The sequence below is a fragment of the Apodemus sylvaticus genome, chromosome 1, assembly GCF_947179515.1.
Source record: "Apodemus sylvaticus chromosome 1, mApoSyl1.1, whole genome shotgun sequence".
Taxonomy (NCBI): Eukaryota; Metazoa; Chordata; class Mammalia; order Rodentia; family Muridae; genus Apodemus; species Apodemus sylvaticus.
In genome coordinates this window covers 50424471-50712828 of record NC_067472.1, presented here as the reverse complement: position 1 = coordinate 50712828, position 288358 = coordinate 50424471, and the positions used below count along the sequence as shown (strand labels likewise).

The following is a 288358-nucleotide window of genomic DNA, read 5'->3' as shown; positions in this document are numbered from 1 at the left end:
GCTGCCTAGTACTGTGTCAGTTTTGAATAAGGCTCATTCAGAGAAGCATACAAACAATCCAGGGTAGAAGCAGATGAAACCATGGGGGGGGGGAAGGGGAAGCATTGTCAAAAAACAGTCTGCACCTGCAAGGTTGGGGTTTGGGTGCATTGGTTTTCAGGCACATAAATTCACTTTCCAGCTAATACAGAACACCTCAGCCAACAGTTGTTCAGTGAAAAAGGGTCACTCCGCTTGGGAGCCTTTGTAACCAACCAACCAACCAACCAACCAAACGTAAAAGGTGACTCATTTACACAATCAATGCATATGAATTCACAAATGCCAGGATTTCTCATGAATGGCGGTAACACTCACTTGGGAGAGAAGGGCCCTCATAAATAGAATCCCTCCCAGGCCATCTCTGCTCCTGTAAATATGCCTGCACCCAGGGCTATGGAAGAAAACAACACAGAGCTTTGGAAGTCTAGAAGGGGGGAGGGGACAAATTTGTTTCCATCTAGAAGGCCAGAGGCTGTGCCAATGAAGCTCGACATGTCTCTTTCAGATCACATTAAAGAGAAGGAAGAACTGCACTGGTGATTGACTCCTTGGGTAAAGAAACTTAATTCTAAGCCCTATGGCCTGGATTTGGTTTCCAGGACCCTCATAGTGGAAGGAGAAAATGGACCCATATAGATTTTCCCTCTAACCTCCATACATGCCATGGCCCAACCCACTGCCCCCATCCTGCCAAAAGAAATAAATGCTTAAAAAAAAATTAAAGACAAAAATGTGTTATTGGGAGATGAGGCATCTTCTTGAGAGAACTTTCACCCGTTTCCCAGAATTAAGTCTTTTATCAGCAGGAATAACATTCTCAATGGTCACAAGAGCCACTTAATAATTATCTAAGATTTTCTTCCAAGAAACTCAATCCTTCTAAAGATAGCATCCTCTTCATTTGATGGTCTCTCTGCGGGTTTGGAAGAGCCAGGGTGATTACAAGTTAATAGGACAACACAGATGACCCAGTGGGACAGCAAGAGATTCTCTGCCTCTTTTCTCCTCTCCCCTCCCTAATCCCAAGTTCTGTCTCCAATCAAGACTCATTTTATGGCATCAACATCAAGGCTCAAGACTGAAGAGGGCTCTGAGCTGCTGGAGGGTGGTCCCTGTATCTGCCAACTTAGGCTTCATCTGAGGAAGTGGTGGGAAAGGGCTCCCCTTTCCTGGCCTCTGACCCAACCCCCTCTTCCAACCCAGAAGAAGACACCATGGCTGGGACAGAATCCCATTCAAGGGGGAAAGAAAGGAACAATGGTTATTCAGGCCTTTGCCAGGGTCATAACCCACTCCCCACCCCATCTCCAAGCCCCTTAATGACCCAAAACATCAACATTCAGAGAAGCAGAACAATCCTCTATTCAGTGCCAGGACCTCTGCTGGGGGCCCTGGGGTATGAGGATGGGAGGGGGTGTTCCCGGGTTAGCCTCCATTTCCTTCCTTAGCAACCGGTCAGCTTTCTGGGCGAACAAAGCACCGGGTCCACGAGGAGCTTCCATGGCTTCCTGCTGTGGGACGAAGCCTCCTTTCCTCATCTCTTAGGTTTCTACATAGCTATGTCAACAGGTGGACTTGAAGACTAAAAGAAGAAACAGTATAAAACTACAAATAGGAACCTGTCACACAGCAGGTGCCCAGCCAAATGGATGGTGGTTATTACCACAGTTCATCCTGAGATGTTATAGGGAAAGTGCAGTTTAGAAAGAATGTGCGTGCTTGTGTGTGTGTGTGTGTGTGTGTGTGTGTGTGTGTGTGTGTGTGTGTGTTAGGGCGAAGAGTGAGAGAATACAAAATCACCGTGCCCTTTTTTGCCCTTCTTCACACTTAGACAGCCGCTCACAGGGTCCTGCTCTATACAACTTCCATGGCAATCTTATAAAGCATCTTTTGCGGATAAGAAGATCAAGTTCAGAGAGTTTAATGACACTTTTTAACATTCCCTCTAGAGAACACAGACAATGCACTTGACTAGTCCTTACAAATGCATTTTCGATCGTTTGATTGGATTTTAGATGATATAGCTGTCAATCCTAGAAAAATCTGAACATTGTCTCCCTAAACCAATCCCTGGCTCCATACACAAGCTCCTAGTTTATCTCCTATCCTCTGTATTTCCCACTACTTCTGACAAATGGTGACCTCCTAATTCTCATGCATTTCGATCGAGGCTCCCCAACTCTTCACCACAACCTCCTGCTTACACCTCTTTGCCACACTCGTGTCCTACAACTTTCCTGTCTTTTACTTCTTGTGCCTCTGTTCACCCATTTTTAAAATGTTCTTCTCTGAACCCCACCCCTCAGGAAGTTGGAGGTGCAGAACTTGACTGACTGTTTTCAGAGGGCTAAGCCTACTCTTCTTGTAGGTGCTGAGTGGGGGCAGGGATACAGCTGCATGGCTCTTTGTAGTCTACTTCCCAGTGATCTGTCTGGCAGTTATAAAAGCGTCATAAACTGTGCCATGATTGACTGAACACTCTGGCTAATATCATATTTACTCATTGATCGCCTATTGTTCAGCATCCCATTAGTTGCTATGGAGAATGCAAAACTCAAGCATTCCTCAAGCAGAGTGCAGTCTCAAAAGGAAAGGAGTTAAGAGACAAATGTATGAGTAGTTATTGATGATGCAAAAGGAGCCAAAGGACATCAAGGAGATGCAAGGTGGCAGGAGAAATGACTAGACCCCTGCTCTGTTTAAATTTTCCTACAATATGTTCTTGGCCTAGGGCAAAAATCCCCTTCCTCACCACAGCTCCTTCTCCTCACATGGTCTGCACACATTTCTTGCATAATGGCCTCCAAGTCTCTCCCCCTGTTGCTCTTCTTTTCTGCCCCTCATGATGCTAGGTCCTCCCTCAGAATCACTCAGCAAGTACTTTGTTTACTCTTTCAGGTTAAATAAAGCTCATTTCACCAAAAGGAGATTTCTGTGACTCAGTCAAAATCCTACTTTTTAACAGCACTGACTTCAACGTGAAGTTTACTCAATTATCTGTGTGGCTAGTTAGATGAAGACCTGCCTCCCTCCTTAGAGCCTCAATCTGGTGACCATAGGCACAAAGCTGTTTATCCTAGTTCTGTCCCAAAGGCTTGACTTGTCCTGGGGGGGGGGGCTCAATAAACAGTGATTGATAGCTGAAGTAATGTTTTGCAGAATGTTCGAAGAAATATAAGTCTTGAAAGATAAAGAGAATTTCAATAGTCAAATGGTAAGAAAGGGCATTCCTTCAAGGAAGAACCATATGTCTAGGTGGAATAGAAAAAACCTCAGTATTACTGGAAACATCTAAGACACAGAGGAGCATGTTTGAACCAGGGCATGGAAAGTCTAGAACTTCAGGCTGTGCAGGACTTTGTTTTCCGGTAGTGAAGAGCTAGTGAAGTGTTTTAACTGTAAGTGACAAGACCAGATCCACTCTCCTGATCAGTTCAGAGTGAGTGGATGCCCGCTGGAAAAAGCAAAAAAGAGAGCTGGGGAGACCCCACAGAGAGGACTGGGAAGGACCTGAGCTTGGACAGCTGGGAACTCTGCAAACGAGGTTTCAAGGCCACTTGTTCATAAACCCTAGGATCCAGCATGACCTCAAGACCCAACAGCCTTGGCCTGGGAATACAATTATCTTCATGCACATTAAAATTCCAACTGATGGCTACACATCTCACAGCCCAGGACATATTAGCCACCCAGGCTCTGGGTAAAAAAATGAGCCAAAGGGCCATGAGGCTGACCACGAGAAAATGGCAAAATGGTAGCAAGCAGAGGAATGTGAAGATGAGTTCATTTTTGAATACAGCATTGCTAAACTGAATTCAGTCCTACAGGGCAGCAATCATTGAAATTACACAACCAATACATATCCTCAAATTTGAGATTTGAAAGAAAATGAGATCTTACTTTCTGGAGCAGTGGTTCTCAACCTTCCTAATGCTGTGACCCTTTAATCCAGTTTACTCATGTCATGGTGACCCCACGCATAAAATTATTTTTGTTGCTACTTCATAACTGTAATTTTGCTATTATGAATTGTAATGTAAATATCTGATATGCAGGGTATGTGATATGTGACCCCCGTGGGGATCATGATTCACAGGTTGAGAGCCATTGCTCTAGACACCGCTCTATGTGGAATATCTTTCCCCTGGGCCATGAATTAGATGGTTTGAAGAAGTTCCATCTTGTCCTATGGTGTGGTGACCCAGGAAGAAGGTCTCTAATATGGTAGAAATATAGGATAGTCACAAACTCAGAGGAAGGTAGAGAAGGAAAAGTTGCTTTCTCCCAGGTACCAGACACAAGCATCCAAGAGGTTTTGTATCTTGGGAAACAGAAGGCAGTGCTCCAGGCATGGGCTGAGGTCTCTAAGACATGTAAACCACACCTTTGTTTTTATAGAACCCGTTGTCCAAGCCCTAAGTTTCTCTTACTAGCACCACCTCAGCTCACCCTCCATGTAGAATGCTTCATAAGGGCGGCGTCTTGGATGTTCTATTACTGCTATGCCCCACATACCTGCAACTGTATAGGGAATCGGTAGACACCATTCATAAGTGCAGGGAGGGGACAGGAATGTGTCATTAGACTCTTAGCTCTACCATTGACTAAGTAACTTGAACCCAAGAGCAATTTAAGCTTTTTCAACCTGTTCCTTTTTCTTTAAAATGGGAATAGCAGTCTTCATATAATCCTTATGAAGACTCAACAAGACACCTCAGCTACTTGCTTGGCATATCATAGACACATCTGCTCTGTACTGTAGCATCCACATGTTTACCCAAGTGTTTACCTCCTCCATTCCTGTATCCACACTAGGTAGGAAGCAATAGGAGAGGTTTTGTTAAATTTTGTAATACTACTCATGTCATTGGACCCTTCTCATTGCATTAATGATAAAAGAGATAGGTTACTACTAAAAGCTTAGAGCTGGAAAGACTCCATTCTTGCATCAACCTACTTTATTTTTGTTGGTATTCTGTCTAAGCTCCACCCCACACCTACCTGGCAATAGCCAGGTATGCCCCACCTCATATAGATCTGGCCCACTATAAAAGGGGCTACTTGCCCCTCCTCTCCCTCTTTGCTCTCTCCGCTCTCCCACATATTCTCACCTCTCTGCCCCTTGGGCTCTCCTCCCCCTTCTATGTGGTCATGGCCGGCCTCCACTCCCCTTCTCTCTCTCTCTCTCTCTCTCTCTCTCTCTCTCTCTCTCTCTCTGCCTTTCTCTACCACTAACTCCCATCCCCTACTCTGAATAAACTCTATTCTATACCATGCCTGTGTGTGTGTGGTCCCTCAGGGGGAAGAAGTGCCTGGACAGGGGCCTGCCTGGGCACTCTCTTCCCCCACACCACCGTGCCACACTCCCTTAACCCCCATCCTCTCCTTTTTAAACCCCTTCAATTTTAACTTGCATCGTTGTTGGTGTTGGGGGTGGGGTAGGGGTGGGGTCCTGCCCATGCACCTGTAGATACCTGTGCTGGAAGAAAAAGGTCTTTGAAGGCTTCACTTCAATCTACAAAGGGAAGACCTGAGCAGTTGTGGAAGGGTCTCACTACAAAAGACAAGAGACAGTAGAGGACTTTCGATGGAGAGGACTCCACCAAGGCTTACAGAAATGGCCAAGCCCAGTTCCTACTCTCCTCTCTTCTTACCTTCTAAATATTCTCAGAAGATTCCGAGTGAAAACTAGCCTAGAATGTCAATCAGCTCCCATCTGCAAGAGTCTGTGGAACGAGAACCCAGGGCAAACAGAAGCAGGCACATGGGTGTCTGCAACCTCCCAGCCATCTCCCTGGAGACAGTCTGATGCAGCCAAGAGCTCTGAGGAATGGAGACCTAAGACTTACTAGGTATCCAAGCATACAGTTCTGAAAAGAGAAAGCTCTCATGTCAGATGCCTATAAAACAACACAGCCAAAGAGAGAGTGACTGCTGCTAGGCAGGGAACGTCGAGCTTGTCTGTCTTTATGGGGATTTTTCTGGTTCCCAGCTTTAAAGTATGGCTTGGGGACAATGGGTAATTTAATTAAATATTGCCAGGGCTTGGCCAAGGTTGCCTGGGAGTTGTGGCTTCAAGTTCCTGCCATGTCATAATCTTATCAATGGTCTATATTCAGAGGAACTGAGTTCTTGTGCCATCCAAGAAGGAAGCACAAGGGAGTCAGAGCTGGCACGATAGAAGTCTAATGTGCGATTATAAGCTCTCTGGCAGGCACAGCCTTTCTAGGAATCTAGCCCCATGCCTTCAGCACCCCAGCCTAGCACTTGCCGTAGCGGACGGAAGTAGGTACAGAGGAAAGTGACCTTGATGCAGGAAAAGGCGGGTGAAACCAAGCAGTATGGATGTGGAACACGCACATGCAATCTTTAAAAGGATTCAGGCTGGAGGAGGTGGTGTACATCTGCAATCCTAGCACTAGGGAGGCTGAGACAGGAAGCTGGCCAGTTTGCTGGCAGCCAGGATAAATACCTAGACCATAGTTTTTAGAAGGAGTGCAGATGCAGAAGAAACAGCTCAGTGGCAGAGTAGTCGGATCATGGCCATTTCTCAGCTTCAGACATAAAACAGAAGCAGCTCCAACACCAAGTGACCTACTCTAACCACTAGGCAATAGGTACCTGACCCCCAAGAAGAGCTACCAGCAGCCAGACCCTGGGACAGAGAGTCTGCCACTCATTCTATCTTCTCCGGAACTTCACTTCTGTCAAGAGCAATTTGTACATCATGGATGCTCTTATGTCTATCCATGTTCATCTTAGAGAACCCCATTAAGTCACAGATTAAGCCTCCGGCTTCCTAACAATGGGGCAGAGGATGGGAGGCCGTCCATTACTGGCATGGCTCTCCATGTGCTTCATAGATTTAGTCTGAACTAGAAGGGCTAAACTTGCTGTTTTGTTTTGAGCAGGCCTGGAACTCTCTCAGGTGGTCTGTTGTAGATCCCACCTCCAGGGCTCACGGCTTCCTTGGCATCCCCACACCCACACCCTCTATCAGGCCTCACTTCCAGATCCTCCACCAAATACACAATGGCGTCAGTCTTCTTACACCCGCCCGGGCTGCGCTTAATCCTCTCCCTCATCTCCCAACATTCCTATTTATTTCCTCTTCCTCTCTGCCTCTCAGATCCTCTTCTCTGCTTTCTCTATCAAAGTTTGAGCCAACCAGATGTTAAACTTCTGGAACTTTTTTTTTCCCCTCCAGAAAGTTTTCCTCCATTGGCCATGGTCATACAGTCCTTGGCAAAGAGGATGTTCAGAGTTATGACTACAGATCACAAGAGAGAGGAACTGCACCTCTTTCCCATGACAATCCCAATTAGCACACAGGATGTGAGGGCTTTCCTAGGAAAGCTAGAGGACCTGTCCAGCAGCTGTTCCCTGAGTCACAGGGCCCTCCTCCTCCTCCCCCCTCCTCCTCCTCTTCCTCCTCCCCCTCCTTCTCTTCCTCCTCCCCATCTTCCTCTTTCCCCTCCTCCTCCTCTCCTCTTCTCCCTCCCTACCACACCTGCTCCAGGCTCTGCAGTTACACTTTGGGACAGGCCAGGCAGAATTCCAGAAGTGACCCCCCCCAACTGAAGAGATTACTCTCTGGAGACAGAAGCATATCCCAAGTAATTGGTTAAGCCTGGACAAACTAGACCCAAAGAAGAGAGCACCCCGGCACTACTCTCTCCACTGGCTCCCAGTCCTCACTCTAAAAACCTATAGAGCTCCCTTCCTGGTGAGCATCTAAAAGAGCTGCACAGCTGGGAGATTTGTGGCAGACTTGGTGGCAACTTGATTCTTATGGCAAGATAAGCGTTGGGAGGCCAGAGTGGTGGCCCTTGTGCTATTTTAGGGGAAAAGAACCTGAGGACAGCTTCTTATTAGCCTTCCTTCTCCTCCTCCTCCTCCTCCCTCCCTCCCTCCGTCCCTCCCTCCTCCTTCTCCGTGGACAAAGGGAGCAGCTTCCCTGCCAGGCATTCCAGAGCCCAATCCTCCCGCCTCCTCTCTCCATCTGCTCTGGCCTGTTGCTTAAGTGCTTGGAGTGTACAAGCAGAGGCATCTGTGGATGCCAGCACATCCAGGATGCTCCAGTCCTGGGACCCGTGCTCCACTCCCTCTCCCAGTATTGTCCCAGCACTTTCATACAATAGACTGTAAGTGGAGACTGGGGATCCCTATGCCTCCCCAAGTCTCACACCCGGGAGCTGTCAGTGGGAAGGCTGGGTCCAGAGAAGAGGGCCACAGACATTAAAGTTGAAAGGGGGTCGGGAGGCAAGCATATGGTAGGCCCAAAGGTGCCTGAGGGTCAGGTGAGGTGAGGGCAGCTGTGAGCCAAGGGGCCCAAGTAGTGTTTTACTTAAGAGTCAGCATTTCTTGGGGGGGGGGGGTGGCGGCAAAGCCCTAGAAGCACTAGGGGCTGAGGGGGCATAAAGGGGTCTCCTGCAGCTAGGCTGAAGCTAGGTTTGCATAATTAAGACACTTTAAACTACTTGCAAGGACATTCACTTGGAAGTGGTCTTGGAACCCTGTGAGGATCTAGGGAAGGGAAGCACCTGCCCTCAGCACCCATAGCTGATGCCAGCAAGCAGAGCTGGCCACTGGGTGGATCAAGCGGACCCATGAGGCGGGAGCTCCCGGGACAGACAAGGGATGTAAATGGCTCACCCGTGTCTTGGCGGAACTGGTTCATGGACTGCAGGTCGATGATGTAGGGCGCGAGCCGGCTGTCCACCTGGCCCAGCACCACGCTGCCCCCGGCGCGGGGACCAGCGCGCACCACCGCCTCGATGTGGTGGCTCACGGCTGGGCTGTAGGGACGCCAGCGGCCGTGCTCGTTCAGCCATTCCCACACCACCACTGCCGAGGCCAGGAGCATGGCGAGCCCGGGGCTGCGGTGCGGTGCTGCCCGCCTACCGGGCCCGGCCTTCTGCGCTTCCTCCTGCGCCGCCGCCTCCGGGTCTCAACCGCGCCCCCCGGTCCGCGCCCCAACGCTGCGGGAAGGCTCAGCTGCGGCCCATCGGGGAGCTCGCAGCCGCCTAGGCACCGGGACGTGGACCCCGGGGCTGCCCGCCTCCGACTGCGCTCAGCCGGGCTCCGCCGCCGCTGCCGCTGCTCCGAGGGGTCCAGCGGCTTCATGCAAAGGCCCGGCCCTGCGCACTCGCTGCCCCGCCTTGCAAAGGACCCGGGGGCGCGCCGCCCGAGCGCGACGATGCACCCGCCTCGCACCAGTTGCGCCTCGGGCTCCGCGGGCGCCCGCGTGGATCGCGCCGCACGGTCACGCCCTCCGCCCTCTCTCCTCTCGGAGCAAGGCGACCGCGGTGGCACAGCTCCCCCTCTCTGTGACTCCGCTCAGTGGCCTCCAGAAGGAGTCGCCCCTCCCGGGCAGAGCGCCAAGGCGAGCTCGCGCCCGCGAAGGCTTCCCTCGTCCCCCGGTCTGGAGAGCACGCTCGCCATCCCGGTCCCAGCGGCCACTGCCGGGACCCAACTTTGCAGTCTGTTCAAATATGGAACTGTCTGTCTGTCTGTCTTCAGCTCAGCACCGGCCGTGTCCGCGGCGTGAGCTCAGAGGCTCGCATCTCTCTACAGCTCGTGCATGCACAATCATCTCTCTCTCTCTCTCTCTCTCTCTCTCTCTCTCTCTCTCTCTCTCTCTCTCTCTCTCTCTCTCTCTCTCTCGTTGTCTCTTTCTCATTGCCCCAACGTTCTCCTTGTTCTGTCCGTTATTACCTCATCCTCGCTTGCATGGTTCCCTAGCTGTCCATCAAGGATGCGGAAGCCACGCCCCATGGCCACTCGCACCAGCGATCTAGAGCTTGCATGCCCCCTGTTGGTCCAAAACCTCAAGTACAGGTCAAAGGCCACACTTGTGACCACTGAGAACCTGGGCCAAGGGTTCCCTGCGTTTACATAGAGAGGAGAAGTTTTTGTTGTCCCATTTCTCTTTTATTAGAAGACACACGATAGACCGATTCATCCTGTAGTGTCTATGTGAATAAAACCAAACAGCAGAACAAACACAAGCTAGACTCGCTCATTCTGATCATCAATGGCTAAAGAGGAAACTATTGTAAAGTGTGTTCTGACTACAGGGGCTTGAAGCCTATATTGCACTTTATTGCTGGGCATGGTACCTCACATTCTCAACCTCCACACTTAAGAAGCAAAAGGGTAGAGAATTTCATGCCACATAACCAGACCAGCTCTCCAAAAGAATTAAGCTAAACATTTTAAAGAGAACTACATATTAACCTTGTCAGGGAGCACAGCCTTTGTTTCTCCGTGGGCCGAACTGTGGAAACAATGAAGGCGTCCTGACAAAGTGGAGCTGGAATTTGGAGTAATTTTATATTGGTAATAAGATTATGAATCGCTTTAGGAATGGCTTTTCCGGTTTCATGTGCTCTTTATATTTGAGGTGACCATCAGAAAACTGCTCCTAAGCAGATAAACCAGGAATTTCCAGGTAGAGGAAGCTTAAACTAGAGAAAAGTGGAGGTGGGGATTAAGAAATATTTAATTGTCTGCTTGCGGGACAAACAGGAAGCAGAAAGAAATAAACCTTACTTTTTGTCCATTGTCATTTGTGCTCAGTCTTCTTGTGCCTACCACGATAACATGGCAGGGTCTTACAGCGGAACTGAAATGAATCACAACACAGGAAAGCAATTGCAGCCCGGGTACTTGCTAGAGAGAGTGAATATGCAGATGAGTTTACATTAGTAATTAGTTGTAGTAGTTAGTACTGATTGTTAACCTGACGGGGATTTAGAATCACCCAAGAGGCATGCCTGTGAGGACTTATCTAGAGTCCGTTAACTAAGGTGGGAATACCCACCCTAACCTTGGGCAGCACTGTTCTATGGACTTCACTCTCCACGGAGGAAAGGTAAAGTGAGAGTGGCCTTTTAGTGCTTGTCGGTCTTTCTCATTACCTGTCGCATTGTGACCAGCTCCACCATTACTTTCCTGATATCAAGAACTGTGTTCTTGAACTAAGAGTCAAACAGTAGTGTTTCCTCCCTTCTTTCAGATAGTTTAACGTGATAACCAAACGAGCAGCCGACACATCAACTATAGTTGCAAAAGTATCTAGTTTAATAAGCCACACTAACTTATAGTTCATTAAAACCAATCTGCAAATAATAATTTATAATTTGAAGTCGACATCTTAAAACTATTTATATCCCAATCTCAGCTAATCTGGGTTACAAACCCCCTAAAATTCAAAAAACATCTCATTTAAATGTCCAAACTGTATCACCAAAATAGTGTCTTCTGCTGACGCCTGATATAAAACTCTGTAAACAAATGACTCAACATGTTATTAGGGCTTATAGTGGTCATAGTGAAACCTCTCTGAGATTTAATGGGATAAAGCCAGGCTTGAAGAGTTTGGTAACAGCATTTTTTTTTAATGTTATCATTACTCCGACAAATTTTAATTATTTAAAATATTTTAACTTTTTCCATGGAGTATTCATAGCAAAACATCACTTTTCAGTCACCCATCACTATGTAATAAACCACTCTGAAATTAGTGGCTAAAACCCGCAGCTTGCGCTTTGGTTGGAGGAAGGCTTCAGCACACAATGCACCTGGATCGAGCAGCATTAGCTGCTGGCCGCTGGAGTAAGATCGCCCAGCTGAAGTCAACCAGAGTTGCTTACTTTGCTTACTGTGCTGTCACTTGACAACTCAGACAGGGTTTTCTGACCACAGACCTAAGCAACACTCACGGCACCCTTGCTGCAAAGAACCTGGCTCCCAGCTCTAAGTGAGACCTCAGACAAAAATCCTAATAGAAGCTGAATTACCACTTGCTATTTAAAATTGGTTTGCAAATCATGGTAAATCACCCTTGGTTGAAAAGGCTGAGATTCGTGTCTCTCCTTTCCCCTTACTATCTGATTATAACCACGCGATGTTTGCAAAACTACAATGTGCATTGTTAGTGATACAGGCACAGTTAAAACCCAGAAGTTGCTATCATGACCCTTTACCCATCTATCCTGGTGCTATATTCTGTTTTGCATGCAATGTGTTATGAGTGTGCCAGATTTTTTTTTTCTGTTTACCCACTGAAGAACTAGTGAATTGTTTTGGGTTTGGGCTATGACGAATAAAAGTTCTATGAACAGCCTCAAGCAGGATCTTTACTGAGCATTAAGCTCCAGTCCTCTGTGATAAATATCTGAAGTTATAACTTGCAAGATACTAAGGTAGTCTTCATATTTTTAAACCCTGCCAGCTTTGTATTTTCTATTTTCTTTTAACGTATTTGTCATATTGTCTACACATCACCAGTACCATTTAATGCCAGTGTGTTTTGATTTAGCTTTTCTGATAGGTGTGTGACTTCTTGTGCACTCCCAATCCTGTGAGTATTTAATGGTAAAGATATTTAACAGCTCCCTGTGTGGCTATTTGTCATCTATGTAGTCGCTTTGATAAAATGTCGTTCATGTCTCTGGCTTGAAAATACATCAAACTGTAACTTATCTTCTGAATACTTTATGGAGGCCTTCCCAAAGTGAAAATACTACTTAGGTTTTCAGCATTCACTACTGTTTTGCATGCAATGTGTCACGAGTGTGCCAGATTTTATTTTCTGTTTACCCATTGAAGAACTAGTGAATTGTTTTGGGTTTGGGCTATGACGAATAAAATTTTTCAGAAAAACATCTCTCATAAATACATATCTTCAAATCCTTAGTAAATTATTAAACAGAACTCAGCAATAACATACACTATGACTAAATAGGTTTTATTCTGGGGAAGCAAGTCTACACTTGCTGAATTACTGAACACAGTAGTGAGAATGGACATTCTTACCTTGTTCTTAATTGTACAGGGCAGCGTCTGGTCATGGTATGCATTCAATGATAAGTGGATATTAGCTCAAAAGCTCAGAACACCCAAGATACAATTCAAAAACTACATGAAGCTCAAGAAGAAGGAAGACCAAAAGGTGGATACTTTGGTCCTCCTTAGAAGGGGGATCAAAATACCCACGGCTCACAGCCAACCAATGAACTGAGCATAGGATCCCCATTTCTCTAGCTCCCCAATAGGAGCTAGAGAAAGGACCCAAGGAGCTGAAGAGGTTTGCAGCCCCATAGGAGGAACAATAATTTGTACCAACCAGTACCCCCAGAACTCCCAGGGACTAAACTACCAACCAGAGTACACATGGAGGGACCCATGGCTCCAGCTACATATGTAGCAGAGGATGGCCTTTTTCAGACATCAATGAAAGGAGAGGCTATTGGTCCTGTGAAGGCTCAATGGCTTAGTGTTGGGGAATGCCAGGTCAGGAAAGTGGGGGAAGGGGTGTTATAAGCAGGGGAGGGGGATGGGATAGGGGTTTTTGGAGGGGTAACAAGGAAAGGGGATAGCATTTGAAATGTAAATTAAATATCTAATGAAAAAGAATTATAGTAGCTGTGAGTGTTTTGTTTAGATTCTCTTTGTTAAAGTGAAGTTTCCTCTAGTCTGAGGGCTTTAAACCATAAACAGAGTTTTATGCTATACTTTTTGCATTTGTGAATAAAATCATGTGATTTTCTTTGATATGATAATGAAGTGTAGACTTGCTTCCCTAGAATAAAACCTATTTAGCCATAGTGTATAATTAAAATATTATTGCTGAGTTCTGTTTAATATTTTAGTAAGAATTTGGGGATATGTATTTATGAGAGATATTTTTCTGAAAAATTTCATTTCATTTCTTTTTTTCTTCTTTGCACTGTCTTTGAATGGGTTTTGGAATCCAACAAATATGAGCTTCATTACACAAGTTGGGGAATCTTCTATGATATTTTAATTTCTGGAAGAGCTATGTGAATTCTCTGAAATATCTAGGTGTGAATAATTCTTTTCAGAAACATTTTAGTTATGAATTAAGTTTTCTTAGTTGCTATCCCTATAGCAATTTAAGGAGCTGTTTGGCTTGTATGTTTTAGGGACTTCGTTCATTTCTTCAGGGTTGTGGAATGCATTGTGTGGAGTTGTTCACAGCCCTTGTTTGTTATGTATATGAAGTCCTCCATGTCTATCACAATCTTCCACTTCACTCATGATATTTTATTGAAAAGTCACCTATCTCTCTTACCATTTTCCCTTTATTACTCTCACCTTCCTCATCATCATCATTCTTTCCCTTCTGCTCGTCCTCCTCACTATCTTCCTTCTCATCATCATTGTTAATAGTAGTAGTAAATTTTTTGTATATCCCTTGTCTTTCTCTTTTTCTAATCTCTGTGTGTGTGTGTTTCTGTATGTGCATATCACTGCCTGTGTGTGCATGTGTGTGTGTGTGTGTGTGTGTGTGTGTGAATGTGGATGCCACAGGCTGATTTAGAATATACTCAATTGATTGCCTGAGCTGGCTGGCCGATGAACTTTAAAGACCTACCTGTCTCTGCTCTCCACTGCTGCCATTGCCACTGCTCCTCCCTCCACCCCCAGCCCTCCCCAGTGCTCGGGATGATGTGCCATTATGCCTGACTTTGATGTGGGTGCTGGGGGTGCAAGCCTAGGTCCCCACTGGGTCTCCTCCCCAGCCAACTTCCCCACACTCTTGAAATAGAAGCTGTGCCTTGGATACATTTCAATACATTCGTATTGAAATATAAATATTTATGTACTCAATTTGCCCGCTTTAGCTGTTTCCCACAAATCCTGATGTGCTCATATTTGTTTTCACTCAATTCGATGCATTTATCTTGAGACTTCCTTTTTTGATACACATATTATGTACATGTTTTGCTAGTATCCCAACACTTGAGGAGATTGACCTGGTGTCTCTGTTTCTAATTTCTAATTTTATTGTGGTCACCAAATAAACTAATACATTGAACTTTTCAATGTATTATTCAATTTATTGGGGTGTGTTTCGTAATTCAAGATGTGTTCTTTGCCCATGTGCAAAGGTTGCTCATTAAAAGGGGGTGCTGTTGTTGGTTCTAAAGCTGTTCATTGTTCTGTGCTGGCTTGTGATATTTGTTTAGTTCTTTTGTACCTATACCCAGGCTAGTTTTCTATGTAACTGCTCTACAGAATTCTCAGCAAGAATTGCTAACTTCTCCAGTTATAACCATGAGGTTTTCTTTTTCTGTTCTCGACTCTGATAAGCTTTGCTTCACATTTGTTGTCACCTTGCTGTTTTGTGTGCCCATGTTTAAGATTACTTTCTTCTAGATCCCGTCAGTGAAAAACTCTGACACTACAGCTTGAGCAAGCTTCCCTAGTAGACAATCCTCCATGTATGGTGTCATCCATTGTTGGTGTCATCCTTTGTTGCTGAAAGGAACAGCACTGGCCATACAGCTCACTGAGAAGGCAACTGATGCATAAATATAAAAGTACTGAATGAGGTCTGTGTGAAGAAAGCCAGCAAACCAAACCACTGAAAACCAAATGAACTGGGAAATATACGCCATGGGAAGACTCAGTAGTGCTAAATTACCCTTTTTCCCCCCTAGAAAACATGAACAATAGATCTAGTGAAATGCCTATAGAAAGCCTACCAAGGTGATTTTGAAGATATTTGCTGAAGGAAATATGCTGGTTTAAATATGGAATTCTAGTTTTTCCCTGTCAATAGATAACCAAACAACTTGTGTTTGCTATCTGTTAATTCTGTGGCTGTTCTAATCATGGCGGTAGGCTTAATGTAGGGATCCTCAAGGACTCATGTTCAAATGCAAGACCTCCCTCCCTCCCTCCCTCCCTCCCTCCCTCCCTCCCTCCCTCCTTACCGGAGTCACAGAAGCTCTACATCCTCCTTATGAGCTGCTATCATGACCTGCTGGTCCTTAGATGCTACATTTGTGAAGTGACAGGCTATAGCTTCTAGGGTTCAGTAACGGCTCTCTGTGTCTCCTGGCAGGAGTGCTTCCCTTCAAGGGGGCCAGGATGATGAGCCCTGCACTGGGGTTACAAGAAGCAGGGCCAGGACTGTATTCTAGCAAGCAGTCCCTGTCTTTATCCCTTGCTTCCCAGGGATGTGTCAGAAACTGATGTGGGCCTCCCCTGGCCTCAAATCAAGATATTTGGTGGTTACATTTTCTCCTGGAAGCTCCACTGTGCTTACACAGTGTCTGCCCAGCTATCCCAGGCTATCTATCTTAAAGTCCACTAACTCATGTTGGTGATCTCACTTGCAACCTTATTTCCTCTGCTCTCTGAAGCTTAACAAGCAAGTTCTAGGTATTAGGGTGTGTCCCGGGGCATCTGCTCCCATATTCCTCATGCAGCTCACTTAGAGTCCCTTGCTGCTCACGCTCAGGGCTGTGTCCATTGTCCATCTTCTCAGGGAGTGTGACATGGCCACTCCTGACATTATGACTTGGTAAATCCGGACACCAATGGCAAGCTCTGGATGCATAGTTCCCTGATTCCTCACTGTTAGGTCACTCAGAATAAGGCTAAATACCCATAGATGCTTTTTACAGCAGAGTTGGTTCTTCCCACAGGAAAAAAAATTAGCCTTGGTTCAAAATCCCAGAAATCTGGGCTGTGATTTGTTTTTCAGTTCATGATACTTTTATTGAATCTGATAGTTTTATTATCTACAGAGAAGCCAGGATGCATGGCCAAAGCAGGTATGCTGTCTTAATCTATGACTCTTAGGAAGATCCTTTTTTTAAAAAATAAAAGAAATTATCTATCTATTTATCTATCTGTATCTATCTATCTATCTAATTATCTATTTAATTATCTATGTATCTATCTATCTATCTATCTATCTATCTATCTATCTATCTATCTATCTACATCCTAAATGCTGCTTACCATCCTGGTCCCCCCTCACAGAATTCATCCTTTGTCTCTGAGAGGGCAGCCCTCTTCATCCCCCTACTCTGGTACATCGAGTCTCTCCAGAGTTAGGCACATCCTCCTCCACCGAGGCCAGACATGGCAGCCCTCTGCTACATATGTATCCAAGGCCTTGGACCAGCCCTTGTATTCTCTTGAATTGGTCTCTGGGAGCTTCCAGGGGTCTAGGCTAGTTGACACTGTTGGTCTTCCTGTGGGGTTGCCATCTCCTTAAGGGCCTTCAATCTTTCTCCTAACTCTTCCACAGGGATCCCTGACCTCCGTCCAATGTTTGCCTGTGGATATGTACATCTATCTCAGTCAGCTGCTGGGTAGAGTCTCTGGGGGGGGGGGGGGCTGCTGTGCTAGGATCCTGTCTGCAAGCACAACATAGCATCTATAATGGTGTCAGAGATTGGTTCCTGTGAGATTGGTTCCTGCCTGTGAGATGGGTTTCAAAATGGTCCATTACTGGGTGGCCATCCTTCAGTCTCTGCTCCGTCTTTGACCCTGTATTTCTTTGGGTCAAACGTTTTGTAGGTGGGTTGGCGTCCCCATCCCTCTACTGGGGATTCTGTCTGACTATTGGAGGTGGTCACTTCAGGTTCCATATCCCCATTGTTGGGCATTTGGCTAAAGTAATGTGTGATACCTTTTCTAATGTGAGGTACAATTCACAGCTGGCAGTCTGTGTGAGAACCTGCAGATGGGTGAGACAGCACAGCCCCTGTGATCTATGCTGCCTCCAGACCCAAATAAACCAATCAGAGGGCATACCTCCTTCTTCCCGGTGGAGTGCATATGTCTCTCTTCTAGATGGAATATGCAAGATTTGAGTTTACCATGGTTAGGAGGTTCTGGCATGTCTCTAATTTATAGAATTTATGATTATTCTTAGGGCTTGTTTCTCATCTCCCAAGGTGCATCATGTCGGGGATCTCATGCATTTTGCATTCTGTTATTCCCCCTCCCCTCACACACACAAAGACACACATACGTGCGCGCGCGCGCGCGCGCACACACACGCACACACACATACACACACACACACACACACACACACACGGTGCCACATCTACACTGACTAAGCTCTTGAGTACAACATAATTTGCAATTAACTATCACGGAATTTTGGATACTCCTTTTTCTAGTTAGCGAGTCTCAGTTAAGTCATATCAATAAGAGAACACATGGAAGAGAAGGCTTTCTGCGATCCAGGGATCAGTTTCAACAGGTTGCTCCACAGAATAGCGGTTCTTTTATTTTTACTATTTCAAGGGTGTACTTGCTGCTTATATCCTGCAGGCGGAGACATTGTGTTAGAAATAACCGGTGAATGACGTCACAAGCTTTCATTTCAAGCTTAAGGGGACTTTCCCGTTCTGGGTTGCTTTTGAGAGTTTATACAAAAGGCATCTAAAGATCGACACGTCCACAGGAGGCCGATGGTAACCAGGAGGATGCCCTCTGAGACGGAGAAATGAAACACATAGCACAACATCCCGCAACAGCAACTTGAATCCTTTCGTGTGATCTCATTCATAATTTTCTCATTGCTTTCCTTCCCCATTGAAAATTTCACATCAATCAGTTGGCTTTAATGCTTTCCTTCAACTCGATCACTGGGAAAATCAGAAGCTTAGAACAATATTCTTGCACAGGAACCCGGGAATACGGAGATACTGGCAAGGCAGAGCTAGAGCTCAGCCGTACGGATAGCAGAGAGGGATAAAAAGGCCATGACCAGCCCTTTTTAGCTCCTTGTTCTAAAGTTGGCACCCAAGCACCAGTATGCATGTCAGACTTTCAATATTCTCAGTTAATGGCAAGTTGACCAGGATGTAACTCCACCTCTACCTTTGTTCTCATTAACTTCTCCCCTCTATTTTGTTTTTTTTTCCCTGTAATTGAGAAGGTACTTGTAGTTAGATTTAAAGCCACATAATTCATAGTGACTTCATTTCTTGATCCCTAATTACATCTACAAAGTTCTTTTATCCAGATAAGCTAACTTACATTCATGTCCTGAGTTAGAACTCAAAAAGCCTCAGAAGGGGTATACTTCAATGCAATACACCCACTTCTTCCTGCTATCTTGACTCATATATGTATACTCATATATAAAGATGTATAAGTAATTATATATATGTATATATTGAAATGTACTTTCTTTTTAATCATGTGTACACATGTGGTGGGTGGCTATGGGAAAATATGTAAGTGTACTTTATTTATTTATTTATTTATTTATTTATTTATTTATTTATTTATTTTTGAGACAGGGTTTCTCTGTGTAGCCCTGGCTGTCTTGGAACTCACTCTATAGACCAGGCTGTCCTCGAACTCAGAAATCCACCTGCCTCTGCCTCTGCTGCCGCCACCACCACCACCACCACCCAGCTTGTAAGTATACATTCTTGTTTCAACATACCCTATGAGGTAGATCACAGTCATTTTTTGGTTAGGAACACTGGGCAAAGTTTCAGGATTATTCATGGGAGCCACTTACACAGCAAAATCATAATAAAAACATCACAGAAATGCGAAGACTGTGGCATTAAATCCACAAGGAGAGGGTACGGTGCTCATGGTGTGAGGGCTGAGAAAACTTTAGAAGGAGCTCTGCTCCGTCTGTTCTGGGAGCCTGCATGAGGCACCTCAGTCTTCAGTTCTATGTGCAAAGTTGCAAATGAGGGAAAAACACCAAAAGGAGGATTTGATTTGGGTGATTTTAGGTAGTTTAGCTAATTAGTTAATATCAGTTTTAGGAAGTAAGTAAATTTGGGGGTGCATGATTTAAAATTCCCAAAAGAGTTAATAAAAATATTATGTTGGGGAGAAAATATGGGATTGAAGATAAGTTACTTACTGTCTTTTGCCTTACGTTCATGAATTGCTACAGTGGCTACATTGTATTTGAATTGTGCTTCCAGAATGTATCATTGGGGGATGACAGAGAGTAGAAGCATCTCATCATACACTGGCAAATATTTCGAAATAAACAGAATCCTGGGGAAGCTTGCTCTTAGCTTAGTGAGTTTTATCTCCTATCACCCTTACCACACCCTCACACTCCCTCACCCACTCCTCTGCTTTCTGGTTTTAGACACACGGCTTCCCTCAGTGTGAAAGAATGTACTTTCTGGCAATGTTTTATTATTGGGAGATTGCTTTCTTCCTCCTGAGAGAAGCCAGACTTCTGGGGAGCACACAGCTGGCGACTTTAAGTTCCAATGTGTAAAGGACTTAAGAAAAAAAGTGCCTACCCTATGCACAAGTTCCACGGGTTGGCTTTTTTGTTGTGGTTGTTTCGGTTGATTTCGTTTGTAAATTACAGATAAAAAATTTAAGTACTATGGGATGTACAGATTGGGATTATTTATTAAATCTGAAATTCTTTTTTTTCTGATTATCTTAAAAATGTATAAGGAGACAGACGCGCCCCCCCCCCCCGCACTTGTGCAGCTCAGTCTCCATGTGGGTCCCACAGAAACTGGGGGGGGTGTCCTGTAACTTGACTGAGGAATCCATTTCCATCTGGGCTGCCTTGTCTGCCCTCAGTGGGACTTAATGTGTTAGGGTGGTGCAAACAAGGGTGGTGCATACAAGGGTGGGGACACTTCTCAGAGAAGTGGAGGGAGATGGGGAGAAGGACTCTGTGAGGGTCCACCTGGAGGAGGGGCAGTGTTTGGGATGTAAATAAATAAATTTTTAAAAATGTATAAGGATAAGGCAACCTGGCAAAAATAGTTTAGCTTATGACTCAGTATGAAAGGTGTATCAGAACAGGCAGTGAAAGTTAAGTATTTTGGAAAGAATAATGGTAGAAAAGACACATGAGAGACAAACACCACATTTAAAGCATCTGTGTGTATAAGTGGGAGTAAGTGTGGGTGAAATAAGTATGGAACCCAGAGGGGTCATTAAGAAGAGGGGTGGGGAGGAAAGAAGGGTGGGCGGGGTGGACGACAGGAAGTGTGAAATGAGAACCTGTGAAGCGCTCGGCATCTGCCAGCACAGCTGTGCTCTGATCTCCGCACTCCAGTCATGGAATCATATGGCCACACACATACGGCACCACTGTATGTGCGTGTAATAAAAACACGTTTCAAAGAGCACCTAATGTGACAGCAAAGGGGGAAATACTGAGGGTAGAGGGCAGCAGGGAGGAGCCAGGAGATGGAAGGGAGGGGTGTATGGGCGAGAACCAACTATGCATAAAATGTCTTTAGAAAACATGTTACTTTGTGAAAGAAAGGAAGGAAGAAAAGAAGAGAGAAGGAGGGGGAGGGGACAGGAGTGGAAGGGAGGGGAGAGAATTGGAGGGAAGTAGGCCTCTGGAGACAGTCGGAGACGTGGCTCAGTTGGTACAGTGCTTGCCTAGCATGCATGAGGGCTCTGGATTTGATCCCCAGTGCCTCATAAACTGTATCTGATGGCACAGTCCTCTAGTCCCACAACTTGGGAGGTAGAGGCAGGAGGATTGGAAGTTCAAGCGCCAGTGAAGAGAGAGCAGAAAGACTGGAAGTTCAAGAGCTGCGGAGACGCTCATCTTGTCAGCCCTGTAGTAGAAGCGTAAAGACACAGTTTCCATCCACCAGACCTCCCGCTACAAATGAACAAACGGTGCCTCCAAGCTTGCCTGTAAAGCGAAGGCTGCTGGAAAGATCCTTGTAGCTTACGGACCAACCAGTCTAGCTAAACGATCAGTGTCCAGGCTCAGTGAGGGATCTTGCCTCCAGCAAATAAGGTAAGTAGTGATTGAGGAAGATTCTGGAAACAGAATTCTGCCTTCAGTCATGTACCACATAATACACAAGTTAAACAGAATGATAGAAAATAAAATAAAAAAGCCGTTAGAGCTCATCTGAAATATCTATGTAGAAACTAATCAAAGATGGAAAATAGGTAGGTTATGTATTATTTCAGTAGGAAAAAGAAAGAAAAATATATATGCATGTGTACATATATATTTATGTATGTATATATATATGCATATTCCAATTTTAGGTTGAGAAGGGTTACCTTTCTCATATATATGTATATACATTTACACATGCATATATTCATATATGTATATGTGTTTATATATATTTAAATTTATATATATATAAATATAAATCTCCATATATATATATATATATATATATATATATATATATATATATATATATGGAGAGAGAGCAATATAGTACACACATATATAGAGAGAGAGTTTAAGTGGAGTCATCCTACATGGGAACTAATGCTTCTTCCAGAAGCTCTAATCTGTCAAAGAAAACTTCCAGTGCCAGGTGTGGAATACCTTCCTTCCATCTGGTGGTTCTCAGAGACCCCCAAAGCAATACAAGCTTTTACCATTGTTCTTGGTTACCTTCAAAAACATGATGAGATTCTATTGCTAAAGATAGGACATATTTTGTCTATAGAATATGAAGAAAACAAATTAGTTTCAACCTGAGAGTTTAGTCCTTGCTGGTTAGCTCTCATAGTTCCGGAAAGTGCCGGCATTTGGAGGGGGCGCTAGTAACAGTCTTATTTGGGTGTGAACCTTGTGAGCTGCAATAACCTTTGGCTAGATAAGACATGTCCATGTGTGCAATGGTGGCATAAATGTTATAAGAATCACCAACTGGTTTCTGGTTTCGCTTAAGACCCATTTCAGAGAAGGAAACTTGTGCTGGTACTATAAATATGACCAAGAACCTGTGGTTGAGAAACTCAAATGCTTTAGAGGAGAACCTCTTTCTGTTATTTTACTACATTGATATAGTATCAAATTGTCTTCTGAAAGCATACCTCTACTCCCATAAATAAAATCAACTTTCAGCCCCTATTGGAGAAGCTTCTTTTGACTGTGTGCAGCAGTTGCTGCAGAGACTTGCAGCTAGTAAATGTGCAGAGAACAAATGTCTGTGCAGTGCTCAGCCACAAACGGGACATCCGTATTGTAAGCCCTACTCCAAAGCTCAGGAGATATTGTAAAAGAGGAGGAGATAGGATTAAATGCCTGGGGTCAGAGAGGACTGCTGTGAAACACTGTCTTTTGGACATGCCATGGCTGTTGCATTGATACACTCACAGCCTATATGAATGCTTACATAGATCTGCACAAGTTCAAGCCAGTCCTGACTGCAGCATCATAGAGAGAGAGGCCACTGAGGCCTTCTCAACCAGTCAAGAAACTGTTAGCAGTTGGTGGCGACTGAGGGTAGTGCATGCCATATACCTCCAGTGATATGACATTCTGAAAAAGGTAATAAAAAGACAAAGACAATACAAAGGCAAATATAATACAAATAAAAAGACAAGAAAATAAAAGGGTAATCAACTGTGTTCAGAACAAGGGGAAGAAAGAGAAACAAGAGACACTATTTTTTTTTCCTAGTCATGTGCCCTCAGGTAGGTTAACTATGCTGTAGTGCAGTTGTTCTTAACTTCTGGATCATCATTCCTTTGAAAGTTGAGCAACATTTTCACAGGGGTCACATATCATATATCCTGCATATCAGATATTTACATTTTGATTCATGACAGTAGCAAAATTGCAGTTGTGAAGTGGCAATGAAATAATTTTATGGTTGGGGGTCACCACAACACAAGGAACTGTAATAAAGGGTCACAACATTGGGAGAGTTGAGAACAGCTGATCTAGTAGATAGTTTCACATCTGTGTATATTTTGGTATTGCTACTTTTAGACTCAGAGGATTATGATAAAAACAAAAGAAGAGGTGGAGGAAGAGTAGAAGAAGGAGAAAGAAGAGAAGACATAAAGTTAATGAAATGGAAGAAATCCAGATGGAATTAAAGAGGCTTATGAGTGTGGTTGTGATCAAAATATACTGTATCTCCATGTGTGAGACCCTCAAAGAACAAGTTAAACCTTAAATTTTTTAAAAATAAAAGACATATGGAAGGTATACACCAATTATTTCTTGGGAGATTATGAAAGAAGATCAAATAGGTGCTTGCAATATCTGACTTGTAAGTTGGATCTCATTTGGTGCCTTTGCAATTTCTTCATGAATTACCAGTATTGTTATGACAACAAGACATGACATCAACTTAGACATCTTCACTGTCAGAAGCCATCTAGGAAAGACTAAAGAATGCAAATGAGTTTTTTGGAGGAGGCCCACCAGCTTGCATGGCCTGTGATTGGTGAGCTCTGAGATACAAGGTGACCAGAGACTTCATCTCAGGATTGCTTCTTGTTGCTGATACCCTTTCCTGTCACTATTACACAGTCTATTGATTCCTGGACATTAGTCCACCATATCAGGCAGATTTATTGCAGAATCAATATAAAATTGTGCTTTCATGTAATAATGCTGTGTTGACAAATTGATGATTTCATAATTCCTGATAATGGTTTTATAGAATTACTAAATTTATACAAGTAATTTAAAGCCCTCTATAGAATAAAGCTGCAAATAGATCCCTGTAAACCTTCATGTATTACAGGCTAATTGCACTAGGATAAGAAAGCAGGCTTGAAACAAATTTGTGATCAAGAAAAAAACATTCATTCTAAGTCAGGTCCAAAGATGAATCCACAGGTGTGCACTATGATAAAACAAGGCAATGTGAAACTGTTGCCTTGAACTTATAATGAACTTATATAGAATGTAACATTGCTTTGAACTTACTATTGGCATCTTTAGGTAATTCCCCTTTTGTGAAACATTTTATCTATGAGGTAATTTTATTAAAAACTTTTGTCTAAGAAGGTATAAACTGCCAGAGAAAAGAAATAAAGTGTGCAGCATTTGGGGCTCTGTCCTGTGCACCACATGTATATGTGCAGCTTTGGGGGCCCTGTCTAATCTAACAAATGATGATATGTATATATCTGTTTGTCTATATCTATGCATACACATCCATGTGTAGGTGTATATATATGTATGTATGTAAGTACGCGTGAACACTTGTGGAATTTTTGAGACACATGGTCAAGCCCAGTCAAAAAAAAAAGTGTGTCTGTGTGTGTCTATGTATGTGCCTCACAAAGAGTTAATGACCTCCAAGCTTCTTGCCTGGCTAGGAAGGGGCCCTTGAACCAGAGAGAAATGAAGCCCTTTTGTTAATTCCCTTGCTGTTACCAATTTGAGTCGAATTACTTAAGTAAGCAGATTTTAGTGACAGACTAGCAAAAGAAAGGTAAATTTCTAAAGGCCATCAGGTTATGACCTGCAGAACAGTAAGAGAGAGTTACAAGGCTAAAGGTCATCAGTCTTTGGCCTTATTCATAATCTGTGTCCCTCCTCAGTTCCTAATCCCTTGCTAGGGATGTCCCCAGCACTGACACATCATCTCTCTCAGCAAGTTTTCTCCTGGCCCCAGGGCTTTGGGTTGACATCCTCCTCTAGCTGCAGTTTTATAGAAGATATTGTCTCCTCCTCTCACACATAAAGAGGCTCTCATTCTTAAGTCCATTATATTCTAGCTTCCCTTAACTAGCCTCTACTTCTTTAATAAATCTCATAATCCCCAGAAGATCTCCAGCCATCCCAGTATGCCTCAAATCCAAATCCAATAAACCACAACACAGAATCAGAAGATGCTGAATGCTGGTGTTGGGAATAAGACCTCTCATTTGTTATTGTTGGAACTTGCAAAATAGTAATTACTTTGAAAGAATTTTGGCGGATTTTTACAAAGCTGAACATTGTCTTAGTATAGACTTCAATTATACTCTTTGCCTGGTATTTGGCCAACAGTTTTCAAAATGTATATCAAACAAACACCAAAGCACAAAATTTTGTAGCAGTTTTATTCATTATTTCCTGAACACTGGGAGGAACTAAGATCTCATGAAAAAGAGAGTAAATAAAAAAGTTGTAGCAAATCTGTATATCACTATGCAGTAATGAATAGAAATGAGGTATTAATCCACAAAATATACAAGAAACATCAATGGTCCATTGACAGTCTTAAAAGGTATGTGACATTCTGGGGAAGGTAAAACTATGAGGACTATATGAAGATGGATGGTCACCAGCATTCAGGAAGAAGAAAGGACAGAATGGGGACTTGATGGAACTGCCAAACTACTCTGTAGATTGTTGCAGGATATTTGATCACACAGGTTGCAGACAAAGAGAGCAATATAAACACAGGTGAGCCAGAGAACAAGGAAGAAGTTGAATATTGAAATAGATTACCAGAGTTAGTATGAGGACAAGCAGAGCAATTCAGTAAGAAACTGAGAGAAGCCAGATTGAATCAGTCAGCTTGGGCAGGAGTTTTGAACCTGAAAATCTGAGTTGAATCAGACAGCTAGAGCTCAGAAAGAACAAGAAAGGGTGAGATTATTTATCAGTAAATCTCAAAGGATGAAAACTTTCTAGACATATATGGAGACTAGAAGCTTCCAAGTCTAGGCTTGGGTTAGCAGACTGAGGCAGTAAGCCTGAAATATGACATTGCATCAGGAGATTAAAAGTCACATTTATAGTAGACACTCTAGTAGATAAATGGTATTACATATCTGCTAAATCCAGTAAATGTCACACTGTGAACTTTAAATTATACAAATTTAAAAAATCATTTAGAAACTCAAAGGCTCAGAAGACAACATGAATGTGGGTTATCCTAAGAGAATTTATTATTTGTGTAACCATTCCAAATGTTTAAAGACTCTCTTTCAATTGGAGTGTGTGTCGGGTGGGTAGAATCCTTGACTCAGCTTTAGAAGGGAATGGCATATGTCAGATAAAAGCAAAAGAAATTGCATAGGATCATTGTTTAGTTGATAAAACATTATTTCTCATCCAAGTACAGATAACAAATTTTGCAATGTATGATACTGCTGCATATTATCTTCTATATATTTAGGCATATACCCATGCAGTTATAAAAATATCTATTATGTGTCATTATAATATGTATGTTTATGAATCTATGTTGCTGTATCTATATCTATGCATTTTTATCTATATCGGATATTTATCTATGAGTACATATATACTTATCTATGCATATGTCATTTATATATTTATGTATATCATGTATATATGAATTAATGTATATATTTATGATTGCATTTATTACCTATCTATACATGCACATATCTAAATAACTATTATCTATGTATCTATACTTGTATGTATGTATATAAGCATCATCTATGTTTTTATCTATCTATACTCTGATTAATCAGCTAACTAAATGACTGATATGTGGTAAAAAAATCTATATTTCCTAAAATTGGAATGAGAATTTATAGAGACTCACTGAGAAAAGGCTGAAATATTCTATGCAGTTATGAATCAGATTTGGTTACATCTATGATAATTCTGTAATTTACTATAGATACAAATGGCTATAGGTGCAAATATTTATAGATCTATCTATCATCTATCTATCTATCTATCTATCTAATCTAATCTATCTATGCAGGTTACTACATACACATATATTTTTTGCTGTATTTTAATTCAGTATTTTTAAGATGGAAAGCACTCCTCCCATGATACGGGAGACATAGATTTAAAAAAAAGAAAATATATTACTTAAAATTCTCAGGGGTTATCAGGGTGGCTCAGTACTACAGACATGCTTAAGAGTCGTAAAACACTGGGTTCAAATTTCTGCAGAGAGGTTTGGAATTTGGTGGGTGCAGTGCATTATTAGAGGTAGGCATGGATGCACAAGCGTGAGGAGAGCTGGAGGTAGGACAAGTGTGCATGGGACAATGGGGCACAGTTGCTGTGCCTTCACTGATATTCCTGAATAATTGAATAAAACAGTCAATAAGAAGAAAGAAATCCCAATTGCAGAATAATCCTAATGAGTTATGTAGATACTCTAGGAATATCTACTCCAGGAAGGAGGAACATTAAGTCCTAAGTCTTTAAACAAGGATTGGGAATAGTGACTTCCTTCCCATGGTTACAAAACAGACCGTGGAAAGAGAAGGAGAAGAAACATAACTTCACAATGGAGAAATCTGGTAACTAGCACTTCAGCAGGTGATATGAGCCTGCAGCATTGAGTAGAAATCTCATGACTAAATAAACCTTTGATGTGACAGCATGAAAACGACACCTGGCTGTGGTCACCTTCAGAACTCATAACTCAATCTAGTCATCAGAAAGTCATCAGTAAAACCCCAACAGAGGCACAAGCTAAAAGCTTCTGACAAATATTCTTCCTACTCTCAGGGTCATTGAAACAACTCACACAAGCTGCCATAACCTTCAAGAACCTAAAGGAGACAAGATAAATAAATGTAAATATGGAACAGAAATTGGGGCGTTTGTTATAAGTTAATGATCCAAATAAAATTATAAGATCTGTAAGTTAGATTAATTATAAGAGTAGATAGTTATTATCTGATTTTCAGTTGAAATGTGTGGGGAAGAGGCTTATGAACTCCAACTCTTAGCTGAGGGTTTCTGGCAGTTGAAGACTACTAGGGAAGGAAAAGTCAGTTTTCTTCAGGGTATTGGCTCTGGAAGTTCAAACATGCTCCAGTATCTGCCCCAACACCCATCAGTATATGTGTACCACAAATTGGACTCATGTCACTTTAAAAACAAAAAAAGAGGATGCTAAGTTGGAAGAGAGGTGGGGTAGATCTGAGAAGAGTTAAGAGGAACAGAAAGGTGAATATGATCAAAATATATTGTATGCATGTCTTAAATTTTAAAAGAACTAACGCACATCTATTTTTTAAATGCAGAAGAATATAGTCTACAGACATGGGGAGATTTGTGTCTTACTCAACATTGGTCAGAGAAGACTTAAAACAATGCTCAAGTGCTGAGTATAAATAACCATAACCACAATAAATAACAATAACCACAACATCCCTCCCCCCACTCTGCACCCCCCCACCCCCAACCCCCACCCCCACAGAGAGAGAGAGAGGAAGAGGGAGAGGGAGTTATTGGCAGTTGATGGCTGCTGATGCAAGGAATGTCACACTCCTTTGGGGACATGGCTGCTGGCAGGTGCTTATGTACCAGTGGGTGTCCATATATTTATGGGCAAATGAGCAGTACTACTTGGATTCAGGAAGTAAGATAAAACAAATAATTAAAAAGAAGACATGGAACTGAGGTAGATTGAAGTTCTAGAAGAGTTGAAAGAAGGTGGCAGTAGATGGATGTGGTCAATATAGATTGTATAAATGTGTGAGACTTTCAAAGACTAAGAATGTTATTTTTTTTTTTAAAAAAAAAAGGAAAAGAAAATAGATTAAATTCTCTCAAGCCCTCAATACTATTCATTTCTACTGAAAGGATAGAAAATAATACAGCCTAACTCTAATGACTCCAAGAAGTCATAAGTTTAAAATGTTCCCTCGCTTTGTTAGAAACTAGGTAAAAGGTCACATTCCAGAGCCCGCCCTTTGTTTAGAGCTAGCAGAAAGGCCTTGAATAGGTGATCCTGGCCCCATAAGGTAACTGGAAATGGGCTAAGCTTATCTTGCTTCTGTAAACTTACACCTTTACCCCAAAGCAGGAGTTCACGCAGCTGTAGACATTATAGGAAACTAATTGGTCCACTGAGCGCAGGCTCCAATAATTTAAACTGATTGGCCTAAAAACTATGGAGTGGTACTTATAAATTGGCTCACATTTCGTGGGCTCTCTATGGTAAGAAATGATTGGTTTGTGATTTGCAGGCTTTGTCGTAAACTTATAAAACCTGTCGCAATTCGGTACTCGTGGTCCACAGTCCTCTAACCCTGCGCAGTGTACGGCTGTGGAACCCAGAATTCTGGAATAAAGAAACCCTCATGTTATTGCATAGAGACCGTTTCTCGCGAGTGATTTGGGTGTCGCCTTCCGGGGTGTGGGGTGCTGGGGCACCCTCCGGTTTTGGGGTCTTACACTACATCCTGCCGATTTACACATTCCTCATCATACAATGTTTTATGCTTTTGTTTAATATCACTGAGGATGCATTTCATAGAAGAGCCAAACTCTATGATACCGGAAACACCACTTTCATACTCACAAATGAAGCCAGCAGTGTGCATGGCTACCAGTTACCCTTTAGAATCAAATACAGTAGATCCAGAAAATCCACAGTAAAAAGTGTTGTCACAGGCAACCACACCAGGTTCATGAACTGTTTCTTGGAAACAGTTTGGGTGTACATATAGATATATTGAATCACTGCCCTCCATTGCTTTTCTTTCTTGAATATGCTCATCTTGAGAAATCACAACCATCCCTCCCTCTCTCCTTCCCTCTCCCTCTCCCTCTCTCTCTGTGGGGGTGGGGGTGAAGGTGTGGGGGGAGGGGTGTTGTGGTTATTGTTGTTTTCTGAAACATGTAGCCCTTATTCAGCAGGAAGGTAAAGATCTCCTACTGCTTTCAGAGTGCTAGAATTGCAGGTCTTACTTGACCTGACACTTTAAGGGAAAAGGGAAGTAGTATGCGTGGTTGTCAGATTACTGATCTGCAATAGAATAATAAATACAAAGACAGATCTAGGCTTGATCTGGGTTTTCTAGCTATTCAGATTTTCTAGCTTTATGGAACTTGAATAGGAAGAAACACGCCAGAGGCTTTGAACTGGCGTTGCCAAATGCCAGGAATGCAATATTCAACCTTCCTGTTATGTTCAGGAACCTTTGTGGTTTCAGAAAGGGGTCATTTTTATAACTGAGCCTGGAGAGTAGAAAGAGCTCTAATTTCATCATTTACCCAAGTCTTCAGTTTTTCTCCAGCAATTCCTTTCTTTCTTTCTTCTCCATAAACAAACAGGAAACAGTTTTCTTTACCTGTCTAACAAGGTCACAGTAAGAATCGTTATAAAAGAAATCATTTTATAAACTTAAGTACTATAAGAATATAGATTGTTCTGATTTAATAGATCATCTAGACTCAGGATATTTCCATGCTATTAAAAAGTATTGGTTTCATTTTCCGGTTTCTCTTAAGAGATTGCATCTGATGTTTTTAGTATCATCATTGTGACTGTTTAAGACAAAATTATAATAGTTTTCCTTTAATAAAAGACTACTTTATTGTGACTTTAACTTGAAAATACAAATCCCTTCCACAATCTCATCCACACATATAGGAAGAATCATGTAAATGGAGATGATTTCATAATATACAAGGAAGCATCTTCCTGGCAGGAAGAACTATGCAATTTCTACCAAGGGTGGCCAAGTCTGTCATTTATATTTCATAGCAGGATATAGAGACATAACTGAGAAGAATGTCACAGGGTTTCATGTTTGTCTTTATAGCACAAAGGTCCCTATGTGACCTACTCACCTCACAGCACACGACAGCTTAAAGATGAAATAGATGTTCACCTGACACACTAATTTCCAAATGATTCAACTTGTGGCCGAATCTATACAGCTATCATATACTGTGCAGAGAAAATGATAAATTGGTGTCCCATATTCCACTTCAGCTCTGACCTTGTTTGCCACAGTATATTAAGTTAACGAGCAGCTAGTTTATCCACCAAGTACAGTCACCCCAAAAACAGAAAGGGAGCATTGTATGTCAAGTACTATCCTAAAAATTTAACAGAAATGACCTCTAATTGTTAGCCCATAACTGCCATGGAAAGCAGTCTTTATTTGGATTTTGTTTGTTGGAAAGTATACCATCGACAAGAGACATGACAGGCTCAAGCCGAGAATCCAAAGCAGAGATAGAATTCAAGTACAGATGGAACCTTTCCACATAGGAGCTTGCAGTCCAGGAAATCAAAGTGTTATACTTACGGTGATGTTAAGCCCTAGTTTTCCTTTAAGATGGAGGTAACACAGCAATGGAGAATTTTTAGAGTAATAAATAGCCCATGAGCAGCCCCTCCAGAAGTTAAGAACAACTACACTTTAGCATCCTTATCATAATTTTTAAGAGTACTTGTCTATGCTGTTACTTTTGGGGGGCAGTGTAGACAATGGGGGAGTAGGGGTTTTCACAGAAACCTTCTATGTCTCTCTCAACTGTAAGTCTGCAGTCATCCACACTACTGCAAAAGTAGCTTCCTTGCCCTTTACAGTTATCAGGAGAATGGATCATGGACATGGGTTTCTGGTGACAGTACTGACATTGGCCTGATCCACATGGCCTCCAGAGGCAACATATGCCACAGACCTTAGAATGGTCTCTGGTGGCAGTATAGACCATGCACGTCTACATGATCCTCTGTTGCAGTATGGGCCATGGACATCACTATGATGTGTATGGTCAGCATGGCCTCTGGGACAACACAGCCACAGACAACAATGGTCCCTGGTGGCAGCTCAGCAGATGGACATCAGCATGGCTTCAGGCAGCAGCACAAACCACAGATATCCGCATGACCTGGAGTGGTAACACGACAGATGGCAGACCTCAACATGGCCTTCTGCAGGAGCACAGACCATAGGCGTACACACAGACTCTATTGGCAGCACAGACCATGGACCTCAACTCGATCTCTAGTGGAAGCACAGGCCACAAACATCCACATGAACCTAGGGTTTCAACACAGCCTGGGGCAGTCCAGCCACAGATACCAACATGGCTGTCGGGACAGTCCAGACCATAGAGGTCATTGGAGGAGGTCCAATCCAGAAAAAGAACAGTCTTTATCTCAGACATCTTATTGTTCCTCAGAGCCATGGCAATTGTGCAGCTGGCGTTCAGGGGCTGTGTCTTTGCAAGTTCCATGTCACACACTATCCTTTCTGTCCTACTCAGCAATGACATCTTCCCCCATTGCAACAGCCTTCTCTCACACCCGTCACTGCCAACTAGTCTGCACATCTGCCTCTGTCCACCCTCACTCCTCTCTCCAATCCTCCATCTTTCACACCTTTCTATTGTATATTTGTGTGTCATAGTTGTACTGGAAACCAGTGTGTCACAGTATAATTTTTTTTTTTACCCAAACAGCTATACATGTACATACTCATTGGAAGGAGTCATTGGTATGATTCAAGGTTTCTGGTTTCTGAAGCACCATAAACACTTCACATTTGCTGAGACTTGTCTCAGACATCCTGGTGTTGCCCGGAATCAGGATGATCTCACAGCTAGGTGGGGCATCCGGAGTTCCATGGGAGATCCTGGCTGCTGTGAGGCTCACAGGGTTCAGCATTTGTGTTTGAAGGCTGCTGGCAGCACCACTGTCTTGCACTCTCTGTCTGCCAGAGGGGCAAGTAGCTGCAGCAGTTTTCTGTTGGGGCAACACCCTTTCGAGTCTCCATGGTCTCTCCTCAGAGATCTGTGGTAGGTGCCAGTGGCTGTGGCCATCTTTGTTTTCTCTGGATCTATATTTCTTTATTACCTCACCATTTGAACAATGCTGGTCATAAGGCAGATCCTTCTGCCGCATTCCTAAAGTACATTCAAAGAATTGATGGGGCGGACCTGTGTTGTGCTGGGTCGTGTTCTAAAGCCTTCTCCCCAACTATTTTACACAGCTCTTGCAACTTGAGATGGATAATATTAGTCCTACATTAGCCATAAAGTAGAGTGTTTTCTGATAGAAAAGACAGCGTAGAGTATTGTGAAACACCAAATATATAGCACAGGGTTAGCAGTGTTCTCTTTCTTTGCAAACAGGCAAAGGTATAGCCACTGGAAATAGCAAAAGTCAGAAAGTTAGCACAGCTGCTTGGCACGGTTCCAGCAAAGCTGAGTGTATTCCTGCAATTGCTATTGTTCTGTCTCTAACTTTTGGGTTTTGGTCTCTGCCTGTTGCATTCTTGGGTGCTTTCTGCATTGTGATTCATCTTACGTCTTTTCCTGAGAAAAGTATGTCTGAGTCGTTTTAGGAAAATTCTAAAATTAACTTTATCTGGCCAGTATTTGGAACTCTTCTTTATGCCCTGGAGATCATTAAGAACAGATAAACAAATAGTTAGATGAGGCCATTAGTCCAGGAATCTTCTTGGGGTCTATTTCCCCCAGCTTACTCAAACAGTATAATTGGTACAGAGTAAACAGAGACAGTTGACAAACTCAGCAGACTAGTCCACTAGTCAGGAGAAAACGTTAGAGATTCAAGGCCTCCCTTTAAAATGTACTTGTTCTCTGATTGTAGTTTAAAGATATAGGGTCATGCAAGGTATATCACTAGAAGAATAGAATTCAGCAAAAAAAAAAAGATAGACTAAAATAAACTTTTTCTACTTTATAACATAGATGATGAAACATATTGTAAAAGAAGTTAGGTATTAGTATTTATTATTAAAAAAAAAAGACTGGTTCAGATATTTTCTATTTGTCCAAAGTGCTTTCAAACAGCAAATGCTGTCAGCCTAAAAGCAAGCTGTCATCTAATAAATGTGTTTGCTTTGGAGGAAACATACTTTAGATTCTAAAAATTGGAGTTGTAGGGCTGATAATAAAAATAAAATCTACTCTGCTTATATTTTCTAGTTGTAACTGTACATGTTGTATCTTGTAACCCTGGACATGTAATAAAAAATCAAACAAATTATTTTTGTTCTCTTGGTTCTATGCAACCTTTATAAATAATGAAGCACTTGGTTGCAAGTCAGTCAGAGCTTAGAAATTCTCCTGAACACCATCTCTGACTCACTCTTCCCTCCCCTTGAGGACTCCTTATCTCCTCTGCCAGCTGCCCAGTCAGCAACAACCCCCTCTGCTGGGGAAGTCACTTCCCCACCCCCACCCGACATCTGACACCCAGAGACCCAGAGGTAACTCTACTTGTGGTAAGAATAGGACTTCACTCAATGGCTTTACAAACTAAGAAGTAAACAAAGTACAGAAAGGCGAAAAGGCAAGAACTAAAAAGACAGCCACTGCTGAGCGTAAGCTTTGTTTGACTTATTGGAGGGGAACTCTGATGCACACACAATCTCTCACATCATTAACTGAGGAGGCAAAATAAGTTCTACAGTTGGTATAAAAAGAAATTTCAAACCAACAATTAAAGCAAATTGATTACACATAATTTTGCAACTTGGTTGCTGTATTCGCTCCTCAAACTCCCACTGGACACCTCTGGCAAAATGTGCCACTCCAATAGATTTTTTTTCCCCCTTCTGTAGCTGCCTCTTTGATTTTTAGAGATATTCCATACAATCCACAAGGACAATCTATTACGGAAACAGCTTATCAGACTTTAGAGGGACATAATACTAAATTACAAGAAAGAGAATTTAAATATAGTCATCCATGTTATATTCTCCTACATCCTCTTCTTAAGGTCAATCATTGCTGTGGAAAGGCCCGGATGTACTGTTAACTGAGGTCGAGGTATGCTTGTGTCTTGTCACAGGATGAAGATTCTCCTGCTCCAACCCCATGGAGGCTTTCAACCACCTCAGCAGCAAAGCCTGCTTCATTCCCACAGTATAAAGAAGCCTCTGTTGACAGCAGTGGGTCCTTGGTAGGGATGTTAACTCTTTCTATTCAAGCCCGGGAGCTATGGTTGCAGAGCTTGTGCTCCAACTTCAAACACTTCTGATTTTCCTAAAGTGCCTTCTGAGTGAACTTGTTACCTGTAACTCTGAACCAGCTTTGGTAGGATGATCCAGAAAGTCCCCCCTGAAGCAAATTTACTTTGTCTTTTTTTGTTCTAGATTTTGAACCTAAGTCACTTTCTGTCTCTAGAAGTGAAGGACCTTATCTTCTATAGTCACAATGCTGATTTATTTACTCAAATAAAAATAAACAAATATAAAACTCATCTTTGGTTAACTATTTTTTAAGGATTTTTTAATTAATTTTATGTGCCTGGGCATTGCACCACGTAATGAAAGGCCCATGGAAACAAGAAAAGAGTGCTCGATTCCCTGGAACTTGAGATTCAGGTGGTTGTGAACCACTATTGCTGGGAACTGAATTCATCCCCTCTGTAAGAGCAGCAAGTTCACGCACTTAACTGCAGAATAACCCTATTTTTTTTTTTAAAAGAGGGCTAATCTTGTGGTCATCCTCAGTGCTGGGATTATAAGCCAGCAACCACTAACATGACATAATTTTGCACTGTCACTGTCTTTTATCATAAAATTATTAATCTATTGAAAAGAACAGGGAAATTGTCTCTGGACTGTCACCCCTGGGCTGCCTCTTCACACTACTGTTTAAGTGATGCACTAAGCTGAGTGGGAGCCATCCAAAGACTATATCCCTTCTGTTGTAGAATCTGAGCCCTAGATTTCTGCCAATAACTACTGCTGCTGAGCTACAATGGAAATCTATGTAGCCTCTCTGGATCTAGTTTTCTGTTGGTGAAAATCAGCAGTAACTGTAAATGAGACAAATACATCCTGTGATGACCTGGACAGCAGAGTGAGCACCCATGAGTCTAGATCACCTCAGACTCCACTCACTGCTACATGGTCTTGAGCACAGTACTTATTTTCTGCCTCTTTCTCACTGCAAGAGGAGCAGCATAGGCTCAACATCAACTATTATGAAGATTAAAAAGATAGCATGCAAGCCGGGCATGGTGACACATCCCTTTAATTCCAGCACTGAGGAGGCAGACAGGCAGATCTCTGTGAGTTTAAAGACTGATCTACAAAATGAGTTCCAGGACATCCAGGGCAACACAGAAGAACCCTGTCTTGAAACAAAACAAAGCAAAGGTAACAAATAAACAAACGATATGCAAGCAATGGCTTCAGATAATGACCGCCTGTGTCAGATTGATTAGGGAATATTACTGCTATTGATACTGTTATCAATACTAAGAGTTAACCAGGACACTCTTAGAACAGTGGAGGTTCTGGGGAGATGAAAGTTGGAAAGTAGATGAGGAACTGGACTGTTACAGTATTTCTGAGGCCATGGATTTGTTTCTCAACCGGACAACTTGGGGAGTGCACTGAAAAACAGACTGCGCAGAGGAAACTGGACAGAGCTGAGTTTCCACCATCTTATATTCTTGCTGGGGCGATTTTAGGTTTAACTCCAACTTGATCTTCTTGAGAGAGAATCCTATGGAAAACTATCTAACTGTTCTCGTACCCAAGGCCCAAGATGTCCCAGCTAACTTATCTTCTGTTAAACTGCCTGCTTGTGAAAACCTCCCTGTCCTGTTGCTGAGTAAGATACCAGGTTGTGATTCTTGCCTTTAAAATCCCCTTAGTCTAAACGTTCAGGGACACTACACTTGGTTCCCGAATGCTCGAATGCACTCTTAGGCAGTTGGAGTAAGACTCTCAATTGGTTACAGACTGTCTGGGTGGCCATCTCTGCTGGGCTCCCTCTAACACAGACAGCAACATGAATTTTCCACTTCCCTTGCAAACCTTGTAGCAAGAGTTAAAAGGTTAAGAATCTGTTCCTATCTATTTCTCCATCCCCTAGCCTTTCCACTATCCAGACAGAACCATATCATAGCAAAATATTCAATGCTTACAGCTATGCTAAACGAATCTATGCTATGATAATAGGAGCTAGGATTCCACTGACCTTAATGCGGGGGTTACTGTCTCTTCTTCAGTAAAGTCACAAGATAATGGAGCCTGTGGAGGGTTCCCTATCCAGTCTCCCAGGCTGGCTCCTTACCACACTCCAGTCAATTACCTTTAACTTCTCATTTTCCTCCCCTCTTTCCTGCCTTCATTACTCCTCTTCATTTACATCCTCCTCTGACCCACCCCCTTACTTCTAGTTTACTCCCTCTTACCCTCCCTCTCCCACCATTTCCTGACCAATCTTAAAGATGCTTAAAGCTTCCTAGCTTGACTGACCTCTCTCTCTCTGTTTTGATTTCCTCAGCCAGAGTTTAAAGAAACAAGATAAACAGTTAACAGACACCTTGCCCTAACCCACATTGCTGTCTCCAGGACACAGTGGGACAAGTAGCAACCACTGAAAACAAACTTATGCTTTCCTGGTCCTCCACATGAATGGCACTTCTGGCTCAGTGCTTAAGAGCATCCAGTTCCATCCTTTCCAGCCCAGAGGGCCTTGCCCTCCCTGGGGAGTACCTGTGTAGTCTGTGCACTTACACACCTGCTTCACATATTGCTCTCAGCCAGCAAATCCAGCCCCTAACTCAGATCAGCTCTTCTACAAGGGATAATCAGTTAACAGTTAACCCTCTCCCAGAGACATAGTCTGGCCAATGAGAAAGCACCCAAGGAAGCTCTGAGTAGGCAAGGGAGCAAGGCAAAGGAGATGAGAGGGTCAGTGAAAGGAAGCTACACCCTTAGAAAATTAATCTCTATAATTGGTTTGTTTTACACAATCCCCACCTTAAGTTTCGTTTTCTCCATTTTATTTCTGACTTTTAGAAAGGAGGGGGCGCTAGCTAACAAACTACTGAGTTTCATTATGACATCCAATTGGTTAATTTCTTCCTCTTCCAAACCTCCCCTCTTTCATTCCTGCCTTCCTTACCCTCTTCATTTACATGACCTACCCCCTCTGACCTACCCCCTCATTTCTAGTTTACTCCCTTACCCTCCCTCCCCCACCTCCCCTGACCTCTAGCTTGACTGACTCATCTCTCTGCTTCAGTTTCTTGGCTCACCCTCCCAACACCTCTCATCATTTACGTTTGCTCTTTTCTCTGCTTCCTTGACTATTGAAGAAGAGAGATGGACTGTTTCCTGTGTGGCTAACAAAGGGCAGGTCTTGTCTGTCACACATAAAAGCCCTTCAATATGTAATCATATAATAAGAAGGATTTCTGTAGCAGGTGCATCCCTTTAATCCCAGCACTCAGGAGACAGAGGCAGGTGGTTTTCTGTGAGTTCAAGAATAGTCAGGTCTATATAGCAATCTCGAGGACTGCTAGAGCTATACAATAGAAAGAGCCAGTTTCAAAACTCCAAAACCAAGCCAAAAAAAAAAAAATCCTGAGAAAGTCAATTTTCCCATTTTACTCGGCTTTTGCCAAGCACAGTTAAACGGAAACTATTGCAACATCCTTTTCCTCACGGTCCAGGCAGAGAGCATCTGCAGAGAAGACCTTGGAGCCCTGGAAAGGTTCTAGCTGAGGGTTTCTAAGATCAAATGGGGGCTCCCAGAAATCTGTTGTTAAGTAAAATTCACTTTATTGCTCTTGGGGTAGTGAAAACAATCACTTCCCAGAATCTTAGGATGATAGTGAGGGAGAAAGAAGAGCTGAACGGAGCAAAGGTATCTCTCACTCTGACACGCCAACTTCTGGTTTGCAGTGGAGAGATTGGTTAGGATTTAGTAGCAGAATCAAGATTCGTGGATTACAGGAAACTCAAGATTTTGAAACAAAGGGATGAGGTGTATAATCTTGGTTTGCACAGTGTTCTTTATGTTTTCTCTTGAAGGTTGGTTGGATCTTTGATGAACCTACCGGATAACAATAGACACGTTTTCACCTTTCTAGTTCATGGTAGGACATTCCTGCTGTAACACATTTATGTTGATGGAAACAGTTGGGAAAGCCATATTGCTGAAGTAGCCACTTATATGAGTGTAGATCCTTCCTTCTCCTTGAAACACTGCACATGCCTGAGAAAGAAATCAGCATATGTTAATCTGTGGCACTCAAGAAAATGCCGTGCAACTGGAGAAACAGCCTGCCAGATGCTGTTCCAGAGGGCAGGGCTTCAGTCCCCAGCAGCTACATAAAGGCTCACAACTGTCTATGACTTCAGTTCCAGGGATCCAGTGTCCTCTTCTGACCTCTCCAGGCACTGAATACACAGAGTGCACAAACATACATCCAGGCAAACACTCACACATACAAAATTTTAAAATAAAATAAAATCTCAATTATGATGGAAAAGTCTTAGGATGCATTTTCATGACGTGGCCAGATAGATGGTTTCACAGAAATCGTTTTTAAAAATTTAGCATGTATATCCTTTAAGCACTGCTGAAGAAATCCTTACAGTAGCTCATTTAGCTGCAGATAGCAGAGACTCCCCACTCAAGGAATTACAGCATATGGTTGCACAGGTCTGTCTCAACTGATCTCCACGAAGGCTTTTCTGCATCATTCTATTGCCAGTAAATTCTACCAAGTCCTTGCAGCAAAGGGGTAACTCAGTATTGCTTTCAACCCTGGGTTGTTGACTTCCTTTGCCACACTGCAGGCCCTACCTTGCCCTGCAGTTGTTAGAATCCAACTGCTGAGGAAAACAAAAATACTAATGAACTGCACATCCGGCCAAGACAGAGGCAGAGGCAGAGGCAGAGGCAGAGGCAGAGGCAGAGGCAGAGGCAGAGGCAGAGGCACAGGCACAGGCACAGGCAGAGGCACAGGCAGAGGCACAGGCACAGGCACAGGCAGAGGCACAGGCACAGGCAGAGGCACAGGCAGAGGCACAGGCAGAGGCACAGGCACAGGCAGAGGCACAGGCACAGGCAGAGGCAGAGGCACAGGCAGAGGCAGAGGCAGAGGCACAGGCACAGGCACAGGCACAGGCAGAGGCACAGGCACAGGCACAGGCACAGGCAGAGGCACAGACAGAGGCACAGGCACAGACAGAGGCACAGGCACAGGCACAGGCACAGGCAGAGGCTCAGGCAGAGGCAGAGGCAGAGGCACAGGCACAGGCACAGGCACACGTACAGACAGAGGCACAGGCACAGACAGAGGCACAGGCACAGACAGAGGCACAGGCACAGGCAGAGGCTCAGGCACAGGCACAGGCACAGACAGAGGCAGAGGCACAGGCACAGGCACAGGCACAGGCACAGGCTGATCTTTTTTCTTGGTGGCTGTGCCATGTGGTGAGCATTAGTGAGAGCTTAGCTTCTGTCTCTTCTTTTTTTCTCCTCCCCCACAGTCACACACTTTGACATTTATTTTGTATCACTTAAAGTTGTTGTAACAGATTTAAAATTATAATAGCTGCAGTAAACTAAGGCATTAATTCTTGTATGAATACTGAACACGTCTTCATATAATATCAAAACACAGATTGTACATCGGTTGATCCCTATAATTTCCAAAGGTATATTTTTGAGACTTAACCATCAGCCAGATATGTGGGACAAACATGCAGTAGAACCTTTCACGTATGTTGTCTCTTCTCCTAGAAATCATCACTGAGTCCCTTAATGAATGGAAGAACATGTTATTAAAGTCACGGTAGCACAGAGCTCTGCAGATCTTTCTTAGCCATTGTGTACTAACCAGGCCTCATGTTTACAGAGCCCCAGCCACATTCACACTTAGTCTTTATTTTTATTTTTTAAATTGAAGAGGGTTTTTTTTCATACAATTTATTTCTATTATGGTTTTTCCCGATTCCGCAGACATTCTTCGTTTCCTCCCATCCAGTCACACCTTATCTTTCTCTTATTAGAAAACAAACAGTGTTAACATTTCTTCTAGGCTCTGGTCCACAATTACCTGGTAATAGCCAGATATGCCTGACTCACTATAAATGAGCTGCTGCACCCCTCCTTACTCTCTTCTCTTGTTCTCTCCCCCTCTTCCCCCTCTGTCCCTTCTCTCCTCATTCCCCTGCTCTTTCTCCTCCCCATCCCCTAAATAAAGTCTATTCCATTCTATACTGTGGCTGGTACCTCAGTGGGGAGGGATGCCTCAGCATGGGACTGTAGAGGTGCCCCCAGTCCACCCCCATACCATGCCTCCACTACACATCCCTGGCTTCTTTTTATTTTTTATAAAATGCAACAAATGGTCTTCTAAAAAAAGAAGTAAAATGGAATAAAATAAAAAAGAAAACAAATTCAGTGGCACTTTTGGAGTTTCTTGTCTCATATTGCTTTTTTAAAAAAACCTTACAGGTCTTATGTATACATGTTATAGATTCTGGTGTTATTGTTTTGATATTTCTGTGAGAGTGAATATGTGTTTCTCTGTGTCTATGTGTATTTCTTGTGCTTTTTTTCTTCGGCCCTTTTCCTTCTGTTTGTTTTGTCCACTTTTTCCTCTTAAGCATAACACTTATATCTGAAGGCAGGACAGAAACTTACAGTCAGAATGCCCACAGGGTCAGTGATGCCTTTACCCACTGGATTCCTCTTTTCTGGAGTATTAGATGGGGCCTCAGCAGGGATTCTTGTGGGGGAGATGCATGGCTGGGCTCAAGATGACTCCAGAACACAGCAGGAGGTGCATAAAGCACAGGATTTAGGACCCTGGTGGTGATGGTGAGCAGGGGCTGCCAAGGCTCTAGCCAGGAGCAAAGGACAGTTAACTTTAAGATTAGGGCAGGAAGCACTGTGATTTGGGATAGTGGGAAAGGGGGAAGATAGGAGTGTAAGGTGCTTCCTAAGGGCAACGATCTCTTGTAGGGCACATGCTTCAAGAATCGGTCAACCAGGAACTGCAGGTAACCTTGATTTTTCCAATTGTGTACGAGTGAGTGAAGATATTTTAACCCTGATGAAGAAGATGAAATCTGCTGTTGTGTTAGTTTAAATATATGATGAAAATGTAAAAAAAATAGCATCATATAAAAAGTAACAGTTTGTAAGCCAGAAAATATCAAAACATGTATATTTATTATATGTCAAAATAACACTTTAGAATCAACTTAAAACAAAATATTAAAAATTCATAACAATAAAGAGGAAGCAGGCAGGAAGAGACATACTTTTCACATATTAGCTTCTTATCTTTTGGGTAGAGATGAGCTAGAAGTTTAAAGACATCTTTGCTCGTGTTGAGGACTGTGCTGTGGTCTGACTCAAGAAACCTAGCATCTAGACAGGCTTGGATTTCTATGACACAGAGCCTATGTATTTTTGTGAGGGAATCAAACTCCTTTATTGTTTAATCGGCCAGTTTTCAGACAGTCTGAGTTGCAGCTGTGTTATTTGCCATTGGAGTAAACATCTGGAAGATCCAAACAAGAGTGGAGTCAGGTGATGATTCTTGCACACTTGAAAAAATGTTTTATAGTTCTTGCCTTAAGGTTCTTTGATAGCTTAACCTCAGCTGGAAAGAGCTTGTCCTCTAAGTCATCAATGGATACTGGGTGTTTTCTATAATGCTGTCTAGGTTGCTATTGAGTTTCCAATAGTCATTCTTTATAAAGGAGTTAATGGTCTCTCCTTTGGAGCCATAGACATAGAGTTTGTTTCCCTTTTTGTTAAATTCCCCATACTTCAGAATCTTTTTTTTTTCTGCCTCCCAATGGCATGGATATAAGATTGGACATAATTGGTAGATGCTTGGTCCTGTGGTTGAAACAATCGTTTATTTTCTTGTGCCCACTTTCAGTTTTAGAAAATGTAATGACATGTGGCTGCCTTCTGGAAAACAGCAGAGGAGCACGCCTGGGTTTATGTGCCCTTTGATTTGTGTCTTTGCCACGCACTAGCATTTCTTTGCCCTGTTGACTCTCTCTTCTTGGACACCACCGAGACTGTTAGATGCTGTATATGAGCTACTTGTCTCCCCACGTGTGAGTATGTTTCATGTTTTTGTTTTTGTTTTCTGTGATTCATACCTGATATTGCTCTAGTTGTCTTATATGGGGGAAGAGTCCAATCTCATCATATATTCTTCTGTAAAAGCAGTCTTTGATCTCAGGTATTGCTCATGTCACTTGGTCTTCATTTAGATTCCATCTTTATTTCAGAAATAGTGAAATAATCCTGCTCTTCTTTGGCGACCTAAAAACAAATGATAGATACTTTAAACTCTAACGACAACTCTGGTCCTATATCCTTTTTAGTGTCAATTCATAGAACTGCTGTGGGAAATTCAATACCAGTTTGAAAAGGCCAGTGAGTGGAATTAAACTAGAGGTCAACTTGAGGTCTAAAATATCTCCCAAACCAGTTAGCTAAGATCTGCATGTTACATGTGGTGCTTTTCCCTAACAAATAGGAAGAACACAACATTCCCCCAGCTGTTTAAAAATCTGCCATCTTTTACATAGGACTTTTCAAAATTTGCTTACTACTTTTTTATTTTTTATTTTGCAATCTATAATTTTTTTGTATGTGTCTATAGTATAGGATGGGTGCATGTGTGGGGACACATCCCTACAGATATGTGAGTATAGTTGCACATAGATGTGAGTGTGGGTGACAGAAATTGACTTTGGGTGTCTTTGATCACTGTTCATCTTAATGAGGAATTCTTCTAAATGAAGAATCCAGAACTCTGTGACACAGCTAGTCTATCCAGTCAGCTTGGTGCAGGATATTTTTTTCTGCCACTGAGAAATGGGGTTATAGGTGTTGTGATCATAAAAAGAGAAATAGGTAAAAGATATGTTCTATGAGAATGTGTGGTGAAGAGCGTGGGAAGGGGGTGCCTCGGGGGTCCCATGCCAAGGCATCCTTTCGCCCGAGGGACCAGCCACAACACAGTATAACATAGAATAGAGTTTATTCAGGGCATGGGGAGGAGAGTTAAGAGGGCAGTAGAGGCAAAGAAATGCAGAAAGATGGAGAGAGTAGAGAAGTAGAGGCTGGCAATGAACGTATGGAGATGGGGGAAGGGAATGGGGAGAGAGGGGAGCAAGGGGGCAAGAGGCAAGAGAATAAGCGAACAAGAGAGTAAGAGAGTAAGGGAGACAAGAGAGCAAGAGAAGGAGGAGGAGCCAAGCAGCCTCTTTTATAGTGGGACAGGCCTGCCTTGCTGTTGCCAGGTAATTGTGGGGAGGAGCATACCAGACTGCTGCCAGATAACTGTAGGGGTGGAGTCCAGACAGAATACCAACAATAGGTGTGTCACCATGTGTACTGGCTGGTTTTGTGTGTCAAATTGACACAAGCTGGAGTTATCACGGAGAAAGGAGCTTCAGATGAGTAAATGTCTCCATGAGATGTAGCTGTAAGGCATTTTCTCAATTAGTGATCAAGTGGCGAAAGGGCCCCTTATGGGTGGTGCCATCTCTGGGCTGCTAGTCTTGGGTTCTATGAGAAGGCAGGCTGAGCAAGTCAGAGAATGCAAGCCAGTAAGAAACATCCCTTCATGGCCTCTGCATCAGCTCCTGCTTCCTGACCTGTTTGAGTTCCAGTCCTGACTTTTCTTTGGTGATCAACAGCGATGTGGAAAGTTTAAGCTGAATAAACCCTTTCCTCCCCAACTTACTTCTTGGTCATGTTTGTGCATGAAATTCTGACTAAGACATCATGCTATTTACAGTCATATCAACACAGAACTTGGCATTTACATGCATGCTGGGTGCCCAAACTCTAGTCCTTACACTTCTTCAGTGAGTAGTGTGTCCACTAAGCCATCTCTCCAGCTGCACAATAGAATTTTTATCTTTGCCAACCATAGCGACACATTGCACCAAAAATATTTCTTTATTTATTGTTAATAATGTTTCATTTAGACAGAGTCTCACTATGTAGCTGGGTCTTCCCTGAACTTCTATATAACTCAACTTGTCCTCAATTCACAGGTTTTTGCCTCAGTCTTACAAAATCTTAAATTTTATTTTTGAAATATCAAAATAAAAACCAAAGAATATGTTGCTGTTACTCATTATAAAGTATCAAATCAAATATTACAGTAAGTCACCCTCACTGATTACTTTATCATCAAAATAATATCTTAATTCATCAAATATGTGAAGAATTCAGCTTATTTCCTTTATTGTATCAATATACAAATCTTATGACTGTATAAGAACAAAAGAATGGTACTAATTCTTTTAATGGGGAAATTGAGAACGGAATATCAATCATCTAAGTGTCTTTCTGAAGAGATAATCGTCAAGAGAGCTGAGCTCCCTGTAAACTCAGCAATCACAGGCACTTGTCGTCCAGTAGGACATTTACCTCACGCCCCAGAAATGCAATGACTCTTTGCTAGGAGAAAAGCACTCCTAACCAATGAAGATGTGATTAGCTTATAAGGTTGTGGTCGGATTGGCTTTTTACAGAAAGAGCAGTTTGCAAAGTAAAGCACAGCTGCCTCAGAACCAATCACCAACCAGTGCAAAGGGAAACAGGAAACAGGGGTCCTTCAGCACTGCCATCCTCATCCTATCTCCCAGCACTCGCCCTCTAACCCTTACTGTTCTAGCAAGACAAACAACGTTAAATAATGGGTCAATGTCAGTTCTACCATCTGGGTTTCTGTATGTGGAATTAGAATAAGCTCTAATGAGGACCAGCCTCTGAGAAGATATGACTGGTTAGAGCTTTTAAAAGGCACTAAAAGCCTGGAACCTGTTACTGTCCATGTTGTGTTTATAAAAAGATAAAGAAGGAAAATGATTTGTTAATATGTAGTCAGGTATGGGGGGGGGGTGAAACCTCCATGGGCCTGTGTAGATGCATCCCTTCCCCCTGAAGGACCAGCCACAGGACAGTGTAGTATAGAATGGAGTTTATTCAAGGCATGAGGAGGAGAGTTGAGAGGGTAGAGGAGGGGGAGAGAGAGAGAGAGAGACAGACAGAGACAGAGAGAGAGAGACAGAGAGAGAAGGAGGAGGAGGAGGAGGAAGAAGAGGAGGACAGGGAGAGGAAGAGAGGAGGAGGAGGGGGATAGAGGCTTGCTATGAGCACAAGGACTTGGGGAGGCAGAGATGGCAATGGGGACAGAGTGGGAGTTAAAAGGCAAAAGCAAGAGAAAGCAGAGGGGGCAAGCATCCCCTTTTATAGTGAGTCAGGTACACCTGTCTATTGCCAGGTAACCGTGGGGCAGAGCTTAGACAAAATGCTAATGTCCATCCTTGAACTAGGCATTTGCAAACAACTTACTTTGGGGTGAAGGCTGGAACCTGAATCCCAGTTGCCCCTCCATCAAGGCAAGCTTGGGGAGGCCAAAACTCCCAATCCTGCATTGCCATCTTTGTGACAAAGGAGAAAATGAAGCTTGCCGAGTCAGTGGGAAGATGGAGTTAGGACACTCAGGTGGTTTCCTGGGAGACAACCCCTGTAGGGTCTGGTGACTTACCAACTGTTCTTGTTCCAAATACCTGTTGGAGATGCACATCATTCTATGTAGTTCTTACGGGTTACTGTTTCAGATAATATGCTTCTTTCTTTACTGAAACATTAATTTAATACAGGTATAATTGTTTAACCCCCGCATTTTTCGTAGCCATCTACCAATTAAAAAAAAAAGAATAAAACTGCCTGAGGAAGTTTCAGAGTACATATATTTCCAATACACAAGCAGTCAGTGTCTAGTTAGGAAAAATCTATGGGACATTGGACATAGAGTGGACAAGGCTACTATGGTTATAATGCTAAATTAGGACTTACAGACTCACCTTTGGAAAGCATTGCTACATTTTCAGGTTTTTTCTTACATCAAATGGACCTGTGACAGCCCTTCTTCCAGCCCCCGGGGGACTAGCAGATAAGGCAGGTGGCCCAGCTTTATTTATGGTACCATAGGTGTTGCTGTTGTGCATTATATACAGAGGAAACCTTTAACTAAATTCCTCTATCTCACTTCCCCTTCAGCTCTGGCCTTGCTAGTCCCTGAATGTTAGTAAGGAGCTTATCCACTAAGCATAATGCAGGCTCTTCCTTACAGAGCTCCAGGAGTCAGGCATTGTACCAAATTTCCATCAGAAAACATCTAGAGACTGCCACACCTGGGGATCCATCCCATATATAGTCATCAAACCCAGAAACTCTTGTGGATGCCAGCAAGTGTTTACTGACAGGAGCCTGATATAGCTATCTCCTGAGAGGCTCTGCCACTGTCTGACAAATACAGAGGTGGATGCTCTCATCCAACCATTGTACTGAGCACAGGGTCCCCGATGGGGAGTTAGAGAAAGGACACTAGGTGCTAAAGGAGCTTGCCTAGCCCCACAGGAGGAATAACAATATGAACCAACCAGTACCCCCAGAGCTCCCAGGGACTAAACCATCAATCAAAGAGTACACATGGAGGGACCCATGGCTCTAGTTGCTTATGTAGCTGAGGATGGCCTTGTTGGACATCAATGGGAGGAGAGGCCCTTGGTCCTGGTAAGGCTCGATTCCCCACTGCAGGGAAATGCTAGGGCAGGGAGGTGGGAGTGGGTGGGTTGGTGAGCAGGGGGATGGGGAAGGGAATAGGGTGTTTTAGGAGGGGAAACCAGGAAAGCAGATAACCATTTAAATGTAAATAAAGAAAATATCTAATAAAAAAGAGAAAGTATCTCTGTTTGGTAACTTCCACAGCTGCTGTGGAAAACATGTCCTATCTAGATTTTGCCTTCTGTGAAACTTCTGTTCAAATGTAGCTAAACTCACAGCTTGGTATGGACAGAAAATTCAAATACAAACATTAGTAAAGGTACTTGCAGTTGAAGAATTGAAAAGTACTTCCTACTTACCTTGATCCAAAAATCTGGACCTCCTTTAAGACAGAGGTGAGTGATGATAAACTTACATGGAAACAGGTAAGAAAACAGCTAGGCAACCTTGGAAACAAAAGAAGTTTGAAACACGTGTTAAAAAAGAAATCAAGAAAGCTTATCCAAAATGATAATTAGGACCCCAAAATGATAGTAGGTTACTATTTGGATTTTTTTGAAGAATATTTTTCTTGGTATTTTTAAAGCAAATTGACAATTTAAATAAAATATCCTAAGTTTATCAGTGCTGAATACCACTACAAAAATAAACACCATTTGAGCATAGGAGAAATACCTGTCTTCAACACCTCTGTATCTAACCAATACCTGAGGTATGACATCAGTTATAGTATTCTCATGGACACAAAAACATTTTAAAAAACACATAAGAAATAAATGAATAGGGTAAGTATGTGCTATTCTACAGCACATTTTAAGTGTTTCTCATATCAATAGACTTGCATAGTTTGATCAGTCCCAATGGAAGGTATTATTAGTCCTTCTTTTGAAATTGTAAATAGGTTTGTCTTTTGTCCAACATCACAGAACTCTGTTACATGTGCAGCTAGGGCCATGGCTTTCATGTGTACTCTTTGGTTGATGGTTTAGTCTCTGGGAGCTCTGGGGACGGGCTTGCTGACAGGAGCCTGGTATTGCTGAGTGTTTTCTAAGATGGTATCCTGTTTTGTTTTGTTTTGGTTTGGTTTTTTTGCTTTTATTAATTAATTTACTTTTTTATTCGATATATTTTTATTTACATTTCAAATGATTTCCCCTTTTCTAGCCCCCCACTCCCCGAAAGTCCCGTAAGCCTCCTTCTTTCCCCCGTCCTCCCACCCACCCCTTCCCACTTCCCCGTTCCGGTTTTGCCAAATACTGCTTCACTGAGTCTTTCCAGAACAAGGGGCCACTCCTCCTTTCTTCTTGTACCTCATTTGATGTGTGGATTATGTTTTGGGTATTCCAGTTTTCTAGGTTAATATCCACTTATTAGTGAGTGCATACCATGATTCACCTTTTGAGTCTGGGTTACCTCACTTAGTATGATGTTCTCTAGCTCCATCCATTTGCCTAAGAATTTCATGAATTCATTGTTTCTAATGGCTGAATAGTACTCCATTGTGTAGATATACCACATTTTTTGCATCCACTCTTCTGTTGAGAAATACCTGGGTTCTTTCCAGCATCTGGCAATTATAAATAGGGCTGCTATGAACATAGTAGAGCATGTATCCTTATTACATGGTGGGGAATCCTCTGGGTATATGCCCAGGAGTGGTATAGCAGGATCTTCTGGAAGTGAGGTGCCCAGTTTTCGGAGGAACTGCCAGACTGATTTCCAGAGTGGTTGTACCAATTTGCAACCCCACCAGCAGTGGAGGAGTGTTCCTCTTTCTCCACACCCTCTCCAACACCTACTGTCTCCTGAATTTTTAATCTTAGCCATTCTGACTCATGTAAGGTGAAATCTCAGGGTTGTTTTGATTTGCATTTCCCTAATGACTAATGAAGTTGAGCATTTTTTAAGATGCTTCTCCGCCATCTAAAGTTCTTCAGGTGAGAAATCTTTGTTTAACTATGTACCCCCATTTTTTAATAGGGTTGTTTGGTTTTCTGGAGTCTAACTTCTTGAGTTCTTTATATATATTGGATATTAGTCCTCTATCTGATGCAGGATTGGTGAAGATCTTTTCCCAATTTGTTGGTTGCCGATTTGTCCTCTTGATGGAGTCTTTTGCCTTACAGAAACTTTGTAATTTTATGAGGTCCCATTTGTCAATTCTTGCTCTTAGAGCATACGCTATTGGTGTTCTGTTCAGAAACTTTCTCCCTGTACCGATGTCCTCAAGGGTCTTCCCCAGTTTCTTTTCTATTAGCTTCAGAGCGTCTGGCTTTATGTGGAGGTCCTTGATCCATTTGGATTTGAGCTTAGTACAAGGAGACAAGGATGGATCAATTCGCATTCTTCTGCATGCTGACCTCCAGTTGAACCAGCACCATTTGTTGAAAAGGCTATCTTTTTTCCATTGGATGTTTTCAGCCTCTTTGTCGAGGATCAAGTGGCCATAGGTGTGTGGGCTCATTTCTGGATCTTCAATCCTGTCCCATTGATCCTCCTGCCTGTCACTGTAGCAATACCATGCAGTTTTTACCACTATTGCTCTGTAGTATTGCTTGAGGTCAGGGATACTGATTCCCCAGAATTTCTTTTGTTGCTGAGAATAGTTTTAGCTATCCTGGGTTTTTTGTTATTCCAGATGAATTTGATAATTGCTCTTTCTAACTCTGTGAAGAATTGAGTTGGGATTTTGATGGGTACTGCATTGAATCTGTGTAGTGCTTTAGGCAAAATGGCCATTTTAACTATATTGATTCTACCGATCCATGAGCATGGGAGGTTTTCCCATTTTTTTGAGGTCTTCTTCCATTTCCTTCTTCAGAGTCTTGAAATTCTCGTCATACAGATCTTTCACATGTTTGGTAAGAGTCACCCCAAGATACTTTATACTGTTTGTGGCTATTGTGAAGGGGGTCATTTCCCTAATTTCTTTCTCAGCCTGCTTGTCCTTTGAGTATAGGAAGGCCGCTGATCTGCTGGAGTTGATTTTGTAGCCTGCCGCTTTGCTGAAGTTTCCTGTTTTTTAAATGTGTTTGCAGTGGTCCCTCTCTGTGAAAGAACAAAATCCGCTATTCTTCCTCAGAGTGTCTCTGATGGCTCTCTCTCTCTTGAAGCCATACACACAGTTTGTTCCCCTCTTTGTGAATATGTCTACATTTCTGAATCCTTTTCTCTGTCTCCCAAACCTGCATGGATATAAAATTGGACACAATTGGTAGATGCTTGGTCCTGTGGTTCAAACAATCATTTATTTTTCTCTGTGTTACTTTTACATTGACAAAATGTAATAAGCATGCAGCTGCCATCTAGAAAACAACAGAGGGGCATATGCACCCTTCGGTTTCTTCTTTGCCACACCAGCATTTCTTTGCCCTGTTGACTTTCTATCTCGTCTTTGACAGCACTGAGAGTGTTGAATTGTGCATATAAGCTACTTGTCTCCCCATGAGTGAGCACATATTTCATGTTTTTCTGTTTCCTATGGTTCACACCAAAGGTGACTATAATTTTCATATTTGGGGGAGGAGTCTGATCTTGCCAAAATTTCTCAGGAGGAAGTGGTCTTTTGGTCTTCGGTATTGGTTACATCCTTTGGCATTTTTTAAATTATTTTATTTCATTTATTTATATTCCAAATGTTGTCTCCCTTCCTGGTCCCCTCTCCCTGAGCCCTTCTTCCCATTACGTCAGTCTCTGAGAGGGTGCTTCCCATCCACCCCCCCCCCCCACCAGCACCCCTCTTCCCTGGGGCATCCAGTTTCCACAGGACTAAGTTCATCCTCTCCTACTGAGGCCATATAAGGCAGTCCTCTGCTACACATGTGCCCAGGGCAATGAACCAGTCCATGTATGCTTCTTGGTTTTTGGATTAGTCTCTAGGAGCTCTGAGGAGTCCTGATTAGTTGACACTGTTATTCTTCCTATGAGGTTGCAATCCCCTTCAGCTCCCTCAGTCCTTTCTCTAACTCTTCCATACTGGTGCCCAACCTCAATACAACTGTTGGCTGTAAGCATCTGCATTTGTCTCAATCAGTTGCTGGTAGAGCCCTTTGGAGGGCAGCCATGCCAGGTTCTTGTCTGCACACACAACCTGGCCTTAGTAAAAGTGTCAGGACTTGGGGTACATGCATGGGATGGATCCCAAGTTGGGCTGGTCACTGGGTGGCCTTTCCTTCAGTGTCTTCTCCATTTTTGTCTCTGTATTTGCTTTAGACAGGAACAATTCTGGGTTAAAATTTTTGAAGATAGGTGAGTGGTTTCCTCCCTCAACTGGGGGCCATATCTATCTGCTGGAGGTGGTCTCTTTCACTTCCATCTCCCAATTGTCCCCGTTTTGGCTAATGTCATTTCCATTGAGTCCTGGTAGCTTCTCACATCCAGGTCTCTGGGAGTTTGTTGAGATTCCCCCTGGCCCCTAACCCCTACTAACGCATACTCTGATTTGTTCTCCTGGCCCTCTGGTCATCCCTCCTGTCTCTCCCCATACCTGATCCTGCCACTCCTTTCTCCCCCCCTCCCCTTCCCTCCCTGCCCCTCCCCAACCAGTTTACTCCCTCCCTATGACTTTCATGATTATTTTGTTCCCGTTCTAAATGGTTTCAGGTATCCATAGTTGGACCATCCTACTAAAAGCAATCTACAGATTCAGTGCAATCCTCAACAAAATTCTAACACAATTCTTCACAGATGTGAAAAAAAAAAGCAATTCTCAACTTGATATGCCAAAACAAAAAATCCAAGATAGCTAAAACAATTCTCAACAATAAAAGAACTGAGCTCAAGCTGTACTACAGAACAATAGTGATAAAAACTACATGGTATTGGTACAGAGACAAAGAGGTTGATCAATGGAATAGAATTGAAGAGCCAGAAATAAATCCACACACCCATGGTCTCTTGATCTTTTATTTTAAAAAAAAAAAAAAGAGCTAAAACCATACAGTGGAAAAGAAAGAAAACATCCTCAACAAATGGTGCTGGTCTCAGTAGCGGTCTGCATGTAGAAGAATGCAAATTGATCCATATTTATCTCCTTGTACAAGCCCAAGTCTAAGTGGATCAAGGACCTTCACATAAAACCAGATACACTGAATCTAATAGAAGAACAAGTGGAGAATGGACTTGAACTTAGTTCCTTTGCAACATCAACAGGTCTCAACAATCTGTGATTTATATAATAATAACAACAGAGTTGAAGATGAACTGGGTGGCAAAAGCCCCATACTACACCCGTCCTCTGGGCTCCACAGTCCAGTCTACAATTCAAACTGGACCCAAGATAGAACACTGCCCTCTGCCTGCAAACTCCCCTTAAAGCACACCCAGCAGTTCTAAACTGCACCCTATCCCCTCGGCTCCTTATCACAACCGATAACTTTTTACCACAAGACTTTTGCTTTACTTGAGGCCACGTAGTACCAGGAGCCCCAAGACCAAGCAGGTACTCCAAATCCCAGAGGTCACACAATTATTTGGGACCCTAAAGGCACACCTGAGAAACCAGAGCTGGAGCAGGGTTGGGGAGGGTCAAGGTTCCTCATCTTCTGATGAGCTCGTTCTCTGAGAATATGTGCCTTAAATTTCACTGCCCTGAAATGTAAGTACAATTCTCAGTTAAAGACCAACATGCTTATCATCATAGACCTCAGTTTCTCCCTTTTCCTATCCTTTTGTTCATTTTCACCTGTGTTTTTCCCTTGCATGTGCCCATTCCTTGTCTCTGTTTGAACCTCCCTGGACACACAACACTCACTATTATCTACTAAAAGTGAATCTTTCCACCTTAGCCTTTATCTTTTAGATGGAGGTGATTAAAATATAGATTCCATATAAAACATATATTACATATACCCATGCACATGCATGTGCACACATCAGCTACTTCTACACACTTTGAAACAATCAATGGAATCTTTATCACTCCATTTGCTGAAGTCAGAAACCCAGGGATCATCAAACAATCAATGGAGTCTTTATCATTCAAGTTGCTGAAGTCAGAAACCCAGAGATCACCGTTTCTTCTTGTTTGTGGACCACTTCATCCATTAAGAAATTCTGGCTGCCATCTCAGATTTTAGGAATGTCATTTAATTTAGAAAACTATTACAATTCCCACCATCTTATTTTATTTTTTAACATTATGGTATTATTTTGACAATGACAGTTCTCCCAACCCTGCAGAAAGCTTCACTTCGTGTTTTATTGTAAGTTTAGAAAAGCACACATGGTGACTCCCACACCACCATCAACCTTTACAGAAGCATGTGTTTGTCCACGAGTGATCAACGTCCTCTCACTTACTTTATGAGAAACACAGCAGATTCATTCCCCCATGTCTGAATGTTGTGTGTAGCAAATATTCACAAATGTGTTTTCTTGACTGTGCTTATTTCAGAATGAAAACAAAGAGCATGACAATACCAATTTCTTTTCCAGGCAGGGCCAGCATTTTGCATTGCTGAGACATTTGTTTCCAGAATAGCTAGACTCAGTGGAGGGTTCCCACCTGGCTTCAGGCAGGTCCAGGGATTTGCTGCCACCAAGACTAGACAGGAGAGCCCAGACAGCAGGTATTGCAGTGGCCTCTGTAGCTGCAGGCAGAAAGTGGATAAGCTAGGAGGAGGAAGGGAAGGCTAGCCATCCATACATGTACTATCCCAGGAATGTTCTGGCAGGGACTAGAAACCTGCTGTCACCTGCTAGCAAATAATGGACTCTTCATGTGACTTTCTTTTTTTTCTTTTTCCTTTCTTTTCTCTCTCTCTTTCTTCCTTCCTTCCTTCCTTCCTTCCTTCCTTCCTTCCTTTCTTTCTTTCTTTCTTTCTTTCTTTCTTTCTTTCTTTCTTTCTTTCTTTCTTTCTTTCTTTCTTTCTTCCTTCCTTCCTTCCTTCCTTCCTTCCTTTCTTTCTTTCTTTCTTTCTTTCTTTCTTTCTTTCTTTCTTTCTTTCTTTTTGTTTGCTTCCTTGTTTTCAAGACAGGGCTTCTCTGACAGCCCTGGCTGTCCTGGAACTCACTCTGTAGACCAGGCTGGCCTCAAACTCAGAAATTTGCCTGCCTCTGCCTCTCAAGTGCTGGGATTGCATTATATTGTTCTGTGTCTCTCATGGATATATACCACCACACATCCAGATAGCCCATACATACAAGATTATTTGCAGAAGCTGCTTCTTGTCCTGTTGTGTATTGGAGAGAGCCAGGTGGTGGGCTGGAAACAGGCTTAGGTCAACTGAGAGGAAGCTGTATAGGTAAAGCAAAAATTTAACTTAAGAGAAGATAAGAAGTAAAGGAGGTGGGGATTAAATGGGGAGGAAAGAAATGAGGGAATGAGCAAGAAGTGGGGAAGGAGGAGCAGAGAAAGAGAAAAGATGGAGTGGGGAAAGCAAGTACTTCATTCTGATCAGTAGCATCAGTTTTGCATCAGAACCATCTCTAAAATTGGCTGGTTAGGCTTCACATCTTATTTCACTATAATGTGATTCAGAACAGATGCAGGAAATGACTCACAAGAGAGATGGAATGCTTTCTTAACCTCTTGGCCCTTTCCATTTGCGTACAAGCCTGTGAGGTGCAGTTTCTATTTCTTTCTGCTCGCTTTCTTATAAGCGTCCATAGACTAAGTGATTATCAGATGCAGGACCTCATGTGTTCTGACTGACTCAGGTGTGAATTTCTGCCTTCAGAGATGTAAACACCACGGTCTGGTTCTTCATTTTCCTATTTGCTTTCATTTTTTCCAGGTCTCTACAACCTAAAGAGTGCCAGACCCTGTGGCTAAGTATTCATATTGATAATATTACCAGCTGTAATCTTCACTGGGCAGTGTGTCATAGGTAGCCATTACCTGAAGAGTTTGCCTACATGATACATTTTTAATCTTTACAACAAAGTACGGATGTATGCCACCATGGCCAGTCTGAGTGTTCGGGACTTGTGTCAAGGGCACAAAGCTGGTGAATGGCAGTCTGTGCAGAGCCAGATCTCATCAACACCCACACAACTGTGCATGTTTTTAGAGGATGCCATTGCATGCTCTCAGCTGCATTTTTTCCATGAGTAGGAAATTGAAGTCAGGGAGTCTGAGCAGTTTCTTAGTGGATCATGACCAGTTCTGGGTAGAAAGCTTGGGACCTTCTGGGGGTGGTAGGTTTGAAATATAAACAGTCTTCAGATGGTTCCCACTTGACCTTCTGTATCACTTATATAATAACATGAAGAAATTATCCAGGAGTGAATATCGTACAAATTCTTTTCTCAGCAGACAATGTTGATAAAATTATCTCACTTCTTCTGGACATAAAATACACCCTGGAAAGTACCATGCCACAAGCAGTGTTAGCATCTACAGGTGGCCACAGACAGTCTGGATTTTTGTCACATATGTGTGTAATCTATTCTAGAATACTATGGGGCTGAGCAATGCTGTAATCTGCCTATGTTGTTAAAAATCGTTCTAGCAGCTATGTGAACTACAAACTCGGGTGTGGTGGATGTGGGAAAGAGCAGATAGCCAGATACATGTCTTGGGGTTTTCAGAGATGTTGGGGTTCTCCAAGGTGTTAGCAATAGTTGGAATCTGCTCCCTCACATAATGGGTATTTCAAAATGGACCAGTCATTGCCTGGTCACCCCTAGTTTCTGCACCACCTTTAGCCCAGCCTATCTTGTAGGCAGGACAAATTATAGGTAGAATGCTTTGTGACTAGGCTAATGTCCTAATCCATCCACTGCAAGTCTTTCCCAGTTACAGAAGATGGCTGGCTCCGGCTCTGTATCCCCCATTGCTAGGGTATCTTTGTAGATTCCTGGGAATTTCCACTGCCCAGGTTCTTTAGCATGTCCCAAACATTCTCCTTCCTGCCCCATAACAGTTGTGTCTCCCAGTAATCTCTCCCCGCTCCCTGCCTGGCTCCTTCCCTTCTCATCCTCCTTCTTTTTAATCACAGCTCATATTTCTGGAGTGGACACTCTCTTTATGAGTAGAAAATATTTACACCCAATGATGCACATCTGGAAAAAATTAATTTATTAGGCCAGCGAGATGACTCAGCATCTGCTGCCCAGTCTGACTGAGTTTGATCCACTAGACTCACATGGTAGGAAAGAACCTGAATTCCTGAAAGTTCTGACATGTGGCATACACACACACACACACACACACACACACACAAGATTTAATACATTTTTGAAATATGAGTCTTTGACAAGGATTTGCAGTTTCTTCCTGATTTATTCTAGTACTGAAGTTGGTCTGCTGTAGGGATGTTACCTCCTAGAAAGGCCCCCTGAGTCATCTAAACTTCCTCCTCATCCACTTTCTGCCTGCTGCCTGATCTCTCTTGCTTAGTTCAAGTGACCGAAAATCCCTGGACTTGCCTAAAGTCAGGCAGGAACCCGCATCTAGTTCTGGCTCTTCCGGTTCCCGCTGAGTCCAGCTGGTTTACTTCATTCCACTAGGCTCTAAAATGAGATCCCTGGAGAGTAGAGAGCTCCACCCACTTGATGGGCGGTCCTCCTTGACTAAGCCACCCTAAGAGACCAGAGCGGAGGCACACAGCCCTTGCTCTGGTCCGGAACCACACCCTGAATTCAGGCAGTGAACTGAAGCCCAGCTGGCTGCTGGTCAGCGAAAGGACCAATCCGAAGTCCCTCCACCCTGAACAAAGACATCAGAGGATAGTCTAGTTCTGTTTTTCTAAAAAGAAAAAAAAAAAAAAAGACCCAGGATTCGGCTGGAGAGAAGGTGCCACAGAGTGGAAAGATCTGGTAAGTAAAAAGCCACTTTAAGATTAACTTCTTCCTGTCAGAATGTGGTGTGCAGAAAATATTTAGCAATGTATTTATCAAGTCTCTTTCGTTTTGGAATAAAAATGCACAGAGTAAGTGACAAATACTGTCACAAATTCTTTCTCAGGCTTGCCTAGCATGAGGAGTGGAAGGCATCCATATTTGAATAGATGGTTACTACACCAACCTGACTGGTCTGCTGTTCCCATCATAACCCAGTATGTTCTGCTGAGGACTAGAACATACCAGTCATCTTTAGTGTCCTTGAAGGGCATGGTGACAGTTTCCTCAATAAAAGCAGATCTAATGTTAGATGTTGGGTTCAATGTAGCTGGTCCTAGCTGTGAGCCAGGGAAGGTGGCAGATCTAAAAAAATACTGTGCTATTCTGAACAGTGGGTGACACCTCAGGCACACTGGTGGCCTGGGGAACTTATAGCTCTGGAAAGCCCTTGGGGCAGAGGCAGACCCATCTGAAGGACCCAGGGAGTACAGGGTTGTTTTCACATGGTAGTGTAGGAAAAGGCTTAGATCAGTTGTGGTCTTTGCCTCTGGAAAGCCCTTCTGAGAGAAAAGTAAGTGGGTAGAATGTGCACATGGGTAACTATTTAAAAAAAAAAGAGCTGTTAAGAGAAGGAGAAATGAAGGAGGGAGAGAGAGGGAGACAAGGGGCTGGGGAGGAAGTTATTAGGCAAGAGGGAGGGAGAGTGTGTATGTGTGCTTGGGCACAAGGAAACCAGAAAGAGGCTTTAAGGGACAGGGCGGGGCCGGGTGGGGGAGTTAGTTATTCAGAAATAGGAAGGGAGAGTGAGAAAGGCCAGGGGAAAGAAAAAGGAGGCAAGAGAAAGGGGAAGAGGATGAGAGAGCAATTTCAGGGAGGCTGAGGATGGGACTTTTTCAGGCTGTATTGGTTTATTGCTCTACTGAAGAAAGATAGCAAATGCAATTAGCTCAGTGGACTTTGGCTTCTCAAACTATAATGTGGCTTGGTATCCTCTGAGGAAGTTGTATTCACATCATTCTAACTGAAAGGGCAAGAAGGAGTGGAGACAGGAGGAGATCTTACAATGAATCTCCAAACACCTACCACATAGCAAATGATTCTGCTTTAGAGGATTTTCTCCAATTTACACATCTTGGGTGTTTTGTTTTGTTTTGAGACAAGGTCTCATGTAACTCAGGCTGGCTGTGGACATCTGAACTCCTGATCCTCTTCCACACTTTAATAAAAAAAGATCCGACATGGATACTGAAAATCGTTTGTGTGGGGTAGATATGGAATGATTCAGAATTGTTTAAGCATGAATGTGAACTGTAAAATTTATCCTTCTTTCTGCTAGCCTTTATGTTTTATAATATGAACCATCAAGACACCGGGAACCTCAAATCGTTTTTCTGGTTGAACAGTGATTCCTGCCTCTGGAGATCAGACAGTCCAGACCGGTTCCTCAAGTACTCATGCACTTTCATTTTCTTCAGTCCAAGGAGCTTCCTGTGGTTAAGTCTGGGCCCTGATCCCAGCACTAGCGGGAACGTTCTCTGAGTAATCTCTCACACATGGCCGTTGTCTAACGACTTTACCTGCATTACATCTTCTTTCTTCACAGCAGTTGAGGATGACTCTGCTGCTCCATTTAGGGTGAGGAAGCGGCAGAAAGTAGCCAGTATGCTCAGGTCCCTGCAGCTCTGGAGAGGCCTGAGCTGAGGCCAGACTCTTGGCACTCACTCTGCTGTGCAAGTTCTCATAGGACATCCATGCAGTATCTTTAGTTGCTTCTGCTTTTCACAAACGGGGAACTAGGCTCCCAGACGCTAGTAGCTTCCTCCTAGCTCATTAGCAGTAGTTACTGTTAGAAATCTCAGGACTCAGGTTCCTCAATGGAGGGGTTAAGGTCACGGACACAGGCTTCAGATGGCTCCCACTGAGTGTGCTTCACTTACACACAGAGAAAAGAGGCAATCCAGTGGCTCTCTGCAGACAACCTTTCTGTGTGGATCACTTTCTACATGGATGGAAACACAGTTAAAATGCATAATTGCGTTGGGTGTGGTGTGCTCACTTACATCCTAGTGCTGAGGAGGGTGAGGCTGGAACATGGCCAGTTTGAGGTCACCTTACGCCACAGAAAAAGACATGTTTTAAAGGAAAAAGAGTTTAAAGTTGATACTTGTATCTTAGGTGCATTTTGATGTGAATAAATTGGCATTGTAAGTGTACAAGGTTTGTTTCTAACTTGTTGAGACAGAAAGTGACTTAGAGTTAAAATCTTAACCATGTGTCTGTCATCTACTAGTTAAAAACACACTATAGGGTTTGAGATGTGGCCCAGCTATTAGAGCAATCACTCTTTATGCACAAAACCCTGTATTTGAGGCTCTTTACCATTTATGCCAGATGTGATGGTACATTTCTGTAATCCAGACTGTTAAAAGGTGGAGACAGAAGGATCAGGAGTTCAAAAGTCCAAAACCAGCCTGAGTTACATGAGACATTGTCTCAGAAAAGAAAGAATATATATTCTCATATATATGTGTACACACACACACACACACACAACTGAGAAAAAAACCTTAAAAACAAAAATTATTTGCTATATGATAGGTATTGTTTCCACCTCCTTTTTTCTTTTTGGTTAGGAAATAATGTAAATATAAATTCTCCAAAATATGCTCACTGGAGTTTTGTCATTTTTAAATGAAAGTTTTATCTCTGTAGAAAGAATTCATGCTTTCTAAGCAAGCTTTGGGAACTATGTGATGCAGCTTATGGAAATCTGGCCACTGCCTACACCACTGACTGCTGGGCTGTGTCTGCTGACGGTGACATACTGAAGAAGTGTGCGCTCATTCTCCTTGATGGTATGTGGTCTAGTGATTCTTAGCCCTAGAAGGGCCCTGAAGGCAGGCAACAGACTTGGGAACAGTCCCCTTTCCCACTGTTGGAGGTTTCATGTTGTCATTCAAACTATTTTTTCTCTTTTGCTGAGACAGCAGGGGGAAATGCCACTTCAAACAAAGGACCTAAAGCAGTAACTAATGTCCTTAACTGACATCTTGGAGAAACTTTCCATATTGCTTTTAGATGCTTCTTACCAATTTCTTTCGTTTTCAGAACAAGACATGGTTCTCCTCATTCCTGTTTGCCTGGCCGTATCATCTCAATATTAAACCAACAGCAGATTTTAACATCAGTGTAAGTAGAAAATAGTTTTAAGTTTCCAAGCTGCAGACCCTTTGTAGGGTATCTGCATTTGAATTCTCCATTTACTTCCATCTATGGGTTTGAATGCATCATCTCCCTTGTCAAGAATACCCCAAAACAAAATCTATATAGACCCTGCTTTCCATGGCAATGGTGGGGATTAGCTAATACAGATGATTTGCGTTTGGTATATATAGTGTTTGGTACAGTGCAATACATGTTTGTATTGCAGTGTATTTCATGGGACACATGAAGCTCTGCTCTTCTCATTTGGGTGATTATCTTTGCAGATAAACTGCTTGTACTGTTGATGTCTGAGACAAGCAAGGTAAAGATGAAGGGGAAAGATAGGATTTAGGATCCACCCAGTTCATCTCTCCTCACCAGAGTTTAAGATCTTAGTTTTTATTTATTTTAATTAAATAATCAATCAATTAATTAATTACTTTTACATCCCTAACACAGGTTCCCAACCCTGCTCTCCTCCCAGTCCTTCCCCCTTACCTCCTCTCCCTTCCACCCCCATCTACTTCTCTTCCTTTTCTCTTCAGAGTAGGGTAAGCCTACCATGGGTATCAACCAACCTGGCATATCAAGTTGTAGTACAACTAGCACATCATCTCCTACTGAGGCTACACAAGGCAGCCCAATAGGAGGAAAGGGTCCCAAAGGCAGACAGTAGATTCAGAGGCAGCTCCTGCTATCACTGTTAGGAGTCCAATATGAAGACCAAGCTACACAACTGTGACATATATGCTGGGAAGCCTGTCTGTCCCATGACTGCTCTCTGCTTGGCGGTTCAGTCTCTGTGAGCCCCTAGGAAGTCATGTTTGTTGATTCTGTAGTGTGTTTGACCCAGTTGGCTTCTGCAATCCTTGCCTCCCACCCCTTCCAGAGTTCTAAAGGCCGGGAGCCTCCTGGCCAGGAGAGAAGGTAGTGATGGAGTCACGAGTAGGACTCTGGTGATGGATGGCTTTAAAGTCTGAGGGTCTCAGGGCTTTCTAGCTCTCTAAGTGTACTGAAAGGCTGATGATAACTTCTAAAACATCCTAGAAACTGTCTTGCTCTTTCTGAAGGTGAAAGACTGCTGGCTTAGGTGATTAATACTTATAGCCTAACAGCAGAAGATTAAACAATGTGGTCTTTGTTCTCTCTCAGCAGGAACTGCTGGGCTTTAACTTTCATTCTGCTAGTCAGAAGTCACAGGGAGAAAAATGGGACACTTAAAGAAGTGGTTAATCAGTTTACTACCAAGTTGATAGTTTTGAAAGCTATCAAAGGGGAAAAGCAGAAAGATCCTTAGTGGGGAAAGGGAAAAATTCTTCTAAGAGGGTAAAGATAAAAGGTGAGAGAGTGAGAGAGAATGTGAAAAAGTGAAAGAGTTTCTCTCTTTTGTCTTCAGTACTTATACATCTTTCAGGATACATGATCACATGTTACAAAGTTTATTACAAGTTCACACAAAAATCAAATCATAAGTTGAAATAGAAGTTTACAACATAGAATGCTTACATGCGCATCCATTAGAAGTAATTATCTAGCTAAACATCTATCACTTGTCTTTCACAAGTTCATTGAAAGTTTAAAGCCATAACTAAGTTATTAGTTAAGTTATGTATAGATAAAGCCAGTCAATATTTTATCTTCTGTCCTAACACCAAATCCTAGTTCCCTTCTTATGACCTTTGGTTAATTGTTTCACAACTTCTTGGAATGTGCTCTGAGTAGGAGAAAGTCTGGTTACCATCTAAGAGCAATTAACTGGTAACACTTGGGAGACTGACAAAGTTCTCATTGCAGTTTTGACTATCAGAAAAGGACCTAATATAAAAGACCCACTATAAAAGAGCATAATAATCACAGATATAATTTTAGGAATTCTTATAGGAACATCATTGAAACTTAAGTCATCTATATGTCTATATAGCATCACTACTAGACAGTACATCTTTGTGGATCTGCAGAGATCTGCTCCAAAGGTATGTACTATTATTTACTGATTATTATATATGTTTAATAATAACAGGAGAAGCATATTAATAGCAGGAATCTTTCCTAAAATGAGTCCCTCACAGCCTTGCCTAATGAGGCCTTACCTGTTGCAGATAATATAATAATCCAAAGCAGGCCAATTCAAGATGATCATCTGCTAGTATATTTTTGTCCCAGTATGGCTCTTGACACTAGAGGATTCCCCAAGCTCCACCCAATGCTTGATTGTGAGTCTCTGCATCTGCTTCTATCAATTGCTGGGTGAAGACTCCCTGATGATGATTATGCTGAGCAAGTATAGCAGAATATCACTAGTAGTGTCAGGTGTGGCAATGTTTTTACTCTTTCCATTTTGTGAAATAATTTGAGGAGTATTGGCATTAGCTCTATTTTGAAAATATGGAAGAATTCTGCACTAAAACCATCTAACCCTGGGCTTTTATTAAATGAGAGGCTTTTAATGAGTGCTTCTATTCCCTTAGGTGTTATAGGTCTATTTTAATTGTTTAATCACGATAAGTGACATCTATCGAGAACAGATAGATGGTCCATTTCTTTCAGATTTTCCAATTTTATGGAGTACAGGTTTTTTCAGTAAGACCTAGTGATTCTTTACATTTCCTCAGTGTCTGTTGTTATGTCCTCTTTTCATTTCTAATTTTGTAACTTAGATATTCTTTCTCTGACTTTTAGTTAGGGTGAATAAGGACTTGGGGATGCTGAGCTGTCTCTAAGGAGAGTTAGAGGGCAGTGAGTGGTGTTTTACATGGGGTTCCTAGTACCTATATCTGGGAAAGCTTGTGAGTCAGAATATGTAGCCTAGGGAAGGGGTAAAATTTGGGCTGTTGCCACCAGTTCATCTTTTACTCTGTATGCAGATATTTCCACAACTTGACCATTTTTCCTTTATATGGAGGTTGAGGACAAAGCCTGGTACTTGCTAGTCTACCACTGAAATAAATTCCCATCCCAACTTGAATCATTTTGGAGTTTGTGTTTCAGCTGAGTTATCCATTTCATCTCTAAGCCACCATGAGCTGTAAGAAGCACAAATCACAGAAGATCCCATTGAATACAAGGAAAAACAAGCAATGACTATTTCTCTCATGTATGTCTATAAATGTTGCTAGTGGAATATACTAATAGCTGTCTTAGCCACCATGGGTTCTAGCTCTCATAGGATCTAGTGCTAAGAAACTGCCTCATTGTTGATTGGGACAATGACACACTCTAGATCTTTCTTACCCACTTTATTTAGTTTGATGAATGTCATCAAAGACAGGGAATTGTATTACAGTTTTCAGCCCTATCAAATTGATCTTTAATAGAAATAATACCTACTGCAATCATGTCTAAAACATTAATAAAACTGATTAAATATAGTATGTCATACCAACTTGTGAAGCAAATGAAATTAATACTGTTTAATTGCATCAAAATGTTGTATGATTGACCTCTTCAGTCATAATAGCCTATATTTGTTTAGTACTTTTCAGTTTACAAAACTGTAAATTTTATGTTTATTCTTAGCTTAAAATTTATTGGTAATTAAGGAAGATTTTTGGTTTCACTTTGTTTATGAAGAAAAAAGAGAGAATGGAGTTTCTTGAGCCTGTGATGAAGACCTGGGCAAGTTTGCAGAGATATTCAGAGCCCTCTACTCTCGGGCTCTGTCCTGACAAATGATTGTGTCCTCTGAGACTAACATGTTCCTTTATTACATCAAGACAACTGAGAAGTGTCAGGCATTTGAGGTGCAATGTCAGACCTTTTCCTTTGTTTTTTGTATCTAGGTTTTAGAAAGCAAGGCATGGAAGTAGCTAGACAATCCATGACAAGTGGAGTTGTGTTTATTTCTCTCCTCATCTGTAAAAGCAAGCTTGAGGAACTCATGTGATCTCTCTTTCACTTTCAGTGCGTCAGGGCAGAAACAGCTGCACAATGCTGCAATCCCAGCATTCCAAGGCAGAGAATAGAAGATTTTGAATTTGAGATTAGAGTGAACTATATAATGCCTCAAAAAAATGGAAGGAAAAATAAAAAATAACCTATATCTATCCAGGAATATTTAAATACATGGAGGTCTATTACAGTATTGCCATGTGGGCAAAAGGATATTTCTGACCAAATCTAGACTACAGAAGAGTCTGACCAAATATAAACTGCAGAGATGCATTTTGAGAGACTGTATGCCTTAATAGAGTAGATTTGTATTGCTTTGCATTCTTTTTTTTTCTGTTTAATTGAGAATGTTAGTGTCATTACAAAGATGACAGGCTTAATTTTTAACCGAACTCCAACAATTGCTACTCCCAATACCAGTGAGTGACTTTGCTGGCTTCTCATGATGAATATGACTTGGGGCTAATGGGTCTTTCAGGAAAACTAAGACTACTTCTACCTTAGTTCCTTTTTCTGTCATGGTGGTAAAATAATCAGACAAAAGCAAATTAAAATAGGAAGGATTTGTTTGGCTCACAGTTTGTTAGAACCCATCACAGGAAGGAAGTCATAGCAGCAAGACCTTGAGTTAGTTGTGTTGCATCTGCAGTCAAGAGTAGAGAACAGTGAACCCATGCCCATTATCAACTTAAACAGTCCAGGATCCAACATAGAGAATGTTGCCAACATGTTTCTAGGCTGGTTCTTACCAGGCTTGATGAAGAAGCACCCCACAGTTGCTCCCAGAGACCCACATCCTCAAGTAATTTGAGGTACTGTCAAGCGTTTTCATTGAGACTTTCCTATTTCTGAAATTTGACTTATGACCTCCCATTTTCCCCTTTTTTGGTTCTTAAAGTCTTACAAAAATAGGAGATGATGAAAATTTTCAAAAGATTTTACTTTAGTCAAATACAAAAAAAGACATGAGACGTTGTATTAAAATCTACTGTGTGTTGGTATCTATGTACATAGGATGTGACAAACATTTCATGTGCTTATATTAATTTATAGGGAATTTATATGATGAAGAAAATAGTGTGCATTTGTTTTATGATACATGCTGCCTGAATCACAGTACTAAAGAGACATGAAAATTGTGAGTCTGAAGAGAAACTGGGCTGCATAGTGAATTCCATGGAAGTATCAATTGGATAGCAAGATTCTGTTTCACAAATTATTAAGTAAAACACAGATTATTGAGTACCTGCTGCTATTGAGGAGGAACTGGGTTTGATTTCCAGTACTCACATGGTGAGTTCATAAACACTAGAAACTCTAATTCAAGGGTATCTGATGCCTTCTTTAGACCACTGCGGGCACCAGGCATGCCACTGGAATGCAAACACATGTAGGTAAAATATTCATATACAGAAAATGAATAAACCTTAAAAGAAAATTAATGCTAAATAAATAGCTTAGTAAAATTTTTTTTTGTAATATATCTTACACTTGGATAAGATTAAATGTATATGAAAGATAATAAAAATGACTTGGCATGCCATACAGGAAGCTGGCAGACCATTGGGTATCTGGATAATACTTGTGTCTGTACTCCAATTTTTTTTAAATTAGAAAAATGTATCATGTGTAACAAAAGGAGCTTTTCTCTCTGTTTTGATAATAAGTTGAATTTTGGATCCAAAGGTGAACCTTGATTTAATTCTACTTATTGTTCTTTTGAGATTGGTACTGAATTTCCCATATGAATTGTGTGTTAACACTAAAAACACAGGACTAGAGTTATCAGAGTTATAAGTATCTACCATTTATTTTCAGGTTCCCAAAGGCGAGCAGATGATCCCAGTATTTCCCAAGTAAAAGTGAACTCCAAAAACATGTCGGTGGATATAACCAAAACCAGGGACCAAAAACCACTTTCACCTAAAAATATTCAACAAGATCAGACTCCTCCCCCAAATAAGACAATTGACATCACCTTGGATGTGAACTCTAGGAAACACAAAAACATGAAACAGAAGCTCACACATAGGGAAACAAGTAGCTTATATACAGCACTCAACTCTCTCGAGGCTATCAAACAAGTGATAGAAAGTCAAAAGGGCAAAGAAATGCAGGTGTGTGGCATACAAGGAATCGAAGGGTACTTAAACCTTAGCATGCCCCTCTGCTGTATACCACAAGGCAGCCACGTGTCCATTAGATTTTGTCAATGTAAAGAAAAAACAGAAGAAACTAAACCATTATTAGAACCACAGGACCAAGCATCTACCAATTATGTGCGATTTTACATTCATGCAATTGGGAGTAAGAAGAAAAAGATTCTAAAGTGTGGGGAACTTCACAAACCAGGAAATAAACTCTGTGTCTATGGCTCCAAAGGAGAGACCATCAGGGACATTCTGAGGAAGGATGGCAGGTTTTGTTCTTTCATAGAGTGTGACGATTGGAAACTCATTAGTGACCTGGACACCGTCATAGAAAACACTCAGCCAATTGATGAGTTAGAGGACAAGCTTTGTCAGATTGAGACTGAGCTACCAAAGAATCGTAGGGTAGTGCCTGTCACTCAGAATTCTGGGTTAGAGAATGGAAACTTCCATAAGCTAGAAGACTACATTGTGGATGAGTACCCTACATTGCAAGAAGAAGGAGAAAAACTTAGAGCATACATCAAGGAAATGAGTGCGAAAATAAAGAATGCTTCCTTATTCAAAGTACATAAAGAAGACTTTGGGAAAAAGACAAAAAATTCTACTCCTGTTAAAGTGGTCAAGCATCTTTCTAGGGTAAGTGACTCAGTTGGGTTCCTGTGGTGGAACAACAATGGAAATGAGGGCTGTGCCACCTGCTTTGTTTTTAAAGGACTGTACATTTTGACTTGTCGGCATGTGATAACTAGCATTGTGGGTAAAGGCATAGATGAGAGTGAGTGGGCAAGCATAATTAGTCAGTGTGTAAAGGTGACTTTTGATTACGAAGAGTTCGCATTAATGGAAGACAAGATTTTTGTTGTTAAACCTTGGTTTGAGATATCTGATAAAAATCTTGACTATGCTGTCCTGGAATTGAAGGAAAATGGAAAAGAAGTACCTGCTGGACTGTATAATGGAATAGGACCTGCACCACATAGTGGGCTGATTTATATCATTGGCCATCCTGAGGGAGAAAAGAAGTCTACTGATGGCTGTGCAGTGGTCCCTCAATATAATAGAACAGGAAGATGTCAGGAAAATTTTCAGTCAAGAGAAGAAGCAGGCTACTGTTTCCCTACATCTTTTATCCATATGTTCACACAAAGAAGTTTCCAGGAAGTGATTCACAACCCTGATGTGATTACTTATGACACCACTTTTTTTGGTGGGTCTTCTGGATCCCCAGTATTTGATTCTAATGGTTCATTGGTGGCCATGCATGCTGCTGGCTTCATTTGTACATATGAGGGTAGAGTTTGTAATATCATTTCTAATATCATTGAGTTTGGTTCTACTATGGAATCCATTGTTGCTAATATTAAGCAAAATGAACAGTGGTATAATAAAATTTTTGCAAATGATCAGGATGTAGAAATGCTGAGCACAGATTCCTGAGGACAGGAAAGAGTTTAGTCTATTTTACAACTTTAAGGGATTTGCCTGTAGAGTTTTTCTACAAACAATAATGTTTTATGAACTTTCAAAATGATTGATTTCATGCACAAATGGTAGTTCTAGATTACATCCTAGGTACCAGGCATTTTCACATTTATTAAAACCAACTATCAAAAAACGAAACCATCAATTGAACTATTATGTAAGGTAACATGAAAAAGAAAATTAAGTGCTCATGTGGTCTGGGGAATCCTAGTGCCAGGAGATGCTAAGATATGAAGAAGTTCAGAGCATAGAAACTGGAATTGTCTGCCAAAACAGTCATGGGAAAGAAAAAAGCCTACCATGATTCTGGAAACCTGAGCCAATTTCAAACACACTCATTTGGGTCTACCCATATCTTCCTTATCTGCTGACCAGAGCTCATCCAGGACACTGAATCACAGAGTTTTCAGCCCTAAGATGCCCCTGAACATAGTTGCCTTTCTTCCACTTTGGCTTGGATCTGAAATGAACCCTCAAGGAATGGTTTTGGACATCATTGAGCAGGCAAGGAGCTGGTCTCTGCCATAGAATGTGTGCACCTGAGAATTCCTGGAGAGCAAACAATGGAATAGTGGTTTCAACTTTGTAGGATTCACAATGGAGAGGGCTAGGAGGATACTGGACACAGCCTAGGGCAATCCTCTACAGTGTGACACTCACGTCCTGGTCCCTTGGAGAGAAAGGCAGCTGTGTTCAAGAAGTAATCTCATCAAAATCAGGGGCTGGAGAGATAGCTCAGCAGTTAAGAGTACTGACTGCTCTTCCAACAGTCCTGAGTTTAAATCCCAGCAACCACAAGGTGGCTCCCAACCATCCATAATGAGATCTGAAGTCCTCTTCTGTTGTCTGAATACAAGTACAGTGTACTCAACATATCATAAATAAAAAATAAATCTTAAAAAAAAAGCCGAGCAGTGGTGGCGCACGCCTTTAATCCCAGCACTTGGGAGTCAGAGGAAGGTGAATTTCTGAGTTTGAGGTCAGCTTGGTCTACAGAGTGAGTTCCAGGACAGCCAGCACTACACAGAGAAATCCTGTCTCAAAAAAAAAAAAAATCTCATAAAAATCAGAGTCAATGAGAACTTACATACAGAAAACAAGAGGACTTAGATTCTTTGAGGGAAAGTGGAAGGAGTAGATGAGATGCTGAGGGAAGGTCTGATGCTAAGAGATCTGGCAATTGCTTCAGTTCTTCCCTTATCAGAACTGAAATATGTCTTGTTCTAGAGCTAACATGATCCTAATCCACAACTCCCATTATTTTGCAGACATCTCCTAGTGCTATTGTGAGATATTTTGTGTCCCCTGCCCAATGTATTGTTCACAAATCATATACAGGTGAATCATCATTAAAAACAGTGTAATATCTGTAGTGAGTTTTGAAATATAAGATGAAAAATTTATTTGTATGGCATTCCCATTGTTTTTGGTTCAAATATTCATTCTCTATTATAAAGTAATAAATGGTTTCACTGTTGTTATCTTTAATTATATATTTTTTGTTTGCTTATAATTTTTAAGTAACACTTACCAGCTAAAAGATTCTCATTAAATTTAGGTTCTGTTGGGAGTGGAGGAAGGGCGAGTCCCTGTGATATCATAACTGACAGTGAAGTGGACTGCAAAGAGATTAGAATGAAAATTGGGACAGTTGGATTGCGGCAGTCAGATGGGGATCAAATTTAGAGCAAATGACTTAATTTTCTTACATATTTAAGCACAGTAGAACTCTGGGAAAGTAGTTTCCATGTGGCAATTCCCATAGCAAAGCCTTTGAAATGGGTACATTGAAATCATCTTGCAAAATGCCCCACTATAGAAAAGTATCAAAGCTAAACAAAGAATTCTCACCTGAGGAATATTGAATGACTGAAAAGCACATACAGAAATGTTCGACATCCTTAGTTATCAGGGAAATGCAAATCAAAACAACCCGGAGATTTTACCTCACACCAGTCAGAATGGCTAAGATTAAAAACTCAGGAGACAGCAGGTGTTGGTGAGGATGTGGAGAAAGAGGAACATTCCTCCACTGCTGGTGGGATTGCAAGCTGTTACAACCACTCTGAAAATCAGTCTGGTGATTCCTCAGAAAACTGGGCATGACACTACAGGAGGACCCCACTATACCACTCTCGGCATATACTCAGAGGATTCCCCAGCATGTAATAAGGACACATGCTCCATTATGTTCATAGCAGCCCTATTTATAATAGCCAGAAGCTGGAAAGAACCCAGATTTCCCTCAACAGAGGAATGGATACAGAAAATTGGTATATTTACACTATGGAATACTACTCAGCTATTTAAAACAATGACTTCATGAAATTCTTAGGCAAATGGTTGGAACTGGAAAATATCATCCTAAGTGAGGTAGCCCTATCACAAAAGAATACACATAGAATGCAGTCACTGATAAGTGGATATTAATTAGTCCAGAAGTTCTGAATACTCAAGACACAATTAGCATCTCAAATGATTCCCAAGAAGAAGGAAGGAGAGGGCCCTGGTCCTGGAAACGGTTGATCCAGCATTGTAGGTGAGTACCAGGACAGAGAATTGGGAGGGGGTGATTGGGGAATGGGTGGAGGGAAGAGTGTTAATGGGACTTATGGGGAGGGTGGAACAGGGAAAGGGGAAGGCATTTGGAATGTAAACAAAGAATATAGAAAATAAAAATTAAAAAAAAGAAAAGTACATTCTGCTTAACTTGATCCAATAATCTGGACTTCCTTTAAGACAGAGGTATGGGCTGTTTGTGCACTGGTCCCACCAGGAGAGACCTGGGATCCCAGGAGTGATGTCACTTCTGGGCTCAGAGATGAGATTTCCACTTTCTCTCCAATAACTGTCCAGAACAGACCAGCTAGGAGCAGACAGGGCTCAGTTAAGGAGGAGCAGCTGAGACAGGATCCTCTGGTCTCCATCTGCACTCTGGAGTTGGGGCTGCTCCACAGCCCTCTGTGCACAGGTCCTGCCAGGAGAGACCTGGTCTCCCAGGAGTGCTGACACAAGTTTACAGGACCATATGAGGGACAAAGTCCAGCCAGAGACAGCAAGACCAGCTAACACCAGAAATAACCAGATGGGGAAAGGCAAGCACAAGAACCCTACCAACAGAAACTGAGGCTGCTTGGCATCGTCAGAACCCAGTTCTCCCACGACAGCAAGTCCTGGATACTCCCAATAAACTGGAAAAGCAAGATTTGGATTTAAAATCGCATCTCATGATGCTGATAGAGGGCTTCAAGAAGGATATAAATAATTCCCTTAAAGAAATACAGGACAACACGGGCAAACAGCTAGAAGCCCTTAATGAGAAAACACAAAAATCTCTTTTTTTCTTAGATATATTCTTTATTTACATTTCAAATGATTTCCTCTTTCTTGGTTCCTCCATCCCAGAAAGTACCATAAGCCCTCTTCCCTCCCCCTTTTCCCCAATCAACTCCCTCCCTTTCCTTGTCCTGGTACTCCACTACACTGCTGCACTGAGCCTTTCCAGGACCAGGGGCCTCTCCTTTCTTCTCCTTGGACATCTTTTGATATGGAATTGTTTCTTGAGTATTCCGAGCTTCTGGGCTAATATCCACTTATAAGAGAGTACATACCATGTGTGTTCTTTTGTGATTGGGTCACCTCACTTAGGATATTTTCCAGTTCCACTCATTTCTCTTCAACACCTGCTTTCACCTGACTTTTTAACCTTAGCCATTCTGACTGGTGTGAGCTGAAATCTCAGGGTTGTTTTGATTTGCATTTCCCTAATGATTAATGATGTTGAACATTTCTCTTTTTTGTATTTTTTAAATTTATTTTCTATATTATTTGTTTACATTCTAAAAGTTTTCCCCTTTCTCAGTCCCCCCTCCATATGTCCCATAAGTCCTCTTCTCTCCATCCATTCTCCATCTTTCCCCCTCCCTTTTCTCTGTCCTTGTACTCTCCTACAATGCTGGATCAAGCCTTTCCAGGATTAGGGCCCTCTTCTTCCTTCTTCATGGGAATCATTTGATATGCTAATTGTATCTTCAGTGTTCAGAGCTTCAGGGCTAATTAATATCCACTTATCAATGGTTGCATTCCATGTGTATTCTTTTGTGATTGTGTTACCTCGCTTAGGATGATATTTTCCAGTTCCATCAATTTGCCTAAAAAAAATACATGAATTCATTGTTTTTAATTGCTGAATAGTACTCCATTGTATATATATATACCACATTTTCTGTATCAATTTCTCCATTGAGGGATATCTGGGTTCTTTCCAGCTTCTGGCTATTATAAATAAGGCTGCTATGAACATAGTGGAGTATGTGTCCTAATTGCATGCTGGGGAATCCTCTGGGTATATGCCCAGGAGAGGTATAGCAGGGTCCTCTGGAAGTGTCATGCCGTTTTCTTAGGCACTGCCAGACTGATTTCCAGAGTGGTTGTCCCATCTTACAATCCCACCAGCAGTGAAGGAGTGTTCCTCTTTCTCCACATCCTCACCAACATGTGCTGTATCCTGAGTTTTTAACCTTAGCCATTCTGACTGGTGTGAGGTGAAATCTCAGGGTTGTTTTGACCTGCATTTCCCTAATGGCTAATGATGTTGAGCATTTCTTAAGGTGCTTCTAGGCCATCGGAATTTCTTCAGGTGAAAATTCTTTGTTTAGGTATGTACCCCATTTTTAATAGGGTTATTTGGTTCGCTGGGGTCTAACTTCTTGAGTTCTTTGTATATAATGGATATTAGCCCTCTATCAGATGTAGGGTGAAGTTCTTTTTCCCAATTTGTTGGTTGCCGTTTTTGTCCTTTTGAAGGTGTCCTTTGCCTTACAGAAACTTTGTAATTTTATGAGATCCCATTTGTCAATTTGTGATCTTAGAGCATAAGCTATTGTTGTTTTCTTCAGGAACTTTTCCCCTGTGCCCATGTCCTCAAGGGTTTTCCCCAGTTTCTTTTCTATTAGTTTCAGTGTGTCTGCATTTATGTGGAGGTCCTTGATCCACTTGGAGTTGAGCTTAGTACAAGGAGATAAGAATGGATCAATTCGAATTCTCCTGCATGCTGACCTCCAGATGAGCCAGCACCATTTGTTGAAAAGGTTATCTTTTTTCCACTGGATGTTTTCAGCTCCTTTGTCGAAGATCAAGTGACCATAAGTATGTGGACTCATTTCTGGGTCTTCAATTCTATTCCATTGGTCCACTTGCCCGTCCCTGTGCCAATACCATGCAGTTTTTAATGCTATTGCTCTGTAGTATTGCTTGAGGTCTGGGATACTAATACCCCCAGAAGTTCTTTTACTGTTGAGAATAGTATTAGCTATCCTGGGTTTTTTGTTATTCCAGATAAATTTGAGAATTACTTTTTCTAACTCTGTGAAGAACTGAGTTGGAGTTTTGATGGGGATTGCATTGAATCTGTATATTGCTTTTGGCAAGATGGCCATTTTAACTATATTAATCCTGCCAATTCACGAGCATGGCAGATTTTTCCATTTTCTGAGGTCTTCTTCTTCCATTTCCTTCTTCAGAGACCTGAAGTTCTTGTCATAAAGATCTTTCACTTGTTTGGTTAGAGTCACACCAAGATACTTTATATTGTTTGTGGCTATTGTGAAGGGTGTCATTTCCCTAACTTCTTTCTCAGCCTCTTTATCCTTTGAGTATAGGAAGGCAACTGATTTGCTTGAGTTGATTTTATAATCTGCCACTTTGCTGAAGTTGTTTATCAGCTGTAGGAGTTCTCTGGTGTAGTTTTTTTTGGGTCACTTAAGTATACTATCATGTCATCTGCAAATCATGATAATTTTACTTCTTCCTTTCCAATTTGTATTCCTTTGACCTCCTTATATTGTCTAATTGCTCTAGCTAGAACTTCAAGTACTATATTGAAAAGATATGGAGAGAGAGGGCAGCCTTGTCTAGTCCCTGATTTCAGTGGGATTGCTTGAAGTTTCTCTCAATTTAGTTTGATGTTGGCTACCAGTTTGCTGTATATTGCTTTAATTATGTTTAGGTATGGACCTTGAATTCCTGTTCTTTCCAAGACTTTTAGCATGACAGGATGCTGAATTTTGTCAAATGCTTTTTCAGCATCTAATGAAATGATCATTTGTTTTTTTTCTTTGAGTTTGTTTATGTAGTGGATTGCACTGATGGATTTTCTTATATTGAACCATCCCTGCATCCCTGGGATGAAACCCACTTGATTCGTGGTGGATGATCGTTTTGATGTTTTCTTGGATTCAGTTGGCAAGAATTTTATTGAGTATTTTTGCATCGATATTCATAAGGGAAATTGGCCTGAAGTTCTCTTCCTTTGTTGGATCTTTATGTGGTTTTGGTATCAGTGTAATTGTGGCTTTGTAGAACGAGTTGGGTAGTGTTCCTTCTGTTTCTATTTTGTGGAACAGTTTGAAGAGTATTGGTGTTAGGTCTTCTTTAAAGATCTGATAGAATTCTGCACTGAAGCCATCTGGTCCCGTACTTTTTTTGGTTGGAAGACTTTCTATGACCCCTTTTATTTCTTTAGCGGTTATGGAACTGTTTAGATGATCTATTTGATCCTGATTTAATTTTGGTGTTTGGTGTCTGTCTAGGAAATTGTCCATTTCCTCCAGATTCTCCAGTTGTGCTGAGTATGGGCTTTGGTAGTAAGATCTGATGATTTTTTTGAATTTCCTCAGTTTCTGTTGTTATATCTCCCTTTTCATTTCTAATTTTGTTAATCTGGATACTGTCTCTGTGCCCTTTGGTTAGTCTGGCTAAGGGTTTATCTATCTTGTTGATTTTCTCAAAGAACCAGCTCCTGGTTTTGTTGATTCTTTGCATGGTTCTCTTAGTTTCTACTTGATTGATTTCAGCCCTGAGTTTGCTGATTTCCTGCCTTCTACTCCTCCTGGGTTAATTCGCTTCTTTTTGCTCCAGGGCTTTCATGTGTGTCATTAAGCTGCTAGTGTATGCTCTCTCCATTTTCTTTTTGGAGGCACTCAGTGCTATGAGTTTTCCTCTTAGCACTGCTTTCATTGTGTCCCATAGATTTGGGTATGTTGTGACTTCATTTTCATTAAATTCTAAAAAGTCTTTAATTTCTTTCTTTATTTATTCCTTGACCAAGGTATCATTGAATAGAGTATTGAACATTGAGTAGAGCTTTCTGTTGTTTTTGTTGCTATTGAAGACCACTTTTACTCCATAGTGATCTGATAGGAGGCATGGGGTTATTTCAATCTTCTTATATTTGTTGAGGTCTGTCTTGTGACCAAATATATGGTAGGAGGCATGGGGTTATTTCAATCTTCTTATATTTGTTGAGGTCTGTCTTGTGACCAAATATATGGTCGATTTTGGAGAAGGTACCATGAGGTGCTGAGAAAAAGGTATATTCTTTTGCTTTAGTTAATCTGTTAACTCTAATTGTTCCAAAGCTTCAATTAGTTTCACTGTGTCCCTGTTTAGTTTCTGTTTTCCTGATTGGTCCATTGAGGAAAGTGCAGTGTTGAAGTCACCCACAATTATTGTGTTAGGTGCAATGTGTGCTTTGAGCTTTAGTAAAGTTTCTTTTATGAATGAGGGTGCCTTTGCATTTGGAGCATATATGTTCAGGATTGAGAGTTCTTCTTGGTGTGTTTTTCCTTTGACCAGCAAGAAGTGTCCCTCAGTGTCTCTTTTGATGACTTTAGGTAGAAAGTCAATTTTATCTGATATTAGAAGGGCTACTCTGGCTTGTTTCCTCAGACCATTTGCTTGTAAAATTATCTTCCAGCCTTTTACTCAAAGGTAGTGTTTGTCTTTGACACTGAGGTGTGTTCCTGTATGCAGCAAAATGTAGGATCCTGTTTACATATCCAGTCCATTAGTCTATGTCTTTTTATTGGGGAATTGAGTCCATTAATGTTAAGAGATATTTAGGAATAGTGATTATTACTTCCTGTCATTTTTGATGTTATCTTTTATATTTGATTGGTTATCTTTTTGGGGGGTTGATGAAAGGTTACTATCTTGCATTTTTCCAGGGTGACTTTTCCCTCCTTGAATTGGTGTTTTCCTCCTCTTATCCTTTGTAGGGCTGGGTTTGTGGAAAAATATTAGGTGAACTTGGTTTTGTCATGGAATATCTTGGTTTCTCCATCTATGGTGATTGAGAGTTTTGCCCTGTATATTAGTATCGGCTGGCATTTGTGTTCTCTTTGAGTCTGCATGAGATCTGCCCAGGATCTTCTAGCTTTCATAGTCTCTGGTGAGAAGTCTGGTGTAATTCTGATAGGTCTTCCTTTATATGTTCCTTGGCCTTTTTCTCTTACTGCCTTTAATATTCTTGTTTAGTACATTTTGGGTTTTGATTATTATGTGATGGTAGGTATTTCTGTTCTAGTCTAGTCTGTTTGGAGTTCTGTAGGCTTCTTGTATATTCATGGGCATCTCTCTCTTTAGGTTAGTGAAGTTTTCTTCCATAATTTTGTTGAAGATATTTGCTGGCCTTTTAAGTTGTAAATCTTCACTCTCATCTATGCCTGTAATCTTTAGGTTTGGTCTTCTCATTGTGTCCTGGATTTCCTGGATGTTTTGGGTTACAAGCTTTTTGCATTTTGCATTTTTGTTGACTGTTGAGTCTATGGTTTCTATGGTATCTTTGGCATCTGAGATTCTTTCTTCTATCTCTTGTATTCTGTTGTTGATATTTGCCTCTATGGCCCCTGATTTCCTCCCAAGGTTTTCTATCTCCAAAGTTGTCTCCCTTTGCAATTTCTTAGTTGTTTCTACTTCTGTTCTTAGATCCTGGATGGTTTTGCTCAGTTCCTTCACTTCCTTGTTTGTGTTTTCCTGTAATTATTTAAGAGATTTTTGTCTTTCCTTTTTCATGACTTCTGCCTGTTGACCCAAGTTCTCCTGTATTTCAAGTGATTTTTGCATTTCCTCCTTATTGGCTTCTATCTTTTGACCCATGTTCTTCTGAACTTCTTTAAATGATTTTTGTATTTCCCTTATAAGTGCTTCTAACTTTTGATCTGTTTTCTCCTGAATTCCTTTAAGAGATTTATTTATGTTCTTCATGTGTTTTTCTAACCGCATCATGACAAGTGATTTTAAATCCAGATCTTGTTTTTATGTTGTGTTGAGGTATCCAGGACTTGCTGTTGTTGGAGTATTTGGTTCAGATGCTGCCACATTGCATTGATTTCTGTTAGTAGTGTACCTATGTTTGCCTTTTTGCCATTTGGTTATTTCTGGCGGTAGTTGATCCTGTTGTCACTGGCTGGTGCTTGAACCTCCTGTGAGCTGGTAAGGCTATTTCTGCACCACTGAATGACTGGGTTTCCCCTGGCACAGATTACTGAAGTGCTGCTCTCCTCTTGGGTGCTGTTGGAACTCTGGTGTATCCTGCCCCAAGCAGTGTTATACTTGGGTTGTTTGTGTAAATCAAACCTGGTGCTGCCTGTCTGCTCTGTCAGGGAGCGAAGATGGCAGTGGGGCTCCCGCAGGCACCCTGCAGTGCACAGGACCCATGCCTCACTGGCACACAGATGAACCACTGATCTGCCCCAGTCCTGGGCGCAGGCTGCAGCTCGGCGATTTGCATCCCCAGAAATCTTAGACTCCGGATATCTCCGTACCTGAGGTTGCCCATCCTACCTAACTGGCGGCCCCCGACCTTCTCCTGTATTTCTTTAAGAGATTTATTTATGTCCTTCTTGTGTTCCTCTAACAGCATCAAGACCAGTGATTTTAAATCCATGTCCTGTTTTTCTGGTGTGTTGGGGTATCCAGGACTTGCTGTTGTCAGAGAATTGGGTTCAGATGCTGCAATAAAACCTTGATTTCTGTTAGTAGTTCCTAAGTTTGCCTATTGCCATCTGATTATCTCTAGTGTTCGTTGGTCCTGTTGTCACTGTCTGGTGCTTGAACCTCCTGTAAGCCGGTAAGGCTATTTCTTCTCCTCTGGAAGTCTGGGTTTTCCCTGGCACAGATTACTGATGGACTGTCCTACTCTTGGGTGCTGTTGGAGCCCTGTTCTGCCTTGCCCCAAGCAATGTTATACTCGGGCTTTTCTCTGTGAGCCTGGAACTGCCTGTCCTGTCCGACTGGGAGTGAAGATGGTGGCGGGAAGCCCCTCCAAGTGCTGATTACTCTGCAGGGCAAAGGACCCACTACATACTGGCACACAGACAAAGCACAGAGCTGCCCAGGTCTTGAGTGCAGGCAGAAGCCTGGTGGTCTGTTTCCCAAGAGATGTTAAACTCAGGATATCTCAGTACCTGGAGCTGCCTGTCCTGTCCGACTGGGAGCGAAGATGGCCCAGAATGTACTTTTCAATTATTTAACTGCAAGTACTTTTACTAATGTTTGTATTTGAATTCTCTCCATCTTCCAAGCTATGATCTTGGCTACATGAGGTCATTAGAGAGTTTCACATAACGCAAAATCTAGATAGGACATACAGCTGAAGAAGTTAGCAATCAGAGAGTTTCTGGTAAGAATTGGTACAATGCCTGACTGACTCCTGGAGCTCTGTAAAGAAGAGCCTGCATTATGCTTACTGGATAAGCTCCTTACTAACTTGGCATTCAGGGACTAGCAAGGCCAGAGGTGAAGAGGAAGTGAGATAGAGGAACATAGTTAAATGTTTCCTTTGTATAATGCACTGTAACAATGCCTATGTACCCTAAATAAACGTGAGCCACCTGCTTCATCTCCAAGTCCCCAGGAGCTGGAAGAAGGTCTCTCACAGGTCCATTTGATGTAAGGGAAACTGTGAAAACCTAGCAATGCTTTCTTAAATTGTGTCTATAATTACTAATTTAACATTATAACCATATAGTTATAACTTGCCAATTCTACATCCCGTGTCACATAGATTTTCCTGCCTAGATACTGCTTCCTTGTGTATTGGAAATATTACATACTCTGAAACTTCCTTAGACAGCTTTATTCTTTTTTTTTATTAATTGGTAGTCTCTATGATTTCTCTATGGAGGTTGCAGATGTTAAACAATTTCACCTATATTAAATTACAGCTTCATTGAAGAACAAAACATACTGTCTGAAACACTAACAAAAACCAGCCAAATAGACTGATGTACATCTGAAACACTGATTTGTGATAAGGACATTTGGTAGGTCCCCAGGCCCCTGCAGGGGTTTTCTCCTAGGAAACCACCTGAGTTGGCCTGACTCCATCTTCCCACTGACTCAGCAAGCCTCATTTGCCCCTTTGACCCAACAGATGGTGCTGCAGGAAGGGGAGTTTTGCCTTCCTCAAGCTTGCCTTGATGGAAGGGCAATTAGGATTCAGGTTCCAGCCTACACCCCAAAGTAGCTGTTCTCAAGTACCAAGTTCAAGGCTGGACACTGGCAGGTTTCTGGGGTTTTTGTTTTTGTTTTTGTTTTTGTTTTTGTTTTTGTTTTGTTTTATTCGATATATTCTTTATTTATATTTCAAATGCTTTCCCTTTGATTTCCCTTTCCTTGTTCCTCCCTCCCTGAAAGTTCCATAAGCCCTCTTCCCTCCACCTAGTCCCCAAAACACCCCTTCCTGCTTCTCTGTCCTGGTATTCCCCTATACTGATGCACTGAGCCTTTCTAGGACCTGGGGGCTTTCCTTCCTTCTTCTTGGGCATCATTTGATATGTGCACTGTTTCTTGGTTATTCCAAGAAACCCCACTGAGTCAAATGTTCTCAGATCCTGGTCCCTTCTTGAGCTAGTTCTACCTCCAGTTAGAGAAACCTGGAAGGCAGAACTGATTTTGACCCATTATTTAAAGTCTTGCTAGAAACAGTAAGGATTAGAGTGCACGTGCTGGGAGATAGGATGAAGATAGGGTACTGGAGGCCACTTATATCCTTTTTCACTGGCTGGTAATTGGTTCTGAGACAGCTATGCTCCACTTGGAAAACTGCTCTTTCTGTAAAAAGTCAATTCACCAACCACCTCATGACCTCGGCATGCCTTGGGAAGACCCCATTAGTTAGGCACACTTTTCTTCTGGCAAACAGACATTTCATTTCTGGGGCTTGAGGGAAATGTCCTGCTGCACCTGGAACATGAGCCAGTGACTGGTGAGTTTACAGGGGGCTTAGCTCTCCTGAGGACTTAGCACTTCAGTTCTGGTTAGACTTCCTGGCAGTGGAATGGAACAGAAACTTCTCAAACATTTTTAATGTCGAAATTGCCCAGAGGACAGTGAGTGCAGTACCATTTGGGTTGTGTCTGCAGTTTTCTCGTTAGTAAAAGATCAAAACAAAACAAAACAAAACCAAAAAAACCCAAACAGATGTATGGGTTACTTTTGCAGCATTCAATGATGAATGCCTCTAGTTTTTTTTTTTTGTTTGTTTGTTTTTTTTGTTTTTGTTTTGTTTTTAAGAAAATCAAAAAGACCTGGTATCTATGTAATCTACTGTTCTTTCCCAAAAAGTTTCTTTTTACTATTCTCCTAAAATGAACTGGCCTGTGTCTGGTTGTGTGCTGGAAATAGTCATAAATGGGTCCTTGCGTCTGTGCATGTCTCCATAACCCGTAGGCAGTAACTGGCAGACACCGGCTTCTTTCTCAGGAGTGTTAAGCATGCTCTGGGGGTAGAGCCACATGTTATTAGCCTAGCTGGCCACCAACTCCACCTGACTCTTTGATTCCCTCTTTCCATCATCATAAATGTTCCACCACAGGAATGTTCTTCGAGGAACAACATAGTTGCAAATACGTTTGATATTGTATCTCACTAGTTTCTTCAGAGATCTAACTACTAGTTTTCACAGAAAATATCAAAGAGATTTACTTTTAGCTCTGACCTCAAAATCAGGTTTCAGAGTACGCAATATTTCCAAAACACAAAGAAGCAGTGAGTAGCCAGGAAAGTCCATGTGACACAGGACATAGAATGGGCAAGTCCACTATGGTTATAATGTTAAATTAGTATTTACAGACACACCTTCAGAAAGCATTGCTAGGTTTTCACATTTTCCATTACATCAAATTGACCTGTGACAGCCCGGTAGCCTCTCACATCCAGGTCTTTGGGACTTTCTAGAGGTTTTCTAGAGGTTCCCCCTGCCCCCTAACCCCTACTACTGCATAATTTGATTCATTCTCTTGGCCCTTTGGTCATTCCTCCTCTCTCTCCATCATGATCCTGTCCCTTTTTCCTCCTACCCTCTCTCACCCAGTTGACTCCCTCCCTATGATTATTCCATGATTATTTTGTTCCCCTTCTAAATGGTTTCAGGTATCCACACTTGGGCCATCCTACCAAAAGCAATCTACAGATTCAATGCAATCCTCATCCAAATTCCAACACAATTCTACACAGCCATAAAAAGAGCAATTCTTAACTTCATATGGAAAAACAAAAAATCCACGATAGTGAAAACAATTGTCAACAATAAAATAACTCAACTCAAGCTGTACTACAGAACAATAGTGATAAAAACTGCCTGGTATTGGTACTGTGACAGGCAGGTAGATCAATGGAATAGAACTGAAGAGCCAGAAATAAACCCATACACCCATGAACACTTGATCTTTGATAAAAAAAGACAAAACATACAGTGGGAAAAAAAGAAGAATGCATCCTTAACAAATGGTATTGGTCTCAGTAGCAGTCTGCATGTAGAAGAATGCAAATTGATCCATATTTATCTCCTTGTGCAAAGTGCAAGTCTAAGTGGATCAAGGACCTTCACATAAAACCATATACATTGAATCTAATAGAAGAGCAAGTGAAGAATTGACTTGAACCCAGTTCCTTTGCAACATCAACAGCTCCTCAATAATCTGTGATTTATTAAACAATTTGTGAAATAGAGTCTTGTATGCAGTTAACACTTACATGGAATTCACCATATAGCCCAGTTTGGCTTCAAACCCACAATTTTCATATATCCTTAATACTGTGATTCAGGAAGATCCTGTCATAAAATACATGCAAGCTATTCTCTTTATTATACAAGTTCCATATTAATTAAGATAATCACATGAAATATGTTGCTTACATCCTGTGGAGTGTGTGAGAAGAAATTGGTCTCTGTCCTTGGACAGAGAAATTGGGATTATAGAATGTTCTCTAAGGGCCTTTTCTAATATCACAATGTAACCCATAAAAAAATGGATAGACACCAATGCACAGTGGATTCTAATAGACAATCTAATGTATTTTTTATTGGACTATATATGCCAAGAGCCAGCCCCAGCAGTTTTTTCTTTATTTCCTCTTGAAGTATCAGACAGGTAAAAGCATTGGTGGGGACAAACTTGGTCTTGCAATATATTTAAAGTTGCTGTTTAGAAAACTGGGCACCTCACTTCCAGAAGATCCTGCTATACCACTCCTGGGCATATACCCAGAGGATTCCCCAGCATGTAATAAGGATACATGCTCTACTATGTTCATAGCAGCCCTATTTATAATTGGCAGAAGCTGGAAAGAACCCAGGTATCCCTCAACAGAAGAATGGATGCAAAAAAAAAATGTGGTATATCTACACAATGGAGTACTATTCAGCCATTAGAAACAATGAATTCATGAAATTCTTAGGCAAATGGATGGATCTAGAGAGCATCATACTAAGTGAGGTAACCCAGACTCAAAAGGTGAATCATGGTATGCAATCACTAATAAGTGATTATTAACCTAGAACACTGGAATACCCAAAACATAATCCACACATCAAATGAGGTACAAGAAGAAAGGAGGAGTGACCCCTTGTTCTGGAAAGACTCAGTGAAGCAGTATTCGGCAAAACCAGAACGGGGAAGTGGAAAGGTGTGGGTGGGAGGACAGGGGGAGAGAAGGAGGCTTATGGGACTTTCGGGGAGTGGGGGGCTAGAAAAGGGGAAATCATTTGAAATGTAAATAAAAAATATATCGAATAAAAAAATAAAGTTGCTGTTTAATAATAATAGTAATAGTAATAATAATAAAGAATGTATAAATTATACCTTATAATTTATAAGTCATTCCATTCTGCATTTTCCTTCCAATGTTGCTCTCTCCTCTGATGTAACAATGCCCTTGTTCCCAATACTTTACTCTCAATGCCTTTACTCCAAATGCTATGTTCTCAATGCTATGCATGCCAATGCACTCTTTGTACCATTTCTAGGAGAATAGATAACTTGATTTAGCCAAGCATTTTTTTTAAAACACAAATTTACTAGTAGTTCAAACATCAATTCAAGTTATAAATTGAACAAGAAGTTTACAACAGAGAATGTTTACATGCATATTTATGATTAATTAATCATAATTAATTACCTGGCTAAACATTCATTATCTGTCACTAGCTCAACGGGTTCATAGAAAATTAAGAATCATAAGTTTTGTGACTAATTTATTAGTGAAGTTTTGTTTAGATTAACCCAGTTGATATTTTATCTTCTGTCCTTTCACCTACAGTAAATCACTAGATTCCCTTTTATGACTTTTGGTTAATGGTTTTACATCCTCTTGGAATGTGTTCTAAGATGTAAATGCCTTCTTGCTATCTCACAAGCAATTAACTCATGACACTTGAAGACCCACAGAGTTCTCACTGCGATTTTGACATCAGAAAGAACTTCATAGCAGCCCTATTATGAAATATCTTAATAATTACTAATATTTATTTTAGGAATTCTTATAGTATCATCATTAATAATTAAGAAATCATCTATTTGTCTACATAGCATCCCTATGAAGACAGTACATCTTTGTTTTTCTGCAGAGATCTGCTCAAATATGTGGGCTAATACCTATGGGTTGTTATATATATTTAATAATAACAATAACATCATATTAATAGCAGGACTCTTTCCTAAAATGTGATATTGTCATCATTCCCTAGAGAAGCAAATCCATCAGTAGCTTTAACAGTCCATGGTGGAACCATCTGAGGAAGACCACCTGAAAGCTTCTAGCTTCTTTCTGATGGCTCCTGACAGACTAGACATTCTTTGGTAAGTTTCCCATTTTTATAGGACTTTATCTTAACAACCAGGGAAGGGGAAACTGAGAGGACATAAGTTCTGTAAATAGGGAAGTCTCAATGAAAACTAAAACGTGTTGGCAGTTATTGTTAACAGTCTCCTTTAAAAGAACCTAGAGTCACCAGGAGATGGGTCTCTGGACCTGCCTACTGGGGGTTTTGTACCTACATAAATTCTGGTAAGAACCAGCCTAAACGTGTTCGCAATATTCCCTAGGTTAACCCCTAGATTGTTTGTGTTGATAAGGGGGCTGAGCATGTGTGACCTGCTCTCTACTATACATTGCAGATGCAACACCACTCTCTCAAGGTTCTGCTGCTGTGACTTCCTTCCCATGATGGGTTGTAACAATTTGTGAGCCAAACAAACCTTTCTTCTTTTTAGTTGATTTTGTCAACGTATTTTATCATAGCGACAGAAAACTAAGATAGAATCTGTTTTAGTTTGTCGAAAAGACTCATTTTCTCTAAGTCATACTCATCATGAGAAGGACGCCAACAGGCAACAGTATCATTCATCAGCAAAGTCACTCACTAGCAATGCGATTAGCAAAGTGGGAGCTTGGTTAAAAATTAAAGCTGTTATTATTTGTAATGACACTAACATTCTCAGTTAAACAGATGAAAAGAATGCAAAGCAATATAAATCTTCTCTCTTCTGGACATAAAATATACCCTGGAAAGAGCCATGGCACAGCAGTGTTAGCGCATACATGTGCAAATCATCTGGCAGGCCACAGACACAGAGTCGGGATTTTGTCAAATATGCGTAAAATCTATTCCAGAGGGAGACTGATTACTGATGTAAAATGACTTAAGTTGTTAAAAATCGTTCTAGCAGCTATGTGAACTACAAACTCTGGGGTGTGGTGGATGTGGGAAGGAGCAGATAGCCAGATACATGTCTTGGGATGTTGGGGTTTTCAGAGATGTTGGGGTTCTCCAAGGTGTTAACAATAGTTGAATCTGCTCAGTCTCTGTGAGCTCCTATGGAAACAGGTTAGTTGATTCTGTAGGTTTTCCTGTGGTGTCCGTGACCCTTCTGACTCTTACAATCCTTTCCCCCTTTCTTCTGCAGGATTGCCTACCCTCTGCCTAATGTTTGGCTGTGGGTTTCTGCATCTGTGTTTCCATTCACTGTTGGGAAAAGCCTTTCTGATAATGATTATGTTAGGAGCCTGCCTGCAAGTATAACAGAATATCATTAGTAGTGTCAGGGGATGGCTCCCTCACATGATATGTGTCTCAAACCCCTCCTCCCTTCCTCTTTCTCTCCCCCCTCCCTCCCTCCTTCCTCTTCTTCCTCCTTTTTAATTGCAGCTCATATTTCTGGAGTGGACACTTTCTTTATGGGTAGAAAATATTTACTCCCAATAATGCACATCTGGAAAATCAATTTATTAGGTCATCAAGATGGCTTAGCATCTGGTGCCCAATATGACTGAGTTTGATCCATGAGACTCACATGGTAGGAAAGAACCTGAGTTCCTGAAAGATGTGACATGTGGCATGCACACACATACACATAATACACACAAATAAATAATAAATTTAATACATTTTTGAAAAGTGAGTCTTTGACAAGGAATCGCAGCTTCTTCCTGCTTTGATCAAGTACTGAAGCTGGTCTGCTGTAGTGACTGCGCCCTCTAGAAAGCCTTCAGCCGGGCTCTTTCACTTTCTGCCTGCAACCAGAGGGCCCTAACCTGCTGCCTGGTCTGTCTTGCTTAGTTAAAGTGGCAGAAAATCCCTGGACCTCCCTGAAGCCAGGCGGGAACCCCCATCCAATCCTGGCTGCTCCGCTTCCCGCTGAGTCCAGTTGGCATCATCCAACCAGGCCCTAAGAGGAGATCCCCTTGAGAGTAGAGATCCACGCCCGCTCGATGGGCGGTCCTCCTTGACTTAGCCGCACTTAGAGACCAAGGCGGAAGCACTCAGTGCTTGCTCTGGTCCGGACCCGCGCTCTGAATGCAGCCAATGAACTGAAGCAGAGCTGACTGCTGTTCAGCGAAAGGGCCAATCCGCAGTCTCTCCACCCCCTGAACAAGGACGTCTAAAGACAGCCTGGTTCTATTTTTTTCAAAAAGACGCGGGATTCAGCTGGAGAGATGGTGCTACAGTGTGGAAAGATCTGGTAAGTAGAAAGCCACTTTAAGATTAATTTCTTCATGTCAGAATGTGGTGTGCAGCAAATATTTACCAATGTATTTATCAAGTCTGTTTCATTTTGGAATAAAAATACACAGAGTAAGTGACAAATACTGGTTTCATTCTCAGGCTTGTCTAGCTAGCATGAGGAGTGGAAGGCATCCATATTTGAACACGTGGTTACTACACCGACCTGACTGGTCTGCTGTTCCCATCATAACCCAGTATGTTCTGCTGAGGACTAGAACATACCAGTCATCTTCAGTGTCCTTGAAGGGCATGGTGACAGTTAGATGTTGGGTTCAAGTGTAGCTGGTCCTAGCTGTGAGCCAGGGAAGGTGGCGGGTCTATAAAAATACTGTGCCATTCTGAAGAGTGGGTGACACCTCAGGCACACTGGTGGCCCGGGGAACTTATAGCTCTGGAAAGCCCTTGGGGCAGAGGCAGACCCATCTGAAGGACCCAGGGAGTACAGGGTTGTTTTCACATGGTAGTGTAGGAAGAGGCTTAGATCAGCTGTGGTCTTTGCCTCTGGAAAGCCCTTCTGAGAGAAAAGTAAGTGGGTAGAATGTGCACATGGCTAACTATTTTTAAAAAAAAAGAGAGCTGTTAAGAGAAGGAGAAATGAAGGAGGGAGAGAGAGGGAGACAAGGGGCTGGGGAGGAAGTTATTAGGCAGGAGGGAGGGAGGGTGTGTATGTGAGCGTGCACACAAGGAAACCAGAAAGAGGCTTTAAGGGGCAGGGCGGGGCCGGGTGGGGGAGTTAGTTATTCAGAAATAGGAAGGGAGAGTGAGAAAGGCCAGGGGAAAGAAAAAGGAGGCAAGAGAAAGGGGAAGAGGATGAGAGAGCAATTTCAGGGAGGCTGAGGAGGGGACTTTTTCAGGCTGTATTGGTTTATTGCTCTACTGAAGAAAGATAGCAAATACAATTAGCTCAGTGGACTTTGGCTTCTCAAACTATAATGTGGCTTGGTATCCTCTGAGGAAGTTGTATTCACATCATTCTAACTGAAAGGGCAAGAAGGAGTGGAGACAGGAGGAGATCTTACAATGAATCTCCAAACACCTACCACATAGCAAATGATTCTGCTTTAGAGGATTTTCTCCAATTTACACATCTTGGGTGTTTTGTTTTGTTTTGAGACAAGGTCTCATGTAACTCAGGCTGGCTGTGGACATCTGAACTCCTGATCCTCTTCCACACTTTAATAAAAAAAGATCCGACATGGATACTGAAAATCGTTTGTGTGGGGTAGATATGGAATGATTCAGAATTGTTTAAGCATGTGCCTGTGAACTGTAAAATTCATCCTTCTTTCTGCTAGCCTTTATGTTTTATAATATGAACCATCAAGACACCGGGAACCTCAAATTGTTTTTCTGGTTGAACAGTAATTCCTGCCTCTGGAGATCAGACAGTCCAGACCGGTTCCTCAAGTACTCATGCACTTTCATTTTCTTCAGTCCAAGCAGCTTCCTGTGGTTAAGTCTGGGCCCTGATCCCAGCACTAGCGGGAACGTTCTCTGAGCAATCTCTCACACATGGCCGTTGTCTGACGACTTTACCTGCATTACATCTTCAGTCTTCACAGCAGTTGGGGGATGACTCTGCTGCTCCGTTTAGGTTGAGGAAGAGGCAGAAAGTAGGCAGTATGCTCAGGTCCCTGCAGCTCCTGAGAGGCCTGAGCTGAGGCCGGACTCTTGGCACTCACTCTGCTGTGCAAGGTTCTCATAGGACATCCATGCAGTATCATCAGTTGCTTCTGCGTCTCACAAACAGGGAACTAGGCTCCCAGAATCTAGTAGCTTCCTCCTAGCTCATTAGCAGTAGTTACTGTTAGAAATCTCAGGACTCAGGTTCCTCAATGGAGGGGTTAAGGTCATGGACACAGGCTTCAGATGGCTCCCATTGAGTGTGCTTCAGTTACACACAGAAGAGAGGCAAGCCAGTCACTCTCTGCAGACAACCTTTCTGTGTGGATCACTTTCTACATGGATGGAAACACAGTTAAAATGCATAATTGCGTTGGGTGTGGTGTGCTCACTTACATCCTAGTGCTGAGGAGGGTGAGGCTGGAACATGGCCAGTTTGAGGTCACCTTACGCCACAGAAAAAGACATGTTTTAAAGGAAAAAGAGTTTAAAGTTGATACTTGTATCTTAGGTGCATTTTGATGTGAATAAATTGGCATTGTAAGTGTACAAGGTTTGTTTCTAACTTGTTGAGACAGAAAGTGACTTAGAGTTAAAATCTTAACCATGTGTCTGTCATCTACTAGTTAAAAACATACTATAGGGTTTGAGATGTGGCCCAGCTATTAGAGCAATCACTCTTTATGCACAAAACCCTGTATTTGAGTCTCTTTACCATTTATGCCAGATGTGATGGTACATTTCTGTAATCCAGACTGTTAAAAGTTGGAGACAGAAGGATCAGGAGTTCAAAAGTCCAAAACCAGCCTGAGTTACATGAGACATTGTCTCAGAAAAGAAAGAATATATATTCTCATATATATGTGTACACACACACACACACACACACAACTGAGAAAAAAACCTTAAAAACAAAAATTATTTGCTATATGATAGGTATTGTTTCCACCTCCTTTTTTCTTTTTGGTTAGGAAATAATGTAAATATAAATTCTCCAAAATATGCTCACTGGAGTTTTGTCATTTTTAAATGAAAGTTTTATCTCTGTAGAAAGAATTCATGCTTTCTAAGCAAGCTTTGGGAACTATGTGATGCAGCTTATGGAAATCTGGCCACTGCCTACACCACTGACTGCTGGGCTGTGTCTGCTGACGGTGACATACTGAAGAAGTGTGCGCTCATTCTCCTTGATGGTATGTGGTCTAGTGATTCTTAGCCCTAGAAGGGCCCTGAAGGCAGGCAACAGACTTGGGAACAGTCCCCTTTCCCACTGTTGGAGGTTTCATGTTGTCATTCAAACTATTTTTTCTCTTTTGCTGAGACAGCAGGGGGAAATGCCACTTCAAACAAAGGACCTAAAGCAGTAACTAATGTCCTTAACTGACATCTTGGAGAAACTTTCCATATTGCTTTTAGATGCTTCTTACCAATTTCTTTCGTTTTCAGAACAAGACATGGTTCTCCTCATTCCTGTTTGCCTGGCCGTATCATCTCAATATTAAACCAACAGCAGATTTTAACATCAGTGTAAGTAGAAAATAGTTTTAAGTTTCCAAGCTGCAGACCCTTTGTAGGGTATCTGCATTTGAATTCTCCATTTACTTCCATCTATGGGTTTGAATGCATCATCTCCCTTGTCAAGAATACCCCAAAACAAAATCTATATAGACCCTGCTTTCCATGGCAATGGTGGGGATTAGCTAATACAGATGATTTGCGTTTGGTATATATAGTGTTTGGTACAGTGCAATACATGTTTGTATTGCAGTGTATTTCATGGGACACATGAAGCTCTGCTCTTCTCATTTGGGTGATTATCTTTGCAGATAAACTGCTTGTACTGTTGATGTCTGAGACAAGCAAGGTAAAGATGAAGGGGAAAGATAGGATTTAGGATCCACCCAGTTCATCTCTCCTCACCAGAGTTTAAGATCTTAGTTTTTATTTATTTTAATTAAATAATCAATCAATTAATTAATTACTTTTACATCCCTAACACAGGTTCCCAACCCTGCTCTCCTCCCAGTCCTTCCCCCTTACCTCCTCTCCCTTCCACCCCCATCTACTTCTCTTCCTTTTCTCTTCAGAGTAGGGTAAGCCTACCATGGGTATCAACCAACCTGGCATATCAAGTTGTAGTACAACTAGCACATCATCTCCTACTGAGGCTACACAAGGCAGCCCAATAGGAGGAAAGGGTCCCAAAGGCAGACAGTAGATTCAGAGGCAGCTCCTGCTATCACTGTTAGGAGTCCAATATGAAGACCAAGCTACACAACTGTGACATATATGCTGGGAAGCCTGTCTGTCCCATGACTGCTCTCTGCTTGGCGGTTCAGTCTCTGTGAGCCCCTAGGAAGTCATGTTTGTTGATTCTGTAGTGTGTTTGACCCAGTTGGCTTCTGCAATCCTTGCCTCCCACCCCTTCCAGAGTTCTAAAGGCCGGGAGCCTCCTGGCCAGGAGAGAAGGTAGTGATGGAGTCACGAGTAGGACTCTGGTGATGGATGGCTTTAAAGTCTGAGGGTCTCAGGGCTTTCTAGCTCTCTAAGTGTACTGAAAGGCTGATGATAACTTCTAAAACATCCTAGAAACTGTCTTGCTCTTTCTGAAGGTGAAAGACTGCTGGCTTAGGTGATTAATACTTATAGCCTAACAGCAGAAGATTAAACAATGTGGTCTTTGTTCTCTCTCAGCAGGAACTGCTGGGCTTTAACTTTCATTCTGCTAGTCAGAAGTCACAGGGAGAAAAATGGGACACTTAAAGAAGTGGTTAATGAGTTTACTACCAAGTTGATAGTTTTGAAAGCTATCAAAGGGGAAAAGCAGAAAGATCCTTAGTGGGGAAAGGGAAAAATTCTTCTAAGAGGGTAAAGATAAAAGGTGAGAGAGTGAGAGAGAATGTGAAAAAGTGAAAGAGTTTCTCTCTTTTGTCTTCAGTACTTATACATCTTTCAGGATACATGATCACATGTTACAAAGTTTATTACAAGTTCACACAAAAATCAAATCATAAGTTGAAATAGAAGTTTACAACATAGAATGCTTACATGCGCATCCATTAGAAGTAATTATCTAGCTAAACATCTATCACTTGTCTTTCACAAGTTCATTGAAAGTTTAAAGCCATAACTAAGTTATTAGTTAAGTTATGTATAGATAAAGCCAGTCAATATTTTATCTTCTGTCCTAACACCAAATCCTAGTTCCCTTCTTATGACCTTTGGTTAATTGTTTCACAACTTCTTGGAATGTGCTCTGAGTAGGAGAAAGTCTGGTTACCATCTAAGAGCAATTAACTGGTAACACTTGGGAGACTGACAAAGTTCTCATTGCAGTTTTGACTATCAGAAAAGGACCTAATATAAAAGACCCACTATAAAAGAGCATAATAATCACAGATATAATTTTAGGAATTCTTATAGGAACATCATTGAAACTTAAGTCATCTATATGTCTATATAGCATCACTACTAGACAGTACATCTTTGTGGATCTGCAGAGATCTGCTCCAAAGGTATGTACTATTATTTACTGATTATTATATATGTTTAATAATAACAGGAGAAGCATATTAATAGCAGGAATCTTTCCTAAAATGAGTCCCTCACAGCCTTGCCTAATGAGGCCTTACCTGTTGCAGATAATATAATAATCCAAAGCAGGCCAATTCAAGATGATCATCTGCTAGTATATTTTTGTCCCAGTATGGCTCTTGACACTAGAGGATTCCCCAAGCTCCACCCAATGCTTGATTGTGAGTCTCTGCATCTGCTTCTATCAATTGCTGGGTGAAGACTCCCTGATGATGATTATGCTGAGCAAGTATAGCAGAATATCACTAGTAGTGTCAGGTGTGGCAATGTTTTTACTCTTTCCATTTTGTGAAATAATTTGAGGAGTATTGGCATTAGCTCTATTTTGAAAATATGGAAGAATTCTGCACTAAAACCATCTAACCCTGGGCTTTTATTAAATGAGAGGCTTTTAATGAGTGCTTCTATTCCCTTAGGTGTTATAGGTCTATTTTAATTGTTTAATCACGATAAGTGACATCTATCGAGAACAGATAGATGGTCCATTTCTTTCAGATTTTCCAATTTTATGGAGTACAGGTTTTTTCAGTAAGACCTAGTGATTCTTTACATTTCCTCAGTGTCTGTTGTTATGTCCTCTTTTCATTTCTAATTTTGTAACTTAGATATTCTTTCTCTGACTTTTAGTTAGGGTGAATAAGGACTTGGGGATGCTGAGCTGTCTCTAAGGAGAGTTAGAGGGCAGTGAGTGGTGTTTTACATGGGGTCCCTAGTACCTATATCTGGGAAAGCTTGTGAGTCAGAATATGTAGCCTAGGGAAGGGGTAAAATTTGGGCTGTTGCCACCAGTTCATCTTTTACTCTGTATGCAGATATTTCCACAACTTGACCATTTTTCCTTTATATGGAGGTTGAGGACAAAGCCTGGTACTTGCTAGTCTACCACTGAAATAAATTCCCATCCCAACTTGAATCATTTTGGAGTTTGTGTTTCAGCTGAGTTATCCATTTCATCTCTAAGCCACCATGAGCTGTAAGAAGCACAAATCACAGAAGATCCCATTGAATACAAGGAAAAACAAGCAATGACTATTTCTCTCATGTATGTCTATAAATGTTGCTAGTGGAATATACTAATAGCTGTCTTAGCCACCATGGGTTCTAGCTCTCATAGGATCTAGTGCTAAGAAACTGCCTCATTGTTGATTGGGACAATGACACACTCTAGATCTTTCTTACCCACTTTATTTAGTTTGATGAATGTCATCAAAGACAGGGAATTGTATTACAGTTTTCAGCCCTATCAAATTGATCTTTAATAGAAATAATACCTACTGCAATCATGTCTAAAACATTAATAAAACTGATTAAATATAGTATGTCATACCAACTTGTGAAGCAAATGAAATTAATACTGTTTAATTGCATCAAAATGTTGTATGATTGACCTCTTCAGTCATAATAGCCTATATTTGTTTAGTACTTTTCAGTTTACAAAACTGTAAATTTTATGTTTATTCTTAGCTTAAAATTTATTGGTAATTAAGGAAGATTTTTGGTTTCACTTTGTTTATGAAGAAAAAAGAGAGAACGGAGTTTCTTGAGCCTGTGATGAAGACCTGGGCAAGTTTGCTGAGATATTCAGAGCCCTGTACTCTCGGGCTCTGTCCTGACAAATGATTGTGTCCTCTGAGACTAACATGTTCCTTTATTACATCAAGACAACTGAGAAGTGTCAGGCATTTGAGGTGCAATGTCAGACCTTTTCCTTTGTTTTTTGTATCTAGGTTTTAGAAAGCAAGGCATGGAAGTAGCTAGACAATCCATGACAAGTGGAGTTGTGTTTATTTCTCTCCTCATCTGTAAAAGCAAGCTTGAGGAACTCATGTGATCTCTCTTTCACTTTCAGTGCGTCAGGGCAGAAACAGCTGCACAATGCTGCAATCCCAGCATTCCAAGGCAGAGAATAGAAGATTTTGAATTTGAGATTAGAGTGAACTATATAATGCCTCAAAAAAATGGAAGGAAAAATAAAAAATAACCTATATCTATCCAGGAATATTTAAATACATGGAGGTCTATTACAGTATTGCCATGTGGGCAAAAGGATATTTCTGACCAAATCTAGACTACAGAAGAGTCTGACCAAATATAAACTGCAGAGATGCATTTTGAGAGACTGTATGCCTTAATAGAGTAGATTTGTATTGCTTTGCATTCTTTTTTTTTCTGTTTAATTGAGAATGTTAGTGTCATTACAAAGATGACAGGCTTAATTTTTAACCAAACTCCAACAATTGCTACTCCCAATACCAGTGAGTGACTTTGCTGGCTTCTCATGATGAATATGACTTGGGGCTAATGGGTCTTTCAGGAAAACTAAGACTACTTCTACCTTAGTTCCTTTTTCTGTCATGGTGGTAAAATAATCAGACAAAAGCAAATTAAAATAGGAAGGATTTGTTTGGCTCACAGTTTGTTAGAACCCATCACAGGAAGGAAGTCATAGCAGCAAGACCTTGAGTTAGTTGTGTTGCATCTGCAGTCAAGAGTAGAGAACAGTGAACCCATGCCCATTATCAACTTAAACAGTCCAGGATCCAACATAGAGAATGTTGCCAACATGTTTCTAGGCTGGTTCTTACCAGGCTTGATGAAGAAGCACCCCACAGTTGCTCCCAGAGACCCACATCCTCAAGTAATTTGAGGTACTGTCAAGCGTTTTCATTGAGACTTTCCTATTTCTGAAATTTGACTTATGACCTCCCATTTTCCCCTTTTTTGGTTCTTAAAGTCTTACAAAAATAGGAGATGATGAAAATTTTCAAAAGATTTTACTTTAGTCAAATACAAAAAAAGACATGAGACGTTGTATTAAAATCTACTGTGTGTTGGTATCTATGTACATAGGATGTGACAAACATTTCATGTGCTTATATTAATTTATAGGGAATTTATATGATGAAGAAAATAGTGTGCATGTGTTTTATGATACATGCTGCCTGAATCACAGTACTAAAGAGACATGAAAATTGTGAGTCTGAAGAGAAACTGGGCTGCATAGTGAATTCCATGGAAGTATCAATTGGATAGCAAGATTCTGTTTCACAAATTATTAAGTAAAACACAGATTATTGAGTACCTGCTGCTATTGAGGAGGAACTGGGTTTGATTTCCAGTACTCACATGGTGAGTTCATAAACACTAGAAACTCTAATTCAAGGGTATCTGATGCCTTCTTTAGACCACTGCGGGCACCAGGCATGCCACTGGAATGCAAACACATGTAGGTAAAATATTCATATACAGAAAATGAATAAACCTTAAAAGAAAATTAATGCTAAATAAATAGCTTAGTAAAATTTTTTTTGTAATATATCTTACACTTGGATAAGATTAAATGTATATGAAAGATAATAAAAATGACTTGGCATGCCATACAGGAAGCTGGCAGACCTTTGGGTATCTGGATAATACTTGTGTCTGCACTCCAATTTTTTTTAAATTAGAAAAATGTATCATGTGTAACAAAAGGAGCTTTTCTCTCTGTTTTGATAATAAGTTGAATTTTGGATCCAAAGGTGAACCTTGATTTAATTCTACTTATTGTTCTTTTGAGATTGGTACTGAATTTCCCATATGAATTGTGTGTTAACACTAAAAACACAGGACTAGAGTTATCAGAGTTATAAGTATCTACCATTTATTTTCAGGTTCCCAAAGGCGAGCAGATGATCCCAGTATTTCCCAAGTAAAAGTGAACTCCAAAAACATGTCGGTGGATATAACCAAAACCAGGGACCAAAAACCACTTTCACCTAAAAATATTCAACAAGATCAGACTCCTCCCCCAAATAAGACAATTGACATCACCTTGGATGTGAACTCTAGGAAACACAAAAACATGAAACAGAAGCTCACACATAGGGAAACAAGTAGCTTATATACAGCACTCAACTCTCTCGAGGCTATCAAACAAGTGATAGAAAGTCAAAAGGGCAAAGAAATGCAGGTGTGTGGCATACAAGGAATCGAAGGGTACTTAAACCTTAGCATGCCCCTCTGCTGTATACCACAAGGCAGCCACGTGTCCATTAGATTTTGTCAATGTAAAGAAAAAACAGAAGAAACTAAACCATTATTAGAACCACAGGACCAAGCATCTACCAATTATGTGCGATTTTACATTCATGCAATTGGGAGTAAGAAGAAAAAGATTCTAAAGTGTGGGGAACTTCACAAACCAGGAAATAAACTCTGTGTCTATGGCTCCAAAGGAGAGACCATCAGGGACATTCTGAGGAAGGATGGCAGGTTTTGTTCTTTCATAGAGTGTGACGATTGGAAACTCATTAGTGACCTGGACACCGTCATAGAAAACACTCAGCCAATTGATGAGTTAGAGGACAAGCTTTGTCAGATTGAGACTGAGCTACCAAAGAATCGTAGGGTAGTGCCTGTCACTCAGAATTCTGGGTTAGAGAATGGAAACTTCCATAAGCTAGAAGACTACATTGTGGATGAGTACCCTACATTGCAAGAAGAAGGAGAAAAACTTAGAGCATACATCAAGGAAATGAGTGCGAAAATAAAGAATGCTTCCTTATTCAAAGTACATAAAGAAGACTTTGGGAAAAAGACAAAAAATTCTACTCCTGTTAAAGTGGTCAAGCATCTTTCTAGGGTAAGTGACTCAGTTGGGTTCCTGTGGTGGAACAACAATGGAAATGAGGGCTGTGCCACCTGCTTTGTTTTTAAAGGACTGTACATTTTGACTTGTCGGCATGTGATAACTAGCATTGTGGGTAAAGGCATAGATGAGAGTGAGTGGGCAAGCATAATTAGTCAGTGTGTAAAGGTGACTTTTGATTACGAAGAGTTCGCATTAATGGAAGACAAGATTTTTGTTGTTAAACCTTGGTTTGAGATATCTGATAAAAATCTTGACTATGCTGTCCTGGAATTGAAGGAAAATGGAAAAGAAGTACCTGCTGGACTGTATAATGGAATAGGACCTGCACCACATAGTGGGCTGATTTATATCATTGGCCATCCTGAGGGAGAAAAGAAGTCTACTGATGGCTGTGCAGTGGTCCCTCAATATAATAGAACAGGAAGATGTCAGGAAAATTTTCAGTCAAGAGAAGAAGCAGGCTACTGTTTCCCTACATCTTTTATCCATATGTTCACACAAAGAAGTTTCCAGGAAGTGATTCACAACCCTGATGTGATTACTTATGACACCACTTTTTTTGGTGGGTCTTCTGGATCCCCAGTATTTGATTCTAATGGTTCATTGGTGGCCATGCATGCTGCTGGCTTCATTTGTACATATGAGGGTAGAGTTTGTAATATCATTTCTAATATCATTGAGTTTGGTTCTACTATGGAATCCATTGTTGCTAATATTAAGCAAAATGAACAGTGGTATAATAAAATTTTTGCAAATGATCAGGATGTAGAAATGCTGAGCACAGATTCCTGAGGACAGGAAAGAGTTTAGTCTATTTTACAACTTTAAGGGATTTGCCTGTAGAGTTTTTCTACAAACAATAATGTTTTATGAACTTTCAAAATGATTGATTTCATGCACAAATGGTAGTTCTAGATTACATCCTAGGTACCAGGCATTTTCACATTTATTAAAACCAACTATCAAAAAACGAAACCATCAATTGAACTATTATGTAAGGTAACATGAAAAAGAAAATTAAGTGCTCATGTGGTCTGGGGAATCCTAGTGCCAGGAGATGCTAAGATATGAAGAAGTTCAGAGCATAGAAACTGGAATTGTCTGCCAAAACAGTCATGGGAAAGAAAAAAGCCTACCATGATTCTGGAAACCTGAGCCAATTTCAAACACACTCATTTGGATCTACCCATATCTTCCTTATCTGCTGACCAGAGCTCATCCAGGACACTGAATCACAGAGTTTTCAGCCCTAAGATGCCCCTGAACATAGTTGCCTTTCTTCCACTTTGGCTTGGATCTGAAATGAACCCTCAAGGAATGGTTTTGGACATCATTGAGCAGGCAAGGAGCTGGTCTCTGCCATAGAATGTGTGCACCTGAGAATTCCTGGAGAGCAAACAATGGAATAGTGGTTTCAACTTTGTAGGATTCACAATGGAGAGGGCTAGGAGGATACTGGACACAGCCTAGAGCAATCCTCTACAGTGTGACACTCACGTCCTGGTCCCTTGGAGAGAAAGGCAGCTGTGTTCAAGAAGTAATCTCATCAAAATCAGGGGCTGGAGAGATAGCTCAGCAGTTAAGAGTACTGACTGCTCTTCCAACAGTCCTGAGTTTAAATCCCAGCAACCACAAGGTGGCTCCCAACCATCCATAATGAGATCTGAAGTCCTCTTCTGTTGTCTGAATACAAGTACAGTGTACTCAACATATCATAAATAAAAAATAAATCTTAAAAAAAAAGCCGAGCAGTGGTGGCGCACGCCTTTAATCCCAGCACTTGGGAGTCAGAGGCAGGTGAGTTTCTGAGTTTGAGGTCAGCTTGGTCTACAGAGTGAGTTCCAGGACAGCCAGCACTACACAGAGAAATCCTGTCTCAAAAAAAAAAAATCTCATAAAAATCAGAGTCAATGAGAACTTACATACAGAAAACAAGAGGACTTAGATTCTTTGAGGGAAAGTGGAAGGAGTAGATGAGATGCTGAGGGAAGGTCTGATGCTAAGAGATCTGGCAATTGCTTCAGTTCTTCCCTTATCAGAACTGAAATATGTCTTGTTCTAGAGCTAACATGATCCTAATCCACAACTCCCATTATTTTGCAGACATCTCCTAGTGCTATTGTGAGATATTTTGTGTCCCCTGCCCAATGTATTGTTCACAAATCATATACAGGTGAATCATCATTAAAAACAGTGTAATATCTGTAGTGAGTTTTGAAATATAAGATGAAAAATTTATTTGTATGGCATTCCCATTGTTTTTGGTTCAAATATTCATTCTCTATTATAAAGTAATAAATGGTTTCACTGTTGTTATCTTTAATTATATATTTTTTGTTTGCTTATAATTTATAAGTAACACTTACCAGCTAAAAGATTCTCATTAAATTTAGGTTCTGTTGGGAGTGGAGGAAGGGCGTGTCCCTGTGGTATCATGACTGACAGTGAAGTGGACTGCAAAGAGATTAGAATGAAAATTGGGACAGTTGGATTGCGGCAGTCAGATGGGGATCAAATTTAGAGCAAATGACTTAATTTTCTTACATATTTAAGCACAGTAGAACTCTGGGAAAGTAGTTTCCATGTGGCAATTCCCATAGCAAAGCCTTTGAAATGGGTACATTGAAATCATCTTGCAAAATGCCCCACTATAGAAAAGTATCAAAGCTAAACAAAGAATTCTCACCTGAGGAATATTGAATGACTGAAAAGCACATACAGAAATGTTCGACATCCTTAGTTATCAGGGAAATGCAAATCAAAACAACCCGGAGATTTTACCTCACACCAGTCAGAATGGCTAAGATTAAAAACTCAGGAGACAGCAGGTGTTGGTGAGGATGTGGAGAAAGAGGAACATTCCTCCACTGCTGGTGGGATTGCAAGCTGTTACAACCACTCTGAAAATCAGTCTGGTGATTCCTCAGAAAACTGGGCATGACACTACAGGAGGACCCCACTATACCACTCTCGGCATATACTCAGAGGATTCCCCAGCATGTAATAAGGACACATGCTCCATTATGTTCATAGCAGCCCTATTTATAATAGCCAGAAGCTGGAAAGAACCCAGATTTCCCTCAACAGAGGAATGGATACAGAAAATGTGGTATATTTACACTATGGAATACTACTCAGCTATTTAAAACAATGACTTCATGAAATTCTTAGGCAAATGGTTGGAACTGGAAAATATCATCCTAAGTGAGGTAGCCCTATCACAAAAGAATACACATAGAATGCAGTCACTGATAAGTGGATATTAATTAGTCCAGAAGTTCTGAATACTCAAGACACAATTAGCATCTCAAATGATTCCCAAGAAGAAGGAAGGAGAGGGCCCTGGTCCTGGAAACGGTTGATCCAGCATTGTAGGTGAGTACCAGGACAGAGAATTGGGAGGGGGTGATTGGGGAATGGGTGGAGGGAAGAGTGTTAATGGGACTTATGGGGAGGGTGGAACAGGGAAAGGGGAAGGCATTTGGAATGTAAACAAAGAATATAGAAAATAAAAATTAAAAAAATGAAAAGTACATTCTGCTTAACTTGATCCAATAATCTGGACTTCCTTTAAGACAGAGGTATGGGCTGTTTGTGCACTGGTCCCACCAGGAGAGACCTGGGATCCCAGGAGTGATGTCACTTCTGGGCTCAGAGATGAGATTTCCACTTTCTCTCCAATAACTGTCCAGAACAGACCAGCTAGGAGCAGACAGGGCTCAGTTAAGGAGGAGCAGCTGAGACAGGATCCTCTGGTCTCCATCTGCACTCTGGAGTTGGGGCTGCTCCACAGCCTTCTGTGCACAGGTCCTGCCAGGAGAGACCTGGTCTCCCAGGAGTGCTGACACAAGTTTACAGGCCCATATGAGGGACAAAGTCCAGCCAGAGACAGCAAGACCAGCTAACACCAGAAATAACCAGATGGGGAAAGGCAAGCACAAGAACCCTACCAACAGAAACTGAGGCTGCTTGGCATCGTCAGAACCCAGTTCTCCCACGACAGCAAGTCCTGGATACTCCCAATAAACTGGAAAAGCAAGATTTGGATTTAAAATCGCATCTCATGATGCTGATAGAGGGCTTCAAGAAGGATATAAATAATTCCCTTAAAGAAATACAGGACAACACGGGCAAACAGCTAGAAGCCCTTAATGAGAAAACACAAAAATCTCTTTTTTTCTTAGATATATTCTTTATTTACATTTCAAATGATTTCCTCTTTCTTGGTTCCTCCATCCCAGAAAGTACCATAAGCCCTCTTCCCTCCCCCTTTTCCCCAATCAACTCCCTCCCTTTCCTTGTCCTGGTACTCCACTACACTGCTGCACTGAGCCTTTCCAGGACCAGGGGCCTCTCCTTCCTTCTCCTTGGACATCTTTTGATATGGAATTGTTTCTTGAGTATTCCGAGCTTCTGGGCTAATATCCACTTATAAGAGAGTACATACCATGTGTGTTCTTTTGTGATTGGGTCACCTCACTTAGGATATTTTCCAGTTCCACTCATTTCTCTTCAACACCTGCTTTCACCTGACTTTTAAAAGAACCACAGAATAGCGGTTCTTTTATTTTTACTATTTCAAGGGTGTACTTGCTGCTTATATCCTGCAGGCGGAGACATTGTGTTAGAAATAACCGGTGAATGACGTCACAAGCTTTCATTTCAAGCTTAAGGGGACTTTCCCGTTCTGGGTTGCTTTTGAGAGTTTATACAAAAGGCATCTAAAGATCGACACGTCCACAGGAGGCCGATGGTAACCAGGAGGATGCCCTCTGAGACGGAGAAATGAAACACATAGCACAACATCCCGCAACAGCAACTTGAATCCTTTCGTGTGATCTCATTCATAATTTTCTCATTGCTTTCCTTCCCCATTGAAAATTTCACATCAATCAGTTGGCTTTAATGCTTTCCTTCAACTCGATCACTGGGAAAATCAGAAGCTTAGAACAATATTCTTGCACAGGAACCCGGGAATACGGAGATACTGGCAAGGCAGAGCTAGAGCTCAGCCGTACGGATAGCAGAGAGGGATAAAAAGGCCATGATCAGCCCTTTTTAGCTCCTTGTTCTAAAGTTGGCACCCAAGCACCAGTATGCATGTCAGACTTTCAATATTCTCAGTTAATGGCAAGTTGACCAGGATGTAACTCCACCTCTACCTCTGTTCTCATTAACTTCTCCCCTCTATTTTGTTTTTTTTTCCCTGTAATTGAGAAGGTACTTGTAGTTAGATTTAAAGCCACATAATTCATAGTGACTTCATTTCTTGATCCCTAATTACATCTACAAAGTTCTTTTATCCAGATAAGCTAACTTACATTCATGTCCTGAGTTAGAACTCAAAAAGCCTCAGAAGGGGTATACTTCAATGCAATACACCCACTTCTTCCTGCTATCTTGACTCATATATGTATACTCATATATAAAGATGTATAAGTAATTATATATATGTATATATTGAAATGTACTTTCTTTTTAATCATGTGTACACATGTGGTGGGTGGCTATGGGAAAATATGTAAGTGTACTTTATTTATTTATTTATTTATTTACTTATTTATTTATTTATTTATTTATTTTTGAGACAGGGTTTCTCTGTGTAGCCCTGGCTGTCTTGGAACTCACTCTATAGACCAGGCTGTCCTCGAACTCAGAAATCCACCTGCCTCCGCCTCTGCTGCCGCCGCCACCACCACCACCACCCAGCTTGTAAGTATACATTCTTGTTTCAACATACCCTATGAGGTAGATCACAGTCATTTTTTGGTTAGGAACACTGGGCAAAGTTTCAGGATTATTCATGGGAGCCACTTACACAGCAAAATCATAATAAAAACATCACAGAAATGCGAAGACTGTGGCATTAAATCCACAAGGAGAGGGTACGGTGCTCATGGTGTGAGGGCTGAGAAAACTTTAGAAGGAGCTCTGCTCCGTCTGTTCTGGGAGCCTGCATGAGGCACCTCAGTCTTCAGTTCTATGTGCAAAGTTGCAAATGAGGGAAAAACACCAAAAGGAGGATTTGATTTGGGTGATTTTAGGTAGTTTAGCTAATTAGTTAATATCAGTTTTAGGAAGTAAGTAAATTTGGGGGTGCATGATTTAAAATTCCCAAAAGAGTTAATAAAAATATTATGTTGGGGAGAAAATATGGGATTGAAGATAAGTTACTTACTGTCTTTTGCCTTACGTTCATGAATTGCTACAGTGGCTACATTGTATTTGAATTGTGCTTCCAGAATGTATCATTGGGGGATGACAGAGAGTAGAAGCATCTCATCATACACTGGCAAATATTTCGAAATAAACAGAATCCTGGGGAAGCTTGCTCTTAGCTTAGTGAGTTTTATCTCCTATCACCCTTACCACACCCTCACACTCCCTCACCCACTCCTCTGCTTTCTGGTTTTAGACACACGGCTTCCCTCAGTGTGAAAGAATGTACTTTCTGGCAATGTTTTATTATTGGGAGATTGCTTTCTTCCTCCTGAGAGAAGCCAGACTTCTGGGGAGCACACAGCTGGCAACTTTAAGTTCCAATGTGTAAAGGACTTAAGAAAAAAAGTGCCTACCCTATGCACAAGTTCCACGGGTTGGCTTTTTTGTTGTGGTTGTTTCGGTTGATTTCGTTTGTAAATTACAGATAAAAAATTTAAGTACTATGGGATGTACAGATTGGGATTATTTATTAAATCTGAAATTCTTTTTTTTCTGATTATCTTAAAAATGTATAAGGAGACAGACGCCCCCCCCCCCCCCGCACTTGTGCAGCTCAGTCTCCATGTGGGTCCCACAGAAACTGGGGGGGGGGGTGTCCTGTAACTTGACTGAGGAATCCATTTCCATCTGGGCTGCCTTGTCTGCCCTCAGTGGGACTTAATGTGTTAGGGTGGTGCAAACAAGGGTGGTGCATACAAGGGTGGGGACACTTCTCAGAGAAGTGGAGGGAGATGGGGAGAAGGACTCTGTGAGGGTCCACCTGGAGGAGGGGCAGTGTTTGGGATGTAAATAAATAAATTTTTAAAAATGTATAAGGATAAGGCAACCTGGCAAAAATAGTTTAGCTTATGACTCAGTATGAAAGGTGTATCAGAACAGGCAGTGAAAGTTAAGTATTTTGGAAAGAATAATGGTAGAAAAGACACATGAGAGACAAACACCACATTTAAAGCATCTGTGTGTATAAGTGGGAGTAAGTGTGGGTGAAATAAGTATGGAACCCAGAGGGGTCATTAAGAAGAGGGGTGGGGAGGAAAGAAGGGTGGGCGGGGTGGACGACAGGAAGTGTGAAATGAGAACCTGTGAAGAGCTCGGCATCTGCCAGCACAGCTGTGCTCTGATCTCCGCACTCCAGTCATGGAATCATATGGCCACACACATACGGCACCACTGTATGTGCGTGTAATAAAAACACGTTTCAAAGAGCACCTAATGTGACAGCAAAGGGGGAAATACTGAGGATAGAGGGCAGCAGGGAGGAGCCAGGAGATGGAAGGGAGGGGTGTATGGGCGAGAACCAACTATGCATAAAATGTCTTTAGAAAACATGTTACTTTGTGAAAGAAAGGAAGGAAGAAAAGAAGAGAGAAGGAGGGGGAGGGGACAGGAGTAGAAGGGAGGGGAGAGAATTGGAGGGAAGTAGGCCTCTGGAGACAGTCGGAGATGTGGCTCAGTTGGTACAGTGCTTGCCTAGCATGCATGAGGGCTCTGGATTTGATCCCCAGTGCCTCATAAACTGTATCTGATGGCACAGTCCTCTAGTCCCACAACTTGGGAGGTAGAGGCAGGAGGATTGGAAGTTCAAGCGCCAGTGAAGAGAGAGCAGAAAGACTGGAAGTTCAAGAGCTGCGGAGACGCTCATCTTGTCAGCCCTGTAGTAGAAGCGTAAAGACACAGTTTCCATCCACCAGACCTCCCGCTACAAATGAACAAACGGTGCCTCCAAGCTTGCCTGTAAAGCGAAGGCTGCTGGAAAGATCCTTGTAGCTTACCGACCAACCAGTCTAGCTAAACGATCAGTGTCCACGCTCAGTGAGGGATCTTGCCTCCAGCAAATAAGGTAAGTAGTGATTGAGGAAGATTCTGGAAACAGAATTCTGCCTTCAGTCATGTACCACATAATACACAAGTTAAACAGAATGATAGAAAATAAAATAAAAAAGCCGTTAGAGCTCATCTGAAATATCTATGTAGAAACTAATCAAAGATGGAAAATAGGTAGGTTATGTATTATTTCAGTAGGAAAAAGAAAGAAAAGTATATATGCATGTGTACATATATATTTATGTATGTATATATATATGCATATTCCAATTTTAGGTTGAGAAGGGTTACCTTTCTCATATATATGTATATACATTTACACATGCATATATTCATATATGTATATGTGTTTATATATATTTAAATTTATATATATATATATAAATATAAATCTCCATCTATATATATATATATATGGAGAGAGAGCAATATAGTACACACATATATATAGAGAGAGTTTAAGTGGAGTCATCCTACATGGGAACTAATGCTTCTTCCAGAAGCTCTAATCTGTCAAAGAAAACTTCCAGTGCCAGGTGTGGAATACCTTCCTTCCATCTGGTGGTTCTCAGAGACCCCCAAAGCAATACAAGCTTTTACCATTGTTCTTGGTTACCTACAAAAACATAATAAGATTCTATTGCTAAAGATAGGACATATTTTGTCCATAGAATATGAAGAAAACAAATTAGTTTCAACTTGAGAGTTTAGTCCTTGCTGGTTAGCTCTCATAGTTCCGGAAAGTGCCGGCATTTGGAGGGGACGCTAGTAACAGTCTTATTTGGGTGTGAACCTTGCGAGCTGCAATAACCTTTGGCTAGATAAGACATGTCCATGTGTGCAATGGTGGCATAAATGTTATAAGAATCACCAACTGGTTTCTGGTTTCGCTTAAGACCCATTTCAGAGAAGGAAACTTGTGCTGGTACTATAAATATGACCAAGAACCTGTGGTTGAGAAACTCAAATGCTTTAGAGGAGAACCTATTTCTGTTATTTTACTACATTGATATAGTATCAAATTGTCTTCTGAAAGCATACCTCTACTCCCATAAATAAAATCAACTTTCAGCCCCTATTGGAGAAGCTTCTTTTGACTGTGTGCAGCAGTTGCTGCAGAGACTTGCAGCTAGTAAATGTGCAGAGAACAAATGTCTGTGCAGTGCTCAGCCACAAACGGGACATCCGTATTGTATGCCCTACTCCAAAGCTCAGGAGATATTGTACAAGAGGAGGAGATAGGATTAAATGCCTGGGGTCAGAGAGGACTGCTGTGAAACACTGTCTTTTGGACATGCCATGGCTGTTGCATTGATACACTCACAGCCTATATGAATGCTTACATAGATCTGCACAAGTTCAAGCCATTCCTGACTGCAGCATCAAAGAAAGAGAGGCCACTGAGGCCTTCTCAACCAGTCAAGAAACTGTTAGCAGTTGGTGGCGACTGAGGGTAGTGCATGCCATATACCTCCAGTGATATGACATTCTGAAAAAGGTAATAAAAAGACAAAGGCAATACAAAGGCAAATATAATACAAAGACAAAGACAATAAAATAAAAGGGTAATCAACTGTGTTCAGGAAAAGGGGAAGAAAGAGAAACAAGAGACACTATTTTTTTTCCTAGTCATGTGCCCTCAGGTAGGTTAACTATGCTGTAGTGCAGTTGTTCTTAACTTCTGGATCATCATTCCTTTGAAAGTTGAGCAACATTTTCACAGGGGTCACATATCATATATCCTGCATATCAGATATTTACATTTTGATTCATGACAGTAGCAAAATTGCAGTTGTGAAGTGGCAATGAAATAATTTTATGGTTGGGGGTCACCACAACACAAGGAACTGTAATAAAGGGTCACAACATTGGGAGAGTTGAGAACAGCTGATCTAGTAGATAGTTTCACATCTGTGTATATTTTGGTATTGCTACTTTTAGACTCAGAGGATTATGATAAAAACAAAAGAAGAGGTGGAGGAAGAGTAGAAGAAGGAGAAAGAAGAGAAGACATAAAGTTAATGAAATGGAAGAAATCCAGATGGAATTAAAGAGGCTTATGAGTGTGGTTGTGATCAAAATATACTGTATCTCCATGTGTGAGACCCTCAAAGAACAAGTTAAACCTTAAATTTTTAAAAAATAAAAGACATATGGAAGGTATAAACCAATTATTTCTTGGGAGATTATGAAAGAAGATCAAATAGGTGCTTGCAATATCTGACTTGTAAGTTGGATCTCATTTGGTGCCTTTGCAATTTCTTCATGAATTACCAGTATTGTTATGACAACAAGACATGACATCCACTTATACATCTTCACTGTCAGAAGCCATCTAGGAAAGACTAAAGAATGCAAATGAGTTTTTTGGAGGAGGCCCACCAGCTTGCATGGCCTGTGATTGGTGAGCTCTGAGATACAAGGTGACCAGAGACTTCATCTCAGGATTGCTTCTTGTTGCTGATACCCTTTCCTGTCACTATTACACAGTCTATTGATTCCTGGACATTAGTCCACCATATCAGGCAGATTTATTGCAGAATCAATATAAAATTGTGCTTTCATGTAATAATGCTGTGTTGACAAACTGATGATTTCATAATTCCTGATAATGGTTTTATAGAATTACTAAATTTATACAAGTAATTTAAAGCCCTCTATAGAATCAAGCTGCAAATAGATCCCTGTAAACCTTCATGTATTACAGGCTAATTGCACTAGGATAAGAAAGCAGGCTTGAAACAAATTTGTGATCAAGAAAAAAACATTCATTCTAAGTCAGGTCCAAAGATGAATCCACAGGTGTGCACTATGATAAAACAAGGCAATGTGAAACTGTTGCCTTGAACTTATAATGAACTTATATAGAATGTAACATTGCTTTGAACTTACTATTGGCATCTTTAGGTAATTCCCCTTTTGTGAAACATTTTATCTATGAGGTAATTTTATTAAAAACTTTTGTCTAAGAAGGTATAAACTGCCAGAGAAAAGAAATAAAGTGTGCAGCATTTGGGGCTCTGTCCTGTGCACCACATGTATATGTGCAGCTTTGGGGGCCCTGTCTAATCTAACAAATGATGATATGTATACATCTGTTTGTCTATATCTATGCATACACATCCATGTGTAGGTGTATATATATGTATGTATGTAAGTACGCGTGAACACTTGTGGAATTTTTGAGACACATGGTCAAGCCCAGTCAAAAAAAGTGTGTCTCTGTGTGTCTATGTATGTGCCTCACAAAGAGTTAATGACCTCCAAACTTCTTGCCTGGCCAGGAAGGGGCCCTTGAACCAGAGAGAAATGAAGCCCTTTTGCTAATTCCCTTGCTGTTACCAATTTGAGTCAAATTACTTAAGTAAGCAGATTTTAGTGACAGACTAGCAAAAGAAAGGTAAATTTCTAAAGGCCATCAGGTTATGACCTGCAGAACAGTAAGAGAGAGTTACAAAGCTAAAGGTCATCAGTCTTTGGCCTTATTCATATTCTGTGTCCCTCCTCAGTTCCTAATCCCTTGCTAGGGATGTCCCCAGCACTGACACATCATCTCTCTCAGCAAGTTTTCTCCTGGCCCCTGGGCTTTGAAAGGTTGACATCCTCCTCTAGCTGCAGTTTTATAGAAGATATTGTCTCCTCCTCTCACACATAAAGAGGCTCTCATTCTTAAGTCCATTATATTCTAGCTTCCCTTAACTAGCCTCTACTTCTTTAATAAATCTCATAATCCTCAGAAGATCTCCAGCCATCCCAGTATGCCTCAAATCCAAATCCAATAAACCACAACACAGAATCAGAAGATGCTGAATGCTGGTGTTGGGAATAAGACCTCTCATTTGTTATTGTTGGAACTTGCAAAATAGTAATTACTTTGAAAGAGTTTTGGTGGATTTTTACAAAGCTGAACATTGTCTTAGTATAGACTTCAATTATACTCTTTGCCTGGTATTTGGCCAACAGTTTTCAAAATGTATATCAAACAAATACCAAAGCACAAAATTTTGTAGCAGTTTTATTCATTATTTCCTGAACACTGGGAGGAACTAAGATCTCATGAAAAAGAGAGTAAATAAAAAAGTTGTAGCAAATCTATATATCACTATGCAGTAATGAATAGAAATGAGGCATTAATCCACAAAATATACAAGAAACATCAATGGTCCATTGACAGTCTTAAAAGGTATGTGACATTCTGGGGAAGGTAAAACTATGAGGACTATATGAAGATGGATGGTCACCAGCATTCAGGAAGAAGAAAGGACAGAATGGGGACTTGATGGAACTGCCAAACTACTCTGTAGATTGTTGCAGGATATTTGATCACACAGGTTGCAGACAAAGAGAGCAATATAAACACAGGTGAGCCAGAGAACAAGGAAGAAGTAGACTATTAAAATAGATTACCAGAGTTAGTATGAGGACAAGCAGAGCAATTCAGTAAGAAACTGAGAGAAGCCAGATTGAATCAGTCAGCTTGGGCAGGAGTTTTGAACCTGAAAATCTGAGTTGAATCAGACAGCCAGAGCTCAGAAAGAACAAGAAAGGGTGAGATTATTTATCAGTAAATCTCAAAGGATGAAAACTTTCTAGACATATATGGAGACTAGAAGCTTCCAAGTCTAGGCTTGGGTTAGCAGACTGAGGCAGTAAGCCTGAAATATGACATTGCATCAGGAGATTAAAAGTTACATTTATAGTAGACACTCTAGTAGATAAATGGTATTACATATCTGCTAAATCCAGTAAATGTTACACTGTGAACTTTAAATTATACAAATTTAAAAAATCATTTAGAAACTCAAAGGCCCAGAAGACAACATGAATGTGGGTTATCCTAAGAGAATTTATTATTTGTGTAACCATTCCAAATGTTTAAAGACTCTCTTTCAATTGGAGTGTGTATGGGGTGGGTAGAATCCTTGACTCAGCTTTAGAAGGGAATGGCATATGTCAGATAAAAGCAAAAGAAATTGCACAGGATCATTGTTCAGTTGATAAAACATTATTTCTCATCCAAGTACAGATAACAAATTTTGCAATGTATGATACTGCTGCATATTATCTTCTATATATTTAGGCATATACCCATGCAGTTATAAAAATATCTATTATGTGTCATTATAATATGTATGTTTATGAATCTATGTTGCTGTATCTATATCTATGCATTTTTATCTATATCGGATATTTATCTATGAGTACATATATACTTATCTATGCATATGTCATTTATATATTTATGTATATCATGTATATATGAATTAATGTATATATTTATGAATGCATTTATTACCTATCTATACATGCACATATCTAAATAACTATTATCTATGTATCTATACTTGTATGTATGTATATAAGCATCATCTATGTTTTTATCTATCTATACTCTGATTAATCAGCTAACTAAATGACTGATATGTGGTAAAAAAATCTATATTTCCTAAAATTGGAATGAGAATTTATAGAGACTCACTGAGAAAAGGCTGAAATATTCTATGCAGTTATGAATCAGATTTGGTTACATCTATGATAATTCTGTAATTTACTATAGATACAAATGGCTATAGGTGCAAATATTTATAGATCTATCTATCATCTATCTATCTATCTATCTAATCTAATCTATCTATGCAGGTTACTACATACACATATATTTTTTGCTGTATTTTAATTCAGTATTTTTAAGATGGAAAGCACTCCTCCCATGATACAGGAGACATAGATTTAAAAAAAAGAAAATATATTACTTAAAATTCTCAGGGGTTATCAGGGTGGCTCAGTACTACAGACATGCTTAAGAGTCGTAAAACACTGGGTTCAAATTTCTGCAGAGAGGTTTGGAATTTGGTGGGTGCAGTGCATTATTAGAGGTAGGCATGGATGCACAAGCGTGAGGAGAGCTGGAGGTAGGACAAGTGTGCATGGGACAATGGGGCACAGTTGCCGTGCCTTCACTGATATTCCTGAATAATTGAATAAAACAGTCAATAAGAAGAAAGAAATCCCAATTGCAGAATAATCCTAATGAGTTATGTAGATACTCTAGGAATATCTACTTCAGGAAGGAGGAACATTAAGTCCTAAGTCTTTAAACAAGGATTGGGAATAGTGACTTCCTTCCCATGGTTACAAAACAGACCGTGGAAAGAGAAGGAGAAGAAACATAACTTCACAATGTAGAAATCTGGTAACTAGCACTTCAGCAGGTGACATGAGTCTGCAGCATTAAGTAGAAATCTCATGACTAAATAAACCTTTAATGTGACAGCATGAAAACGACACCTGGCTGTGGTCACCTTCAGAACTCATAACTCAATCTAGTCATCAGAAAGTCATCAGGCAAACCCCAACAGAGGCACAAGCTAAAAGCTTCTGACAAATATTCTTCCTACTCTCAGGGTCATTGAAACAACTCACACAAGCTGCCATAACCTTCAAGAACCTAAAGGAAACCTGATAAATAAATGTAAATATGGAACAGAAATTGAGGCGTTTGTTACAAGTTAATGATCCAAATAAAATTATAAGATCTGTAAGTTAGATTAATTATAAGAGTAGATAGTTATTATCTGATTTTCAGTTGAAATGTGTGGGGAAGAGGCTTATGAACTCCAACCCTTAGCTGAGGGTTTCTGGCAGTTGAAGACTACTAGGGAAGGAAAAGTCAGTTTTCTTCAGGGTATTGGCTCTGGAAGTTCAAACATGCTCCAGTATCTGCCCCAACACCCATCAGTATATGTGTACCACAAATTGGACTCATGTCACTTTAAAAACAAAAAAAGAGGATGCTAAGTTGGAAGAGAGGTAGGGTAGATCTGAGAAGAGTTAAGAGGAACAGAAAGGTGAATATGATCAAAATATATTGTATGCATGTCTTAAATTTTAAAAGAACTAACGCACATCTATTTTTTAAATGCAGAAGAAAATAGTCTACAGACATGGGGAGATTTGTGTCTTACTCAACATTGGTCAGAGAAGACTTAAAACAATGCTCAAGTGCTGAGTATAAATAACCATAACCACAATAAATAACAATAACCACAACATCCCTCCCCCCACTCTGCACCCCTCCACCCCCACCCCCACCCCCACAGAGAGAGAGAGAGGAAGAGGGAGAGGGAGTTATTGGCAGTTGATGGCTGCTGATGCAAGGAATGTCACACTCCTTTGGGGACATGGCTGCTGGCAGGTGCTTATGTACCAGTGGGTGTCCGTATATTTATGGGCAAATGAGCAGTACTACTTGGATTCAGGAAGTAAGATAAAACAAATAATTAAAAAGAAGACATGGAACTGAGGTAGATTGAAGTTCTAGAAGAGTTGAAAGAAGGTGGCAGTAGATGGATGTGGTCAATATAGATTGTATAAATGTGTGAGACTTTCAAAGACTAAGAATGTTATTTTTTTTTAAAAAAAAAAGGAAAAGAAAATAGATTAAATTCTCTCAAGCCCTCAATACTATTCATTTCTACTGAAAGGATAGAAAATAATACAGCCTAACTCTAATGACTCCAAGAAGTCATAAGTTTAAAATGTTCCCTCGCTTTGTTAGAAACTAGGTAAAAGGTCACATTCCAGAGCCCGCCCTTTGTTTAGAGCTAGCAGAAAGGCCTTGAATAGGTGATCCTGGCCCCATAAGGTAACTGGAAATGGGCTAAGCTTATCTTGCTTCTGTAAACTTACACCTTTACCCCAAAGCAGGAGTTCACGCAGCTGTAGACATTATAGGAAACTAATTGGTCCACTGAGCGCAGGCTCCAATAATTTAAACTGATTGGCCTAAAAACTATGGAGTGGTACTTATAAATTGGCTCACATTTCGTGGGCTCTCTATGCTAAGAAATGATTGGTTTGTGATTTGCAGGCTTTGTCGTAAACTTATAAAACCTGTCGCAATTCGGTACTCGTGGTCCACAGTCCTCTAACCCTGCGCAGTGTACGGCTGTGGAACCCAGAATTCTGGAATAAAGAAACCCTCATGTTATTGCATAGAGACCGTTTCTCGCGAGTGATTTGGGTGTCGCCTTCCGGGGTGTGGGGTGCTGGGGCACCCTCGGGTTTTGGGGTCTTACACTACATCCTGCCGATTTACACATTCCTCATCATACAATGTTTTATACTTTTGTTTAATATCACTGAGGATGCATTTCATAGAAGAGCCAAACTCTATGATACCGGAAACACCACTTTCATACTCACAAATGAAGCCAGCAGTGTGCATGGCTACCAGTTACCCTTTAGAATCAAATACAGTAGATCCAGAAAATCCACAGTAAAAAGTGTTGTCACAGGCAACCACACCAGGTTCATGAACTGTTTCTTGGAAACAGTTTGGGTGTACATATAGATATATTGAATCACTGCCCTCCATTGCTTTTCTTTCTTGAATATGCTCATCTTGAGAAATCACAACCATCCCTCCCTCTCTCCTTCCCTCTCCCTCTCCCTCTCTCTCTGTGGGGGTGGGGGTGAAGGTGTGGGGGGAGGGGTGTTGTGGTTATTGTTGTTTTCTGAAACATGTAGCCCTTATTCAGCAGGAAGGTAAAGATCTCCTACTGCTTTCAGAGTGCTAGAATTGCAGGTCTTACTTGACCTGACACTTTAAGGGAAAAGGGAAGTAGTATGCGTGGTTGTCAGATTACTGATCTGCAATAGAATAATAAATACAAAGACAGATCTAGGCTTGATCTGGGTTTTCTAGCTATTCAGATTTTCTAGCTTTATGGAACTTGAATAGGAAGAAACACGCCAGAGGCTTTGAACTGGCGTTGCCAAATGCCAGGAATGCAATATTCAACCTTCCTGTTATGTTCAGGAACCTTTGTGGTTTCAGAAAGGGGTCATTTTTATAACTGAGCCTGGAGAGTAGAAAGAGCTCTAATTTCATCATTTACCCAAGTCTTCAGTTTTTCTCCAGCAATTCCTTTCTTTCTTTCTTCTCCATAAACAAACAGGAAACAGTTTTCTTTACCTGTCTAACAAGGTCACAGTAAGAATCGTTATAAAAGAAATCATTTTATAAACTTAAGTACTATAAGAATATAGATTGTTCTGATTTAATAGATCATGTAGACTCAGGATATTTCCATGCTATTAAAAAGTATTGGTTTCATTTTCCGGTTTCTCTTAAGAGATTGCATCTGATGTTTTTAGTATCATCATTGTGACTGTTTAAGACAAAATTATAATAGTTTTCCTTTAATAAAAGACTACTTTATTGTGACTTTAACTTGAAAATACAAATCCCTTCCACAATCTCATCCACACATATAGGAAGAATCATGTAAATGGAGATGATTTCATAATATACAAGGAAGCATCTTCCTGGCAGGAAGAACTATGCAATTTCTACCAAGGGTGGCCAAGTCTGTCATTTATATTTCATAGCAGGATATAGAGACATAACTGAGAAGAATGTCACAGGGTTTCATGTTTGTCTTTATAGCACAAAGGTCCCTATGTGACCTACTCACCTCACAGCACACGACAGCTTAAAGATGAAATAGATGTTCACCTGACACACTAATTTCCAAATGATTCAACTTGTGGCCGAATCTATACAGCTATCATATACTGTGCAGAGAAAATGATAAATTGGTGTCCCATATTCCACTTCAGCTCTGACCTTGTTTGCCACAGTATATTAAGTTAACGAGCAGCTAGTTTATCCACCAAGTACAGTCACCCCAAAAACAGAAAGGGAGCATTGTATGTCAAGTACTATCCTAAAAATTTAACAGAAATGACCTCTAATTGTTAGCCCATAACTGCCATGGAAAGCAGTCTTTATTTGGATTTTGTTTGTTGGAAAGTATACCATCGACAAGAGACATGACAGGCTCAAGCCGAGAATCCAAAGCAGAGATAGAATTCAAGTACAGATGGAACCTTTCCACATAGGAGCTTGCAGTCCAGGAAATCAAAGTGTTATACTTACGGTGATGTTAAGCCCTAGTTTTCCTTTAAGATGGAGGTAACACAGCAATGGAGAATTTTTAGAGTAATAAATAGCCCATGAGCAGCCCCTCCAGAAGTTAAGAACAACTACACTTTAGCATCCTTATCATAATTTTTAAGAGTACTTGTCTATGCTGTTACTTTTGGGGGGCAGTGTAGACAATGGGGGAGTAGGGGTTTTCACAGAAACCTTCTATGTCTCTCTCAACTGTAAGTCTGCAGTCATCCACACTACTGCAAAAGTAGCTTCCTTGCCCTTTACAGTTATCAGGAGAATGGATCATGGACATGGGTTTCTGGTGACAGTACTGACATTGGCCTGATCCACATGGCCTCCAGAGGCAACATATGCCACAGACCTTAGAATGGTCTCTGGTGGCAGTATAGACCATGCACGTCTACATGATCCTCTGTTGCAGTATGGGCCATGGACATCACTATGATGTGTATGGTCAGCATGGCCTCTGGGACAACACAGCCACAGACAACAATGGTCCCTGGTGGCAGCTCAGCAGATGGACATCAGCATGGCTTCAGGCAGCAGCACAAACCACAGATATCCGCATGACCTGGAGTGGTAACACGACAGATGGCAGACCTCAACATGGCCTTCTGCAGGAGCACAGACCATAGGCGTACACACAGCCTCTATTGGCAGCACAGACCATGGACCTCAACTCGATCTCTAGTGGAAGCACAGGCCACAAACATCCACATGAACCTAGGGTTTCAACACAGCCTGGGGCAGTCCAGCCACAGATACCAACATGGCTGTCGGGACAGTCCAGACCATAGAGGTCATTGGAGGAGGTCCAATCCAGAAAAAGAACAGTCTTTATCTCAGACATCTTATTGTTCCTCAGAGCCATGGCAATTGTGCAGCTGGCGCTCAGGGGCTGTGTCTTTGCAAGTTCCATGTCACACACTATCCTTTCTGTCCTACTCAGCAATGACATCTTCCCCCATTGCAACAGCCTTCTCTCACACCCGTCACTGCCAACTAGTCTGCACATCTGCCTCTGTCCACCCTCACTCCTCTCTCCAATCCTCCATCTTTCACACCTTTCTATTGTATATTTGTGTGTCATAGTTGTACTGGAAACCAGTGTGTCACAGTATAATTTTTTTTTTTACCCAAACAGCTATACATGTACATACTCATTGGAAGGAGTCATTGGTATGATTCAAGGTTTCTGGTTTCTGAAGCACCATAAACACTTCACATTTGCTGAGACTTGTCTCAGACATCCTGGTGTTGCCCGGAATCAGGATGATCTCACAGCTAGGTGGGGCATCCGGAGTTCCATGGGAGATCCTGGCTGCTGTGAGGCTCACAGGGTTCAGCATTTGTGTTTGAAGGCTGCTGGCAGCACCACTGTCTTGCACTCTCTGTCTGCCAGAGGGGCAAGTAGCTGCAGCAGTTTTCTGTTGGGGCAACACCCTTTCGAGTCTCCATGGTCTCTCCTCAGAGATCTGTGGTAGGTGCCAGTGGCTGTGGCCATCTTTGTTTTCTCTGGATCTATATTTCTTTATTACCTCACCATTTGAACAATGCTGGTCATAAGGCAGATCCTTCTGCCGCATTCCTAAAGTACATTCAAAGAATTGATGGGGCGGACCTGTGTTGTGCTGGGTCGTGTTCTAAAGCCTTCTCCCCAACTATTTCACACAGCTCTTGCAACTTGAGGTGGATAATATTAGTCCTACATTAGCCATAAAGTAGAGTGTTTTCTGATAGAAAAGACAGCGTAGAGTATTGTGAAACACCAAATATATAGCACAGGGTTAGCAGTGTTCTCTTTCTTTGCAAACAGGCAAAGGTATAGCCACTGGAAATAGCAAAAGTCAGAAAGTTAGCACAGCTGCTTGGCACGGTTCCAGCAAAGCTGAGTGTATTCCTGCAATTGCTATTGTTCTGTCTCTAACTTTTGGGTTTTGGTCTCTGCCTGTTGCATTCTTGGGTGCTTTCTGCATTGTGATTCATCTTACGTCTTTTCCTGAGAAAAGTATGTCTGAGTCGTTTTAGGAAAATTCTAAAATTAACTTTATCTGGCCAGTATTTGGAACTCTTCTTTATGCCCTGGAGATCATTAAGAACAGATAAACAAATAGTTAGATGAGGCCATTAGTCCAGGAATCTTCTTGGGGTCTATTTCCCCCAGCTTACTCAAACATTATAATTGGTACAGAGTAAACAGAGACAGTTGACAAACTCAGCAGACTAGTCCACTAGTCAGGAGAAAACGTTAGAGATTCAAGGCCTCCCTTTAAAATGTACTTGTTCTCTGATTGTAGTTTAAAGATATAGGGTCATGCAAGGTATATCACTAGAAGAATAGAATTCAGCAAAAAAAAAAGATAGACTAAAATAAACTTTTTCTACTTTATAACATAGATGATGAAACATATTGTAAAAGAAGTTAGGTATTAGTATTTATTATTAAAAAAGAAAAGACTGGTTCAGATATTTTCTATTTGTCCAAAGTGCTTTCAAACAGCAAATGCTGTCAGCCTAAAAGCAAGCTGTCATCTAATAAATGTGTTTGCTTTGGAGGAAACATACTTTAGATTCTAAAAATTGGAGTTGTAGGGCTGATAATAAAAATAAAATCTACTCTGCTTATATTTTCTAGTTGTAACTGTACATGTTGTATCTTGTAACCCTGGACATGTAATAAAAAATCAAACACATTATTTTTGTTCTCTTGGTTCTATGCAACCTTTATAAATAATGAAGCACTTGGTTGCAAGTCAGTCAGAGCTTAGAAATTCTCCTGAACACCATCTCTGACTCACTCTTCCCTCCCCTTGAGGACTCCTTATCTCCTCTGCCAGCTGCCCAGTCAGCAACAACCCCCTCTGCTGGGGAAGTCACTTCCCCACCCCCACCCGACATCTGACACCCAGAGACCCAGAGGTAACTCTACTTGTGGTAAGAATAGGACTTCACTCAATGGCTTTACAAACTAAGAAGTAGACAAAGTACAGAAAGGCGAAAAGGCAAGAACTAAAAAGACAGCCACTGCTGAGCGTAAGCTTTGTTTGACTTATTGGAGGGGAACTCTGATGCACACACAATCTCTCACATCATTAACTGAGGAGGCAAAATAAGTTCTACAGTTGGTATAAAAAGAAATTTCAAACCAACAATTAAAGCAAATTGATTACACATAATTTTGCAACTTGGTTGCTGTATTCGCTCCTCATACTCCCACTGGACACCTCTGGCAAAATGTGCCACTCCAATAGATTTTTTTTCCCCCTTCTGTAGCTGCCTCTTTGATTCTTAGAGATATTCCATACAATCCACAAGGACAATCTATTACGGAAACAGCTTATCAGACTTTAGAGGGACATAATACTAAATTACAAGAAAGAGAATTTAAATATAGTCATCCATGTTATATTCTCCTACATCCTCTTCTTAAGGTCAATCATTGCTGTGGAAAGGCCCGGATGTACTGTTAACTGAGGTCGAGGTATGCTTGTGTCTTGTCACAGGATGAAGATTCTCCTGCTCCAACCCCATGGAGGCTTTCAACCACCTCAGCAGCAAAGCCTGCTTCATTCCCACAGTATAAAGAAGCCTCTGTTGACAGCAGTGGGTCCTTGGTAGGGATGTTAACTCTTTCTATTCAAGCCCGGGAGCTATGGTTGCAGAGCTTGTGCTCCAACTTCAAACACTTCTGATTTTCCTAAAGTGCCTTCTGAGTGAACTTGTTACCTGTAACTCTGAACCAGCTTTGGTAGGATGATCCAGAAAGTCCCCCCTGAAGCAAATTTACTTTGTCTTTTTTTGTTCTAGATTTTGAACCTAAGTCACTTTCTGTCTCTAGAAGTGAAGGACCTTATCTTCTATAGTCACAATGCTGATTTATTTACTCAAATAAAAATAAACAAATATAAAACTCATCTTTGGTTAACTATTTTTTAAGGATTTTTTAATTAATTTTATGTGCCTGGGCATTGCACCACGTAATGAAAGGCCCATGGAAACAAGAAAAGAGTGCTCGATTCCCTGGAACTTGAGATTCAGGTGGTTGTGAACCACTATTACTGGGAACTGAATTCATCCCCTCTGTAAGAGCAGCAAGTTCACGCACTTAACTGCAGAATAACCCTATTTTTTTTTTTTAAAAGAGGGCTAATCTTGTGGTCATCCTCAGTGCTGGGATTATAAGCCAGCAACCACTAACATGACATAATTTTGCACTGTCACTGTCTTTTATCATAAAATTATTAATCTATTGAAAAGAACAGGGAAATTGTCTCTGGACTGTCACCCCTGGGCTGCCTCTTCACACTACTGTTTAAGTGATGCACTAAGCTGAGTGGGAGCCATCCAAAGACTATATCCCTTCTGTTGTAGAATCTGAGCCCTAGATTTCTGCCAATAACTACTGCTGCTGAGCTACAATGAAAATCTATGTAGCCTCTCTGGATCTAGTTTTCTGTTGGTGAAAATCAGCAGTAACTGTAAATGAGACAAATACATCCTGTGATGACCTGGACAGCAGAGTGAGTACCCATGAGTCTAGATCACCTCAGACTCCACTCACTGCTACATGGTCTTGAACACAGTACTTATGTTCTGCCTCTTTCTCACTCCAAGAGGAGCAGCATAGGCTCAACATCAACTATTATGAAGATTAAAAAGACATCATGCAAGCCGGGCATGGTGACACATACCTTTAATTCCAGCACTGAGGAGGCAGACAGGCAGATCTCTGTGAGTTTAAAGACTGATCTACAAAATGAGTTCCAGGACATCCAGGGAAACACAGAAGAACCCTGTCTTGAAACAAAACAAAGCAAAGGTAACAAATAAACAAACGATATGCAAGCAATGGTTTCAGATAATGACCGCCTGTGTCAGATTGATTAGGGAATATTACTGCTATTGATACTGTTATCAATACTAAGAGTTAACCAGGACACTCTTAGAACAGTGGAGGTTCTGGGGAGATGAAAGTTGGAAAGTAGATGAGGAACTGGACTGTTACAGTATTTCTGAGGCCATGGATTTGTTTCTCAACCGGACAACTTGGGGAGTGCACTGAAAAACAGACTGCGCAGAGGAAACTGGACAGAGCTGAGTTTCCACCATCTTATATTCTTGCTGGGGCGATTTTAGGTTTAACTCCAACTTGATCTTCTTGAGAGAGAATCCTATGGAAAACTATCTAACTGTTCTCGTACCCAAGGCCCAAGATGTCCCAGCTAACTTATCTTTTGTTAAACTGCCTGCTTGTGAAAACCTCCCTGTCCTGTTGCTGAGTAAGATACCAGGTTGTGATTCTTGCCTTTAAAATCCCCTTAGTCTAAACGTTCAGGGACACTACACTTGGTTCCTGAATGCTCGAATGCACTCTTAGGCAGTTGGAGTAAGACTCTCAATTGGTTACAGACTGTCTGGGTGGCCATCTCTGCTGGGCTCCCTCTAACACAGACAGCAACATGAATTTTCCACTTCCCTTGCAAACCTTGTAGCAAGAGTTAAAAGGTTAAGAATCTGTTCCTATCTATTTCTCCATCCCCTAGCCTTTCCACTATCCAGACAGAACCATGTCATAGCAAAATATTCAATGCTTACAGCTATGCTAAACAAATCTATGCTATGATAATAGGAGCTAGGATTCCACTGACCTTAATGCGGGGGTTACTGTCTCTTCTTCAGTAAAGTCACAAGATAATGGAGCCTGTGGAGGGTTCCCTATCCAGTCTCCCAGGCTGGCTCCTTACCACACTCCAGTCAATTACCTTTAACTTCTCATTTTCCTCCCCTCTTTCCTGCCTTCATTACTCCTCTTCATTTACATCCTCCTCTGACCCACCCCCTTACTTCTAGTTTACTCCCTCTTACCCTCCCTCTCCCACCATTTCCTGACCAATCTTAAAGATGCTTAAAGCTTCCTAGCTTGACTGACCTCTCTCTCTCTGTTTTGATTTCCTCAGCCAGAGTTTAAAGAAACAAGATAAACAGTTAACAGACACCTTGCCCTAACCCACATTGCTGTCTCCAGGACACAGTGGGACAAGTAGCAACCACTGAAAACAAACTTATGCTTTCCTGGTCCTCCACATGAATGGCACTTCTGGCTCAGTGCTTAAGAGCATCCAGTTCCATCCTTTCCAGCCCAGAGGGCCTTGCCCTCCCTGGGGAGTACCTGTGTAGTCTGTGCACTTACACACCTGCTTCACATATTGCTCTCAGCCAGCAAATCCAGCCCCTAACTCAGATCAGCTCTTCTACAAGGGATAATCAGTTAACAGTTAACCCTCTCCCAGAGACATAGTCTGGCCAATGAGAAAGCACCCAAGGAAGCTCTGAGTAGGCAAGGGAGCAAGGCAAAGGAGATGAGAGGGTCAGTGAAAGGAAGCTACACCCTTAGAAAATTAATCTCTATAATTGGTTTGTTTTACACAATCCCCACCTTAAGTTTCGTTTTCTCCATTTTATTTCTGACTTTTAGAAAGGAGGGGGCGCTAGCTAACAAACTACTGAGTTTCATTATGACATCCAATTGGTTAATTTCTTCCTTTTCCAAACCTCCCCTCTTTCATTCCTGCCTTCCTTACCCTCTTCATTTACATGACCTACCCCCTCTGACCTACCCCCTCATTTCTAGTTTACTCCCTTACCCTCCCTCCCCCACCTCCCCTGACCTCTAGCTTGACTGACTCATCTCTCTGCTTCAGTTTCTTGGCTCACCCTCCCAACACCTCTCATCAATTACGTTTGCTCTTTTCTCTGCTTCCTTGACTATTGAAGAAGAGAGATGGACTGTTTCCTGTGTGGCTAACAAAGGGCAGGTCTTGTCTGTCACACATAAAAGCCCTTCAATATGTAATCATATAATAAGAAGGATTTCTGTAGCAGGTGCATCCCTTTAATCCCAGCACCCAGGAGACAGAGGCAGGTGGTTTTCTGTGAGTTCAAGAATAGTCAGGTCTATATAGCAATCTCGAGGACTGCTAGGGCTATACAATAGAAAGAGCCAGTTTCAAAACTCCAAAACCAAGCCAAAAAAAAAAAAATCCTGAGAAAGTCAATTTGCCCATTTTACTCGGCTTTTGCCAAGCACAGTTAAACAGAAACTATTGCAACATCCTTTTCCTCACGGTCCAGGCAGAGAGCATCTGCAGAGAAGACCTTGGAGCCCTGGAAAGGTTCTAGCTGAGGGTTTCTAAGATCAAATGGGGGCTCCCAGAAATCTGTTGTTAAGTAAAATTCACTTTATTGCTCTTGGGGTAGTGAAAACAATCACTTCCCAGAATCTTAGGATGATAGTGAGGGAGAAAGAAGAGCTGAACGGAGCAAAGGTATCTCTCTCTCTGACACGCCAACTTCTGGTTTGCAGTGGAGAGATTGGTTAGGATTTAGTAGCAGAATCAAGATTCGTGGATTACAGGAAACTCAAGATTTTGAAACAAAGGGATGAGGTGTATAATCTTGGTTTGCACAGTGTTCTTTATGTTTTCTCTTGAAGGTTGGTTGGATCTTTGATGAACCTACCGGATAACAATAGACACGTTTTCACCTTTCTAGTTCATGGTAGGACATTCCTGCTGTAACACATTTATGTTGATGGAAACAGTTGGGAAAGCCATATTGCTGAAGTAGCCACTTATATGAGTGTAGATCCTTCCTTCTCCTTGAAACACTGCACATGCCTGAGAAAGAAATCAGCATATGTTAATCTGTGGCACTCAAGAAAATGCCGTGCAACTGGAGAAACAGCCTGCCAGATGCTGTTCCAGAGGGCAGGGCTTCAGTCCCCAGCAGCTACATAAAGGCTCACAACTGTCTATGACTTCAGTTCCAGGGATCCAGTGTCCTCTTCTGACCTCTCCAGGCACTGAATACACAGAGTGCACAAACATACATCCAGGCAAACACTCACACATACAAAATTTTAAAATAAAATAAAATCTCAATTATGATGGAAAAGTCTTAGGATGCATTTTCATGACGTGGCCAGATAGATGGTTTCACAGAAATCGTTTTTAAAAATTTAGCATGTATATCCTTTAAGCACTGCTGAAGAAATCCTTACAGTAGCTCATTTAGCTGCAGATAGCAGGCAAGTGGAGCTGCACTCCCCACTCAAGGAATTACAGCACATGGGTGCACAGGTCTGTCTCAACTGATCTCCACGAAGGCTTTTCTGCATCATTCTATTGCCAGTAAATTCTACCAAGTCCTTGCAGCAAAGGGGTAACTCAGTATTGCTTTCAACCCTGAGTTGTTGACTTCCTTTGCCACACTGCAGGCCCTACCTTGCCCTGCAGTTGTTAGAATCCAACTGCTGAGGAAAACAAAAATACTAATGAACTGCACATCCGGCCAAGACAGAGGCAGAGGCAGAGGCAGAGGCAGAGGCAGAGGCAGAGGCAGAGGCAGAGGCAGAGGCACAGGCAGAGGCACAGGCACAGGCACAGGCACAGGCACAGGCACAGGCACAGGCAGAGGCACAGGCAGAGGCACAGGCACAGGCACAGGCACAGGCAGAGGCACAGGCACAGGCAGAGACACAGGCACAGGCAGAGGCAGAGGCAGAGGCACAGGCACAGGCACAGGCAGAGGCACAGGCACAGGCACAGGCACAGGCACAGACAGAGGCACAGGCACAGACAGAGGCACAGGCACAGGCACAGGCACAGGCAGAGGCTCAGGCACAGACAGAGGCTCAGGCACAGGCAGAGGCAGAGGCACAGGCACAGGCACAGGCTGATCTTTTTTCTTGGTGGCTGTGCCATGTGGTGAGCATTAGTGAGAGCTTAGCTTCTGTCTCTTCTTTTTTTCTCCTCCCCCACAGTCACACACTTTGACATTTATTTTGTATCACTTAAAGTTGTTGTAACAGATTTAAAATTATAATAGCTGCAGTAAACTAAGGCATTAATTCTTGTATGAATACTGAACACGTCTTCATATAATATCAAAACACAGATTGTACATCGGTTGATCCCTATAATTTCCAAAGGTATATTTTTGAGACTTAACCATCAGCCAGATATGTGAGACAAACATGCAGTAGAACCTTTCACGTATGTTGTCTCTTCTCCTAGAAATCATCACTGAGTCCCTTAATGAATGGAAGAACATGTTATTAAAGTCACGGTAGCACAGAGCTCTGCAGATCTTTCTTAGCCATTGTGTACTAACCAGGCCTCATGTTTACAGAGCCCCAGCCACATTCACACTTAGTCTTTATTTTTATTTTTTAAATTGAAGAGGGTTTTTTTTTCATACAATTTAATTTCTATTATGGTTTTTCCCGATTCCGCAGACATTCTTCGTTTCCTCCCATCCAGTCACACCTTATCTTTCTCTTATTAGAAAACAAACAGTGTTAACATTTCTTCTAGGCTCTGGTCCACAATTACCTGGTAATAGCCAGATATGCCTGACTCACTATAAATGAGCTGCTGCACCCCTCCTTACTCTCTTCTCTTGTTCTCTCCCCCTCTTCCCCCTCTGTCCCTTCTCTCCTCATTCCCCTGCTCTTTCTCCTCCCCCTCCTCCCCCTCCTCCTGCCCCTCCTCCTCTTCCTCCTCCTCCTCCTCCTTCTTCTTCTTCTTCTTCTTCTTCTTCTTCTTCTTCTTCTTCTTCTTCTTCTTCTTCTTCTTCTTCTTCTTCTTCTTCTTCTCCTTCTCCTTCTCCTTCTCCTTCTCCTTCTCCTTCTCCTTCTCCTCCTCCTCCTCCTCCTCCTCCTCCTCCTCCTCCTCCTCCTCCTCCTCCTCCTTCTCTCTCTCTCTCTCTCTCTCTCTCTCTCTCTCTCTCTCCCTCTCTCTCCCTCTTTCTATCTCTGTCTCTACCCTCCCCATCCCCTAAATAAAGTCTATTCCATTCTATACTGTGGCCGGTACCTCAGTGGGGAGGGATGCCTCAGCATGGGACTGTAGAGGTGCCCCCAGCCCACCCCCATACCATGCCTCCACTACACATCCCTGGCTTCTTTTTATTTTTTATAAAATGCAACAAATGGTCTTCTAAAAAAAGAAGTAAAATGGAATAAAATAGAAAAGAAAACAAATTCAGTGGCACTTTTGGACTTTCTTGTCTCATATTGCTTTTTTAAAAAAACCTTACAGGTCTTATGTATACATGTTATAGTTTCTGGTGTTATTGTTTTGATATTTCTGTGAGAGTGAATATGTGTTTCTCTGTGTCTATGTGTATTTCTTGTGCTTTTTTTCTTCGGCCCTTTTCCTTCTGTTTGTTTTGTCCACTTTTTCCTCTTAAGCATAACACTTATATCTGAAGGCAGGACAGAAACTTACAGTCAGAATGCCCACAGGGTCAGTGATGCCTTTACCCACTGGATTCCTCTTTTCTGGAGTATTAGATGGGGCCTCAGCAGGGATTCTTGTGGGGGAGATGCATGGCTGGGCTCAAGATGACTCCAGAACACAGCAGGAGGTGCATAAAGCACAGGATTTAGGACCCTGGTGGTGATGGTGAGCAGGGGCTGCCAAGGCTCTAGCCAGGAGCAAAGGACAGTTAACTTTAAGATTAGGGCAGGAAGCACTGTGATTTGGGATAGTGGGAAAGGGGGAAGATAGGAGTGTAAGGTGCTTCCTAAGGGCAACAATCTCTTGTAGGGCACATGCTTCAAGAATCGGTCAACCAGGAACTGCAGGTAACCTTGATTTTTCCAATTGTGTACGAGTGAGTGAAGATATTTTAACCCTGATGAAGAAGATGAAATCTGCTGTTGTGTTAGTATAAATATATGATGAAAATGTAAAAAAAAAATAGCATCATATAAAAAGGAACAGTTTGTAAGCCAGAAAATATCAAAACATGTATATTTATTATATGTCAAAATAACACTTTAGAATCAACTTAAAACAAAATATTAAAAATTCATAACAATAAAGAGGAAGCAGGCAGGAAGAGACATACTTTTCACATATTAGCTTCTTATCTTTTGGGTAGAGATGAGCTAGAAGTTTAAAGACATCTTTGCTCGTGTTGAGGACTGTGCTGTGGTCTGACTCAAGAAACCTAGCATCTAGACAGGCTTGGATTTCTATGACACAGAGCCTATGTATTTTTGTGAGGGAATCAAACTCTTTTATTGTTTAATCGGCCAGTTTTCAGACAGTCTGAGTTGCAGCTGTGTTATTTGCCATTGGAGTAAACATCTGGAAGATCCAAACAAGAGTGGAGTCAGGTGATGATTCTTGCACACTTGAAAAAATGTTTTATAGTTCTTGCCTTAAGGTTCTTTGATAGCTTAACCTCAGCTGGAAAGAGCTTGTCCTCTAAGTCATCAATGGATACTGGGTGTTTTCTATAATGCTGTCTAGGTTGCTATTGAGTTTCCAATAGTCATTCTTTATAAAGGAGTTAATGGTCTCTCCTTTGGAGCCATAGACATAGAGTTTGTTTCCCTTTTTGTTAAATTCCCCATACTTCAGAATCTTTTTTTTTTCTGCCTCCCAATGGCATGGATATAAGATTGGACATAATTGGTAGATGCTTGGTCCTGCGGTTGAAACAATCGTTTATTTTCTTGTGCCCACTTTCAGTTTTAGAAAATGTAATGACATGTGGCTGCCTTCTGGGAAACAGCAGAGGAGCACGCCTGGGTTTATGTGCCCTTTGATTTGTGTCTTTGCCACGCACTAGCATTTCTTTGCCCTGTTGACTCTCTCTTCTTGGACACCACCGAGACTGTTAGATGCTGTATATGAGCTACTTGTCTCCCCACGTGTGAGTATGTTTCATGTTTTTGTTTTTGTTTTCTGTGATTCATACCTGATATTGCTCTAGTTGTCTTATATGGGGGAAGAGTCCAATCTCATGATATATTCTTCTGTAAAAGCAGTCTTTGGTCTCAGGTATTGCTCATGTCACTTGGTCTTCATTTAGATTCCATCTTTATTTCAGAAATAGTGAAATAATCCTGCTCTTCTTTGGCGACCTAAAAACAAATGATAGATACTTTAAACTCTAACGACAACTCTGGTCCTATATCCTTTTTAGTGTCAATTCATAGAATTGCTGTGGGAAATTCAATACCAGTTTGAAAAGACCAGTGAGTGGAATTAAACTAGAGGTCAACTTGAGGTCTAAAATATCTCCCAAACCAGTTAGCTAAGATCTGCATGTTACATGTGGTGCTTTTCCCTAACAAATAGGAAGAACACAACATTCCCCCAGCTGTTTAAAAATCTGCCATCTTTTACATAGGACTTTTCAAAATTTGCTTACTACTTTTTTATTTTTTATTTTGCAATCTATAATTTTTTTGTATGTGTCTATAGTATAGGATGGGTGCATGTGTGGGGACACATCCCTACAGATATGTGAGTATAGTTGCACATAGATGTGAGTGTGGGTGACAGAAATTGACTTTGGGTGTCTTTGATCACTGTTCATCTTAATGAGGAATTCTTCTAAATGAAGAATCCAGAACTCTGTGACACAGCTAGTCTATCCAGTCAGCTTGGTGCAGGATATTTTTTTCTGCCACTGAGAAATGGGGTTATAGGTGTTGTGATCATAAAAAGAGAAATAGGTAAAAGATATGTTCTATGAGAATGTGTGGTGAAGAGCGTGGGAAGGGGGTGCCTCGGGGGTCCCATGCCAAGACATCCTTTCGCCCGAGGGACCAGCCACAACACAGTATAACATAGAATAGAGTTTATTCAGGGCATGGGGAGGAGAGTTAAGAGGGCAGTAGAGGCAAAGAAATGCAGAAAGATGGAGAGAGTAGAGAAGTAGAGGCTGGCAATGACTGTATGGAGATGGGGGAAGGGAATGGGGAGAGAGGGGAGCAAGGGGGCAAGAGGCAAGAGAATAAGCGAACAAGAGAGTAAGAGAGTAAGGGAGACAAGAGAGCAAGAGAAGGAGGAGGAGCCAAGCAGCCTCTTTTATAGTGGGACAGGCCTGCCTTGCTGTTGCCAGGTAATTGTGGGGAGGAGCATACCAGACTGCTGCCAGATAACTGTAGGGGTGGAGTCCAGACAGAATACCAACAATAGGTTTGTCACCATGTGTACTGGCTGGTTTTGTGTGTCAAATTGACACAAGCTGGAGTTATCACGGAGAAAGGAGCTTCAGATGAGTAAATGTCTCCATGAGATGTAGCTGTAAGGCATTTTCTCAATTAGTGATCAAGTGGGGAGAGGGCCCCTTATGGGTGGTGCCATCTCTGGGCTGCTAGTCTTGGGTTCTATGAGAAGGCAGGCTGAGCAAGTCAGAGAATGCAAGCCAGTAAGAAACATCCCTTCATGGCCTCTGCATCAGCTCCTGCTTCCTGACCTGTTTGAGTTCCAGTCCTGACTTTCTTTGGTGATCAACAGCGATGTGGAAAGTTTAAGCTGAATAAACCCTTTCCTCCCCAACTTACTTCTTGGTCATGTTTGTGCATGAAATTCTGACTAAGACATCATGCTATTTACAGTCATATCAACACAGAACTTGGCATTTACATGCATGCTGGGTGCCCAAACTCTAGTCCTTACACTTCTTCAGTGAGTAGTGTGTCCACTAAGCCATCTCTCCAGCTGCACAATAGAATTTTTATCTTTGCCAACCATAGCGACACATTGCACCAAAAATATTTATTTATTTATTGTTAATAATGTTTCATTTAGACAGAGTCTCACTATGTAGCTGGGTCTTCCCTGAACTTTTATATAACTCAACTTGTCCTCAATTCACAGGTTTTTGCCTCAGTCTTACAAAATCTTAAATTTTATTTTTGAAATATCAAAATAAAAACCAAAGAATATGTTGCTGTTACTCATTATAAAGTATCAAATCAAATATTACAGTAAGTCACCCTCACTGATTACTTTATCATCAAAATAATATCTTAATTCATCAAATATGTGAAGAATTCAGCTTATTTCCTTTATTGTATCAATATACAAATCTTATGACTGTATAAGAACAAAAGAATGGTACTAATTCTTTTAATGGGGAAATTGAGAACGGAATATCAATCATCTAAGTGTCTTTCTGAAGAGATAATCGTCAAGAGAGCTGAGCTCCCTGTAAACTCAGCAATCACAGGCACTTGTCGTCCAGTAGGACATTTACCTCACGCCCCAGAAATGCAATGACTCTTTGCTAGGAGAAAAGCACTCCTAACCAATGAAGATGTGATTAGCTTATAAGGTTGTGGTCGGATTGGCTTTTTACAGAAAGAGCAGTTTGCAAAGTAAAGCACAGCTGCCTCAGAACCAATCACCAACCAGTGCAAAGGGAAACAGGAAACAGGGGTCCTTCAGCACTGCCATCCTCATCCTATCTCCCAGCACTCGCCCTCTAACCCTTACTGTTCTAGCAAGACAAACAACGTTAAATAATGGGTCAATGTCAGTTCTACCATCTGGGTTTCTGTATGTGGAATTAGAATAAGCTCTAATGAGGACCAGCCTCTGAGAAGATATGACTGGTTAGAGCTTTTAAAAGGCACTAAAAGCCTGGAACCTGTTACTGTCCATGTTGTGTTTATAAAAAGATAAAGAAGGAAAATGATTTGTTAATATGTAGTCAGGTATGGGGGGGAGGTGAAACCTCCATGGGCCTGTGTAGATTCATCCCTTCCCCCTGAAGGACCAGCCACAGGACAGTGTAGTATAGAATGGAGTTTATTCAAGGCATGAGGAGGAGAGTTGAGAAGGTAGAGGAGGGGGAGAGAGAGAGAGAGAGACAGAGAGAGACAGAGAGAGAGAGAGACAGAGAGAGAAGAAGGAGGAGGAGGAGGAAGAAGAGGAGGACGGGGAGAGGAAGAGAGGAGGAGGAGGGGAATAGAGGCTTGCTATGAGCACAAGGACTTGGGGAGGCAGAGATGGCAATGGGGACAGAGTGGGAGTTAAAAGGCAAAAGCAAGAGAAAGCAGAGGGGGCAAGCATCCCCTTTTATAGTGAGTCAGGTACACCTGTCTATTGCCAGGTAACCGTGGGGCAGAGCTTAGACAAAATGCTAATGTCCATCCTTGAAATAGGCACTTGCAAACAACTTACTTTGGGGTGAAGGCTGGAACCTGAATCCCAGTTGCCCCTCCATCAAGGCAAGCTTGGGGAGGTCAAAACTCCCAATCCTGCATTGCCATCTTTGTGACAAAGGAGAAAATGAAGTTTGCCGAGTCAGTGGGAAGATGGGAGTTAGGACACTCAGGTGGTTTCCTGGGAGACAACCCCTATAGTGCCTGGTGACTTACCAACTGTCCTTGTTCCAAATACCTGTTGGAGATGCACATCATTCTATGTAGTTCTTACGGGTTACTGTTTCAGGTAATATGCTTCTTTCTTTACTGAAACATTAATTTAATATAGGTATAATTGTTTAACCCCCGCATTTTTCGTAGCCATCTACCAATTAAAAAAAAAAGAATAAAACTGCCTGAGGAAGTTTCAGAGTACATATATTTCCAATACACAAGCAGTCAGTGTCTAGTTAGGAAAAATCTATGGGACATTGGACATAGAGTGGACAAGGCTACTATGGTTATAATGCTAAATTAGGACTTACAGACTCACCTTTGGAAAGCATTGCTACATTTTCAGGTTTTTGCTTACATCAAATGGACCCGTGACAGCCCTTCTTCCAGCCCCCGGGGGACTAGCAGATAAGGCAGGTGGCCCAGCTTTATTTATGGTACCATAGGTGTTGCTGTTGTGCATTATATACAGAGGAAACATTTAACTAAATTCCTCTATCTCACTTCCCCTTCAGCTCTGGCCTTGCTAGTCCCTGAATGTTAGTAAAGAGCTTATCCACTAAGCATAATGCAGGCTCTTCCTTACAGAGCTCCAGGAGTCAGGCATTGTACCAAATTTCCATCAGAAAACATCTAGAGACTGCCACACCTGGGGATCCATCCCATATATAGTCACCAAACCCAGATACTCTTGTGGATGCCAGCAAGTGTTTACTGACAGGAGCCTGATATAGCTATCTCCTGAGAGGCTCTGCCACTGTCTGACAAATACAGAGGTGGATGCTCTCATCCAACCATTGTACTGAGCACAGGGTCCCCAATGGGGAGTTAGAGAAAGGACACTAGGTGCTAAAGGAACTTGCCTAGTCCCATAGGAGAAATAACAATACGAACCAACCAGTACCCCCAGAGCTCCCAGGGACTAAACCATCAATCAAAGAGTACACATGGAGGGACCCATGGCTCTAGTTGCTTATGTAGGTGAGGATGGCCTTGTTGGACATCAATGGGAGGAGAGGCCCTTGGTCCTGGTAAGGCTCGATTCCCCACTGCAGGGAAATGCTAGGGCAGGGAGGTGGGAGTGGGTGGGTTGGTGAGCAGGGGGATAGGGGAGGGAATAGGGTGTTTTAGGAGGGGAAACCAGGAAAGCAGATAACCATTTAAATGTAAATAAAGAAAATATCTAATAAAAAAAGAAAGTATCTCTGATTGGTAACTTCCACAGCTGCTGTGGAAAACATGTCCTATCTAGATTTTGCCTTCTGTGAAACTTCTGTTCAAATGTAGCTAAACTCACAGCTTGGTATGGACAGAAAATTCAAATACAAACATTAGTAAAGGTACTTGCAGTTGAAGAATTGAAAAGTACTTCCTACTTACCTTGATCCAAAAATCTGGACCTCCTTTAAGACAGAGGTGAGTGATGATAAACTTACATGGAAACAGGTAAGAAAACAGCTAGGAAACCTTGGAAACAAAAGAAGTTTGAAACACGTGTTAAAAAAGAAATCAAGAAAGCTTATCCAAAATGATAATTAGGACCCCCAAAATGATATTAGGTTACTATTTGGATTTATTTGAAGAATATTTTTCTTGGTATCTTTAAAGCAAATTGACAATTTAAATAAAATATCCTAAGTTTAGCAGTGCTGAATACCACTACAAAAATAAACACCATTTGAGCATAGGAGAAATACCTGTCTTCAACACCTCTGTATCTAACCAATATCTGAGGTATAACATCAGTTATAGTATTCTCATGGACACAAAAACATTTTAAAGAACACATAAGAAATAAATAAATAGGGTAGGTATGTGCTATTCTACAGCACATTTTAAGTGTTTCTCATATCAATAGACTTGCATAGTTTGATCAGTCCCAATGGAAGGTATTATTAGTCTTCCCCAGTTTCTTTTCTATTAGCTTCAGAGTGTCTGGCTTTATGTGGAGGTCCTTGATCCATTTGGATTTGAGCTTAGTACAAGGAGACAAGAATGGATCAATTCGCATTCTTCTGCATGCTGACCTCCAGTTGAACCAGCACCATTTGTTGAAAAGGCTATCTTTTTTCCATTGGATGTTTTCAGCCTCTTTGTCGAGGATCATAAGTGGCCATAGGTGTGTGGGTTCATTTCTGGATCTTCAATCCTGTTCCATTGATCCTCCTGCCTGTCACTGTACCAATACCATGCAGTTTTTAACACTATTGCTCTGTAGTATTGCTTGAGGTCAGGGATACGGATTCCCCCAGACTTTCTTTTGTTGCTGAGAATAGTTTTAGCTATCCTGGGTTTTTTGTTATTCCAGATGAATTTGATAATTGCTCTTTCTAACTCTGTGAAGAATTGAGTTGGGATTTTGATGGATATTGCATTGAATCTGTATATTGCTTTTGGCAAAATGGCCATTTTAACTATATTGATTCTACCGATCCATGAGCATGGGAGGTTTTCCCATTTTTTTTGAGGTCTTCTTCCATTTCCTTCTTCAGAGTCTTGAAGTTCTTGTCATACAGATCTTTCACATGTTTGGTAAGAGTCACCCCAAGATACTTTATACTGTTTGTGGCTATTGTGAAGGGGGTCATTTCCCTAATTTCTTTCTCAGCCTGCTTATCCTTTGAGTATAGGAAGGCCACTGATTTGCTGGAGTTGATTTTATAACCTGCCACTTTGCTGAAGTATCCTGTTTTTTAAATGTGTTTCCAGTGGTCCCTCTCTGTGCAAGAACAAAATCTGCCATTCTTTCTCAGAGTGTCTCTGATGGCTCTCTTTTGAAGCCATACACACAGTTTGTTCCCCTCTTTGTGAATATGTCTACATTTCTGAATCCTTTTCTCTGTCTCCCAAACCTGCATGGATATAAAATTGGACACAATTGGTAGATGCTTGGTCCTGGGGTTCAAACAATCATTTATTTTCCTCTGTGTTACTTTTACATTGACAAAATGTAATAACCATGTTGCTGCCATCAAGAAAACAACAGATGGGCATATGCACCCTTCAGTTTCTTCTTTGTCACACCAGCATTTCTTTGCCCTGTTGACTTTCTATCTCGTCTTTGACAGCACTGAGAGTGTTGAATTGTGCATATAAGCTACTTGTCTCCCCATGAGTGAGCACATATTTCATGTTTTTCTGTTTCCTATGGTTCACACCAAAGGTGACTATAATTTTCATATTTGGGGGAGGAGTCTGATCTTGCCAAAATTTCTCAGGAGGAAGTGGTCTTTTGGTCTTCGGTATTGGTTACATCCTTTGGCATTTTTTAAATTATTTTATTTCATTTATTTATATTCCAAATGTTGTCTCCCTTCCTGGTCCTCTCTCCCTGAGCCCTTCTTCCCATTAAGTCAGTCTCTGAGAGGGTGCTTCCCATCCACCCCCCCCCCACCAGCACCCCTCTTCCCTGGGGCATCCAGTTTCCACAGGACTAAGGGCATCCTCTCCTACTGAGGCCATACAAGGCAGTCCTCTGCTACACACGTGCCCAGGGCAACGAACCAGTCCATGTATGCTTCTTGGTTTTTGGATTAGTCTCTGGGAGCTCTGAGGAGCTCCCTGATTAGTTGACACTGTTATTCTTCCTATGGGGTTGCAATCCCCTTCAGCTCCCTCAGTCCTTTCTCTAACTCTTCCATACTGGTGCACAACCTCAATACAATTGTTGGCTGTAAGCATATACATTTGTCTCAATCAGTTGCTGGTAGAGCCTTTTGGAGGGCAGCCATGCCAGGCTCTTGTCTGCACACACAACCTGGCCTCAGTAAAAGCGTCAGGACTTGGGGTACACGCATGGGATGGATCCCAAGTTGGGCTGGTCATTGGGTGGCCTTTCCTTCAGTGTCTTCTCCATTTTTGTCTCTGTATTTGCTTTAGACAGGAACAATTCTGGGTTAAAATTTTTGAAGATGGGTGAGTGGTTTCCTTCCTCAACTGGGGGCCATATCTATCTGCTGGAGGTGGTCTCTTTTACTTCCATCTCCCAATTGTCCCCATTTTGGCTAATGTCATTTCCATTGAGTCCTGGTAGCTTCTCACATCCAGGTCTCTGGGAGTTTGTTGAGATTCCCCCTGGCCCCTAACCCCTACTAACGCATACTCTGATTCATTCTCCTGGACCTCTGGTCATCCCTCCTGTCTCTCCCCATACCTGATCCTGCCACTCCTTTCTCCCCTCCCCTCCCCTCCCTGCCCCTCCCCAACCAGTTTACTCCCTCCCTATGACTTTCATGATTATTTTGTTCCCCTTCTAAATGGTTTCAGGTATCCATAGTTGGACCATCCTACTAAAAGCAATCTACAGATTCAGTGCAATCCTCAACAAAATTCTAACACAATTCTTCACAGATGTGAAAAAAAGCAATTCTCAACTTGATATGCCAAAAGAAAAAATCCAAGATAGCTAAAACAATTCTCAACAATAAAAGAACTGAGCTCAAGCTCTACTACAGAACAATAGTGATAAAAACTACATGGTATTGGTACAGAGACAAAGAGGTTGATCAATGGAATAGAATTGAAGAGCCAGAAATAAATCCACACACCCATGGTCTCTTGATCTTTTATTTAAAAAAAAAATAAAGAGCTAAAACCATACAGTGGAAAAGAAAGAAAACATCCTCAACAAATGGTGCTGGTCTCAGTAGCGGTCTGCATGTAGAAGAATGCAAATTGATCCATATTTATCTCCTTGTACAAGCCCAAGTCTAAGTGGATCAAGGACCTTCACATAAAACCAGATACACTGAATCTAATAGAAGAGCAAGTGGAGAATGGACTTGAACTCAGTTCCTTTGCAACATCAACAGGTCTCAACAATCTGTGATTTATTTAATAATAACAACAGAGTTGAAGATGAACTGGGTGGCAAAAGCCCCATACTACACCCGTCCTCTGGGCTCCACAGTCCAGTCTACAATTCAAACTAGGAGCCCAGATAGAACACTGCCCTCTGCCTGCAAACTCCCCTTAAAGCACACCCAGCAGTTCTAAACTGCACCCTATCCCCTAGGCTCCTTGTCACAACCCAAAACTTTTTACCACAAGACTTTTGCTTTACTTGAGGCCACGTAGTGCCAGGAACCCCAAGACCAAGCAGGTACTCCAAATCCCAGAGGTCACACAATTATTTGGGACCCTAAAGGCACACCTGAGAAACCAGAGCTGGAGCAGGGTTGGGGAGGGTCAAGGTTCTTCTGATGAGCTCGTTCTCTGTGAATATGTGCCTTAAATTTCACTGCCCTGCAATGTAAGTACAATTCTCAGTTAAAGACCAACATGCTTATCATCATAGACCTCAGTTTCTCCCTTTTCCTATCCTTTTGTTCATTTTCACCTGTGTTTTTCCCTTGCATGTGCCCATTCCTTGTCTCTGTTTGAACCTCCCTGGACACTCAACAACTCACTATTATCTACTGAAAGTGAATCTTCCCACCTTAGCCTTTATCTTTTAGATGGAGGTGATTAAAATATAGATTCCATATAAAACATATATTACATATACATGCATGCATATACCCATGCATGTGCTTGTGCATGTGCATGTGCACACATCAGCTACTTCTACATACTTTGAAACAATCAATGCAATCTTTATCACTCCATTTGCTGAAGTCAGAAACCCAGGGATCATCAAACAATCAATGGAGTCTTTATCATTCAAGTTGCTGAAGTCAGAAACCCAGAGATCACCGTTTCTTCTTGTTTGTGGACCACTTCATCCACTAAGAAATTCTGGCTGCCGTCTCAGATTTTAGGAATGTCATTTAATTTAGAAAACTATTACAATTCCCACCATCTTATTTTATTTTTTAACATTATGGTATTATTTTGACAATGACAGTTCTACAGTTACTCTCTCCCAACCCTGCAGAAAGCTTCACTTCGTGTTTTATTGTAAGTTTAGAAAAGCACACCTGGTGACTCCCACACCACCATCAACCTGAGGCATGTGTTTGTCCATGAGTGATCAACGTCCTCTCACTCACTTTATGAGAAACACAGCAGATTCATTTCCCCATGTCTGAATGTTGTGTGCAGCAAATATTCACAAATGTATTTTCTTGACTGTGCTTATTTCAGAATGAAAACAAAGAGCATGACAATACTAATTTCTTTTCCAGGCAGGGCCAGCATTTTGCATTGCTGAGACATTTGTTTCCAGAATAGCTAGACTCAGTGGAGGGTTCCCACCTGGCTTCAGGCAGGTCCAGGGATTTGCTGCCACCAAGACTAGACAGGAGAGCCCAGACAGCAGGTATTACAGTGGCCTCTGTAGCTGCAGGCAGAAAGTGGATAAGCTAGGAGGAGGAAGGGAAGGCTAGCCATCCATACATGTACTATCCCAGGAATGTTCTGGCAGGGACTAGAAACCTGCTGTCACCTGCTAGCAAATAATGGACTCTTCATGTGACTTTCTTTTTTTTTTCTTTTTCTCTTCTTTTCTTTTCTTTTCTTTTCTTTTCTTTTCTTTTCTTTTCTTTTCTTTTCTTTTCTTTTCCTTTCTTTCTTTCTTTCTTTCTTTCTTTCTTTCTTTCTTTCTTTCTTTCTTTCTTTCTTTCTTTCTTTCTTTCTTTTTGTTTGCTTGCTTGCTTGTTTTCAAGACAGGGCTTCTCTGACAGCCCTGGCTGTCCTGGAACTTACTCTGTAAACCAGGCTGGCCTCAAACTCAGAAATCTGCCTGCCTCTGCCTCCCAAGGGCTGGGATTGCATTATATTGTTCTGTGTCTCCCATGGATATACACCACCACCCATCCAGATAGCCCATACATACAAGATTATTTGCAGAAGCTGCTTCTTGTCCTGTTGTGTATTGGAGAGAGCCAGGTGGTGGGCTGGAAACAGGCTTAGATCACCTGAGAGGAAGCTGTATAGGTAAAGCAAAAATTTAACTTAAGAGAGGATAAGAAGTAAAGGAGGTGGGGATTAAATGGGGAGGAAAGAAATGAGGGAATGAGCAAGAAGTGGGGAAGGAGGAGCAGAGAAAGAGAAAAGATGGAGTGGGGAAAGCAAGTACTTCATTCTGATCAGTAGCATCAGTTTTGCATCAGAACCATCTCTAAAATTGGCTGGTTAGGCTTCACATCTTATTTCACTATAATGTGACTCAGAACAGATGCAGGAAATGACTCACAAGAGAGATGGAATGCTTTCTTAACCTCTTGGCCCTTTCCATTTGCGTACAAGCCTGTGAGGTGCAGTTTCTATTTCTTTCTGCTCACTTTCTTATAAGCGTCCATAGACTAAGTGATTATCAGATGCAGGACCTCATGTGTTCTGACTGACTCAGGTGTGAATTTCTGCCTTCAGAGATGTAAACACCACGGTCTGGTTCCTCATTTTCCTATTTGCTTTCATTTTTTCCAGGTCTCTACAACCTAAAGAGTGCCAGACCCTGTGGCTAAGTATTCATATTGATAATATTACCAGCTGTAATCTTCACTGGGCAGTGTGTCATAGGTAGCCATTACCTGAAGAGTTTGCCTACATGATACATTTTTAATCTTTACAACAAAGTACGGATGTATGCCACCATGGCCAGTTTGAGTGTTCGGGACTTGTGTCAAGGTAACGAAGCTGGTGAACGGCAGTCTGTGCAGAGCCAGATCTCATCAACACCCACACAACTGTGCATGTTTTTAGAGGATGCCATTGCATGCTCTCAGCTGCATTTTTTCCATGAGTAGGAAATTGAAGTCAGGGAGTCTGAGCAGTTTTTTAGTGGATCATGATCAGTTCTGGGTAGAAAGCTTGGGACCTTCTGGGGGTGGTAGGTTTGAAATATAAACAGTCTTCAGATGGTTCCCACTTGACCCTCTGTATCACTTATATAATAACATGAAGAAATTATCCAGGAGTGAATATCGTACAAATTCTTTTCTCAGCAGACAATGTTGATAAAATTATCTCACTTCTTCTGGACATAAAATACACCCTGGAAAGTACCATGCCACAAGCAGTGTTAGCATCTACAGGTGGCCACAGACAGTCTGGATTTTTGTCACATATGTGTGTAATCTATTCTAGAATACTATGGGGCTGAGCAATGCTGTAATCTGCCTATGTTGTTAAAAATCGTTCTAGCAGCTATGTGAACTACAAACTCGGGTGTGGTGGATGTGGGAAAGAGCAGATAGCCAGATACATGTCTTGGGGTTTTCAGAGATGTTGGGGTTCTCCAAGGTGTTAGCAATAGTTGGAATCTGCTCCCTCACATAATAGGTATTTCAAAATGGACCAGTCATTGCCTGGTCACCCCTAGTTTCTGCACCACCTTTAGCCCAGCCTATCTTGTAGGCAGGACAAATTATAGGTAGAATGCTTTGTGACTAGGCTAATGTCCTAATCCATCCACTGCAAGTCTTTCCCAGTTACAGAAGATGGCTGGCTCCGGCTCTGTATCCCCCATTGCTAGGGTATCTTTGTAGATTCCTGGGAATTTCCACTGCCCAGGTTCTTTAGCATGTCCCAAACATTCTCCTTCCTGCCCCATAACAGTTGTGTCTCCCAGTAATCTCTCCCCGCTCCCTGCCTGGCTCCTTCCCTTCTCATCCTCCTTCTTTTTAATCACAGCTCATATTTCTGGAGTGGACACTCTCTTTATGAGTAGAAAATATTTACACCCAATGATGCACATCTGGAAAAAATTAATTTATTAGGCCAGCGAGATGACTCAGCATCTGCTGCCCAGTCTGACTGAGTTTGATCCACTAGACTCACATGGTAGGAAAGAACCTGAATTCCTGAAAGTTCTGACATGTGGCATACACACACACACACACACACACACACACAAGATTTAATACATTTTTGAAATATGAGTCTTTGACAAGGATTTGCAGTTTCTTCCTGATTTATTCTAGTACTGAAGTTGGTCTGCTGTAGGGATGTTACCGCCTAGAAAGGCCCCCTGAGTCATCTAAACTTCCTCCTCATCCACTTTCTGCCTGCTGCCTGATCTCTCTTGCTTAGTTCAAGTGACCGAAAATCCCTGGACTTGCCTAAAGTCAGGCAGGAACCCGCATCTAGTTCTGGCTCTTCCGGTTCCCGCTGAGTCCAGCTGGTTTACTTCATTTCACTAGGCTCTAAAATGAGATCCCTGGAGAGTAGAGAGCTCCACCCACTTGATGGGCGGTCCTCCTTGACTAAGCCACCCTAAGAGACCAGAGCTGAGGCACACAGCCCTTGCTCTGGTCCGGAACCACACCCTGAATTCAGGCAGTGAACTGAAGCCCAGCTGGCTGCTGGTCAGCGAAAGGACCAATCCGAAGTCCCTCCACCCTGAACAAAGACATCAGAGGATAGTCTAGTTCTGTTTTTCTAAAAAGAAAAAAAAAAAAAAAAGACCCAGGATTCGGCTGGAGAGAAGGTGCCACAGAGTGGAAAGATCTGGTAAGTAAAAAGCCACTTTAAGATTAACTTCTTCCTGTCAGAATGTGGTGTGCAGAAAATATTTAGCAATGTATTTATCAAGTCTCTTTCGTTTTGGAATAAAAATGCACAGAGTAAGTGACAAATACTGTCACAAATTCTTTCTCAGGCTTGCCTAGCATGAGGAGTGGAAGGCATCCATATTTGAATAGATGGTTACTACACCAACCTGACTGGTCTGCTGTTCCCATCATAACCCAGTATGTTCTGCTGAGGACTAGAACATACCAGTCATCTTTAGTGTCCTTGAAGGGCATGGTGACAGTTTCCTCAATAAAAGCAGACCTAATGTTAGATGTTGGGTTCAATGTAGCTGGTCCTAGCTGTGAGCCAGGGAAGGTGGCAGATCTAAAAAAATACTGTGCTATTCTGAACAGTGGGTGACACCTCAGGCACACTGGTGGCCTGGGGAACTTATAGCTCTGGAAAGCCCTTGGGACAGAGGCAGACCCATCTGAAGGACCCAGGGAGTACAGGGTTGTTTTCACATGGTAGTGTAGGAAAAGGCTTAGATCAGTTGTGGTCTTTGCCTCTGGAAAGCCCTTCTGAGAGAAAAGTAAGTGGGTAGAATGTGCACATGGGTAACTATTTAAAAAAAAAAAGCTGTTAAGAGAAGGAGAAATGAAGGAGGGAGAGAGAGGGAGACAAGGGGCTGGGGAGGAAGTTATTAGGCAAGAGGGAGGGAGAGTGTGTATGTGTGCTTGGGCACAAGGAAACCAGAAAGAGGCTTTAAGGGACAGGGCGGGGCCGGGTGGGGGAGTTAGTTATTCAGAAATAGGAAGGGAGAGTGAGAAAGGCCAGGGGAAAGAAAAAGGAGGCAAGAGAAAGGGGAAGAGGATGAGAGAGCAATTTCAGGGAGGCTGAGGAGGGGACTTTTTCAGGCTGTATTGGTTTATTGCTCTACTGAAGAAAGATAGCAAATGCAATTAGCTCAGTGGACTTTGGCTTCTCAAACTATAATGTGGCTTGGTATCCTCTGAGGAAGTTGTATTCACATCATTCTAACTGAAAGGGCAAGAAGGAGTGGAGACAGGAGGGGATCTTACAATGAATCTCCAAACACCTACCACATAGCAAATGATTCTGCTTTAGAGGATTTTCTCCAATTTACACATCTTGGGTGTTTTGTTTTGTTTTGAGACAAGGTCTCATGTAACTCAGGCTGGCTGTGGACATCTCAACTCCTGATCCTCTTCCACACTTTAATAAAAAAAGATCCGACATGGATACTGAAAATCGTTTGTGTGGGGTAGATATGGAATGATTCAGAATTGTTTAAGCATGAATGTGAACTGTAAAATTTATCCTTCTTTCTGCTAGCCTTTATGTTTTATAATATGAACCATCAAGACACCGGGAACCTCAAATCGTTTTTCTGGTTGAACAGTGATTCCTGCCTCTGGAGATCAGACAGTCCAGACCGGTTCCTCAAGTACTCATGCACTTTCATTTTCTTCAGTCCAAGGAGCTTCCTGTGGTTAAGTCTGGGCCCTGATCCCAGCACTAGCGGGAACGTTCTCTGAGCAATCTCTCACACATGGCCGTTGTCTAACGACTTTACCTGCATTACATCTTCTTTCTTCACAGCAGTTGAGGATGACTCTGCTGCTCCATTTAGGGTGAGGAAGAGGCAGAAAGTAGCCAGTATGCTCAGGTCCCTGCAGCTCTGGAGAGGCCTGAGCTGAGGCCAGACTCTTGGCACTCACTCTGCTGTGCAAGTTCTCATAGGACATCCATGCAGTATCTTTAGTTGCTTCTGCTTTTCACAAACGGGGAACTAGGCTCCCAGACGCTAGTAGCTTCCTCCTAGCTCATTAGCAGTAGTTACTGTTAGAAATCTCAGGACTCAGGTTCCTCAATGGAGGGGTTAAGGTCACGGACACAGGCTTCAGATGGCTCCCACTGAGTGTGCTTCACTTACACACAGAGAAAAGAGGCAATCCAGTGGCTCTCTGCAGACAACCTTTCTGTGTGGATCACTTTCTACATGGATGGAAACACAGTTAAAATGCATAATTGCGTTGGGTGTGGTGTGCTCACTTACATCCTAGTGCTGAGGAGGGTGAGGCTGGAACATGGCCAGTTTGAGGTCACCTTACGCCACAGAAAAAGACATGTTTTAAAGGAAAAAGAGTTTAAAGTTGATACTTGTATCTTAGGTGCATTTTGATGTGAATAAATTGGCATTGTAAGTGTACAAGGTTTGTTTCTAACTTGTTGAGACAGAAAGTGACTTAGAGTTAAAATCTTAACCATGTGTCTGTCATCTACTAGTTAAAAACACACTATAGGGTTTGAGATGTGGCCCAGCTATTAGAGCAATCACTCTTTATGAACAAAACCCTGTATTTGAGGCTCTTTACCATTTATGCCAGATGTGATGGTACATTTCTGTAATCCAGACTGTTAAAAGGTGGAGACAGAAGGATCAGGAGTTCAAAAGTCCAAAACCAGCCTGAGTTACATGAGACATTGTCTCAGAAAAGAAAGAATATATATTCTCATATATATGTGTACACACACACACACACACAACTGAGAAAAAACCTTAAAAACAAAAATTATTTGCTATATGATAGGTATTGTTTCCACCTCCTTTTTTCTTTTTGGTTAGGAAATAATGTAAATATAAATTCTCCAAAATATGCTCACTGGAGTTTTGTCATTTTTAAATGAAAGTTTTATCTCTGTAGAAATAATTCATGCTTTCTAAGCAAGCTTTGGGAACTATGTGATGCAGCTTATGGAAATCTGGCCACTGCCTACACCACTGACTGCTGGGCTGTGTCTGCTGATGGTGACATACTGAAGAAGTGTGCGCTCATTCTCCTTGATGGTATGTGGTCTAGTGATTCTTAGCCCTAGAAGGGCCCTGAAGGCAGGCAACAGACTTGGGAACAGTCCCCTTTCCCACTGTTGGAGGTTTCATGTTGTCATTCAAACTATTTTTTCTCTTTTGCTGAGACAGCAGGGGGAAATGCCACTTCAAACAAAGGACCTAAAGCAGTAACTAATGTCCTTAACTGACATCTTGGAGAAACTTTCCATATTGCTTTTAGATGCTTCTTACCAATTTCTTTCGTTTTCAGAACAAGACATGGTTCTCCTCATTCCTGTTTGCCTGGCCGTATCATCTCAATATTAAACCAACAGCAGATTTTAACATCAGTGTAAGTAGAAAATAGTTTTAAGTTTCCAAGCTGCAGACCCTTTGTAGGGTATCTGCATTTGAATTCTCCATTTACTTCCATCTATGGGTTTGAATGCATCATCTCCCTTGTCAAGAATACCCCAAAACAAAATCTATATAGACCCTGCTTTCCATGGCAATGGTGGGGATTAGCTAATACAGATGATTTGCGTTTGGTATATATAGTGTTTGGTACAGTGCAATACATGTTTGTATTGCAGTGTATTTCATGGGACACATGAAGCTCTGCTCTTCTCATTTGGGTGATTATCTTTGCAGATAAACTGCTTGTACTGTTGATGTCTGAGACAAGCAAGGTAAAGATGAAGGGGAAAGATAGGATTTAGGATCCACCCAGTTCATCTCTCCTCACCAGAGTTTAAGATCTTAGTTTTTATTTATTTTAATTAAATAATCAATCAATTAATTAATTACTTTTACATCCCTAACACAGGTTCCCAACCCTGCTCTCCTCCCAGTCCTTCCCCCTTACCTCCTCTCCCTTCCACCCCCATCTACTTCTCTTCCTTTTCTCTTCAGAGTAGGGTAAGCCTACCATGGGTATCAACCAACCTGGCATATCAAGTTGTAGTACAACTAGCACATCATCTCCTACTGAGGCTACACAAGGCAGCCCAATACGAGGAAAGGGTCCCAAAGGCAGACAGTAGATTCAGAGGCAGCTCCTGCTATCACTGTTAGGAGTCCAATATGAAGACCAAGCTACACAACTGTGACATATATGCTGGGAAGCCTGTCTGTCCCATGACTGCTCTCTGCTTGGCGGTTCAGTCTCTGTGAGCCCCTAGGAAGTCATGTTTGTTGATTCTGTAGTGTGTTTGACCCAGTTGGCTTCTGCAATCCTTGCCTCCCACCCCTTCCAGAGTTCTAAAGGCCGGGAGCCTCCTGGCCAGGAGAGAAGGTAGTGATGGAGTCACGAGTAGGACTCTGGTGATGGATGGCTTTAAAGTCTGAGGGTCTCAGGGCTTTCTAGCTCTCTAAGTGTACTGAAAGGCTGATGATAACTTCTAAAACATCCTAGAAACTGTCTTGCTCTTTCTGAAGGTGAAAGACTGCTGGCTTAGGTGATTAATACTTATAGCCTAACAGCAGAAGATTAAACAATGTGGTCTTTGTTCTCTCTCAGCAGGAACTGCTGGGCTTTAACTTTCATTCTGCTAGTCAGAAGTCACAGGGAGAAAAATGGGACACTTAAAGAAGTGGTTAATGAGTTTACTACCAAGTTGATAGTTTTGAAAGCTATCAAAGGGGAAAAGCAGAAAGATCCTTAGTGGGGAAAGGGAAAAATTCTTCTAAGAGGGTAAAGATAAAAGGTGAGAGAGTGAGAGAGAATGTGAAAAAGTGAAAGAGTTTCTCTCTTTTGTCTTCAGTACTTATACATCTTTCAGGATACATGATCACATGTTACAAAGTTTATTACAAGTTCACACAAAAATCAAATCATAAGTTGAAATAGAAGTTTACAACATAGAATGCTTACATGCGCATCCATTAGAAGTAATTATCTAGCTAAACATCTATCACTTGTCTTTCACAAGTTCATTGAAAGTTTAAAGCCATAACTAAGTTATTAGTTAAGTTATGTATAGATAAAGCCAGTCAATATTTTATCTTCTGTCCTAACACCAAATCCTAGTTCCCTTCTTATGACCTTTGGTTAATTGTTTCACAACTTCTTGGAATGTGCTCTGAGTAGGAGAAAGTCTGGTTACCATCTAAGAGCAATTAACTGGTAACACTTGGGAGACTGACAAAGTTCTCATTGCAGTTTTGACTATCAGAAAAGGACCTAATATAAAAGACCCACTATAAAAGAGCATAATAATCACAGATATAATTTTAGGAATTCTTATAGGAACATCATTGAAACTTAAGTCATCTATATGTCTATATAGCATCACTACTAGACAGTACATCTTTGTGGATCTGCAGAGATCTGCTCCAAAGGTATGTACTATTATTTACTGATTATTATATATGTTTAATAATAACAGGAGAAGCATATTAATAGCAGGAATCTTTCCTAAAATGAGTCCCTCACAGCCTTGCCTAATGAGGCCTTACCTGTTGCAGATAATATAATAATCCAAAGCAGGCCAATTCAAGATGATCATCTGCTAGTATATTTTTGTCCCAGTATGGCTCTTGACACTAGAGGATTCCCCAAGCTCCACCCAATGCTTGATTGTGAGTCTCTGCATCTGCTTCTATCAATTGCTGGGTGAAGACTCCCTGATGATGATTATGCTGAGCAAGTATAGCAGAATATCACTAGTAGTGTCAGGTGTGGCAATGTTTTTACTCTTTCCATTTTGTGAAATAATTTGAGGAGTATTGGCATTAGCTCTATTTTGAAAATATGGAAGAATTCTGCACTAAAACCATCTAACCCTGGGCTTTTATTAAATGAGAGGCTTTTAATGAGTGCTTCTATTCCCTTAGGTGTTATAGGTCTATTTTAATTGTTTAATCACGATAAGTGACATCTATCGAGAACAGATAGATGGTCCATTTCTTTCAGATTTTCCAATTTTATGGAGTACAGGTTTTTTCAGTAAGACCTAGTGATTCTTTACATTTCCTCAGTGTCTGTTGTTATGTCCTCTTTTCATTTCTAATTTTGTAACTTAGATATTCTTTCTCTGACTTTTAGTTAGGGTGAATAAGGACTTGGGGATGCTGAGCTGTCTCTAAGGAGAGTTAGAGGGCAGTGAGTGGTGTTTTACATGGGGTCCCTAGTACCTATATCTGGGAAAGCTTGTGAGTCAGAATATGTAGCCTAGGGAAGGGGTAAAATTTGGGCTGTTGCCACCAGTTCATCTTTTACTCTGTATGCAGATATTTCCACAACTTGACCATTTTTCCTTTATATGGAGGTTGAGGACAAAGCCTGGTACTTGCTAGTCTACCACTGAAATAAATTCCCATCCCAACTTGAATCATTTTGGAGTTTGTGTTTCAGCTGAGTTATCCATTTCATCTCTAAGCCACCATGAGCTGTAAGAAGCACAAATCACAGAAGATCCCATTGAATACAAGGAAAAACAAGCAATGACTATTTCTCTCATGTATGTCTATAAATGTTGCTAGTGGAATATACTAATAGCTGTCTTAGCCACCATGGGTTCTAGCTCTCATAGGATCTAGTGCTAAGAAACTGCCTCATTGTTGATTGGGACAATGACACACTCTAGATCTTTCTTACCCACTTTATTTAGTTTGATGAATGTCATCAAAGACAGGGAATTGTATTACAGTTTTCAGCCCTATCAAATTGATCTTTAATAGAAATAATACCTACTGCAATCATGTCTAAAACATTAATAAAACTGATTAAATATAGTATGTCATACCAACTTGTGAAGCAAATGAAATTAATACTGTTTAATTGCATCAAAATGTTGTATGATTGACCTCTTCAGTCATAATAGCCTATATTTGTTTAGTACTTTTCAGTTTACAAAACTGTAAATTTTATGTTTATTCTTAGCTTAAAATTTATTGGTAATTAAGGAAGATTTTTGGTTTCACTTTGTTTATGAAGAAAAAAGAGAGAACGGAGTTTCTTGAGCCTGTGATGAAGACCTGGGCAAGTTTGCTGAGATATTCAGAGCCCTGTACTCTCGGGCTCTGTCCTGACAAATGATTGTGTCCTCTGAGACTAACATGTTCCTTTATTACATCAAGACAACTGAGAAGTGTCAGGCATTTGAGGTGCAATGTCAGACCTTTTCCTTTGTTTTTTGTATCTAGGTTTTAGAAAGCAAGGCATGGAAGTAGCTAGACAATCCATGACAAGTGGAGTTGTGTTTATTTCTCTCCTCATCTGTAAAAGCAAGCTTGAGGAACTCATGTGATCTCTCTTTCACTTTCAGTGCGTCAGGGCAGAAACAGCTGCACAATGCTGCAATCCCAGCATTCCAAGGCAGAGAATAGAAGATTTTGAATTTGAGATTAGAGTGAACTATATAATGCCTCAAAAAAATGGAAGGAAAAATAAAAAATAACCTATATCTATCCAGGAATATTTAAATACATGGAGGTCTATTACAGTATTGCCATGTGGGCAAAAGGATATTTCTGACCAAATCTAGACTACAGAAGAGTCTGACCAAATATAAACTGCAGAGATGCATTTTGAGAGACTGTATGCCTTAATAGAGTAGATTTGTATTGCTTTGCATTCTTTTTTTTTCTGTTTAATTGAGAATGTTAGTGTCATTACAAAGATGACAGGCTTAATTTTTAACCAAACTCCAACAATTGCTACTCCCAATACCAGTGAGTGACTTTGCTGGCTTCTCATGATGAATATGACTTGGGGCTAATGGGTCTTTCAGGAAAACTAAGACTACTTCTACCTTAGTTCCTTTTTCTGTCATGGTGGTAAAATAATCAGACAAAAGCAAATTAAAATAGGAAGGATTTGTTTGGCTCACAGTTTGTTAGAACCCATCACAGGAAGGAAGTCATAGCAGCAAGACCTTGAGTTAGTTGTGTTGCATCTGCAGTCAAGAGTAGAGAACAGTGAACCCATGCCCATTATCAACTTAAACAGTCCAGGATCCAACATAGAGAATGTTGCCAACATGTTTCTAGGCTGGTTCTTACCAGGCTTGATGAAGAAGCACCCCACAGTTGCTCCCAGAGACCCACATCCTCAAGTAATTTGAGGTACTGTCAAGCGTTTTCATTGAGACTTTCCTATTTCTGAAATTTGACTTATGACCTCCCATTTTCCCCTTTTTTGGTTCTTAAAGTCTTACAAAAATAGGAGATGATGAAAATTTTCAAAAGATTTTACTTTAGTCAAATACAAAAAAAGACATGAGACGTTGTATTAAAATCTACTGTGTGTTGGTATCTATGTACATAGGATGTGACAAACATTTCATGTGCTTATATTAATTTATAGGGAATTTATATGATGAAGAAAATAGTGTGCATGTGTTTTATGATACATGCTGCCTGAATCACAGTACTAAAGAGACATGAAAATTGTGAGTCTGAAGAGAAACTGGGCTGCATAGTGAATTCCATGGAAGTATCAATTGGATAGCAAGATTCTGTTTCACAAATTATTAAGTAAAACACAGATTATTGAGTACCTGCTGCTATTGAGGAGGAACTGGGTTTGATTTCCAGTACTCACATGGTGAGTTCATAAACACTAGAAACTCTAATTCAAGGGTATCTGATGCCTTCTTTAGACCACTGCGGGCACCAGGCATGCCACTGGAATGCAAACACATGTAGGTAAAATATTCATATACAGAAAATGAATAAACCTTAAAAGAAAATTAATGCTAAATAAATAGCTTAGTAAAATTTTTTTTGTAATATATCTTACACTTGGATAAGATTAAATGTATATGAAAGATAATAAAAATGACTTGGCATGCCATACAGGAAGCTGGCAGACCTTTGGGTATCTGGATAATACTTGTGTCTGCACTCCAATTTTTTTTAAATTAGAAAAATGTATCATGTGTAACAAAAGGAGCTTTTCTCTCTGTTTTGATAATAAGTTGAATTTTGGATCCAAAGGTGAACCTTGATTTAATTCTACTTATTGTTCTTTTGAGATTGGTACTGAATTTCCCATATGAATTGTGTGTTAACACTAAAAACACAGGACTAGAGTTATCAGAGTTATAAGTATCTACCATTTATTTTCAGGTTCCCAAAGGCGAGCAGATGATCCCAGTATTTCCCAAGTAAAAGTGAACTCCAAAAACATGTCGGTGGATATAACCAAAACCAGGGACCAAAAACCACTTTCACCTAAAAATATTCAACAAGATCAGACTCCTCCCCCAAATAAGACAATTGACATCACCTTGGATGTGAACTCTAGGAAACACAAAAACATGAAACAGAAGCTCACACATAGGGAAACAAGTAGCTTATATACAGCACTCAACTCTCTCGAGGCTATCAAACAAGTGATAGAAAGTCAAAAGGGCAAAGAAATGCAGGTGTGTGGCATACAAGGAATCGAAGGGTACTTAAACCTTAGCATGCCCCTCTGCTGTATACCACAAGGCAGCCACGTGTCCATTAGATTTTGTCAATGTAAAGAAAAAACAGAAGAAACTAAACCATTATTAGAACCACAGGACCAAGCATCTACCAATTATGTGCGATTTTACATTCATGCAATTGGGAGTAAGAAGAAAAAGATTCTAAAGTGTGGGGAACTTCACAAACCAGGAAATAAACTCTGTGTCTATGGCTCCAAAGGAGAGACCATCAGGGACATTCTGAGGAAGGATGGCAGGTTTTGTTCTTTCATAGAGTGTGACGATTGGAAACTCATTAGTGACCTGGACACCGTCATAGAAAACACTCAGCCAATTGATGAGTTAGAGGACAAGCTTTGTCAGATTGAGACTGAGCTACCAAAGAATCGTAGGGTAGTGCCTGTCACTCAGAATTCTGGGTTAGAGAATGGAAACTTCCATAAGCTAGAAGACTACATTGTGGATGAGTACCCTACATTGCAAGAAGAAGGAGAAAAACTTAGAGCATACATCAAGGAAATGAGTGCGAAAATAAAGAATGCTTCCTTATTCAAAGTACATAAAGAAGACTTTGGGAAAAAGACAAAAAATTCTACTCCTGTTAAAGTGGTCAAGCATCTTTCTAGGGTAAGTGACTCAGTTGGGTTCCTGTGGTGGAACAACAATGGAAATGAGGGCTGTGCCACCTGCTTTGTTTTTAAAGGACTGTACATTTTGACTTGTCGGCATGTGATAACTAGCATTGTGGGTAAAGGCATAGATGAGAGTGAGTGGGCAAGCATAATTAGTCAGTGTGTAAAGGTGACTTTTGATTACGAAGAGTTCGCATTAATGGAAGACAAGATTTTTGTTGTTAAACCTTGGTTTGAGATATCTGATAAAAATCTTGACTATGCTGTCCTGGAATTGAAGGAAAATGGAAAAGAAGTACCTGCTGGACTGTATAATGGAATAGGACCTGCACCACATAGTGGGCTGATTTATATCATTGGCCATCCTGAGGGAGAAAAGAAGTCTACTGATGGCTGTGCAGTGGTCCCTCAATATAATAGAACAGGAAGATGTCAGGAAAATTTTCAGTCAAGAGAAGAAGCAGGCTACTGTTTCCCTACATCTTTTATCCATATGTTCACACAAAGAAGTTTCCAGGAAGTGATTCACAACCCTGATGTGATTACTTATGACACCACTTTTTTTGGTGGGTCTTCTGGATCCCCAGTATTTGATTCTAATGGTTCATTGGTGGCCATGCATGCTGCTGGCTTCATTTGTACATATGAGGGTAGAGTTTGTAATATCATTTCTAATATCATTGAGTTTGGTTCTACTATGGAATCCATTGTTGCTAATATTAAGCAAAATGAACAGTGGTATAATAAAATTTTTGCAAATGATCAGGATGTAGAAATGCTGAGCACAGATTCCTGAGGACAGGAAAGAGTTTAGTCTATTTTACAACTTTAAGGGATTTGCCTGTAGAGTTTTTCTACAAACAATAATGTTTTATGAACTTTCAAAATGATTGATTTCATGCACAAATGGTAGTTCTAGATTACATCCTAGGTACCAGGCATTTTCACATTTATTAAAACCAACTATCAAAAAACGAAACCATCAATTGAACTATTATGTAAGGTAACATGAAAAAGAAAATTAAGTGCTCATGTGGTCTGGGGAATCCTAGTGCCAGGAGATGCTAAGATATGAAGAAGTTCAGAGCATAGAAACTGGAATTGTCTGCCAAAACAGTCATGGGAAAGAAAAAAGCCTACCATGATTCTGGAAACCTGAGCCAATTTCAAACACACTCATTTGGATCTACCCATATCTTCCTTATCTGCTGACCAGAGCTCATCCAGGACACTGAATCACAGAGTTTTCAGCCCTAAGATGCCCCTGAACATAGTTGCCTTTCTTCCACTTTGGCTTGGATCTGAAATGAACCCTCAAGGAATGGTTTTGGACATCATTGAGCAGGCAAGGAGCTGGTCTCTGCCATAGAATGTGTGCACCTGAGAATTCCTGGAGAGCAAACAATGGAATAGTGGTTTCAACTTTGTAGGATTCACAATGGAGAGGGCTAGGAGGATACTGGACACAGCCTAGAGCAATCCTCTACAGTGTGACACTCACGTCCTGGTCCCTTGGAGAGAAAGGCAGCTGTGTTCAAGAAGTAATCTCATCAAAATCAGGGGCTGGAGAGATAGCTCAGCAGTTAAGAGTACTGACTGCTCTTCCAACAGTCCTGAGTTTAAATCCCAGCAACCACAAGGTGGCTCCCAACCATCCATAATGAGATCTGAAGTCCTCTTCTGTTGTCTGAATACAAGTACAGTGTACTCAACATATCATAAATAAAAAATAAATCTTAAAAAAAAAGCCGAGCAGTGGTGGCGCACGCCTTTAATCCCAGCACTTGGGAGTCAGAGGCAGGTGAGTTTCTGAGTTTGAGGTCAGCTTGGTCTACAGAGTGAGTTCCAGGACAGCCAGCACTACACAGAGAAATCCTGTCTCAAAAAAAAAAAATCTCATAAAAATCAGAGTCAATGAGAACTTACATACAGAAAACAAGAGGACTTAGATTCTTTGAGGGAAAGTGGAAGGAGTAGATGAGATGCTGAGGGAAGGTCTGATGCTAAGAGATCTGGCAATTGCTTCAGTTCTTCCCTTATCAGAACTGAAATATGTCTTGTTCTAGAGCTAACATGATCCTAATCCACAACTCCCATTATTTTGCAGACATCTCCTAGTGCTATTGTGAGATATTTTGTGTCCCCTGCCCAATGTATTGTTCACAAATCATATACAGGTGAATCATCATTAAAAACAGTGTAATATCTGTAGTGAGTTTTGAAATATAAGATGAAAAATTTATTTGTATGGCATTCCCATTGTTTTTGGTTCAAATATTCATTCTCTATTATAAAGTAATAAATGGTTTCACTGTTGTTATCTTTAATTATATATTTTTTGTTTGCTTATAATTTATAAGTAACACTTACCAGCTAAAAGATTCTCATTAAATTTAGGTTCTGTTGGGAGTGGAGGAAGGGCGTGTCCCTGTGGTATCATGACTGACAGTGAAGTGGACTGCAAAGAGATTAGAATGAAAATTGGGACAGTTGGATTGCGGCAGTCAGATGGGGATCAAATTTAGAGCAAATGACTTAATTTTCTTACATATTTAAGCACAGTAGAACTCTGGGAAAGTAGTTTCCATGTGGCAATTCCCATAGCAAAGCCTTTGAAATGGGTACATTGAAATCATCTTGCAAAATGCCCCACTATAGAAAAGTATCAAAGCTAAACAAAGAATTCTCACCTGAGGAATATTGAATGACTGAAAAGCACATACAGAAATGTTCGACATCCTTAGTTATCAGGGAAATGCAAATCAAAACAACCCGGAGATTTTACCTCACACCAGTCAGAATGGCTAAGATTAAAAACTCAGGAGACAGCAGGTGTTGGTGAGGATGTGGAGAAAGAGGAACATTCCTCCACTGCTGGTGGGATTGCAAGCTGTTACAACCACTCTGAAAATCAGTCTGGTGATTCCTCAGAAAACTGGGCATGACACTACAGGAGGACCCCACTATACCACTCTCGGCATATACTCAGAGGATTCCCCAGCATGTAATAAGGACACATGCTCCATTATGTTCATAGCAGCCCTATTTATAATAGCCAGAAGCTGGAAAGAACCCAGATTTCCCTCAACAGAGGAATGGATACAGAAAATGTGGTATATTTACACTATGGAATACTACTCAGCTATTTAAAACAATGACTTCATGAAATTCTTAGGCAAATGGTTGGAACTGGAAAATATCATCCTAAGTGAGGTAGCCCTATCACAAAAGAATACACATAGAATGCAGTCACTGATAAGTGGATATTAATTAGTCCAGAAGTTCTGAATACTCAAGACACAATTAGCATCTCAAATGATTCCCAAGAAGAAGGAAGGAGAGGGCCCTGGTCCTGGAAACGGTTGATCCAGCATTGTAGGTGAGTACCAGGACAGAGAATTGGGAGGGGGTGATTGGGGAATGGGTGGAGGGAAGAGTGTTAATGGGACTTATGGGGAGGGTGGAACAGGGAAAGGGGAAGGCATTTGGAATGTAAACAAAGAATATAGAAAATAAAAATTAAAAAAATGAAAAGTACATTCTGCTTAACTTGATCCAATAATCTGGACTTCCTTTAAGACAGAGGTATGGGCTGTTTGTGCACTGGTCCCACCAGGAGAGACCTGGGATCCCAGGAGTGATGTCACTTCTGGGCTCAGAGATGAGATTTCCACTTTCTCTCCAATAACTGTCCAGAACAGACCAGCTAGGAGCAGACAGGGCTCAGTTAAGGAGGAGCAGCTGAGACAGGATCCTCTGGTCTCCATCTGCACTCTGGAGTTGGGGCTGCTCCACAGCCTTCTGTGCACAGGTCCTGCCAGGAGAGACCTGGTCTCCCAGGAGTGCTGACACAAGTTTACAGGACCATATGAGGGACAAAGTCCAGCCAGAGACAGCAAGACCAGCTAACACCAGAAATAACCAGATGGGGAAAGGCAAGCACAAGAACCCTACCAACAGAAACTGAGGCTGCTTGGCATCGTCAGAACCCAGTTCTCCCACGACAGCAAGTCCTGGATACTCCCAATAAACTGGAAAAGCAAGATTTGGATTTAAAATCGCATCTCATGATGCTGATAGAGGGCTTCAAGAAGGATATAAATAATTCCCTTAAAGAAATACAGGACAACACGGGCAAACAGCTAGAAGCCCTTAATGAGAAAACACAAAAATCTCTTTTTTTCTTAGATATATTCTTTATTTACATTTCAAATGATTTCCTCTTTCTTGGTTCCTCCATCCCAGAAAGTACCATAAGCCCTCTTCCCTCCCCCTTTTCCCCAATCAACTCCCTCCCTTTCCTTGTCCTGGTACTCCACTACACTGCTGCACTGAGCCTTTCCAGGACCAGGGGCCTCTCCTTCCTTCTCCTTGGACATCTTTTGATATGGAATTGTTTCTTGAGTATTCCGAGCTTCTGGGCTAATATCCACTTATAAGAGAGTACATACCATGTGTGTTCTTTTGTGATTGGGTCACCTCACTTAGGATATTTTCCAGTTCCACTCATTTCTCTTCAACACCTGCTTTCACCTGACTTTTTAACCTTAGCCATTCTGATTGGTGTGAGCTGAAATCTCAGGGTTGTTTTGATTTGCATTTCCCTAATGATTAATGATGTTGAACATTTCTCTTTTTTGTATTTTTTAAATTTATTTTCTATATTATTTGTTTACATTCTAAAAGTTTTCCCCTTTCTCAGTCCCCCCTCCATATGTCCCATAAGTCCTCTTCTCTCCATCCATTCTCCATCTTTCCCCCTCCCTTTTCTCTGTCCTTGTACTCTCCTACAATGCTGGATCAAGCCTTTCCAGGATTAGGGCCCTCTTCTTCCTTCTTCATGGGAATCATTTGATATGCTAATTGTATCTTCAGTGTTCAGAGCTTCAGGGCTAATTAATATCCACGTATCAATGGTTGCATTCCATGTGTATTCTTTTGTGATTGTGTTACCTCGCTTAGGATGATATTTTCCAGTTCCATCAATTTGCCTAAAAAAAATACATGAATTCATTGTTTTTAATTGCTGAATAGTACTCCATTGTATATATATATACCACATTTTCTGTATCAATTTCTCCATTGAGGGATATCTGGGTTCTTTCCAGCTTCTGGCTATTATAAATAAGGCTGCTATGAACATAGTGGAGTATGTGTCCTAATTGCATGCTGGGGAATCCTCTGGGTATATGCCCAGGAGAGGTATAGCAGGGTCCTCTGGAAGTGTCATGCCGTTTTCTTAGGCACTGCCAGACTGATTTCCAGAGTGGTTGTCCCATCTTACAATCCCACCAGCAGTGAAGGAGTGTTCCTCTTTCTCCACATCCTCACCAACATGTGCTGTATCCTGAGTTTTTAACCTTAGCCATTCTGACTGGTGTGAGGTGAAATCTCAGGGTTGTTTTGACCTGCATTTCCCTAATGGCTAATGATGTTGAGCATTTCTTAAGGTGCTTCTAGGCCATCGGAATTTCTTCAGGTGAAAATTCTTTGTTTAGGTATGTACCCCATTTTTAATAGGGTTATTTGGTTCGCTGGGGTCTAACTTCTTGAGTTCTTTGTATATAATGGATATTAGCCCTCTATCAGATGTAGGGTGAAGTTCTTTTTCCCAATTTGTTGGTTGCCGTTTTGTCCTTTTGAAGGTGTCCTTTGCCTTACAGAAACTTTGTAATTTTATGAGATCCCATTTGTCAATTTGTGATCTTAGAGCATAAGCTATTGTTGTTTTCTTCAGGAACTTTTCCCCTGTGCCCATGTCCTCAAGGGTTTTCCCCAGTTTCTTTTCTATTAGTTTCAGTGTGTCTGCATTTATGTGGAGGTCCTTGATCCACTTGGAGTTGAGCTTAGTACAAGGAGATAAGAATGGATCAATTCGAATTCTCCTGCATGCTGACCTCCAGATGAGCCAGCACCATTTGTTGAAAAGGTTATCTTTTTTCCACTGGATGTTTTCAGCTCCTTTGTCGAAGATCAAGTGACCATAAGTATGTGGACTCATTTCTGGGTCTTCAATTCTATTCCATTGGTCCACTTGCCCGTCCCTGTGCCAATACCATGCAGTTTTTAATGCTATTGCTCTGTAGTATTGCTTGAGGTCTGGGATACTAATACCCCCAGAAGTTCTTTTACTGTTGAGAATAGTATTAGCTATCCTGGGTTTTTTGTTATTCCAGATAAATTTGAGAATTACTTTTTCTAACTCTGTGAAGAACTGAGTTGGAGTTTTGATGGGGATTGCATTGAATCTGTATATTGCTTTTGGCAAGATGGCCATTTTAACTATATTAATCCTGCCAATTCACGAGCATGGCAGATTTTTCCATTTTCTGAGGTCTTCTTCTTCCATTTCCTTCTTCAGAGACCTGAAGTTCTTGTCATAAAGATCTTTCACTTGTTTGGTTAGAGTCACACCAAGATACTTTATATTGTTTGTGGCTATTGTGAAGGGTGTCATTTCCCTAACTTCTTTCTCAGCCTCTTTATCCTTTGAGTATAGGAAGGCAACTGATTTGCTTGAGTTGATTTTATAATCTGCCACTTTGCTGAAGTTGTTTATCAGCTGTAGGAGTTCTCTGGTGTAGTTTTTTTTGGGTCACTTAAGTATACTATCATGTCATCTGCAAATCGTGATAATTTTACTTCTTCCTTTCCAATTTGTATTCCTTTGACCTCCTTATATTGTCTAATTGCTCTAGCTAGAACTTCAAGTACTATATTGAAAAGATATGGAGAGAGAGGGCAGCCTTGTCTAGTCCCTGATTTCAGTGGGATTGCTTGAAGTTTCTTTCAATTTAGTTTGATGTTGGCTACCAGTTTGCTGTATATTGCTTTAATTATGTTTAGGTATGGACCTTGAATTCCTGTTCTTTCCAAGACTTTTAGCATGACAGGATGCTGAATTTTGTCAAATGCTTTTTCAGCATCTAATGAAATGATCATTTGTTTTTTTTCTTTGAGTTTGTTTATGTAGTGGATTGCACTGATGGATTTTCTTATATTGAACCATCCCTGCATCCCTGGGATGAAACCCACTTGATTCGTGGTGGATGATCGTTTTGATGTTTTCTTGGATTCAGTTGGCAAGAATTTTATTGAGTATTTTTGCATCGATATACATAAGGGAAATTGGCCTGAAGTTCTCTTCCTTTGTTGGATCTTTATGTGGTTTTGGTATCAGTGTAATTGTGGCTTTGTAGAACGAGTTGGGTAGTGTTCCTTCTGTTTCTATTTTGTGGAACAGTTTGAAGAGTATTGGTGTTAGGTCTTCTTTAAAGATCTGATAGAATTCTGCACTGAAGCCATCTGGTCCCGTACTTTTTTTGGTTGGAAGACTTTCTATGACTTCTTTTATTTCTTTAGCGGTTATGGAACTGTTTAGATGATCTATTTGATCCTGATTTAATTTTGGTGTTTGGTGTCTGTCTAGGAAATTGTCCATTTCCTCCAGATTCTCCAGTTGTGTTGAGTATGGGCTTTGGTAGTAAGATCTGATGATTTTTTTGAATTTCCTCAGTTTCTGTTGTTATATCTCCCTTTTCATTTCTAATTTTGTTAATCTGGATACTGTCTCTGTGCCCTTTGGTTAGTCTGGCTAAGGGTTTATCTATCTTGTTGATTTTCTCAAAGAACCAGCTCCTGGTTTTGTTGATTCTTTGCATGGTTCTCTTAGTTTCTACTTGATTGATTTCAGCCCTGAGTTTGCTGATTTCCTGCCTTCTACTCCTCCTGGGTTAATTCGCTTCTTTTTGCTCCAGGGCTTTCATGTGTGTCATTAAGCTGCTAGTGTATGCTCTCTCCATTTTCTTTTTGGAGGCACTCAGGGCTATGAGTTTTCTTCTTAGCACTGCTTTCATTGTGTCCCATAGATTTGGGTATGTTGTGACTTCATTTTAATTAAATTCTACAAAGTCTTTAATTTCTTTCTTTATTTCTTCCTTGACCAAGGTATCATTGAATAGAGTATTGAACATTGAGTAGAGCTTTCTGTTGTTTTTGTTGCTATTGAAGACCACTTTTACTCCATAGTGATCTGATAGGAGGCATGGGGTTATTTCAATCTTCTTATATTTGTTGAGGTCTGTCTTGTGACCAAATATATGGTAGGAGGCATGGGGTTATTTCAATCTTCTTATATTTGTTGAGGTCTGTCTTGTGACCAAAGATATGGTCGATTTTGGAGAAGGTACCATGAGGTGCTGAGAAATAGGTATATTCTTTTGCTTTAGTTAATCTGTTAACTCTAATTGTTCCAAAGCTTCAATTAGTTTCACTGTGTCCCTGTTTAGTTTCTGTTTTCCTGATTGGTCCATTGAGGAAAGTGCAGTGTTGAAGTCACCCACAATTATTGCGTTAGGTGCAATGTGTGCTTTGAGCTTTAGTAAAGTTTCTTTTATGAATGAGGGTGCCTTTGCATTTGGAGCATATATGTTCAGGATTGAGAGTTCTTCTTGGTGTGTTTTTCCTTTGACCAGCAAGAAGTGTCCCTCAGTGTCTCTTTTGATGACTTTAGGTAGAAAGTCAATTTTATCTGATATTAGAAGGGCTACTCTGGCTTGTTTCCTCAGACCATTTGCTTGTAAAATTATCTTCCAGCCTTTTACTCAAAGGTAGTGTTTGTCTTTGACACTGAGGTGTGTTCCTGTATGCAGCAAAATGTAGGATCCTGTTTACATATCCAGTCCATTAGTCTATGTCTTTTTATTGGGGAATTGAGTCCATTAATGTTAAGAGATATTTAGGAATAGTGATTATTACTTCCTGTCATTTTTGATGTTATCTTTTATATTTGATTGGTTATCTTTTTGGGGGGTTGATGAAAGAAGGTTACTATCTTGCATTTTTCCAGGGTGACTTTTCCCTCCTTGAATTGGTGTTTTCCTCCTCTTATCCTTTGTAGGGCTGGGTTTGTGGAAAAATATTAGGTGAACTTGGTTTTGTCATGGAATATCTTGGTTTCTCCATCTATGGTGATTGAGAGTTTTGCCCTGTATATTAGTATCGGCTGGCATTTGTGTTCTCTTTGAGTCTGCATGAGATCTGCCCAGGATCTTCTAGCTTTCATAGTCTCTGGTGAGAAGTCTGGTGTAATTCTGATAGGTCTTCCTTTATATGTTCCTTGGCCTTTTTCTCTTACTGCCTTTAATATTCTTGTTTAGTACATTTTGGGTTTTGATTATTATGTGATGGTAGGTATTTCTGTTCTAGTCTAGTCTGTTTGGAGTTCTGTAGGCTTCTTGTATATTCATGGGCATCTCTCTCTTTAGGTTAGTGAAGTTTTCTTCCATAATTTTGTTGAAGATATTTGCTGGCCCTTTAAGTTGTAAATCTTCACTCTCATCTATGCCTGTAATCTTTAGGTTTGGTCTTCTCATTGTGTCCTGGATTTCCTGGATGTTTTGGGTTACAAGCTTTTTGCATTTTGCATTTTTGTTGACTGTTGAGTCTATGGTTTCTATGGTATCTTTGGCATCTGAGATTCTTTCTTCTATCTCTTGTATTCTGTTGTTGATATTTGCCTCTATGGCCCCTGATTTCCTCCCAAGGTTTTCTATCTCCAAAGTTGTCTCCCTTTGCAATTTCTTAGTTGTTTCTACTTCTGTTCTTAGATCCTGGATGGTTTTGCTCAGTTCCTTCATTTCCTTGTTTGTGTTTTCCTGTAATTATTTAAGAGATTTTTGTCTTTCCTTTTTCATGACTTCTGCCTGTTGACCCAAGTTCTCCTGTATTTCAAGTGATTTTTGCATTTCCTCCTTATTGGCTTCTATCTTTTGAGCCATGTTCTTCTGAACTTCTTTAAATGATTTTTGTATTTCCCTTGTAAGTGCTTCTAACTTTTGATCTGTTTTCTCCTGATTTCCTTTAAGAGATTTATTTATGTTCTTCATGTGTTTTTCTAACCGCATCATGACAAGTGATTTTAAATCCAGATCTTGTTTTTATGTTGTGTTGAGGTATCCAGGACTTGCTGTTGTTGGAGTATTTGGTTCAGATGCTGCCACATTGCATTGATTTCTATTAGTAGTGTTCCTATGTTTGCCTTTTTGCCATTTGGTTATTTCTGGCGGTAGTTGATCCTGTTGTCACTGGCTGGTGCTTGAACCTCCTGTGAGCTGGTAAGGCTATTTCTGCACCACTGAATGACTGGGTTTCCCCTGGCACAGATTACTGAAGTGCTGCTCTCCTCTTGGGTGCTGTTGGAACTCTGGTGTATCCTGCCCCAAGCAGTGTTATACTTGGGTTGTTTGTGTAAATCAAACCTGGTGCTGCCTGTCTGCTCTGTCAGGGAGCGAAGATGGCAGTGGGGCTCCCGCAGGCACCCTGCAGTGCACAGGACCCATGCCTCGCTGGCACACAGATGAACCACTGATCTGCCCCAGTCCTGGGCGCAGGCTGCAGCTCGGCGATTTGCATCCCCAGAAATCTTAGACTCGGGATATCTCCGTACCTGAGGTTGCCCATCCTACCTAACTGGCGGCCCCCGACCTTCTCCTGTATTTCTTTAAGAGATTTATTTATGTCCTTCTTGTGTTCCTCTAACAGCATCAAGACCAGTGATTTTAAATCCATGTCCTGTTTTTCTGGTGTGTTGGGGTATCCAGGACTTGCTGTTGTCAGAGAATTGGGTTCAGATGCTGCAATAAAACCTTGATTTCTGTTAGTAGTTCCTAACTTTGCCTATTGCCATCTGATTATCTCTAGTGTTCGTTGGTCCTGTTGTCACTGTCTGGTGCTTGAACCTCCTGTAAGCCGGTAAGGCTATTTCTGCTCCTCTGGAAGTCTGGGTTTTCCCTGGCACAGATTACTGATGGACTGTCCTACTCTTGGGTGCTGTTGGAGCCCTGTTCTGCCTTGCCCCAAGCAATGTTATACTCGGGCTTTTCTCTGTGAGCCTGGAACTGCCTGTCCTGTCCGACTGGGAGTGAAGATGGTGGCGGGAAGCCCCTCCAAGTGCTGATTACTCTGCAGGGCAAAGGACCCACTACATACTGGCACACAGACAAAGCACAGAGCTGCCCAGGTCTTGAGTGCAGGCAGAAGCCTGGCGGTCTGTTTCCCAAGAGATGTTAAACTCAGGATATCTCAGTACCTGGAGCTGCCTGTCCTGTCCGACTGGGAGCGAAGATGGCCCAGAATGTACTTTTCAATTATTTAACTGCAAGTACTTTTACTAATGTTTGTATTTGAATTCTCTCCATCTTCCAAGCTATGATCTTGGCTACATGAGGTCATTAGAGAGTTTCACATAACGCAAAATCTAGATAGGACATGCAGCTGAAGAAGTTAGCAATCAGAGAGTTTCTGGTAAGAATTGGTACAATGCCTGACTGACTCCTGGAGCTCTGTAAAGAAGAGCCTGCATTATGCTTACTGGATAAGCTCCTTACTAACTTGGCATTCAGGGACTAGCAAGGCCAGAGGTGAAGAGGAAGTGAGACAGAGGAACGTAGTTAAATGTTTCCTTTGTATAATGCACTGTAACAATGCCTATGTACCCTAAATAAACGTGAGCCACCTGCTTCATCTCCAAGTCCCCAGGAGCTGGAAGAAGGTCTCTCACAGGTCCATTTGATGTAAGGGAAACTGTGAAAACCTAGCAATGCTTTCTTAAATTGTGTCTATAATTACTAATTTAACATTATAACCATATAGTTATAACTTGCCAATTCTACATCCTGTGTCACATAGATTTTCCTGCCTAGATACTGCTTCCTTGTGTATTGGAAATATTACATACTCTGAAACTTCCTTAGACAGCTTTATTCTTTTTTTTTATTAATTGGTAGTCTCTATGATTTCTCTATGGAGGTTGCAGATGTTAAACAATTTCACCTATATTAAATTACAGCTTCATTGAAGAACAAAACATACTGTCTGAAACACTAACAAAAACCAGCCAAATAGACTGATGTACATCTGAAACACTGATTTGTGATAAGGACATTTGGTAGGTCCCCAGGCCCCTGCAGGGGTTTTCTCCTAGGAAACCACCTGAGTTGGCCTGACTCCATCTTCCCACTGACTCAGCAAGCCTCATTTGCCCCTTTGACCCAACAGATGGTGCTGCAGGAAGGGGAGTTTTGCCTTCCTCAAGCTTGCCTTGATGGAAGGGCAATTAGGATTCAGGTTCCAGCCTACACCCCAAAGTAGCTGTTCTCAAGTACCAAGTTCAAGGCTGGACACTGGCAGGTTTCTGGGGTTTTTGTTTTTGTTTTTGTTTTTGTTTTGTTTTATTCGATATATTCTTTATTTATATTTCAAATGCTTTCCCTTTGATTTCCCTTTCCTTGTTCCTCCCTCCCTGAAAGTTCCATAAGCCCTCTTCCCTCCACCTAGTCCCCAAAACACCCCTTCCTGCTTCTCTGTCCTGGTATTCCCCTATACTGATGCACTGAGCCTTTCTAGGACCTGGGGGCTTTCCTTCCTTCTTCTTGGGCATCATTTGATATGTGCACTGTTTCTTGGTTATTCCAAGAAACCCCACTGAGTCAAATGTTCTCAGATCCTGGTCCCTTCTTGAGCTAGTTCTACCTCCAGTTAGAGAAACCTGGAAGGCAGAACTGATTTTGACCCATTATTTAAAGTCTTGCTAGAAACAGTAAGGATTAGAGTGCACGTGCTGGGAGATAGGATGAAGATAGGGTACTGGAGGCCACTTATATCCTTTTTCACTGGCTGGTAATTGGTTCTGAGACAGCTATGCTCCACTTGGAAAACTGCTCTTTCTGTAAAAAGTCAATTCACCAACCACCTCATGACCTCGGCATGCCTTGGGAAGACCCCATTAGTTAGGCACACTTTTCTTCTGGCAAACAGACATTTCATTTCTGGGGCTTGAGGGAAATGTCCTGCTGCACCTGGAACATGAGCCAGTGACTGGTGAGTTTACAGGGGGCTTAGCTCTCCTGAGGACTTAGCACTTCAGTTCTGGTTAGACTTCCTGGCAGTGGAATGGAACAGAAACTTCTCAAACATTTTTAATGTCGAAATTGCCCAGAGGACAGTGAGTGCAGTACCATTTGGGTTGTGTCTGCAGTTTTCTCGTTAGTAAAAGATCAAAACAAAACAAAACAAAACCAAAAAAACCCAAACAGATGTATGGGTTACTTTTGCAGCATTCAATGATGAATGCCTCTAGTTTTTTTTTTTTTTTTTGTTTTTGTTTTTGTTTTGTTTTTAAGAAAGTCAAAAAGACCTGGTATCTATGTAATCTACTGTTCTTTCCCAAAAAGTTTCTTTTTACTATTCTCCTAAAATGAACTGGCCTGTGTCTGGTTGTGTGCTGGAAATAGTCATAAATGGGTCCTTGCGTCTGTGCATGTCTCCATAACCCGTAGGCAGTAACTGGCAGACACCGGCTTCTTTCTCAGGAGTGTTAAGCATGCTCTGGGGGTAGAGCCACATGTTATTAGCCTAGCTGGCCACCAACTCCACCTGACTCTTTGATTCCCTCTTTCCATCATCATAAATGTTCCACCACAGGAATGTTCTTCGAGGAACAACATAGTTGCAAATACGTTTGATATTGTATCTCACTAGTTTCTTCAAAGATCTAACTACTAGTTTTCACAGAAAATATCAAAGAGATTTACTTTTAGCTCTGACCTCAAAATCAGGTTTCAGAGTACGCAATATTTCCAAAACACAAAGAAGCAGTGAGTAGCCAGGAAAGTCCATGTGACACAGGACATAGAATGGGCAAGTCCACTATGGTTATAATGTTAAATTAGTATTTACAGACACACCTTCAGAAAGCATTGCTAGGTTTTCACATTTTCCATTACATCAAATTGACCTGTGACAGCCCGGTAGCCTCTCACATCCAGGTCTTTGGGACTTTCTAGAGGTTTTCTAGAGGTTCCCCCTGCCCCCTAACCCCTACTACTGCATAATTTGATTCATTCTCTTGGCCCTTTGGTCATTCCTCCTCTCTCTCCATCATGATCCTGTCCCTTTTTCCTCCTACCCTCTCTCACCCAGTTGACTCCCTCCCTATGATTATTCCATGATTATTTTGTTCCCCTTCTAAATGGTTTCAGGTATCCACACTTGGGCCATCCTACCAAAAGCAATCTACAGATTCAATGCAATCCTCATCCAAATTCCAACACAATTCTACACAGCCATAAAAAGAGCAATTCTTAACTTCATATGGAAAAACAAAAAATCCACGATAGTGAAAACAATTGTCAACAATAAAATAACTCAACTCAAGCTGTACTACAGAACAATAGTGATAAAAACTGCCTGGTATTGGTACTGTGACAGGCAGGTAGATCAATGGAATAGAACTGAAGAGCCAGAAATAAACCCATACACCCATGAACACTTGATCTTTGATAAAAAAAGACAAAACATACAGTGGGAAAAAAAGAAGAATGCATCCTTAACAAATGGTATTGGTCTCAGTAGCAGTCTGCATGTAGAAGAATGCAAATTGATCCATATTTATCTCCTTGTGCAAAGTGCAAGTCTAAGTGGATCAAGGACCTTCACATAAAACCATATACATTGAATCTAATAGAAGAGCAAGTGAAGAATTGACTTGAACCCAGTTCCTTTGCAACATCAACAGCTCCTCAATAATCTGTGATTTATTAAACAATTTGTGAAATAGAGTCTGGTATGCAGTTAACACTTACATGGAATTCACCATATAGCCCAGTTTGGCTTCAAACCCACAATTTTCATATATCCTTAATACTGTGATTCAGGAAGATCCTGTCATAAAATACATGCAAGCTATTCTCTTTATTATACAAGTTCCATATTAATTAAGACAATCACATGAAATATGTTGCTTACATCCTGTGGAGTGTGTGAGAAGAAATTGGTCTCTGTCCTTGGACAGAGAAATTGGGATTATAGAATGTTCTCTAAGGGCCTTTTCTAATATCACAATGTAACCCATAAAAAAATGGATAGACACCAATGCACAGTGGATTCTAATAGACAATCTAATGTATTTTTTATTGGACTATATATGCCAAGAGCCAGCCCCAGCAGTTTTTTCTTTATTTCCTCTTGAAGTATCAGACAGGTAAAAGCATTGGTGGGGACAAACTTGGTCTTGCAATATATTTAAAGTTGCTGTTTAGAAAACTGGGCACCTCACTTCCAGAAGATCCTGCTATACCACTCCTGGGCATATACCCAGAGGATTCCCCAGCATGTAATAAGGATACATGCTCTACTATGTTCATAGCAGCCCTATTTATAATTGGCAGAAGCTGGAAAGAACCCAGGTATCCCTCAACAGAAGAATGGATGCAAAAAAAAATGTGGTATATCTACACAATGGAGTACTATTCAGCCATTAGAAACAATGAATTCATGAAATTCTTAGGCAAATGGATGGATCTAGAGAACATCATACTAAGTGAGGTAACCCAGACTCAAAAGGTGAATCATGGTATGCACTCACTAATAAGTGGATATTAACCTAGAACACTGGAATACCCAAAACATAATCCACACATCAAATGAGGTACAAGAAGAAAGGAGGAGTGACCCCTTGTTCTGGAAAGACTCAGTGAAGCAGTATTCGGCAAAACCAGAACGGGGAAGTGGAAAGGTGTGGGTGGGAGGACAGGGGGAGAGAAGGAGGCTTATGGGACTTTTGGGGAGTGGGGGGCTAGAAAAGGGGAAATCATTTGAAATGTAAATAAAAAATATATCGAATAAAAAAATAAAGTTGCTGTTTAATAATAATAGTAATAGTAATAGTAATAATAATAAAGAATGTATAAATTATAATACCTTATAATTTATAAGTCATTCCATTCTGCATTTTCCTTCCAATGTTGCTCTCTCCTCTGATGTAACAATGCCCTTGTTCCCAATACTTTACTCTCAATGCCTTTACTCCAAATGCTATGTTCTCAATGCTATGCATGCCAATGCAATCTTTGTACCATTTCTAGGAGAATAGATAACTTGATTTAGCCAAGCATTTTTTTTAAAACACAAATTTACTAGTAGTTCAAACATCAATTCAAGTTATAAATTGAACAAGAAGTTTACAACAGAGAATGTTTACATGCATATTTATGATTAATTAATCATAATTAATTACCTGGCTAAACATTCATTATCTGTCACTAGCTCAACAGGTTCATAGAAAATTAAGAATCATAAGTTTTGTGACTAATTTATTAGTGAAGTTTTGTTTAGATTAACCCAGTTGATATTTTATCTTCTGTCCTTTCACCTACAGTAAATCACTAGATTCCCTTTTATGACTTTTGGTTAATGGTTTTACATCCTCTTGGAATGTGTTCTAAGATGTAAATGCCTTCTTGCTATCTCACAAGCAATTAACTCATGACACTTGAAGACCCACAGAGTTCTCACTGCGATTTTGACATGAGAAAGAACTTCATAGCAGCCCTATTATGAAATATCTTAATAATTACTAATATTTATTTTAGGAATTCTTATAGTATCATCATTAATAATTAAGAAATCATCTATTTGTCTACATAGCATCCCTATGAAGACAGTACATCTTTGTTTTTCTGCAGAGATCTGCTCAAAAATGTGGGTTAATACCTATGGGTTGTTATATATATTTAATAATAACAATAACATCATATTAATAGCAGGACTCTTTCCTAAAATGTGATATTGTCATCATTCCCTAGAGAAGCAAATCCATCAGTAGCTTTAACAGTCCATGGTGGAACCATCTGAGGAAGACCACCTGAAAGCTTCTAGCTTCTTTCTGATGGCTCCTGACAGACTAGACATTCTTTGGTAAGTTTCCCATTTTTATAGGACTTTATCTTAACAACCAGGGAAGGGGAAACTGAGAGGACATAAGTTCTGTAAATAGGGAAGTCTCAATGAAAACTAAAATGTGTTGGCAGTTATTGTTAACAGTCTCCTTTAAAAGAACCTAGAGTCACCAGGAGATGGGTCTCTAGACATGCCTACTGGGATTTTTGTACCTACATAAATTCTGGTAAGAACCAGCCTAAACGTGTTGGTAGCATTCCCTAGGTTAACCCCTGGATTGTTTGTGTTGATAAGGGGGCTGAGCATGTGTGACCTGCTCTCTACTATACATTGCAGATGCAACACAACTCTCTCAAGGTTCTGCTGCTGTGACTTCCTTCCCATGATGGGTTGTAACAATTTGTGAGCCAAACAAACCTTTCTTATTTTTAGTTGATTTTGTCAACGTATTTTATCATAGCGACAGAAAACTAAGATAGAATCTGTTTTAGTTTGTCGAAAAGACTCATTTTCTCTAAGTCATACTCATCATGAGAAGGATGCCAACAGGCAACAGTATTATTTATCAGGAAAGACACTCACTAGGAATGTGATTAGCAAAGTGGGAGCTTGGTTAAAAATTAAGGCTGTTATCATTTGTAATGACACTAACATTCTCAGTTAAACAGATGAAAAGAATGCAAAGCAATATAAATCTTCTCTCTTCTGTACATAAAATATACCCTGGAAAGAGCCATGCCACTGCAGTGTTAGCGCATACATGTGCAAATCATCCTGCAGACCACAGACAAAGAGTCTGGATTTTGTCAAATATGTGTAAAATCTATTCCAGAGGGAGACTGTGAGGCTGATTACTGATGTAAAATGACTTATGTTGTTAAAAATCGTTCTAGCAGCTATGTGAATTACAAACTCTGGGGTGTGGTAGATGTGGGAAGGAGCAGATAGCCAGATACATGTCTGTTGGGGTTTTCAGAGATGTTGGGGTTCTCCAAGGTGTTAACAATAGTTGAATCTGCTCAGTCTCTGTGAGCTCCTATGGAAACAGGTTAGTTGATTCTGTAGGTTTTCCTGTGGTGTCCGTGACCCTTCTGACTCTTACAATCCTTTCCCCCTTTCTTCTGCAGGATTGCCTACCCTCTGCCTAATGTTTGGCTGTGGGTTTCTGCATCTGTGTTTCCATTCACTGTTGGGAAAAGCCTTTCTGATAATGATTATGTTAGGAGCCTGCCTGCAAGTATAACAGAATATCATTAGTAGTGTCAGGGGAAGGCTCCCTCACATGATATGTGTCTCAAACCCCTCCTCCCTTCCTCTTTCTCTCCCCCCCTCCCTCCTTCCTCTTCTTCCTCCTTTTTAATTGCAGCTCATATTTCTGGAGTGGACACTTTCTTTATGGGTAGAAAATATTTACTCCCAATAATGCACATCTGGAAAATCAATTTATTAGGTCATCAAGATGGCTTAGCATCTGGTGCCCAATATGACTGAGTTTGATCCATGAGACTCACATGGTAGGAAAGAACCTGCGTTCCTGAAAGATGTGACATGTGGCATGCACACACATACACATAATACACACAAATAAATAATAAATTTAATACATTTTTGAAAAGTGAGTCTTTGACAAGGAATCGCAGCTTCTTCCTGCTTTGATCAAGTACTGAAGCTGGTCTGCTGTAGTGACTGCGCCCTCTAGAAAGCCTTCAGCCGGGCTCTTTCACTTTCTGCCTGCAACCAGAGGGCCCTAACCTGCTGCCTGGTCTGTCTTGCTTAGTTAAAGTGGCAGAAAATCCCTGGACCTCCCTGAAGCCAGGCGGGAACCCCCATCCAATCCTGGCTGCTCCGCTTCCCGCTGAGTCCAGTTGGCATCATCCAACCAGGCCCTAAGAGGAGATCCCCTTGAGAGTAGAGATCCACGCCCGCTCGATGGGCGGTCCTCCTTGACTAAGCCGCACTTAGAGACCAAGGCGGAAGCACTCAGTGCTTGCTCTGGTCCGGACCCGCGCTCTGAATGCAGCCAATGAACTGAAGCAGAGCTGACTGCTGTTCAGCGAAAGGGCCAATCCGCAGTCTCTCCACCCCCTGAACAAGGACGTCTAAAGACAGCCCGGTTCTATTTTTTTCAAAAAGACGCGGGATTCAGCTGGAGAGATGGTGCTACAGTGTGGAAAGATCTGGTAAGTAGAAAGCCACTTTAAGATTAATTTCTTCATGTCAGAATGTGGTGTGCAGCAAATATTTACCAATGTATTTATCAAGTCTGTTTCATTTTGGAATAAAAATACACAGAGTAAGTGACAAATACTGGTTTCATTCTCAGGCTTGTCTAGCTAGCATGAGGAGTGGAAGGCATCCATATTTGAACACGTGGTTACTACACCGACCTGACTGGTCTGCTGTTCCCATCATAACCCAGTATGTTCTGCTGAGGACTAGAACATACCAGTCATCTTCAGTGTCCTTGAAGGGCATGGTGACAGTTAGATGTTGGGTTCAAGTGTAGCTGGTCCTAGCTGTGAGCCAGGGAAGGTGGCGGGTCTATAAAAATACTGTGCCATTCTGAAGAGTGGGTGACACCTCAGGCACACTGGTGGCCCGGGGAACTTATAGCTCTGGAAAGCCCTTGGGGCAGAGGCAGACCCATCTGAAGGACCCAGGGAGTACAGGGTTGTTTTCACATGGTAGTGTAGGAAGAGGCTTAGATCAGCTGTGGTCTTTGCCTCTGGAAAGCCCTTCTGAGAGAAAAGTAAGTGGGTAGAATGTGCACATGGCTAACTATTTAAAAAAAAAGAGAGCTGTTAAGAGAAGGAGAAATGAAGGAGGGAGAGAGAGGGAGACAAGGGGCTGGGGAGGAAGTTATTAGGCAGGAGGGAGGGAGGGTGTGTATGTGAGCGTGCGCACAAGGAAACCAGAAAGAGGCTTTAAGGGGCAGGGCGGGGCCGGGTGGGGGAGTTAGTTATTCAGAAATAGGAAGGGAGAGTGAGAAAGGCCAGGGGAAAGAAAAAGGAGGCAAGAGAAAGGGGAAGAGGATGAGAGAGCAATTTCAGGGAGGCTGAGGAGGGGACTTTTTCAGGCTGTATTGGTTTATTGCTCTACTGAAGAAAGATAGCAAATGCAATTAGCTCAGTGGACTTTGGCTTCTCAAACTATAATGTGGGTTGGTATCCCCTGAGGAAGTTGTATTCACATCATTCTAACTGAAAGGGCAAGAAGGAGTGGAGACAGGAGGGGATCTTACAATGAATCTCCAAACACCTACCACATAACAAATGATTCTGCTTTAGAGGATTTTCTCCAATTTACACATCTTGGGTGTTTTGTTTTGTTTTGAGACAAGGTCTCATGTAACTCAGGCTGGCTGTGGACATCTCAACTCCTGATCCTCTTCCACACTTTAATAAAAAAAGATCCGACATGGATACTGAAAATCGTTTGTGTGGGGTAGATATGGAATGATTCAGAATTGTTTAAGCATGTGCCTGTGAACTGTAAAATTCATCCTTCTTTCTGCTAGCCTTTATGTTTTATAATATGAACCATCAAGACACCGGGAACCTCAAATCGTTTTTCTGGTTGAACAGTAATTCCTGCCTGTGGAGATCAGACAGTCCAGACCGGTTCCTCAAGTACTCATGCACTTTCATTTTCTTCAGTCCAAGGAGCTTCCTGTGGTCAAGTCTGGGCCCTGATCCCAGCACTAGCGGGAACGTTCTCTGAGCAATCTCTCACACATGGCCGTTGTCTGACGACTTTACCTGCATTACATCTTCAGTCTTCACAGCAGTTGGGGGATGACTCTGCTGCTCCGTTTAGGGTGAGGAAGAGGCAGAAAGTAGCCAGTATGCTCAGGTCCCTGCAGCTCCTGAGAGGCCTGAGCTGAGGCCGGACTCTTGGCACTCACTCTGCTGTGCAAGTTCTCATAGGACATCCATGCAGTATCTTTAGTTGCTTCTGCGTCTCACAAACAGGGAACTAGGCTCCCAGACGCTAGTAGCTTCCTCCTAGCTCATTAGCAGTAGTTACTGTTAGAAATCTCAGGACTCAGGTTCCTCAATGGAGGGGTTAAGGTCATGGACACAGGCTTCAGATGGCTCCCACTGAGTGTGCTTCACTTACACACAGAGAGAAGAGGCAATCCAGTGACTCTCTGCAGACAACCTTTCTGTGTGGATCACTTTCTACATGGATGGAAACACAATTAAAATGCATAATTACGTTGGGTGTGGTGTGCTCACTTACATCCTAGCGCTGAGGATGTTGAGGCTGGAGCATGGCCAGTTTGAGGTCACCTTAGGCCACAGAAAAAGTCATGTTTTAAAGGAAACAGAGTTTAAAGTTGATGTCTGTATCTTAGGTGCATTTTGATGTGAATAAATTGGCATTGTAAGTGTACAATGTTTGTTCCTAACTTGTTGAGAAAGAAAGTGACTTAGAGTTAAAATTTTAACCATGTGTCTGTCATCTACTAGTTGAAAACACACTATAGGGTTTGAGATGTGGCCCAGCTATTAGAGCAATCACCCTTTATGCACAAAACCCTGGATCTGAGTCTCTGTACCACTTATGTCAGATGTGATGGTACATTTCTGTAATCTAGACTGTTAAAAGTTGGAGGCAGGAGGATCAGGAGTTCAAAAGTTCAAAGCCAGCCTGAGTTACATGAGACATTGTCTCAGAAAAGCAAGAATATATATATTCTCATATATATATATATGTGTACACACACATACATACACAAACACACACACACACACACATTTGAGAAAAAACCTTACAAACAAAAATTATTTGCTATATGATAGGTATTTGGAAGTTCATTCTATGATGTCTCCTGTTTCCACCTTCTTTTTTATTTTTGGTTAGGAAATAATGTAAATATAAATTCTCCGAAATATGCTCACTGGAGTTTTGTGATTTTTGAATGAAATTTTGAACTCTGTAGAAAGAACTCAGCACTCTGTAAGCAAACTTTTGAGAACTATGAGATGCGGCTTATGGAAATCAGGCAGCTGCCTACACCACTCACTCCTGGACTATGTCTGCTGATGGTGACATACTGAAGAAGCCTGCGCATGGTCTCCTTGATGGTGTGTGGACTAGTGATTCTTAGCTCTGGAAGGGCGGGCAACAGGGTTGAAAACAGCCCCCTCTTCCACTGTTGGAGGTTTCAGGTTGTCATTAAACTATTTTTTCTCTTTTGCTGAGACAGTAGGGGCAAATGCCATGTCAAACAAAAGTCCTAATGCAGTAACTAATGTCCCTAACTGTCATCTTGGTTAAACTTTCCATATTATTTTTTGATGTTTCTTACCAATTTTTTTTTTTTTCAGAACAGGACTCAGTTCTCTTCATGCCTATTTGCCTGGCCTTATCATCTCCATTTTACACCAACAGCAGGTTTTAGCATCAGTGTAAGTAGAAAATAGTTTTAAGTTTCCAAGCTGCAAACCCTTTGTAGGGTATGTGCATTTGAATTCTCCATTTACTTCCATCTATGGATTTTGATGCATCATCTCCCTTGTCAAGAATACCCTTTCCCCAAAACAAAATCTATATAGAACCTGCTTTCCATGGCAGTGGTTAGCCAAAAAAAGATGATTTGTGTTTGGTATATGTAGTGTTTGGCACAGCACAAGACATGTTGGTGGGACATGTGATGCTCTGCTCTTCTTATTTGGGTGATTATATTGGCAGATAAACAGTCTGCTTGTACTGTTAATGTTCTGAGACAAGCAAGGCAGAGATGAAGGGGAAAGATAGGATTTAGGATCCACCCAGTTCATCTCTCCTCACCAGAGTTTAAGATCTTAGTTTTTATTTATTTTAATTAATTAAATAATCAATCAATTAATTAATTACTTTTACATCCCTAACACAGGTTCCCAACCCTGCTCTCCTACCAGTCCTTCCCCCTTACCTCCTCTCCCTTCCACCCCATCTACTTCTCCTCCTTTTCTCTTCAGAATAGGGTAAGCCTACCATGGGTATCAACCAACCTGGCATATCAAGTTGTAGTACAACTAGCACATCCTCTCCTACTGAGGCTACACAAGGCAGCCCAATAGGAGGAAAGGGACCCAAAGACAGACAGCAGATTCAGAGACAGCTCCTGCTATCACTGTTAGGAGTCCAACATGAAGACCAAGCTACACAACTGTGACATATATGCTGGGAAACCTGTCTGTCCCATGACTGCTGTCTGCTTGGCGGTTCAGTCTCTGTGAGCCCCTTTGAAGTTATGTTTGTTGATTCTGTAGTGTGGTTGACCCAGTTAACTTCTGTAATCCTTCTCCCCATCTCTTCCACAGAATTCCCCAAGTTCCACCTAATGCTTGACTGTGAGTCTTTGCATCTGTTTCTATCAGTTGCTGGGTAAAGCCTCCCTTTCTGTAATTATAGCAGAATATCATTAGCAGTGTCAGGAGTGGACTCCTTACGGCATGGGTCTCAAGCTGGAACAGTCATTGCTTGGCCAGTCCCTCAAATTCTGCTTCTATTTTACCCCCAGAACATCTTTAAAGCAGGACAAATTGTAGGTTGAATGTTTAGTAGCTGTGTTGGTGTCCCAGTTGTTCCATTGAAAGCCTTCCATGGTTACAGGAGATGGCTAGTTCAGACTTCATATCCCCATTGCTAGGAGTCTTTGCTAGGGTCACCCTCATAGATTCTAGGGAGGTTTGATTGCCTTATGTTTCTAGCTAGTCCCAGAGTTCCACTTCCAATTCTAATTCTCTCTCCCAGTACTCCCTCACTCTGTCCTTCCCTGAGCTGATTGATCCGTCCTGATTCTGTCCCCATTAGATTCCGTCCATTACTCCATTATATAAATGTACTACATTTTATCTATTTTTTTTCAGATGAGTGACATCTAGGTTTCCAGTTTCTGGTTATTATGAATAAAGCTGTTATGAACATAGTTGAGCAAGTGTCCTTGTGGTATGATGTTATATCCTTTGGGTATATATCTATGAGTGGTATAGCTGGATCTTAAGGTCTAATGTTTATTCCCAATTGTCTGAGAAACTCTGAATAGATTTCCAAAGTGTCTGTACATGTTTGAACCTCCACCAGCAGTGGAGGGATGCTTGCCTTGCTCTACATCCTCTCCAGTATGAGCTGTCTCTTGAGTTTCTGATCTTAACCATTCTGACAGGTGTAAGATAGAATCTGAGTTGTTTTGATTTGCATTTGCCTGATGGCTAAGGATATTGAAGGTTTCTTTAAGGGCTTCTTAGCCATTAGAGATTCCTGTATCAAGAATTCCCTTTTTAGATGTAGATGTCCTCCAGTTTTTAATGGGACTATTTGCTTTGTTGCTGTCTACTTTCTTGAGTTCTTTATATATTTTAGATAATAGTCCTCTGTCAGATGTGGGGTTGGTGAAGATCTTTTTCCATTTTGTAGGCTGCTGTTTTGTCCTTTTGACAGTATCCTTTGCCTTACAGAAGCTTTTCAGTTTCATAAGGTCCCATTTATTAATTGTTGACTTAGTGGCTATACAATTGGTGTTCCATTCAGAAAGTTTTTTCCTTTGCCAAGGCATTCAAGGATATTTCCCACTCTATCCTTTAAGGTTTATTGTACTGTTTTTGTTTGTTTTCTTTTTGAGGTCTTTGATCTACTTAGACTTGAATTCTGTGTAGAAATATTGGTCTATTTGCATTCTTCTATATGCAAATCCAGTTAGACCAGCACCATTTGCTGAAAATGCTTTCTTTTTTATACATTGTATAATTCTGACTCTTCTTTTTTTTCCATCAAAAATCCGGAATCTATAGGTGCATGGAGTTGCTTCTGTATGTTCAATTTGACTCCATTGATCAACCACTTTTTTTTATGTCACTACCTTGCAGTTTTTATTGCTACTGCTCAGAATCAGGATTGGTGATACTCCCAGAAGTTCTTTCATTGTACAGGTTTGTCTTATCTATCCTTGTTTTTTGTTTTTCCATATGAAGTTTGGTATTGATTTTTAAGGTCTGTAAGGAACTGTGTTCAAGTTTTTATGGGAATTATTTTCAATCTGTAAAATGTTTTTGATAAGACTGCCATTTTTACTGTTAATCCTATAGAACGATGTGCATAGGAGATCTTTCTATCTTCTGACATCTTCTTCAGTTTCTTTCTTCAGAGAGGTGGATTTCTTCTCATACAGGGTTTTCACTTGTTTGGTTAGCATTACACCAAGGTATTTTACATTATTCGTAACTTTTGTAAAGATTATTGTGTCCCTAATTTCTTTCTTGGTCTGATTATCATTTATATAATGCAAGGCCAATAATTTTGTTGTAGTTGTTGTTAAATCTGTTTAGATTTACTTTGATGAAGCTACTTTGATGAAGGTGTTTATCACATGTAGGTGTTCCTGGTAGAATTCTTTGGGTCACTTATTTGAACTCTCATATCATCTACAAAAGAGATACATTGACTTCTTCCTTTCAAATTTGTATTCCCTTAATTTCCATTAGTTGTGTTATTTCTCTAGATAAAACTTCAAGTACTATGCTAAGTAGGTAAAGAGAGTAGGCAGCCTTGTCTTGTACCTGATTTTGGTAGAATTGTTTTCAATTTCTCTTCATTTTATTTGAGGTTGACTATAGCCTTGCTGTATATTCCTTTATTATGTTTATGTATGTGCCTTGTATCCCTGATCTCTCCAAGACTTTTATGATGGTGTGTTGGATTTTGTCAAAGGCCTCTTCAGAATATAATGAGATGAACATGGGTTTTTTTCCTTTCAGTTTTTTATATAGTGGAGTTTCATATGTTGAACCATTCCTGCATCTCTTGAATGAAACCTACTAGATCATAGTGTATGATGTTTCCAATGTGCTCTTAGATTCAGTTTTGAGCGTGTTGTTGAGTATTTTTGCATCAATGTTCATGACAGAATTTGGTCTGAAAACCTCTTTCTCTGCTAAGTATGTGGTTTAGGTGTCAGCGTGACTGTGTGTTCATAAAATGAATTGAATTGACAATGTTCTTTCTCTTTCCATTTTGTGGAATAATTTGAGGAGTATTGGTATTAGCTCTTTTTTGAAAGTCTGGAAGATTTCTGCACTAAAGCCATCTGGCCCTGGACTTTTATTGTATGAGAGAATTTAAAGACTGCTTCTATTCCCTTAAAGGTTATAGGTCTATTTAAATTGTTTAACTGTGGTAAGTGATATCTATCAAGAACAGATAGATGGTCTGTTTCTTTCAGACTTCCCATTTTTGTGGAGTACAGGTTTTTGAAGTAAGACCTAGTGATTCTTTGGATTTCCTCAGTGTCTGTTGTTAGGTCCTCTTTTCATTTCTAATTTTGTAATTTAGATATTCTTTCTGACTTTTAAGTTAGGCTGAATAAAGACTTGTCTTGTTTATTTTCTCAAGGAGCCAACTCCTTTCATTGATTTTTTTTTTTGTATTTTCTGTTTATAATTTATTGACTTCAGTCCTGAGTTTGCTTATTTCCTAACATCTCCTTGTCTTGAGTGTATTTCCTTCTTTTTGTTCTAGAGCTTTCAAGTGTGCCTTTGAGTTGTTGGTTTGGGATCTCACTATTTTTTTTTTTTTTATGAAGACACTAAATGATATGAACTTTCTCTTAGCACTGCTTTCATTTTGTCCCATAAGTTTGAGTATGTTGTGCATTTATTTTTATTGAATTCTGTCAAGTTTTTAATTAATTTTTTTCCTCAGCTCAGTGGTCATTCAGTAGAAAGTTGTCTAGTTTCTAACTTGAGTTGTAGGCTTTCTGTTGTTTCTGTTATTACTGAAGTCTGACTTTAATCCATGATGGTCTGTTTGGATACAGGGGGTTATTTCAAATTTCTTGTATCTGTTGAGACTTGCTTTGTGACTCAGTATATGGTCATTTTGGAGATGCTGAGAACAAGGCATATTTTTTTGTGTTTGGGTGAAATGTTCTGTAGATAACTCTTAGGTCCATTTGAGTCACAATGTGTTTTATTTCCATTATTTCTTTCTAGTATGTTTATAGGATGGATTTGTGAATAGATATTGTTTAAATTTGGTTTTATCTTGGAATATCTTGTTTTCTTCAACTATTATTATTGAAGTTTTTGCTCAGTGTAGTAATCTGGGCTGGTACCTGTGGTATTTTAGAGTCTGAAAGACAACTTCCCAGGCCATTTTAACTTTTAAAGTCTCTCTTGAAATGTTGAGTGTATTCTAACAGGTCTGCCTTTATATGCTCCATGGCCTTTCTATTTTGCAGATTTTCATTTTCTTTATTCTGTTCATTTGGTGTTTTGATTATTATGTGGCTGGAGGTGCTTTCTTTTCTGATCCATCTTATTTGGTGTTCTGTAAGCTTTTGTGCATTTATAAGAATCCTTTTCTTCAGGTTGGGGAAATTTTACTCTATGATGATTTGTTGAAAATATTTTCCAGTCCTTTGATCTCAGAATCTTCTTCTTGTATTCATAGTATTCCTAGGTTTGGTCTTTTCCTAGTGTCTCAGATTTCCTGGATGTTTTGTGTCAGGAACTTTTTAGATTTAACATTTTCTTTGATTGCTATATCAATTTCTTCTATCATATCTTCTATTCCTCAGGATCTCTCTTTCATCTCTTGTATTCTATTGGTGATGCTCATGTCTATAGTTTCTGTTCTCTTAACTAGATTTTCCATCTCCAGAATTCCTTCAGTTTGTGTTTTCTTTATTGCTTCTATTTCCATTTTCAGGTCTTGAAAAGTTTTATTCTTCACATGTTTATTTTTTTTCTGGATGTTTTTATTTCCTCTTTAAGAGACTATCATCTTCCCAAGGCTGGATTTAAGGTCATTTCCCGTGCTCCAGCTGTGTTGCACTGTGCAGGGCTTGAGGTAGTAGGATAGCTGGGCTCTGGGGTGCCATATTGCCCTGGCTCTTGTTGATTGTGTTCTTACACTGGCCTCTAGTCATCTGGGTTAGGGGTTTACAGGTTTAGGTGTTGAATTCTGAGTTTATCTTTGTTCAATGGGCATTTTTGAATGTTTTTACCTCCTTGGCTTCTGTTTCGTTTCTGGTCTTCTGCACGGAGTGGAGTAGGGTTCTGGTGATGAGCAAGTCTTCAGGTCCAGTAGGATTCCTCTACTTCAGCTTTTATTTTTATTTTTTTTTTTTTTTGATCAGTGTGACTCTGCGGTTTTCTGTGCCAATGTTGCCTTTAGGATTATAAGTACTGCGTAATCTCTGGGGTTCTGGGTACCAACTTGGTCTCTGGGGCTCCTGGTACTTTCTGGCCTCCAGTAAAGCAGATGTCTACTGCCAAAGTTGTGTGCCATAATATGGATCCCAGGTGATAGGGTACAGTTTAAGACTGTTGGATGTGTTTTAAGGGAAGTTTACAGGCAGAGCAAAGTCCCTAGTGTCTGGGAAAGCAGTCGGAGTTGTGGGCTGGAATATGGAGCCCAGGGGATGAGTACAGTTTGGGGATGCTGAGTTGTCTCTAAGGAGAGTTAGAGGCCAGTGAGTGGTGTTTTACATGGGGTCCCTAGTACCTACATCTGGGAAAGCTTTTGAGTCAGAATATGTAGCCGAGGGAAGGGGTAAAATTTGGGGCTGTTGCCACCCAGTTCATCTTTTACTCTGTATGCAGATATTTCCACAACTTGACCATTTTTTTCCTTTTTTGGAGGTTGAGGACAAAGCCTGGTACTTGATAGTCTACCACTGAAATAAATTCCCATCCCAACTTGAATCATTTTGGAGTTCGTGTTGCAGCTGAGTTATTCATTTCATTTCTAAGCCACCATGAGTTGTAAGAAGCGCAGATCACAGAAGATCCCATTTAATACAAGGAAAAATAAAAAAATCGATGACTTTTTCTCTCAGGTATGTCTACAAATGTTACTAGTGGGATATACTCATAGCTGTCTTAGTCACTATGGGTCCTAGGTCACATAGAATCTACTGCCAAAAAATTGCCTCATTGTTGATTGGGACAATGACATACTCTAGATCTCTCTCACCTAATGTATTTAGTTTGGTGAATGACATCAAATATAGGGAATTGTATTACAGTTTTCAGCCCTATCAAATACTTATTTAAAAAATACTATGGCAATCATGTCCAAAACATTAGTAAAACTGATTAAATGTAGTATGTCAGACAAACCTGTGAAACAAACACAATTAATAGTGTTTAATCGCATCAGAATGTTACATGGTTGACCTCTTTAGTCATAACAACCTATATTTTTTTTAGTATTTTCCATTTTACAAAACTGTAAATTGTATATTTATTAGCATAAACTTTATAGGCAAGTGAGGAAGATTTTTGGTTTCATTTTATCTATGAAGAAAAAAGAGAATGGAGTTGCTTGAGCCTGTGATGAAGTCTTGGGCAAGTTTACTGGGATATTCAGAGCCCTCTACTCTCAGGCTCTGTCCTGACAAATGATTGTGTCCTTTGAGACCAATATGTTCCTTTATTACATCAGCACAGCTGAGAAGTGTCAGGCATTTGAGGTGCAATGTCAGAGCCTTTTGTTTGTTTCTTTGTAAACAAGTTTTGGAAGGCAAGGCATCCAAATAGCTCAAGGAACACATGTGATCTCGCTTTCCCTTTCAAATGTGTCAGACAAGAAACAGTGGCACAATGCTGTAATCCCAGCATTCCAAGGCAGAGAATAGAAGATTTTGAATTTGAGACCAGAGTGAACTGTATAATAACTCAAAAAAGGGAAGGAAACATAAAAAGTCTGTATCTATCCATGAATATTTAAATATATGGAGGTTTATTACAGTATTACCATGTGTACAAAAAGGATGTTTCTGACCAAATCTAGACTACAGAAAAAGTCTGACCAAATATAAACTGCAGAGATGCATTTTGAGAGACTCTATGATTACTCTGGATAGTAGATTTATATTGCTTTGCATTCTTTTTTCTGTTTAACCGAGAATGTTAGTGTCATTACAAATGATGACAGGCTTAATTTTTAAGGGAGCTCTAATATTGCTACTTGCTAATGACCAGGAGCCTCCTGGCCAGGTGAAGGTAGTGGTGGAGGCATATAGGACTGTGATCATGATGGCTTTGAAGTCTGAGGGTGTCAGGGCTTTCTAACTGTACTGAAATGCTGATGATAACTTCTAAACTGTCCTAGAAGCTTTCTTGCTGAAAGACTGGAGCTTTTTTGGTGAAAGACTGCTTGCTGGCTTAGGTGATTAACACCTGTAGCCTAACAGCAGAGGATTAAGCAATGGGGTCTTTGTTCTATCTCAGCAGGAACTGCTGGGCTCTAACTTTCAGCCTGCTAGTCAGAAGTCACAGGGAGAAAAATGGAACACTTTAAAGAAGTGGTTAATGAGTTTATTACTAAGTTATAAAGCATTTCCTATGAAAGCTATCTAAGAAGGAAAAGTCGAAAGTTCCTAAGTGGAGAAAGGGAAAAATTCTTTTTTTTAAAAAATGATATTATGTTCTTTTTTTTTATTTGATATATTTTTTATTTACATTTCAAATGATTTCCCCTTTTCTAGCCCCCCACTCCCCGAAAGTCCCATAAGCCCCCTTCTCTCCCGCTGTCCTCCCACCCACCCCTTCCCACTTCCCAGTTCTGGTTTTGCCGAATACTGCTTCACTGAGTCTTTCCAGAACAAGGGGCCACTCCTCCTTTCTTCGTGTACCTCATTTGATGTGTGGATTATGTTTTGGGTATTCCAGTTTTCTAGGTTAATATCCACTTATCAGTGAGTGCATACCATGATTCACCTTATGAAATTCTTAGGCAAATGGATGGAGCTAGAGAACATCATACTAAGTGAGGGAAAAATTCTTTTAAGTGGGGAAAGGTAAAAAGTGAGAGAGAGTGGGAGAAAGGGGAAAAGAGCACACAGGAGAGAAAAGAGAGAGAAAGAGAAAAGTAGTGAAAAGGAGAGAAGAGAGAAGTAGTGTCCTTTCTCTTTTGTCTTCAGTACATCTTTCAGAATACATGATCACATGTTACAAGGTTCGTCACAAGTTCACACAAAATATCAAGTCATAATTGAAATAGAAGGTTACAACAGAGAATGTTTATATGCATATCCATTAGGAGTAATTGTTTAGATAGTAACATCTATCACTTGTCTTTTCTACAGGTTTATAGAAAGTTTAAAACCATAACTAAGTTATAAGTGAAGTATTGTGTACATAAACCCAGTAAATAGTTTATCCTCTCTCCTAGCACCTATAATAAATCATTAGTTTCCTTTTTATGATCTTTGGTTAATTGCTTTACAGCATCTTGGAATGTGCTATGAGTAGGAGAAAGTCTGGTTGCCATCTAAGACCAATTAACTTGTGACTTTTGGGAGAATGGTAGAGTTCTCATTACAGTTTTGACTATCAGAAAAGGACCTAGTAGTAGTCCCATTATAAAAGAGCTTAATAATCACCGATATAATTTTAGGAATTCTCATAGCTTCATTATTAAAACTTAGGTCATCTATTTGTCTGCATAGCATAGGACAGTACATCTTCGTGGATCTGCAGAGATCTGCTCCAAAGGGATGTGCTATTACTTATTGATTATTATATATGTATAATAATAACAGGAAAGGCATATTAATAGCAGGAATCTTTCCTAAAATGACTCCCCCACAGCCTTGCTGAATGGGGGCTCATTTGTGGCAGATTATATAATAATCTGAAGCAGGCATTTCAGGATAATCATCTGCTAGTATATTAGCTTGTCCCTTTATGGCTCCTGACAACTACTCCCATTATCAGTGAGTGACTTTGCTGGCTTCTCTTGATGAATATGATTTGAGGCTAATGAGTCTTTTAGGCAAACTAGGACAACTGCTGCCTTAGTTCCTTTTTTCTGTCAGTGTAATAAGTGCACAAAAGCAAATTAAAATAAGAAGGGTTTGTTTGGCTCACAGTTTGTTAGAACCCATCATGGGAAGGAAGTCACAGCAGCAAGACCTTGAGAGGGTTAGTTATGTTGTATCTGCAGTCAATGGTAGAGAACAGTGAACATGTGCTCGGGTTAGTTATGTTGTATCAATGGTAGAGAACAGTGAACAAGTGCTCAGGTCCCTCATTATCTACTTAAACAGTCCAGGATCCAACCTAGCGAATGCTGCCAACATGTTTTTAGGCTGGTTCTTATCAGGACTGATGAAGGAACATTCCACAGATGTTCCCAGAATCCCATATCCCAGGTAATTTGAGGTACTGTCAGGACAGTTGACAATAACTGCCACAAACAGTTTTAATTTCCATTGAGACTTTCCTGTTTCTGGAATTTGACTTATGTCCTCCCATTTTCCTCTTTCTTGGTTCTTAACATAAAGTCTTATAAAATGAAATTTACAAAAAAAATGAAAATTTACAAAAAAAATGTGTAGTCCAGTATAAAAAAAATGAGATTTGATAATAGAATACACTGTGTATTTGTATCTATCTACATAGGATGTAACCAAGATATTTCATGTGATTATATTAATTTAGTTGGAGTTTATGTAATAAAGAGAATAGCTTGCATGTATTTTATGATATATTTTGCCTGAGTCACAGTATTAAGGAGATATGAAAGTTATGAGTTTGAAGACAAACTGGGCTGAATACTGAATTCCATGGAAGTATTAATTGCATAGCAGGATTCTGTTTCACAAATTGATAAGTAAATTACAGATTATTGAGCACCTGTTGCTGTTGCAGAGGAACTGGGTTTGATTTCCAGCACTCACATGGTGGTTCATAAACACTAGTAACTCCAGTTCAAGGAGATCTGATATCTTCTTGATACCTCTGTGGGCACCAGGCATGCATATGGAACATAAACACATTAGGTAAAGCATTCAAATACATAAAATGAATAAATCCTATAAGCAAATTAATGGTAAATAAATAGCTTGATAAAATGTTATCATAACACACCTTATGCTTGGATAAGATAAAATGTATAATAAAGATAATAAAAATGACTTGACATGCCATACAAGAAGCTGGCAGACCGTTAGGTATCTGAAAAACACTTGTGTCTGCCCTCCGATTTTATTTATTTATTTATTTATTTATTTATTTATTTACTTATAGAAAAATGCACCATGTGTAACAAAAGGAACTTGATTTGATAATAAGTTGAGGTTGTATTTTGGATCCAAAGATGAACCTTGATTTAATTCTACATATTGGTCTTTTGATATTGGTACTGAATTTCCCATATGCATTGTGTGTTGACACTAAAAAGGGACATAGGACTTGAGTTGTCAGAGTTATAAATATCTACCATTTATTTTCAGGTTCCCAAAGATGAGCAGAATGATCCCAGTATTTCTCAAGTAAAAGTTGACTCCAAAAAAGTGCCAAGGGATATAACCAACACCAGGGACCAAAGACCACTTTCACCTAAGAAAATTCAACAAGATCAGTCTCTTCCCCGAAATAAGAAAATTATAGTTACCATGGGCGTGAACTCTAGGAAACACAAAAACATGAAATATGAGCTCACATGTAGGGAGACAAGTAGCTTGTATGCAGCACTCAACACTCTGGATGCTGTCAAAGAAGAGATAGAAAGTCAAAAGGGAAAAGGAATGCTGGTGTGTGGCAAAGAAGGGATTGAAGGGTACTTAAACCTTGGCATGCCCCTCTGCTGTATACCAGAAGGCAGCCACGTGTCTGTTATATTTTGTCAATGCAAAAGTAAGACAGATGAAAATAAGCAGTTCTTTGAATCACAGGACCAACCATCTACCAATTACGTGCAATTTTACATTCATGCAGTTGGGAGTAAGAGGAAAAAGATTTTGAAGTGTGGGGAACTTCACAGTGCGGGAAATAAACTCTGTGTCTATGGCTCCAAAGGAGAGACCATCAGGGACATTCTGAGGAAGGATGGCAGGTTTTGTTCTTTCATAGAGTGTGACGATTGGAAACTCATTAGTGACCTGGACACCATCATAGAAAACACTCAGCCAGTTGATAAGTTAAAGGGCAAGCTTTGTCAGATTGAGACTGAGCTACCAAAGAATCGTAGGGTAGTGCCTGTCACTCAGAATTCTGGGTTAGAGAATGGAAACTTCCATAAGCTAGAAGACTACATTGTGGATGAGTACCCTACATTGCAAGAAGAAGGAGAAAAACTTAGAGCATACATCAAGGAAAAGAGTGATAAAAGAAAGAAGAAAGCTTCCTTATTCAAAGTACATAAAGAACACTTTGGGAAAATGACAAAAAATTCTACTCCTGCAAAAGTGGTCAAACATCATTTTAGGGTCATTGACTCAGTTGGGTTGCTGTGGTGGAACAACAATGGAAATGTGGGCTGTGCCACCTGCTTTGTTTTTAAAGGACTGTACATTTTGACTTGTCGGCACGTGATAACTAGCATTGTGGGTAAAGGCATAGATGAGAGTAACTGGGCAAGCATAATTAGTCAGTGTGTAAAGGTGACTTTTGATTACTACGAGTCACCATTAATGGAAGACAAGTTTTTTGTTGTTGAACCTTGGTTTGAGATATCTGATAAAAATCTTGACTATGCTGTCCTGGCACTGAAGAAAAAAGGACAAGAAGTACCTGCTGGACTGTATAATGGAATAGGACCTGCACCACTTAGTGGGTTGATTTATATCATTGGCCATCCTGAGGGAGGAAAGAAGTCTATTGATGGCTGTACAGTGGTTCCTAAAGATAATAGAGGAAAAAAATGTCAGGAAAATTTTCAAGCAAGAGAAGAAGCAGGCTACTGTTTCCCTACATCTTTTATCCATATGTTCACACAAAGAAGTTTCCAGGAAGTGCTTCACAACAATGATGTGATTACTTATGACACCACTTTTTTTGGTGGGTCTTCTGGATCCCCAGTATTTGATTCTAATGGTTCATTGGTGGCCATGCATGCTGCTGGCTTCATTTGTACATATGAGGGTAGAGTTTGTAATATCATTTCTAATATCATTGAGTTTGGTTCTACTATGGAATCCATTGTTGCTAATATTAAGCAAAATGACCAGTGGTATAATAAAATTTTTGCAAATGATCAGGATGTAGAAATGCTGAGCACAGATTCCTGAGGACAGGAAAGAGTTTAGTCTATTTTACAACTTTAAGGGATTTGCCTGTAGAGTTTTTCTACAAACAACAATGTTTTATGAACTTTCAAAATGATTGATTTCATGCACAAATGGTAGTTCTAGATTACATCCTAGGTACCAGGCATTTTCACATTTATTAAAACCAACTATCAAAAAACGAAACCATCAATTGAACTATTATGTAAGGTAACATGAAAAAGAAAATTAAGTGCTCATGTGGTCTGGGGAATCCTAGTGCCAGGAGATGCTAAGATATGAAGAAGTTCACAGCATAGAAACTGGAGGTGTCTGCCAAAACAGTCATGGGAAAGAAAAAAGCCTACCATGATTCTGGAAACCTGAGCCAATTTCAAACACACTCATTTGGTTCTACCCATATCTTCCTTCTCTGCTGACCAGAGCTCAGCCAGGACACTGAATCACAGAGTTTTCAGCCCTAAGATGCCCCTGAACATAGTTGCCTTTCTTCCACTTTGGCTTGGATCTGAAATGAACCCTCAAGGAATGGTTTTGGACATCATTGAGCAGGCAAGGAGCTGGTCTCTGCCATAGAATGTGTGCACCTGAGAATTCCTGGAGAGCAAACAATGGAATAGTGGTTTCAACTTCATAGGATTCACAATGGAGAGGGCTAGGAGGATACTGGACACAGCCTAGGGCAATCCTCTACAGTGTGACACTCACGTCCTGGTCCCTTGGAGAGAAAGGCAGCTGTGTTCAAGAAGTAATCTCATCAAAATCAGGGGCTGGAGAGATGGCTCAGCAGTTAAGAGTACTGACTGCTCTTCCAACAGTCCTGAGTTTAAATCCCAGCAACCACATGGTGGCTCCCAACCATCCTTAATGAGATCTGAAGTCCTCTTCTGTTGTCTGAAGATAAGTACAGTGTACTCAACGTATCATAAATAAAAAATAAATCTTAAAAAAAAAAGCTGAGCAGTGGTGGCGCATGCCTTTAATCCCAGCATTTGGGAGTCAGAGGCAGGTGGATTTCTGGTATACAGAGTGAGTTTCAGGACAGCCAGCGCTACACAGAGAAACCCTGTCTCAAAAAAAAAAAAAAAAAAAAAAAAAAAAAAAAAAAAAAAACCATAAAAATCAGAGTCAATGAGAACTTACATACAGAAAACAAGAGGACTTAGATTCTTTGAGGGAAAGTGGAAAGAGTAGATGAGATGCTGAGGGAAGGTCTGATGCTAAGAGATCTGGCAATTGCTTCAATTCTTCCGTTATCAGAACTGAAATATGTCTTGTTCTAGAGCTAACATGATTCTCATCCACAAGTCCCCTTATTTTGCAGACATCTCCTAGTGCTATTGTGAGATATTTTGTGTCCCCTGCCCAATGTATTGTTCACAAATCATATACACGTGAATCATCATTAAAAAAAGTGTAATATCTGCAGTGAGTTTTGAAATATAAGATGAAAAATTTATTTGTATGGCATTCGCATTGTTTTTGGTTCAAATACTCATTATATATTATAAAGTAATAAATGGTTTCACCGTTGTTATCTTTAATTATATATTTTTTGATTGTTTATAATTTATAAGTAACACTTACCAGCCAAAAGATCCTCATTAAATTTAGGTTCTGTTGGGAGTGGAGGAGGGGTGCGACCCTGTGGTATCATGACTGACAGGGAAGTGGACTGTAAAGAGATTAGAATGAAAGTTGGGGCAGCTGGATTGCAGCAGCCAGATGAGGATCAAATTTAGAGCAAATGACTTAATTTTCTTACACATTTAAGCACAGTAGACCTCTGGGAAATTATTTTCCATGTGGCAATTCCCATAGCAAAACCTTAGAAATGGGTACATTGAAATCATCTTGCAAAATGCCCCACTATAGAAAAGTATCAAAGCTAAACAAAGAATTCTCACCTGAGGAATATTGAATGACTGAAAAGCACATACAGAAATGTTCAACATCCTTAGTTATCAGGGAAATGCAAATCAAAACAACCCTGAGATTTTACCTCACACCAGTCAGAATGGCTATGATTAAAAACTCAGGAGACAGCAGGTGTTGGCGAGGATGTGAAGAAAGAGAAACATTCCTCCACTGCTGGTGGGATTGCAAGCAGGTACAACCACTCTGAAAATCAGTCTGGTGGTTCCTCAGAAACTGGGCATGATACTACCGGAGGACTCGACTATACCATTCTGGGCATATACCCAGAGGATTCCCCAGCATGTAATAAGGACACATGCTCCACTATGTTCATAGCAGCCCTATTTATAATAGCCAGAAGCTGGAAAGAACCCAGATTTCCCTCAATGGAGAAATGGATACAGAAAATGTGGTATATTCACACTATGGAATGCTACTCAGCTATTTAAAACAATGACTTCATGAAATTCTTAGGCAAATGGTTGGAAATGGAAAATATCCTAAGTGATGTAGCCCTATCACAAAAGAATACACATAGAATGCAGTCACTGATAAGTGGATATTAATTAGTCCAGAAGCTCTGAATACTCAAGACAAAATTAGCATATCAAATGATTCCCAAGAAGAAGGAAGGAGAGGGCCCTGGTCCTGGAAAGGGTTGATCCAGCATTGTAGGGAATTACCAGGACAGAGAATTGGGAGGGGGTGATTGGGGAATGGGTGGAGGGAAGAGTGTTAATGGGACTTATGGAGAGGGTGGAACAGGGAAAGGGGAAGGCATTTGGAATATAACCAAAGAATATAGAAAATAAAAATTAAAAAAAAAGAAAAGTACATTCTGCTTAACTTGATCCAATAATCTGGACTTCCTTTAAGACAGAGGTATGGGCTGTTTGTGCACTGGTCCCACCAGGAGAGACCTGGGATCCCAGGAGTGATGTCACTTCTGGGCTCAGAGATGAGATCTCCACTTTCTCTCCAATAACTGTCCAGAACAGACCAGCTAGGAGCAGACAGGGCTCAGTAACGGAGAAGCAGCTGAGACAGGATCCTCTGGTCTCCATCTGCACTCTGGAGTTGGGGCTGCTCCACAGCCTTCTGTGCACAGGTCCTGCCAGGAGAGACCTGGTCTCCCAGGAGTGCTGACACAAGTTTACAGGCCCATATGAGGGACAAAGTCCAGCCAGAGACAGCAAGACCAGCTAACACCAGAAATAACCAGATGGGGAAAGGCAAGCACAAGAACCCTACCAACAGAAACTGAGGCTGCTTGGCATCGTCAGAACCCAGTTCTCCCACGACAGCAAGTCCTGGATACTCCCAATAAACTGGAAAAGCAAAATTTGGATTTAAAATCGCATCTCATGATGCTGATAGAGGTCTTCAAGAAGGATATAAATAATTCCCTGAAAGAAATACAGGACAACACGGGCAAACAGCTAGAAGCCCTTAATGAGAAAACACAAAAATCTCTTTTTTTCTTAGATATATTCTTTATTTACATTTCAAATGATTTCCTCTTTCTTGGTTCCTCCATCCCAGAAAGTACCATAAGCCCTCTTCCCTCCCCCCTTTCCCCAATCAACTCCCTCCCTTTCCTTGTCCTGGTACTCCACTACACTGCTGCACTGAGCCTTTCCAGGACCAGGGGCCTCTCCTTCCTTCTCCTTGGACATCTTTTGATATGGAATTGTTTCTTGAGTATTCCGAGCTTCTGGGCTAATATCCACTTATAAGAGAGTACATACCATGTGTGTTCTTTTGTGATTGGGTCACCTCACTTAGGATATTTTCCAGTTCCACTCATTTCTCTTCAACACCTGCTTTCACCTGACTTTTTAACCTTAGCCATTCTGACTGGTGTGAGCTGAAATTTCTTTATTTACATTTCAAATGATTTCCTCTTTCTTGGTTCCTCCATCCCAGAAAGTACCATAAGCCCTCTTCCCTCCCCCTTTTCCCCAATCCTCAGGGTTGTTTTGATTTGCATTTCCCTAATGATTAATGATGTTGAACATTTCTCTTTTTTGTATTTTTTCAATTTATTTTCTATATTATTTGTTTACATTCTAAAAGTTTTCCCCTTTCCCAGTCCCCCCTCCATATGTCCCATAAGTCCTCTTCTCTCCATCCATTTTCCATCTTTCCCCCTCCCTTTTCTCTGTCCTGGTACTCTCCTACAATGCTGGATCAAGCCTTTCCAGGATTAGGGCCCTCTTCTTCCTTCTTCATGGGAATCATTTGATATGCTAATTGTATCTTCAGTGTTCAGAGCTTCAGGGCTAATTAATATCCACTTATCAATGGTTGCATTCCATGTGTATTCTTTTGTGATTGTGTTACCTCGCTTAGGATGATATTTTCCAGTTCCATCAATTTGCCTAAAAAAAATACATGAATTCATTGTTTTTAATTGCTGAATAGTACTCCATTGTATATATATATACCACATTTTCTGTATCAATTTCTCCATTGAGGGATATCTGGGTTCTTTCCAGCTTCTGGCTATTATAAATAAGGCTGCTATGAACATAGTGGAGTATGTGTCCTAATTGCATGCTGGGGAATCCTCTGGGTATATGCCCAGGAGAGGTATAGCAGGGTCCTCTGGAAGTGTCATGCCGTTTTCTTAGGCACTGCCAGACTGATTTCCAGAGTGGTTGTCCCATCTTACAATCCCACCAGCAGTGAAGGAGTGTTCCTCTTTCTCCACATCCTCACCAACATGTGCTGTATCCTGAGTTTTTAACCTTAGCCATTCTGACTGGTGTGAGGTGAAATCTCAGGGTTGTTTTGACCTGCATTTCCCTAATGGCTAATGATGTTGAGCATTTCTTAAGGTGCTTCTAGGCCATCGGAATTTCTTCAGGTGAAAATTCTTTGTTTAGGTCTGTACCCCATTTTTAATAGGGTTATTTGGTTCGCTGGGGTCTAACTTCTTGAGTTCTTTGTATATAATGGATATTAGCCCTCTATCAGATGTAGGGTGAAGTTCTTTTTCCCAATTTGTTGGTTGCTGTTTTGTCCTTTTGAAGGTGTCCTTTGCCTTACAGAAACTTTGTAATTTTATGAGATCCCATTTGTCAATTTGTGATCTTAGAGCATAAGCTATTGTTGTTTTCTTCAGGAACTTTTCCCCTGTGCCCATGTCCTCAAGGGTTTTCCCCAGTTTCTTTTCTATTAGTTTCAGTGTGTCTGCATTTATGTGGAGGTCCTTGATCCACTTGGAGTTGAGCTTAGTACAAGGAGATAAGAATGGATCAATTCGAATTCTCCTGCATGCTGACCTCCAGATGAGCCAGCACCATTTGTTGAAAAGGTTATCTTTTTTCCACTGGATGTTTTCAGCTCCTTTGTCGAAGATCAAGTGACCATAAGTATGTGGACTCATTTCTGGGTCTTCAATTCTATTCCATTGGTCCACTTGCCCGTCCCTGTGCCAATACCATGCAGTTTTTAACGCTATTGCTCTGTAGTATTGCTTGAGGTCTGGGATACTAATACCCCCAGAAGTTCTTTTACTGTTGAGAATAGTATTAGCTATCCTGGGTTTTTTGTTATTCCAGATAAATTTGAGAATTACTTTTTCTAACTCTGTGAAGAACTGAGTTGGAGTTTTGATGGGGATTGCATTGAATCTGTATATTGCTTTTGGCAAGATGGCCATTTTAACTATATTAATCCTGCCAATTCACGAGCATGGCAGATTTTTCCATTTTCTGAGGTCTTCTTCTTCCATTTCCTTCTTCAGAGACCTGAAGTTCTTGTCATAAAGATCTTTCACTTGTTTGGTTAGAGTCACACCAAGATACTTTATATTGTTTGTGGCTATTGTGAAGGGTGTCATTTCCCTAACTTCTTTCTCAGCCTCTTTATCCTTTGAGTATAGGAAGGCAACTGATTTGCTTGAGTTGATTTTATAATCTGCCACTTTGCTGAAGTTGTTTATCAGCTGTAGGAGTTCTCTGGTGTAGTTTTTTTTTTTGGGTCACTTAAGTATACTATCATGTCATCTGCTAATCGTGATAATTTTACTTCTTCCTTTCCAATTTGTATTCCTTTGACCTCCTTATATTGTCTAATTGCTCTAGCTAGAACTTCAAGTACTATATTGAAAAGATATGGAGAGAGAGGGCAGCCTTGTCTAGTCCCTGATTTCAGTGGGATTGCTTGAAGTTTCTCTCAATTTAGTTTGATGTTGGCTACCAGTTTGCTGTATATTGCGTTAATTATGTTTAGGTATGGACCTTGAATTCCTGTTCTTTCCAAGACTTTTAGCATGACAGGATGCTGAATTTTGTCAAATGCTTTTTCAGCGTCTAATGAAATGATCATTTGTTTTTTTTCTTTGAGTTTGTTTATGTAGTGGATTGCACTGATGGATTTTCTTATATTGAACCATCCCTGCATCCCTGGGATGAAACCCACTTGATTCGTGGTGGATGATCGTTTTGATGTTTTCTTGGATTCAGTTGGCAAGAATTTTATTGAGTATTTTTGCATCGATATTCATAAGGGAAATTGGCCTGAAGTTCTCTTCCTTTGTTGGATCTTTGTGTGGTTTTGGTATCAGTGTAATTGTGGCTTTGTAGAACGAGTTGGGTAGTGTTCCTTCTGTTTCTATTTTGTGGAACAGTTTGAAGAGTATTGATGTTAGGTCTTCTTTAAGGATCTGATAGAATTCTGCACTGAAGCCATCTGGTCCCGTACTTTTTTTGGTTGGAAGACTTTCTATGACCCCTTTTATTTCTTTAGCGGTTATGGAACTGTTTAGATGATCTATTTGATCCTGATTTAATTTTGGTGTTTGGTGTCTGTCTAGGAAATTGCCCATTTCCTCCAGATTCTCCAGTTGTGTTGAGTATGGGCTTTGGTAGTAAGATCTGATGATTTTTTTGAATTTTCTCAGTTTCTGTTGTTATATCTCCCTTTTCATTTCTAATTTTGTTTATCTGGATACTGTCTCTGTGCCCTTTGGTTAGTCTGGCTAAGGGTTTATCTATTTTGTTGATTTTCTCAAAGAACCAGCTCCTGGTTTTGTTGATTCTTTGCATGGTTCTCTTAGTTTCTACTTGATTGATTTCAGCCCTGAGTTTGCTGATTTCCTGCCTTCTACTCCTCCTGGGTTAATTTGCTTCTTTTTGCTCCAGGGCTTTCATGTGTGTCATTAAGCTGCTAGTGTATGCTCTCTCCATTTTCTTTTTGGAGGCACTCAGGGCTATGAGTTTTCCTCTTAGCACTGCTTTCATTGTGTCCCATAGATTTGGGTATGTTGTGACTTCATTTTCATTAAATTCTAAAAAGTCTTTAATTTCTTTCTTTATTTCTTCCTTGACCAAGGTATCATTGAATAGAGTATTGAACATTGAGTAGAGCTTTCTGTTGTTTTTGTTGCTATTGAAGACCACTTTTACTCCATAGTGATCTGATAGGAGGCATGGGGTTATTTCAATCTTCTTATATTTGTTGAGGTCTGTCTTGTGACCAAATATATGGTCGATTTTGGAGAAGGTACCATGAGGTGCTGAGAAAAAGGTATATTCTTTTGCTTTAGTTAATCTGTTAACTCTAATTGTTCCAAAGCTTCAATTAGTTTCACTGTGTCCCTGTTTAGTTTCTGTTTTCCTGATTGGTCCATTGAGGAAAGTGCAGTGTTGAAGTCACCCACAATTATTGTGTTAGGTGCAATGTGTGCTTTGAGCTTTAGTAAAGTTTCTTTTATGAATGAGGGTGCCTTTGCATTTGGAGCATATATGTTCAGGATTGAGAGTTCTTCTTGGTGTGTTTTTCCTTTGACCAGCAAGAAGTGTCCCTCAGTGTCTCTTTTGATGACTTTAGGTAGAAAGTCAATTTTATCTGATATTAGAAGGGCTACTCTGGCTTGTTTCCTCAGACCATTTGCTTGTAAAATGATCTTCCAGCCTTTTACTCAAAGGTAGTGTTTGTCTTTGACACTGAGGTGTGTTCCTGTATGCAGCAAAATGTAGGATCCTGTTTACATATCCAGTCCATTAGTCTATGTCTTTTTATTGGGGAATTGAGTCCATTAATGTTAAGAGATATTTAGGAATAGTGATTATTACTTCCTGTCATTTTTGATGTTATCTTTTATATTTGATTGGTTATCTTTTTGGGGGGTTGATGAAAGAAGGTTACTATCTTGCATTTTTCCAGGGTGACTTTTCCCTCCTTGAATTGGTGTTTTCCTCCTCTTATCCTTTGTAGGGCTGGGTTTGTGGAAAAATATTAGGTGAACTTGGTTTTGTCATGGAATATCTTGGTTTCTCCATCTATGGTGATTGAGAGTTTTGCCCTGTATATTAGTATCGGCTGGCATTTGTGTTCTCTTTGAGTCTGCATGAGATCTGCCCAGGATCTTCTAGCTTTCATAGTCTCTGGTGAGAAGTCTGGTGTAATTCTGATAGGTCTTCCTTTATATGTTCCTTGGCCTTTTTCTCTTACTGCCTTTAATATTCTTGTTTAGTACATTTTGGGTTTTGATTATTATGTGATGGTAGGTATTTCTGTTCTGGTCTAGTCTGTTTGGAGTTCTGTAGGCTTCTTGTATATTCATGGGCATCTCTCTCTTTAGGTTAGTGAAGTTTTCTTCCATAATTTTGTTGAAGATATTTGCTGGCCCTTTAAGTTGTAAATCTTCACTCTCATCTATGCCTGTAATCTTTAGGTTTGGTCTTCTCATTGTGTCCTGGATTTCCTGGATGTTTTGGGTTACAAGCTTTTTGCATTTTGCATTTTTGTTGACTGTTGAGTCTATGGTTTCTATGGTATCTTTGGCATCTGAGATTCTTTCTTCTATCTCTTGTATTCTGTTGTTGATATTTGCCTCTATGGCCCCTGATTTCCTCCCAAGGTTTTCTATCTCCAAAGTTGTCTCCCTTTGCAATTTCTTAGTTGTTTCTACTTCTGTTCTTAGATCCTGGATGGTTTTGCTCAGTTCCTTCACTTCCTTGTTTGTGTTTTCCTGTAATTATTTAAGAGATTTTTGTCTTTCCTTTTTCATGACTTCTGCCTGTTGACCCAAGTTCTCCTGTATTTCAAGTGATTTTTGCATTTCCTCCTTATTGGCTTCTATCTTTTGAGCCATGTTCTTCTGAACTTCTTTAAATGATTTTTGTATTTCCCTTGTAAGTGCTTCTAACTTTTGATCTGTTTTCTCCTGATTTCCTTTAAGAGATTTATTTATGTTCTTCATGTGTTTTTCTAACCGCATCATGACAAGTGATTTTAAATCCAGATCTTGTTTTTATGTTGTGTTGAGGTATCCAGGACTTGCTGTTGTTGGAGTATTTGGTTCAGATGCTGCCACATTGCATTGATTTCTGTTAGTAGTGTTCCTATGTTTGCCTTTTTGCCATTTGGTTATTTCTGGCGGTAGTTGATCCTGTTGTCACTGGCTGGTGCTTGAACCTCCTGTGAGCTGGTAAGGCTATTTCTGCACCACTGAATGACTGGGTTTCCCCTGGCACAGATTACTGAAGTGCTGCTCTCCTCTTGGGTGCTGTTGGAACTCTGGTGTATCCTGCCCCAAGCAGTGTTATACTTGGGTTGTTTGTGTAAATCAAACCTGGTGCTGCCTGTCTGCTCTGTCAGGGAGCGAAGATGGCAGTGGGGCTCCCGCAGGCACCCTGCAGTGCACAGGACCCATGCCTCGCTGGCACACAGATGAACCACTGATCTGCCCCAGTCCTGGGCGCAGGCTGCAGCTCGGCGATTTGCATCCCCAGAAATCTTAGACTCGGGATATCTCCGTACCTGAGGTTGCCCATCCTACCTAACTGGCGGCCCCCGACCTTCTCCTGTATTTCTTTAAGAGATTTATTTATGTCCTTCTTGTGTTCCTCTAACAGCATCAAGACCAGTGATTTTAAATCCATGTCCTGTTTTTCTGGTGTGTTGGGGTATCCAGGACTTGCTGTTGTCAGAGAATTGGGTTCAGATGCTGCAATAAAACCTTGATTTCTGTTAGTAGTTCCTAACTTTGCCTATTGCCATCTGATTATCTCTAGTGTTCGTTGGTCCTGTTGTCACTGTCTGGTGCTTGAACCTCCTGTAAGCCGGTAAGGCTATTTCTGCTCCTCTGGAAGTCTGGGTTTTCCCTGGCACAGATTACTGATGGACTGTCCTACTCTTGGGTGCTGTTGGAGCCCTGTTCTGCCTTGCCCCAAGCAATGTTATACTCGGGCTTTTCTCTGTGAGCCTGGAACTGCCTGTCCTGTCTGACTGGGAGTGAAGATGGTGGCGGGAAGCCCCTCCAAGTGCTGATTACTCTGCAGGGCAAAGAACCCACTACATACTGGCACACAGACAAAGCACAGAGCTGCCCAGGTCTTGAGTGCAGGCAGAAGCCTGGCGGTCTGTTTCCCAAGAGATGTTAAACTCAGGATATCTCAGTACCTGGAGCTGCCTGTCCTGTCCGACTGGGAGCGAAGATGGCCCAGAATGTACTTTTCAATTATTTAACTGCAAGTACTTTTACTAATGTTTGTATTTGAATTCTCTCCATCTTCCAAGCTATGATCTTGGCTACATGAGGTCATTAGAGAGTTTCACATAACGCAAAATCTAGATAGGACATGCAGCTGAAGAAGTTAGCAATCAGAGAGTTTCTGGTAAGAATTGGTACAATGCCTGACTGACTCCTGGAGCTCTGTAAAGAAGAGCCTGCATTATGCTTACTGGATAAGCTCCTTACTAACTTGGCATTCAGGGACTAGCAAGGCCAGAGCTGAAGAGGAAGTGAGACAGAGGAACGTAGTTAAATGTTTCCTCTGTATAATGCACTGTAACAATGCCTATGTACCCTAAATAAACGTGAGCCACCTGCTTCATCTCCAAGTCCCCAGGAGCTGGAAGAAGGTCTCTCACAGGTCCATTTGATGTAAGGGAAACTGTGAAAACCTAGCAATGCTTTCTTAAATTGTGTCTATAATTACTAATTTTTTTTTTAATTACTAATTTAACATTATAACCATATAGTTATAACTTGCCAATTCTACATCCTGTGTCACATAGATTTTCCTGCCTAGATACTGCTTCCTTGTGTATTGGAAATATTACATACTCTGAAACTTCCTTAGACAGCTTTATTCTTTTTTTTTTATTAATTGGTAGTCTCTATGATTTCTCTATGGAGGTTGCAGATGTTAAACAATTTCACCTATATTAAATTACAGCTTCATTGAAGAACAAAACATACTGTCTGAAACACTAACAAAAACCAGCCAAATAGACTGATGTACATCTGAAACACTGATTTGTGATAAGGACATTTGGTAGGTCCCCAGGCCCCTGCAGGGGTTTTCTCCTAGGAAACCACCTGAGTTGGCCTGACTCCATCTTCCCACTGACTCAGCAAGCCTCATTTGCCCCTTTGACCCAACAGATGGTGCTGCAGGAAGGGGAGTTTTGCCTTCCTCAAGCTTGCCTTGATGGAAGGGCAATTAGGATTCAGGTTCCAGCCTACACCCCAAAGTAGCTGTTCTCAAGTACCAAGTTCAAGGCTGGACACTGGCAGGTTTCTGGGGTTTTTGTTTTGTTTTTGTTTTTGTTTTGTTTTATTCTATATATTCTTTATTTATATTTCAAATGCTTTCCCTTTGATTTCCCTTTCCTTGTTCCTCCCTCCCTGAAAGTTCCATAAGCCCTCTTCCCTCCACCTAGTCCCCAAAACACCCCTTCCTGCTTCTCTGTCCTGGTATTCCCCTATACTGATGCACTGAGCCTTTCTAGGACCTGGGGGCTTTCCTTCCTTCTTCTTGGGCATCATTTGATATGTGCACTGTTTCTTGGTTATTCCAAGAAACCCCACTGAGTCAAATGTTCTCAGATCCTGGTCCCTTCTTGAGCTAGTTCTACCTCCAGTTAGAGAAACCTGGAAGGCAGAACTGATTTTGACCCATTATTTAAAGTCTTGCTAGAAACAGTAAGGATTAGAGTGCACGTGCTGGGAGATAGGATGAAGATAGGGTACTGGAGGCCACTTATATCCTTTTTCACTGGCTGGTAATTGGTTCTGAGGCAGCTATGCTCCACTTGGAAAACTGCTCTTTCTGTAAAAAGTCAATTCACCAACCACCTCATGACCTCGGCATGCCTTGGGAAGACCCCATTAGTTAGGCACACTTTTCTTCTGGCAAACAGACATTTCATTTCTGGGGCTTGAGGGAAATGTCCTGCTGCACCTGGAACATGAGCCAGTGACTGGTGAGTTTACAGGGGGCTTAGCTCTCCTGAGGACTTAGCACTTCAGTTCTGGTTAGACTTCCTGGCAGTGGAATGGAACAGAAACTTCTCAAACATTTTTAGTGTCGAAATTGCCCAGAGGACAGTGAGTGCAGTACCATTTGGGTTGTGTCTGCAGTTTTCTCGTTAGTAAAAGATCAAAACAAAACAAAACAAAACCAAAAAAACCCAAACAGATGTATGGGTTACTTTTGCAGCATTCAATGATGAATGCCTCTAGTTTTTTTTTTTTTTTGTTTGTTTTTGTTTTTGTTTTGTTTTTAAGAAAGTCAAAAAGACCTGGTATCTATGTAATCTACTGTTCTTTCCCAAAAAGTTTCTTTTTACTATTCTCCTAAAATGAACTGGCCTGTGTCTGGTTGTGTGCTGGAAATAGTCATAAATGGGTCCTTGCGTCTGTGCATGTCTCCATAACCCATAGGCAGTAACTGGCAGACACCGGCTTCTTTCTCAGGAGTGTTAAGCATGCTCTGGGGGTAGAGCCACATGTTATTAGCCTAGCTGGCCACCAACTCCACCTGACTCTTTGATTCCCTCTTTCCATCATCATAAATGTTCCACCACAGGAATGTTCTTCGAGGAACAACATAGTTGCAAATACGTTTGATATTGTATCTCACTAGTTTCTTCAAAGATCTAACTACTAGTTTTCACAGAAAATATCAAAGAGATTTACTTTTAGCTCTGACCTCAAAATCAGGTTTCAGAGTACGCAATATTTCCAAAACACAAAGAAGCAGTGAGTAGCCAGGAAAGTCCATGTGACACAGGACATAGGATGGGCAAGTCCACTATGGTTATAATGTTAAATTAGTATTTACAGACACACCTTCAGAAAGCATTGCTAGGTTTTCACATTTTCCCTTACATCAAATGGACCTGTGACAGCCCTTTTTCCAGCTCCTGGGGACTTGGAGATGAAGCAGGTGGCTCAGCTCTATTTAGGGCACATAGGCATTGTTATAGTGCATTATACAGAGGAAACATTTAACTATGTTCCTCTATCTCACTTCCTCTTCAGCTCTGACCTTGCTAGCCCCTGAATGCCAAGTTAGTAAGGAGCTTATCCAGTAAGCATAATGCAGGCTCTTCTTTACAGAGCTCCAGGAGTCAGGCATTGTACCAAATTCCTACCAGAAACGGTTTCTGGTTGCTAACTCCCACAGCTGCTATGGAAAATGGGTCCTATCTAGATTTTGCCTTAGGTGAAACTCTCTGTCCTGATATAACCCACCTCACAGCTTGGAAGATGGAGGGAATTCAAATACAAACATTAGTAAAGCTACTTGCAGTTGAAGAACTGAAAACCATATCCTGCTTACCTTGATCCAATAATCTGGACTTCTTTTAAGACAGAGGTGAGGGATGATAAGCTTGCATGGAAACAGGAAGAAAAACAGGCAAACCTTGGAAATAAGAAAAGTTTGAAATAAGTGTAAAAAAGAAATCAAGAAAGCTTGTCCCAAATGATAATTAGGTTACTAATTAGGGGTTTTGTTTGAAGAGTATTTTCTTGGAATCTTTAAACCAAATGGACAATTTAAATAAAATATTTTAAGTTTTAACAGTGCTGAATACCACTACACTAATAAAAACCATGTGAGCATAGGAGAAACACCTGTCTTTAATGCCTCAGTGTCTATCCAGTGCCTGGGGTATGACATCAGTTATAGCATTCTCATGGATTCAAAAACATTTGAAAGAACACATAATTCATAATTGAAGAGTGTAGGTATGTGCTATTCTATGGCAGATTTTAAGGACTTTTCATGTCAATAGAGTTGCATAATTTGCTCAGTCCTAACAGAAGGTATTATTAGTTCTTCTTTGCATATGAAGAAATTGAAATTGTAAATAGGTTTCTCTTGTTCAACATCACAGAACTCTGTTACATGTGCAGCTGCAGCCATGGGTCCCGTTCATGTGTACTCTTTGGTTAGTGGTTTAGTCTCTGGGAGCTCTGGGGAGGGCTTGCTGACAGGAGCCTGGTATTGCTGAGTGCTTTCTAAGATGGTATCCTGTTTTTTAAATGTGTTTCCAGTACTCCCTCTCTATGAAAGAACAAGACCCACCATCCTTTCTTAGAGTGTCCCTGATGAGCATTCCCTTGAAGCCATACACACAGAGTTTTTCCCCTCTTTGTGTATTTTCCTTCATTTCTAAATCTTTTTCTTTATCTTCCAAACTTGCATGAATATAAAGTAGTTGGACACAATTGGTAGATGCTTGGTCCTGTGGTTCAAACAATAGTTTATTTTCCTCTGTGTTACTTTTGCATTGACAAAAGGTAATAATCATGTAGCTGCCATCTAGAAAACAGCAGAGGGGCATGCCAAGGTTTGGGCACTCTTCAACGTCTTCTTTGCCACACCAGCATTTCTTTGCCCTGTTGACTTTCTATCTCATCTTTGACAGGACTGAGAGTGTTGAATTGTACATATAAGCTACTTGTCTCACCATGAGTGAGCACACATTTTAGGTTTTTGTGTTTCCTATAGTTCACACCAAAGGTGACTACAATTTTCGTATTTAGGGGAGGAGTCTGATCTTCCAGAATTTTCTCAGGTGAAAGTGGTTTTTTGTTCTTTGGTGTTGGTTATATCCTTTGGCATTTTTAAATTATTTTATTTATTTACATTCCAAAAGTTGTCTCCCTTCCTGGTCTGCTCTTCCCATTCCCCCGGCCTCTGCAAGGGTGCTCCCCCCCACTAGCTCCCCTCTTCCCTGGGGCATCCAGTTTCTACAGGACTAAGGACATGCTCTCCTACTGAGGCCAAACAAGACGGTCCTTTGCTATACATGTGACCAGGGCAATGAACCAGTCCATGTGTGCTTTTTGGTTTTTGGGTTAGTCTCTGCAAGCTATGAGAGGTCCTGATTAGTTGACACTGTTATTCTTCCTATGGGGTTGCAATCCCCTTCAGCTCCCTCAGTCCTTTCTCTAACTCTTCCATATTGGTTCCCCACCTCAATTCAATTGTTGCCTCTTCATTTGTCTCAGTCAGTTGCTGGTCACTGGGTGGCCTCTCCTTCAGTGTCTGCTCCATTTTTGTCTCTGTATTTCCTTTAGACAGGAACAATTCTGGGATAAAACTTTTGAAGATGGGTGAATGGTCTCCTTCCTTAACTGGGGATGGGGGGCATGCATATCTGTCAGAGGTGGTCTCTTTCACTTAACATTTCCCCATTGTCGCCATTTGGCTAATGCCATCCTCACTGGTAGCCTCTCACATCCAGGTCTTTGGGACTTTCTAGAAGTTTTCTAGAGGTTCCCCCTGCCCCCTAACCCCTACTACTGCATACTTTGATTCATTCTCTCGGCCCTTTGGTCATTCCTCCTCTTTCTCCATCATGATCCTGTCCCTCCTTTCCTCCTACCCTCTCTCACCCAGTTGACTTCCTCCCTATGATTATTCCATGATTATTTTGTTCCCCTTCTAAATGGCTTCAGGTATCCAGACTTGGGCCATCCTACCAAAAGCAATCTACAGATTCAATGCAATCCTCATCCAAATTCCAACATAATTCTTCACAGACATGAAAAGAGCAGTTCTTAACTTCATATGGAAAAACAAAAAATACAGGATAGTGAAAACAATTGTCAACAATAAAATAACTGAACTCAAGCTGTACTACAAAACAATAGTGATAAAAATTGCCTTGTATTGGTACTGTAACAGGCAGGTAGATCAATGGAATAGAATTGAAGAGCCAGAAATAAACCCATACACCCATGGTCACTTGATCTTTGATAAAGAAGACAAAACATACAGTGGGAAAAAAAAGAAGAAAGCATCCTTAACAAATAGTGTTGGTCTCAGTAGCAGTTTGCATGTAGAAGAATGCAAATTGATCCATATTATCTCCTTGTGCAAAGCGCAAGTCTAAGTGGATCAAGGACCTTCACATAAAACCATATACACTGAATCCAATAGAAGAGCAAGTGAAGAATTGACTTGAACCCAGTTCCTTTGCAACATCAACAGCTCCTCAATAATCTGTGATTTATTAAACAATTCGTGAAACAGAGTCTTGTATGCAGTTAACACTTCCATGGAATTCACCATATAGCCCAGTTTGGCTTCAAACTCACAATTTTCATATATCCTTAATATTGTGATTCAGGAAGATCCTGTCATAAAATACATGCAAGCTATTCTCTTTATTATACAAGTTCCATATGAATTAATATAATCATATGAAATATGTTGGTTATATCCTATGGAGCGTGTGAGAAGAAATTGGTCTCTGTCCTTGGACAGAGAAATTGAGATTATAGAATGTTCTCTAAGGGCATTTTCTAATATCACAACGTAACACATAAAATAAATGGATAGATACCAATGCACAGTGGATTCTAATAGACAATCTAATGTATTTTTTATTGGACTGTATGCCAGGAGCCAGCCCCAGCAGTTCCTTCTTGGTTTCCTCTTGAAGTAGAAGACAGGGAAGAACATTGCTGGGGGCAAACTTGGTCTTGCAATATATTTAAAGTTGCTGTTTAATAATAATAATATTATTAATAATAAATAATGTCTAAATTATAATGCCTTATAATTTATAAGTCATTTCATTCTGCATTTTCCTTCCAATCTTTCTCTCTCTGATGTAACAATGCCCGTGTTCCCAATGCTTTACTCTCAATGCCTTTACTCCAAATGCTATGTTCTCAATGCTATACATGCCAATGCAATCTTTGTACCATTTCTAGAAGAATAGATAATTTGATTTAGCCAAGCATTTTTTTAAAAACACAAGTTCACTAGTAGTTCAACCATAATTCAGTTTATAAATTGAACAAGAAGTTTACAACAGAGAATGTTTACATGCATATTTATGATTAATTAATCATAATTAATTACATGGCTAAACATTCATTATCTGTCACCAGCTGAACAGGTTCATAGAAAATTAAGAACCATAAGTTTTGTGACTAATTTATTAGTGAAGTTTTGTTTAGATAAACCCAGTTAATATTTATCTTCTGTCCTTTCATCTACAGTAAATCACTAGATTCCCTTTTATGACTTTTGGTTAATGGTTTTACAACCTCTTGGAATGTGTTCTAAGATGCAAATGCCTTTTTGCTATCTCACAAGCAATTAACTCATGACACTTGAAGACCCATAGAGTTCTCACTGCGATTTTGACATCAGAAAGAACTTAATAGCAGCCTTATTATGAAATATCTTAATAATTACTAATATTTATTTTAGGAATTCTTATAGTATCATCATTAATAATTAAGAAATCATCTATTTGTCTACATAGCATCCCTATGAAGACAGTACATCTTTGTTTTTCTGCAGAGATCTGCTCAAAAATGTGAGCTAATACCTATGGGTTGTTATATATATTTAATAATATTCTCGTCATTCCCTAGAGAAGCAAATCCATCAGTAGCTTTAACAGTCCATGGTGGAACCATCTGAGGAAGACCACCTGAAAGCTTCTAGCTTCTTTCTGATGGCTCCTGACAGACTAGACATTCTTTGGTAAGTTTCCCATTTTTATAGGACTTTATCTTAACAACCAGGGAAGGGGAAACTGAGAGGACATAAGTTAAGTTCTGTAAATAGGAAAGTCTCACTGAAAACTAAAATGTGTTGGCAGTTATTGTTAACAGTCTCCTTTAAAAGAACCTAGAGTCACTAGGAGATGGGTCTCTAGACATGCCTACTGGGATTTTTGCATCTACATAAATTCTGGTAAGAACCAGCCTAAACGTGTTGGCAATATTCCCCAGGTTAACCCCTAGTTTTTTTGTGTTGATAAGGGGGCTGAGCATGTGTGACCTGCTCTCTACTATACATTGCAGATGCAACACAACTCTCTCAAGGGTCTGCTGCTGTGACTTCCTTCCCATGATGGGTTGTAACAACTAAAAACAAACCTTTCTTCTTTTTAGTTTATTTTGTCAATGTATTTTATCATAGCGACAGAAAACTAATATAGAATCTGTTTTAGTTTGTCGAAAAGACTCATCTTCTCTAAGTCATACTCATCATGAGAAGGATGCCAACAGGCAACAGTATTATTCATCAGGAAAGTCACTCACTAGCAATGCGATTAGCAAAGTGGGAGCTTGGTTGAAAATTAAGGCTGTTATCATTTGTAACGACACTAACATTCTCAGTTAAACAGATGAAAAGAATGCAAAGCTGTATAAATCCTCTCTCTTCTGGACATAAAATACATCCTGGAAAGAGCCATGCCACAGCAGTATTAGCACATACATGTGCAAATCATCTGGCAGGCCACAGACAAAGAGTCTGGATTTTGACTTGTCAGCATGTGATAATTAGCATTGTGGGTAAAGGCATAGATGAGAGTGAGTGGGCAAGCATAATTAGTGTGTAAAGGTGACTTTTGGTTACTACGAGTCACCATTAGTGGAAGACAAGTTTTTTGTTGTTGAACCTTGGTTTGAGATATCTGATAAAAATCTTGACTATGCTGTCCTGGCACTGAAGGAAAAAGAACAAGAAGTACCTGCTGGACTGTATAATGGAATAGGACCTGCACCACTTAGTGGGTTGATTTATATCATTGGCCATCCTGAGGGAGGAAAGAAGTCTATTGATGGCTGTACAGTGGTCCCTCAATATAATAGAACAGGAAGATGTCAGGAAAATTTTCAGTCAAGAGAAGAAGCAGGCTACTGTTTCCCTACATCTTTTATCCATATGTTCACACAAAGAAGTTTCCAGGAAGTGCTTCACAACCTTGATGTGATTACTTATGACACCACTTTTTTTGGTGGGTCTTCTGGATCCCCAGTATTTGAATCTAATGGTCCATTGGTGGCCGTGCATGCTGCTGGCATCACTTGTACATATGAGGGTAGAGTTTGTAATATCATTTCTAATATCATTGAGTTTGGTTCTACTATGGAATCCATTGTTGCTAATATTAAGCAAAATAAACAGTGGTATAATAAAATTTTTGTAAATGATCAGGATGTAGAAATGCTGAGCACAGATTCCTGAGGACAGGAAAGAGTTTAGTCTATTTTACAACTTTAAGGGATTGCCTGTGATTTTTTTCTGCAGACAATATTGTTTTATGACCTTTCAAAATGATTGATTTCATGCACAAATCGTAGCTCTAGATTACGTCCTAGGAACCAGTTTTCACATTTATTAAAGCAAACAGAGACAAAACCATCAATTGAACTATTATGTAGGGTAACATGAAAAAGAAAATTAAGTGCTCATGTGGTCTCAGGAGTCCTAGTGCCAGCAGATGCTAAGATATGAAAAAGTTCAGAATATAGAAACTGGAGTTGTTGGCCAAAAGATTCATGGGAAAGAAAGAAGCCTACCATTATTCTGGAAATTTGAACCAATTTCAAACACACTCATTGGCTTCTACCCGTATCTTTCTTCTCTGCTAACCAGAGCTCAGCCAGGATACTGGATCGCAGAGTTTTCAGATCTAAGAGGTCCCTGAACATATTTGCCTTTCTTTCACTTTGGCTTTCCACTTTGGCTTTTGACTTAAGAATGGGATCTGAAATGAACTTTCAAGGAATGGTTTTGGAAATCATTGAGCAGGCAAGGAACTGGTCTCTGCCATAGAATGTGTGCACCTGAGAGTTCCTGGACTTGAGTTATGGAGAGCAAACAATGGAATAGTGGTTTCAACTTTGTAGGATTCACAATGGAGAGGGCTAGGAGGATACTGGACACAACCTAGGACAATTCTCAACAGACACTGAAGGCCTGGTCTGAGAAAGGAAAAGGAAAGAGAAAGGAAGTTATGTTCAAGAAGTAATCTCATCTAAATCAGAGTCAATGAGAACTTACATAAGAATGACAAGAGGTCTTAGATTATTTGAGGGAACTTGGAAGGAGCAGATGAGATGCTGAGGGAAGGTCTGATGCTAAGAGATCTGGCAATTGCTTCAATTCTTCCCTTATCACAACTGAAATATGTCCTGTGCTAGAGCTAACATGATCCTAATCCACAACTCCCCTTATTTTGCAGACATCTCCTAGTGCTATTGTGAGATATTTTGTGTCCCCTGCCCAATGTATTGTTTTCAAATCAAATACAGGTGAATCATCATTAAAAACAGTGTAATATCTGTATTGAGTTTTGAAATATAAAATGAGAAAAATTATTTGTATGGCATTCCCATTGTTTTTGGTCCAAATACTCATTCCCTACATTATAAAATAATAAATGCTTTCACAGCTGTTTTCTGTAGTTTTGCATTGTCTGTTTGTTTGTTTGTTTACAATTTATAAGTAACTCTTACCAGCTAATAGATCCTCATTACTTTTAGGTTCAGTTGGGAGTGGAGGAGGGGCCCATCCCTCTGGTATCACGACTGACATGGGAAGGAATGAAAACTGGGGCAGCTGGATTGCGGCAGTCAGATGGGGGTCAAATTTAGAGGAAAATGACTTAATTTTCTTACACATTTAAACACAGTAGAACTTGTTTCCATGTGGCAATTCTCATAGCAAAGCCTTAGAAATGGGTACATTGAAATCCCCTTGCAAAATGCCACACTATAGAAAAGTACCTGAGACCTTTATCATAAGAACAGGTTACATTGACTGGGATACTTATAGTGCTTGGGGCTAGGGCCTGCAAAGGAAGAAGATTTAATAAGGCCAAGGATGGATCCTACTGATGGGATGGAGAGTGCAAAGAACATGGGCCTTTTTTTTTTTAATAAGGATATCTTATAAAATTCACAAGTCCATGATTAGGGCCTAAATGGTTCTCAAGATTTGGAGGAAATTCAGGTGGCTGGTGCTCCTAAAAGAATTACACTCCACCATTACAAGTGTCTAGGCGTTCATTTCGTTGAAAACAATAGGCCAGCCTAATTGACAATCCTGGTTTCTCCTATTCTTACTCTAAGCTGTGCTTTCTACCAAATTCCATACTTGCTCCTTAAAATTAATTTGTAAACATCCCAAATCAAATTCTCATAATGTTTCCTGTCCTTTGCACATAGGATTGATTTACCTGCTACACTCTACTGAGAGTATGGCACGCTCTCATCTCTCAATCTATGAATTTTCTTAGATTTATTCATTTTATTTTATGTTTATAGGTGTTTTGTCTTTGTGTGTGCCTACACACTAGGTATATGCCTGGTGCCTGGGGGGTCCAGAAGAAGGCATCAGATCCTCTGGAATTTGGAGTTATAATTGGAGGGTTGTGGGCTGCCATGGCTGGCCTGGGAATTGAACTCCAGGTCCTCTGGAAGAAATGCTCATAACTCTGGAACAACTCCCCAGTCTGTCAACATGTAATCTATAAATCACTGTCTTTTACATTACATATTCAGCTCTCTACATCCCAGAACCTAAGATCTGGAATCAAGTTCTAGCCACCAAGATACAAATGCAGTGGCCAAAGGGAGGGGATTAAAAGTCCCCACTGACACACAGGTTAATAAGTCTGACTGTGAGGTAAGGTTGAAGCTAGGGATCCAAATGGTTCTTTACTTTACTCAAGTTATTCTCTGTAAGGAGAAGAAAAGGATGGGCTCTTACAGCGGGTAAGCAAGCCCCACGGGCTCTGCAGAAAAGGGATGTAGCTATGGGTACTGGATACACGATTTACTAGTGTGTATATTAATCATGTCAGCAAGAAGAGACTTCTGTGGTACATAGCTTTCGGTGAACCAAATCTTTAAAAATCCATTCCATTTAATACAAACCAGTTATCCAAAACTGAAGATAGAATCACATGGGTGATGCTTTTGGGAGGAAAAGGATAAAACATATCTCTGAGAGGCTCTCTCCTTGTCTGGAGGTCATACAAAATTGTCATGTTGGGAGGAATTAGGAGAGTAATTCAACATTACTATTTTGATTCATTCAATTAAGTCACTGTATCCCTCACTTTCCAACAAGAAGGGAAAAGTGCGAACAAGATCAAAGTCTGGTCAGTCTGACAGAACCACTGGGAGGAAGCAGGAACCATTAGGCAGACTCCTGGGCCTGGGTATTCTGTAGCATTGAGAATACTTGGAGAGAAATGGATTCTGGTGTGAAAGTGTGCTGACTATCAAGTGTCACTTCTCTATCTCCCCACAGCTGTACTTCTCTAGATGGCCTGGGCCAGAGTCTTTGATTTCCTGGACTGCTAAGCTAAGCAGGAGTGTATGGTAAAAGCCCTTGATTTTCACTCTGATTCTGTTAGTGGGAAGGAAGCAATGGCATCCAACTGACATCTCTTAGGTGATATTTATGATGGCAAAGGAAAATAAAGGAACCCCAAACAGTAGGATCATTTGGATGGATTCAATACTTGATACAGAAGGGGACCTCTTGTTTGACATCTGCTCCACTTGGACGTGTCGATTGCCCTGTGGGCCTGTGTGTAGGCGAGCAAAATCCAAGTCTGCTAAGGAGAGTGGAAAAAGCCCAGCTGTGGTGGGAGACTCAAGTCTGCAAGCCTGCTTAGAGATCATTTCCTAACACAACAATGCCACCTATTGGACAGAGCTGATAGGTAGGTACATTCCTTCCAAACAGGCAGCCAGAATCCTGAGTCAAAAGGGAAATGCAAATCAAAACAACCCTAAGATTTCATCTTACACCAGTCAGAATGGCTAAGATTAAAAATTCAGGAGACAGCAGGTGTTGGAGAGGGTGCGGAGAAAGAGGAACACTCCTCCACTGCTGGTGGGGTTGCAAATTGGTACAACCACTCTGGAAAGCAGTCTGGCGGTTCCTCCGAAAACTGGGCACCTCACTTCCAGAAGATCCTGCTATACCACTCCTGGGCATATACCCAGAGGATTCCCCACCATGTAATAAGGATACATGCTCTACTATGTTCATAGCAGCCCTATTTATAATTGCCAGATGCTGGAAAGAACCCAGGTATCCCTCAACAGAAGAGTGGATACAAAAAATGTGGTATATCTACACAATGGAGTACTATTCAGCCATTAGAAACAATGAATTCATGAAATTCTTAGGCAAATGGATGGAGCTAGAGAACATCATACTAAGTGAGGTAACCCAGACTCAAAAGGTGAATCATGGTATGCACTCACTAATAAGTGGTTATTAACCTAGAAAACTGGAATATCCAAAACATAATCCACACATCAAATGAGATACAAGAAGAAAGCAGGAGTGGTCCCTGGTTCTGGAAAGACTCAGTGAAACAGTATTTGGCAAAACCAGAACGGGGAACTGGGAAGGGGTGGGAGGGAGGACAGGGGAAGAGAAGGGGGCTTACGGGACTTTCGGGGAGTGGGGGGGGGCTAGAAAAGGGGAAATCATTTGAAATGTAAATAAATTATATCGAATTAAAAAAAAAGAATTGTAACATAACAGAAAAAAAAAAAAGAGACAGGTCACAAGGAGGCTTTCTTCTGTTGGCATCCTCTTTGGGCGATGACTCAACTGATACTTCATAACAAAGAAAGTATGCATGTCATTTAAATATATAGTTTAACCAAGAATTTAACCTACATCGTCTTAGTGTTATTGATCTAACCAAAAACCAATGAACCAACCAAACAAAGCATGAGAGCTGAAAGCAATGTATAAGTTTATCACTCTGATTTCACTAAACAGAACACAACAGGGGTCCTGGTACAAACACATTTCATATGGAAAGAGTTCAAACCCAAGGATAATGAGGATATATGAACACCAGAGTTATCCTAGGATCTTTATCCAGAGATGATAGAGGGACATTATCAAATCTTCCATACCTTACCAGGAAGAAGGATGTACGCCACCTGATAGATTTCTGGGTCAGTGAAGGAGGACATGGATGTGGTTAACATTTAAATGATGTGTCTGAGCCTTCCTTTTACTCTTTTTAACATATTAATGGCTCATTGACAATTTATCCACTTGAGGAAATCGTGGCAGACAGGGTCTCATACAGTCAAGGAAGGAGATTTTGGTCATAGAAGATGCCAAAATCACAGGAGATTTTGCTAGATAAGGATGAGTGGAATGGACAGCAGCAGAGAGATGCAACTGAGATAAAAAACGTGATAATATCACTGGATACAGGTAAGCATTCAGAAAAATCAAACAATAATTCACAAGCACTCTCAGAAACTAGAAATAGAGCTTAATTTCTCTGTGATAAATAACTTTAAAAACCCTACATCTATTATGATACGTAATAGAAGGAGACCTAAATGCATTCCTGCCAAGATCAAGCAGGAGGCAATGATGTTTACTGTCACCACTCCAATTGAATACTAGAAGTCCTAGCTGATGTAATACAAGAAATAACATGTGGATTAAAAAGGAAGAGAAAGGCTCTTTGCAAATACATGTTTGTCTATGTGTCTTTTTAAAAACTCCCAAATAATGAACAATAGCCACAAAAACTTGCTGAGACTGATGAATGAATGATTTAGTTCATTGTTGTTGTAACAAAGTACATGAGGCTGGGGTACTTTACTATTTTTCTTTCTTTGTTTTTCTGTGTATAGATGTTTCGCCTGCATGGATGTCTGTGCCATGTATCCAGGAGAAGTTGGCAGCTGCATCGGGACTGGACTTACAAATGGTTGTGAGCTGCCATCTCTCCAGCCCTGGTCTGGGTTTTTTTTTTTTAATACTAGAAATGTGTTACTGTATCTATGGAGACTGGGAAATCCAAGATCTAATGACTTTCATCCCTGGGAAAGCTCACTGCTTCCAAGATGGTGACATTTGTTGCATCTTTTGATGACAGAATGTAGAAGGACAAAGGGGCTGGATCTTTAAAGGAGTACTAATATCACTCATTACAGCTTAGCCTGTTAATCTCATTCCATTGAGCTTTAGGTAACATCTTACCAATATGTACATTCTGGAGGACTATATATATATATTACAAGAAATAAATAACATGTGGATTAAAAAGGAAGAGAAAGGCACACACACACACACACACACACACACACACACACACACACACATTCATCCCAGAGTAGAAATTAGAGCAATTGTAGAATTAACAGATAATGACAAATTCTTATTTACCATCAATCAGCAATTGGAATTTGACATTTAAAACAACGTTTTTGACTCTGAGTGTGTCCTATTTATAATATTCCAAGATAGCTTATTATTACAGTTTATGAATGAACAGTATATACTATTGATAGGGAGTGAACACATGCATCAACAGAATTGAATAGAGAAATTGGAAATGGATAGGTTTACAGAATATTTCCAGATGTCTTTGACAAAGATACCAAAGAAATTCAGATGAAACTTTTCCATAAATCACACTGGAGCAATAAGTCCTCAAAGTCTCAGCAGAAGGAAAAGACAGGGAGTGAGTGAGGGAGGGATCATTTTTCACATGATAATTAATTTAAAATGTACCATAATTCTACATATAAATTGTAAAATCATAAGCCTAATAAGACAAAACAGAAAAGTCATCAAATCTAAAAGACAGTCAAGCAATTCTTACATTTAATATAGAGAAGGGAAGCCAGAAAGTTGTGAAAAACAGAAACACTATTAAGAATGAAAAGAGGCGGGGGCTTCCGGGCAGCCAGTGGGAGAAGTCGGTGTGCTCCAGTGAATCCAGCGGGCCCCAGCAGGAGCCATCAGGTGTCTGCTTCGGGGTCTGAACAGCCTGGACAACAACACCCTTTCTCCAGGCAGTGCAGAAGGTAAGCTGTGCACCAGAGGCCACCTGGGAAGGGGCAGCTTGCACTGGGGAGTCCAGCATTGACAACACCAACTAACACCAGTGAGAACTAGATGGCAAAAGGCAGACGCAGGAACGTCACTAACAGAAATCAAGGCAATATGGCAACACCTGAACCCAATTCTCCTTTACCAGCATGTCCTGGATACCCCATCACACCAGTAAAACAAGATTTGGACTTAAAATCACTGGTCATGATGCTGGTACAGGAACACATGAAGGACATACTTAAAGAAATTCAGGAGAAAATGGATCAAAAGTTAGAAGCCCTTGCAAGGGAAACACAAAAATCATTGAAAGAAATCCAGGAGAATACAGAAGCCAATAAGGAGGAAACACAAAAAAAACACTTAAATACAGGAGAACTTTGGTCAACAGGCTGAGGTCATGAAAGAGGAAACACAAAAATCTCTTAAAGAATTACAGGAAAGCACAAACAAGCAAGTGAAGGAGCTAAGCAAAACCATCCAGGATCTAAAATCAGAAGTAGAAACAACCAAGAAAACTCAAAGGGAGACAACTTTGGAGATAGAAAACCTTGGGAAGAAATCAGGGGACATAGATGCAAATATCAACAACAGAATACAAGAGATAGAAGAAAGAATCTCAGACGCCAAAGATACCATAGAAACCATGGACTCAACAGTTAAAGAAAATGCAAAAGCAAAAAGCTTGTAACCCAAAATATCCAGGAAATCCAGGACACAATGAGAAGACCAAACCTAAGGATTATAGGCATAGATGAGAGTGAAGATTTACAACTTAAAGGGCCAGCAAATATCTTCAATAAAATTATGGAAGAAAACTTCCCTAACCTAAAGAGAGAGATGCCCATGAATATACAAGAAGCCTACAGAACTCCAAACAGACTGGACCAGAACAGAAATACTTCCCGTCACATAATAATCAAAACACCAAATGTACTAAACAAAGAAAGAATATTAAAGGCAGTAAGAGAAAAAGGACAAGTAGCATATAAAGGAAGACCTATCAGAATCACAGCAGACTTTTCACCTGAGACTATGAAGGCTAGAAGATCCTGGGCTGATCTCATGCAGACTCTAAGAGAACACAAATGCCAGCCAAAACTACTATATCCAGCAAAACTCTCAATCTCCGTAGATGGAGAAACTAAGATATTCCACGACAAAACCAAGTTTACCCAATATCTATCCACAAACCCAGCCCTAGAAAGGATAATAGGAGGAAAACACCAATACAAGGAGGGAAACTTCACCCTGGAAAAAGCAAGATAGTAACCTTTCATCAAACCCAAAAGAAGTTAACCAACCAAATTTAAAAAATAACGCCAAAAATGACAGGAAGTAACAATCACTATTCCTTAATATCTCTTAACATCAATGGACTCAATGCCCCAATAAAAAGACATAGACTAACTGACTGGATACGTAAACAGGACCCTACATTTTGCTGCATACAGGAAACACACCTCAGGGTCAAAGACAAACACTTTGACCTTTTGAGTAAAAGGCTGGAAGACAATTTTACAAGCAAATGGTCTCAGGAAACAAGCTGGAGTAGCCATTTTAATATCAGATAAAATTGACTTTCAACCCAAAGTCATCAAAAGAGACTCTGAGGGACACTTCTTGCTGGTCAAAGGAAAAATACAACAAGAAGAACTCTCAATCCTGAACATCTATGCTCCAAATGCAAGGGCACCATCTTTCGTAAAAGAAACTTTATTAAAGCTCAAAGCACACATTGCACCTAACACAATAATTGTGGGTGACTTCAACACTGCACTTTCCTCAATGGACCGATCAGGAAAACAGAAACTAAACAGGGACATAATGAAACTAATTGAAGCTTTGGACCAATTAGATTTAACAGATATATATAGAACATTCTATCCTAAAGCAAAAGAATATACCTTTTTCTCAGCACCTCATGGTACCTTCTCCAAAATCGACCATATAATTGGCCACAAGACAGACCTCAAGAAATATAAGACGATCGAACTAATCCCATGCCTCCTATCAGATCACTATGGAGTAAAAGTGGCCTTCAATAGCAACAAAAACAACAGAAAACCCATATGCAGGTGGAAATTGAACAATATTCTACTCAATGATACCTTGGTCAAGGAAGAAATAAAGAAAGAAATTAAAGACTTTTTAGAACACAATGAAAATGAAGATACAACATACCCAAATCTAAGGGACACAATGAAAGCAGTGCTAAGAGAAAAACTCATAGCCCTGAGTGCCTCCAAAAAGAAAATGGAGAGAGCATACATTACCAGCTTAATGACACACCTGAAAGCCCTGGAACAAAAAGAAGCTATTTCACCCAGGAGGAGTAGAAGGCAGGAAATCATCAAACTCAGGGCTGAAATCAATCAAGTAGAAACAAAGAGAACCATACAAAGAATCAACAAAACCAGGAGCTGCTTCTTTGAGAAAATCAACAAGATAGATAAACCCTTAGCCAGACTGACCAAAGGGCACAGAGAAAGTATCCAAATTAACAAAATTAGAACTGAAAAGGGTGATATAACAACGGAAACTGAGGAAATCCAAAAAATCATCAGATCCTACTACAAGAGCCTGTACTCAACACAACTGGAGAATCTGGAGGAAATGGACAATTTCCTTGACAGATACCAAATACCAAAATTAAATCAGGACCAAATAGATCATCTAAACAGTCCCATAATTCCTAAAGAAATTGAAGGAGTCATAGAAAGTCTTCCAACCAAAAAAAGCACAGGACCAGATGGTTTCAGTGCAGAATTCTATCAGACCTTCAAAGAAGAGTTAACAACAATACTCTTCAAATTATTCCACAAAATAGAAACAGAAGGAACACTACCTAATTCCTTCTATGAAGCCACAATTGCGCTGATACCAAAACCACACAAAGATCCAACAAAGAAAGAGAACTTCAGACCAATTTCCCTTATGAACATCGATGCAAAAATACTCAATAAAATTCTTGCCAACCGAATCCAAGAACACATCAAAACGATCATCCACCATGATCAAGTAGGCTTTATCCCGGGAATGCAGGGTTGGTTCAATATACGGAAATCCATCAATGCAATCCACTACATAAACAAACTCAAAGAAAAAAACCACATGGTCATTTCATTGGATGCTGAAAAAGCATTTGACAAAATTCAGCATCCTTTCATGCTTAAAGTCTTGGAAAGAACAGGAATTCAAGGCCCATACCTAAACATAGTAAAAGCAATATACAGCAAACCGGTAGCCAGCATCAAACTAAATGGAGAGAAACTTGAAGCAATCCCACTAAAATCAGGGACTAGACAGGGCTGCCCCCTTTCTCCTTATCTTTTCAATATTGTACTTGAGGTACTAGCTCAGGCAATTCGACAACATAAGGAGGTCAAAGGGATACAAATTGGAAAGGAAGAAGTCAAACTATCATTATTTGCAGATGACATGATAGTCTACCTAAGTGACCCAAAAAACTCCACTAGAGAACTCCTACAGCTGATAAACAACTTCAGCAAAGTGGCAGGTTATAAAATCAACTCAAGCAAATCAGTGGCCTTCCTATACTCAAAGGATAAGCAGGCTGAGAAAGAAATTAGGGAAATGACCCCTTTACAATAGCCACAAACAGTATAAAGTATCTTGGGGTGACTCTTACCAAACATGTGAAAGATCTGTATGACAAGAACTTCAAGACTCTGAAGAAGGAAATGGAAGAAGACCTCAAAAAATGGGAAAACCTCCCATGCTCATGGATCGGTAGAATCAATATAGTTAAAATGGCCATTTTGCCAAAAGCAATATACAGATTCAATGCAATACCCATCAAAATCCCAACTCAATTCTTCACAGAGTTAGAAAGAGCAATTATCAAATTCATCTGGAATAACAAGAAACCCAGGATAGCTAAAACTATTCTCAGCAACAAAAGAAAGTCTGGGGGAATCAGTATCCCTGACCTCAAGCAATACTACAGAGCAATAGTGTTAAAAACTGCATGGTATTGGTACATTGGCAGGCAGGAGGATCAATGGAACAGGATTGAAGATCCAGAAATAAGCCCACACACCTATGGCCACTTGATCCTAGACAAAGAGGCTGAAAACATCCAATGGCAAAAAGATAGCCTTTTCAACAAATGGTGCTGGTTCAACTGGAGGTCAGCATGCAGAAGAATGTGAATTGATCCACCCTTGTCTCCTTGTACTAAGCTCAAATCCAAATGGATCAAGGACCTCCACATAAAGCCAGACACTCTGAAGTTAATAGAAAAGAAACTGGGGAAGACCCTTGAGGACATCGGTACAGGGAGAAAGTTTCTGAACAGAACACCAATAGCGTATGCTCTAAGAGCAAGAATTGACAAATGGGACCTCATAAAATTACAAAGTTTCTGTAAGGCAAAGGACACCATCAAGAGGACAAATCGGCAACCAACACATTGGGAAAAGATCTTCACCAATCCTACATCAGATAGAGGGCTAATATCCAATATATATAAAGAACTCAAGAAGTTAGACTCCAGAAAACCAAACAACCCTATTAAAAAATGGGGTACAGAGTTAAACAAAGAATTCTCACCTGAAGAACTTCGGATGGCGGAGAAGCATCTTAAAAAAATGCTCAACTTCATTAGTCATTGGGGTAATGCAAATCAAAACAACCCTGAGATTTCACCTTAAGCCAGTCAGAATGGCTAAGATTAAAAATTCAGGAGATAGCAGGTGCTGGAGAGGGTGTGGAGAAAGAGGAACACTCCTCCACTGCTGGTGGGGTTGCAAATTGGTACAACCACTCTGGAAATCAGTCTGGCGGTTCCTCCGAAAACTGGGCACCTCACTTCCAGAAGATCCTGCTATACCACTCCTGGACATATCCAGAGGATTCCCCACCATGTAATAAGGATGCATGCTCTACTATGTTCATAGCAGCGCTATTTATAATCGCCAGATGCTGGAAAGAACCCAGGTATCCCTCAACGTAAGAGTGGATGCAAAAAATGTGGCATATCTACGCAATGGAGTACTATTCAGCCATTAGAAACAACGAATTCATGAAATTCTTAGGCAAATGCATGGAGCTAGAGAACATCATACTAAGTGAGGTAACCCAGACTCAAAAGGTGAATCATGGTATGCACTCACTAATAAGTGGTTATTAACCTAGAAAACTGGAATACCCAAAACATAATCCACACATCAAATGAGATACAAGAAGAAAGCAGGAGTGGTCCCTTGTTCTGGAAAGACTCAATGAAGCAGTAATCAGCAAAACCAGATCGGGGAAGTGGGAAGCGGTGGGTGGGAGGACAGGGGGAGAGAAGGGGGCTTACGGGACTTTCTGGGAGTGGGGGGGCTAGGAAAGGCGAAATCATTTGAAATGTAAATAAAAAATATATCGAATAAAAAAAAAAGAATGAAAAGAGGCTCCAGCTTGATAGAAGATTTTCCAAGTCAAGTATCATAGTTTTCATTGAGGATTCATTTCATTAATATTCTCACTTCATCTAAAAAGTAGCCAAACACATGAACGAACTTTTCTCGAAGTAGATGCAGAAATCAAGCAGTCACACTAAATAAACATCATAACACGGGGTATGTTCACACGCATTAAAAGCTCAAGAAATATCGTGACACCCCTAATGGGAACACTAATACAAAGTATACTGATAATAGGATTCACAAAGTTGCCCAGTGGCTAATAGAGCTTGCCACACACCAGATAACCTGAGTTCACTGCCCAGAATCCACCTCATGATAAAGAAGAACTGACTCGACAAAGCTGTCCTCCCTTCTCCACATACACACTATTGTTTGTGCCTCCTCACAATGGTGATGATAACAACCATAACGACGACGACAACGATGAAGTCGGCGACGACGACGACGACGACGATGATGATGGATATAAGGAGATAGAGACTAGATGTTGAGTACATCGCTAGGTCAAAGGGAGAAATAGCGCAACCACACTAGAAAACTGGTTTCAAATCAATGGCTGGGGAGGTCCGAGGTCCTAGGGGAAAAGATGCCACTGCTATTTCCTAAATAGTCTTGTGGTCAAAATTCCTTCTCAATATTTATGTTTATGCCCATAGATCTAGGCAGAAGCTTCCTTTAAAATATGGGTATTAATCAACGCAGAGACTCATACTCAGTCAAAGTGTTGAGAATAATAGAGTTCTCAGCTCTAAATGGGACATCTATACCAACTCCCTTATAAAGTTCTGGACAGTAACCAAGAAATGTGGAATAGCCTGTAATGCTTTGAGGGGTTGTTTGGGGCAGCTTTAAAAGACATAACTCACACCTGGCACTAGGCTTTTTATTTGATAGTCAATAGTGTCTGGGGGTAGTTCTAATTAAACCCATTTTATATATGTACATATATTATACAACATCCAATGGGTACAGAATATAGGGGTCTATTTCTTTGTTTCATATTGACTTTCAAAAGGCGGTGCATTTTAACTTGTTCCGATTTCTACAAAGATAGCATGAAGTTTATACCATAACGCATGAAAGACTGCTGGCTTTCAGTAGTCACGACTGTGTGGCATTTAACCAGCAGAGAGCATGAAAACTCTAGGGAGCTGGTGCAAGCTGACAGAGGGCGTGGCTTCTGCATATTTGACACACCTCCAGGATTCAGGCCTGGATGAAGCAACAGCGGGCGCTGCAGAAGGCGTGGGGCTGTGCGTGCCTGTGTGCTCCAGTGAGGGTGTGACAGTGCGAGCAAAAGCCTTGGTGAGACACAGCTGTAGGAGCTCGGGCCGCGGATACAGCCGGCGCTGCACTGAAAACAAACTGAAAGTTAGTGGCTGCAAACCAAGTCCCCGCGGTGGCCCCTAGGATGCGGAAGGCGCGCATGCTCTTGAGACCCGGGGACCAGGGAAGCTTACGAGCGGAGAGAGGGCGGAGGGCGTGACCGTGCGGCGCGATCCACGCGGGCGCCGGCTGACTCCGAGGCTCAACTAGTGCGAGGCGGGTGCAGCGTCGCTCTCGGCCGGCGTGTCCCCAGGTGGCTTTGCAAGGCAGGACGACAAGTGTGCTTGGCTGGGCCTTTGCATGAAGCCGCTGGACTCCTCCGAGCAGCAGCAGCAGCGGTGGAGCCCAGAGGAGCGCAGTCGGAGGCGTGTCGCCTCCCGGTGTCTAGGCAGCTGCGGACTCCACTATGGGCCGCAACTGAGGCTTCCGGGGAGGCGGTGGCGCCGGAGACCTGGTGTGTAGGGACGAGGAAGCTCTTCATGCTCCAGACCTCATCCCTGGACCCTAGTGGTGTAGGAATGGCTGAAAGAACATGACCGCTTGTATCCCCCCCGCCCCCAAAAAAGCCGTGCTGTGAGGCACAACTTCAAGGCGGTGGTGACCACTGGTTCCCCGGGCCCGGGATGGGGATGGGGGTGGGGGGTGGGGCGGGGCAGCATGGTGCTGAGCCAGGTGGAGAGCCTGATTGCCCCCTACATCACCCACCTGCAGTCCATGTAGCAGTCTCACCAAGACACGGGGGAGCCACATCCCTGATCTGTCTGCTTTGTCTCACCTAGTGGGCAGCTTTGCTTACTGATGTAAGTGACAGGTGTTGAGGGCAAGTGCTTCCCTTCCCTAGATCCTCACAAGATCCCAGGACTACCTCCAACTAAATATCCTTGCAAATAATTTAAAGTGTCTTGATTATGCAAATCCAGCTTCAGCCAGCTGTGGGAGACCCCTTTATGCGACCCCCCCCCCCCCGGCCCCGTGCCCCAAGTGGCCATTTGCACAGGGTTTTGCAGATCCCTGGAAATGCTGACTCTTCAGCAAGATACTGCTGGAACCCAGTGACTGCTCACACCTCAGCTGACTCTGCTTTGCCTCAAGCACCTTTGAGGCTACCTTACACCCCGCCTTCCCACTGACAGTTCCCGGATGTAAGACTTGGGAAGCCATAGGCATCCCCAGTCTCTGATTACAGTCTAGTGTGCGAAAAGTGCCGGAAAATTACTGGGAAGAGAGATTGGAGGCAGGGATTCCAGAGGTGGAGCATCCTGGAAGTGGTGGAGAGAAAAGGGCGGAGGACTGGGCTCTGGCATGCCTGGCAGAGAAGCTGCTCTCTTTGTTTACAGAGTACAGGACAGAGTGGACATCCTGCAGCACTCTCCATCAGCCTGCAGAGTGGACATCCTGCAGCACTCTCCATCAGCCTGCAGAGTGGACATCCTGCAGCACTCTCCATCAGCCTGCAGAGTGGACATCCTGCAGCACTCTCCATCAGCCTGCAGAGTGGACATCCTGCAGCACTCTCCATCAGCCTGCAGAGTGGACATCCTGCAGCACTCTCCATCAGCCTGCAGAGTGGACATCCTGCAGCACTCTCCATCAGCCTGCAGAGTGGACATCCTGCAGCACTCTCCAACAGCCTGCAGAGTGGACATCCTGCAGCACTCTTCATCAGCCTGCAGAGTGGACATCCTGCAGCACTCTCCATCAGCCTGCAGAGTGGAGAATGTCTTTGCCAGCAGTGCCTCATGCAGTGGCTTGGCATCTAGAATGTATAAAGAATTGCAATAATTAAAGTCCAAAATGACTAGTCAAAATATTAGCCAGTGAATGGAAGACATGGGCCACAGAAGTAGAACCACAAATGTACACCAAGGATTCAAAAGGCATTCAGCGTTCTTAGTTACCAGGGGGATGAAAATTGGAGCTATGTTCTTTTTTAACTTTCTTTCTTTCTTTTAATCTTTTATTATTTTCTATATTCTTTGTTTACATTCCAAATGATTTCCCCTTTCCCGGTCCCCCTGCCCCCATAAGTCCCATAAGCCCTCTTCCCTCTGCCCATTCCCCAATCAACCCCCCTCCCACTTCTCTGTCCTGGCAATCCCCTACAATGCTGCATCAAGCCTTTTCAGGACCAGGGCTCTCTCCTTCCTTCTTCTTGGGAATCATTTGATATATGAGTTGTGTCTTGGGTATTCGGAGCTTCTGGGATAATATCCACTTATCAGTGACTGCATTCCATGTGTGTTATTTTGTGAATTAGTAACCTCACTTAGGATATTTTCCAGTTCCAACCATTTGCCTAAGAATTTCATGAATTCTTTGTTTTTAATTGCTGAGCAGTATTCCATTGTGTAAATATACCACATTTTCTGTATCCTCCACTGAGGATACCAGAATATACCACATTCCTCCACTGAGGGACATCTGGGTTCTTTCCAGCTTATGGCTATTATAAATAAGGCTGCTATGAACATAGTGGAGTATGTGTCCTTATTGTATGCCGAGGAATCCTCTGGGTATATGCCCAGGAGTGGTATAACAAGGTCCTCTGGAAGTGTCATGCCCAGTTTTCTGAGGAAACGCCAGACTGATTTCCAGAGTGGTTTACCATCTTGCGATCCCACCAGCAGTGGAGGAATGTTCCTCTTTCTCCACATCCTCGCCAACACCTGCTGTCTCCTAAGTTTTTAATCTTAGCCATTCTGACTGGTGTGAAGTGAAATCTCAGGATTGTTTTGACCCTAGTAATAGTTACTAAGAAAAAGAAAAGAGACAACAGTGCTGTTGAGGATGTGAGGAATTCTTAGTACCTGTTGAAGATAATGTAACCTGTTGAAGATAATGTACAGCCATTCTATAAATTAGTATATGTTTCTAAAAAATAAAAAAAACAGTAGTTCCCCAATATCCAGATATACTTCTGAGTGTGCCCATATTGTGTGTGTGTGTGTGTGTGTGTGTGTGTGTATTGTCTACCTCAGAGATACCTGTACATCCACATTTATTGGTTCTCTATTCACAATAGCAAAGGAATGGAACCAACCCAGATGAAGCCAACAGATGAATGGACAAGGAAAACGTGGCACATACAGAAATGGAATTTATTCAGCTGCAAAGAAAAACGAAATCACGCATCTTACAGGAAAATGGATGAATATGGGAATTAGGGGGAAAACCATCCAGATTTAGACAGACAGCACATCTCTCATATGTGGATCCTGTCTGTCTGTATATAAGTTGGGCTGAATTCTGAGATTGTAGGCTCTGAAATTAAAAAAAAAAAGAGTGCACAGAGAGGGAAAGGGAGTGTTGCAGAAGTGGAGGGAGGGCACGGGGAGATGAATGTGGAAATGGAGGGTGTGAGTAAGGCACAGTGAGGGGTGAGGGTATGTGGGGGTGAGAGAGGTGAGATGATTCAACAAAATAAACGTTGTCTGAAACTGGCATAATATAACCTAATTCTGTGTGTTAATTATTCATTAAAAACTAAACTGTTTAAAAAATAAAACAATGAAAACAGAGAAGTATATACAAAGATGCCTCTTATATTGTTCTTTTAAAATAACAGTAAGATTTTGGGGAGTCCTAAATTTCCAAAACAGAAAAATGGTTAAATAAATCATGAATTTCTGTATCATAATTCTGATGATTATGCAAGCATTAAAGCTAGGTCTAAAAACTATTTCCTTTCCCTTCCTCTTCCTCCCTCCCCTCTCATCTCCACACTCCGTTTAGAACATGCTTGTAAAGTTTTCAGTTTCCCCAACACTCATACTACTACCTAGATGCTATTACTCAGTGGATTCACTTAAGGGGTATTAACATCAAGTTTGGAACCCAGAGAACTGACTAAGATTTTTATGCTTCCATGGGATTTTTACACAGCTTATAATGCTGTGTAAAAGAAAAACTGGAAAGCTATCCACACTTTGCTCTGCTAAAAAACACAAGGTAAGGTAAGTATGGGAGTTACTGTGTTACCTTTGGTTTTTGGATCCTACCTGACACTAGCAAAAAAGAGCAGTTTTCAAATCACCGACCAGTAAAACACTGACTAAAGTTGTTAAGAGTTTACACTTGGGAGATGGTTGCCGGCAAGAGAGCCTTCCAGGTGATTAGAAGCACTTACGTTCTGCTCTCCAGCTCCAGTTAAATGTGGGACACAGCTAACCATGCTCATTATGCTAGCCCTGGGAAGAGGGAGACAGGAGGGGCTCCCGGGCTTGCTGCCCAACCAGTCTGATCAAATTGAAAAGTTCCAGGTTTAAAACGTAAGGTAGAAAGCCATTGAGGAAGACACCTAACTTCTGGCTTCCATATGTATACACAACAGGATGAGCACTCCTCACTATGCAGAGGAATGTGGACACACACACACACACACACACATGCACACATACCTATTTGCATTTAAGTAACAGTGATCACTTTCAGAAACTCTGAGAAAAACAAAGTGTATTTATATGAGGCTAATTGATAGAGATTCTCAGACAGGAATATATATACTGATCGTTGAGAAATGGGATATATTATATTTTGTTTTCTGTGGGCACATATACCCAAATATATGTATATGTACATACATATACACACATTCACATATTTACATATACAGATATATAACTATGTTGTTGCGAAGTCTGCATAATATTTTAATTATTGCAAGTGTGCAATGTAGTGGGTTAAATATATTCACGGGAGTTTGCAATTGTGCCCATTATCTACACCCCAACTATATCATCATTCCCTAATGTGACCTCTTTACCTACTAAACAATACATACGAACCTCCTCAGCTCTTGGTAATCTCTATTCTACCTTCTGTGTCTATGAATTTGCTTCCTAGAGGATATGATCCCTAAGTGGGATCATATGGCATTTCTCTACTGTGTGTAGCTTATTTCATTTAATACAGTGTAGCCAGGATTCATCCATATTATACCAAATATGAAACTTTTATGCCTTTATGGCTAAATAATACTCCATCACATGTGTATACCCATATAGCTCCTAATTCCTGGTCAGCTGGTTTCACAGCTCAGTTTCTGAGTGACAGTGGGATTTCTAGGAGCAAAAAGCTGTCCAGTCTTTTGGAAAAGAGCCCCAAATATGCACAGTTAACTTCTCAGTTACAGAGCAGATTCTGGAACAAGGACCCCAGAGGGAGGACCTTATATGACACTGTTTTGAGTTTGCATAGCTAGGTAAACATGTTCTGCCTAACGGTTTCCTGGAAGCCAGTTCAAAGCACCCTTTGGTCCCTGTACTCAGGGTAAGCCTCGACGCCACCGGCTATTGCTGCTGCTTCTCCAGCTGGCTTCTGTAGACACTGACAGAGGAGACAGCTTTGCAGGTGAGGACCTGGAGAAACTGACACTTGGGACTCCTCATCTCCTTTGGCTTTCTACTGAAGGGGATGAATCAAAACATTCCTGTTGGATAAAGATAGAAATTGTTAGAACTTATTGGTTATGGAAATTTTGTTAGGGAAGAAAGGAAGCTTTTCATTCAGTAAGATTTAGGAAATTGTCAAATGCATGGCACTCTGCTGGTATCTGTAAGAAATTCTTGATTGAGTGGAGGAAGGATTTTTTTTATGAATTGATAAATAAATATGAAGACACCGAAAACAGCTATTTGTAGATCTGTGACAGCAAATGTATTTGAGGCTGGATAGAAGTGTGCTAATTCAAGTGAAATTTATTTGAGACTATGTGTGTGTTTGTGTGTGTAAATATTTTATAGCATACTAAGATAGGTTTCTTTTGAATTACTAATATCCAGAGAAATGAATCTCCCTACTTAAAATCACAAAGATACTAATGCTTTGAAAGGTGAATTGATTACTCAAATCATAAAAGATATGTATTTTAAAACCCTCATCTAGAATACAACTCTATTATGAAGGACTCCTAATTAAAATATTTACCATCATAGCTATGAATGTAGATAGAGAGAGACATGTCTCTGTTATGTACAATTTTTCATAGAGAACTTTTTCCATGAATTGTATTCTTTGGATAAATTACAAACACGGAAATGGTTTCATAAAGAGTCTCCAAATGCCATTTACAAGAGGACTTTGCCCCTGGTCAGCACTGGCAGGTCACAGATGTGTTCCTGTTCCCTTTCTCCTATATTCCTTGAACAATCTGTTTCTGTTTCAGGGTATAGGTGTACACATGCAGAAGCTGGTTCCAAATGTACTCAGGAACACTTGCTACTATTCTTGCAGTACTCTGATATCAAGCTTCAATTTGCTTCTGATTTGCATACAATTTCTGAAGTTTTTGTCACTAGCACTGAAATCGAGTATAAATTTAAACAAAACAAAACAAAACAGGAATACAAGCGAACGTTCCCAAACCCACTCTACTTCAGTGCTTCTGGCTAGGACTTTTTCTGTGGTTAGGATGCATTGTATGAGAGAAGAATAAATAAACAGAAAAAGAAAGACTGTTTTCTACATAGACAGTGTAAGGGTCAGTGAAAGGCCTGCCTTTGCCCATTGTAGTTGGTGAACAAGCATAGGTAAAAGGTCACACAGAGAAGTCTCATTAGTCCACACATTTCCCAGCATGTTAAAGCAACAGGATCAAAACACAGGGTGAGATCTTTGGTCATTGGAGCCAATAGGAGCAAACTCTTCCCAGCACTGTTGATGCAGATATATATATTCTCCTCATTCATCCAACGAACCAGCAGTGTTCTAAAGGGTCAAGCTTAAGAAGGGAAGTCTGTGAACACACTGACCAGAGATCTGGAAGTCAGAGCAAACAGGATGAAACCAGCTGGAATTAGTGCCTAAACACTGGTAAGTTAGTTCATGGAAACAAAACATAGGTCAAGGGCTATTTATAATTTCCAGGAAAATAGATGGAATAGAGAGGGAAATGATTTAGGACAAATGTAGCTTTGTCTTGAAAGGCTGAACTATGCAAACCTCACACCAAAGTCTAACAACTATTCAAGTTGGACAAGATAAATTTTCTTTATTGCTTCTAACAAGATACCCAGTGGTGCCATGGAGCATAGTAACTAGTATGTTTTCTAATGTCCTGTGTCTTAGGGTTTTACTTCTGTGAACAGACACCATGACCAAGGCAACTCCTATAAGAACAACATTTAATTGAGGCTGGCTTACAGGTTCAGAGTTTCGTTCCATTATCATCAAGGCAGGCACATGGAGGCATCCTGTCAGGCGTGGTACAGCTGAAGCTAGGAGTTCTACATCTTCATCTGAAAGCTGCTAGCATCTAGGGTGAGGGTCTTAAAGCCCACACCTACGGTGACACACCTACTCCAACAGGGCCATACCTTCTAATGGTGCCACTCCCTGGGCAAGCATGTACAAACCATCACAACCTGCTCTGCTTAAAGGTTTTTCAACCTCTAAAGTATCTACAGACCTTATACCAAGCATCTCCTTCTTGTGAAATCCTGCTGCTCAGGCAGAACACTTGCCATGGCCATTAGTCACAGGCTTTGTTCGATCATTTCTCTCAGAGTCATAATTCCATCATTTGATAAGTTCTGTTTGAAACACAGGTCATAATGCAGAAATACCATTTTGTGTTACTTAACTCAGACTCAGTATGCACATCAGTCCCATAAGTCTCTTTTAAAATGGAGTAAGATTCAAGAAAATATTAGAACTGGGGACAAGTGAATAGGTTACAAACACTACTTTGTAGTAGAACAAACACTAATGGCATTTTCAGTTAACAGAAACTATTCCATGTCAAAGGCTATTTCAAAATAGAACGGGGCTGGCACGGAGGTTCAGTTGATGAGGGTGCTTGCCAGCAAGCTTGATTTCCTGAGTTGGAACTTACATGATGGAAGAAGAGAATTGACTCCCACATGTCCTCTGGCTTCTTCAGGTGCACATAGTCTGCATCCCCTCCCCCTACACGCAAGTAAATTAATTAAAATGATGAAATCTACAGCACTAGTAGTTGGCAATTTGTCACAGGAATTTAGCCCTGTGCAACTGTGTGCTGCTTATGCAGTTCTTCCATGGCTGCTTCATCCCGTCTTGTGCTTAAGACAGAAGCCCCCAGGGAAAGCACTTATGAAAAGGGAAATGGACATGAAGTCGGGAAGAATATAAACGAGAACTCAAAAGGGACAGACAAATCTTATCTGTCCTTTCAGACTCTGGCTTCTTCAGTGGCGTTCTTTTTCTTTCTCCTTAGTGTAGCAGTACACACACATGGCAAGAATGACAGGGAAGCCCCGATGGTACAGACCTGGAAGGAGAATGAAGTATTTGTCAGCAATCTAGATCTACTGCTTTCCAGAAGGAAATGAACTAAAACAACCAACCAACCACAAAACATACAAAAATAAACAGAAACTGCTGTTCCCAATTTTATCTCCAAATATCTATCTCTTCTTGGGGCTGGGGAGATGGCTTAGTTTGTGGTTGAAGAGGTATGAGGTCTTCAGATCCCCGTCACCCATATAAGAAGCCAGGTACGATATGCACCTATAATCTTAGTGCAGGAAAGGAAGATAAGGGTGGATCACTAGGGAAATATAACTGAATTAATGGACTTCCTCATAGATCTTGTTTCAAAAAAAGTAAGGTTGCACAGCTGGAAAAATTGATCAGTGAATAAAGTACTTATAAAGCAACCGTGAAGATCAGAGTTCAGATCCCTAGAATTCACAGAACAGTTGAAATCCTAGGATGCCAATAGAAAAAAAATGAGAGGTGGAGACAAAACCCTGGAATCTCACAACAGGAAGAAGCAAGCAACCCTGCCTTAAACAAGATTGTCCTCTGGTCTCTAAAGATACTTTTACTCACACACATATACAAACATAAATGTGAACCTTAGCATATACATAAATGCTATATCCACATGTGTGCTCATGCATACACACAGAGAGAGAAAGAGAGAGGGGGAGGGAGGGGAAAAGGGGGAAGAGAGGGAGAGAGAAAGAGAGAGAGAATAAGATTGAGAAAAAGTTCAGCAATCTCTGGTCTCCATAGGCGCTGGCACAGACACACTATCTCTTCTGCGGTTGGGTGTAAGTATCTATGTCTGACTCTCTGCTGCTTGTTGGGCCTCTTGGAGGGTAGTCATGATAGGCCCCTGTTTGTGAACATACCATAGCATCAATAATAGTGTCAGGCCTTGGGGCATCCCCTGAGCTGGATCTCAGTTTGGGCCTGTCACTGGACTTTTCCTCAGACTTTTCTCCATTTTTGTTCCTGCAGTACTTTCAGACAGGAGCAATTCTGGGTCAGAGTTTTTGACTGTGGGATGGCAACCCCATCCCTCCACCTGATGCCCTGTCTTTGTTCTGGAGGTGGACTCTGTAAGTTTCCTCTTCCCACTGTAGGGCATTTCATCTAAGGTCGCCTCTTTGAGTCCTGAGAGTGTCTCACCTGACAGGTCTCTGGTACATTCTAGAGGGTCCCCCACCTCCTACCTCCTGAGGCTGCCTGTTTCTATTCTTTCTGCTGGCCCTCAGGTCTCCATCTGTCCCCTCCCATACCTGGTTATGTTTGCTTCTTTCCCTCCCTGTCACCTGTCCCACCCAGATCCCTCCTTCTGTCCCCTCTCCTGTGATTGCTTTCTTCTCCCTCCCAAGTGGGACTGAGGCATCCTCACTTGGGTCCTCCAGCTTGTTAACCTTCTTGAGTTTTTTGGATTATATCCTAGGTATTCTGTACTTTTTTTGCCTAATAACCACTTATTAGTGAGTGCATACCATGCATGCCCTTTTGGGTCTAAGTTAGCTTACTCAGCATAATATTTTCTAATTCCATTCATTTCCCTGAAAAACTCATAATCTCCTCGTTCTTAGTAGAGGAATAGTATTCCATTGCGTAAATGAAGCACATCTTCTGTATTCATTCTTCTGTTGGGTGACACATGGGTTGTTTCCAGCTTTTAGCTATCACAAATAATGCCACTATGTACATAGTGGAGCATGTGCCCCTGCGGCATAGTAGGGCATCTTTTGGGTATGTATCCAAGAATGGTATTGCTGGGTCTTCAGGGAGATCTATTTCCAGTTTTCTGTGGAACCTCCAGATTGATTTCCAGAGAGGTTGTATTAGTTTGCAATCTCACCAGCAATGAAGGAGTGTTCCACTTTCTCCATATTCTCAACATGTGCTGTCACCTGAGTTTTTTTTTTTATTCGATATAATTTATTTACATTTCAAATGATTTCCCCTTTTCTAGCCCCCCCACTCCCCGAAAGTCCCGCAAGCCCCCTTCTCTTCCCCTGTCCTCCCACCCACCCCTTCTTGCTTCCCCGTTCTGGTTTTGCCGAATACTGTTTCACTGAGTCTTTCCAGAACCAGGGGCCACTCCTCCTTTCTTCTTGTACCTCATTTGATGTGTGGATTATGTTTTGGGTATTTCAGTTTTCTAGGTTAATATCCACTTATTAGTGAGTGCATACCATGATTCACCTTTTGAGTCTGGGTTACCTCACTTAGTATGATATTCTCTAGCTCCATCCATTTGCCTAAGAATTTCATGAATTCATTGTTTCTAATGGCTGAATAGTACTCCATTGTGTAGATATACCACATTTTTTCCATCCACTCTTCTGTTGAGGGATACCTGGGTTCTTTCCAGCATCTGGCAATTATAAATAGGGCTGCTATGAACATAGTAGAACATGTATCCTTATTACATGGTGGGGAGTCTTCTGGGTATATGCCCAGGAGTAGTATAGCAGGATCTTCTGGAAGTAAGGTGCCCAGTTTTCGGAGGAACCGCCAGACTGATTTCCAGAGTGGTTGTACCAATTTGCAACCCCACCAGCAGTGGAGGAGTGTTCCTCTTTCTCCACACCCTCTCCAACACCTGCTGTCTCCTGAATTTTTAATCTTAGCCATTCTCTTTGTCACCTGAGTTTTTGATCTTAGTCATTTGGATTGGTGGAGGGTGGAATCTCAGGGTCATTTTGATTTGCATTTCCCTGATCAACTTGAACATTTCTTTAAGTACTTCTCAGTCCTCCCAGATTCCTCTATTGTGAAAGTTCTATACCTCAGTTTTTGATTGGGTTGTTTCATTTTTTGGAGGTTACCTTCTTGAGTTCTTTATATATTTTGGATATTAGCCCTCAATTGGATGTGGACGTACTGAGGATTTTTTTTCCCAATCTGTAGGCTGACAATTTGTCCTATTGACTATATCCTTTGCCATACAGAGCTTTTCAGTTTCATGAGGTCTCATTTTTCAATTCTTAATCTTAGAGCCTGAGCCATTGGAGTTCTGTTTAGGAAACCTCCCTGACTTCCACCCTGCCCCTCCCCCATGCCAATGCCCCAGAGACCTCAGTGAGAGATACTGATAACAAATGTAATAGAGGCATCTCAGACCCTAGGATCTACCAACATGTGGGAGGTGAGGAAGAGGTCTGTTCTCTTATGCAGTTAGTCTCTTGTTTTCTTCAAACCAAGCCTATGGAGAGTCCTCGTGGCAAAAGGGAGGATTCTGTTTGAGAGTGTTGGTTCAGACTGAGAGTAGAGCAAAGTTCAGTCATGTGATGAGGGAAAATTTAACTGAAGTTGGGTCAAGTTGGTTTTACATAAACTTTGTTCTTACAGATTCATGGGGACAAAGTTCAGCTGTTTGTGAAAAGAAATCAGCAGAGCCACAGAGAACTTTGTGCAGGGTCACGCAAAGCACAGTCACACTTGTGATGGATCAGAAAACATTTCCCCTGAGCTCTGCCAATTTTGTTGGAAACTGTTAGGGGAAACGGGTATTGTATGTTCAGCAGGGGAAGTAGAGAATTTGACCGGTTTGGTTAATGATTAGTTTCTGATTGATTAATGAATTCAGCTCATCATTTTTGAAGCAAAGAATGAGGTTTTTCTAGGGTCCTTATTTATCCTAGGTGAACATGGAGAACACATGGAGACCCACTTAACTCAGGGATGGATGGTCTTTGTATTGTGTTGTTTACTAAATACAAATTAATTGTGGGGACTTCTCTTTCTTCCTTCCTTTCTTTCTTCCTTCCTTCCTTCCTTCCTTTCTTTCTTTTTTCTTTTGTTCTTTCTTTCTTGCTTGCTTGCTTGTTTTCTTCCTTCATTTTTGACAGAGATAGATAAGAAGTTACTTTAAACGTTCAGATGTAACTTAAAGAGAATGAAAACACAGACAATTATGAATTTGCTTATAAGACAAAGTACTAGCAAAGATGGCACCATGCACACCCTACCTCCCCAGCTCTTGTATTTGTCTTCTTTAAATTTCAACATAATTTGCAGGTGTGTGTGTGCACGTGTGTGTGGGGGGGGGCAGGGGAGACTGTGTATGATTGTTTCATGATTAATCTGTGTCACTTTTGATTCCTCTTCTCAGAGCTTTAAGGCCATAGGGAAGAAAATACTTAACCCATTTTATTTTTTATATTGCATGAACATTTTTATTTCTTTTACCATATTCACTTTACAGTCTGCTCACAGCTCCTCTCCTGGTCATTCAATCCCACAGTCTTTCCCCCATCCTCCTCTCCTCTTCTCCTCTGAGCAGGTAGGGTCCTCCAAGGTATCTCTCCATCCTGACACAGCAAGTATGTGAGGCTAGGCACACTCTCTCCCACTGAGGCCAGACAAGGCAGTCCCACACCCCAGAAGAAAATAGATTTATTTGATGTATGTGAGTACACTGCAGCTGTCCTCAGACACACCAGAAGAGGGCATCAGATCCTGTTAGAGAAAGCTGTGAGCCATATGGTTTCTGGGAATTGAACTTAGGACTTCTGGAAGAATACTCAGTACTCTTAACCACTGAGCTATCTCTCCAGCTTAGGCTTTTTGAGATAACCACCACTCCAGTTGTTCAAGACCCATATAAAGACTGAGCTGCACATCATTACATATGTATGGGGAGGCCTAGGTCCAGCCTGTGTATGTTCTTTGGTTTGTGTTTCAGTCTCTGAGATCCCTAAGAGTCCAGGTTAGTTGACTCTATTGGTCTTCCAGGAGGAGCAGCAGAGGTAACTAACTTGGACCCTTGTAAGGACTTCTAAAATCACATTTTCTGCTGAATCACAGTGTTTGGGTAAAATTAAGCATAGCCAATGCCTTGAAAAGTTGATCTTTTGAAATATATGTTGGCCTTAACTGTTTGATCTACCTTAGTAATGAGCCCTGTGTATTTTATTGTGAAGAGCTGAAGCTTTAAATTACTTTATTAATGGTTACCAATTATGAATGCATAGATATGTGTTGATTATTTTGGAGAAATGCCAATTTGACCCTTGCATTATAAAATTATTATGTCAAAGTTTCTGTAAGGCAAAGGACACCGTCAAAAGGACAAAATAGCAACCAACAAATTGGGAAAAGATCTTCACCAATCCTACATCTGACAGAGGGCTAATATCCAATATATATAAAGAATTCAAGAAGTTAGGCCCCAGAGAACCAAATAACCCTATCAAAAATGGGGTACAGTGCTAAACAAATAATTTTCACCTGAAGAAATTCGGATGGCTGAGAAGCACCTTAAGAAATGTTCAACATCATTAGTCATCAGGAAAATGCAAATCAAACAACCCTGGGATTTCGCCTCACACTAGTCAGAATAGCTAAGGTTAAAAACTCAGGAGAGAACAGATGTTGGCGAGGATGTGGAGAATGAGGAACATCCCTCCACTGCTGGTGGGATTGCAAAATGGTACAACTACTTTGGAAAGCAGTCTGGTGGTTCCTCAGAAAGCTGGGCATGACACTTCCGGAGGACCCTGCTATACCACTCCTGGGCATATACCCAGAGAATTCCCCAGCATGCAATAAGGACACATGCTCCACTATGTTCGTAGCAGCCTTATTTATAATAGCCAGAAGCTGGAAAGAACCCAGATGTCCCTCAGTGGAGGAATGGATACAGAAAATGTGGTATATTTACACAATGGAATACTACTCAGCAATTAAAAACAATGAATTCATGAAATTTTTAGGCAAATGGTTGGAACTGGAAAATATCATTCTAAGTGAGGTAACCCAATCATAAAAGAATACACATGGAATGCAATCACTGATAAGTGGATATTAATTAGCCCAGAAGCTCTGAATACTTAAGACACAATTAGCATATTAAATGATCCCCAAGAAGAAAGAAGGAGAGGGCCCTGGTCCTAGAAAGGCTTGATCCAGCATTGTAGGGGAGTACCAGGACAGAGAAATGGGAGGAAGGTGATTAGGGAATGGGTGGAGAGAAGAGGGCTTATGGGACATATGGGGAAGGGGAAACCAGGAAAGTGGAAAGCATTTGGAATGTAAACAAAGAATATAGAAAATAAATAATAAAAAATTTAAAAAATAAAATTATTATACAAGGTTGTACATTCACTTTGGGCAAAAGATAAGCACTTACTTACAAAGTCAATACATGCAGTGTAGCTCTAGAAATAAAAGATGATCTCATGAATGTGTACATTCACTAGCATGATAATTTTACTAATGATTGCCTATAAACTCTAACAGACCAAGTGTCCATTTGAAGGTTAAAGGATAAAGAAACTGATTCATGCATACATGAATGCTACCCACTGATAAATGTACTCCTGAGATATAAAAAACAAATTGCAGTCTATGAATTAAAAAGTATCAAAATATGTTCTAATACACCATATATTGAAAAACACAACACAATTCTAATACAGATTTAATATATAAATATATTACATAATTACACTTGATTGATACATTGTTGAAGGAGAATTTCAGAATCAGAAAACTACTGATGATTTCTTGGGCCAGAGAGTCAGATAAAGAGATTGATGGAAATGAAATGAACATTTTGGTAGTGAGGAAATGGTCTGCACTATTATTATGTATCAAGGTTAAAGGATATCTACTGTCTGTCTGCCTACCTGCCTATCTATCTATCTATCTACTATCATCTATTACTACCTATCATCTATCTATTATCTATCATCTATCATCTGTGAATTATCTATTTTCCATCCATCCATCCATCCATCCATCCATCCATCCATCCATCCATCCATCCGTCCATTCTACTTGTTATCATCATTATAATCTATATGGAAGGGCTCAGAGAAAATACTTTTTGTTTTTCATTTTGTTGTTAATATCAAGAAAAGATGTGATTCATTTAGGTAATAAGTTAGACAGCAGATTGTGAGCAAGCATAGTGAGTACTTTGTGGTAGACCTAAAGGCTAAACTATTTTGCTTAAAATGACCTCATTTACCATATGCTAGTGACACAGATAACTCTTCCTTTCTTAATCTTTTTAAGTTTGCTTCAAATACACAATTATTTGTGTAGAAGAGGAGTCACTCAATGGAATAATCAGTGTATGTATCTGGTATTTGCTTAGCATGCATAACAACCTAGGTTCACACCTCTAAATTAACACACACACACACACACACACACACACACACACACACATAAAAGCAAAAGTTGTTCATATATGCTTTGAACACAGATCTATTAATTCCTATACCTTTTATTGCTAGAACTGTAGATGGTACAAAAATGAAAGGAGAAACTTCAAAAATACTTTTGAAGTTGGAAAAATAATGATAATGTCAGACAAAAGCACTTGACATTTGAGTTTAGTAGAGAAGGCACCCATGGAACAGTATGACTATAGCTCATTATGAACTAGAGCTGCCCATTGTGTCTGCATGTCTTCCAGCCATTCTCATTTTTTGATTTTCTTTTGGAAGCGTTTGAAACTTGCTTATATGAGTACTGTGTTTACATAATCTCCTCTCCCCCCTTCCTCCCATGCCCCTGGGACCCACACTAGCTCTTTCACAAGTTCATTCTCTCTTACTCTTTATTAAGTGTATGCACAGACGACCATATTTATGGAAATTTATAAACATAATTTCTGCATTTGTTTAGTGTTGTTCACATCTGTTTAGGGCTGACCTCGTGGGACTAGGTAACCTATGGGGAGGTTCAGATGACTCATTATTGGAGAAGACTGATTCCTCTGTTCTCATCAGCTATTAATCTCATCTGTAGAGACATTTTGTAGGGAGACATTTTGTGAGAATTCTTCCAGTCACACTGGCATGTTAGTTGACATAGTCACCCTTTTTAGGTCTTTTTTGGTAAACATATTGCTGATTTTTCCTAGGTATAGCTTCTTTTATATATTGTCTTAGTCACTATTCTGTTGCTGTGAAGGGACACCATGGCAACTCTTATAAAGGAAAGCATTTAATTAGGACTTGCTTACAATTTCAGAAAATTAGACTACTGTCCTCATGGTAGGGAGCATGGCAGCGTGATGTTTACAATCTTCCTGTCCTTTCTTCCACATAGTGAGAAAGTTAGTAGAGGAGGTCCCCGTGAAACAGTAGGAATCAACCTCAAATAATGAAATAGTGTCTGTCAGACACAGTGTTAGACATGGTTCTGGAGAAGTAGCTGAGAGTTCTACAACCAGATCCACAGGCAGCAGGAAGCAAGAGTAAACCACTTGGCTTGGCTTGGGTTTCTGAAACTTCAACGCCCACCTCTAGTGGCAAACTTCCTCCAATAAGGCTACACCTACTAACCCTTCTAAATAGTGCCACTCTCTAATGACTATGTATTCAAAAATATGGGTCTAAGGTGGCCATTCCTATTCCTATCACCACATACATACACAATCTCACATGTTAAAGACATGTTAATGTTATTAACATTTCTTAATTCTTCTTTTAGGATAAGGTAGCTATCAAGATGCTCCATTTGCGAAGTTCACAGATGCTGCAGATGTTGGAGAGCTCCTTAAGGAAATACCTTCCTGAGTCCTTAAAGGTGAATGTGGAATGCTCTCAGGGAAATGAACTATAAGTGTCTAAGAAAAAGGTGGGAGAGGGATGGAGGATTTACTGAGCTATGTTCTGGGTCAGGTATTGACTTTGTGGCCTAAAATTTAGTTGATGCTACCACAAGGCCTGGGAAGCATGCTATATATATTTAAGAGAAAATAAATCTCTGTTGTGACAGAGCAAGTCCACATCACAGTGAACAGCAATGATTTGACCTTGATGATCTTTACTGACTTGGTATTCCCTTGTGCTCACACAGGAATTGTTTTACATAACACTGGATGCTTCTCAGAGTTGCAAATTGACAAAAACAAGTACATTAATGTTTAATATTTTCCCAACTGATCACATGTCTGATAAGATGTTGACCTATGTGATTCTCAGAACTAATAAATCAATTTCTGCTTTGCTAATTCTCAAAGAATTACATGTAATTTGGGTTGAGCAAGAAATTATGTTTTAGGAATGTATCAATAACTTTATATAAGATAACTTTCCCCATAAGTATTTTAGTATGTTACAAATGGACTAGAATATTAGTAGTAGTAAGGAATATCTTTGTATTATAGTGTAGATGTTATTTCACTCAGAGGACATTAAGTCTGCTAGAAATTACACTCATAAAAATGAAGGTGCAGTACATGAAAATAAATCTGGTAAAACTGAAAGAAAAATAAACCTACATGTAAAATTGAGGGTAAAATTCTTCCTTCCATTAATTATAAATGTGACAGAAATGATATAAACAGAGTGAAGACCCAAGGAACTGTAGGAGCTCACTGTATTACCTGCTACTTAAAGAATACTTTCCTTAACAACAGCAGAATCCCCATTCATAAGATGTTGTCCAAGACAGAACTCATATACACACAATGGGAATTTAAAATTATTCAAATCATATTAAATGTGTTCTTAAAAGTAATGGAATTTGGGGTCCATGAAATGGCTCAGTGAGTAAGAGTTCTTTTTAATGTGTGTAAAAATAGGTGTAGGGAATCCCTAGCATTCAACCAAGATGTCAAACATGGCCATGTACACCTAAATCGTCATTGCTCTCTGCTCTAGAGAGAGGAGGATGACAGGGACTTACTAATTGCTAGCATAGCTTCAGATTTAGTGAGAAACCCTGTCTCAAGGGGACAAGGTAGAGAGTGATAGTGCAGCACACTCAATGCCCTTTTGTAGCTCTCTCACCTCTGCAGACATAGAGGCATGCACATCTGCATATCACACACATGCACACACACACACATTCATATACACATGTACATAAATACACTCAGAAGGAATTAAAGTTAAAATTGAAAATTATACATGCAAATTTTCTGAAAATGATTCAAGAAATAAACTATGCTTAAAGTAAAAAGGGAATTTAGACTGAATAAATTGAATGACAATGGAGGTATAACAACAGCTGAAGCATTAATTAATGGGAAATATATAGCCTTAACTTTTCTTTTTATTAAAACCATAAAAATGATCTTTTGTTTGTTCCTACCACAGAAACTAGAAAAGATATAGAACGAATAAGCCCACTAGGAAGCAGAGAAAAGCAAATTGTAAAAGAAAAAAATACACAGAAAGAAATGAATCTGAGTGATAAAGAAGGGAGTGGGTAGATGGGTGGGGGAGCACCCTCATAGAAGCAGGGGTTCTAGGGGATGGGAGAGGAAGTTTGCAGAGTGGAAATAGGGAAGGGGGTTAACATTTGAAATGTACATAAATAAAATAACCAGTATAATTTAAAAAACAAAAACAAATGATGTTAGAACAAAACTGACATAGGATAAAGAAGATAAACATCTCCTAAATGAAGAATGAAACATGATACATCACTAAAAATCTAATGAACATTATAAGCATAACAGGAATGTTGGATAATTGACAATGTACTCATAGATTTCAGATACGTTGCTGTTATGTGAAAAGCTGAAATTAACAAAATTTGTTAAAGAAGAACATACAATCTCAATAGCTCTACATATGTATGTGAAAACATTGTGACAAAAGAATCTCTAGATGGCTTCACAGGGTATTTATATAGCATACATAAGAAATAAATAATAGAACACATAGAACATTAATCAGCATGTAAAAGAGGAGGGAGTACTTCTAAATTCATTTTATGAAGTCAGAGTTACCCTGGTAACAAAACCAAAATTGTATATCAATAGAAAACTATAGCTCTATATTCACCATTAATGTAAATACGAAAGTTCTCAAAAATACTATCAAGTTATCAAGATATATTTAAATAATAGATTTGATTCATGTTTAATCAATACAAATCACCATGTCAATTCACTACTGAATAAAAATCATAAAAATCATATGATCATTTTTATGAGACAGAATTTCACAATGAAGCCCAGACTACCTACAATTTACAAGTAATTTCCGATGACCTCAACTCAGAGAAGTTCTCTGCTTCAGACTTCAAAATTCTGCAATTACTGATATAAACCTCCATGACTAGGTGAGACAAGTAATCCAAGCTGGCCTTTAACTCACCATCATCTGACATCATTCCTCTGAGTGCCTAGATTAAAGTGTGTAACACCACACCTCGCTTGATCTTTAGTAATAGGTAAAGAAAAATGTGACAAAACATAATAGTCTCAAGGAATATGAAACTCAGTAAACTAGGAAGAAAGAGAATTTGTTGAACTTGACAAAAAGCACGTAGGCATGATGGAAAGTTAAGATCTTTCTCTATAGCAAAGAAAAGGAATATTTTTACTTAAGGTGGGTAACTAAGCAATGCTATCTATTTTCATTAATCTTATTTAATGAAACATTGGTGACCTAACCACCATATACGTCAAGAAAAATAAAGTAATTACTATTGTGGGTGGAAGGTAGTAAAATATATTGTGTTCTCAGAGGTCATGATCATCTAAAGGGTTTACAAAACAATTTTCTGGACATAAATTTAACAAGGTTAAAGTATTAAAGATCAATATACAAGTAATTTAACTCAATTCTATTTGTATACATTAGCAATTATAAATAATTAGAATCCAATATTTAAAATAAGTACCATTTACAATAGCACAAAACAAAGTAAACAAAAAGACAAAAATCGCAACAAAACATCAACCTCCCAAAGCATTTAGGTAGAGACTCTGTTGCTTTACATTTTCTCTTGTTAACTACTGCTCTGCCTGGATTCTTGTGGACAACAGGAAGAAGATATGTTTAATACAACTATTACATTGAATGTGAGGATGAGTAATATGAAGAGCATAGCATTCTATTTACTTTCCCAGTCTCTCTGACAAGCCTCCATAGCTGTCATTCATAGACTCAGCCACATGCGTTTCCTGCAATCCCAAGTCACCACTCCTGATTAGACAGGAAAGGTATCTATCAAAATGACAGAGCATATGATGCAGGTTTAAATTCTTTGAACAAAAAGTTCATTGGGCCATATTGTAGAACTTCAATAATGTCAGGGGTGGCGGCGGCGGCGGCGGCGGCAGCAGCAGCAGCAGTGCAGCAGTGGCTGCTCCAGCTGAAGGGCCATCAGCAGTGGAACCAAGGCAACACAGGGACCAGTTAGGCCCTGCGCCCACGACCACTGACCTTCCCTGACCAGCCGGGCGGCAGGCAGCTGCAGTTGTGCGGCGCCTTTCCTGCACGGAAACCACTTCAGAACTCGGCCTCCCACCAGTCAGGAGAGGTGCATCCTTCTTGGTTCCGTACTCCAGGGATCGGACAGACTAAGATCAGCCTGGGCGGCAGCACCACATCTCCAAGTCCTGCAACTGGCTAGCTGGGCTTCCGGGCGGCCAGCGGGGAGAAGTCAGTGTGCTCCAGTGAACCCAGCGGGCCCCAGCGGGAGCCTTCTGGTGCCTGCTTTGGGATCTGAACAGCCTGGGCAGCAGCACCATGTCTACAAGCAGTGCAGGAGGTAAGCTGTGCACCAGAGGCCAACTGGGAAGGGGCAGCTTGCACTGGTGAATCCAGCACTGACAAGACAAACTAACACCAGTGAGAACTAGATGGCAAAAGGCAAATGCAGGAACGTCACTAACAGAAATCAAGGCAATATGGCAACATCTGAACCCAATTCCCCTCTACCAACATGTCCTGAATACCCCATCACACCACTAAAACAAGATTTGCATTTAAAATCACTGGTCATGATGCTGGTACAGGAACACATGAAGGACATACTTAAAGAAATTCAGGAGAAAATGGATCAAAAGTTAGAAGCCCTTGCAAGGAAAACACAAAAATCATTGAAAGAAATCCAGGAGAATACAAAAGCCAACAAGGAGGAAATGCAAAAAACACTTAAAGAAATACAGGAGAACTTTGGTCAACAGGCTGAGGTCATGAAAGACGAAACACAAAAATCTCTTAAAGAAATACAGGAGAACTTTGGTCAACAGGCTGAGGTCATGAAAGAGAAAACACAAAAATCTCTTAAAGAATTACAGGAAAACACAAACATGTAAGTGAAGGAGCTAAGCAAAACCATCCAGGATCTAAAATCAGAAGTAGAAACAACTAAGAAAACTCAAAGGGAGACAACTTTGGAGATAGAAAGCCTTGGAAAAAAATCAGGGGACAGAGATGCAAATATCAACAACAGAATACAAGAGATAGAAGAAAGAATCTCAGATGCTGAAGATTCCATAGAAACCATGGACTCAACAGTTAAAGAAAATGAAAAATGCAAAAAGCTTGTAACCCAAAATATCCAGGAAATCCAGGACACAATGAGAAGACCAAACCTAAGGATTATAGGCATAGATGAGAGTGAAGATTTACAACTTAAAGGGCCAGCAAACATCTTCAATAAAATTATGGAAGAAAACTTCCCTAACCTAAAGAGAGAGATGCCCATGAATATACAAGAAGCCTACAGAACTCCAAACAGACTGGACCAGAACAGAAATACTTCCCGTCACATAATAATCAAAACACCAAATGTTCTAAACAAAGAAAGAATACTAAAGGCAGTAAGAGAAAAAGGCCAAGTAACATATAAAGGAAGACCTATCAGAATCACAGCAGACTTTTCACCTGAGACTATGAAGGCTAGAAGGTCCTGGGCAGATCTCATGCAGACTCTAAGAGAACACAAATGCCAACCAAAACTACTATATCCAGCAAAACTCTCAATCACCATAGATGGAGAAACTAAGATATTTCATGACAAAACCAAGTTTACCCAATATCTATCCACAAACCCAGCCCTAAAAAGGATAATAGAAGGACAACACCAATACAAGGAGGGAAACTTCACCCTGGAAAAAGCAAGATAGTAACCTTTCATCAAACCCAAAAGAAGTTAAGCATTCAAATTTAAAAAATAACGTCAAAAATGATAGGAAGTAACAATCACTATTCCTTAATATCTCTTAACATCAATGGACTTAATGCCCCAATAAAAAGACACAGACTAACTGAATGGATACGTAAACAGGACCCTACATTTTGCTGCTTACAGGAAACACACCTCAGGGTCAAAGACAAACACTACCTTAGAGTAAAAGGCTGGAAGACAATTTTACAAGCAAATGGTCTCAGGAAACAAGCTGGAGTAGCCATTTTAATATCAGATAAAATTGACTTTCAACCCAAAGTCATCAAAAGAGACCCTGAGGGACACTTCTTGCTGGTCAAAGGAAAAATACAAAAAGAAGAATTGTCAATCCTGAACATCTATGCCCCAAATGCAAGGGCACCATCTTTCGTAAGAGAAACTTTATTAAAACTAAAAGCACACATTGCACCTAACACAATAATTGTGGGTGACTTCAACACTGCACTTTCCTCAATGGACCGATCAGGAAAACAGAAACTAAACAGGGACACAATGAAACTAATTGAAGCTTTGGACCAATTAGATTTAACAGATATATATAGAACATTCTATCCTAAAACAAAAGAATATACCTTTTTCTCAGCACCTCATGGTACCTTCTCCAAAATCGACCATATAATTGGTCACAAGACAGACCTCAACAAATATAAGAAGATAGAACTAATCCCATGCCTCCTATCAGATCACTATGGAGTAAAAGTGGTCTTCAATAGCAACAGAAACAACGGAAAACCCACATACACGTGGAAACTGAACAATACTCTACTCAATGATACCTTGGTCAAGGAAGAAATAAAGAAAGAAATTAAAGACTTTTTAGAACACAATGAAAATGAAAACACAACATACCCAAATCTATGGGACACAATGAAAGCAGTGCTAAGAGGAAAACTCATAGCCCTGAGTGCCTACAAAAAGAAAATGGAGAGAGCATACATTACCAGCTTAATGACACACCTGAAAGCCCTAGAACAAAAAGAAGCTATTTCACCCAGGAGGAGTAGAAGGCAGGAAATCATCAAACTCAGGGCCGAAATCAATCAAGTAGAAACAAAGAGAACCATACAAAAAATCAACAAAACCAGGAGCTGGTTCTTTGAGAAAATCAACAAGATAGATAAACCCTTAGCCAGACTGACCAAAGGGCACAGAGAAAGTATCCAAATTAACAAACTTGGAAATGAAAAGGGAGATATAACAACAGAAACTGAGGAAATCCAAAAAATCATCAGATCCTACTACAAGAGCCTGTACTCAACACAACTGGAGAATCTGGAGGAAATGGACAATTTCCTTGACAGATACCAAATACCAAAATTAAATCATGACCAACTAGACCAACTAAACAGTCCCATAATGCCTAAAGAAATAGAAGGAGTCATAGAAAGTCTTCCAACCAAAAAAAGCACAGGACCAGATGGCTTCAGTGCAGAATTCTACCAGACCTTCAAAGAAGAGTTAACATCAATACTCTTCAAACTATTCCACAAAATAGAAACAGAAGGAACACTACCCAATTCCTTCTACGAAGCCACAATTACGCTGATACCAAAGCCACAAAAAGATCCAACAAAGATAGAGAACTTCAGACCAATTTCCCTTATGAACATCGATGCAAAAATACTCAATAAAATTCTTGCCAACCGAATCCAAGAACACATCAAAACAATCATCCACCATGATCAAGTAGGCTTTATCCTGGGAATGCAGGGTTGGTTCAATATACGGAAATCCATCAATACAATCCACTACATAAACAAACTCAAAGAACAAAACCACATGGTCATTTCTTTGGATGCTGAAAAAGCATTTGAAAAAATTCAGCATTCCTTCATGCTTAAAGTCTTGGAGAGAACAGGAATTCAAGGCCCATACCTAAACATAGTAAAAGCAATATACAGCAAACCGGTAGCCAGCATCAAACTAAATGGAGAGAAACTTGAAGCAATCCCACTGAAATCAGGGACCAGACAAGGCTGCCCCCTTTCTCCTTATCTTTTCAATATTGTACTTGAGGTACTAGCTCGGGCAATTCGACAACATAAGGAGGTCAAAGGGATACAAATTGGAAAGGAAGAAGTCAAACTATCATTATTTGCAGACGACATGATCGTCTACCTAAGTGACCCAAAGAACTCCACTAGAGAGCTACTCCAGCTGATAAACAACTTCAGCAAAGTGGCAGGTTATAAAATCAGCTCAAGCAAATCAGTGGCCTTCCTATACTCAAAGGATAAGCAGGCTGAGAAAGAAATTAGGGAAATGACCCCCTTCACAATAGCCACAAACAGTATAAAGTATCTTGGGGTGACTCTTACCAAACATGTGAAAGATCTGTATGACAAGAACTTCAAGACTGAAGAAGGAAATGGAAGAAGACCTCAAAAAATGGGAAAACCTCCCATGCTCATGGATTGGTAGAATCAATATAGTTAAAATGGCCATTTTGCCTAAAGCACTATACAGATTCAATGCAATACCCATCAAAATCCCAACCCAATTCTTCACAGAGTTAGAAAGAGCAATTATCAAATTCATCTGGAACAACAAAAAACCCAGGATAGCTAAAACTATTCTCAGCAACAAAAGAAAATCTGGGGGAATCAGTATCCCTGACCTCAAGCAATACTACAGAGCAATAGTGTTAAAAACTGCATGGTATTGGTACAGTGACAGGCAGGAGGATCAATGGAACAGGATTGAAGATCCAGAAATGAACCCACACACCTATGGCCACTTGATCCTCGACAAAGAGGCTGAAAACATCCAATGGAAAAAAGATAGCCTTTTCAACAAATGGTGCTGGTTCAACTGGAGGTCAGCATGCAGAAGAATGCGAATTGATCCATCCTTGTCTCCTTGTACTAAGCTCAAATCCAAATGGATCAAGGACCTCCACATAAAGACAGACACTTTGAAGCTAATAGAAAAGAAACTGGGGAAGACCCTTGAGGACATCGGTACAGGGAGAAAGTTTCTGAACAGAACACCAATAGTGTATGCTCTAAGAGCAAGAATTGACAAATGGGACCTCATAAAATTACAAAGTTTCTGTAAGGCAAAGGACACCATCAAGAGGACAAATCGGCAACCAACAAATTGGGAAAAGATCTTCACCAATCCTACATCAGATAGAGGGCTAATATCCAATATATATAAAGAACTCAAGAAGTTAGACTCCAGAAAACCAAACAACCCTATTAAAAATGGGGTACAGAGTTAAACAAAGAATTCTCACCTGAAAAACTTCGGATGGCGGAGAAGCATCTTAAAAAATGCTCAACTTCATTAGTCATTAGGGAAATGCAAATCAAAACAACCCTAAGATTTCATCTTACACCAGTAAGAATGGCCAAGATTAAAAATTCAGGAGACAGCAGGTGTTGGAGAGGGTGTGGAGAAAGAGGAACACTCCTCCACTGCTGGTGGGGTTGCAAATTGGTACAACCACTCTGGAAATCAGTCTGGCGGTTCCTCCGAAAACTGGGCACCTCACTTCCAGAAGATCCTGCTATACCACTCCTGGGCATATACCCAGAAGACTCCCCACCATGTAATAAGGATACATGTTCTACTATGTTCATAGCAGCCCTATTTATAATTGCCAGATGCTGGAAAGAACCCAGGTATCCCTCAACAGAAGAGTGGATGCAAAAAATGTGGTATATCTACACAATGGAGTACTATTCAGCCATTAGGAACAATGAATTCATGAAATTCTTAGGCAAATGGATGGAGCTAGAGAATATCATACTAAGTGAGGTAACCCAGACTCAAAAGGTGAATCATGGTATGCACTCACTAATAAGTGGATATTAACCTAGAAAACTGGAATACCCAAAACATAATCCACACATCAAATGAGATACAAGAAGAAGGGAGGAGTGGCCCCTGGTTCTGGAAAGACTCAGTGAAACAGTATTCAGCAAAACCAGAACGGGGAAGTGGGCAGGGGTGGATGGGAGGACAGGGGAAGAGAAGGGGGCTTGCGGGACTTTCGGGGAGTGGGGGGGCTAGAAAAGGGGAAATCATTTGAAATGTAAATAAATTATATCGAATAAAAAAAATATCCAGTCCAAATTGAAAAAAAAAAAAAAAGAAACAAAAAAAAAATAATGTCAGGGGGTAGTGTGCTTGCATACAAAGCGAGTAAAGCTGAGAAGTAAATATTTAAGTAGTCATTTTTTTTGATTTTTTTAAAATTTTTTTATTTGATATAATTTATTTACATTTCAAATGATTTCCCCTTTTCTAGCCCCCCCACTCTCCGAAAGTCCCGTAAGCCCCCTTCTCTTCCCCATCCTCCCACCCACCCCTTCCCACTTCCCCGTTCTGGTTTTGCCGAATAGTGTTTCACTGAGTCTTTCCAGAACCAGGGGCCACTCCTCCTTTCTTCTTGTACCTCATTTGATGTGTGGATTATGTTTTGGGTATTCCAGTTTTCTAGGTTAATAACCACTTATTAGTGAGTGCATACCATGATTCACCTTCAATATTACCAAAGTCTGAAGTAGCAGGAAGATGTATGTATTGTAGCTAGAAACAGAGTCTCTTCTTAAACAGAGAATATTGAATAGTTTAACACACATGCCAACTGTAATTCATCCTAAGAATTAAATATTAGGGAATTAAGAAAAATTATGTAAATTCTTGATTATTGACATGAAAATATCTTTGTATATTATATGTGAAATTCACATATATTAGGAAAGTCCATTTTTTATAAATTTATATAGGCATATATTTATATGACATAAAATAGAAATTTATAGGAAAAACTCAATGATGTAAGATTGAGTTATTACTAATTTAATTTATCTGCATACTTAACTATTATAATATCTTTATGATTTTGTTTAAAAATTCTATCTACTTTAGAGTAATAAAATATTACTTGAAGACGGAACTAGATTTTGTATTATTTATACTCACTAATTTCATAGAAATCAACATCATTCTGGTATCAAAGCAGGGCTTTTACTGATCCTTAGTAATGAACTGACTATTCGGTTGTTAAAATATTTAGGTTTATGGGACTGTCTTCCACATGAACCAAGGAAACCCATTCAAGCTCAAGGCTCTGGTGGACAAGTGGCCTGATTTTAATACAGTGGTTGTCCGTCCTCAGGAGCAGGTAAGTTATATCATGGAATGAATACCTTTACAATTGCTGTATGTCTAACATGAACCTTGAAATATGCAGGCTCCAAGGAAACAACGATGGCCCCTGATGACGCCAGGGTCCCTCTTCTAGATGAAAACAAGATTAGCACATGAACTCTAAATTGAAAAAACCACAAAGAGAGATAAGAGATGAAGAAAAGAACATGAAATCAAAAACAAAAGAGAAGAAATAAATTATAAAATGTCAGTAGTAAGCTCTTATTTTATTCTTAAGAGTAACTGGATTAAATGCTGCCTCACAAAGGTGTCTGGCCTAGGTCTTCTGCATATATGTTATGGCTGAATAATTTGTTGTTCTTGTGAGAATCATGGTGGTGGGAAAGGGGTCATGGCTGTTTCTAACTCTTTCACCTACTTGTGGAACCCTTTTTCTCCCACTGGATTCCCTTGTCCAACCTTGGTGTAATGTTATATGGCTGCTCTTATTGTAGCTTGCAGTGTTTAGTTGATGCCCTTGGGAAACTTGATCTTTTATGAGAGGAGACCAAGAGAGGTGGATCTGGGGGAGAGCCTATAGGGAGAGGAGAAAAGGAAGGAAGGGGAAATTTCAGATGTATAATTTATATATCTGAGATATATATTATAATATATTAGAGAAGAATTCAAAAATCATTTTGATAAAACAATCTCAATCTAACAATGAAAAGTAGATTTTAAACATCAAAAATACATGACTCAGGTATAGGGTACATACAAGAGACTACACTCACTTTCATAAAAAATATACTGGATATTAACAGATAAAAAAGTAGTTTATGAATACTAGAAACATATAAAGCAAATGTTAATTAACAAATTAAGAATAACAGATATCAGTTCAATAAGTGGAAAAGGCATCAATACCTCACTCTCAACAAGGAGTAAACAGGTCAACAAGGCACAAAATGACTAAGAACACTGTGTTTGGATTAAATTTTAGCAAAGCAGGTCTAACACACACCAAACTTTCCTTCCATCAACAGCAGAACACATGTTTCCTCTAGTATACATAAAAACACTCTTCATACTATTCCACACACTAAATTGAAATCATGCTTAGAATCATTTCAGACTATGCAGTTCTGAAAATAGATATTAAAGAACCATTTGTAACGGGAAGTTCCTAACAATTTTATATGGAAAAGAATGATTCCAAATAAATAGTTAACATTGCATCCCAAGACACTGGAAAAAGAACACATTAGAACCCAGTTGGCTGGGGGAAAGAAATAACAAGTATCAGAAAAGAGACAGACAAGAGAATACAAAATCCACTGAAAGTATTTCTTTTAAAGTTTGTTTTCTGAAAATATATACAATTTGCAAATTTTTGACTAGTTTAAGGAGAAAAGAGGGAAAACACATTTAAATGAAGTGAAAGTGAAGACACTACAGCCGATATCATAAATGAAGTGAGATATGAGGAACTCATTCATGTGAATATTTACATGTGCTTCACTGGGTGACCCAAAGGCTGTAAATTGTAAAGTACATCCTACAAAGACTGAATGAAAAAACAAATAGAAAGGCTGAAGAGACCAATAACAATAGAAACTGAAAGGGCAATAAAACCCTCCAAACCTCTTTTCAAAGAGGAGGAAGAAAGATTGTTAGAGCCAGAGGTGGTGGATGATCCCCCAAAATAGCATCTTCCAGACACAACAGGGCTGAGACTCATAAACTCACAGAGCCTGTGACAGCATACACAAGACCTGCACAAGTTCAAGCCACACAAAACCCCAGCATGGAGAAGGAAAAGCAGACAAAGTCTCACACCTTATCAAGGATGTATTTGCAACTCGTACTTCTTGGGAAAGGGAAAAACCCATTTTCTCTAATGGCATGTTATATCAACCACACTCCAGGACAGGGCCCAGGTACTTGCCCAACACAAAGTGGACTCCATGTTTTGTTTTGTATGCTTTTGGGTTTGTTTTGGTCATTGTTTTCTCTTTTTTTGTTGTTGTCCATTTGCTAATTTTGATTTTCATCCTTTCATGTGGCTCTCTTTGAGAGAGAGTGAGAGAGAGAAAAAGATATATATATATATCTTAGAGAGAGAGAGAGAGAGAGAGAGAGAGAGAGCAAGAGAGTGAGAGAGAGCAAGAGAGAAAGAGTTAGATGGATAGATGATAGATAGATAGATAGATAGAGTGAGTGAGAGAGACAGAGACAGAGACAGACAGAGAGAGAGAGAGAGAAAGAGAAGTTAGATGAGTGAGGATGTGAGGAAATCTGGGAGGATATTGTATGTAAAATATATTCAATATAATATATAATATTGTATGAATATTGTATGACTACAAACAAAATATATACAATATATCAAAATATATTGTTTGTACAAATTTTTAAAATATAAAAACACAAAAAACAACAACAAAACCTACGCAAGCCACAGTGTAACGGTAACAGCAAATGGTTTATTGCTAAGTACTACAAACAGTTCAAGAGGGATCAGAATTAGGACTTACCTTTTTATGTTATCTTGCTGTCTAGGCCAGTGTGGTCTGAAACACATTGTGTATTGCAGCTTGTCTCTAAATTCTTGTTTTTCCAGTATCAGCCTCACAAGTTCTGGGATGACAGACTTGCGCCACCATGTACCATGCCTAGCTTATTACTATTTCTTACAAAATATAGACCTAGATGAATTCTTCTTCATATGTTTTATGAGGTCACTATCACTTTTGTAGTTATAAAAGACAAGAACATTACTGGTCATTTTCTATGAATATTTATGCAATATTTGATAAAATATTAACTACCTTGTGAGTCTGGCATAGTGTATGCAGATGAACAGATGTGCTCCATCACAGCATCACATGGCCATGTCAGCGGAAGAAGAATTTTTTTGGCAGAATTTATTACTCTTTTTGGCAAAACTTAAGAGTCTACTTATAGGAAGAAAATACTCTAACCCAAATGTAGATCTATTTGTTGTTTGTCCTAGTAATCCCTCTTCTGGGCACATATAGAAATGAAATAAAGTCAGCAAGCACTGAGAGTATCTATATTGCTACACATACTGTAGAATTATTTGTATTACCTAAAATGCAGAAACAACCTTGGAACCCACAGACAGATGAATGGGCACAGATATCAATATACAGAACTGATTTCTGAATGAAATGTTCTTTACCATTAAAAAGATATGTTACTGTTTTCTAAAATATAGAGTATCTGGGAAGACATTGTGGTAAGTGAAATGGGCAGTCACAGCAAAAATACTCTCAACGTTAAATTTTAAAAAATGAGATGTATATAAAACAAAAGGGTGATTGAACTATGTAACTGAAGGTAGTGAAGAAGGAGGTACATGCATAGGGCATCAAAGAGGCTCAGAGATCTAATGTGCAACATGAGATTTTGCTGTATTTTCTGTTAAATTAGTTAAGTACTTGCTACTATTTCTAATGGTGGACCTATAGGACAATAGGTGAGACCTATGTCTTACATAATCACATAATATTTATGTGAGACAATACGTCTGCTAATTTGCTTCAGTATAATAGTAAATATTTATTATTACTTTATTATCATTATTATTATGTATATATTTTCATAATATCGCATATACCTTAAACATAAACAATAGCACTTACTGTCTTAAAAAACTTCACCAAACAGCATACAATACAAAGTAAATTTAAATGTACTCAAAATATAAAAATGGAATAATATTTGTTTTTCAAATGTGTTGATAAGATGGAGTATCAGTTGTAGTATTGTCTAGCTGCAAGGGAAATTCTGTGCAATATTTTCTGGCTATTCTGCCCTAGCTGAATATTTATCTTTCAGTCCTGTCCTTTAGGTTCAAAAAATTCCAGCCGTCCTTTACAAATTTTTGAGAAGAGCTTTTTGAACAAATTATGTTATGATTTTGCCAGAAATATCCATTTTTTGAAAGCTGGGTGCTTTGTGCTTTATAGATTAAAGGCATCATGTTTAATTTTTGTATGTCTTTAATGTGTATATACAAAAATCCAAATACAAGATCATCTTGTCTATTTCAATATTGCCATGTTAAAAATATATGTATGTGCTAGAGAGAAGGCTCAAGGGTAAAATGCTTGCTGTGCCAGTTTGAGGATCTGGGATCCTTAGGAGCTCCATAAAGGTCTACATGTGTAACCTACACACATGCATAAGCAGTGCATGTATGTAGTCCCAGCACGCTTACAGAGACGTGGAACTTGGGAGATGGGGGAATTTCTGAAGGTAGCTAGACTTGGGCTAACATTAGCAAACAAACATCTCTCTCTCAGCGTGGAAAGTGAGAAGGAGTCCTCAAAGATTCCCTCTGATCTCCATCCACACACTCACAAAGAGAAATAAAACATGCAATTATTTTGAGGCTCTTCAGAACAAGAAGACGACTTCTTTTTACAAGGCCTTCAACATTCTCACTTTTCTTCTTTTTCCTGAGTATTACCAACTTAGGGAAGAATGTTTCATAAACCATCCTTAATTGATTTTTAGATCACAATGGTATCTATACATAAAACATAATAAAGTTTAATAAAAACATTCCCATAAGTTGAGTGGAATTTTGATGTGGTTTAGTGATATTTATGATTGAGGAGTGGTGCTGGCATGTGAAGAAAACATCACTGCTTAGGTTTGACTCATGAGTTTGAAATTTCCAGCAAGGATGGGAAAGCAGTTCTAACCCTGGTTGAAACGAATGGCTGCTGAAGGAAGGGGAGGCCCGTGTTCTTGTAGGTGATCCTGCATCCATCTGCATCTGGACAGCCCTAAATGGACTCAATGGTCATTTAAAAATATATGTATAGTTAGGAAATATTTCAGGAGGGGTCTGGAGGAATTGGAGTGACAAAGTTGGATGAATATGACTAAATGCATTACATATACACATACACATATACATATTCATATACCTGAAACTTTAATTATTAAAAATAAGACAAAGAGTGTAATGAAATTTTAAAATAATGAAATTATATGATACAATCAATATTCTTTATTCCATATTGCCCAACCAAATAGGATATGGCAGACGACCTTGATAACCACACTAATACTTACCAGATCTATTCTAAAGATCCTAAGCACTGTTTGGAATTTCTTGGAAACCAAGATGTCATCAACTGGAAACAGCATCTGCAGATCCAAAGTAAGGGGACTGGAATGTGTGCTTGCTGCTGTAACCCTCTGTGTGCACATCTGTAGGTTTACGCTCTGTTTTGGCACCTCACTCTGAAACCTTTTTTAATTTTTTTCAAACTTCCAAATCCTAACCTAAATGAACATCCCTTGGTCTGTCTTCCATCACCTCTACAGTGGAACCAATTTCAGATATTGAAGACTATGGCATTGTTAGAAGAAACAGTGAACTAGGTAAATTTTGGTTAACTGAATGTATTTTGAAGATGTATTCAGGAGCTACGAGGACAACTATATAGGAGACAGGACTTGGACTCTGACATGTTTCATGTACAAGAATGGTAGTTTATTATGACACAGAGTAACTGCCAGGTCATCAAGGTTTATATCTAATGTGGTTAACCACAGAGCATGCCCTCTGAAGTTAAAGCCACAGGGAACTTCCTGGTTTTGCCTCCAAGTTGTGATTCTTGAGCAAATGACATTTCCATTACTCAGCATCTTCATATATATATAAAATCTGATACTAAAAGATCCTAAAATATAGAATCAATGACATGATTGAGTGAGGCATAAGATCAATATCTGGACATATACTCAAACAAGATTGGCTATTATTTGAATATGCTCCTTCTGTTCATGGAGACATAGTGAGGATTTTTAGTATTCTGTTGTACCTGACAGAAAACATGTCCAGGGAATAACTTTAGGAATGGACACACAGGAGCTACAATTAAGGCAACGTTTTTTGATTAAATTTTATATACATCTTTAGACCACTGCTTTGATCTATAGGGACACTTATTATGGTTACTTATTGCCTGTTTTGATCCCTTCTAGGTTCACAATCCAGCCTAAATGAAGCAATAGTGGGTCTTGCAGATGGTAAGATGGTGAAGGTCAAGAGAACACAGTGCATTCTCTACATGATGCCCCAGACAGCAAAGAAACTGGTTCCTTTTCTGCTGGAGGACACAGAGTACTTAGATGATAAATCTGGCAGACCCCGTCCTATGTGAGTCGGACTGAAGATGCTTTGTTCCACCCAGATCTCTCACAAAAGAAGCTTCCTAACTTCTCTACCTACATGGCCTATTTCCAACATGATTGCTTTTTTTTTTTTTAAATACCACAGATAGTGTGATCAGTTTCTTCAAATGCCACAAATACTTCTTTATTAGTTTGCAGGTTTTAACAGTTCTTTGTTTTTAGGATTTTTTTCGTCTTTGCATATCTGTGTATTGATGTGTTTGTAGGTATGTGTGCACACATGTGGCAGTGAAGGGACAATTTCAAGTGTTGACTCCATTAGCACAATCCAGCTTGTGGGTTTCTTTGCTTTTTTGAGACAAGAGTTCTTATTGGGATTTGTATGGTTCAGATAGGCTGTCTGACCACCTAGGTCCAGAAATACAATTTTCTTCAGTTCCCCAGAGCTATGATTACAGACTTAAACTTCTATACCCAGTTTAAATAACAAAAAACATGGGACCTGGGGATCAGACTGAGGACCCCATGTTCTATGTGCAGCTAGCACTTAATTGACTGAACTATTCCATCATGCTATCACTAATTGATTCTTAGTACATTTCAATGAAGTTCAAACTCACTTTGGCCACCATAAGACATGGACTCATTCTTTGTTGGACATCTATCCTCATCCTACCAGAAGCACTGCCCTTCTGCAATTTAACCCTCACATGTTCACACATGCCTCTGGAAAAGTGAATTTGTTGTATGGAATGTCCTCTCTTCCAATATTCACACATTTTCCTCTTCTTTATTTGGCCATTGTTTCTCATAGTCTTGTTTTATTTCTATTACAACTTCTTTTCAGAACACCCCATCAAAAGATACAATTATGATGATATTTTTATCTCCCTCATTATGCATTCATTAGCCAGAAACAGCTTATTTTTAAATATATCTACCTATGTATTGCTAGTATCTGCCCACAATATTCAGAATTCCTTACAGGCAAGAATTTCAACTAAGTAAGATGTGTCAACAAAGGCACTGGTTGCACAGCTGATGAACTGAGTTCAATTCTTGGGATCCACGTGGTGGAAGAAGAGAACCTATTCTCACAAGTTGTCCTGCATCTTCCACACATGTGTTCCCAATAATAAATAAATAAATATATTTTTTAAAGAGTAAGAATAAGGACACATGCTCCACTATGTTCATAGCAGTCTTATTTATAACAGCCAGAAGCTGGAAAGAACCCAGATGTCCCTCAATGGAGGAATGGATACAGAAAATGTGGTATATTTACACAATGGAGTACTATTCAGCAATTAAAAACAATGAATTCATGAAATTCTTAGGCAAATGGCTGGATTTGGAAAATATCATCCTAAGTGAGGTAACCCAGTCACAACAGAACACACATGGAATGCAGTCACGGATAAGTGGATATTATCCCAGAAGCTCTGAATACCCAAGACACAATTCACATATTAAATGATTCCCAAGAAGAAGGAAGGAGAGGACCCTGGTCCTAGAAAGGCTTGGTGCTGCATTGTAGGGGATTACCAGGACAGAGAAGTAGGAGGGGGTTGATCCAAACAAAGGGAAGAGGGCTTATGGTACTTATGGGGAGAAGGGAGCCGGGAAAGGGAAAATCAATTGGAATGTAAACAAATAATATAGTAAATAATATAGTAATTTCCCTCCTTTTCTCCTGTGCTTGCTCCTTCCAAAATTTAAGGACTTTTTTTCTTTAACTGTTACTATTACACACACACACACACACACACACACAATGTGCTCAGTCTGTTTAGTGCTACTTGTATGTATGTGATTTCAGAGTTGACCAATTGCTATTAGATATTGCTATTAAGAGGCTCATTCCTGGGGAAGACTCTCCTGCTCTTAGCTTTCCTTAGTTGCCTGTAGTTTGTTTGTTTGTTGTTTGTTTTCTGAGATAGGGTTTTTTCTGTGTACTGGTTCTGGCTGTACCTGGAACTCAATTTGTGGACAAGGCTGGCTTCATATTCACAGAAGCCCCCCTGCCTCTGCCTCTCAAGATTAAAGATGTGTAGCCACTGTGCCTGACTTTATGCTCTTTAAAAGTGTAGCCCCATGAGCTTTTTCCCTTTCCATGTTAGCATGTCAGTTGATCTTGGTTCTTAATAAATATGTGTTTAATCAATCTACTTCACAGAAAAAAATGTTTTCCAATTAAAAGCATTTGGGCAATGTATGTATTTTCCCTGATTTTAGAACAGCACAGAGCAGTACTGAAATCTGATGATGGGAACTTGATGTAGGGTACTCAATCCCACGGGCCCTGTGGTTCAGTGTGCCTGGAAGTACTTTGCTTACACTGTGAAGGGCGTTGCATCCCAGAGAGCACCTTCTCATCCAGAGTAGCACTGGGTCCATTTTTCAGGGGATAGTCAGGAAATCCCTCACTTTATCTTATGGTTTGCAACAGAAAGTAGGGTCTTATGATGTGGTGACTTGTTTACCGTAAGGATGATGAAGGGTGTTACTGTGACCAGAATCTGCACCTTCTGGTTATGCATCCTGAGTAGAGTATTTACCTCACTGAAGGAGTCCTCTCCCTTTAATATACATAGAAGGAGCTGTCTGTGTAGCACATTGTTGACTATTTTGAGTTTTTCTTTGCCTTGTATTCAATATGGCAAAGGACTCTCAGAAACAAGTACCGAAGATTTCATGCTATGAGGTTTGGGGAGAAGACTTAGTCTGTTACAGTACTTGGTACACAATTCTGAAAATTTGATTTGAGATTCCCTAGAATATGCATGAAAAGCCAAGTGTGATAGTGTGCTGGTTTTTCCAGTGCTGTTGTGGTGAAGTAAAAACTATCACCAGGATCACTGGACAGCTAATGAATTGATGAACTCCAGCTTAGCGAGTGAAGCTGAACAAGACTGAGAAAAGCTCCCAACATCTTCACACACACATACACACACTCACACACATACACACACACACACAGAGACACACACAGACACACACACACAGACACAGAGACACACACATACACACACACATACACACTCACACACATACACACATGGAGACACACAGACATACACACAGACACAGAGACACACACAGACACACACACATATACACATACACACACACTCACACACACGTACACAGACACAGAGACACACACAGACACAGACACACACAGAGACACACAGACACACACACACACACACACACGCACACATTTACATATATACATGATTTCTTGATCCTAAAGTCTTGCTTTGTTGATTGATAGTATGTGCTTTTGAGTACTTAATCTCTATTTATCCATGTTTCCTATCTTTCTGATGTCATCTGCTCTATTTCCTGTGGGAGGTATGTGGGTCACAGCAATGTTGACAACAGAACAGAGTTGTTGTTTTTTTTTTTTTAGCAAAGATTTAATAGCTTTTATGGTACTGCCCTGGGTACTTGTTGGAAAGACAACCTTTTATAATATTAATTTCTGTCTTTTGATAAAATGGCTATTTGCCATCCCTTCTAAAGAGGATAACATGAAGGCAGAAAGGCCAAGTTAGGTTAGCTGTCTGCTCTTCCAAGGCTAGGCAGACAGTGCTGAGCTGATGCAAACCACTACTGGTGATCTCATGCCTCACAATAGACTTTTGTGGAGAGGGACAAATATTTCACACTGTATATAATATTTAGGGCTGTTCTTTTTCTTTTATCCCTTCAGTGACCAAGAAATGTTTAAACTCTCATCCCTGGATGTTACCCACGTTCCCTTGGTGGATAAATTCTGGCAGTTCGGTGGCAATGCGAGGAGCCAGAGATTCATTGAGCGCTGTATCCAGATCTTTCCTAGCTCATGTCTTCTGGGACCTGAAGGGACTCCTGTGTCCTGGGCTCTGATGGACCAAACTGGAGAAATGAGAATGGCGGGCACAGTGCCTGATTACCGGGCGCAAGGCCTCAGCTCCCACATCATTTATGCCCAGACTCTGGCTATGGATAAACGTGGTTACCCTGTGTATAATCATACAGCACAAACCAACAAAGTCATACAGAAAATGAGTCATACTCTGCACCATGTCCCCATGCCCTGTGACTGGAATCAGTGGAATTGTACACCTCTGTGATTCTGGTGCTCAACACAAGGCTGTGTTGAGTAGGCCATAATAAATCTGGGGGAGTGGAAGGTGGTCATAGAGAAAATACAGATTCTAATGAACAATAAAGGAGTGGGCATTGCTTGGGGTCTGAGGAACCAGTGTGAATGGTCAACAGTATACCATGGTCCCTGCCCTCATATTACCTTTTATATCCAGCAGACCTGCAATGGCCAGACATCTCCACTGAGCCAACATCTTTGTTCAGTTTTCTACATTCTAGATATCAGTGACACATGTATTCAGCTGCAGATTACTATCCTCATGTGGATTGTTGCCTGTGATCAGTTTGGTCAGGATGTGGTGCTGATGGGGGACTAGTGTATGCTTTTCTTCAGCACTCCTTTGTTTAGAAGCTATAATACTTCCCATAGACAGGTACTTTGAAATGGTCACTTCACTGGAAGTCCTTTGGTCTCTGTTTAATAACCATGCAAAATAATGCATGAGTAAATATATGATAGTAGTTGGATAATACCTGGAAAATTTATTGTGCATGTTAAACCTGTACAACATGAGGCTTTGGAAGTATGGGTAGGTGGTGAAAATGTTTTCTATAGTGAAACCAGTTCACAGAACCCATCACCTCAGATATTTACCATATTTTGATTTGGCATTAGAATAGTTAAAAACCTCATTTGGTATTATTCTCATACAGTTCAATGTTATTATGATCTTCACGTTATAAGTAGATCTCTAGATTTCCTTATTAACATGTCTAATGTTTTGTAATTCTCTGATACACATATTCTCTCATCTCATCCTTAACCTTAGTGACTAACATTTTGTTGTTCTAAATTCAATATGCAGCTGAATCTGTGTGTTAGTTTTTTTCTGCCTAGCTTGTCTCATAGATCTTATCTTAGATAGCTTGTCTCATCATCCACATTCATTCACTTTATGAAAAATGGTAGGAACCAGTTCTTATAAAAGATGTTATTACATTGTGATATGTAATTTTTATGCCAGTTTCTTTACCTATTTGTCCCTCAGCAGACATTTAAGTTACTTTCCTAACTTGGCAATTTATGAATGATACCACAAGGAATTTGTCTTTATGAAATAATTTTCTTCATTGTATACATATTCCAAAGAAGAATTTATAGATAACTTGGTAGTTTTGTTTTTTCTTTCTTTGTTTTTTTTATTTATTCACTTTACATCTTGATACTAGCCCTTTTCCTCCTTCCCTCCCAGTTCCATCCTTACACTTCCCTCTCCCAATTCTTCCCCTTTTCCTGAGAGAAGAGGGCCCCCGCCCTGGGTGTCAACTACCCTGCCATATCAAGTAACAACAGAACTAAGTATATCCTCTCCCACCGATGACAGACAATGCAGCCTAGCTAGAGGAAAGGGACCCAAAAGCAATAGTGTCAGAGACAACCCCGACTCCAACTGTTAGGGGACCCAAATAAAGACCAAGGTGCTCATCTGCAACAAATATGTAGAGGGTCTAGGCCCAGCCTCTGCACCTTCTATGGTTGGCAGTTCAGTCTCTGAGAGCTGCCCATGGTCCCAGGTTAGTTGACTCTGTAGGTCTTCTTGTGGTGTCCGGTACCTCTTTGGCTCCCTCATTATGCCCCCCAACTCTTCCACAGGATTATCTAAGTTCTCCATTATGTTTGGTGGTGGGTTTCTGCCTGTTTCCATCCACTTTTGAATGAATCACATCAGGAGAGAGTTATGCTAGGCTCCTGTCTGCAAGCGTATCATTAATAGTGTTAAGGTTGGCTTTCTCCTATGCAATGGGTCTCAAGTCAAGCCCGCCATTGATTGCCTATTCCCTTAAACTCTGCTTCATCCTTATCCCTGTACATTTTGTAGCCAGGGTGACTTCTGGGTCAAAGGTTTTGTGGGTGGGTTGATGTCTTACTCCTTCCACTGGAAGTCTCACCTGGCTGTAGGAGATGGATATTTCAGTCTCCATATTACCTACTGCTAGGAGTCTCAGCTAGGGACACCCCATAGACTCCTGGGAGCCTGCTAATCCCAGAGATGCTCCCCACCAATTTCCTCTATCCAAGCCCCTCCTGCCCCTGTTCCCCATACATGATCCCCCCAGTTCTCCTCCCCAACCCCTTCTTCCAGTCCCAATTCCCTCTTTTCATATACTTCTGTTATCTATTTTTTCCCCTTCTGAGTGAGAATCAAGCATCCTCCCTTAGGCCCTCCTTGTTACTTAGCTTCTTTAGGTTTTCCTTAGGTTCCTTAGCTTCTGTGAACTGTAACATAGTTATGCTGTACTTTATGGCTAATGCCCACTTATAAGTGAGTAGATACCATGTCTGTCTTTCTGGTTCTGGGTTACCTTACTCAGGATAATATTTTCTAGTTCCATCCATTTGCCTGCAGATTTCATGATGTCCTTGTTTTTAATAGCTGAGTATTCCATTGTGTAGATGTACCATATTTTCTTTTATATTGGATAATTTCTTTATTTCTCATGTTATCTCCTCTCCCATACCCCATCCCTCCCTCTGCTTCTATGAGGGTACTCTCCACCCACCCACCTACCCACTCCTTCCTCCTTGCCCTGGCATTCCCTTAAACTGGGGAATCAAGCTTTCACAGGACCAAGGACCTGTCCTCCCATTAATGCCTGACAAGGCCATCCTCTGCTACATATGCTACATATGTGGTCACTCCATGTGTACTCTTTGGTTGGATACCATATTTTCTTTATCCTTGTTTGTTTTTTGGTTGAGGAACCTCTGGATTGTTTCCAGTTTCTGGCTATTTCAAATAAAGCTGCTATTAACATAGTGAAGCAACTGCCCCTGGGCTATGGTGGAGCATCTTTTGTGTAAATGACCAAGATTGGTTGGATTTTGAGGTAGTACTATGCCAAAATTTCTGAGAAACTTCCTAATTGATTTCTAAAGTGGTTGCACAAGTTTTCACTACCATGACATGAACAATGGACAAGTGTTCCCCTTGCTCCACATCCTTGCCAGCGTGTGATGTCACTTGTGTTTTTTATCTTAGCCATTCTGACTGGTGTAAAATGGAATGTCAGAGTCATTTTGATTTGCATTTTCCTGAGGACTAAGGATGTTGAACATTTCTCCAAGTGCTTCTAAGCCATTTGAGATTCCTGTGTTATGCATTCTCTAGCTCTGTACTCCATTTTTAAATTGAGTTATTCGTTTTGTTGATGTTTAATTTCTTGAGTTCTTTATATATTTCGGATATTAGCTGTCTGTAATATGTTAGGGAACATCTTTTCCCAATCTACAACCTGCCGTTTGTCCTATTAATGGTGTCCTTTGCCTTACAGAAGCTTTGCAGTTTCATGAGGTCCCGTTTATCAATTATTGATCTTAGTGCCCCAAACCACTGGTGTTCTGTTCAGGAAATTGCCTCCTGTACCAGTGGTTGAAGGTGATTCCTCACTTTCTCTTCTAATAGCTTTAGTGTATCTGGTTTTATGTTGAGATCCTTAATCCACTTGGACTTGAGTTTTGTGCCTGGTGATATGGATAAATACTGTTTCTCAGTAATATAGCTTGAAATCAGTGATGATTATACCTCCAGAAGTTATTTTATTATACAGGAATGTTTACACTAAAGGAGATCAAAAGGAAAGAAATTGGAAAGGAAGAAGTCAAAGTATGGTTATTTACAGTTGATATGATAGTGTAAATAACTGACCCACAAAATTCTACCAGAGAACTTCTACAGCTGAAAAACACCTTCAGCAAAGTGGCTTAATATAAAATCAACTCAAAAAATCAGTAGCTCCTCTTTATACAAATGAGAAGTGGGCTGAGTAAGAAATTAGGAAAATTTAGGACAATGAAGAAACACCATTCACTATAGCACAAATGATATAGAATATCTTGGTTTAACTCTAACAAAGCAAGTGTCAGACCTATATAACAAGAACTTCAAGTCTCTGAAGAAAGGAATTGAAGACGATATCAGAAGATGGAAAGATCTCCCTTGCTCATGAATCAGTAGGATTAACACAGTAAAAATGGCCACCTTACCCAAAACAATCTACAATGCAATTCCTATCAAAATTCCAACACAATTCTTTAATATCTTGAAAGGACAATTCTTGACTTCATATGGAATAATAAAAAAACCCTAGTATAGCTAAAACTAATCCTGCAAAATAAAAGAACTTCTGGTTATTCTCTTTTATAAATTATTTTAAAGTACCCATACAATTTCCCATAATGTCTGTGCCAATAGGGAGTCCTACAAACAATGCAGAACTGTTCTCTCTTTTCATACCCAAGCCAACAGGTTTTTTATTTTTTGAAATTTTCACTCAGGTATGCAATGGATATTGATAATATCTGTCCCAACTTCCTCTCTCTAGCTGCCTTTATTCCCCTAACACACCCACCTCCCAAATATCAAAGAGCTTAAGAGACGTGTCCAAAGGAAGAGTAGAGTGGACACATTCCTTGTCCCTTGACTGGCTACATGTTTAAGTAAGTGAACTGAAGAAGACTGAAGAGGAAGGATCTGCTTCTAGAATTGGGATAACCTGGACTCCATTCCTTTGTTGCAGTCAGTCTTTATGATTTATATAATTGATGGGTTTACCCTATTGATGGTAATAAAACAATTCAGTGTAGTTTTGTTATGGAGAAAGTCAAGGCCAATCATAATGGCTTCAAATCATAAGTGAATAGATGATAGGAATGTGTTATATACACTTACAACAGAGCATTATTAGTGATAAAGAAGAATGTAATTACTTTGCTTATAAGAAAATGTACAGAACTGAATGGAAGTCATCTATAAAACTGACAGACCCCTAAAGATAGGTATTTTCTGTCATACCTGGAAGCTATAATGAGAGTAAAATAGAGGTATTGTAAGAGATTTGGAACATGAAAAGGGGTAGGAGATAAGAAAGATTAATAGAGGAGGCTAATATAGAAGATCATTTGCTATTGTGGAAAATCAAAATATATCTTACACATTATGGGATTTTAATAGAGCTCCTTTGTTGAATTTTAAAAAAGAATAAAAGATCTCTAGACTAAATACTTTTCTAAGATCACCACAGTGGTCTTTGTTTTTTGTCTACAGAAGTGAGATTAAGAGCTAGTTCTTTCACCCAGAGAGTAAGGGTGCTTGCTTGTGAGCCTGACATTCTGAGTTGGAGTTCCCAGGACCCAGGAAATCCTGTAGAGAGAGAGAGAACCAATTCCCCCAAACTGTCCTCTGTCCTCCACACAAGCTGTTGTCCCCTGTTGTCCATACTATGTAAAATAAATAGATGTAAATATGCCTTAAAGTTAGTTAAGAAGTCTCTACATCAAGTCATTGGAAGTTTAACAGTATCCTCAAAATGGGCAGAACTGAACTACATTTTGCCCTGAGAAAAGGGATTCTTACAGTGTTAAAACTGCAGGCAAGTCCCTTTGTGGCATACATAAAAAAGAGATATAATATTGAGCTCTAAGAATCAGACTTCCTTCCTTGTTGCTGTAGCAGATATTTGATAGTAAGAATGGGAAGGAAGAGAATACTGCCTACCTAACTGCCCATTTCCACCCTGCTGGCTCATGGTACCTTTAGTTTGCATACTAATGACAAGTGGAGGCAAAGAGCAAGGTGATGTTTAGTAGGGAGAAGTTCAGAGAGCAAATGTCAGCCTCATCTTGCAGAGCCAATTCCTACAGCATGTGACCAGCAAAGGAGGGAAGGGTTAGATTTCTGGAAAGCTGACGTGCAGAAGATGTCATTGTGCTGACAGCAAAGTCCACATTTTCCGCCTCAGTTGAGTTAATTTCTGGAAGAGAGACACCAAAGCTCACTCACTCTTTAGGTTCTCACTGAGCCTGCTGTATCAGACTTTTAACTCCCAGAAGTGCATTTTTACGAAGACTGTTGAGACAGCTTTCCAGGTGAGAATTTGTCTCAGAGTAGCAGAGATCTGTAGGATGAATGAGTCTGGAGGCCAAATTAACACACAAGAACTCTAGATCATAAAATGGTTGTGTGTGATGCATAGACGATGAGTAGATTTTAGCTGTTCTTTAAGACTATCTATCAACTGTCTATCTGCCTATCACCTATCATCCATCGGTCTGTCTGTATTATTTATTTTTTATTGGGGCACATGTGCCTCAGCCCACTTGTGAAGGACCATGGACAGACAACTCTGTAGAGTTGATTCTCTCCTGCCATCTTTTGGTGGTCTTTGGAGATCAAACCCAGATCAGCAATCTTGTGCATGAGCACCTCTGCCTGCTTCCCAGAGCCATCTTCCCAGGCCAGGGTGTCAGCTGTGCTAGCTAAACATATAACAAGATTCTCATTATCTATTGACATAAATGTTAATTGCTTCACTCTGACAGCACACACACACACACACACACACACACACACACACACAAAGAAATGTGTTTTTTTTTTTTTGTCTTTTTTTTTTATTTGATATAATTTATTTACATTTCAAATGATTTCCCCTTTTCTAGCCCCCCCCCCCACTCCACGAAAGTCCCGTAAGCCCCCTTCTCTTCCCCTGTCCTCCCTCCCACCCCTTCCCAGTTCCCCGTTCTGGTTTTGCCAAATACTGTTTCACTGAGTCTTTCCAGAACCAGGGACCACTCCTGCTTTCTTCTTGTATCTCATTTGATGTGTGGATTATGTTTTGGGTATTCCAGTTTTCTAGGTTAATAACCACTTATTAGTGAGTGCATACCATGATTCACCTTTTGAGTCTGGGTTACCTCACTTAGTATGATGTTCTCTAGCTCCATCCATTTGCCTAAGAATTTCATGAATTCATTGTTTCTAATGGCTGAATAGTACTCCATTGTGTAGATATACCACATTTTTTGTATCCACTCTTCTGTTGAGGGATACCTGGGTTCTTTCCAGCATCTGGCAATTATAAATAGGGCTGCTATGAACATAGTAGAGCATGTATCCTTATTACATGGTGGGGAATCCTCTGGGTATATGCCCAGGAGTGGTATAGCAGGATCTTCTGGAAGTGAGGTGCCCAGTTTTCGGAGGAACCGCCAGACTGCTCTCCAGAGTGGTTGTACCAATTTGCAACCCCACCAGCAGTGGAGGAGTGTTCCTCTTTCTCCGCACCCTCTCCAACACCTGCTGTCTCCTGAATTTTTAATCTTAGCCATTCTGACTGGTGTAAGATGAAATCTTAGGGTTGTTTTGATTTGCATAAGAAATGTGTTTTTTAAAAATGATCATACTACATGAATCCCAGAAGATATACCAAAAATGCCTAAGGAAAAAATAGCAATTTCCCCTGAAGAAACACATAAGCATACATGTATTCTATAAAAGGTACTTTATCAAGTGCAAAGAAAAATTTTTAGACGTTCCTTTTGTACAAGTAAGTGTAGAAATATTTGTGTGACTTTTGGAAGTGGGTGGATATGGGACCTACCATATGGAAGTACCACTCCACTGTGCCCATTCCTTCCATTTTCATTACAGGGTAAGCAGGTTTCTCTGCATATGATGGACAAGAGGTTACTAAGCTTAAAATCAGAAAGGAATCAAGAATTCACACCACAATGATTTAATTATTAATCAAATGGCAAGGAAATTTCATGTTCAGGGTTGCATCTGAAGACAGCCTGAATTTGAATTTACCTGTGTTTTCTTTAGAACTCGTGTTTTATGTATTATTCAGAAGCTATTTTATGTCCTGTCCTGCATGTTTTGATTGTACTTTAATACTTTCTCCATGTCTGAATTCACTGTATATCATTCCTGCAGGTGGTGGGGGGGTCAATGCTTTAGAGTTACTGTACTTTGTTAGCTTGCATTATAGATTTGCTTCCCCTATACCTGAAAATTGAAGTTTTACTAAACTGTGTTTTATAACTGTGTTTGTGTAACTTTATAAAATTCTGTTTAGGACTGTTCTGTTCTTTTACATTTCTTTCATCGTATTAATTTCCATTCCTGGTATGGCGGGGTCAGCAACTCCAGAGTTCATTTATAAGTTGCTCAGTGTTACTGGCTACAGTGTGTCAGGCTTCTTGAAAAAAATGTCACTATAGGCAGCTTTGAATTCATCCTGTTTACTGGGCTTCATGCTTGGTACTTCCTCAAACTTGGTTCTAAATCACAGCATTCATGAAACCCAGCTGTTTGAAACATCAAAAATTTAACATAAAGCTGTACTAACTTTATGTACAAGAGTCTCATGTAACTCTTGTTCTAGCCAGTGTTCTGTGGAAGTACATGAAAGAGGCAATGCTGAGATTTGGGAAGTCAAAGTGAATAGCCTGACCTCATTCTTTAGTGGTTAAGTCTGTTGAAAATATCTTGACTTTGTGGAATGTATTTGCAATCTGATGAAATAAGATTTCTGTCCTTGCAAGAGAAATAGTAAGCCAGGTGAAGTATGGTATACTCTCAACAAGTATGTGCATAGGACTTGAAATGAGAGCTTTGGGGAAGTGCTCAAGGGGACAACTGTGCCTCTGGCTTGTGCCCTGCCATAATTAGCATGATTCTGTCTAATACTTTTCTTCATGAAGCACAGGGAGTATAGAAGTAATATCTACCTGTGAACTAGATATGTTGCCTGTGACAGGAGCAGTGGTTACATTTACAGATAATATTTCTTTTGGTCTTTGCTGAAACTTGATTATTAGATGGGATGTTAGGTTCATTGTTCTGTTCTTGGTCTGACTCCATTATAGCCATCTGATGTTATTTTTCTGTTTAAACATTATTTTCTCAGTTTCTGAAATGTGATGTTTGGTGTTGTCAATTTGGCAGAAACTAGAACCATTTGGAAGATAGATGTTGGACTATTCCTGGGGGATTATCTCTATCATGTTAAGTAATTCTGGATGGGACCATTTCCCAGGCAGGGAATCCAGGGCTGTGCATATAGAAAAAGCACTAAGCACTGTGCATGTATTTATCCTTCTCTGCTTCTTAAGTGTGGATACAATGAAATCAATTGCTTCATGTTCCTACTGCTGTGGCTTCTCTACCATGTTCGACTATACCTTGATCAGTGGGCCAAAACAAAGCCATTCTTCTCTCAGCTATTTTTTTTTGGGGGGGGGGAAGGATAATTTATCATAGCAACTGGAGAAGAATCTAAGACAATGAATTACAGAAAACAGAATAGGAAACTTTGTTTAGATCAATGGCCAAGAGGACTGAAACAAGTATAAGAGAAAATTGATGCAGTGTTCCTCCTAAAACCCACAGTGGAAAATTTATCACTATCTGGACCTAATAGTAGTCACCCAGGCTACTTAGCAATAGCAATCGGCACCAGATGTTGAAAAGTCTAGTGTCATACATCCACCAAACTACTTAGATGTCCTCATAGATAAGACAAGTAATCACAGAGACTGTTGGGCATAACCCTGTGGCCATCAGTCATTTAGGGCCATGCCCCAGGCCCCTTGTGTTCTGGCTGGACTCCACCCCCCACAGTCACCTGGTTACAGCCAGGTAGCCTGGCCCACTATAAAAGGGACTGCGTGACCCCTTCTCTCTCTCTCTCTCTCTCTCTCTCTCTCTCTCTCTCTCTCTCTCTCTCTCTCTCTCTCTCTCGCCATTCTCTCTTGTTCTCTCTTGTCTCTCCCCACTCCTCCCTTCCCCCCTCCACCATTCTTTTTCCCTCTTTCCACGTGGTCATGACCAGCTCTCACTCTTCTACTTCTTCTTTCTCTCTTTACTTTTCTATCTTTTTTCTTTCCCCCTACTTTTCTATAATAAAGCTTTAAAATCATGTTTTCTTCTTATCAAAACCCGCCGTGCTGGAGCAATGGAACAGGCCTCAGCAATGGAATCTCTCCAGCTGCCAGACAGGACCAAGGACTCCCCCACCCAGCCGGCTTCCTCCACAGGTACACGCCTGCTCCACAGGCCCACAAGAGACCATGCAAAATACAGCTGTCACCTCAAAGGAAGTAAAAGAGAATTCTTAAGTCAAATAAGTGTCCATGTCCTGAGAATATGGATTCAGGTTACCCCAAATAATACGTTCTGACTTAGAAAATGTCTCATGAAGTTTTACAGTCACCTTACTATAAAAGGTCAGAAGTCAGAGCAATTTCTAAGTATGTAGGTGAAAACATTATGTAGGGTTGGTCATAGCAAAGTCTCAGATTCTATCTGATGACAATTGTGGCTTTTGGTTTAGAAGATGTCAGAGCCTCCTAAGTTAATAGATTCCCAAAGGTTTTCTTGACAGTTAAAACATCAAAAGAGCCTTAGATCAGACACAGGTGAGAAATGTGTGGCTGTAAAGGTTCTGAAGATAGCTAGAGATAATTTTGCCTTTGAATTTACAATATCTCAGTTCTCCACAACCACCGAGTTCTGATTAGTCATCCAATCTTGTGGAATATTTAGTGTAGGTGTGGTGTTTTCTCGGAACTTCTGTTCACAACTAAACAGCTTGTTCTGGACTTTTATGCCATTGATCTATTTGTTTATCCTTATGCCAAGGTACTCTGTCTTGATAACATCAGCATTTTATTAATAGTAAGGCTTACGCTTTCGTGAATTTCATGAGCAGTTGTTTCATTTCATTCCACAAATGGAAATGAAACCTGGGGGTTTCATGAAAGATTAGATCACTTGTAGATAACTAACATTTTATTTTTTATTTAAATGTGTTTGTGCATGTGCCACATGAGTGGATCCCATGGAGGTGAAAGGAAGGTGTCAGGTCCCTTGGAGGCAGAGGTGCAGGCCAATGTGAGCTGATATGAGTGTGTAAACTGAATTTGGGCTCTCTGGAAGAGAAGCTTAAGTGCTGAAACTTCTCTCTTTTCCTTATCTTCACAAATAAGAATCTCAAGATTCCCTCTCTGTGCTCCACTGTGGACACCTTCAATAATCACTTTGAATTTATTGATCTTTCTTTGTCACTGTCTAATCTGCTGCTGATCACATGCTATGTGTTTTTGTGTTAAATGTTCAATTGTTTTCATTTTTTGTGAGTTCTATCTTGGTCCTTTGAAATATTTTTTATTCTAGGTTTTGTTTTTATTTATTGTTTTAGCTAGTGTTTTTTTTTTCTCTTCTGTCTCTCTGTCTCTGTGTCTCCTGTATCTGTCTCTATTTCCTTCTCTGTTTCTCTGTCTGTCTATTTCTATCTGTCTCTGTCTATCTGTCTCTCTCCACACAATCACAGACACACATACACACACACACACACACACACACACACACACACACACACAAATTCCAATCTCTATATACTCCTATACTCCAGTTGTCACTTTCTCTAGTGCCTTCACTTTCCCCTTCTATCACCAGGTGACTGAAACTGTCAACTTCTTTAAAAATTAAACTACCCAAGACATAATCCACATATTAAATGATGTCCAAGAAGAAAGGAGGAGTGCCCCCTGGTTCTGGAAAGACTCAGTGCAGCAGTATATGGGAATACCAGAACAGGGAAGTGGGAAGGAGTAGATGGGGGTACAGGGGAGGGAAGAGAGGGCTTATGGGACTTTTGGGGAGTGGAGAGCCAGAAAAGGGGAAATCATTTGAAATATAAATAAAGAATATACTGAATTAAAAAAAATAAAAAAAATTAAATGGATACAATTGGTTGTGGGGAACAGAGTCCAGGGCCTGATACCTGCTACACAAAGAGCTTGGCAAGTGAACCATATTTCTAGCCTCTGGTTATTTTCCTTTCTCCAAGATCATAATCCTATGTTATTTGTCAACTTGTATGCCAGCCTTCCACAGTCTAGAATTATCTAAGGGAAAACTGCCCAGATCACATTGGCTTGTGGTAAATAAAGTTTACTATTAATTGAAGGAGGGTACATCTCTGTGGGCCACATCATCCCCTGGGCATTGGTCCTGGAATGGATAAGAAAGCATGAGCCTGTTAGCAAGCCAGCACTCAGGATTTTCCATGGTTTCTGCTTCAAGTTCCTTGCTTGAGTTTGTGCCCTGACTTTCCTCAGTTATTGACAGTAATTTGTAAGCTGAAACAAAACTGTTCATTGCTTAAATTTCACTTGGTTGGAGAGTTTTACCATGATGACCAAAATCAGACTAGAACATTATTTAAATAGCCACTATTTCAGATAGAAAAATAAATCTAGATCCTATTGCTCAAGAGCAGAAAATCTTTCCTGTTTTTAAAAACTCACACAGTTGCCTTGTTCTGGTTTGGGGCTTGATAGCTCATACATGGCCGAGTTCAATGCTAATTCTTTCCAGTGTACTTTCTCCTTGCCTTCACAGAGAAGTTAATTTTCACTATTCTAAATACCACTATTTCATCACAGAACATTGTGACATAGACTTCCTTCCTTTTCTAAATAGGCTGCTATGGGACCAACATGATGTTGTGGGTTAATATTGGTTGATTGATTGATTGATTTACTGATTGTAGATGATGCTCACACTCCAACATCCAGTTAAAGTAAAAATAGAACTTGCTTATGGGAATTGGTTCTCTTTTCTTCTACTATGTGGATCCTGGGGATCAAATTTAAATCATTAGCCAGCATATTTCTCAATGAGCCATCTTGCAAGCCTTAACATGATATTTTCTAGTGTATGTCATAGACTCAGCATGAGGCCTGGAGAAAGAAGTATACAAAAAATGACAGAACAATGTTGGGATGAGAATAGCAGCTGGAATGCAACAGTTATAAAGATTTCTTGTTTATATCGAAAACATGTCAAAGGACCCTACATTAAAAGATGCATCAAAATGTCATGCAATATTAACTCACATGAAGAGAAGGAAGAGGAAGGAAAGAACCACTAACAATAAAATAACACAGTTGAGCATTGCTTATATGACCAATGTTCTACTGAATTCACTGCAATTCAGCCCCATAAACACTGTGACCCACCCTTACCCTTTATGAAATCAAGGCACAGAAGCTAGGCAACTTCCCAAGTAACACCATTACTAGAGATGCCAGGAGAGACACTGATGCAGTAGAAACTCAAAAGAACAAAACACACTTGTTCAGTATATGATGAATCCAAGGGTGAAAGGGGGAACTGAGAAGTCAGAGAGAGAGAGAGAGAGAGAGAGAGAGAGAGAGAGAGAGAGAGAGAGAGAGAGTCCTGTGCTCCCTGAAAGCCTCATGTGTCCTTGGGGCTGGTAAGTATGTTACAGAATGAAGAAATTTGGCTATTTGGACAGAACTTTTGTTTGTCATTAATGAATGTTCATTTATTATTTCTTTAGGCTAAAGTGTCCTCATGATTGTACAAGGTGCACAGATGCTACAAATGCTGGAGAAATCCTTGAGGAAGTACCTTCCTGAATCCTTAAAGGTGACTTAGAAATGCTAAGGGCAGTAAAGAGAAAGTGTATATGAAAGAGCTTAACTTTTATGTTTCACTATGTGTGTGTGTGTGTGTGTGTGTGTGTGTGTGCGTGCGCACGCACACGCGTGTGTGTGTGTGGTGTGACTGATGTGTGTGCAGTGTGTATGCATGCATGTGTGGTGTGACAGAAGTGTGTGAGTATGTATGCATGTGTAGTGTGACTAATGTGTCTGCATATGCATGCATGTGCTCTACAACTTATGTATGTGTGTGCATGCATGCACATATGGTGCGATTAATCTGTGTGCGCATACATGCATGTGTGGTATACTTGATGTGTGTGGTGTGTACATGCATGGATAGAATATGTGCATGAGTCCCAAGGTTTATGTCCAGTACCTTCATTAATCATTCCCCACTTTATATATTGAGATAGAATCTCTTGCTGAACCTGGAGCTCAGCAATTCAGCTACTATAGCTAGTCAGCTTGTCCAGGAAATTTCCCTGTCTGTGCGTTCCCTGTCTGTAATTCCCAAGCAATGAAATTACAAATAGGTTGTCAGAAATACTAGGCTTCTATGTGGCTACAGGATTTAGAACTCTGAACTCTATCCCTCACCCTTGGGTGGTGAGTACTTTATCCAATGAGCCACATGAGATTTTATTTCGAGCAAAACTATATCTCAAAAATTTCACATTTAATTTACTCTTTTTGATATATTTTCCACTATATATGAAACACTGGTTAAGAATATGGAGATAGATTCAGGTATGATGGTACATACCTTTTATCTCAGCACTTTGGAATCAAGAAACTGGTGGTTCTCTGTGAGTTCTAGCCCATCATGTCATAGTGAGTTCCAGGACAGCCAGGGATACATAATGAAATCCTAACTCCATAAAATTGAATATGGAGATATAAATAAGCAATTTAGCATATTATGGTAGGCAAGAATTCTTGGGAGACTAGTGCTTTCCTTCAAGCCTGACAGCCTCAGATTGATCTCCTGATCCCACTTGGTGGAAGGAAAGAAGTAACTCCTAAGAGTTATTATCTAACCTCCACACATGTGATATGACAGACACATATCTCACCAACAAAATAAACAAATAAACAAATAAAATGCAATAATAAGAAGGGACAGCTGTTTCCCCATGTCTCACCAGCAGTGAGTTGCAGCTCAGTTGGGTGCACACATGAACTTTACTCTCTGCTCACTGAAGTTTTTCTGTTGCTTCTTCTCAAGAGACCATCTTTAGCAGCCCTTGAGATTTCCAGGAGTTTTCCTCCACAGTCAACTGAGGTCCATATTAATGTTTAACTAGTTCATTTCAGAAGAATGCTTGCCATGTGAAAGGCTAACCCTCTTGAGTATATTTGAAGTCTTAAATGGATCTGTTGCTCTGAACTTAATGTATATCAATCTGTTTTAGGGTTGGCTCCCATTTTAACCCCTCAAACCCATTACAACTTATTAAGGACTCTAGGGTTGACCAAGTCAGATAGATAGCTATAAATCCTTACATTTCTCTATTGGTGAGTTAAGGTTCTTTTTTTTATATATTTATACCATTCAATATTTTTTATATTTCTTCTTTTTATTTAATCTTTTGTTTTACATATCAGACTTTATTCTCCTCCCGGTCCACCCTCCAACTGTTCCACATCCCATACCTCCTTCCTGCCCCCTGTCTCCATGAAGATGCCTCCACCCTCCAACCCCCATCCCACCAAACCTCTTACCTCCCTGATGCTTCCAGTCTCTTGAGGGTTAAGTGCATCTTCTCTGACTGAACTCAGATCTGGCAGTCCTCTGCTGTATATGTGTTGGGGGCCTCATATCAGCTCGTGTATGCTGCCTGTTTGGTAGTCTAGTGTCTGAGAGATCTTGGGGGTCCAGGAAAATTGAAACTGCTGGTCATCTTACAGGGTCACCCTCCTCCTCAGCTTTTTCCAGCTTTCCCCTAATTCAATCACAAGGGTCAGCAGCTTCTGTCCATTGGATGGGTGCAAATATCTGACTTTTGCATATTAGGTTTTTTGAAGGGCAGTCATGCTAGGTCCCCCCCCCCTGTTTTTAGTACTCCACAGCCTCAGTAATAGTATCAGGCCTTGGGGCCTCCCCTTGAGCTGGATCCTATTTTGGGCCTGTCACTGGACCTTCTTTTCCTCAGGCTCTTCTCCATTTTTGTCCTCTCAGTTCTTTCAGACAGGAATAATATGGGTCAGAGTTTTGACTGTGGGGTGGCAACCCCATCCCTCACTTGATGCCCTGTCTTTCTGCTGGAGGTGGGTTCTACAAGTTCCCTTTCCCCACTGTAGGGCCTTTCATGATTTTTTTTAATGAAATGAAGTTCACTCCAGTGATGCTTTAGTATAGCTGTGTGTTTTCTCTGTATGCATATGTGTATACTTGTGTGTATGAGTTCTATATATGTGTGTGTTTGCATGTACATGCTTGTATGAATGTTTATATGTGTGTAAGGTAGTTCAAGTGTATTTTATTGGTATATATATTTCTGTGTGTTTGTGCCCATGTGTGTGTGAACATATGGATGTTTGCTTTTGTGTGCATGCTTATGTGTGCTTTAGAGCAAAAAATATTTCCAGATTTGTGCTAAGACAAATTTTCTATAAAATAAGCTGAATTTCCTATGAAATGCATCCATCTAACCTGAAATGAGTGAATTCAATTCTCTCCTCCTTCTCTAGCAGATTGGCCACTGCCTTTCTTTAAAGAAGAAGAATATTCTTTATTTGTAGATTGCTTTTAAAATTTTTCATTTACTAACAATAGACTAATGAAAAAACCACTCTTGTTATTTACCATACAAATAAATCTGTGTCAAATCAAACTAAATTCAAAACTTCCTGTTTCTGAAAAGCCCAGTGATATCACTCAAGAACCTCTATATACCTTGCCAATCCATAGGAGCTAGGAAATCTCACAGAGAGAAAGTATATTTTTCTTGGAAATAATATCATATGACATTCTATGGACAACTAACTTGAGCTATTTTTTATGTTAAACAACTATTTTCAGAAATTGTGAATGCTAAACACATTTTACATGCTTTGTTACATAGAATTATAAAATATAAATTTCTCCATTACTGATGTTAAAAGTGAGTATAAAACATTTTGAGACAACTCTGGGTGCTTTCGGTAGTTTTGTTGTCAAGGTGGCTTTTTTCAGTTTCTCAAAGTTTATAATGGAATGGTTAATTCTTTAGTCTGTTAATAGTCACATACACTTTCTCTTAATGGAAGTTTGGAATTTTTCACAAAGAAAAGTTGTCCTTTGACAGAGGAATAGATACAGAAACTGTTTTTTTTATTTTTATTTACATTGCAAATGATTTCCCCTTTTCTGGGTCCCCACTCCCCGCAAGTCCCATAAGCCCTCTTCCATCCCCCTATTCTTCCATCTACCCCTTCCCACTTCCCTGTTCTGGAATTCCCCTATACTCTTGCACTGAGTCTTTCCAGAACCAGGGCCCACTCCTCCATTCTTTTTGGACATCATTTAATTTGTGGATTATGTCCTGGGAATTCAAAGTTTCTAGGCTAATATCCACTTATCAGTGAGTGCATACCATGATTGATCTTTTGAGACTGGGTTACCTCACTTAGTATGATGTTCTCCAGCTCAATCCATTTGTCTAAGAATTTCATGAATTCATTGTTTCTAATGGCTGAATAGTACTCCATTGTATAAATATACCACATTTTTTGTATCCATTCCTCTGTTGAAGGACATCTAGGTTCTTTCCAGCTTCTGGCTACTACAAATAGGGCTGCTATGAACATAGTGGAGCATGTGTCCTTATTGCATGCTGAAGAATCCTCTGGATATATGCCCAGTAGTGGTATAACAGGGTCCTCAGGAAGTGACATGCCCAGTTTCCTGAGGAACCGCCAGACTGATTTCCAAAGTGGTTGCACCATCTTGCAATCCCACCAGCAGTGGAGGAGTGTTCCTCTTTCTCCACATCCTCGCCAACACCTGCTGTCTCCTAATTTTTTGACCTTAGCCATTCTGACTGGTGTGAGGTCAAATCTCAGGGTTGTTTTGATTTGCATTTCCCTAATGATTAATGATGTTGAACATTTCTTAAGGTGTTTCTCAGCTCTCCGAAGTTCTTCATGTGAAAATTCTTTGTTTAGCTCCGTACCCCACTTTTTAATGGGGTTATTTGGATCTCTGGGTTCTGCTTTCTTGAGTTTTTTGTATATATTAGATATTAGCCCTCTGTCAGATTTAGGGTTGGTGAAGATTCTTTCCCAGTCTGTTGGTTGACGTTTTGTCCTTTTGACAGTGTCCTTTGCTTTACAGAAACTTTGTAGTTTTATGAGGTCCCATTTGTCAATTCTTGATCTTAGAGCATAAGCTATTGGTGTTCTATTCAGGAACTTTTCCCCTGTGCTCATGTCCTCCAGGGTCTTCCCCATTTTTTTTTCAATTAGTTTCAGTGTGTCAGGTTTTATGTGGAGGTCCTTGATCCATTTGGAGTTGAGCTTGGTACAAGGAGATAAGAATGGATCGATGCGCATTCTTCTGCATGCTGACCTCCAATTGAACCAGCACCATTTGTTGAAAAGACTATCTTTTTTCCACTGGATGCTTTCAGCCTGTTTGTCCAAGACCAAGTGACCATAGGTGTATTGGTTCATTTCTGGGTCTTCAATCCTATTCCATTGATCTGCTTGCCTGATATTGTACCAATACCATACAGTTTTTATCACTATTGCTCTGTAGTAGAGTTTAAAGTCTGGGATATTGAATCCCCCTGAAGTTCTTTTATTGTTGAGAATAGTTTTAGTTATCCTGGGTTTTTTGTTATTCCAGATGAATTTGAGAATTGCTCTTTCTAGCTCTATGAAGAACTGGGTTGGGATTTTTATGGGAATAGCATTGAATCTGTAGATTGCCTTTGGCAAGATGGCCATTTTAACTATATTAATCCTGCCAATCCACAAGCATGGAAGGTTTTTCCATTTTCTGAGATCTTCTTCGATTTCCTTCTTCAGAGATCTGAAGTTCTTGTCATATAGGTCTTTAACTTGTTTGGTTAGAGTCACCCGAAGATACTTTATGTTGTTTGTAGCTATTGTGAAGGGGGTCATTGCCCTAATTTCTTTCTCAGTCTGCTTATCCTTTGAATATATAAAGGCTACTGATTTGCTTGTGTTGATTTTGTTGCCAGCCACTTTGCTGAAGTTGTTTATCAGCTGTAGGAGTTCTCTAGTAGAGTTTTTAGGGTCACTTAAGTATACGATCATATCATCTGCAAATAGTGATAATTTGGCTTCTTCCTTTCCAATTTGAATCCCTTTGACTTCCTTCTGTTGTCTAATTGCTCTAGCTAGGACTTCAAGAACTATATTGAAAAGATATGGAGAGAGGGGGCAGCCTTGTCTAGTCCCTGATTTTAGTGGGATTGCTTCAAGTTTCTCTCCATTTAGTTTGATGTTGGCTACCAGTTTGCTGTATATTGCTTTTACTATGTTTAGATATGGGCCTTGAATTCCTGTCCTTTCCAAGACTTTTAGAATGAAAGGATGCTGAATTTTGTCAAATGCTTTTTCAGCATCTAATGAAATGATCATGTGGTTTTTTTCTTTGAGTTTGTTTATGTAGTGGATAGCATTTATGGATTTCCGTATATCGAACCATCCCTGCATCCCTGGGATGAAGCCTACTTGATCATGGTGGATGATCATTTTGACGTGTTCTTGGATTCTGTGGGCAAGAATTTTATTTAGTATTTTTGCATCGATATTCATAAAGGAAATTGGCCTGAAATTCTCTTTCTTAGTTGAGTCGTTGTGTGGTTTTGCTATCAGCGTAATAGTGGCTTCGAAGATCCAAAAAATCATCAGATCCTACTACAAGAGCCTGTACTCAACACAACTGGAGAATCTGGAGGAAATGGACAATTTCCTTGACAGATACCAAATACCAAAATTAAATCAGGACCAACTAGACCATCTAAACAGTCCCATAATGCCTAAAGAAATAGAAGGAGTCATAGAAAGTCTTCCAACCAAAAAAAGCACAGGACCAGATGGTTTCAGTGCAGAATTCTACCAGACCTTCAAAGAAGAGTTAACACCAATACTCTTCAAACTATTCCACAAAATAGAAACAGAAGGAACACTACCCAATTCCTTCTACGAAGCCACAATTACGCTGATACCAAAGCCACACAAAGATCCAACAAAGAAAGAGAACTTCAGACCAATTTCCCTTATGAACATCGATGCAAAAATACTCAATAAAATTCTTGCCAACCGAATCCAAGAACACATCAAAACGATCATCCACCATGATCAAGTAGGCTTTATCCCGGGAATGCAGGGTTGGTTCAATATACGGAAATCCATCAATACAATCCACTACATAAACAAACTCAAAGAACAAAACCACATGGTCATTTCATTGGATGCTGAAAAAGCATTTGACAAAATTCAGCATCCTTTCATGCTTAAAGTCTTGGAGAGAACAGGAATTCAAGGCCCATACCTAAACATAGTAAAAGCAATATACAGCAAACCGGTAGCCAGCATCAAACTAAATGGACAGAAACTTGAAGCAATCCCACTGAAATCAGGGACCAGACAAGGCTGCCCCCTTTCTCCTTATCTTTTCAATATTGTACTTGAGGTACTAGCTTGGGCAATTTGACAACATAAGGAGGTCAAAGGGATCCAAATTGGAAAGGAAGAAGTCAAACTATCATTATTTGCAGACGACATGATAGTCTACCTAAGTGACCCAAAAAACTCCACTAGAGAGCTCCTACAGCTGATAAAAAACTTCAGCAAAGTGGCAGGTTATAAAATCAACTCAAGCAAATCAGTGGCCTTCCTATACTCAAAGGATAAGCAGGCTGAGAAAGAAATTAGGGAAATGACCCCCTTCACAATAGCCACAAACAGTATAAAATATCTTGGGGTGACTCTTACCAAACATGTGAAAGATCTGTATGACAAGAACTTCAAGACTCTGAAGAAGGAAATGGAAGAAGACCTCAAAAAATGGGAAAACCTCCCATGCTCATGGGTCGGTAGAATCAATATAGTTAAAATGGCCATTTTGCCAAAAGCAATATACAGATTCAATGCAATACCCATCAAAATCCCAACTCAATTCTTCACAGAGTTAGAAAGAGCAATTATCAAATTCATCTGGAACAACAAAAAACCCAGGATAGCTAAAACTATTCTCAGCAACAAAAGAAAATCTGGGGGAATCAGTATCCCTGACCGCAAGCAATACTACAGAGCAATAGTGTTAAAAACTGCATGGTATTGGTACAGTGACAGGCAGGAGGATCAATGGAACAGGATTGAAGATCCAGAAATGAACCCACACACCTATGGCCACTTGATCCTCGACAAAGAGGCTGAAAACATCCAATGGAAAAAAGATAGCCTTTTCAACAAATGGTGCTGGTTCAACTGGAGTTCAGCATGCAGAAGAATGCGAATTGATCCATTCTTGTCTCCTTGTACTAAGCTCAAATCCAAATGGATCAAGGACCTCCACATAAAGCCAGACACTCTGAAGCTAATAGAAAAGAAACTGGGGAAGACCCTTGAGGACATCGGTACAGGGAGAAAGTTTCTGAACAGAACACCAATAGCGTATGCTCTAAGAGCAAGAATTGACAAATGGGACCTCATAAAATTACAAAGTTTCTGTAAGGCAAAGGACACCATCAAGAGGACAAATCGGCAACCAACAAATTGGGAAAAGATCTTCACCAATCCTACATAAGATAGAGGGCTAATATCCAATATATTTAAAGAACTCAAGAAGTTAGACTCCAGAAAACCGAACAACCCTATTAAAAATGGGGTACAGAGTTAAACAAAGAATTCTCACCTGAAGAACTTCGGATGGCGGAGAAGCATCTTAAAAAATGCTCAACTTCATTAGTCATTAGGGAAATGCAAATCAAAACAACCCTAAGATTTCATCTTACACCAGTCAGAATGGCCAAGATTAAAAATTCAGGAGACAGCAGGTGTTGGAAAGGGTGTGGAGAAAGAGGAACACTCCTCCACTGCTAGTGGGGTTGCAAATTGGAACAACCACTCTGGAAATCAGTCTCGCGGTTCCTCTGAAAACTGGGCACCTCACTTCCAGAAGATCCTGCTATACCACTCCTGGGCATATACCCAGAGGACTCCCCACCATGTAATAAGGATACATGCTCTACTATGTTCATAGCAGCCCTATTTATAATTGCCAGATGCTGGAAAGAACCCAGGTATCCCTCAACAGAAGAGTGGATGCAAAAAATGTGGTATATCTACACAATGGAGTACTATTCAGCCATTAGAAACAATGAATTCATGAAATTCTTAGGCAAATGGATGGAGCTAGAGAACATCATACTAAGTGAGGTAACCCAGACTGAAAAGGTGAATCATGGTATGCACTCACTAATAAGTGGTTATTAACCTAAAAAACTGGAATACCCAAAACATAATCCACACATCAAATGAGGTACAAGAAGAAAGGAGGAGTGGCCCCTGGTTCTGGAAAGACTCAGTGAAACAGTATTTGGCAAAACCAGAACGGGGAATTGGGACGGGGTGGGTGAGAGGACAGGGGAAGAGAAGGGGGCTTACAGGACTTTCGGGGAGTGGGGGGGCTAGAAAAGGGGAAATCATTTGAAATGTAAATAAATTATATCGAATAAAAAAGAAAAGAAAAGAAAAAGGTATTCCCATGGGTCGGGGGAATAGTGGCTTCGAAGAAGGAGTTGGGTAGTGTTCCTTCTGTTTCTATTTGGGGGAAGAGTTTGAAGAGTATTGGTGTTAAGTCTTCTTTGAAGGTCTGATAGAATTCTGCACTGAAAGCATTTGGTCCTGTGCTTTTTTTGGTTGGAAGCCTATCTATGACCCCTTCTATTTCTTTAGGGGTTATGGGTCTGTTTAGATGGTCTATTTGATCCTGGTTTAATTTTGGTAATTGGTATCTGTCTAAGAAAATGTCCATTTCCTCCAGATTCTCCAGTTGTGTTGAGTACAGGTTTTTGTAGTAGGATCTGATGATTTTTGAATTTCCTCGGTTTCTGTTGTGATATCTCCATTTTCATTCCTAATTTTGTTAATTTGGATACTTTCTCTGTGCCCTTTGGTTAGTCTGGCTAAGGGTTTATCTATCTTGTTGATTTTTTCAAAGAACCAGCTTTTGGTCTTGTTGATTCTCTGTATGGTTCTCTTGGTTTCTACTTGATTGATTTCAGCCCTGAGTTTGATGATTTCCTGTCTTCTCCTCCTCCTGCGTGAATTAGCTTCTTCTTGTTCCAGGATTTTCAGTTGTTCCTTTAATCTTCTAGTGTAAGCTCTCTCGAATTTCTTTTTGAAGGCACTCAAAGCTATGAGTTTTCCTCTTAGCACTGCTTTCAATGTGTCCCATAGATTTGTGTATGTTGTGCCTTCATTTTCATTAAATTCTAAGAAATCTTTGATTTCTTTCTTTATTTCTTCCTTGACCAAGGTATCATTGAGTAGAGTATTATTCAGTTTCTATGTGTATGTGGGCTTTCTGTTGTTTTTACTGTTACTAAAGACCACTTTTACTCCATAGTGATCTGATAGGAGGCATGGGATTATTTCAATCTTCTTATATTTGTTGAGGTCTGTCTTGTGACCAACTATATGATCTATTTTGGAGAAGGTACCATGAGGTGCTGAGAAAAAGGTATATTCTTTTGCTTTGGGATAAAAAGTTCTATATATATCTGTTAACTCCAATTGGTTCAAAGCTTCAATTAGTTTCATTGTCTCCCTGTTTAGTTTCTGTTTTCCTGATCAGTCCATTGGTGAAAGTGGAGTGTTGACGTTACCCACAATTATTGTGTTAGGTGCAATGTGTACTTTGAGCTTTAGTAAAGTTTCTTTTATGAATGAGGGCGCCCTTGTATTTGGAGCATAGATGTTCAGGATTGAGAGTTCTTGTTGGATTTTTCCTTTGACCAGCAAGTAGTGACCTTCCATGTCTCTTTTGATGACTTTAGGTTGAAAGTCAATTTTATCTGAAATTAGAATGGCAACTCCAGCTTGTTTCCGGGGACCATTTGCTTGTAGAATTGTCTTCCAGCCTTTTACTCTAAGGTAGTTTTTGTCTTTGACATTGAGGTGTGTTTCCTGTAAGCAGCAAAATGTAGGGTCCTGTTTACGTAACCAGTCTGTTAGTCTATGTCTTTTTATTGGGGAATTGAGTCCATTGATGTTAAGAGATATCAATGAGTAGTGGCTATTGCTTCCTAACATTTTTTATTTTAATTTTATATGTGTGGTTATCCTCTTTGGGTTTGATGAAAGAAGCTTAATATCCTGCTCTTGCCAGGGTATAGTTTCCCTCATTGTACTGGTGCTTTCCCCCTATTAACCTTTGTAGGGCTGGGTTTGTAGAAAGATAGTGTGTAAATTTGGTTTTGTCGTGGAATATCTTGGTTTCTCCATCTATAGTAATTGAGAGTTTCGCTGGGTATAGTAGTCTTGGCTGGCATTTGTGTTCTTTTAGAGTCTGTATGAGCTCCACCCAGGATCTTCTAGCTTTCATGGTCTCTGGTGAGAAATCTGGTGTAATTCTGATAGGTCTTCCTTTATATGTTACTTGCCCTTTTTCTCTTACTGCCCTAAGTATTCTTTCTTTGTTTATTACATTTGGGGTTTTGATTATTATGTGACGGGAGGTATTTCTGTTCTGGTCCAGTCTGTTTGGAGTTCTGTAGGCTTCTTGTATATTCATGGGCATCTCTCTCTTTAGGTTAGGGAAGTTTTCTTCCATAATTTTGTTGAAGATATTTGCTGGCCCTTTCTTTAAGTTGTAAATCTTCACTCTCATCAATACCTATGATCCTTAGATTTGGCTTTCTCATTGTGTCCTGGATTTCCTGGATATTTTGGGTTACAAGCTTTTTGCATTTTCTTTAACTGTTGAGTCCATGGTTTCTATGGTATCTTCGGCATCTCAGATTCTTTCTTCTATCTCTTGTATTCTGTTGTTGATATTTGCATCTATGGTCCCTGATTTCTTCCCAAGGTTTTCTATCTCCAAAGTTGTCTCCCTTTGTGCTTTCTTAGTTGTTTCTACTTCTGTTTTTAGATTCTGAAAATTTTTGCTCAGTTCTGTTATTTGCTTGTTTGTGTTTTCCTCTAATTCTTTAAGCGATTTTTGTGTTTCCTCTTTCATGACTTCTGTTGATCAAGGTTCTCCTGTATTTCTTTAAGTGATTTTTGCGTTTCCTCCTTTGCTTTTGTATTCTCCTGAATTTCTTTCAATGATTTTTGTGTTTCCCTTGTAAGGGCTTCTAATTTTTGATCCATTTTCTCCTGAATTTCTTTAAGTATGTCCTTCATGTGTTCCTGTACTAGCATCATGACCAGTGATTTTAAATCCAAATCTTGTTTTTCTGGTGTGTTGGGGTATCCAGGACTTGCTAATGTTGGAGAATTGGGTTCAGATGCTGCCATAATGCCTTAGTTTCTGTTAGTAACGTTCCTACGTTTACCTTTGGCCATCTGGTTCTCCCAGGAATTTGATGGTCTTATTGTCACTGGCTGGAGCTTCAACCTACTGTGGATCTTTAACTTTATTTCTGCAACACTGGATGACTGGGTTTCTTCTGGCACAGATTATTGATATGCTGGCTTCCTCTTTTGTGCCTTTGGAGCCCTTCTCAATCTTGCCTCAAGCAACACTATACTTAGGTTGTCAAGGTCAACCAGGTGTTCTCTGTCTGCTCTATTATGAAGGGAAGAAGTTGCGGTGGGGTCACTCCCTCTGTTGATTCTCACATAGGACGCAGGTCCTACGATGGACTGGTTTGCAGATGAACCACCTATGTGCTCAGTTCCTGAGTGCAGGCAGACCCCTGGTGGTTTGCACCACCAGAAATCTAAGACTCAGGGTGCCACAGTACCTACCGATCCCTCTGTGTCCCTGCAGACAGCAAATATGGCTGCGGGGCTTCTCTCCTTCCACAACTTCCAGAGCCCGGCGGGCTGGCAGACAAAAGCCGCCCAGGTGCTCAGTTCCTGAGTGCAGGCAGACCCCTGGCGGTTTGCACCACCAGAAATCTAGCACCACCAGAAATCTAAGACTCGAGGTGTTACAGTACCTAGTGATCCCTTTGTGTGCCTGCAGACAACAAATATGGCCGCGGGGCTTCTCTCCTTACACAGCTTCCCCAACTGTTGTTTATATATACACAATGGAGTACTATTCAGCTATTAAAAACAATGAATTCGTGAAATTCTTAGGCAAATGGATGGAATGAGAAAGTGTCATCCTGAGTGAGGTATCCCAGTCACAAAAGAACTCACATGGTATGCGCTCACTGATAAGTGGATGTTAGCCCAAAAGCTCAAAATAAACAAGTTACAATTCACCCTGCACAGGAAGCTCAAGAAGGAGCTTAAGTGAGGGTGCTTTGGTTCTTCTGAGAAAGGGAACAAAATACTCACAGGATCAATAAAGGAGACAAAGTGTGGACAGAGACTGAAGAAAAGGTCACCCAGAGACTGCCCTACCTGGGGATTCATCCTATAAACACTCACCAAACCCCAACACTACTATGGGTGACAAGAAGTGTATACCAAAAGGAGCATGCCATAGTTGTCTCTGGAGGGGCGTTGTCAGACCTTTACAGATACAGAGGCAGATGCTAGCAGCCAACCATTGGTCTGGGTGTGGAGTCTCTAATTGAGGAGCTGAAGGATGGTCCATAGGAGCTGAAGAGGTTTACAGCCCTATGGGAAGAACAATGATTTCAGCCTCCCAGATGCCCCAGGACTCCCAGGGACTAAACCATCAACCAAGGGGTACACATGATTCCATCCAAAAATGTGGCAGAGGAATGCCTTGTTGGGAATCAGTGGGAGGAGTGGTCCTTGGTCAGGTGAAGACTCAATAGATGCCCCAACAAAGGGAAATCGAGGTGGGGGGAGGTGGGAGTGGGTCGGGTAAAGGGGAATATACATGGAGGCAGGGGGTGGGAGGAGGGGCTAGGGGTCTTTGGGGAGGAGGGAAATTCAGAAAGGTTCTACCATTGTCAATGTGATGGAGATGATATTCAAAAAATAAAAAAAGTTGTTCTTAAAAATTGTTTATTTGTCTGAATAGTTTACTACCTATGTTATGATTCATATTTGAAGACAAAATTTTCATCAATTGAAGCTGAGAAACTGTGTGTGAGGTTGTTTGGCCTGGATTCTTCCTCAGTTCTTGTCATTACCAACTGTCATAATTTCATAGGAAAAACTTTGTCCTGCTTACAAAAGATGATTTTCCATTCCTCTCAACAGTCTCACCTCCTTGCAGGTATATGGGACTATCTATCACATGATCCATGGAAACCCTTTCAACCTAAAAGCCCTAGTCGACAAGTGGCCTGATTTTAACACAGTGGTTGTCCGCCCTCAAGAACAGGTAAAGCGATGGGTGTGGAACAAATACCCATCATAAAACACTTTTATAGTCATTCATGTAGAATCTAACAAAGCTTATCCTTTGCTGTATTTAAGAATATACATGTATGTAAATATACATGTGTACATATAATAAAAATTAATGGAAAGAAGAGGTAATGAATTTGAAAAAAAAGAAGTGTGTGAGAGGATTTGGAAGGAGGAAAGGGAAGGGAGTAATGTAATTATAATTGGAAAAACAGAGTTGATTCTATAGAAGCCAAGAGTATAATGGCAGTTTCTAGAGACTGACGTGCTACTAAAAATTGGGATAATACTAGTGAAAAGTTACAAAATTATACCTAATGAGAAAGAATAAGTTAAAGAGAACTATGGTACAGTATATTGTACAGCATTTTGACTGGTTACATTTTATTCTGAAAATGGTAGAAAGATGTAAAATATTTATACCAAAAGTTCTACCACTGTATGTTTTAATTAGGTAGGCTTATACATGTCACAACGTATATACACACATAGCTATGTGTTCCACAATAGCATTTCAATTTATGGTGGACCAAATGTATGGCAATAGCCCAAATTAAAATACATTGACTAGGATGGGGGGTAACAGTTTCCTGGGTAAAGTGTTTGCTACAAAAGCATAAGGACCAGAGTTTGAGCCTCAGAACCCACTCATAAACCCAGGCATGCGGATGGATGCTTGTAACCCTGGTGTGGATATTTGGGCTCACTAACCAGCTGTATAACTTGCTAAGCACTTTCTAGGCCAATGATAGACCCCAGGGGAAAAAAACAGGGATGGCACCTAAAGAAGGACACCCAAGGCTTTCATTTGTCTTCCACATGTAACTGCACAAGCATACAACATATATACAACACACATACAATCTCTCTCTTTCCCTCCCTCCCTCCCTCCCTCTCCCCTTCAGTCCCTCCCTTTCTCCCTCCCTCCCTCTATCTCTCCCTCTCTCCCTCCTAATAGCATTGTAACCATTTTGGTTTGTGTAATCATAATCTATGATGCTCACCATATAAAAGCATCTGATATATCCCTTCTCAGAACACTTTGCTACTTCAAATGTTAGTTTATACTTCAATCTTGCAACAAAAACTACAGTCTCAATGTCTGTGCTCTTGATTAAAATGCTAATGTAATACATTTATAGCAGATAATATCATTTTGGAGTATTCTAAATTTGCATCTTTGATCTTGTTCTCACAATTTAAATGATTCATAAATAATAAGATTATACTAATAAAAGAAGCGATCTTTTATTACTAAAAGTCATTACAATACAGAGCAGCAGAGATGGCACAGTGCTTAGGAGCACTGGTTTTTTTCTGAGAATCTGATTTCATTCTCAGAATACACATGGTGGTTCACAACAGTTCCAGGAAATGCAATGCCCTCTTCTAGCGTCCCTGACAACAAGCATGTATGAAGTCCATAGATACTCATGCAAGCAAAGCACCAGTACACATAAAATAATAAAATAAAATAAACTTTAAAAATTTAAAGTATAATGGAACTATCATTATAATCATAAATGATAAGCAATGTGTGTTATCTCTCCTTTCTCTGTGATAACAGGAAATGGCGGATGACCTTGATTACTACACCAATACTTACCAAATCTACTCCAAAGATCCCCAGAACTGTCAGGAATTCCTGGACTCCTCAGATGTCATTAACTGGAAACAGCATTTGCAGATTCAAAGTATAAGCAATGGGAGATGGGATCTTTCCCTTCTGTGTCTTGTCTCACAATGTTTCCGTACTTCCCCCACCAAGTTCCATATCTTCAGACAGATGTGTATTATCGTCTTCCTTTGTAAAAAGGAAGCTACTAGACAGGGTTCTTCAGAGGAACAGAACTTATAGAATGCATATATATTTATATATAACAAAAGAAGACTTATTAGCTTGGTTTACATAAAATGGACTTTGTAGTTCAATAATGGATTTCTATACTTGGAGAGGCAGAGAACTCAGTAGCTACCCAATCCACAAGGCTGCATACTTTGACAACTGCAATTCAGTGATAATAGATTGAAAGTTTTCTGGAGAGTCACAGGTACTGTGCTCACTTTGGAAGGCTGAAGAGGCAAAGTCTTGTGTCAGCAGAGGACAATAGCAACAGTGGTAGACAGTAGACAACAGGGAGACATTGCTTTTTCCTGAGTCCTCTCTTCATCTGGCTACCCATAAAGGGGTGAACCATTTTGAGAACTAGTCTTCCTCTCTTGCTTAATACTCTTCTAGAGGTATCTCTTTTAGATGGTTCTAAATTGTGTCAAGTTGACAACTGAGGCACACCATCACAAAAATTTCTAGTCCCAGAAATGTGTGACATATTTTATAGATGCATCCGGAATCCTTAGGAAAAGTGGGTGCAGCAGCACAGATTTACCTCTGGAATCCCATGTCCCTAGTGAGATTGACAGTTCTTGATGTCACAGGGCACTTCTCAAATCACCAATGGCAACAGTACTGGTGATAAGCATGCTCTTAGTGTCAGACTTCCTAAGTTGGTATCTTTCTGTTCCTCTCTATCTGAACCTTATGCCTTGCCCTCTCTGAGACTGTGCCATTGTATATAAATATCAGTATAGTAACAATTCCAAAACACAAGAACAGGAAGAGCTTAATGTAATTCTGGATGTCCTGGTTGCCCTAATTGACAACTTGATATAAGCCAAAGTCACATGGGAAGAGTTGCTTCAATTGGGTAATTGCAAAGATCAGATTTGCTTTGTGAACATATCTGTAGAGAATTATTTTAATTGTTAATTAATGGAGGAGTGCCCTAGTCACTATGGGTAGCACCATCCTTAGACAAGTGATCCTGGAGAGTCTAAGGAACTAGTCGAATGTGAGCATATGAATGAGTCAGAGAATAAACCAGCAAGCAGTTCTGTGGTTTCTGCCTTGAGTTCTTGCCATGACTTCCTGCAGTGATGGATTGTAACCTGGAAATATAAGCCAACAAACCCTTTGACCTGAATTTAGTTTCATTATGGTATAAAAGCATCAGTATGAAACTAGAACAGGAGGTCAGTTAATGTTTGCTGTAATAGATAATACATACTAAGGTGACGCAGCAATTCACTTTGGACTTTATGGACAGTTACTTGATGTTCTCTAACATATTTGTTCATGTATCATATGCTGATTGGATGACTATTTGTTGCTTCACCATAGATTCATTCACATGGCTAGATGTTGGTTCTGGCTGTCAGTGCCAGCTCTTTGTTGTGATGATAACACAATGTGTCTCTAGCAAGCTGGCCTAGGTTAGTTTAAATAAAGCTGGTTTTAAGGTAACAGGATCAAAAAGAGAAAGGCCCAAGTTCTAACACTATTAAGCCTCTCCTTGCATAAGTCTATTATTCCCATTTGTCATATGAGATATAGAAGGAGTGTTTGTCAGGAAACAGATACCAGGAATTATGGTTAAATTCTGAATAATCTGTCACATTGCAGACATAACTCAAAGACGATAGTTACCTTATTTTAAAACTCAATCTCTTTGATTTTTCAAAAATACACAATTATGTAGCTAAAAAAATAACCTTCATTCCAGCCTTTGTCTGCTCACAATATAACTATGAATTAGCTCATTCCCTTTGATGTTTTCATTTTTATAAGACAAGGAGTGTTATGTCAGCCATGACTATATATGATCATTCTCACTGCAGCAGCAAGAATATGGTCACAATCAAGATGTTATCTTATCTTAAATCTTACAATTCTACCGCATTAGAGAGCCTGCTGAATGTTCCAGCCATTACGTCTCCGTATCTGTTCACTATGTATTTCCTTATAACCTCATCTAGGTTCCCAGTCCCATCTGAATAAGACAATACAAAATCTTGCAAGTATCCAATCTTTTCAAGTCAAACACTCAGAAAACATTCTCTATGTGACATCAGAGACAATCAAGAGACTATTCCCTTCCCTGCTGGATACAAAGAATTTATCTCCAGGAAGTGGCAAGCCCAAGGCCATGTGAGTTTGACAAGACCTGTTGTATACTCCTCACATTTTTCTCCTACAGCCTCACAGCCTGGCCCTAATTTTACTTTAGTCTTTGCTGCCACACTCTTGTAGGTGACCCCCATTCCACTGTCAAGTAAGCAACTCTAATTAAATTCAGTTGCCCACGCTACACACACACACACACACACACACACACACACACACACACACACACACACGAAATGAAAGGAGAGAAACCTTTTGTAAAGAAGCCCAATAGAGTGGGGGAAGAGTAGAATGAAAGTAATTAAGAGTGTGTAAAAACCAGTATCACACACACACACACACACACACACATACACACGGAATTATTAAATAATAAACTTTTTACAATTTGCAATAATAATAGTGCCAGCAATACAGTTTATCAGGCATGGGCTTTGGTGGACAAGGTTGACCACCTGAGTTACTGAGTTCAGTCCCTCGGACCAACATGGTGAAAGGAGAGAACCATTTCCCTTTCTCTGCTCTGATCCCCAGCATGTGCATGTCCATACCCTCATACTCAAAATCATTAAAGAAGGAAATGAAAAATTATCAGAATAATTTGTAAAAGTATAAGTATACACATTCCTCTCTGTTTACATCATCATAAAAGCAAAATCCTCTGTTCACTGCTCTGCCCATCATTATTCCCGCTCATTTCCTCCAACTACATTGGCCTTTCTGTCCCTCTATGTAAGCCCATCTATATTCCAGACTTTGCATTTGTTGCTTCCAATGCTCTGTCCCTCAAGATAATTGGGATAGGAAGACATATACCCTTCTACTCACAGCTTCTTCTTTTTCTTCTTGGGCCCTCTATAGCAATCAAGACATGTTTAAACTTTCATCCTTGGATGCTACCCATGCTGCCTTGGTGAATAAATTCTGGCTTTTTGGTGGCAACGAGAAGAGTCAGAGATTCATTGAACGCTGTATAAAGTACTTCCCAAGTTCCTGTGTCCTGGGGCCTGAGGGAACTCCTGCATCGTGGACTCTAATGGACCAGACTGGAGAGATGCGAATGGGAGGCACCTTGCCGGAGTACAGGGCCCAAGGTCTTGTCTCCTTTGTTGTCTATTCACAAGACCAGATTATGAAGAAGCGTGGCTTTCCTGTTTATTCTCACACTGCCAAAAGTAATACTGCTATGCAAAAAATGAGTTACTCACTGCAGCATCTCCCCATGCCCTGCGCCTGGAACCAATGGGAGTGTGTGCCTATGTGAAGCTGGACTCAAAACACTCAAGATGGTGTTGGGTGGGCATGGGGATGTTATTGGATGGTGGATAAAGAGTAGAGGTGACTGAAAAGATAGAATAAATGGCTACCAGCTGCAAATGAGGGCTGCTGTCTGTGCTCTGGGGAAGCAATGTGAATGGCCAACAGATCGGCCATAGTTCCCTTTTGTCAGATTGCTTCTAGACTCCCCTGAAGTTCCTGAGTTTGAAGCAGGCCTATGTCCTTCTGTAGTGAACACATGTAATTTAGTCCCTTCACATTTCTAGGATCTATGTGATACTCCTTTATCAACTGCACAAGGCTCCAAATGGCTCCTCACAGAAGCCATAGTGCAAAACTTGGAGACTTCTGCTATTCTTGCTAGTGATAGCCAAAGAATGTTTTCTGGCTGCTGTGCCTATTCTTCTCTGTCTATTGCCTTTCCCTCAGTGATCAGCAAGTAGAATCTCCTTATCAGGTCTTTGGAAAGTAGCTGCTCCTCTGCTGGGTGCTTCATACATTACATATGGATCATATAGTTTATTAAATTAAACACAATATACATAAAACAGCAAAGGAGGGCGGTGGTGGTGCATGCCTTTAATCCCAGCACTTGGGAGGCAGAGGCAGGTGGATTTCTGAGTTTGAGGCCAGCCTACTCTACAAAGTGAGTTCCAGGACAGCCAGGGCTACACAGAGAAACCCTGTCTCTAAAAAAACCAAAGAACCAAAAAACCAAAGAACCAAAGAACCAAAAAAAAAAAAAAAAAAAAAAAAGAAACCAAACCAAACCAAACCAAAATAACAAAAAACAAACAAACAAACAAACAAAATAAAAAACCAGCAAAGGAAGGCACTAAGGAACAGCCAGCCTAATTTTGTTTTGTTTTTTTTTTTCAGTGCCTTTTTCGCCCTGAGAAAATGATGCGATGTGGCTTTCAAAGGCTTGGCTTTCCAACTTTTTGCCACCCTAAAGGAGTAAATAGGGTCTGCAGTTGATTTCACAAGCATAAGCTAAATGGCTGATGCTAAGGAGAGCAAAGGATGAGTTATAGAGTACAATATGGGTGCATCAAGGTAGGAGTTGAGGGCAGAGACTCCAAGCGTGAATATTTATTGCCCTGTCTCTTCTTGCCACATTACTTCTGATGCTTGATGTCTATTAAACACAGAGAGTTGTGTCATGAGAGGGTGTGTTGTTGGTTGACATCTTAGTTATGGTTTTATTGCTGTGAAGAGACACCATGAACTCTTATAAAGAAAAAGATTTGAGGCTGGCTTACAGTTTCAGAGGTTCAGTCCATTATCATCATGGTGAGAAGGGCTTTTTGGTCCAAAACAGAAGTCACATTTACCAGATTCATCTCCAATGAACTGACAGAGCATGCCAAATTTCATCTTTATTGTTGCACCAATAATTCCCTAAATTTAAAGGGGGATATTAAAGCTAATTATCCTGATTTGCACACTATTTATATCTTAATTTTGTATCCTCATATGTGCCATACACCCAGAGCTGTCTTATACATAACAGTGCCACAGTTAACACACTGACTGGCATTGTGATGAACCCACAACACAGGCTATAATATCAGTTACCCATTATCAAAAACTCTTATAGAAAGGTCTGGAGGCAGGTATCAGACTACCTTTGTTTTTCTGGATGGATAATAACATAAGGTCATGGATAACATATTTAAGCAAGGGACTTATATAATGAGCTAGTTTCGCCAAGGAAGAAAAAGACTCTGTGTACACACTGGTGTGCATGCAGCTGTTCTCAGAACCCTTGATTCATGCCAAAAGCCATACATTTTCCTCAGGGTTGGCTTTACTGTTTGTGTGCTGCTGAAATACAGCCTTTATCCACTGTTAATTCTAGTCATTCATTTTTAAAGTAATTGCTTTACTGTGCAACCCCATGCACCAAGCTTTGGAAATGGAGGCAATAATTAAGTGAAATAAAAAAAAAATCAACCCAAATTTATTAACATTGTTTAAGTTGAATACCACCCTGATGAGGTCAAAAGTTTGGCTCTGTCTGTAAATCTGCATAATTCTAAATTAATTTTTCCAATTTCCTTGTTAACAAATTACTTAATGAAAAATGGACACAGTGACTAATCAATTTAATGGGGTTTTAGAGGATTAAATGACTAACCACACATCATTCACTTAGCACATAACATAGAAGTACAAACTATGAGACTTAAAGCTCTTATTAGGGCTTGGGTATATGGCTCTGTAAGTAAGAGGCTTTGGAAGCAAGAGGACCTAGAATCAAATCCTCAGCAAGTAAGCAAAAGCTGGGCATGTCTATGTATACCTGTAACCATGGCATTGGAGGAAGAATGAGGAGAAAGAAACTCACTGTCAGCCATCCCTAGCCAAATCAGTTACATTCAGGTTTATTGAGAGACCATGTCTCAAGAAATTAAGTGGAAAGCAATGGAGTATGGGTGTGCACACACACTCACAGACACTCACATACATGAATGCGTACACACACTCCACACATGCATGTACACACACATAGTCATACACACTCATGTACATACACACATACTAAAACACACACACACACACACACACACACACACACACTCACACACACACACCATGACCACGGCAACTCTTATAAGGACAACATTTTAATGGGACTGGCTACTGGCTTACAGGTTTAGAGTTCAGTCCATTATCATCAAGGCGGGAACATGGCAGCATCTAGGCAGGCATGATGCAGGAGAAGCTGAGAATTCTGCATCTTCATCTGAAGGCTGCTAGCAGAATACTGGCTTTCAGGCAGCCAGAGGGAAGGTTTTAAAGCCCACCTCCACAGTGACACACCTACTCCAACAAGGCCACACCTTCTAATAGTGCCACTCCCTGGGCCAAGAATATGCAAACCATGACAAACATGAT

The 288358-nt window shown here is 40.6% G+C and overlaps 7 protein-coding genes across 33 annotated transcripts in view; 6 read left to right on the top strand and 1 right to left on the bottom strand.

The window, feature by feature from the left end:
* The window catches only part of Dtx4 (deltex E3 ubiquitin ligase 4), an 852074-nt gene extending 842288 nt beyond the window's left edge, over positions 1 to 9786 (bottom strand). For 4 of the 5 annotated variants that reach the window (XR_007978948.1, XR_007978949.1, XR_007978950.1 and 1 more), the window contains exon 1: positions 8698 to 9006. Coding sequence is in view for 1 of the 5 variants with exons in the window: in XM_052189321.1 (XP_052045281.1) it covers positions 8698 to 8908 (211 nt within the window). In the remaining 4 variants the exon portion in view is untranslated. Of the gene's footprint in view, positions 1 to 8697; positions 9007 to 9759 lie in introns of those variants that run through there. The other variant, XM_052189328.1, reaches the window with a different exon arrangement.
* A 50381-nt stretch (positions 9787 to 60167) lies between these two features.
* On the top strand, positions 60168 to 150934 carry LOC127689399 (serine protease FAM111A-like). Of its 7 annotated transcripts, XM_052189089.1 has the most exons (4): positions 60168 to 60255; positions 141826 to 141906; positions 146863 to 147102; positions 147627 to 150934. In XM_052189089.1, exon 4 carries the CDS (start codon positions 147686 to 147688, stop codon positions 149396 to 149398), a length of 1713 nt encoding a protein of 570 aa, XP_052045049.1. In that variant the 5' UTR covers positions 60168 to 60255; positions 141826 to 141906; positions 146863 to 147102; positions 147627 to 147685; the 3' UTR covers positions 149399 to 150934. The 7 variants fall into 7 exon arrangements, with proteins under 7 accessions (XP_052045049.1, XP_052045019.1, XP_052045003.1 ...); XM_052189059.1 differs by lacking the exon at positions 146863 to 147102; XM_052189068.1 differs by lacking the exons at positions 60168 to 60255; positions 146863 to 147102 and adding an exon at positions 88986 to 89073.
* On the top strand, positions 60509 to 69620 carry LOC127689425 (serine protease FAM111A-like). 3 transcript variants are annotated; one of them, XM_052189113.1, is made up of 3 exons: positions 60518 to 60589; positions 65546 to 65785; positions 66311 to 69620. In XM_052189113.1, exon 3 carries the CDS (start codon positions 66370 to 66372, stop codon positions 68080 to 68082), a length of 1713 nt encoding a protein of 570 aa, XP_052045073.1. In that variant the 5' UTR covers positions 60518 to 60589; positions 65546 to 65785; positions 66311 to 66369; the 3' UTR covers positions 68083 to 69620. The 3 variants fall into 3 exon arrangements, with proteins under 3 accessions (XP_052045068.1, XP_052045073.1, XP_052045084.1); XM_052189108.1 differs by lacking the exon at positions 65546 to 65785 and having other exon boundaries at positions 60509 to 60589; XM_052189124.1 differs by lacking the exons at positions 60518 to 60589; positions 65546 to 65785 and adding an exon at positions 62526 to 62577.
* On the top strand, positions 60509 to 98435 carry LOC127689359 (serine protease FAM111A-like). Of its 10 annotated transcripts, none has more exons than XM_052188984.1 (3): positions 60518 to 60589; positions 94364 to 94603; positions 95128 to 98435. In XM_052188984.1, the coding sequence occupies exon 3, from the start codon at positions 95187 to 95189 to the stop codon at positions 96897 to 96899; it is 1713 nt and encodes a 570-aa protein (XP_052044944.1). In that variant the 5' UTR covers positions 60518 to 60589; positions 94364 to 94603; positions 95128 to 95186; the 3' UTR covers positions 96900 to 98435. The 10 variants fall into 10 exon arrangements, with proteins under 10 accessions (XP_052044918.1, XP_052044944.1, XP_052044934.1 ...); XM_052188974.1 differs by lacking the exon at positions 60518 to 60589 and adding an exon at positions 62526 to 62577; XM_052189039.1 differs by lacking the exon at positions 60518 to 60589 and adding an exon at positions 63608 to 63698.
* LOC127689338 (serine protease FAM111A-like) lies at positions 86134 to 184887 on the top strand. 6 transcript variants are annotated; one of them, XM_052188940.1, is made up of 6 exons: positions 167449 to 167519; positions 170285 to 170429; positions 170673 to 170753; positions 173196 to 173258; positions 176970 to 177166; positions 181571 to 184887. In XM_052188940.1, the coding sequence occupies exons 5-6, from the start codon at positions 177086 to 177088 to the stop codon at positions 183344 to 183346; spliced, it is 1857 nt and encodes a 618-aa protein (XP_052044900.1). In that variant the 5' UTR covers positions 167449 to 167519; positions 170285 to 170429; positions 170673 to 170753; positions 173196 to 173258; positions 176970 to 177085; the 3' UTR covers positions 183347 to 184887. The 6 variants fall into 6 exon arrangements, with proteins under 6 accessions (XP_052044862.1, XP_052044872.1, XP_052044881.1 ...); XM_052188921.1 differs by lacking the exon at positions 170285 to 170429 and having other exon boundaries at positions 167315 to 167519; XM_052188912.1 differs by lacking the exons at positions 167449 to 167519; positions 170285 to 170429; positions 173196 to 173258 and adding an exon at positions 138611 to 138697.
* A 47747-nt stretch (positions 184888 to 232634) lies between these two features.
* Positions 232635 to 253465, top strand: LOC127689526 (glycine N-acyltransferase-like protein). Its single transcript, XM_052189227.1, has 5 exons — positions 232635 to 232712; positions 243091 to 243198; positions 248238 to 248364; positions 249195 to 249369; positions 253063 to 253465. The coding sequence occupies exons 1-5, from the start codon at positions 232635 to 232637 to the stop codon at positions 253463 to 253465; spliced, it is 891 nt and encodes a 296-aa protein (XP_052045187.1).
* A 13082-nt stretch (positions 253466 to 266547) lies between these two features.
* On the top strand, positions 266548 to 285443 carry LOC127667303 (glycine N-acyltransferase). The gene is made up of 6 exons (XM_052160640.1): positions 266548 to 266564; positions 266659 to 266740; positions 280085 to 280192; positions 281786 to 281912; positions 284032 to 284203; positions 285041 to 285443. The coding sequence occupies exons 1-6, from the start codon at positions 266548 to 266550 to the stop codon at positions 285441 to 285443; spliced, it is 909 nt and encodes a 302-aa protein (XP_052016600.1).
* Positions 285444 to 288358: the final 2915 nt, after the last annotated feature.

Coding starts and splice junctions, on each gene's coding strand:
- LOC127689425 (XM_052189108.1), top strand. CDS start 66,370: ATGTCGGTGGATATAACCAAAACCAGGGACCAAAAACCACTTTCACCT.
- LOC127689359 (XM_052188958.1), top strand. CDS start 95,187: ATGTCGGTGGATATAACCAAAACCAGGGACCAAAAACCACTTTCACCT.
- LOC127689399 (XM_052189059.1), top strand. CDS start 147,686: ATGTCGGTGGATATAACCAAAACCAGGGACCAAAAACCACTTTCACCT.
- LOC127689338 (XM_052188902.1), top strand. CDS start 177,086: ATGAGTTGTAAGAAGCGCAGATCACAGAAGATCCCATTTAATACAAGG. Junction 177,167..181,570: donor TCGATGACTTTTTCTCTCAG/GTATGTCTACAA, acceptor ATTTATTTTCAG/GTTCCCAAAGATGAGCAGAA.
- LOC127689526 (XM_052189227.1), top strand. CDS start 232,635: ATGCTCCATTTGCGAAGTTCACAGATGCTGCAGATGTTGGAGAGCTCC. Junction 232,713..243,090: donor ACCTTCCTGAGTCCTTAAAG/GTGAATGTGGAA, acceptor TAAAATATTTAG/GTTTATGGGACTGTCTTCCA. Junction 249,370..253,062: donor TCTGGCAGACCCCGTCCTAT/GTGAGTCGGACT, acceptor TTATCCCTTCAG/TGACCAAGAAATGTTTAAAC.
- LOC127667303 (XM_052160640.1), top strand. Junction 280,193..281,785: donor TTGTCCGCCCTCAAGAACAG/GTAAAGCGATGG, acceptor CTGTGATAACAG/GAAATGGCGGATGACCTTGA. Junction 281,913..284,031: donor ACAGCATTTGCAGATTCAAA/GTATAAGCAATG, acceptor AACCTCATCTAG/GTTCCCAGTCCCATCTGAAT.